The sequence below is a fragment of the Mustela erminea genome, chromosome X (genome assembly GCF_009829155.1).
Source record: "Mustela erminea isolate mMusErm1 chromosome X, mMusErm1.Pri, whole genome shotgun sequence".
Taxonomy (NCBI): Eukaryota; Metazoa; Chordata; class Mammalia; order Carnivora; family Mustelidae; genus Mustela; species Mustela erminea.
This window is the reverse complement of record NC_045635.1, coordinates 43,191,382-43,440,290: the sequence shown is the minus strand read 5'-3', so window position 1 is coordinate 43,440,290 and position 248,909 is coordinate 43,191,382. Positions and strand designations below refer to the sequence as shown.

The 248,909-nt window shown below is 41.7% G+C and overlaps 2 protein-coding genes and 1 long non-coding RNA gene across 8 annotated transcripts; 1 reads left to right on the top strand and 2 right to left on the bottom strand.

Moving 5' to 3' along the window:
- Positions 1-3,542: 3,542 nt before the first annotated feature.
- AKAP4 (A-kinase anchoring protein 4) lies at positions 3,543-14,412 on the top strand. 2 transcript variants are annotated; one of them, XM_032331805.1, is made up of 6 exons: positions 3,543-3,686; positions 6,101-6,196; positions 7,256-7,306; positions 8,108-8,209; positions 10,905-13,043; positions 14,051-14,412. In XM_032331805.1, exons 2-6 carry the CDS (start codon positions 6,101-6,103, stop codon positions 14,204-14,206), a joined length of 2,544 nt encoding a protein of 847 aa, XP_032187696.1. In that variant the 5' UTR covers positions 3,543-3,686; the 3' UTR covers positions 14,207-14,412. The 2 variants fall into 2 exon arrangements, with proteins under 2 accessions (XP_032187696.1, XP_032187695.1); XM_032331804.1 differs by lacking the exon at positions 3,543-3,686 and adding an exon at positions 4,255-4,398.
- Positions 14,413-72,376: 57,964 nt separating this feature from the next.
- LOC116582127 lies at positions 72,377-81,939 on the bottom strand. Its single transcript, XR_004282390.1, has 3 exons — positions 81,930-81,939; positions 75,179-75,185; positions 72,377-72,459 (listed from the first exon to the last, which is right to left on the bottom strand). It is a non-coding gene; the product is annotated as an uncharacterized LOC116582127 (long non-coding RNA).
- A 7,872-nt stretch (positions 81,940-89,811) lies between these two features.
- Positions 89,812-247,009, bottom strand: CLCN5 (chloride voltage-gated channel 5). 5 transcript variants are annotated; one of them, XM_032329511.1, is made up of 15 exons: positions 246,918-247,009; positions 246,180-246,296; positions 244,456-244,612; positions 134,246-134,392; positions 116,962-117,113; positions 114,279-114,378; positions 110,674-110,861; positions 107,299-107,421; positions 106,224-106,430; positions 103,286-103,366; positions 102,302-102,844; positions 100,272-100,458; positions 98,471-98,869; positions 98,094-98,310; positions 89,812-96,822 (listed from the first exon to the last, which is right to left on the bottom strand). In XM_032329511.1, the coding sequence occupies exons 3-15, from the start codon at positions 244,469-244,471 to the stop codon at positions 96,732-96,734; spliced, it is 2,451 nt and encodes an 816-aa protein (XP_032185402.1). In that variant the 5' UTR covers positions 244,472-244,612; positions 246,180-246,296; positions 246,918-247,009; the 3' UTR covers positions 89,812-96,731. The 5 variants fall into 5 exon arrangements, with proteins under 5 accessions (XP_032185402.1, XP_032185406.1, XP_032185403.1 ...); XM_032329515.1 differs by lacking the exons at positions 106,224-106,430; positions 107,299-107,421; XM_032329512.1 differs by lacking the exons at positions 134,246-134,392; positions 244,456-244,612; positions 246,180-246,296; positions 246,918-247,009 and adding exons at positions 118,602-118,716; positions 119,266-119,545.
- Between the last annotated feature and the right edge of the window lie 1,900 nt (positions 247,010-248,909).

Sequence of the window (248,909 nt, the reverse complement as noted above, 5' to 3'; positions counted from 1 at the left end):
CCCCATTGATGAAATCCGGATTAAAATAGCACCCATTTCTGAAGGCCTAATAAGAATTAAATGAGAACACAGCAACGGGCAAATTTTCAGGTGCCACTCCAGACCCACAGAATAAAAAACTCCGGGATGGAGCCCAGCTGTTTTCACAAGTTCTCCAGGTGGTTCTGAGGCACACTCAAGTGTGGGAAGTGTTGCTTTCAGGTGTAGACTTCCCACTGAAATATTAGATTCCAGGACTCCATGGCTTCTGAACTGTTTGCTGCCTGAAATTCCCAAAACTGTTATTTATTTGTTCCTTGAGCCCATTTGTTTGCCGAATATTGTGGCAGATACAATGACAGAGAAACTGCCCACCAGTCTTTCCACGCAGGTGATCCAGGAATAGGAAAAGTTAATTAACTCTACCAGGCCAGATCTACTAAACGTCAGATGAATTATACAGACAAGAAGCAAATGTTCTAGGAAATCAGAGGAGGGAAATTTCCCAATTATAAGAGGGAGGAGCCTGACTAGAAATGGCCACTGCCAAGCCAAGCCCACCATTCACAAATAGCTATTAAGTCATTTTCTGCAACAAGGCAATAGAACAGACCTTAGCTGCCCAATTAAGTCTCTGCCTAAACGGAAACCCCAACATTATCTAAGAGTCCTCTTTTCTTTAACAGCTTCCCTCTTGAATTAAAAAAAAAAGAGAGAATATTTATAGCATTTTCAAGTCCTTTATTTTCTCCCTCCACTGCTTCAATCACTCATAGAAAAGGCCAGACAGATACGCACAATACAGACATAATATAAATACTTGACCGAAGTAATTATGCAGCACCACTGCCGGGATGTCCTGAATAGCTATCTAATTTTTCTCTTTAGCATGGTTGCATGAAGCTGCTCTAAATGACATTGTGTATTTTCATACTGGAAAATAATTCAGGAAAAAAAAAAAGAATTGGAGCTCCCATTTGTATTGGTCCACAATAGATAATGTCTGTTAATCACTGGTTATCACCGTGCCTCTTCCAAATGGTCATGGTGTCATCCCATAAACTAAATTATGCAGTCTAATCTGGGCCCGGAAGATATTTAGTGAGACTAACAGGCAGGCAGTGATTTCATGTAGGCTGATAGTTCAGCACATTTAAATTTCATTTTGCCATTATTTATAACAATTACATTACAAAAACAGGTCCCATTTTTATTATCTTAATAGCTCTTTCAAACCAAATGTAAACTAAAAGCATATTTAAAGTATTGATTTGTACAATTATCCACAAGTTTGTATGGAAGAGATGTTCGGGTAGAATAAACAAAGTTAGAAAATGGATGATAATGGTTCAAAAAAAAACTATGTTTAACATGTTTATGTTTGCCTCTTAAAGGCTAATCTAAGTGCATAGTACTTCACACATATTCACACACTAACATGGCATATTCCTTTTGATTCTCTGAACATCCTTCTTCCCACCCATCTGTTCCCACCTCTTGTCAGTATAGGCTGGTCTGAGAATCTCAGCAGTTTACGAGAAAGAAGAGGCAGAGGATATACTGTACCCTATGACTGAGCCTCCTCACGTTTTTGTTATTGGTTTCCCATCCAAATGCTGCTCTTGTTTGCTCCTGGTTAGCCTCCAGGATGACAGGATTGGGGCGCCATGGGACAGGGCTCTAATCATCCATAATAGTTCTCTTTTTGTCATTCAGGGGATTTGGTAAAACGTTTTCCAGGCCCAGAGCATAGTCATAGTTGTTCCCTTCTGGGCTGGGAGACATAGAGGCTTTTTGTTTTTTAATCTTAGGGATATAAATTCTTGTGCTTGGAGAATAAATGCATGTTTTCTTTCTTTGCTTCTTATTCTACAGACATGAGCCAGGTTTTTCTTTAATTGTCAAAAGTTCTTGACAAAAAGGTAATATAGGAAAAACAAGTCTTGTGTAATATATTTTAGCTCATTGCCACCAACAAAGACCCCCTTCTTGACCTAAAGTTATTTTTTAATAAAAATTGTATATATATAAGGTATACAACGTGACAATTTGATATAGTCAGGCTCCTCTGAGACTTCTCAACTAGGCCGCAACCTTGGCATACAGAACTGCAACTTTGGGCACAAACAATATCATCCTTTTCCTACATTAAGAGACTTGAACAAACACTAACACTAGTTTCTATCAGCTCAAGGCCATGTCCCTAAAATGATGACCCCTGCCTCCTTAAAAGGTCTGCCTAAGAAAGTTCAACATTACCAGAAGAATTTACTGCTTGTTTCAGCCAAAACCTGATTATAGGCTCCTGACCTCCCTTTTCTTAGAACATTTACTTTAGAAAACCTATCATTGTAAATCCTTTCTCCGTTCCTTGAGATGTATCTTATACAACCCAGAAATGTTTTTCTCAAGGACCTGGGAGCCATCCCTTTGAAATATAATTATCAAGAAAGAAGGACCCCAGTCTCTTAATCTCCATGAAAGGGTAGGAGCCTAACTTTGATCAGTTTGCACACACAGTTGCCCTAAACACACTGATCACCCCTACCCAAACACACACACATACATACACACATTTAAAACCTCAGCAGTTTTTCCTTTAGCACATCCCAGCATTTAAAAAGCCTTCTGCTTCTTCTTTCAGTGGAGTTGAGCTCTGTTCATTGGAAGACTCTCTTCCTGGGCACCTGGGTGGCTCAGTCAGTTAAGCATCTGCCTTTTTCTCATGTCATGATCCCAGGGTCCTGGGATTGAGCCCACATCAGGGGTCCCTGCTCTGCAGGTAGTCTGCTTCTACCTCTGCCCCTCTCCCTGCTCGTACTCTCAATCTCTCTCTCTCTCACACGCTCTCTCTCTCTTACTCACTCTCTCAAATAAATAAAATAAAATCCTTTGTTAAAAAAGGAAGACTCTCCTCCTTACTGCAATTGAATAAAATCTGTCTTGCCACTTCTAAAAAATGTCTAGCTCTGTTTCTCTTTGATGCCATGAGCTAACAAGATCAAAATTGTACAGCACGGTTAAGACATGCAATCTCAGGGGTAACACGGGAAAGAAGAAATTGAAGTAGACCAAGAATACGAAACTATTATTTAGGGGATCATCCCAACTTGTTTTTAATTCAGATGCTTTTATTGTCATGCATGAGGTTAAAGTGGAAATACGTAGAGAAAGGAGAAGCAGAAGACAAGTGTTAGGCACAGTGTGAGCTATTTTGTGATGGGCTAATGTTTCCAAACTGGGGCAAAATTAAAGGCATCTCAAAGTCTAATGGATAATCCTCTAAAGAATACAGTAGCCAGCAATCCAGCACTGGCCATATAATGATAAAGTATAAGTGGGGCTTAGGTCCTTTCATAGCTTAAAAAAGTCTGTGCAAGGCTAGCCTTGTCCCAAGTAGATTGGCCTTTTTTTCTGGGATAATTATGTCTCATGATGAAGACTATAGCTTGCTGGACCACTTAGACATCCAGAATCCTAAGAATGGAGCCCCCAACTTTGTGTTGTCACTGTTCTCTATAGAAACAGTGATGTCATGAAGTAGAAATTCTAGTACCAGCTGGCAGTGAAGGCTTTAGCAGGGTATGGAGGGTTGAGCAAAGAAGCAACATCTTGGGTCAGACTGGAAGGGTCATCACAGCATCCCAATTAACAAGAAGAAAATCATTCCAAGGTCCTACAAAATATCTTACTCTGATACTAAAAAGGTAGGGGCATCTTCTGACTTCTTTTTGACTAGCTAAGGGGATATCTTGATAGTGAGGTGAAACTTGGTATTTTTGCTTTTATTCAGGATAACCAGATAGGTCTTTACCATTTTTTCTGTCTTTACTTAAATCCAAAGATCTCTTGCTGCATAACTCTGACTCTAGTGGGAAACCCAAAGAGAAATAAGCTAAGATGGGAAAATTAGTACTGTCTTATTCATAAAGGCTTGTGGTAATTCTGTATGTGAAAAATACAGACCCCCACCAAACCAGTAACTAACAATGATTAGATTGTTTGAAAACAAGAAGATGATAGAGAAAGGAAGTCTCAAGGGACTTCCCTCTCCACAAAATGGAGAAAATGTGAAATAAATATGTGTACCCTCCCAGAGAGAACATAAAAGTGTTGTTGTACAGCAGACAGACGGATGTGCTTTTGACGTGAAGGGCTACTGAGTTTGCCAGAAGGCCACGCCTTTGCTGAGGTTGCTAGTTTCAGGCATTGTGACCCAACAAACTCCCTTGTCATATGCCAGGGTCAGAGACAGCAGGGAAAAGCCTGGCCCATCAGTCTCGTCCAACAGCTGACGGGGGTGGCAGCCAGCTGCAGGTGCCCAAGAACTTGGCACTGCCCAGTTCCATCTAAAGGGGCACATCTCCCTTCTTGGTGGCACAGTTTCAAACAAAAGTCTAAAATAACTTCATTATTAAGGTAATGAGTTCGCAAACTTTTTTTTTTTAATTCTTTAGGATTTGGACTGAGGTTGTATCCAAATCATATGAGGGACCTCTATGACTCCTCTTCTTTTTTTCTAGGCTAGTTATCTCTAGCATTAAAAAAAAGAAAAGAAAAGAAAAGAAAAACTCTTTCTTCTAAATGGGTATGAGAAGTCCTTTCCTAAAATTTTTTCAGGAAAATGTAGACATTATTGAAGGAAGAACCCAAGAAGATCTGTGGGAGAGGGGGAATGGCAAAGAGTAGAAATGTAGTACTATGTGAAAAGATGACCATCAGAGGATAGATGTTATCAAAATGTTGAGAGGGAGAGGGAGAGGGAGGGAAGGAAGGAGGGGAGGAGGAGGGAATCGGAGAGGGAGGGAGTGAGGAGAGAGGGGAAAAGAGAGAGAAGGAGGGGGATCGAGAGGAGGGAAGGAGGGGGAATGGAAGGAGAGAGAGAGGGAAAAGGAGGGAAGAAGGGAGGAAGAAAGGAGAGAGGGAGGGAGGGGGAATGAAAGAAGGGAAAGAGGTGGAAAGGAGGGAAGGGGGGATGGTGGGGGGAGGAGAGGGAGGGGGGAATGGAAGAAGTGAGAGGGGAAAATGGAGGGAAGGAGGGGGAGAGAGAAGGGAGGAAGAGGAAAAGAGAGAAGGGAGGGAGGGAATGCAAGAAAGGAAAGAGGGAAAGAGGGGGAAAGGAGGGAAGGAAGGGGAGAGAGGGAGGAGGAGGAAAGGAGAGAAGGGAGGGAGGAGGAACGGAAGGAAGGGAGAGAGGGAGAGAGGGAACTAGAGGTTAAAAGGAGTGTCAATTTTGAAGGAAGTTGGGGGGAAGGAATCCAACAGCCCTCTAATAATTTAGCAACAAAGGTTTCTCTTGTTAAATTTTAAAATGAAATCAAATTGAAGCCCCAGAAACTGAAACAATTCTCCCGAGTTCTTAACTGTATCTTCCTGAACATAGATCTGAGGTCTTACATTGCAAAACCTTTGTCTATGGCATCAGGGTTTGGCCTTCCCTCAGACATTTGTCTCTTGGTTATATTTATAGCTATTAGATTTTCCCAACATTCAGAAACTTGTTCTATATGTTGGAATCTTATATGTTGTTTTGATAAGAAGGGCTATTTATTCACTGTACTAGTATTGACCCTAGTCTCTTCCAATGGCCTTATGTAATAAGTATTAGAGCAATTTGCCCAATTTCACTTTCTTTAATGTAATAAGATTGATTCTGGTTGAACTGGAGTTAACGAAGATTCAGTTAAAAAGGATGAGGTAAGCTTTATTCTTTGTGGTACCTGACTGAGTAAACAAAAGTGGAGACAGATGAGATTTAGTGAGTATGGGTAGAAGTAAGTCATTAAATTTAATTCCCACCGTCTCTAGACCTTTTGGTTTGCTTCCCAACCTGCCATTTTTCCTGACTGGCTTTCTCACAAGTGATACTCCCATGATTCCAAATACTTGGTGTGAGGAGTTTAAACTAACAGAGACTATGGATTGTGCTAAAAGATAATCAAGTTCAAACATTTCATAGTGTCCTTCCCCTTTTGCTCACCCCCACCAATCCCTAGCTGAAACTGAAACACAGAGATGGGTTTCAGGAAGCCCTTTGGAGATTCTTATCCAAACTCAGCCAGTCTCTAAAAATCATACATAACCATATATATATTCAGATCTCTTTCCTTTCTCTTTACAGATGTCTGATGATATTGACTGGTTACACAGCCGCAGGGGCGTGTGCAAGGTAGATCTCTACAGCCCAACAGGACAGCAAGATCAGGACCGGAAAGTGGTAAGATACAAAATTACCCCTACCGAGGAGTGGAAAGGATCCTCATGTGAGTATAGATATCCTGGAGCTCAGGATAGATTAATGGAGAGCAATACTGTGATGTCTCCAAGCAACCAAGCTCAAGGAGGTCTGTGGGAGGATCAGTGTGCTTTATACATCACACAAGGATGAATTAAGGGAGAGGCAGGACCGGATGTGATGTAGAGGACCTGGGGAGGGAGAGCTAGAGGGGAGCTTGGGGGGGAGGGGAGGGAGGAGTGGTGGTTACCTAGTTACCAGCCCTTATTACCTAACTAACCCTTCTGAAGTCACAATGTCACCTAGCTACCAGTAAGTTACACTAAAGTGGGACTCCCTCAGGAGGACAAAATACTTCATGCTCTGTTTCCAAAATTTTGAGTGATTTACATAGTACCTCACAGTTTTTATCATGTTCAAGTGCCACTCATACTATGATTTACTTAATATGTATTTTTGCAATGTTTTTAAAATAAATTTAAAATTCAAATACATTTAAAAATTACCATCACCCTAAGTAGTATCGTCTGCAATACCACAGGTCTGACGTTTTAGGACATATTTTTCAAATAAACAACAACAAATGCACCTATTAAATACATCTATTTATTTACCACTGGAAATATTCTCTATCATCCGTAGTAAAAATACCACACTTTGGGAACACTATAGCAGAAAGGTCTCTAAACTGGGAGGCAGGGGAATCAACTTCTAATGAAAGTTCTACCTCTGAGTTTGTGTCAATTGGGCAAGCCACCTCTCTTCTTAGGTTTCTCAATATATATGGGTATTATATTTTGGGCCTCTCTCTGACAGGTAGGTATTCTCATTAAGGAGATAAAGTAGTGCTAAGATTCTGTCTGCCTTATAATAATCATATTAACATTTATTGAGTTCTTACTATGCACAGGCTCTCTGCTAAAAGCTTTACATTCAGTATCTCAATCAGTCCTCACAACCCTTTAAGGTAGGTACTGCCATCTCCCAGAAAGAAATTACAGTCTTTAGAGTTTCTCTAAATTCACTCCTAATTTGATGCAGATATGCTTTGTTGACGTGTCCACCCTGAATGTGGAAGATAAAGATTGCAAGGTGGGTATTCTCTGCTCCCCTCACTTGGAATGGATGGGAAACCACTGAGAAGGGTCATTAGAGACAGCATGAGGAGAGGGAAAGGTTGTGGCAGAGAACAGAAAGGTGGAGGAGCCTCAAGTGGAAAGCCACTGTTCTTGGAAGCCCAGGGTCTCTGGTTCAGAATTTATTGTCACTCTTGGTACCAAGTCTCATTTTAGAAGCCACTTAATTTGTTGGTAGGGCTAAAAGAAAGCATGGAAAATTGCATATCAGAGAAGTGAAATTAAAAAAAAAAAACAACAACCCTGTCCAAAAGTTTGATGATTAATGAGATACGGTTCCTGAGACTGACAGTTTTACAGTTTTGTCAATACCTTCAGTGGGGCTGGGGCAAGGGGAATAGTAATTTGTGGTGGGAACTCTATCATTCTTCAAAGACTAGCTAGGGGCGCCTGGGTGGCTCAGTGAGTTAAGCCTCTGCCTTCAGCTTGGGTCATGATCTCGGGATCCTGGGATCAAGCCCCACGTTGGGCTCTCTGCTCAGCAGGGAGCCTGCTTCCTCCTCTCTCTCTCTCTCTCTCTCTCTCTCTCTCTGCCTGCCTCTCTGCGTACTTGTAATTGCTACCTGTCAAATATATAAATAAAATCTTAAAAAAAAAAAAAAAGACTAGCCAGCATCACAGTCCTACCTCTCCTTCAGAAAGAAGAGGGATAATAGGGGACATAATACTCATACTTTGAAGTGGTAGCCTAGGAGGGTGGCCTAGAGAAATCTCAAAAACCAACTGTTCATAAAAATCTTACCCCTTAATTCCATAGGATGCTGCTGGTTCCAGTTCGGAAGGTGACTTGAACTTGGGAAACCTGGAAGAAAAAGAGATTATTGTGATCAAGGATACCGAGAAGCAAGACCAGTCTAAGGTATACTTAGCCTCTGACCTCACCCTTTCTAATTCTCAGAGCCCAGTGCTGAGTCTGAGGAGTCTGGTTCAGAGATGGTAAGATAACTAAGATAACAGGCCCATAGATTTGAACACTATGACATTCTAGAGAACACAGTCTGAAGCTGAGAGTCATGGTAAGTTCAATACCTGGGTATCTAACAATGACACTAATCACAGAGGCTCAGAATGCCCATTCCTGATTTCAGGGCCCTACTCCAAATATAATATAGCTATTCTTATCCTAATAAAGATACAGGCTTATAAGCAGGATCTTTTGCAATGTTCTTTGCTGGCTTGTAATAGACTTGTATGCCCTGTGTTGCCTGGAGACCAAGAAGGAAGAATGACAATATGGAGCAGAGAGAATCCACAATGATGAAGGACTATAGTTGCCTTGTTCCTACCCTGTTGTCTAAGAGATTACCTAGGTTGTTGGGTATCATAAAATTAGAACCAATTACACTTGCATGCCACTGTCACATACAGAATCCTTTTGTTTTTGTGTAAGTATTCTTAATTATATCTGTTAGGCTCCTGGTTTGGGGTAGGTATTAAAGCACATGAGAAGTCACCCCACAGTCCTACAAGCCTGGAGTGGCTGGTATTGGAACAGGATCTTTTGCTTTAGTGAAAAAGAGTCAAGCATTTCTTGTTCTGTCTTCCTGGGCTCATAATGAGAAACAACATCTCTGGCCCCAGACACATTTGGAATAATGAGAGTGGGCTCTAAGGAAGGAAAAGCCAGTTACCAAATACTCTCTAGTTTTGGGTTCAGTTGGGGGTGGCCAACTCCATTTTGGAGACTCAAGAAAGGGATAAATTATACCTGGTGTTTATTTTTAAAAGAGCAGTCCATGTTTCCTGCACACAAGGCAGATCTCCTTGATTGTATCAAGCCCATTCACAAAAATTTGACCTTCTCATGACCTCATGTTTCCAGGAATTCTATGAAAAGACAGGAGATGAAGCACTGGAAGGGTCAAAGAGGCCAATGACACTTAGTGCTGAGTAGAAGTTGTGTACAATACATCTACACATCTCCAGACAGGGGCACACACAGTCACAAACATACAAATCTATACAAAGTGACATGCACATCGATACATACATTTACATACATTAACAAAAAATAATTTATACAAGCAAAGACACATGCATGTTTCACTACACCGCGACATTGACAAACACACAAGTACTAATATAATAAACTTAGATACATTGAGTTATTGATAAACAATGACTGACGTACATACACAGAGATACTCAGGTATACAGCCAGATACCTTGACATGCCCACATACGACACATGTAAACATCCATATATATACCCATGCACACCATGCACAAACATATACTCACACACCCATAGCCTTTGATCAAAACACACTAATCGTACAGACTCAGGTATAGGCATACACACTTACAAATATACTTCATGTTGATACACACACACAGAAACTTAAACAAAATGATAGAAAATCACTAACTCTTGTTTGTATGCACTGATACATACACCGACAAAATGCAGTAACATCCCCACTCACATACTCACACACAAACTCAAATGCAGGGGTGGGGGAAATGCTGACACACATTCTCAAGCACGGACACAGCATATAAATATAACATAAGGGGTGCCTGGGTGGCTCAGTGGGTTATAGCCTCTGCCTTTGACTCAGGTCATGATCCCAGGATCCTGGGATCAAGCCCCGCATCAGGCTCTCTGCTCAGCAGGGAGCCTGCTTCCCCCTCTCTCTCTGCCTGCCTCTCTACTTGTGATCTCTGTCAAATAAATAAATAAAATCTTAAAAAATAATAATAAAAATTTAAAAATAAATATAACATAAATGACACCCAATTTATTGATAGATTACACAGTCATTATACAATCACCTATTTACACATGCAATTCATATTTTAACATACACATGTATTAATATATTATACATTAATGTTTATTAATGAATCTGTATGTTAATATGTGAATGCATGCTCTAATATATACAAATGCATTTATAGCTGCATGATACATGCTCCTGAATTTCTATCATAAATATATGCACATCATTTCCAATCAACCCTTGTTTATTTGTATATTCTCAGACACACTGACATACACCCTCTCATGGTTACAACCCCACACACGTATGAAATGTATGCGCCAACATGTACATGTTGGCTTGTACAGTAGGCAATGAGTATTGATGTCAGCATATTATTACATATGCTTACACACACTCACACATGGACACTGACATACACATGTACACAGACACACACATTTTCACATTTCACAAGACAGACTGACACATTGACTTCTGTTGAGATATTCACACTTACAGATTGCTGTATTGATATGCACATGCACACAGTGGATACAAGGATACATTTTTGACACATTAAGATAAGAACACATATGCAGATGAAATTGACAAATATATTGATAACTCTTAAATATAGTTAAGTGCACAAATGCATATACTCTGAGATTTTGCTGCTGCCACTTGTGTTTGAATGTGTATTAATGGTTATAATTGTATGTTATGTTCCTGTGCAAATTCTAAAGACCAAATCCCTAATCTGGGCAGTTTCGAAGATGTATCTTCTAAATAAAATAAGGGAAAGAAGTACCCTACCCAAACTCTTATGGATAGGTGTTCTTCTTTTTTTAGACGGAGGGATCTGTATGCCTTTTCAAACAAGCTCCCTCTGATCCCATAAGCGTCCTCAATTGGCTTCTCAATGACCTCCAGAAGTATGCTTTGGGTTTTCAACATGCACTGAGCCCCTCAGCCTCTAGCTGTAAACATAAAGTAGGAGACACAGAAGGCGAATATCACAAATTACCCTCTGGGAACTGCTACAGTGTCTATGCCGATCAACTGAACATGAATTATATGACCAATGGACCTCAATGCCTACATCTAGAAATGGCAGCTGCCAAAAACACCAACAATAACCAGAGCCCTTCCACTCCTCCAGCCAAATCTCCCAGCACTCAGAGGGCAGTGATTTCCCCTGATGGTGAATGTTCTATGGATGACCTTTCCTTCTATGTCAACCGATTATCTTCTCTGGTAATCCAGATGGCCCGTAAGGAGATCAAGGAGAAGTTGGAAGGTGGAAGCAAATGCCTCCACCATTCTCTCTACCCATCCCCTGGGGACAAAGGGAAAAACAGCCCCCGCAGTGCTGTGAGCAAGATTGCTTCTGAAATGGCCCATGATGCTGTAGAATTGACCTCGGCAGAAATGCGGGGCACTGGGGAGGAGGGCAGGGAAGGTGGCCGGAAAACCTTTCTGTATGGTGAATTATCCAACAAGAACAAGGTTGGGGACAAACAGATGTGCCAAAGAGATAGTAAAGAATTTGCAGATTCTATCAGCAAAGGGCTCATGGTTTATGCCAATCAGGTGGCATCTGACATGATGGTCTCTGTTATGAAGACCTTGAAAGTACATAGTTCTGGGAAGCCAATTCCAGCCTGTGTGGTCTTGAAGAGGGTGCTGTTAAAACACACCAAAGAAATTGTGTCTGATTTGATTGACTCCTGCATGAAGAACCTGCATAACATCACAGGGGTCCTGATGACCGACTCGGACTTTGTCTCCGCTGTCAAGAGGAATCTGTTCAACCATGGAAAACAAAATGCTGCAGATATCATGGAGGCTATGCTGAAGCGTCTGGTCAGTGCTCTTCTTGGCGAGAAGAAGGAGACTAAAACTCAGAGTCTGTCATACGCATCCTTGAAAGCTGGGTCCCAAGATCCCAAATGCAAGAACCAAAGTCTTGAATTCTCAGCCATGAAAGCCGAGATGAAGGGAAAGGACAAAGGCAAAATGAAACCAGAGCAGTGCAAGTCGTTGACCAGCGCCGAGAAAGTCAGTGAACACATCCTCAAGGAGAGCCTGACCATGTGGAACCAAAAGCAAGGAAACCAAGGCAAGATGCCTAGCAAAGTATGCACCAATAAAGAGGAAAAAAGAGAGAAGATCAGTCCTTCCACGGATTCACTGGCAAAAGACTTGATTGTGTCTGCCCTTATGTTGATCCAATACCATCTGACCCAGCAGGCCAAAGGCAAAGACACATTTGAAGAAGAGTGTCCTGGTTCTGCCACGGGCTATATGACTCAGAGTGCCCAATACGAAAAGTCTGGAAGTGGCCAAAGTGCAAAGGCACTTTCAATGAAACATCTAGAATCTCGTGGAACTCCAGGACCATCTACCTCCCTGAAGGAAAATCAACAGCTGGACTCTCAGAAGCTGGATATGTCAAACATCGTTTTAATGCTGATTCAGAAGCTGCTTAATGAGAGCCCCTTCAACTGTGATGATCTATGTGAAGGTGAGAACAAGCGTTCTGAGCCCAGGACAAACAAAGCAGCTTCCGTGACCAAGAGGCCTGACAGAGGGGAAGAACAATGCCAGGAAAATCAAGAACTTGACTTTATCAGTGGGATGAAGCAAGTGAACCGCCAGTTTATAGATCAACTGGTAGAATCCGTGATGAAGTTGTGCCTTATCATGGCTAAGTATAGTAATAATGGGGCAGCCCTTGCTGAGCTGGAAGAACAAGCAGCCTTGGCAAACAACTCCAATTACCAGCCTGGTGGCTCCAGATGTAGTCATGATGCTGCGATGTCACAGAACCATCAAGACTCTCCTGGGCCTGAAGTTATAGTTAATAATCAGTGCTCAACAAGCAGCTTGCAGAAGCAGCTCCAGGCTGTCCTGCAGTGGATTGCAGCCTCCCAGTTTAACGTGCCCATGCTCTACTTCATGGGAGATGATGATGGACAACTGGAGAAGGTAAGCAACGCAACAGGTGCAAGAAGAAAAGAGGGTTGGGATGGGCAGGGAGAGTGAGACAGCATTGTACTTAAAGCCCGAGAGTAGTCTGATTTTTTCCCAAGCCGCCTCTTTACTGTGCACTTCACAAACTGCTTGCACTTCATAAAAAGACAAAGTGGTGAACCATTAACTGAGTGGGGCTCTGGATACCTCAAGGTCTGTGCATTTCCAAGAGGAGGAGTGAGGTTAGCTCACTGAATCGGTGATCCTTTCAACAAACTATTCGGTAACACATCAGGGAGCAGTGTTTAAGTTTTACGTTTTGAGTTTGAAGGCCCTCAGGATTGGAGAGAGGGGAAAAAAAAGAAAAAAAGGGAGCTCCTCTCCAAAGACATGCGTCCTACAAGTGCCCCAAGAGTACCTTGCCTCCTTAAACTTTTTGTCCTAGGCACCTCACTAGCTTTGCCCTAGTCCTGGCCTTGCCTTCCAGTTTCACAAAGGTCAGCATTCATGCACATACAAGTTCTCTCTTCTCGCCTCCCTCTTTCTCTCTCTCTCTCACACACACACATGCCACAACCGTGTTCTCTATATCAGATAGAGTTAAGAGAAATAAAATACTGAACCAGATTATTTTTAGTTCAGGACCAGGAGATTGTCCTTACTTCCCACCTCATACTTTTTTAGGGAAGCTGGGGAATGGCAACCCCTAACCTTGAGCTAGCAATTATCACAGACTAACTGAACAATCTAACACGTCTGAGAAGTGTTTGGTGAACACATTTGATTCCAGAGTTTTTCTAAAGCTCAAAAAGTCCAGTGGCATTTGGAACTGTGTCCTTAGAGAAGGGACAAGGGGAAAGAAAAGCCAGGTCAGGAGCGTGAAGTCCTGGATCTGTGTCGGGCTTTACTCTAATCCTAGAAGCCTGGGTAGGAAGATGACAGGGGAGGGCCCACTTGATCCAACTGGGTCCCTTCTCCAAAAGCATCACGTGACTCAAACCTACCCCTGGCTCTCTCCACAGCTTCCTGAAGTTTCAGCTAAGGCAGCAGAGAAGGGGTACAGTGTAGGGGATCTTCTTCAAGAGGTCATGAAGTTCGCCAAGGAGCGACAACTGGACGAAGCCGTGGGAAACATGGCTAGGAAACAACTGCTAGACTGGCTGCTCACTAACCTGTGAGCTAACAACTCCTTTGACTCCCCTCCATTTACTCCCCCTAGCAGCATTCCATCCCAGCCTGAATGCCCCCACCCATCAGGCCAGTGAACTGCATACCACACGACTGTATTTCCTAATACATCTGAGCAGTTGGACTGTGCAAATACAGGGGGTCCAAAAGCTGGGCAAGAACACGAATTAAAAAAATTTAAAAAAGAGTTGTTTTCTTGATCAGATGGATTGGCAGCAAGGGAGGAGAATGGGTTGAATTCCAAGGACTGTGTCCTTGGACTTGTGTCCAGATCTCACCCTGGGTTCTTTTCTGAGCACCCAACACACAGGCATATAATATATGTCCCATGTCCCTAAGTAATCTGGTTTGTACAGATGATCTCAGCTTACAAACTCTTTAGAGTTTTGCCACCTGTGGCCTCCCTGTTTCTCTCAGAATTGCCTGCCTAACTTGATACTTCCCCTTCTAATCCCAAGGATGTAGCCTTCTTGGTTTTTATTAAGAGCCTGAAGGTAGGCCATCTTACACAAAATCTAGCTGAAGTAAGTAAGTAAGTATATTACCCATTACCCAGGCAAGGGCGGGGGACATTGCTCCAGCTTGCCTCACACACACCCTCACTGTTCACTGCACATGGATAAATACTACCCAGAACCACAATTGGATCTGAACCTCTTATGTGTGAATAAAGCTTTCTGAGAAGTCATTTACTTCAACTGATGAGATTTCCTTGTCTTCCCTCAGTCTGAGAGAAAATTCTGAGAAGAAAGCTAGAGGATGGTAAATTTCACAGTCACCCTATGTGAATCCCAGTGTGTCTCTCTCTTTTTTTTTAAAGATTTTATTTATTTATTTGACAGAAATCACAAGTAGGCAGAGAGGCAGGCAGAGAGAGAGAGAGGAGGAAGCAGGCTCTCCGCTGAGCAAAGAGCCCGATGCGGGGCTCGATCCCAGGACCCTGGGATCATGACCTGAGCCGAAGGCAAAGGCTTTAATCCACTGAGCCACCCAGGCAACCCCCCAATGTGTCTTTTTAAAAAAAAGACTTTATTTACTTATTTGACAGACAGAGGTCACAAATAGGCAGAGAGGCAGGCAGAGAGGAGGAAGCAGGCCCCCAGCTGAGCAGAGAGCCCAATGCAGGGCTCAATCCCAGGACCCCAGGAACACAACCCAAAGGCAGGGGCCTTAAACCACTGAACCACCCAGGCGCCTCCCAATGTCTCTTTTGAGACCAGCACTAAATCCTTAGATTTGTGCATGCCCCTCAGAAGTCAATCATAGTGCTAGAATTTATTGCAAACAAGGTCAAAACAATGGTTTCAGGGATACCTGGATGGCTCAGGTTAAGCTGCCTTCGGCTCAGGTCATGATCCCAGGATCTGAGATGGAGTCTCTCATAGGGCTCCTTGCTCAGCGGGGAGCCTGCTTCTCTCTCCACCTCTGCCTTCCACTCTGCCGGCTTGTGCACGCGCTCAGTCTCTCTCTCCCTCTCTCTCTCTCTCTCTCTCTCTCTCTTTCTGACAAAATCTTCATTAAAATTTTTTAAAAAACGGTTTCAGAGATGTGGTCCTCTGTCAGCTAGTTTGCTGCGGCATACACTGGTGCCTTTGAGGTGTCATGGCTTCATAGGACCAAACAGAGCATGTGAGATCCTTCTGGATTCAAAAGTCAAAGCTTTTGCCTCTTACTAGTCACATGGCTTTACAAGAGTCACTGAGACCCAGCCTGTTTCCTTACTATGGAAGGGAGGATGCTTTATACAGGGTATCTTGTTATAAATGTAGCTACCTGAAGGAAGCTGTACCCTGCAAAGCCCATCCTGACATAGTTTAAAGTATTCTTGATATGCTTCCAAACTGAAAGCAGGATTGTCTGAGTATGGGACCGAGAGAAGTACTTTTTGTGGGGGGAGGTAAGCGGCACAGAGGCAAACCTTACCCACTTCTCCACAATGCCTGGACCGGCCAGAAGTAAAGGCAGGCCTCTTCAGAGCGGGACTTTCAGAACTCCCCAACCTGGATAAAAGCTAATCAAACCTTTTCCAGTCACAGCCACACCATGAAAATCTTTGGAGTTGAGCTACCACAGATCCTTTCCTTACTCCTTGAAGAAAATCCTTAATAAACAAATCCTGGGACCAGGGCTGGATTTCTGATGACTCAATCCTCCCTGAGCACAGCTGGGTCCCATAGTAGTTTACTTCCTTGATTAACTTGGCTCTTGACTTCCTCCTGATTTTTATTATGAGACGGCCTTGGGGATTTCTTGGAACGTGGAAATAGAGGCAAAGGAAGTTATATGTTCTGCTAAATGAGGGGAGTTGGGGCAAAACTATCTCTAAGGGCCCCTCCAGTTCTGACATTTGAGGATTCTAAGAAAGTGTTTCTCTTGCATAATTTCTCAAGGAAACTTGTGTGGATGAGGTAAGATTAGGGTGAGGAAACTTGATTTTTGCCAGAGCTGACAGACTCCAGCAGAGAAAGGAATGCTTTGGACCACAAAGGGCTCTGACAAGGGTCTGGAGGAGCTCAACAGTCCTTGGGGTTTATTCCTGGAGGGCAAGGCCCTGGCCTTTCACCTCTCTAAATGAAGTGACCCCAGGCACCCTATTGGCAATGTGGCCATGCTCAATGGCAGCAGTTGAAGATAGACAAGGACTTTGCCTGAGCGGAGAACCCCACGTGTAGTAGAAAAGGGATGATAGGAGCAGAGAGGGAGGGAATACATGAGTGTCTCCTGGCGGGTGACGAATTGGCTTGAAATATCTGACAGTTGTGGTGTCTCTGAACACCAGGCCTCCATTTCAAAAGGAAGTTGTGAGCAAAACTCATCTGAGAGGTTACCGCAGGGCCAAGACTAGGCTGAGGTGAGGTGAGATGGACACTCGCCTCAGGAACAAAATTTAAGGGGGAACCAAAAACTCAGTAATCAAAATAAGTGTTTTAATGCACTATCTTAAAAAAACCCTGAAATTAATGCCCCCCAAATCCATGCTGAACAAAATATCAAAAATTGCAATATTTTGTTACACCTGGGTGGCTCAGTCCAGTGTCTGCCTTTGGCTCAGGTCATGAGTGCAGGGTCCTGGGATCGAGCCCCACATCGGGCTCTTTCCTCAGTGGAGAGCCTGCTTCTCCCTCTGCCCTCTGCTCCTCCCCCTGCCACCATTCTGTCTCTCTCCCTCTCTCTCTCCCTCTCTCTTTCTCTAAAACTTTCAAACAAAATCTTTTAAAAAATAAATAAAATAATACAGAAAATCAGTAACAACTGCTGTGCCAAACCATAATGGAGCATGAGATAAAAGGAAAAATTGGCAAGACTTATTTTATGGGAGTAACATTTTCTGGGAGATTTCCAAGGCAATAGAGAATATGTTGCCCCCAAAACCTGTATCAGTACCAAAAAAAAAAAAAGCAGCAGTGAATTAAGTGCCTGCCTAAAAAACCTAGGAAGAGAACAAATAAGTCCAACATGTTTGGGAAAGAGGAAATAAAATTTGTATCAAGGGGAACAAAGCAAACTTTCACTTAAACTTTAAAAAATTCACTTTTTTTAAATTGGAGAGGCAGACAAACTCTAAGAGACTCTCAACTTGGGGAAACACACGGAAGGTTGCTAGAGGGGAGGTGGGTGGGGGATGGGAGTAGTGCATGATGGACTTACGGAGGGCCCTTGATGTAATGAACACTGGGTGTTATATGCAACTGATGAATCCCTAAACTCTGCCTCTGAAAGTAATAATATGCTATACATTAATTGAATTTAAATAAAAAATTTTAAAAATATTTAAAAATTCAGGGATGAGGAGAGGGGAGTTGCAGGGTTTTCTCTCTTGCTTAACCTAAGAGTACATTGTTGTCAACCAAAGCTCATATGAGATTAATCTGGTTAAAAACAGGAACCACATAAGATTTTCCCTATTAAAATTCCACTTTAAAACAGTTCTATAATGAAAGAAGAAAAATAAGTACAAAGTAGGAATATAGGAGAGGCAGAAATAAAAATGCCACTTTTGCACAAGATATATTTATTCATCCACGAAAAGCAAATCCTGAAACACCAGAGGTACTGAAGGAGTTTTGCAAAGGTATAGAAGATACTTGCAAGCTGTGGGAATTTGCCATCAACTAAAACAATTCCAGCTGCTTTCTCCCCAGTGACTCTGAGATATGTAAAAAAAATCCAGCAGTTCCCCTGCTCTCAAGTCTCTGTGGTATCAGACCATGAAAAAAGTGTAAAAGAACCTATCAAATTTCTATATCCCAGAGCCACCCAGCCAAAAAGAGAAGAGTCTAATTACCATAGTGACAATACTATTAAACCTTTGGGTATTAAGGAAGGCAAAAAACGGCATTTACAGAGCACTTACATTACTACTGCTTTACTAGACATTACTAGTGCTTTAATTCTTTCAAAAACCTCAGTGAGACGGTTTGTTATTAGATGTTTTTACAGATAAGAAATTAGGGGCTCAGGCTTCAAGGCCTCTTTCTAGGCCCTAAGTGGGAGAGTTGGGATTCAAATCCAGGTTTGCCTCAGGTCAAACACTATGTTCTTTCCATTCTATCACACTGCCATCCTAGTAATTCAGAGTCCATGTTTACTAAAAAACAAACTATAAAACATGAATGAGAGGGACGTCTGGGTGGCTCAGACAGTTAAGCATTTACCTTTGGCTCAGGTCATGATACCAGGGTCTTGGGTCCAAGCCCTCCATCTGGCTTCCTCCTCAGAGAGCCTGCTTCTCCCTCTGCCTGCTGCTCCCCCTGCTTGTTTCTCTTTCTCTCTCTCTCTCTCTCTCTCTCTCTCTAACAAATGAATAAATCTTAAGAAAACACATGGATGAGAAAAACTAAAGGAGAACAGATAAATAGGAAATAGACCATGCTCCTGGCTGGTAAAACTAAATAAAACATCACTTTTTTTTTTAAGTGTGTATTTTTTTAATAGGCAAAACACTTCTATTGGGTCAACATTTAAAATATACAAAAGCATATTAATTTTAATTAACATATACTGTATTATTTGCTTCCGGGGTGCAGGTCTGTGAATCATCAGGCTTACACATTTCACAGCACTCACCATAGCATATACCCTCCCCAGTGTCCATCACCCAGCCACCCTATGCCTCCCACCAACCCCCAGCAACCCTCAATTTGTTTCCTGAGATTGAGTGTCTTACGGTTTGTCTCCCTCTCCGGTCCCAACCTGTTCTATTTTTCCCTCCCTTTCCCCCATGACCTCCTGCCCTGCCTCTCAAATTCCTCATATCAGAGAGATCATAAGATAATTGTCTTTCTCTGATTGACTTATTTTGCTCAGTGTAATACCCTCTAGTTCTATCCACATCTTTGCAAATGGCAAGATTTCAGGGGGTTTTGATGGCTGCATAATATTCCATTGTATATATATATAACACAGCTTCTTTATCCAGGCATCTGTTGATGGATGTCTAGGTTCTTTCCATAGTTTGGCTATTGTGGACATTGCTGCTATAAACATTTGGATGCACATGCCCCTTCAGATCACTACGTTTCTATCTTTAGGGTAAATGTCCGATAGTGGGATTGCTGGGTTGTAGGGTAGCTCTGTTTTCAACTTTTTGAGGAACCTCCGTACTAAAACATCACTCTTTAATTCAACATGTAGGTCTCCTATAATGCCACTTTAAATCTTTATGAGATACCCTGAAAGTATCTCTCCCCCAAGAAATTTATTCATTGAAAAGGGAAAAATCATAATTTTATTAACAGATGACTCCAGCAGTCACACCTTAATTAGGTGATCAAGGTTAACATCATCAGTAAAGATACATCGATACCATGAACCTCCTGAGGAGATGTCATGAGAAGAACACATCGCCTCTGAGGCATTCTTGTCAAAAACCCATGACCCCATTCTAATCAAGAGAAACCGTCAGATTAAACCCAAACTGAGGGACATTTGCAAAATACCTGACCAGAATTGACTGCAAAGGGTCACAAGGAAACATTTTAGAGTTATGGAAATGTTAACTATATACCTTGAGAGGAAAGGTGTTTAACAAAGGCATATGTATACATTTCTCAAGACTCATCACTTAAAACTGGTGAATATTATTCTATCTAAATTATATTTCTTTTTTTAAAAAGATGTTATTTATTTATTTGACAGAGAACGAGTGAGAGAGACACAGGAGTAGGGGGAGGGGCAGAGGGAGAAGCAGGCTTCTCGCCGAGCAGGGAGCCCAACGTGGGAATCGATCCCAGGACCCTGGGATCATGACCTGAGCTGAAGGCAGACACTTAACAGACTGAGCCACCCAGGATCCCCTATCTAAATTATATTTCAACAAAGTTGGTTTCTAAATATATTTAAACCTAGTACCTGTAGGAAAACAATCCCCTTCCACCATTAACAAGTTTACTGTTCTTCCACCTCTTTCCAGAAAGTCTCGCATTTAGCAAGTCTTCGTGACTTTGGTCTCTGAGCCACCCTTAACTTGCAGCCCTCCCTCCTGCCCCCTCCACTTGGCTGTGGTGGCCTGAAGCAGGCCTTGGAAACCCCGTCTTTGGGAGAATTTCCCTCCCAGACCCCAGCTATGTATCCAAGGTGAGAAGCTTTCCAGCTCAACTTCTTCTTGTTATGAAAGTCTCCTCCTCAGAAAAGCCTTCCTTTACTATAGTATCTCCCAAAGCTACTCTCTACTACATCACACCCAGCTTATTTCCATCACCCAAACTGATCTATCCTTTGTGATATTATTTACTTGCTTATTGACTGTCTTTTCCCACTAGAATGGCAACTCCAGGAGCACAAGGACCTGTCTGTCTGTGTCTGTCCTCTGTACCCAGCACGGTGCCTGATGCCTAGTAGCCATTCAATACATGTTTATTGAATAAATAGTGATTCATCTACGTTGGTGTTCCCTGGTGGGGAAAAATAACATTAAATGGGGACTCAGAAAATTCATCATTAACCACAGCAATTTAATGCTGCTTAATCATCTTAATATAGCCAAGTGTCCATTTCCTCACCTTAAAAGTCAGGGTGCTAACCAATACCTTTCATATATACTTCTCTGGAGGTGTTGTGCAGATCAAAGAGACAAGCAAGGTGAAAATGTTTGAAAATACGCCTAAATGTGCCCAGTAAATATTTAATGCAAAATAATAATTAAACTAAGAATAAGAATAACTTTTCTAAAATTTACTGTGTGTCAGGCATTCTTTTAAGTGCTTTCCACCTTAATCCTCCCACCAACCCCCTGAGGTAAGTACTCTTATTAGCCTATTTTGCAGATGAGGCAACTGAGGCCCAGAGAGCTGGAATAACTTGCTCAAGTTCACAGTTAGAGGAAGGAGTAGAGTTGGGATTCAAACACAGATAGTCCTGCCTCTGAAGCTCCCATTTTATACTGCCTCATAGAATACCCAGACCTTGTCCGTCACATCATATAAAGGATAAGTCCCAGCAGAGTGCAGGTAATCCTCAGAGAATGGAGTAGGTCTTTCTCAGAGGCAACAAAAACCTCTGGAGTGGTGTGAATGGTTGCCTGGAAGGAGTCCAGGCTGGCGGCTAGGCACAGGTTTCCAAAGGGTATTGTAAGCATAGGCCTGGGCCCAGAAAGGGGCTAAAAACTACCCCAAGGCAGCAGGCAGCTGGGCCAGCTCCTGGGACTCATGGAGCAGGCAATATTCCCAAGTGCAAAGCAGAGGTGGTGCTTAAAACGCAGCCTCGTGGAACAAAATGATACTCCACATTTGCTCCCAGTGCCCAGGGCCTCTACCACTGGTGGGAGGGGGCCGGGCAACCAGAGCAGAAGAACAATGCCAAACAAACTAGCGTGTGCGCCCTGGCGGGGAACAAAGGCAGTCCCTGATGGTGTCCAATCAGTGTTCCCAAGAGCCAGACTACAAAGGCACAGCGGGAAGGAGAGGTTCAGGACACCCGGGTGTTCAGGGTATTTGCCAATCAGTATCAAAAGTATTTTGAAAATTTTAACAGCCAGTAGGGCTGTACCAGCGCCTAAAGTCTGAATACCAGACCTAGGTTGGAAATTCTCTACTTCCTCCCATCTTCCTCAAGCCTTGGAGCCTGGCTAAAAATCAAATTTGAGGTAACATCTGAGGTGAATCCAGCTGAGGAAAAGTGTGGAAGGGAGGGAACCCCCAAGTTGCTCTTCTGGCTCAGAGAGCTCTATCCATACTTTAAACCCTCAGCATGACAATGCCCTATTTTTGGATCGGCCGTTCTTCTAGACTGTAGGTAGCATGCAACAGATGGATCTAAAGAGTCTCCCACTTACCGGGCAGCCAGCTAGTCAATATTTGTTGAGTACTAGCTAACATGTACTGTGTGCTGACTATGGGCCAGGCCTCTCACCTGATCTTTGCTGCACCCCTATTGGTAACCCCATTTTGCAACTGAAACAAATGAAGGCAGAGAAGATCAGAAACTTGCCCATACCTGAGATTCAGCACTGGCAGGCAGATTCTGGAGCCTGTAGTCTGAAATACTGTGCTTGATTTAAGTGGCTGGTGGGTGGCCATACATGTGCAAAAGTTAAGAGATGAATGAAGTGTGCTCGTTTAGGAACTTGACAGACATTTGGTAGCTGGAGTGTAGGCTGTGCAAAAGGAAGTTCATGGGTGACAAAGCTGGAAATGTCAGCTGGCATCAGACTGTGAAGGGCTTTATGTATCATGGTGAAAATTTTGGACTCACTCCTAAGGTCAATGAGCCTGGCAGTTTCTGGTGAGATGTATGTTCTAGAATGTTCTCTCAGTCTGTTGTGGGAAGGATGGATTGGGAGAAGCATTGTGCAACTTGGCTGTTATTTATTTCCTTCATTTATTTCTTTCATTCCCCACTTCATCTTCCATGTTTTAAATGCCATCTTCACTGGGCTTTACTGGAGGTGGAAAAGATTTATCCACAACTGGGCCAACATATCTCGGGAGGTCAGGAGAGGGGAGGTAATGGGCACCCTTTCTGGCTGGCTAGAAAACTCCAGCTGCAGTGGAGCCAATTGGTGAAGGGGAGAATGGCAGATTGCCACCTCCTTTCCCTAAGGCTGCACTTTGTCCAACAGCCTGTTACTGACATTCTCACTCGCATCAGATGCTAGTAGGGGTAGACCCCACACTCCACGCTCCCTCTACCCCCAAATGACAAATGGGTGTATTTTCTCTGACCCTGAACAACACCTCCCAGAAACTATAAATCCTGTCCCAGAACTCACCAAGAGAGAGAAGGAAAGACAAACACCCTAACCTGCTGACCTTCCTCTCAGGGGTTTGATAACATCTGTCTCCCAGAGACCCTACTTTTGGAAAAGAAATTTCTCCAGTCAGAGATTTCAGGTGCTTTTGTCGGCCAGCTCCATGGCACAGGCTGTCTGCTGGAAGGAAGGGGCAGTTGGCCAGGAAAATCTCCTCTAGCACCGAATGGTCCCCTTCTGAACTGATACAGCAACTCAAGCCTCCTCATCCTGATGCAATCTCAAAACCAGGCATACCTCGTATCACTTGTCTTGGCCTATGTCTCTATTTCCTTTCAAGTATATTCCTGGGGTCTCCATACTCCTCCCCTAACCCTCCCTTCTTTTTCTCTGTCCTTCTGATACATGTTGGAGGACCCCAGGATCTATCTTCAGCTCACTGTCTTTTACCACCAGGACCCCCTAGCTGTACCTGCTTTGCAAAGGGTTGGCAGATGGCCCAGCTGCAGCCAGAAAGAACTGGGGCCAGGGTTTGGTTCCTAAAGAAACCAAGAACCAAAGGAAGCAGAGGGTGGGTCTGAGAAGTTCTCACAGTGATGTTTCTTTGTTGGGAACTGGGTTGGAGGTGGGGAGAGCCTAGGACTTTAAAATGCAGATTTCCACGCCCTGTCCAAGAAAAGTCTTGATTCCTTAGTTTGGGGCTGCAACACAGGCATGCATATTTGGAAAAATCTTCTCTAAGTGACGGTCTATTATTAACCCTTCATGTTTTGAAAAAATTAGGACCTATGGAGACTTGCAAGATTAGTACAGTGAGTACCTATAAACCCTTCATCCAGTTTCATTTGTCCAACATTTGTTGGACAAATGTTTTGCCACCTTGCTTGATCTATCTGCCTAAGCACACAGCTGAAGAAAATCATGTATATATAATTATTATGTTAAATAAGAACTATTATTTTGCTGAACCATTTGAAATTTAGCTGCAGATCTCTTGATATTCAACACTAAATACTTCATTGTTTATCTCCTAGGAACAAGAGAGTCTTCCACATACAGTTCATATTCAGTTTTCTTTAAATATCCCAATAATGGCCTATATAGACATTCCCTTCAGTCCCACCCACAATACATATAACGCATTTAGTTATCCTCTAGTCTCCTGTAAGCTAGAACAGTTCGGCAGCCATTTTGCTGGTCTTTCATGACATGGACTTTTTTTTTTTTTTTTTTCAGTGCAGGCTAGTAGTTTTGCAGAATGTCTGAGAGATTTTGACCTACAGCCAGGTTTCAGGACAGCTTTCAGAGTCCTTTAATTTGGAGATGTCACAACCAGGCAATGAACTGAAGGGCAGGCCTAAAGTCAAAATGGCAGGTTAGGAACCAGACAAAAACTGGAAGATCAGGAGTGAAGGGAGGAAGGGTGTTGGCTGGGCAAGTTGGATGGCTCAAAAATACGAGGTCACAGCAGCTATTCTTCCTATGGTTACAAACATTGAAATCCCTGCAGCAGTGATTGACATGGTGATTCACATAGTGAATCCCTCTGTCTTCTCATCTTGTCTCCCATGCCCCAGACCCCCATACGTAGCCATCTTCTGGACGTAGACATTTATTGAGCATGGGCTACGTGCCAGGCACTGTTCTAAGCATATGGCATCCTTAAACCATGGCGACAAACTCTCTCCAGTGGTCTCTATTTAATGGGCTAAGAAACCGAAGCACAGAGGGGTGGTAACCTGTTCAGGGTCTCACACAGCTAGTAAGCCGGGGGGGGCGGGGGGGAGACCAGAGTTTGAACCCAGGCAGTTCTGGCTCCAAAACCCTCACCTTTTAAAATGATTTTATTTTTTAAATTATTATTCAATCAAATTGACTTTTCTTCATTTTGTTTACAGCTCGATGAATTTTGGCCCATGCATAGATTTGTGTAACCACCACCACAATCAAGATATATACAAATCAGGTCTGTCACCCCAAAAGTCTCCCTCTTGTGATCCCTTTATAGCCACACCCACCCCCCCTCCCCAACCTATGGAGAATGCTACTTCTGTTTTGTTCCTTTTGCAGGCTGTGTTTCCAATGCCAGGTAAGATTTTTTTTTTAAGATTTTATATACTTACCTGACAGAGAGAGAGAGATCACAAGTAGGCAGAGAGACAGACAGAGAGAGATGAGGAGAAAGGCTCCCCGCTGAGCAGAGAGCCTGATGCAGGACTTGATCCCAGGGCCCTGGGACCATGACCTGAGCCGAGGGCAGAGGCACAACCCACCGAGCCACCCAGGTGCCCGCCAGGTAAGATTTTCAACATTTTGTACCATTAAGCGGGTCTTTCCTAGTGTTTGCCAACCGGTGGTCAGACAGTTGGGTCCTGGGGGAGGGAGGACCACTTCACTCAGTTCTGTCTTCGTTATGCTAATTAGAATCAGTTCAAGGCACGTAGAGGTCAAGACTAAATTAACCCTAGAGTCCATAAACAGCTTTACCAAGCAGCTTTCCTGTGCTTCTCACTCTCTCTTATTTTTCCAGTTCTCTGGGCTCTGACTTTTGGTTCTCTGGGCTAGTAATAACCCATGTCCAGGACTGCCGTGAGGCTGGGGCTGAGTAGCAGGGGACAAAGAGAGGAGGAGACAGAGACAAAAAGAAAGGAATGGGTTTGGGCCCTCGATGTTAGAACTGCAGGTCCCTTGGACAGAGAGGAAGGTAATGTTCACATTTGGGCTCCTGCCATTTTCCATTCCCTGTTGCTCTTTGCCGCCCGCACTGTGGGCCTCCCTGATGACGGGGGTACAAGGGAACTGAAAAAAAGAGGAGAGAAGAAGCAGCAACAACATCATCGAGCCGCAGAGGGAGGAGGAAACCGTTCGCCGGTAAAGAAAAAAACACCTCGAATGAAAAAGGTGAAAAGGATTTTCCCAGATTGAAAAGAGATTCCCGTAATACAAGAGGAGAAGAGAAGGAGTGTCAGAGCCTGGCTTGGCTTCGGGGCGGTGTACAGGGAGGGCCCCAAAGAGAAGTAGTGAAGTGGGGAATCTAGGAAGTTGAAACCCTAAGCAAAATTTCCTCACAAAAGCAAGAGACCACTGCCAGACCTGAAGCACCCTGCATAGGGGTCAACAGATATCTCAGCATTAACCACAGTGAGCCAGACTTGATGACCTCCAGTCCATACCCCAGACCCTGGTACATACAAAATATAGGAAGTCGGGCACCTGGGTGGCTCAGTCGATTAAGCGTCTGCCTTCCGCTCAGATCATGATCCCAGGGTCCTGGGATGGAGCCCTGGCTCCCTGCTTAGCAGGGAGTCTGCTTCTCCCTCTCCTTAGGCTGCTCGCTCGCTCTCTCTCTATCAGTCAAATAAATAAATAAAATCTTTAAAAATAAAATAAAATACCATAAGTCGTGCACAATTCTGAATGAGGGGCCCCCAAATAATTAACGTTGAGTTTCTCTCCAGCCTTATGGGGATTGGGAACTCAAGATGGAATTAACTCAGGTTTATAAAGAAATGTGATATTTCTTATCCATCTGAGTTGCGGACTGAGGCGCATACCTCCTACATTAGTCTGGCATTCTCCAGGGCTCCTGCTGCACATACAGAATCTTTGTGAAGATTAGAAAAACAGGCACTGCCTCTGGGCTGACCAGTTAAGGAAAGGCTCACTTTCGTCTGAGCTGGCAGTGTTGGGCCAGAACATTTGGCTTGGTAAGTGGAATGTGGGCTAGATTTCAGCTCCCATTCATGCTCCCTGTACCATATTCAACCTGCACTGCTATGCTTGTCAATCCTAAGTGGCCCCTGTCCCAACCCACCTTTCCCATAACCACCAGAGGTCTTGGTCTAAAACACACACCAGACCCTGGCACTGCTCTGCTTAGAGCCCTTCAACGGTTCCCTATTGCCTAGATTGGCTCTGACAAATACAGTAGCCACCAGTCCCCTGTGGCTCTTGAGCGTCTCAGATGTGACTAGTTCGGATTGAGGTGTGCTGTACGTGTAAAATACATGCCATATTTCAATGACTTTGTATTCAAAAAAGAATGCAAAATATGCAATTAATAATTGTTCATACTGATAACCTGTTGAAATGGTGATATTTTTGATATGTTGGGTTAAATAAAATATTAGAGTTTATTTTACCTGTTTCTTCTTTTCTTTTTAATGTGGCTAATAGAGCATTTAAAATTGATTATGTGGCTGACATTATATATATTTGTTGAAGATTTTATTTATTTATTTATTTCAGAGAGAGAGAATGAAAGCAGGAGAGCACAAGCAGGGAGAGCAGCAGGCAGAAGGAGAAGCAGGCTCCCTGCTGAGCTGGGAGCCCAATGCAGGACTCAAACCCAGGACCCTCGGGATCATGACCTGAGCCAAAGGCAGATGCTTAACTGACTGAGCCACCCAGGCACCTGAGCGTGTTCTAGTGTTGGTTCTGCTTCTTCTGTAGTCTTATCTACCCTCCACTCTTCCTCCTTTCTCCCTGCGACCTCCAACACATTCATAAACACATTCATTCACCCGGACTTGCAGCCATTCAAAACCCCTTCACATTCTCTTTTTACCTTTTGCAGGTGCACAACCTTTTTCCTGTCTCCTGTTGTCAAATGTACTTGCGTCCCTTGAGTCTTGGGTTCCTCGAGTGTAAAATGAAGAAAGAGCTGTAGGTAATCTAACATTCCTTCCAGGCCAGTGGTTCTATAATTTGACTTTAAGAAGCACACCGCAGCATGGATAATCCAACAGTCCTTTAGATTTGCATTCAATGTGAGAAAATAAAATATACCACGCACTGGTGGCCTTCCTGCCTGCCGGGCTCTGTTCCAATTACTTTCGGTGCCACTTAATCTCCTCAGCCATCCCATGAGATGAGTACTATACTATTGTTATCCCTCTTGTATAGATGGGAAAACCTAGATTCAGAGAGGTTAAGTGATTTGCCAAGGTTACCAGAGACTTCAGTGCTCAGGCTCTGAACATCTATACTGTGTTCGAGAAACTGGAAATTGATAGCACTTGCAACTGAAGGAATCCACACAGTGAAATAATGACTCGGGGGGAAAGATGGCAAGCTGCCCAGACCTCTTATCCTGTTCTCGCTCTTTTGAAATTCGACTGCCGTGTCTCTCCTGACACGGGCAGACAGCAGTCTCCCTCTGTCACTGTCTGACCTTCCTTCCAGGTTTATATTCCCATAAAAGCTCAATTATGAAGCATCAGCCTACAACGCATGACCTCTGCCTGTGGACACCATTGAATGCTTCCCCTTCACTCTTGCTCAGCTCTCCCAAGAATCCAAAGGTTCCGACCAGCAGGGGATCCTCAGTATTCCTCAGGCTCCTCTCTTCAGGTTTAGGGATTTCCTGCTTCTGGAATTAGGTTGCCTTCCCAACAAGAAATACATTGGTCTAATAATCCCACCAGGTCATAGGTAAACATGGAGGAAATATGCAAATAAGAGGACAAAAGCGTATCCTTATTAATTTGGTCTCTCCTCAACACACATTCACACTCTTCTCTCTCTCACACACACTCATACTTTTTTTTTTTTTTTAGTTATTCTCAGGGCGTCTGGCTGGCTCAGGTGGTTAAGTGTCTGCCTTTGGCTCAGATCATGATCCCAGGGTCCTGGGATCAAACCCCAAAGCCAGCATCAGGATCCCTGCTCAGTGGGGAGACTGTTTCTCCCTCTCCCTCTGCCCCTACCCCCTGCTAATGCTTTCTCTCTCTTCGAATAAATAAATATTTTAAAATATTTTAAAAATATAAAAATATTATTCTCAAAGCAACATAACAGCAACGTTAAAGAGGAGGTGTGGGAAAAATCATCTTAGGCGAGTTACTAAGAAATGCTGTGAGATCTGTCAGAACTGGGTTCCACTCAACTTTGCTATGTGACCTTGAGCAAGATAGCCTCTCTGAGCCTTCTGATAAACTGCCAAGCCCCCTCCATCCCTTTAATTCCCCCTACCATGTCTCTAGCCATTTAGCCACCCTGCTTTGAATTCTTCCACAACCCCGGGCATTCAGCTTGCTTTTCTCTCGTTCAGGAATTGTCAACTTTCACTGTCTGCCTTGGGGTTCAGCTTCCCCAAGATTGACTGAGGTGTGGGATCCAGGTCTGCAGATTCCCCTTCTTTGCTGGCCTCCAAAGACAGGGGGCCATGACCCGGCACCTGGAAATTTTTCTTCATCTGGTACTTTTCATGATTTTCAGTCAAAGGTTTTGATGTCCACCCCTTCGGGGAAACAGAGAGGGATTAACAAAAGTCGCTGACACTAAATTATTGGCAAAATTTCCAGAATCTTGGCAAGTTCTCTGAGTCCCTGTCCTTGTTGTTTTGCTCCTTGCAGGATGCTCCTCTGAAGCCCCAGGAGCCTTCTGTTCCATTTTATCTCTCAGGATGGGGTTCATTATTTTTCTCATTTGTATAATCCTGAGCTTGTCATTTACCTTGAGTCTCAGTGGACATAATATCTCCTGCTACTTATTTCTCCCTCATGCTTTCTTCTTCTTCTTTCTAATCTTCTGCTTTTTCGTTGCCCCCCCCCCCCTCAGCTGGAGCACTCTCCCCAGCTCCCAGCCCTCTTTGTACTGCTGGCAACTTAGTCTTTAGGTCTCAGCTTAACTATCCCCTCCTCAGAGAGGCCTTCTCTGTGTATCAGGTCTAAAGTAAATCATCTACCCTCTTACTTTCTCTTGGAATTTCTTCTTCCTAGCAGTTATCACAGTTTGCAATTATGTATTTACTTGTTGGCTTATGTGTTATCTGTGTCAGGCCTAGACTGGGGCCTACAGAGAGATGGAGGTCGTTGACACAGAGCCGCTGTGGCTGAGCCCCAGTCGGTGGGGGCACATTTATTTGGTATTACATGTTCTCTCTGTGGTTCCCACACACAATCCGATTACACCAAAGATTTTATTCTTAAAAAATTAGAGGCTGGGAGTAGAATCTATCGAAGAAGTGGAAAGACTGGGGGAAGGGACACCCTTTCCTGTCGCTCCCTTACTGCTTCTCTCCCACACGCTGGCCTGCGTTCTCCCCACACTCCAAATTCCTCTTTCTCTACTACCAAAAATATCCCTCCCCTCACTTTTGCCACAATTTTTTAGCCCTCAGGAGCCTTTTTTCCCCTTTCTCTCCAGATAATTATGTATTAAAGAACATTGCTGAGCAAGTCAAACAAGGCCTCCTTTGTTGTCTCCCCTGTCCCATTTTCCCTACCCCCACCAGAAGCAAACGATATTGTGAATCTGGTGTGTGAAGTTTTAATCCAAGATTGGCTTCCTGAGGACAATGACTCCACTCTTGCATCCTCCAGATCTTCTGCCCCAAGCCCAGGGCTTCATAAGTCAGCCTGTGATGAATGCAGGGAGGAGTGGACTTTCTATTTTGTCTTAAATACTAATTACTGCTTTCCTTCCCCAGGGGATGCTGTCCTGTGAGGGGTACAGGGGCAGTGCCTGCCCTGGAGGTATTTCTGCTATGAGAGAGGAGAGAAAGAAATACATAATACGGTGTGTTCTCTCCGCCATGTGAAGGCACCAGCCGGCACTGTCTGAGTTCAGAGGAAGGACTGCAGCAAGCCCATGAGGCCTCATAGCTGAGGTAGGACTTAACTTGGGTGTTAAAGAAATAAGAGTCTTACTTAATCAGAGATTGACTGGGGAGAGCACTGGAAGAAGAAAGCAACCCAAGTGAATATGAGGAGGAAGGAATACAAAGGCTGCCTAGGGCACACCAGTGTCTAGTACGGTGCTTCCTGACATACCATCATCTGTAACTAGCTGCCAAGCTCCACCCCAGGTCCCTAAGGCAGGCCGGGATACTAAAGTCGCTTCTCTGGTCACCTTCCTGGGGATCGTGAAGGCTACCTCACAGGTTGATAGTTTCAGAAATAGCCCTAAACTGTATTCTGGATAAATTACATGAACCAGATGCAAGTGCATGGAGGTATATGATGGGTAGGTAGGGCCCATAGGTAGGGCCTATCTAGAAGTTTCTGTGGTGGTATTACTTTATATTTTATTTAACAAACACTTAAATAACATTTACTAGTGCCGGGCGTTCTAAGGACTTTGAAATATTAACCCATTAACAAATATCAACCTCACTAACAAGTGACCTATGCGGTAAGTTCTATTATCCTCATTTTAGAGCTGAGTAAACTGAGGCATGGAGGCAGTTAAGTCATTCGCTCAGGGTCACCTGGCTAATAAGCGGCAGAACTGGGACTCGGTTAACTTACAGCCATTATGCATTAGTGCCTCTCCCTACAGAAGTCTTGGAGAGATGGTTGAACTAAGATCCTTTAGATCCTGTTAAAGGAATCTTGAGACTATTCCTCTTCTTTTTTAAGTTTTATTTATTTAAGTAATCTCTACATCCCACATGGGGCTCGAACTCCTGGCCCTGAGATAAAGATTTGCATACTCCTCTGACTGAGCCAGCCAGGCACCCCTCCTCTTTTTATTTTTAATAAACTCTTTATTTTGGAATAATTTTAGATTTACATAGAAGTTGCAAAGGCAGTACCAACAACTCATGTATACTCTTCACCTAGTTTCCCCTTATTTTTTAAAATCAAATTTATTGTTTAAATAAATTTGTTTTGAAATCAAAAACAAAAACAGTTCATTCATTTCTCTCATTCCCCAACCCCCGCCTCTGGAAACCATCAATCTGTTCTCTATGAGCTTGGTTTTATGTATGTATGTATGCACTTCTTTATTTTATATATTCCACATGTAAAAGTGATCCTATGGTATTTGTCTTTCTCTGTCTGATTTATTTCACTTGGCATAATGCCCCTTCAGGTCCATCCGTGTTGTTGCAAATGGCAAGATTTCACTCTTTTATATAGCTGAGTAATATTCTATTGCATATATATACCACTATGGAAAACAGCATGAAGGTTCCCACCAAAATGAAAATTCAGCCATAAAAAAGAATAAAACCTTGCCATTTGCAATTACATGGATAGATCTAGAGAGTATAATCCTAAATGAAATATATCACTCAGGGAAATACCATATGATTTCACTCATATATGGAATCTGAGAAACAAAACAAATGAGCAAAGAAAAAAGAGAGAGAAGCCAAAAAACAGACTCTTTTTTTTCCCCTAAGATTCTACTTATTTATTTGACATACAGAGATCATAAGTAGGGGGAGAGGCAGGCAAAAAGAGAGGAGGAAGCAGGGTCCCTGTGGAGCAGAGAGCCCTATGTGGGGCTTGATCCCAAGACCCTGGGATCATGACTGGAGCCAAAGGCAGAGGCTTTAACCCACTGAGCCACTCAGACGCCCCAAGAAACAGACTCTTAATTAAAGAGAACAAACTGATGGTTTACCAGAGTGGAGGTGGGTTGGAAGATCAGTGAAACAGGTGATGGGGATTAAGGAGACCACTTACATGATGAGCACCGGGTGATGTGTGGAAGTGTTGAATCACTATATTGTACACCTGAAACTAATAGAGCACTGCATGTAAACTATATGAGAATCAATTCTTTTGAAGTTTTTAAAAAACTAAAATTAGAACTACCAGGTGATCCCTCAATTCGACTTCTGGGTATTTATCCAAAGAAAATAAAAACACTAAGATATATGCACCTTCTTGTTCAATGCAGCATTATTTATAATAGCTAAGATACGGAAGCAACCTAAGTGTCCATCAATGGCTGAATGGATAAAGAAAAAATTGTGGTAACCATCACAATCAATTTGGGAACATTTTCATCACTCAAGGAGAAACCATTTAACTATCATCCCCATATTCCCTCATCCCCTTATCCAGGCCTAAGCAGACAGTAACCTACTTTCTGTCCCTATGGATTTCCATATTCTGAACTTTCATATGAATGAATTATATAGCATGTGGTCTTCTGTGACTGGCTACCTTCACTTAGCATAATGTTTTCAAGGATCATCCATGTTGTAGTATATATATCAGTACTTTGTTTTTTTTTTTAACAGCTGAATAATATTCCATTGTATGACTATACACCCCCCCTTGTTTATCCATTTGTCTGTTGATGGATGTTTGGGTTGTTTCCATGTTATGCTATTGTGAATAATGTTGTGATAAATATTTCTGTACACATTTCTGTATGGACACATGCTTTCATTTCTTTTGGGTATATACCTAGGAGTGGAATTGCCAGATCTCAGAATAATTCTATGTCTAACCATCTGAGGAAACATCAGACTATTTTGCAAAGTGCCTGAACCATTTTATGTTCCCACCAACAGTGTATGAGGGTTCCTGTTTCTCCACATCTTCTATGTCAACACTTGTTATCTGATTTTTTGGTTTTCGCCATCCTAGTAGATGTTAAGTAGTATCTCATTGTGAGTTTAATTGGTAGCATTTCCTTGATAACTAACAATGTTTGAGTATCTTTTCATTTGCTTTTTGGCCATTTGTACATCTCATTTAGAGAATTATATATTCAACTTCTTTGCCCATGTATTGATTGGATTATTAATTTTTTTTATTATTGAGCTGTAAAAGTTATTTATATATTCTAGACACAAGTTTCTTATTCTTATTCTTTTCATCCCTTGACTGAGATCCATATCTGGTAGGAAAGTGCACAAGGTGAATGTTGCAGTCAAGACGATGGTATAATAAGGCCAGCAAGAGCTTTAGACAGAAAAAGCTGGACATGTGTAGAAAAGACCCAGCCTGGCTTCTGGATTTTCAAGAAGCCTGGAAGCCCACAGAAAGGCTCCAAGGAGAGCCAGCTATATGTAGCTAGCTGGCTAGCAAAGCTTCTCCTGGTAGTTGTTAAAAATAATTTTACCATATACAAACTTTAATTAAATGGTGCTCTTTGTAAGGAAAGTTTCACTGGGCACCTGGTAATTTCAGTTCCTCGTCTTAGAACAATCATGCCACTGTTGAAGAAAAAATTATCATGACAATTATTAAAGACAGTAAGGCAGACTTTATGCAGGGGGATGACTACAGTGGGGTTTTACAGGAGAGGAGACAGACTGAGCTCAACTTAGAATACAACAAGGAAAAGTGGGAATTTGTAGCCCAGAGGCAGTGTTGGTAGGGTGGTGGTAGTGATGGAAACATCAGGGATAAAGAAGGGATTCTAGCTAAACTGACCTAACAGGATTCTTTTTAAAAACACTTAACTGGGGGTCCCTGGGTGGCTCAGTGGGTTAAAGCCTCTGCCTTTGGCTCAGGTCATGATCCCAGGGTCCTGGGATCGAGCACCACATTGGGCTCTCTGCTTGGCAGGGAACCTGCTTCCTCCTCTCTCTCTGCCTACTTGTGATGTCTGTCTGTCAAATAAATAAATAAAGTCTTAAAAAAAAACATTTAACTGAAGTACAGTTGACATGCGATATTATGTTAGTTTCAGGTGTATAACGTAGTGCTTTGACGATTCTATATATTACAAAATGCTTGTCATCATACAAAATTTTCTGTTATTGACTATTTGTCCTATTCTGTACTTCTCATCCCCGTGACTTATTTTATAACTAGAAGCAGAGTTCTTGCTGAAGTCAGGCCAGAGTGATCAGATATCACCTGAGGATGAGGAACCCAATCAGATATCAAGGGTAATCAGATAACAAGAAGGGGGGACTCTTCAGGTTGCTTGGGTGGCTCAGTCAGATAAGCATCTGCCTTTGGCTCAGGTCATGATCTCAGGGCCCTGGGATCAAGTCCCGCATTGGGCTCCTTGCTCAGTGGGGAGCCTGCTTCTCCCTCTGTCTGCTGCTCTACCTGCTTGTGCTCTCTCTTTCTCTCTCTCTCTCTGACAAATAAATAAATAAAATCTTTTAAAAAAAAGAATGGGGGATTCTGGCTAAATGGACTTAGCAAAGTTTTGCTAAAATTGGACAATGCAGAGACAAACACAGAAGCTCAAAAGCCAGAGCCTAGTTGAGAAGGTAGTTGAGAGGAGCCTGACTAAAGTTTGGTCAAGAAGAGACCCTGTCACCAGTCCCCCTCCCCCTCTTCCTACATTTTCCCTTTCTGTCTTTGTATGGGGAGTAGACCAAAAGAAGGGACAAATACTCCTTGGGGCCACTGTGCTGTAGGAGGGTTGCTAGGCAACACATCCCTCCTGGCCAGGGTGCTTCTGCTTCCCCCTACAGTGGCTGGCTGTCAAAAGTATTATGGGGGAGGAGCACCTGGGTGGCTCAGTCAGTTCAGAGTCCAACTCTTGATTTCGGCTCAGGTCATGATCTCATGGTCTTGGGACTGAGCCCCACTCGGGCTACGTGCTGGGCATGGAACCTACTTAAGGATTCTCTCTCTCTCCCTTCCTCCTTCTCTCTCTCTCTCTCTCTCAAAGAAAAAGGTTTTTTGAGTCCCACATCTGCCTGCAGGCTGGACAATGCCAAGGGGCAGGAGGAGGCAGCTTTGAGGCTTGGTGGAGGAGGGAAGGCAGAGTTGTGCCATTCCATGGGGGTCACCACAGTGACCAAAGTCATTTGGGTGCTGCAGGTTGCCTTTGCTACCTGCTTGTCTATTTTGCAATGTCCATTTTCTCGGTGAAGGGAGCTGGGAGCCCTAGAGTGTGGACGGCTTGTGCCCCTGGGGACGGTCTAGCACAGGTAGAGGTCAATTATTGCCTTCTTGGGGCTCATTTGTCCCACCTCACTCCCTCTGTGCATTCCTCCCAAAGAACCTGGATTTCAGAGGTTCCCTCCCTATGACCTTAATGTGAACTTGGGCTGGGGCAGGACCCAGAACTTGGTTTAGCTGTGGCCTAGTGAGTGGGCAGCAGTAGGAATGAGGCTAAGCTTGTTTGTCTTGCCCAGAAAGGACCAGTGGGCAAAGTAGGGCCCCTGGGCAGCCTGCAGGCTCCTACTCCCGAGGTGGGAACATTATGTGCTACCACATCCTGGGGGTGAACTCTGCAGACACGGGTGAAAGCAGAAGGTACATTCAGCCCAGGATCCCCCCAGAGAACAGACAGTGCAGCCACAGCCAAACTGCCTGTGTTCAAACAGTGACTCCGTGACTTACTGGTTGTGTGACTCTAGGAAAATTAGTTTAACTCTCTGCCTCAAGTTCCATGTCACAGGTTCCTTGTAAATGGGAGATAATAGTTCCTAATTAAGGTTGTTGTAAGGGTTAAAACGTGTTGCTATAAATAAAGTGATGTTTACTATTGTTTTCATTGTGAATGAAAATAAGGGAAAACATCCTAGTTTTCTAGAACCTGGCCCTGGCTACTGTTGATCCCCATAGAGCCAACAGACATTGAGCGTCTGGTGTGCAGGGGGCTTCACTCATGCCTGCGGTCAATCTTCTGGACAACCCAGGAAAGTGTGTATTATCAGCCCCATTTGCAGCTATATCTCTTAGCAAAGCAGGGGAAAGGGATGGGGTTAGGTGGGGAGGGAGGGGGGAAGAAGGGAGGGAAGGAGGGAGTGAAAAGCTCAGTCTCCTGATTTCCCAGCCAGTGCCCCTCTCCACCTCATAGTCTGCAACACAGTGAGGAAAGAACAACTCCTGAGCAGCAAAATATCAAAAGTGTTCTATCTGCCCCTTGCTGCGGAGTCAAAGTACAACAGCTTGGAGCAGAGAACCGCAGACAAGGAAGGGCTTTCTACTCAGGCCCAGAGCTATGTTTTGACTCTTGGTTCCAAGGAGTTGTGGCTTTCCTCTGAAGTTGGAATTTATTTCCCTCCTGTAGAAAAAAACCCAAAAAACGAACCTACTCTCCTATTAGCTAACCTGGGTACCCTCCGAAGAAAACCAAGTCCTCATTAATCACCAACTCCAACCACCTCATTCTTCCCAGTCCTCACAGGCAAACGCACACAAACACCCGCCCCCTTCCCCAATGAGAACTTTGATTTCTAAGGAGTAAAAAAGAAATCTCTCACCCCACTTCAGACTTGTTGAATAAATGTCTAGTGATTCTCAAAACAGGAAAAACATTACTCCAGGAGGAAGAGGCCAAGAGCAAGGGAGAGTAGTGACTTTGTTACTCCCTCCCTATGTGTTTCTACATTTCTGAGCCCCCGTTGCTACTCTCAGAGGAAGTATGGATCTGCCTTTGACTAATATGTAAGAATGGAATCCACAGAAGTTCAGAGGTTAGCTCAGACGAAGAGCAGCAGAACCCAAGGCTATGAGGATTGATTCCCAGCTCCTGGTTTTCCCCCTTATAACTAGGACTCTTCCTAGAGAGGGGTATAAAATTGCCTCCTGAGATTACCAGCCAGACAAATTTCAACACACACTTCACCTTCCACTTGTCACACACTAGGTCAAAACCAAATTAAGACTTCTAAAGGGGTGTCTGGGTGGCTTGGTCCTTAAGCATCTGCCTTGGTCTCAGGTCATGATCCCACGCTCACATGATCGAGTCCCATGTGGGACTCCCTGCTAAGCAGGGAGCCTGTTTCTCAGTCTCCCTTTACCTGCTGCTCCCCCTACCTGTATTCTCCCTCCCTCTCTCTCTCTCTGTCAAATAAATGAACAAAATCTAAAAATAAATAAATAAATAAATAACGTCTGAGGGGCGCCTGGATGGCTCAGTCAGTTAAGTGTTAGCCTTTGGCTCAGGTCATGATCTCAGGGTCCTGGGGAACAAGCCCCATGTTTTGTCAGGCTTCTTGTCCAGCGAGGACTCCTCTTCTCTCCGTCCCTCTGGCCCCCACCCCACAACTCACGTGCACGTGCTCTCTCTCTCTCAAATAAATACATAAACTCTTAAAAAAATACAAAGACTTAGAGACTGTAAGGACTGAAAAATTTGTTTTGGTAAACCAGCTACTTGTCAACCTGGTCTTTGCCATCTTTAAATTCATATGTAAGCTCTCCACATTTTAACATGCCAATCATTTTTAAATACTCTGAAGCAAAGTAGATGTCATAAGCTAAACCTCTCTTTCTTGGGAAAAATAGTTCTAAAACTCAAGATAATATTAACTTGTGAAATTGAATTTGGACTTCAAATAAGTTACAGTTTTATTTAAAAAATAGAGAAGGTCGGGTGCCTGGATGGCTCAGTGGGTTAAGCCTCTGCCTTCGGCACAGCTCATGGTCTCAGGGTCCTGGGATCGAGTTCCGCATTGGGCTCTCTGCTCAGTGGAGAGCCAGCTTCCCCCTCTCTCTCTGCCGGCCTCTCTGCCTATGCATGCTCTCTCCCTGTCAAATAAATAAATAAAATCTTAAAAAAAAAAAAGAAATAGAGAAGGTGAAGGGGATTAAGAGGTACAAACTTCCAGTTATAAAATAAATAAGCCATGGAGATGAAAAGTACAGCATAGGGAATATAGCTAATAACATCATAATAATGTTGTACGATGACAGATGGTGACTACACTTATCTTAGTGAGCACTGAATAATGTATAGAATTGTCAAATCACTATATTGGACACCTGAAACTAATATAACATTCTATGTTAATTACACTTCAATTTAAAAAAAGAAATTGAGAAAGTCCTGTTTAATGTGGCCATGGTTTCCTGGGAACATGTTTTTTTAAGTTCTGAAGTAGTCTTCTTTCAAAAACTGAGGCATTTTTTGCCATATGAATTTTTGTTGCAATGTATACATAACATCCAACAGCCCAGGTACAGTTAGTTCATTTTTTTCTAGGCTTCACGTGACCTCTTCAAAGATCTTCAAATAGTTTCAGAGAAACAGCAGATAAATTTCTGTTTCCCTGTACTTGTTTTCTCCATTCATATTCTCAATGTATTTCCAAGTTACGAAAAGATATTCTTCTTGTCCTGCATTTTGAAATTATGATTTTATAACAGGGTGACCTTTCAACATGTTTTCCACAGCCAGCAACAATGATAGGCATCATGTAAGCACATATCTAAGGAGGTGATCTACCTCCATTTCTATAAAGTAAAAATCTCCTTACGTACTACTACAAGCTTTGAAGAAATTGAAAATGACCCAAAACGTTCATTATGAAAGCTTTAATTTTACAGACAAGCAAAAAACACTGCTCTTTTTTTTTTATTTTCAGCATAACAGTATTCATTATTTTTGCACCACACCCAGTGCTCCATGCAATCCGTGCCCTCTATAATACCCATCACCTGGTACCCCAACCTCCCACCCCCCGCCACTTCAAACCCCTCAGATTATTTTTCAGAGTCCATAGTCTCTCATGATTCACCTCCCCTTCCAATTTCCCCCAACTCCCTTCTCCTCTCTAACTCCCCATGTCCTCCATGCTATTTGTTATGCTCCACAAATAAGTGAAACCATATGATAATTAACTCTCTCTGCTTGACGTATTTCACTCAGCATAATCTCTTCCAGTCCCGTCTATGTTGCTACAAAAGTTGGATATTCTTCCTTTCTGATGGAGGCACAATACTCCATAGTGTATATGGACCACATCTTCCTTATCCATTCGTCCGTTGAAGGGCATCTTGGTTCTTTCTACAGTTTGGCGACCATGGCCATAGCTGCTATAAACATTGGGGTACAGATGGCCCTTCTTTTCACGACATCTGTATCTTTGGGGTAAATACCCAGGAGTGCAATTGCAGGGTCATAGGGAAGTTCTATTTTTAATTTCTTGAGGAATCTCCACACTGTTCTCCAAAGAGGCTGCACCAACTTGCATTCCCTTCCAACACATGTTGTTTCCTGTCTTGCTAATTTTGGCCATTCTAACTGGTGTAAGGTGATATCTCAATGTGGTTTTAATTTGAATCTCCCTGAGGGCTAGTGATGATGAACATTTTTTCATGTGTCTGATAGCTATTTGTATGTCTTCATTGGATAAGTGTCTATTCGTATCTTCTGCCCATTTTTTGATATGATTGTCTGTTTTGTGTGTGTTGAGTTTGAGGAGTTCATTATAGATCCTGGATATCAACCTTTTGTCTATACTGTCATTTGCAAATATCTTCTCCCATTCCGTGGGTTGCCTCTTTGTTTTGTTGACTGTTTCCTTGGCTGTGCAGAAGCTTTTGATTTTGATGAAGTCCCAAAAGTTTATTTTCGCTTTTGTTTCCTTTGCCTTTGGAGACATATCTTGAAAGAAGTTGCTGTGGCTGATATCGAAGAGATTATTGCCTATGTTCTCCTCTAGGATTCTGATGGATTCCTGTCTCACGTTGAGGTCTTTTATCCATTTTGAGTTTATCTTTGTGTACAGTGTAAGAGAATAGTCAAGTTTCTTTCTTCTACATATAGCTGTCCAGTTTTCCCAGCACCATTTATTGAAGAGACTGTCTTTTTTCCACTGTATATTTTTTCCTGTTTTGTCAAAGATTAATTGACCATAGAGTTGAGGGTCCATATCTGGGCTCTCTACTCTGTTCCACTGGTCTATGTGTTTGTTTTGATGCCAGTACCATGCTGTCTTGGTGATAACAGCTTTGTAATAAAGCTTGAAATCCGGTAACGTGATGCCCCCAGTTTTATTTTTGTTTTTCAACATTTCCTTAGCGATTCAGGGTCTCTTCTGATTCCATACAAATTTTTGGATTATTTGCTCCAGCTCTTTGAAGAATACCAGTGGAACTTTGATCGGAATGGCATTAAAGGTATAGATTGCTCTAGGCAGTATAGACATTTTAACAATGTTTATTCTTCTGATCCAAGAGCATGGAATGGTCTTCCATCTTTTTGTGTCTTCTTCAATTTCTTTCATGAGTGTTCTGTAGTTCCTCAAGTACAGATCCTTTACCTCTTTGGTTAGGTTTATTCCCAGGTATCTTATGGTTCTTGGTGCTATAGTAAATGGAATTGATTCTCTAATTTCTCTTTCTGTATTTTCATTGTTAGTGTATAAGAAAGCCACTGATTTCTGCACATTGACTTTGTATCCTGCCACGTTGCTGCATTGCTGTATGAGTTCTAGTAGTTTGGGGGTGGAGTCTTTTGGGTTTTCCATATAAAGAATCATGTCATCTGCGAAGAGAAAGAGTTTGACTTCTTCATTGCCAATTTGGATACCTTTTATTTCTCTTTGTTGTTTGATTTCTGTTGCTAGGACTCCTAATACTATGTTGAACAAGAGTGGTGAAAGTGGGCATCCTTGTCTTGTTCCTGATCTCAAAGGGAAGGTTGCGAGCTTTTTCCCATTGAGGATGATATTTTCTGTGGGTCTTTCATACATAGATTTTATGAAGTTCAGGAATGTTCCCTCTATCTCTATACTTTGAAGCGTTTTAATCAGGAACGGATGCTGGGTTTTGTCAAATGCATTCTCTGCATCAATTGAGAGGACCATGTGGTTCTTCTCTCTTCTCTTATTAATTTGTTCTATCACATTGATTGATTTGCAAATGTTGAACCATCCTTGTAGCCCAGGGATGAATCCCACCTGGTCATGGTGGATAATCTTTTTAATGTGCTGTTGGATCCTGTTTGCTAGGATCTTGTTGAGAATCTTAGCATCCATATTCATCAGTGATCTTGGTCTGAAATTCTCCTTTTTGGTAGGGTCTTTGCCTGGTTTGGGGATCAGGATAATGCTGGCTTCATAGAAAGAGTCTGGAAGTTTTCCTTCTGCTTCAATTTTTTGAAACAGCTTCAGGAGAATAGGTGTTATTTTTTCTTTGAAAGTTTGGTAGAATTCCCCAGGGAATCCGTCAGGTCCTGGGCTCTTGTTTTTTGGGAGGTTTTTGATCACTGCTTCAATCTCGTTACTAGATATCGGTCTATTCGGGTTGCCGATTTCTTCCTGGTTCAATTTTGGGAGTTTATAGTTTTCCAGGAATGCATCGATTTCATCTAGGTTGCTTAGCTTATTGGCATATAACTGTTGATAATAACTTCTGATGATTGTTTCTGCTTCCTTGGAAAACACACTGCTCTTAATCAGTGTTGTGTATAAGGTGTGTGGGACGTTTAACAGGTAAGAGCTTTCCACTTTCTTTAGTACGAAGTTTAGAGACTGAATGGAATTTCAAAATTCACATTTGTACTGTTTGCTAAATACGCATGTAGATGACCAATGTCTGGGTTGCATTTTTTCATGTTTTCTGTAATTTCATTAACATCTTCATAGAAATCAAGAAGACAGTATGAGACTCCACTTTGTAAAAATCAAAGTACCTAATGGGTGGGGGGAACGATTTTTTTCTTGCTGCAATCAGACACGTTCAGAAACGTTAGCATGATCATTGCTAACATCCAACAGAATCAACTCTCTGCTGTAAGGACCAGCATCTGTTATCAAAATTCCCACCTTTCATTCATCTACAGGACATTGTTTTTAAAGATTTTATTTATTTATTTGACAAAGAGAGATCACAAGTAGGCAGGGAAGCAGGCAGAGAGAGAGGAAGGGAAGCAGGCTTCCTGCTGAGCAGAGAGCCCAACAGGGGACTCGATCCCAGGACCCTGAGATCATGACCCAAGCCGAAGGCAGCGGCTTAACCCACTGAGCCACCCAGGCGCCCCAAATTGCAACCACTGAATCAGGAAATGTAACTTTTGTCAGTTTCATGAAGCAAGCAAGGGAATAACACAATAATGCATGTTCACTTGGGTCGTATGCCCAAGCTAATTCAGCAACCACTGTTGACAACTGAGCATCAACACCATTGTGGGAAGACTTTTATTGATTTAGAAGTACTTGCCAGTCTCATCCTGGGCTTATGATATTCGGTCTCCATATGTGCCTTCACATATCCTTTTCTACCATGCCTGATCACAAATTATTTTCTCTATGTTGTTCAGGAGGTTCCGTTTGGGTTATTTACCTCCCTAGTCTAGTAGTATGAGGTCTTCACCTGTCATTAAAATAATCCAGTAGTTTAACCTTCTTCTTCAATGACTCTGGCATTGTATTGTAATGGTTCTCATTTTCCTTATCTGCATTCTTACAAAATATGGTGTTATGGGCTGAGTTGTGTCCCTCCAAAGCTCATTTGTTGAAGCCTTCATCCCCAGGATCTCAGAATGTGGCTATATTTGGAGGTAGGGCCTTTAAAGAGGTGATTAAGTTAAAATGAGGCTGTTAGGATGGGTTCTAATCTGATATAACTGTGTCCTTATAACAAGAGGAAATTTGGACACACAGAGAGGTACCATGAGTGTGTGCACACAAAGAAAAGGCCATGTGAGGACACAGCAAGAAGGCTTCCATTTACAAGCCAAGGAGAAAGGCCTCAGAAGAAAACAAACCTGTTTATAGCTTCTAGTCTCCAGGAATGTGAGAAAACAAATTTCTGTTGTTTAAGACATTCAGTCTGTATGTACCATTTTTGTCACAGGATCCCAAGCAGATTGAGACGTATCATGACAATATTCATGACATTAAAGGTAAAACCAACACCATTTTGATACAAATCACAACAGGAGATACACAGGGAAAGTCAAAGACTGTTAGCGTTCACAATTACAACACACTGAAGTTACATACTGAAGTGGCATCATTCAGAGTGATACAGCAATGAATGACCCATTACTGTGAACCAAAAATCACATTTGTCCATATTAGCAGTCAGGGGAAAAAACTAGCCACAAAAACTACAGAAGAAGACAGATAATCTGTACCATATCATTTGACACTAAAAACTGTGTTGTTTTCATCTCCTGTTTTGGGGGTCACCATATGGGGCTTATATTCTCCCTCTCCAATCTTCTGTACCATTCACTAAAAACTGAGACTTTTCCCACCCAAAGGAGGGATTTCCTGGGATTCAGGACTTTCAGTGCTAAAACTGGAACAGTCCAAGGTAAACCAAGCAGTTGGCCATCCTAAGTGGTGTTCCAGGAACGCTGCTGGCAATGTTCTATTCCCTGCCTGAGTGGTGAACCCATGATGTTTACTTTATAATAATTTTTACTTGTACACGTGTGTTTTATACATTTTTTATTTATCTATTAATTTTTACAAGACATATAGTTTAGGAAAAATGTCCCTCACTTCCCACCCTATATACAATTCAAAGTAAAATGTTACTAAGCCATTAAGAAAATGGAATAAAATATAACCAATTTCTGATTTTTCTACATTTTATATATAATGTAAAATTGATTTCAGTTTTTGTGATGCCTCTGCTTTGCTGATGCCCTAGGCACCTGTTTATGCAGATAGCCCATTATTGCCCTAGGTGAATGACATCATATCACTGGATACAATACTGACAGGCCTTCTGGCTCAGACTCCTGTCTTTTGACTTTCAGTCCTCTTTCAGGTAGAGTTAATGGTTCCTTTCCCTGCGCTCTGCAAATCTCAGTGCTGATCACAATCAATTGGAATTAGGTGTTTTTTGTGTGTCTCCCAATATTGGACTGAACTCCTTGTGAGAAGAATGGTGTGTTTTTCACTTCAGCATCATCAATATTTTGTGGTTGACATTTGGTAAATGTTTGTTGAATGAATGATGGGCTTTTATTGGGGCTATCAAAGTCATCCTTCCCTCATGGCCTTGTTCTTACAACTGCCTTCTGAGACTAGCTCTATTGGCTAAACCCAGAGTTTGGCTCTGTCCCAGCCCCATCAGCCTAGAACTTTTAGCTGGTATAAAATTCAGTTATCTAAGATAACATGCATTTACTTCTCACTGTGCATCCTACCCTGGAGTACAAAGAAGCAAAATCTAAATTGAAAGCATAATCCAATGCTGAGTTTCTGGCAGGGAAGATTCATCTGTGTGAGTCATTTACTAAACCTTCTACATTCATGTTCCTGTAAATAACTGCTTAGCATCATCTTTTCTAGCCAAGCAGAGATGACATTTCTTGGGTCTCATCAATGCTTGAGAACATTCAGATTCCACAGACATCCTCCTGGGTCCCCCATCCTCTATAATTCTTTTCGCTGGTAACTGTGATAGATGCTTCTCAACCAAGGAGTCCGTTATACCATTGAGGGTGGAGGTTGAAAGGAAAGTACAAGCAAAGGGAAGGGATATTGGAACTATACAGAAGTTATTCCTAAAATACCAGACTGGTTAGGACTTCCCCATACAGGATATAAAAAATCTTAGTTTCAGGTTGTGCGGGTAGAGACAACTGCAAATGTCTAGAAACCAGCACAATTTTTTTTAAAGATTTTTGCTTTATTTCTGCTACACAGTCTGGTTCTCACAATCCTGGGTCCTATATGATTAGAGTTTCTTTTCAAATATCAGAATCTTCTCCAGCTAATTTCAGCAGAAAGAGATTTATTTATAAGTGATGGCTTATAGAATCATCGGTGGTATGAAGAAAAAAGATCTAGGTGGAGCTTTCAGGAATGTTCCAAAATTCACACCACAGCACTGGGCCATCTATGTGGCTGCTACTCCCACTCTAATCAAGAAGCTGCCTGTCAAACTGGGGAGCTACTACCATAGCAAACTGGTTCCCAGACTGCACCATGTTTGCTATGATCTGCACCAGTAAATGTTTGATTCTGAGTCTTGCCTCTCTCCCCACTAAGCGCATATCCAAATTCAAGTCTTGAGCTAGTTCTGATTAGCAGATTTTATATCATATCAAGAACCCAACTGCCAGTAAGTGTGGGAAATAAAGGTTTGCACTTTCAAACCTCCAAAATATGGGAAAGGACACAATGAGGGGCTTGGAATGGATGCTGAGTGAGTCAATCAACAAGATTTGTCACAGACCCTAATAACTGAAATTTGTCAAGGATTACTGTATCAGTCAAGATCCCTCCAATTGCAAGTAACAGAAAAACTGAAACTGGTTTAAACAAAATAGGAAAATGTATGGCTCATAGGAACAGAGGTAGAGCTGGCTTAAGATAAGTCTAAGTAAGTCAATGCTTCCTAACATTGACTCCATTTCTGGAAGGTTGTTCCCTAACAGTCCTAAGAAAGTTACTAGCAGCTCCCAAAGCTATGTTTCCTTCTTCATGGCTAGAAGAAAGAGTTAATGTCCCACCCGCATCCCCAGCAGAAGTTCAGTTTTGGACTAGTTTATGTCCTAACCCCAATCACTATGGCCAAGTGACTGTTAGGTGTTAATTGTCTTAGGCCAGGGCTAAGATCATATTTGTGAACCTACCACTGTGGCCAAAAAGAATGTTTGAAGAAACAGAGAAGAATCAGCTCTTTATTTTAAGTTTTTTTCCACAAGTAATGCATAAATACATTCTCATAAAATTTAGTAGTTTCTGCCAAGTTGCACTTCAGGATGGCTCCAATTTACATACCCAGCAGCGATATGATATCCACTTCTCTTTACCACCAGTACTTGATATAAGCAATCTTTTGAAAACCTAATGGAGAATCTCATTATTTATATTTTGACTTTCATTAATCACTATTAAAATTAAACATGTTTTCATATTCCTTTGGTCATTTTTATCTCCTACTTGGTGAGTTTCTAATTCATATTCTTTGTTCACTTTTTCATTAGGATATTGGTATTCTTGTATTGATTTGTAGAAGTAATTTTAGCAAAATAAAACATTAAATATAAATGGTAAAACATTTTCAAACTTTTATAAATCCTAAAACTCAAAACAGTTTCTTAAAACCAACTACATATATGGAATTCCATTCTAAGCTAGTATGGATATGTGTATACACATACAAATATTTCATATCACTCACATGTTTTTTTCCCAAAAGACTTGCTTACAACTAGGTCCAAAGATCATGTGTTAAACTTCATGTAGGTCATTTGCATTAACTTTTAATAGAAATCTAAACAAAGCAAAAATAAAATCATGAGTTACCACAATTGGTATGACGTATGCCATCATCCAAAATGTGCTTTAGACTTTGTGTTAATTTACAACATTCTCAAAAACTTAAACATTCATTCCCTGTACATTACTATCTCAATGGAGCCTGACTTTCTATCTGCTGGCCCTCAAGCTTTTTGTCCCCCTACAGCCCACAGTAGAAAAGAAAAAACAAAACAAAACATACTGCTGGTTTTACCTTATATTCCAAAAGAATGTATTTTTTAAAATTTTATTTATTTGTTCATGAGACACAGAAAGAGAGGCAGGGGCAGAGGGAGAAGCAGGCTCCCTGCTGAGCAGGGATCTTGATGCGGAACTCGATTTCAGGACCCTAGGATCATGACTTGAGCCAAAGGCAGACACTTAACCATCTGAACCATGCAGGTGCCCAAGAATTTATTTTATTTTTTTAATTGAAATCTTACACTCAGAAGTTTGACGAAAAGATGAGCTTCCCCATCTCTACTAAATTTTAATCCATAAAAAATGCATAATTCTGATCCGGGCATTCATTCCTAAAGGATTCATAAACTGAACTCTTGTAGCACTGTTTGAGATATAGATCTAATGGAAAAAGTGACTGCACTGGAAGAAAAACTGAGGTGATCAGTTATTAGCTTTGAAGTTGTATATTGGGGCTTCCACACTCAAATACCTAACTGGGGCCTCACACTCTACCTAACCTAAGTGAATGATGCCAATTAGGTAGAGCTAGCTTGCGCTGAACTACACAGCTCAGACCCTGTCTAAACAAGGCAAGAACTCTTCATCTCCAAGGTAGTTCTTGCTAGGTGGCAATATGAGCCCAATGATGTCATGTCTTTCAACTTTTCAAGAGAAGGAAGAAATGTGACTTATATGTGTAATCTTCTGATTTTTTAACATCAGCAGCTAATTTTAGAAAACGTTTTAAAATACTTTCTGAGCCAAACAAGAAAAAAGTCTATAGGCCTTTGTAGCACATGAACAGCCAGGTTCTGAACTTTGCTGTATAGTGCAATGGTCAAGTGTGTGGACTAAGTATAAGAAAGACCTAAGTTCAAGGCTGTATTTTCTATTCCTTTATAACAAATTACCAAAAATGTAGCAGATCAAGACAACACCTATATATTGTCTCATTATTTCTGAGGGTAAAGACTCTGGGTATGGGTTAACAAGGTCTCTCTGTTCAGGATCTCACCAGGCTATAATCAATGCATTGGTTGGCACTACAATCTCATCTAAGGCTCAAAGTCTTCTTTCAAGCACACTGGCAGAATGTATTTCTTTGCCATTGTAGAGCTAATATTCCTGTTTTCTTCCTAGTTGTCTGCCAGGGACATTCTCAGTTCTTAGGAGCCATCTTTAATAGGCCCTCTTGCCATGTGGCCCCCTCCACAGGCCCTCTCTCAAGATAGCAGCTTACTTCCTCAACAATAACATTGGATTATCTCTTTTAAGGGCTCATCTAATAAGACAAGGCCAAGCCAGGACAATCTCCATTTTTATTAAACCAAAATCAACTGTATAGGGACCTTAATTACAGTGGCAAAATTCCTTAATCTTTGCCATATAGACTAACCTAATTACAGGAGTGATATCCCATCATGTTTACATGTTCTGCTTGTACTAGAGGAAAGAGAACTATATAAGGGGTGTACATGAGAAGGAATATTGGGGGCTATCTTCTTTGTTTTTCAGATTACATAATCTCTATCAGTCTATCTTCAAATTCACTGATTCTTTATTCTGCCAACTCACATCTACACTTTAGGCCCTCTTATGAACTTTCCATTTCAAATATTGTAGTTTTCAACTCCAGAATTTCCACTGGTTCATACATACGGATGGATATATAATTTCTACCTTTTCATTGATATTCTCTATTTGATGAGACATTGTCATCATACTTTCTTTAATTCTTTAAATATGGTTTCTATTGGTTCCTTGAACATATTTAAAATAACTGCTTTGAAGAACAAACAAAATCCAAAATAAGCAGAAGAAAGGAAATAATAAAGATTGGAGCAGAAATAAATGATATAGAACCTATAAAAATAATAGAACAAAGCAATGAAAACAGAAGCTGGTTCTTTGAAAAGATCAACAAAATTGATAATTCTCTAGCCAGACTCATTAAGAAAGAGAGCAGATTCAAATAAACAAAATCAGAAATGAAAGAGGAGAAATAATGACCAATAACACAGAACTACAAACACTTGTAAGAGAATATTATCAAAAATTATATGCCGACAAATTGACCAAACTAGAAGAAATGGATAAATTCCTAAAAACATGCAACTTAACAAAACTGAAGCAGGAAGAAATAAAGAATTTGAGTAGACAGATTAACAGCAATGAAATTGAATCAGTAATCAAAAAACTCCCAAGCAGCAACAGTCCATGACTAGAAGGCTTCACAACTGAACTCTACCAAACATTAAAAGAAGATGCAATACCTATTCTTCTTAAACTTTCCCAAAAAATGGAAGAGTCAGGAAAACTTCCTAACTCATTCTATGAAGCCAGCATTATCCTAATACTAAAACCAGATAAAGACACCACAAAAAAAGAGAACTAAAAGCAAATATCTCTGATGAACAAAGATGCAAAGATCCTCAACAAAACATCAGTAAACAGAATCTGACAATATCTTTTAAAAAATTATTCACAGCAGCTCTTTCTGCCCATGGATTTTTGTTTGTTTGTTTGTTTGTTTTTTAAATATTTTATTTATTTATTTGACAGAAAGAGATCACAAGTAGGCAGAGAGGCAGGCGGGGGGGGGGGGAGCAGGACCCTGCTGAGCAGAGAGCCCGATGCGGGGCTCAATCCCAGGACCCTGAGATCATGACCTGAGCTGAAGGCAGAGGCTTAACCACTGAGCCACCCAGGTGCCTCTGGTCCCCATGTTTTAATAAAACTACCTTTTTGACACTGAAAATATATAAAAATTTTAAAAATTTAAAAATAATTCACCACAATAAAGTGGGATTTATTCCTGGGGTACAAGGGTAGTTCAATATTTTCAAATCAATCAAAGTGAAACATCACATCTATAAGAGAAAGGATAAACACCACATGATCATTTCAATATGTAGAAAAAGCACTTGTCGAAGTACAGCATCATTCATGATAAAAACACTCAACAAGGAAGTTTTACAGGGAACATACCTCAACATAATAAAGATCTTATATGAAAAACCCACAGCTAACAACATACTCAATGGGGAAATACTGAAATCCTTTCCCTTAAAGTCAGGAACAAGATAAAGATGTCCACTCTCACCACTGTCATTCAACCTAATACTGGAAGTACTAGCCACAGCAATCAGACAAGAAAAAGAAATAAAAGGCATCCAAATTAGTAAGGAAGAAAGAAAACTGTCACTGTTTGCAGATGACATGATACTATATAGAGAAAACCCTAAAGCTGCCAGAAAAAACTACTAGAACTGATAAATGAATTCAGTAAGTTTGCGTGATACAAATCAATATATAGAAATCTATTGCATTCCTTTAGACTAATAATAAAGCAGTCAAAAGTAAAATTAAGAAAGCAATGCTATTTATAAAGCCATCAAAAAATACTAAAATACCTAGAAACAAACCTAACCATGGAGGTGAAAGACCTGTATTCTGAAAACTATAAAACACTGATGAAAGAAATTAAAGATGACACATGAAATGGATCAGAAGAGCAAATGTTTAAATGTTAATACTACCCAAAGCAATCTACAGATTTAGTGCAATCCCTATCAAAATACCACCAGCATTTTTCACAGAGCTAGAACAAACAATCCTAAAATATGTATGGAACCACAAAAGACCCTAAACAGTCCAAACAACCTTAAAAAAAGAGAAGCAAAGCTTCAGGCACCACAATTCTAGACTTCAAGTTATATTGTGAACTGTAGTGATCAAAACAGTGTGGTACTGGGACAAAAATAGACCTAAATCAACAGAACAGAATGGAAAACTCAAAAATGAACCCACAACTATATGGTCAATGAATCTTTGACAAAATGGGAAAGAATATTCCATGGGAAAAAGACAGTCTTTTCAACAAATGGTGTTGAGAAAACTGGAAAGAAACATGCAAAAGGATGAAACTGGACCACTCTCTTAGACTATACACAAAAATAAATTCAAAATGAATTAAGGACCCAAATGTGAAATAAGAAATCATAAAAATCCTAGAAAAGAACACAAACAGTAATCTTTTTGACATAGGCCTTACTTCTTACTAGATATGTCTCTTGAGGCAAGGGAAACAAAAGCAAAAATAAACTACTGAGACTATGTTAAAAAGTTTCAACACAGCAGAGAGAAAACAACCAACAAAACTTATAGACAATCTGCTGAATGAGAGAAGATATTTCCAAATGATATATCTGATAAAGGATTAGTATCCAAAATGCATAAAGAACTGACCCAAGTCAACCACACACACACACACACACACACACACACACACACACACTCCAATTTAAAAATGGGCAGAGGACATGAACAGACTTCTCAGAAGAGACATCCAGATGGCTGGCAGACACATGAAAAGATGCTCAACATCACTCATTGTCAGGAAAGTGCAAATCAAAACTACAATGTGATATCACCTCACACTTGTCAGAATGGCTAAATCAAAAACTCAAGAAAGAACAAATGTTAGTAAGGATGTGGGGAAAAAGGAATCCTCGTGCACTATTGGTGGGAACAGAAGCTGGTGCAGCTAGTGTGGAAAACAGTATGGAGGTTCCTCAGAATATTAAAAATGGAACTACCCTACCATTCAGCAATCATGCCACTAAGCATTTACCCAAAGAATACAAAAACACTAATTCAAAGGGATATATGCACCCCTATGTTTATAGCAGCATTATTTACAATAGCCAAATTATGGAAGCAGACTAAGTGTCCATTGATAGATGAATGGATAAAGGAGATGTGGTATATACATACAATGGAATATTATTCAGCCATTAAAAAAGAAGGAAATCTTGCCACTTGCAACAATGTGGATGGAGCTGGAGAGTGTAATGCTAAGCAAAATAAACCAGCCACAGAAAGTCAAATACCATAGGATTTCATTCATACGGGGAATTTAAGAAATAAAATAAATGAACAAAGGGGAAAAAAATCAGATAAACCAAAAAAACCAGATTCTTAACCATAGATAACAAAGAGATGGCTACTGGAGAAGAGGTAGGTGGGGGTAATAGGTGAAATAAATGAAGGGGATTAAGAGTCCACTTATCTTGATGAGCACTGACTAATGGATGGAATTGCTGAATCACTGTATTATATACAGTGTATATATACACTGCATACAGTATATATACACTATATATACACTGTATACACTATATACAGTGTATATACAGTGTATATATAATACACCACTCTATGTTAACTACACTGGAATTAAAATAAAATATAAATAAATAGGTGATAGGTAGATTGATAGGGAAAACTGAATATTTATTTGCTAAAAACTATATATTTTAGGTAATACGTTGCATCAAATCTGAATTCTGATTCCTACCCCCAGCAGCCATTTTCATTGCTGTTTGCCCATTTATTTAGTGATTCGTTTGGATGCATTTTGTGGAGTCTGTCTTTCCTGCAGTGTGTAGCTGCTGATATCTGCTGAGTTGTTTTTTTTTTAACTTTTGTTTTTTTTTTTAAGCCTCGTTTCATAGAGGCTACTACTGAGTAAGCATAGCTTAATGGCCAGCCTGTAATTGATCAGAAGTTGTGCTTAAACATTTTTAGCTATTAAGACTTCCACCCTTTGCAAATCAATCTGGTGGGGTTTGAGGAACACATTTGACATTCAGGCAGTTTACAAGTTTGCCCAAGCTTTTATTTCCTTTGTGTGCAGGACCTCATACTCATCCTGGGATAAATGGGGCCCTGTCTGGTGTCTTCAGAGCATGTGTGCAGGTCTGTGCAAGTACACAGTCTTACAGACTTCAGGAATCTGTAAAAGCCCACTCTGCCTGTCTTGTTCTTCAGATCCCTCTGTTATATTTCTGGCTGGTTTGCCAGTCTGTTGCTTTCTCCAGCCTATACAGAGATTCAGATTACATGTGATATTTGCCAAATTCCCTTTGTTCTAACCAAGGTTCCACATTTTTCTTAAATTAATGCTTCTCAATTTGTTGTTTGCCTTTGGTCACCTTTGAGTCCCTAAGGAGTTGTCTTTGAGAAGCAAAGCATTGTTTTTTGTAGGGAGAGTTATCCAAGCTCCCCATTCAACCATTCTGAAAGTCTCTACAATTGTTTATTCATTATTGTACAAGATTCTTTATCCATAAAAATAGTGCAATTTTCAAATAGCTCTGAAATAAAGAGGAATTTATGTCTTAAAATATAAGGCAAAGATTGTTTCTTCATTGCCGCAAAGCACAAAACAAAACAAAATCGGTCAAAATCATTTTTAATATTCAACTCATAAAATAACAAATATTGGGTGATCTGAAGTCCTTGGCCACTATGAGGCACTTTTGTTTTCATATTTTTGTCTTAAAGTTGTCTTATGTTTTTGACGCAGTCAAATTTATTTACCTATCCCTGTCTTATGCCTATCCTACCTTAAGGCTTAAAATACTCTCCTATGTATCCTTTTATAAGTTTATATTTTATGTTCAGGCCATCAATCTATTTATAAAATTACATTTATAAAAGTTGTGAGGTGAAGTTCTAATTTTTTTTCTTAAATGGAAAACCAGTTTTCTTAATACCATTCATGGAGTACTTTATCCTTTCTGCCCTGTCAAAATCTAGATTCCCATATATACTTGTAATTTTTTTGGACTCTTTATTCTGATCTATTGATCTGCTTGTCAATTTTTGCTTCACTATCACATCTTTTTAAAGATTTTATTTATTTATTTGACACACAGAGAGAGAAATCACAAGTAGGCAGAGAGGCAGGCAGAGAGAGAGGGAGAAGCAGGCTCTTCACTGAGCAGAGAGCCCAATGTGGGACTCGATCCCAGGACCCTGGGATCATGACCTGAGCTGAAGGCAGAGGCTTAACCCACTGAGCCACCCAGGCGCCCCCACATCTTTTTTTTTTCTTTTTTTTTTTTGATAATTTTTTTATTTTTTATAGACATATATTTTTATCCCCAGGGGTACAGGTCTGTGAATCGCCAGGTTTACACCCCCCACATCTTTTTAATTACTACACCTCTATGGTATATTTTGATTATCTGGTAGGGCAAGTCTCCTGCCATTGTTATTTTGCAAAATTGTCTTAGGTATTCTTGTACATTTTTCCCTTCCAAGGGATTTTTAATTATTTTTTCTAAATTAATATTCATCCCAAGAGATTTTTAGAATCAATGTGTTGAACTCTGTTAAAAATATCATTAGGATTTTGACTGGGATTAAATTTATAAACTTTTGAAGGTAGTTGGCATCTTTATAATATTGATTATACCATACTGAAATACATTATTTTTATCACTTCGTACAGATATTCTTTTACGTCCATCAGTAAAGTTTTATATTTTTCTTCATCTAGACTTTATACATTTATTGCTAGTTTTCTCCCTTTAGGCAATTGATAGTTCTAAGAGTTACTGTGACTGGCATCTTTTCTTCATTATATTTTCTAGCAGATTATTGCTGGCATATGAAAACACTATTGCTTTTTTGTATGTTGCTCTTGAATTTTGCCACTTTGCTTAATTATTTTTGATTGGTTCTAATGGTTTCTCAGTTGATTATCTTGGATTTTTTAATGTAAACAATCATATTGTTTACAAATAACTATAGTTTTGTATTTCCCTAGTATTGTCATTTTACCACTTCAAGTGAAATAGAGGTCCATTTTGGTCCAATTACGCTCTCATTTTATAATTAAGTTATCCTAAATATTTCCTTTACATACACTGTGAACCATATCAGACAATAAAATTTTGTTTTCAATAATATATCAATTTCTTAAAACTTAAAAGTATTTCTAAACATAATTTTTAAGACTCAGAAGAAGATGTATAGTCTATTATACTTACCTGTTCTGTTGGTATTTCTTTTTCTTGATGTTCCAAGTTTTCTTTCATTGTCACTTCCTTTCTATATGAAGAACTTCTTTTGGTCATTTTTTAATGCATGATGCCATTGACCTCCTTTTTTATAACAACTCAAATCCAAACATTCTGTTTCAGCCATTCTTGAACCCATAAACATGGACCAGAAATGTTATTTTTTCCACAGTTTGGCGACCGTGGCCATTGCTGCTATAAACATTGGGGTACAGATGGCCCTTCTTTTCACGACATCTGTATCTTTGGGGTAAATACCCAGGAGTGCAATTGCAGGGTCATAGGGAAGCTCTATTTTTAATTTCTTGAGGAATCTCCACACTGTTCTCCAAAGAGGCTGCACCAACTTGCATTCCCACCAACAGTGTAAGAGGGTTCCCCTTTCTCCACATCCCCTCCAACACATGTTGTTTCCTGTCTTGCTAATTTTGGCCATTTTAACTGGTGTTAAGGTGATATCTCAATGTGGTTTTAATTTGAATCTCCCTGAGGGCTAGTGATGATGAACATTTTTTCATGTGTCTGATAGCCATTTGTATGTCTTCATTGGAGAAGTGTCTGTTCGTATCTTCTGCCCATTTTTTGATATGATTGTTTGCTTTGTGTGTGTTGAGTTTGAGGGGTTCTTTATAGATCCTGGATATCAACCTTTTGTCTGTACTATCATTTGCAAATATCTTCTCCCATTCTGTGGGTTGCCTCTTTGTTTTCTTGACTGTTTCCTTTGCTGTGCAGAAGCTTTTGATTTTGATGAAGTCCCAAAAGTTTATTTTTGCTTTCGTTGAACCAAGATGCCCTTCAACAGACGAATGGATAAGGAAGATGTGGTCCATATACACTATGGAGTATTATACCTCCATCAGAAAGGATGAATACCCAACTTTTGTAGCAACATGGACGGGACTGGAAGAGATTATACTGAGTGAAATAAGTCAAGCAGAGAGAGTCAATTATCATATGATTTCACTTATTTGTGGAGCATAACAAATAGCATGGAGGACATGGGGAGTTAGAGAGGAGAAGGGAGTTGGGGGAAATTGGAAGGGGAGGTGAACCATGAGAGACTATGGGCTCTGAGAAACAATCTGAGGGTTTTGAAGTGGCGGGGGGTGGGAGGTTGAGGTACCAGGTGGTGGGTATTATAGAGGGCACAGATTGCATGGAGCACTGGGTGTGGTGCAAAAATAATGAATACTGTTATGCTGAAAATAAATAAAAAATAAATTCAAAAAATTAAATAAATAAATAAATAAGAAATGTTATTTTTTCACCAGATAGTGGCAACTGACTGAGATAGACAAGGCAATGAGCACTAATCTGGCATACGGGTTAAGAAAGACAGTTCCCCTAGTGACAAATTTTGCTAACTTTCCTTATCTGAAAATGTCTTTATTTTACCTTCATTCTTAAAGAATACTTTTTCAAGCTTTTATTTAAATTCCAGTTAGTTGACATGCAATGTAATATTAGTTTCAGATATAGAAGTCAGTGATTTATCACTTACTTATAACACCCAGTGCTCATCACTGTAAGTGCCCTCCTGAAGGATACTTTTGGTAGATAATTCTGTGTTGATCATCTTTTTTTATTCAGCACTTAAAAGGCCTCCATGGTTTCTGATGAGAACTCTACTATCATTTGAATCTATGATCTTATATAGATTTTAAGATTTTTTTGTCTTTAGTTTTCTAAAGTTGTTGTTTTTTTTTTTTAAAAGATTTTATTTATTTATTTTACAGAGAGAAATCACAAGTAGATGGAGAGGCAGGCAGAGAGAGAGAGGGAAGCAGACTCCCTGCCGAGCAGAGAGCCCGATGCGGGGCTCGATCCCAGGACCCTGAGATCATGACCCGAGCCGAAGGCAGCGGCTTAACCCACTGAGCCACCCAGGCGCCCCTCTAAAGTTGTTTTTAAGACTTTATTTATTTATTTATGGGGGTGGGGAGAGAGCACAAGTGAGGTGAAGAGCAGAAGGAGAAGGAGAATCAGGTTCCCTGCTGAGCAGGGAGTCCAATGTGGGGCTTGATCCCAAGACCCCGATATCATGAACTGAGCTGAAGGCAGACACTTAACCAACTGAGCCACCCAGGTGCCCCATAGTTTTCACAAGTTTTATTATGAAGTGTCTGGGCATGAGTTTCTTTGCGTTTATCCTGTTTTGTTCTCTCTCAGCTTCTTGAATCTGTATGCTATATCTTTTGGCAAAATTGGGGAGGGGGCAGAAATTCAGCCATTATTTCTTCTAATATTTTCAGCTTCACTGTTAGCTTTTCCTTCTGGGACTCTGATGATATGAATGTTGTAACTTTTATCATTGTTCCACATGTCTGTCGAACATGTCCACATGCCTGTCCGTTTAAAAAAATCTGTCTTGCTTCTGTTGGTTTTACTGGATGATTTCTATTGATCTAGATCAATGATTCTTCTCTTTATTGTCCCCATTCTGTCATTATAGTGAGATTTAAAAAAATTTGTTATTATATTTTTCAGTTCTAAAATTTCCATTTGACTTTTCTTTATATTTTGATTTCTTTGCTTGGGACTTTCTATTTTTCATTTCTTTTAAGACTATTTGATGTTTACAAGAAACTCATTTCAAATATAATGATAGAAGTAGATTAAAAATAGGGGAGGAGCTTGGAAAGGTGGCAGAGTAGGAGGACCTTAAGCTTACTCTTTCCCATATTTACAACTAGATATCACTCACATCTGTGTAAATATACCAGAGACTAAGCTGAAGACTGGCAGAACAAACTCCACAACTAAATGAAGAGAAGAAGCCCCATATTAGAGGTTAGAAAGGGCAGACACATGGTCAGAAGCAGCCGTCAGGAGGGAGGGAGCTGCAGGTGCAGAGAGGGGAGAGAAACAGGGCCTCCCACCAGGGATCCCACAGGGGTTGACAAATCCCCATAAAGTCATGTTTTAAAAACCAGAATCTGAATTCTGTGACTTTGTATAACCAGTGGAACTTGGAGCATGGAACTTTAAAAGTCAGCTGACTCAGCACTGCCCAAGTCTAGAGGGCAAGTGATAGTGGGGTCCCTGCCCTTAAAGAGACACCAGGTGCCTGCACAGTTTGCACAACACAGGGGGCAAACAGTAGAAGATACGTTTATAATGATTTTAGAGCATGTTTGGGAACTTCTCCAGGAACACAGGAACTTGCAGCTGCCATTTTTCTCCTCTGCCTACCTGCATGAAAACAGAGCCACCCCAAGCACACATTCTCCTAAGAACTTGCCATAATCCAAGCCTGGTAACCTTGGCCCTGGGACCAGTCCAAATTTTGGTAACACTGTGCACATGCCCTGCACAGCCACCTTGCACATACACACATCGCCTCTGGCCACCACATTTCAGGGAATCTGGCCTATTTCGCTAATACTGCTGCCTTGTCCCTGAGCCCTCCTGTGGTGACGCTCCCTTCAAACCAGATGGCCTCGGTCTCCCTAACACCATGGAGAGCAAGATTGCCCACAACAGGCAGAGGGTCAGTTCTGATGGCTGGACTGAAAGAAAAAGCAGCTCAGATACAACATCAGGATGAAAGCAACACATATAAGAGATAGATTTGAAGCGCCAGATCCTGGGGAATGGGGGGCCCTGCACTGCACAGAACTAGAACAAACAATCCTAAAATTGGTATGGAACCACAGAAGACCTTAAAGAGCCAAACAATCTCGAAAAAGAAAAAGCTGGAGGTATCATAATTCCAGAATTCAAGTTATATTTAAAAACTGTAGTAATCAAAACAGTATGGTACTGGGACAAAAATAGACACATAGATGAACAGAAGAGTAAAAAGTCCAGAAATAAGCCCATATATACATGGAATTTTTGACAAAAGAGGAAAGAATGTGCAATGGGAAAAAGAGAGTCTCTCCAACAAATTGTGTTAGGTGAACTGGGCAGCAAATGCAAAAGAATGAAACTGGATCACTGGCTTACGCCATACACAAAAATTAATTCAAAATGGATCAAGGACCTTGGGGCACCTGGGTGGCTCAGTTGGATAAGCATCCAACTCTTGATTTCAGTTCAGTTCATGATCTTGGGGTTGTGGGATGGAGCCCCACATTGGGCTCCATGCTGGGCACGGGACCTGCTTGGGACTCTCTCTCCCTCTCCTTCTGCCCCTCTCCCCCAAAATAAATAAATAAAAATCTTCAATAATAATTTTTTTTTAAAAAATAGATCCAGGATCTAAATGTGAGACCTGAAAATATAAAAATCCTAAAAGAGAGCATAGGCAGTAGTTTCTCTGACATTGGCAGTAGTAGTAGCTTCTTTATTTTTTAATGATGTATTTATTTATTTTAGAGGAGGCAGGGGCAAAGTGAGACCTGCAGCCCTCAGCATGGAGCTTGATGCAGGGCTTGATCTCATGACCCTGAGATCACAACCTGAACTGAAACCAAGAGTTGGATGCTTAACTGATGGCTCCACCCAGGCACCCCTGGCAACTTCTTTCTAGGTTAGTCTCTTGAGGCAAGGGAAAGAAAAGCAAAAACAAGTGATTGAGACTACATCAAAATAAAAAGCAACTATTTAATAAAGGAAACAATCAACCAAACTAAAAGCAATCTATGGAATGGGAGAAAATATTTGCAAAAGGCATATCTGATAAAGGGTTAGTATCCAAAATATACAAAGAACTTATATAACTCAACACCCAGAAAATAAATAATCCAGTTAAAAAATGTGCAGAACACATGAACAAACATTTCTCCATGAAGACATCCAAATGTCCAGTGGACACATGAAAAGATGCTCACCATCAGTCATCATCAGAAAAATGCAAATCAAAACTACAATGACATACCACCTCACACCTGTCAGAATAGATAAAATCAACAACACAAAAAATAACAGGTGTTGATGAGAATGTGGAAAAAAAGAAACCCTTGTGCACTGTGGGTGGGAAATCAAACTGGTGCAGCCATTGTGGAAAACAGTATCGACTTTCCTCAAAGAGTTAAAAATAAAACTACCCTATGATCCAGTAATCGCACTACTTGATATTTATCCAAAAACTACAAAAACACTAATTCAGGGACACCTGGGTGACTCAGTCAGTTAAGCGTCTGCTTTCAGCTCAGGTCGTGATCTCAGGGTTCTGGGATCGAGACCTGAGTCACAGTCTCTGCTCAGCAGGAAGTCTGCTTCTCCCTCTCCTTCTATGCTCTCTCTCCCTCGCAAATAAATAAATAAAACCTATTAAAATTGTTTTAAAAACATTAATTCAAAAAATACATGCACCCTGATGTTTATAGCAGCATTATTCACAATGTCCAAGGTAAGGAAGCAGCCCAAGTGTCCATCAACTGATGAATGGATAAAGAAGAAGTGGTATGGAGCGCCTGGGTGGCTCAGTGGGTTAAGCAGCTGTCTTTGGCTCAGGTCATGATCTCAGGGTCCTGGGATCGAGCCCCACATCGGGCTCTCTGCTCAGTGGGGAGCCTGCTTCCCCCTCTCTCTCTGCCTGACTCTCTGCCTACTTGTGATCTCTCTCTCTGTCAAATAAATTTTTAAAAATCTTTAAGAAGAAGTGGTATATATACATATATATACACAATGTAGTATTACTCAGCAATAAAAAGAATGAAATCTTGCCACTTGCAACAATATAGATGGAGCTAGAGAGTATGATGTTAAGCAAAATAAGTCAGTCAGAAAGAAAAATACCATATGATCTCACTCATATCTGAAATTTAAGAAACAAAACAAATGACCAAAGGGGGGGATAGAGAAAGAGTGGCAAACCAAGAAACAGGTGTGTTGGGGGGAGGGGGAATGGGTGAAATAGGGGATGGGAATTAAGGGGCACATTTGTTATAATGACCACTGGGTGTCATATGGAAGTGTTGAATTACTATATTGTACACCAAAACTTATATTACACCATATGTTAATTAATTGGGATTTAAATTAAAACTAAAATAAAGAACAGTAAGAAGTTATTTAAAAATAAGAGGTAGAGCTGCAGTGTAGATATGATATGATCTCACTGATGGATATTTAACCATAAAAAGCAAGAGACTATGACTATAGTATGCTACCATTTGTGAGGTTTTTTTCTCCCTGGACAATATACAAAGACTGCCAAAAGTAAAATTACATTTGATGGGTGCCTGGGTGGCTCAGTAGGCTCAGCATTTACTCTTGGTATCAGCTTAGGTCAAGATCTCAGGGTCATGTGATCGAGCCTCTCGCTTTCCCCCATTCACACTCTAAATAAATTAATTTAAAAAATATTTTTTTAAAGTAAAATTATATTAGGATAGAAAGACTAGAGTTCTAGGAGTAGGAGATTTTCATTTTAAATTCTATTTATCAGAACTTCACGTGGGATGCCTGGGAGGCTCAGTCAGTTAAGTGACTGCCTTCTGGAATCAAGCCCCATGTTGGGCTACTTGCTCAGTGGAGAATCTGCTTCCTCCTCTCCCTCTGCCTGCCAGTCTGCCTACTTGTTCTCTCTCTCTCTCTCTCTCTCTCTCCCTGTCAAATAATTAAATAAAATCTTAAAAAAAGGAACTTCACAAATATTTTATCATGTGTGCTTATAGCTTCTAAGTAAAACCCCAAAACACCATTCTAAAATATCAAAGAAGTCATCTCCAGACTTGAAAAGTCTGGTCCGTGAACCAGGTTAAAAACATTTTATTTAGGGGCGCCTGGGTGATTCAGTGGGTTAAACCCTCTGCCTTTGGCTCAGGTCATGATCCCAGGGTCCTGGGATCAAGCCCTGCATCAGGCTCCCCTGCTCTCTCTCTCTGCCTGCTCTCTGCCTACTTGTGATCTCTGTCTGTCAAATAAATAAATAAAATCCTTAAAAAAAAACCCTTTATTTTAGGTGAAAGAATTTTCCAAAGTATTCAATGTTGCATTTCTTCAGTCTGGTAGTTCTTCAAAATCAAGAGCTCTATGGAGACATTTGCAGCAAGGTTTACACCCTGGAAAGTCACCATTGGGCAAATAATCTTTAGCAAACAAAGGCCATATGAGTGCTAGAACATTAGGGGATAGCTTTAAGTAGGAAACTCTAGGTTTTTTCCTTTTTTTAACTTCTTATTTCTTAATTATTACGGGCTCACAAGAAGTTGCAAAATTAGCACAGAGAGATCCTGCATCCCTTTTCCCAGTTTCCCCTAATCGTGCCATCTTATATAAGTAAAGTGCATATCAAAACCAGGAAATTAATTGGCTCAATACAATTATCTAGACTACAGCTCTTACTCAGATTTCACCAGTTTTTGCACATACTCATTTTTTGGTGTATCTTTGTGTCTAATCTATTACATTTTATCACATATGCAGATGGATATAATCGTCACCACAATCAAGTGACAGACGTGTTCTGTCACAATAAAGGAACTCCTTATGCTGCCACTTCATAATTACACACTCCCTCTCCTCCCCTATCTGTTCTTAGCTGTTCTCCATCTCTATAATTTTGTCATTTTGAGAATGTTGTATGAATGGAATCACAGAGTATGTAATCTTTTGGGGTTACCTTTCTTTTACTCAGCATGAGTCCCTAGAGATCCATCCCTGTTTTTGCCTGCATCAGTAGTTATTTCTTTTTATTGCTAAATAGTAATTCATTGTATGGATGTATAATAATTCATTTAATCATTCACCCATTGAAGGAAGCTTGTTTGCAGTTTGGGGCTATTATTACACATAAAGCTGCCATCAGTAGGGACAACTGGGTGGCTCAGTCGGTTAAGTGTCCGCTTTCAGCTCAGGTCATGTTCCTGGGGTCCTGGAATGGAGCCCTACATCAGGCTTCCTGCTCAGCGGGGAGTCTGCTTCTCCCTCTGCCACTCTCCCTGCTTGTGCGCGCTCTCTCTCTCTCTCTCTAGCTCTCTTAAATAAATAAATAAATAAATAAATAAATAAATAAATAAAATATATATTTTTTAAATGCCAAATTGTTTTCCAGAGTAGTTCTAACATTTTCCATTCCCACCAGGAATGCATAAAAATTTCAACAGCTCCTTTTCCTGGTCAGCACTTGATACTGTCAGTGTTTTTCATGTTAGTCATTATAATAGGTGTGTAGTGATATTTCATTATGATTTTAATTTGCATTTCACTAATAACTAGTGATGTTAAAAATCTCCTCATGAGTTTTTAGATCCATATCATCTCCTTTGGTAAAATGTCTGCTCAAGTCTTTTGCTAATTTTTGAATCAGAGAGATTGCCTTCTGGTGAATTTAGGGAATTATTTGTATATTGTGTACACAAGTCCTTTGTTGAATTTGGGATTTGCAAATATTTTTTTTCCAGTTTACAGCTTGTCTTGTTATCATCCTAACATGGTTTATTCACTGAGAAGAAGTTTTTAATCTTAAAAAAGGTCAATTTATTTTTAAATGTATTGTGTTTTTGATGTCACATTTAAGAACTATTCCTCTTATGCAAGTCACAAAGATTTTCTCCTGTGGTCTCTTTAAAAAATTTTACACTTTTACATTTTACAATTAAATCTATGATTCATTTGAGTTCATATTTGTTTAAGATAAGATAGTCAGATAGAGGCTCATATTTGGGGGGATTTTGATGTCTAATTATTATAGCACCATTTGTTAAAAAGACTATCCTTCCTTCATTGGATTGTTTTTGCCTCTTTGTCAAAAATTAGTTGAGTGTATTGGTGTGTGTCTATTTCTGGGTTCTGTATTTTGTTCCATAGTTCTGTGGGTCTGTGCTTCATCCAATACCACAGAGTCTTGTTGATGGTAGCTGTACAATAAGTCTTAAAACCTGACAGCGAGATTCCTTCAACTTTATTTATCCATTTCAATACTGTCTTAACTATTTTAGCATCTTTGCCATTCCAGATAGGTTTTCAGATAAACTTGTCTTTATCCACAAAAAAATCCAATGAATCTACAAATCAGTTTGGGGAGATTTAATATCTTTACAATGTAGAGCCTTCCAATCTATACATGGCACATCTCCATTTATTTAAATCTTCTTTGATTTCTTTCATCAAGGTTTCATAGCTTTCAATATACAGATTCTGCTGTTTTCTTAGATTTATATTTAAGTATGTTTGAGGTTCTTTTTTCTTTTATTTTTGGCAAAATGTTTGCAAGTGCATTGTGTTTTTAATTTTGGTTGCCAGTAGTTCATTGATGGTATAAAGAAATAGATTGACTTTTTGTTTGTTGACCTTGTTTCTTGTGATGGTGTTAAATTTCATTAGTTCTTGGAGTTCTTGTAGACTACTTGGGTTTGTTCACATAGTAAATCATGTCATCTACAAAAAGGGGCAATTTTATTTCATCTTTTCTTATACATATGCCTTATATTTCCTTTTCATGCCTGTATCACTGACTTTTAGTAGTATGATAAGATAGAGTGATGAAAATTTACTTCTTTGACTTGTTCCTGATCTTAGGTGAAAAGCATTCAGTATTTCACTATTAAGTATGACATTAGCTATAGTTTCTATATAGATGCTCTTTATCAAGTTGAGGAAGTTCTCTTTTATTCTGAGTTTTCTGAGAGTTTTTATCAGGAATGAATGTTAAATTTTGTCAAATGCATTCTCTGCATCAATTAATATAATTATATGATTTTTTTTCTTTAGCCTGTAAATAGGGTGGATTACATTAATTGATTCTCAAGTATTGAATGAGCCTTGCATTTCTTGTATAAACTACACTTGATCATGGTGTATAATTATTTGCATGTATTTCTGAATTCTGTTTGCTGGTATTTTGTTATGAAGCCTTGTGTCTATGTTCTGAGGGATGTTGATCTATGGTTTCTTCCTTTTTAATAAAAAGTATCATCTTAGGTTTTGACATCAGAGTGATGTTAGCCCCATAAAATTAATTGGGAAGCACTTCTCCCTCTTCTATTTTCTGGAAAAGGTTTTCTAAAACTGATGCTAATTCTTCCATAAGTGTTTGGATTCATACTCTAGAAAAGCCATCTGGGCTTGAAGCTATCTCTTTCCAAAGCTTTAAAGATTATGGTAAGTCTTTTAGTTAGGGTGCCTTGGCTGCTCAGTTAAGCAGTTGCCTTCAGCTCAGGTCATGATCCTGGGGTCCAAAAATCGAGCCACGCCTCGGGCTCTCTGCTCAGTGGGATGCATGCTTCTCCCTCTGCCTCTGCCCCCTGCTCAGCTCTCTCTTGCCCACTCTTTCTATCAAATACATTAATAAAATCTAAAAACAAAAAAGTTTTCTAATCACTGTAGGACTATTAAGATTATCTATTTCACCTTGTATGAGTTTTGACAGTGCATGTTTTTCCAGAAGCTGGCCCAGTCCACATTATCTGATATTAGTATAACCATGATCAGTGTATCTTTTTTTGATCAGTGTATTTTTTTTTGATCAGTGTGTCTTTTTCTATACATTATTTTTTAAGATTTTGTTTATTTGAGAGAGAGAGAAAAAGCTAGCACATGAGTGGGGGATGCAGAGGGAGAGTGAGAAGCAGACTCCCCACTCAGCAGGAAGCCCGATCCGGGGCTCAATCCCAGGACCCTGAGATCATGACCTGAGCTGAAGACAAACATTTAACTGACTGAGCCACCCAGACACCCCTCTTATACATTATTTTTAACCTACTTCTTTTCAATAATGTTTTTTTAATTCCAGTATAGCTAACATACTATAAGTGTTATATTAGTGTTATATAACAAGTGTTAAATATTTTATTATTATATAATAAGTGTTATGTAATAATATAGCTAACATAGAGTAAGTGTTATATTAGTTTCAGGTACATAAAATAATGACTTATCAGTTCCATATATCACCTGGTACTCATCACAACAAGTGCACTCCTGAATCCCCATCACCTATTTAACCCATCCCCCTACTCATCTCCTCTGGTAACATCAGGTTGTTCTCTATAATTAAGAGTCTTGGGACGCCTGGGTGGCTCAGTTGGTTGGACGACTGCCTTCGGCTCAGGTCATGATCCCGGAGTCCCGGGATCGAGTCCCGCATCAGGCTCCCAGCTCCATGGGGAGTCTGCTTTGCTCTCTGACCTTCTCCTTGCTCATGCTCTCTCTCACTGTCTCTCTCTCAAATAAATAAATAAAATCTTTAAAAAAAAAAGAGTCTGTTTCCTGGTTTCTCTTTCTCTCTTTTTCCCCCTCTTTATTCATTTGTTTCTTAAGTCCCACATATTGAGCGAGATCATATGGTATTTGTCTTTCTCTGACTGACTTCTTTCACCTAGCATCATACTCTCTAGTTCCATCCATGTCATTGCAAATGGGAAGATTTCATTCTTTTTATGGCTGGGTAATATTCCACTGTATATACTTACATATATATGTATGTATATATGTGAGATATATATATATATATCTCACACCTTCTTTATGCATTCATCAATCAATGGACACTTGGGTTTTTTCCACAATTTGGTCATTGTAGATAATGCTGCTGTGAATATCAGGGTGCATGTATCCCTTTGAATTAGTGTTTTTGTATTATTTGGGTAAATACCTAGTAATGCCATTGATAGATCTTAGAGAACTTCTATTTTTTTAATTTTTGAGGAACCTCCATACTGTTTTCCAGAGTGGCTGCACCAGTTTGCATTCTCACCAACAGTACAAGAGGGTTCCCCTTTTCTCCACAACCTTGCCAACACCTGTTGTTTCTTGTGTTGTCAGTTTTAGCCATTCTGATAGGTGTGAGATGAAACCTCACTGCAGTTTTTATTTGTATTTCCCCAATGATAAGTGATGATGAGCATGTTTTCTTATGTTTGTTGGCCATCTATATGTCTCCTTTGGAAAAATGTCTGTTCATGTACTCTGTCCATTTTTAAATTGGATTATTTAGTTTTTGGGCATTGAGTTTTATAAGTTCTTCATATATTTTGGATACTAACCCTTTATCAGATATGTCATTTAGAAATGTCTTCTCCCATTCCATATGTTTGCCTTTTACTTTTGTTGACTATTTCTTTCATTGTGTAGAAGCTATTCGGTTTGATATAGTCCCAATGGCTTACTTTTGCTTGTGTCTCCCTTGCCTCAAGAGACATATCTAGAAAAATGTTGCTATGGCCACTGTCAAAGAGGTTACTACATTCCCCTCTAGTATTTTTATGATTTCCAATATCATATTTAAGCCTTTGACCCATTTTGAATTTATTTTTGTGTATAGTCTAAAAAGTGGTCCATTTTCATTCTTTTGCATGTTGCTCTCCAATTTTCCCAACACCATTTGTTGAAGAGACTTTTTCCCATGGAGTATTCTTTCCTGCTTTGTCAAAGATTCACTGACCACATAGTTGTGGGTTCATTTCTGAGTTTTCTATTATGTTCTATTGATCTAGGTGTCTATTTTTGTCCCAGTACCATACTATTTTGATCACTACACATACGCAATATAACGTGAAGTCCAGAATTGTGATGCCTGCAGCTTTGTTTTTCTTTTTTAAGGTTGCTTTGGTTATTCAGGGTCTTTTGTGGTTCCATAAAAATTTTAGGATTGTTCATTCTAGCTCTTTGAAAAATGCTGTTGACATTTTGATAAGGATTGCATTAAATGTGTAGATTGCTTTGGGTAGCATAGCATTTTAACATTTGTTCTTCCAATCCATGAGCATGGAATGTCTTTCTCTTTCTTTGTGTCATCTTCAATTTCTTTCATCAGGGTTTTTTTGTTTTTTTGTTTTTTTGAAGATTTTATTTATTTATTTGACAGACAGAGATCACAAGTAGGCAGAGAGGCAGGCAGAGAGAGAGAGAGGGAAGCAGTCTCCCTGTTGAGCAGAGAGCCCGATGCGGGACTCGATCCCAGGACCCTGAGATCCTGACCTGAGCCAAAGGCTTAACCCACTGAGCCACCCAGGTGCCCCTCTTTCATCAGGGTTTTATATAGTTTTTAGAGTACAAGTCCTTCACCTCTTTGGTTAGGTTTATTCCTAGGATCTTACTGGTTTTGGTGCAATTGTAAATGGGATAGATTCCTTAATTTTCCTTTCTGCTGCTTCATTATTGGTGTATAAAATGCAATAGATGTCTGTACATTGATCTTATATCCTGGGACTTGACTGAATCCATCAATTATACCAGTTTTATGGTGGAGTCTTTTGGGTTTTCTATACAGAGTATGGTGTCTTCTGCAAATAGTGAGTTTGACTTCTTCCTTGCCAATTTGGATATATTTTATTTCTTTTTGTAGTCTGACTGCTGAAGCTAAGTACTATGTACTATGATTAATAACAGTGTTGAAGGAGGACATCCTGTCTTCTTCCTGACGACAGAGGGAAAGCTCTCAAATTTCCCCACTAAGAATGACATTAGCTGTGGGTTTTCATATATGTCTTTATTAAGTTGCAGTACATTCCCTCTAAATCTACTATGTTGAGGGTTTTTATCATGAATGTATGTTTTACTTTGTCAAGTACTTTTTCTGCATCCATTGAAATAATCATATGATTCTTAACTGTCTTTTATTAATGTGGTGCATCATATTGATTTGTGAATATTGAACCACTCTTGCAACCCAGAAATAAATCTCACTTGATCATGGTGAATTAGTTTTGTTTTTTTTTTTAAAGATTTATTTATTTATTTGTCAGAGAGAAAGAGAGATCACAAGTAGGCAGAGAGGCAGGCAGAGGCAGAGAGAGAGAGAAGCAGGCTCCCCACTGAGAAAGGAGCCCGAGGTGGGACTCGATCCAGGACCCCGGGATCATGACCTGAGCCGAAGGCAGCTGCTTAACTGACTGAGCCACCCAGGCGTCCCAGTGAATTACTTTTTAATGTATTGTTGGATTCAGTTTGCTAGTATTTTATTGAGAATTTTTGCATCCATGTTCATTAGGAATATTGGCTTTTAGTTCTCTTTTAGTGGAGTCTTCCTTTGGTTTTGGTATCAGGTTAATGTTGGCCTTATAGAATGAATTTGGAAAATTTCTTTCCTTTTCTATTTTTTGGAGTAGTTTGAGAAAAATAGATATTAACTCTTCCTTAAATGTTTGGTAGAATCCGCCTGTGAAGCCATCTAGTCCTGGACTTTTGTTTGTTAGGAGTTTTTTGATTACTGCTTCAATTTCATTGCTGATCAATGGTCTTCTCAAGTTTTCTATTTCTTCCTTTTTAGTATTGGCAGGTTATATGTTTTCAGGACCTTATTCTTTTCTTCCAAGTTGTCCAGTTTGTTGGCATATAGTTTTTCATAATATTCTCTTATAACCAGGGGTGCCTGGGTGGCTCTGTCAGTTAACTGTCTGCCTTCAGCTTGGGTTATGGTCCTAAGGTCCTGGGATTGAGCCCTGTGTTGGGTTCCCTGCCTAGCAGGGTGTCTGCTTTTCCTTCTCCCTCTGCTCATGCTCTATCAAATAAATAAATAAAAATCTTTTAAAAGTTCTCTTATAATTGTGTATCTGGTGTTGGTTGTTATTTCTCCTCTCTGATTTGTGATTTTATTTATTGGGGTCCTTTCTCTTTTCTTTTTGATAAGTCTGGCTAGAGGTTTATCAACTTTATTAACATTTTCAAGGAACCAGCTCTTGGTTTCATTGATCTGTTCTATTGTGGTTTTCTTAGTTTCAATATCATTTATTTCTTCTCTGATCTTTATTGTTTCCTTCCTTCTGCTGGCTTTAGGCTTCATTTGTTGTTCATTTTCTTCTAGCTCCTTTAGGTGTAAGGTTAGGATGTTTATTTCAGATTTTTCTTGCTTCTTGAGTAGACCTGTATTGCTCTATACTTCCTTTTTAGAACCACTTTTGCTGCATCCCAAAGGTTTTAGATCATTATGTTTTCATTCTCTTTTGTTTCTATATTTTTAAAAATTTCTTCTTTGATTCCCAGTTGACCTATTTATTGTTTAGTAGCATGTTGTTTAACCTCCATGTGTTAGTGGTCTTTCCAAACTTTTTCTTGTGCTTGACTTCTCGTTTCATAGATTGTGGTCAGAAAAGGTGCATGGTATGACTTCTATTTTTTTGGTTTTGTTGAGGCCTGATTTGTGGCTGAATATGTAATCTATTCTGGAGGATGTACCATGTGCACCTGAAAAGAATGTGTATTCTGCTGTTTCATGATGGAATGTTCTGAATGTATATGTTAAGTCCATCTGTTCCAATGTATTATTGAAAGCTATTGTTTCTTTGTTTATTTTCTGTTTAGATGATCTGTCCATTGATGTACGTTGGGTGTTAAAGTCCCCTAGTTTTCTTGTGTTGTTATCAATTAGTTCCTTTGATTAGGTCCCTAGCCTTCGGTACTGCCTCTTGTTCTTTTTTTTTTGTGGTGAAATTTTCCGCCTTGTCATTTTGTCCAGATAAGAGTATATGAAGGAGCAAGTAAAATACTAAAAGGGTGGCAAAGACCCCAGGAAAATATGCTTTAACCAAATCAGAAGAGATCCCAAATCGTGGGGGGGGAGAAAGGGAATAAAAAGAGGTTCAGAAAAAAAAGAGAAACAATTTAAAAAAAGAAAATGAATAAAGAAAAAATATAAAAAAGAAAAAAATATATATATTAGATAAACTAGTTAAAAAAAGTTAAAAAAGAAAAGGGTAAAAGTTAAAAAAATTAGCAGAAGAAGAAAAAAAATTGGAAAAGAAAAAAAAATAAATTAACTACAAGACTAAAGAATCATGGGGAGAAAGCCATGAGTTCCGTGCTTTGCTTTCTCCTCCTCTGGAATTCCTTGATACTGAACCTGCACTCCTTGGTAGGTGAACTTGGTCCTGGCTGGATTTCTTGTTGATCTTCTGGGGGAGGGGCCTGTTGTAGTGATTCTCAAGTGTCTTTGCCCCAGGCGGAATTGCACCGCCCTTACCAGGGGCTGGGCTGAGTAATCCCCTCGGGTTTGCTTTCAGGAGCTTTTGTTCCCTGAGCGCTTTCCGTAGAGTTCCGGAAGACGGGAATGAAAATGGCAGCCTCCCGGTCTCCAGCCCGGAGGAGCCGAGAGCTCAGGACTCCACTCCTCAGTGTGCCCTCAGAGAATAGCGCCCAATTACTCCCATCTCCCTGGCCTCCGGCCACGCTCCAAGCTCACTGAGCCTGCGACCGGTTCAAGGTAACCCCGAGCTGGGAGCTCACTCCTCGGCTCTGTCTCTGTAGCCGGCTTCCCTGTTCTAATACCTGCAAGCTCTGCAACACTCAGACACCCCCGATCCTTCTGTGACCCTGCGGGACCTGAGGCCAAGCTGACCCTGTGTGGGCGCCACCCTGGTTTAGCCTCTGCAGCGATGTCCGTCAGCGGAACAGACTTTAAAAAGTCCCGATTTTGTGCTCCGTTGCTCCGCCGCTTGCCGGGAGCCCCCCGCCCCCACCCGCGGTCTATCTTCCCGTCACTTTGGATTCACTTCTCCACCAGTCCTACCTTTCAGAAAGTGGTTGATTCTCTGTTTCTAGAATTGCTGTTCTTCTACTCTTCGATCTCCCATTGGATTTGTAGGTGTTTGCAATCTTTAGATAAGCTATCTAGCTAATCTCCTGCTACCTGAAGTAGTCTCAGCCTGCTACTTCTCTGCCATCTTGACTCCTCCCCCCAATTAGTTCCTTTATGTTTGTTATTAACTGTTTTATATATTTGGGTGCTCCCATGTCAGGTACATAAATATTTACAGTTGTTACATCTTCTTGTTGGATTGTTCCCTTTATGATTATATAGTGCCTGTCTTTGTCTCTTGTTACAGTCTTTGTTTTAAGGTCTAGTTTGTCTAAGTACTGCTATTACAGCTTTATTTTGACAGACATTTGCATGATAAATGTTCCTCCATCTCCAATCTGCAGGTATCTTTATGTCTAAAATGAGTCTCTTATAGGCTGCATATAGATGGGTCTTATTTTTTATCCATTCTGATATCTTATGTCTTTTGATTGGTGGGTTTAGTCCATTTACATTCAAAGTAATTATTGATAGATATGTATTTATTGTCATTTTAGTCCTTGTTTTTCATTGTTTCTGGAGAGTCTCTCAGATCTTTTCTTGGTTTTGTCACTTTTGGTCTCTCCTTTGCGTTCAAAGAGTTCCCTTAATATTTCTTGTAGGCCGGTTTAGTGGTCATGAACTCCTTTAGTTTTTGTTTTTTTGGGAAACTCTTTATCTGTCCTTCTATTCTGAATGATAGCCTTGCTGTATAGAGTATTCTTGGCTACAGATTTTTTCATTCAGCACTTTGAATATATCATGTCACTCTCTTCTGGCACGCCAAGTTTCTGTTGAGAAATGTCCAGCTGACCTTCTAGGTCTTCCCTTGTAAGTTAAGGACTTCTTTCATCTTGCTGCCTTTAAGTATTTTTCTTTATCATTATATTTTGCAAATTTAATTACAATAGGTACTGATGTTGGCCTGTTTTTGTTGATTTTGATGGGAGTTCTCTGTGCCTCCCGGATCTGGATGCCTGTTTTTGTCCCAAGATTAGGGATGTTTTCAGCTATTATTTATCCAAATATATTTTCTGTCCCCTTTTCTCTCTCTTCTCCTCCTGGGACTCCTATAATACAAATGTTATTATGTCTGATAGAGTCCCTTAGTTCCCTAAGTCTATTCTCGTGTTGCATAATTATGTCTCTCTTTTGTTCAACTTCATTTTTTTCCCATTAATTTGTCCCCAAGGTCTCTAATTCACTCCTCCCTTCTTACAGCCTGCTATTCATCATATCATGCCCATTTCCAGGCTTGTTTATTGTATCCTTCATCCTTCTCTGGTTCTTTTTTAACTCTTTTATCTTAGTGGTAAGGGTCTCACTGACATTTTCTATTCTTTTCTTAAGCCTAGTGAGTATCTTGATGATTGTTGGTTTTAATTTTCCATCAGGCATGTTACTTATATCTGTTTTGCTTAGATCTCTGGCCATGGCTTTATCTTGTTCTTTCTTTGGGGATTAATACCTCTGTCTTTGTATTTGGTCTAAGTCCCTGCCTCCTCCTATGTGTTATAAAAGCCAGTTATGTCTCCTACTCCTGAAAGTAATGACCTGAAGAATAAGAGCCCATGGGGCTCTGGGGTCTGGCATCTGGCACTTCAGGGAATGTCTCTGGTGTGTGCTGCATGAGCTCTGCTGTTGTTTTCTGGCTTCTCTGTCCTTCAGACTAGTCATCTTCAGAGACTCTCCTTTCCTGTTTTGGGCAGTGTTTGGTCCCTGGCCTGAATGTGGTTTGTTTTAACTAGGTGTGCTCTGGTCTGCTTGCAAAATGAGACTGACACCACTTCCACCAAAACTGAGGCCCCGCAGACCACTGCAGAACCACTCTCTGGTCCAGAGATGGAGACATGGTGTGAAAAAGGATTTCTGCTGGTTTCCTGGAGGAGGGGCCCACTATACTGGTTTGAGACAAGCTTGACTGAAAAGGGTGATCCCCACCAGTACAGGGGGGTGGGGCTTGGTGTAAGTAAGTTAGGTAGCCAGTATTATTGCTGTGCTATTTCCTGCAAGTAGCTCTGTATTTATGCTGAGGTGTGGGGGAGGAAAATGGGATCAGCCAGCTTCTTTGTTCCCAGAGGTTTCTCTGTTAACACTGCCTCTCAGAGACTGCACTCTGACAAGAGCAAATAATCTCCCCCACTGTGTGCCTCACTTGTTCCTCAGATCACTGTTTCCAAGCTGTCTGCTCCCAGGATGTTCACCTGCCTTCTCTCCAGGAGCAGTGCAGTGACCTTGGGGCTCTATCCCAGCCAAGCCCTCTGACTTTTAAAACTCCAGACCTTAAGCCCCACTGGTAGCAAGCTCTCAAAATTCAGTCCCTCTTGTTTTCCAAGCCAGTGGCTTTAGAGAAATGTTTTCTGTGCTTTCTTTGTGCTTTCTTCTATGTGCTCCTCTGTTGCCCTTCTCTGTGACCATATCCCCCTCCCCTGCAGCACCCACAATCCACTTCTCCCTTTAACCATGTCTCCACATGTCTTACCTTCTTTGGTGTGGCCTCTTTTCTCCCTTTAGTTGTAGAATTTGTCCTGTCATTCTTCAAGTTGATTTCTGGGGTATTGATGATGATCTAGTTGTGTTTGTGGGACGAGATGCGCCTAGGGTCCTCGTACTCCATCATCATCTTCCTCTTTCTCTTTCTCTGATTACTGTTCTTTATATTAATAGATGAACCACAGTCTATATAACCAATCGTTAATGATGTACATTTAGTTTTTACCATTATGAACAAACTCTGAAGTAAACATCCTTGAATACTTACATCATGACATGCTTTTGAGTATATGTGCATATGGTAAATTCCTAGCAGTAGTATTGTTGGGTCAAAGATTCATGTATGTAAATGCTGATGCACACTGCAAAATTTCTTCCAAAGACCCTGTGCAGTTTCCCACATCAGAGGACATCAGGCACTCATTCTCCCACCAACAGTAGAGTATAGCATCTATTTCTCTTTATGCTTGCTATCCATGAGCATTATCAAACTTTAAATTGTTTTTGCCATTCTGATAGGTAACAAATCACATCACCTGATTATTGCCAGAGATAACTAGCTTTGGATCATTATGATTCTTCTGAAGTCTCTCTCTAAACTTACTCCTTGTCTATTATCATTCATTTTTTAAAGATTTTATTTATTTATTTGACAGACAGAGATCACACGTAGGCAGAGAGGCAGGCAGAGAGGGAGAGGGAAGCAGGACCCTGCTGAGCAGAGAGCCCGACGTGGGGCTTGATCCCAGGACCCTGAGACCATGACCTGAGCCAAAGGCAGAGGCTTGACCCACTGAGCCTCCAGGAGCCCCTATTGTCATGTATTTTTAAAAGCATTCATTGTAAAAAGAAGAACCAAACAATATAGAAATATAGAGAGTAAAAAAGGAAACCCAATCAGTCCCAGTTGGTCATTCCCCAACCTCAATCCCATTAGTCCCACATTCTTCCCCAGAGCTGCAGAGACACTGCTGTGTGCCCAAGAGTTTCACTCTGCTAATTGCAAAGACATCAGGCCCTCATTCTGATGTCTCTTCTTTGGGATTGAAATATTTGTCATAGGGGCATAGCTGAGGTTCAGTTTTACCATATCCAGAAAGAAGCTCCTCAATAGTAAAAAAGACTGAGCACCGCAACAATAATAAAGACAGCAGAGAAAATGTCCAAACAATCTATGAACAAAATGGCTTAAAAGTCTTTCAAAAGCTTTAAAGACATCATTTCCCTACAACAAACATGCAAGCTATAAATAATGAGTTTATTAAATTAAAATGCAGTAAGATTCTAACTAAATAATATAGTTATTATATTTTATATATTTATATATTTACATTTTATATTATTAAATATATATTTTATATATACATTTATACATTTTTTAAAGATTTTATTTATTTATTTGACAGAGATCACAAGTAAGCAGAGAGGCAGGCAGAGAGAGAAGAAGGGAAGCAGGCTCCCTGCTGAGCAGAGAGCCTGATATGGGACTCAATCCCAGAACCCTGGGATCATGACCTGAGCTGAAGGCAGAGGCTTTAACTCAGTGGGCCACCCAGGCACCCTGGGCAGAGAGCCCGACATGGGGCTTGATCCCAGGACCCTGAGACCATGTATGTAAATGCACATTATTCTTAACTAAATAAATAGTTAATTTACTTCCTATATCTTTGAAAGTAGTGGGATGGTATTTAAATAGAAATGGCAGGGGGAGTCCATAAGAAAAGACAGAGGTAGAGTCTACATGTCTAGAAACAGACACACTGGGATAAATTAGTTTCCTCACATCAAATAGGAATAATTGTAAAATATGTAGCTTATAGAGATACCGTAATGAATAATAATCTACATAAACTGCTTAGCACAGATTTGGGCATCAAGTAAGTCGTCAATAAATGGTAGTTATTCTTAGCTATTCCTGAAATCTTTCCTGGAAGAGGGAGGGTACTGTGAGTGGGAAGTACAGAATGAATCAAAGCTTGGGTTCTGGAATGGGGATGATGTGTCCAGAAGCACAATGATGAGCGCTGAGTAAAAGTGGATGATCTGTGCAGTAGATGGGGAAGGAATGACTGAGGAAATATATTGCAATGGTGAGTAAAATGGAAATATTTTAGGCAAAAATCATGTAAAGAGTGAGTAGAACAGTTTGGGATGGGGAAACCAGGGAGTTGGTGGGAGCAGTAGGAAGCCGTGGCAGCCCAGGAGAGAGGTAATGGATATACTAACACTGGAGAAACCACATGGCAGAAATGTTGTGAATTGATATGGATGGACAAAGAAAATGCAGTATATGCATACAATAGAATACTATTCAGTCTTAAAAAGAGAAGAAAACTCTAAAATATGCAACTACGTGGATGAACCTTGAGGACATTATGCTAAGAAACCGGTCACAGAAAGGCAAATACATCATTCAACTTAAAGAAGGTATTTAAATTGTCAAATTCATAGAATCAAAGAGGTAAATGGTGGTTTGCAGGGGCTGGGGGATGGAGGAAGTGAAGAGTTACTAATCAATGGGCATAGATCTTCAGTTAAGTAAGATGAATAAGCTCTAGAGATCTGCTACACAACATTTTACTTACAGTCAACAACGCTTAAAAATTTCTTAAGAGGGTAGGTACATTAAGTGATCTTAATAAATTAAAAGAACTAAAAAAAAATTTAAGACTATCCAGGTCATGATGCCTGACTATTTAAGGTATGGGAAAAGGGAGAAGGGAAAACTACTTTGTTAAATCGATAGTGTTAGTTGGAGGGGCTGGTTTTACTCTAGGTGGAGACCTGAGACTGAGAGCATACTGCGTATGTGTGAGGTGACTGCTGAAGACTCCAGTTAGTAAGCTTTCACTGGAGGGAAAACCAACAAGGCCAAGGTTTTGGGGTCTCTCCTCCAGAATTTCTGACATCAAAATAGTTTGGATTCAGAATGGCCAGCGCAACAATTACATGTTACCAAAGATGCTAATTTAGGAACACTCACTATTCTCCTCAGATTTTATTTTTCACCTACAGATTTCAGGACTGTTCCAAAACCTCAGTCCCATGCCTGTGGGACCAGAAGTTTGCTACTTCAAGAAGGCTGCTTCGTACGTCTGATTCCAATATGGCTCCCATTCCAACCTGCAGCATCTCTGGGCTCTGATGGGTTATAATTCGAGATGTAGACCCTTGCTATTTAGAGTGTGGTCTAAGGACCAGCAGCACTGGCATTACCTAGAGCCCATTAGAACTGCAGAATCTCAGGCTCTACCCCACACCAGCTGAGGCAGAATCTGCATTTTAACAAGGTCCCTATATTAAAGTCTGAGAAGCACTGAACTACAGCATCGTTTGGGGAGTCAGATACTCTTTGAAATATTCCCAAGAGGGGAGAAAAATGAACTTAAGTGTAAATCTAAAATAATGATATGATGAGTCTCAATTTCAGAAATTTGAAAGAATAACAAATAATTCGAATTGAGGAAACATGGTAGTTATATATTCAGTAAATACATCTATTACTTTTGTAATCCAAGTAGATGGTGATGACAATAGTTAACATAAACTTTCATGGAGCACTTACTTTGTTTCAGGACTGAAGCAAAGTGCTTTCCAGATAGGATCTCATTAAACCTTCAAAATAATGTATAGTCTTGCAACAAACCTATGAGACAGGTACTGTCATCATCCCATTTAACAGATAAGGAAGCTGAGCCACAGAATGTTTAACTGACTTGCCCAGGTACACATAGTAAGTATTGGAGTGACTTTTTTTAACCCAGTGTCTGACTCCAGAAACCACAGGCTTAAATTCCATATGTCAGTTGACAAATTTCCCCCATCCCACAGCTGGGAAGTTCAATGTTCTCTCCGAGGTGTCCATATTCTCAATGTCACTTGCTCACTTTTGCTTGAAGAATCTGCTATTGCTGAGTTATTCTGTATCCCTCTTATATTTTACCTCTTTTGGCTGAACTTTTCTACTTTCTCTGAAGGAACCACTATGTGGGATCAGTCTCTTAATTTCCACCAAAACTATTCACAAAAGACATTTGTGTGTGTAGCAGACTTTACTGAAAAGCTTGAAGCAATGGACAGAATTGATACTACAGCAATACAAAAACAAAAACAAAACTTGACTGAATATCTGATGCCCTTGTCCTTAAAATCCTTTGTCCATCTTCCTAGTAGAAAATTTCCACTGTCTTCTTATGATCTTGCCCAATGCCCCAGGATCTCAATTTCCACATTGCAGGAGGCTTACCAAGTTATTTTCCTTAAAAATTGCATTCTTTCCCCTCCCTAAGAGAATTCTAGTGCCAGCTATTAAAATACCAGATACTCACATCACTATATACGAATCTAGGTTTTTGTTTGTTGGTTTTGTTTTCCATGAAGTGGGATTATATTGTACTTAATCTTCTGCAACTTGCTTTTTTTGTTTAGTTACATGCAACAACTATTCTTCCATACCAGCCCATACCAATCTACCTTGTTCTTTTCAGTATATGGCTGTACCATAATTCATTAATCATTTCTATATTGGTAGATAGTTAGACTCTATTTCTCCATGATAGAGACAATGCTGAGATAAATACACCTTTACATAAAGTTTTGCACAATTGTATTTCTGTAGCAGTGTTTCCCAGAAGAGGAATACGAAGGACAATGGGTAAATGCACTTCCCACTTGGCAAGATTGTGCCCAGTGGGCCTCTATAAATGTTGCATCAACCTAGAGTGTCTGGGGGTGTCCCTTTCCTTGTACTCTTTCCAACCTAAAACCTCAATCTTTGATATAAATCTTAATTTACATTTCTTTCACTGTGAGCAAGATCGAGTGGCTTTTTCCAGTATTTATTGGCCATTTGTGCTGTTTCTATGACTTGCTAATTTCTACTTTTTGCCCATGCATCACTCCCCTACCAGTCATGTTTTGAACTACTCCCATTCTCAATTCCTTCCAGGGTATCTCAGGCTCAAAAAGCAGGCTCAAAATGTATCTCCACCAGTTGAGGCTTTAATCTCATCATTTGCTTTAAATGTCCTATTTTGTAATCATACTTGCTATCATTCTTAATATGAAAAGCAAGCTATATTTAAAAGCAGTTCCTTTTCAAAAGTCATTCTTTCAAAGAATGAATGAAACAGAAAACACAATGGAATGCTAACGAAACCAGCTTCAAGGTGGAGAACTACAGTCCCACCTTTGTGTAACTCATGCATGTTTGGCCAAAGTTGTAATCACAGCTGGGGTATAATTTGGTGCCTCACTTTTGGCATTTATCACTGGATCATTATTAACCTTGGATTGTTCTCTGTCAACCCAGTGCCCATTTGCATTCCCTTACTCCTTTGGCCATAATCTTAGCCTGTTGCTTTGGCTCTAATTGCTGTGCTTTAGTAAAGCAAGCCTGGAATATGTGACTTAAGGGAGTCCCAGATTCTGGTTTGCTCCTTTTACCTGTTCCCCAGAGCCGCCATTTCCTGTCATCTTTCCCCAGCTAGGTTGCAGGTGAAAACAGAGTTACTGAGCAGTCACATGGCCCGAGGCAAGTCCACAGGGGCAAAGCTCCTTTAGGCTTGGAGCCAGGGCCTGAAACAGGCCAAATCTGGGTTGGAATAGACTGGAGAACAGGAAGTCAAAAGCCCAGGAGAGAAATCATTCTGGAGGAAAAGACATCTGTGGAAAGCCATCTGCTCCAATAAATATTAAACGGGAGGGGGGGGAAAGAAGAATATAAGGCACTATGGATTAGCATCACTCTAATTCTATGCATATGTGTGTGTGTATGTACAAACTGTCATATATAGAAAAATAACAAAAATATGTTCACCAAAACCTGAACAGTGGTATCTGTGAGTGAAGGAATTGTAGAGAGTTTTACTTTCTCCACTGTGATTTTCTGCATTTTCTTATTTTTTTAGAGTGATCCTATATTTTATAATCAGAAAAAATAAAACAATAGAATTTAAAAAGCAGATTGTTGCTTTTCACATGTCCCAATGTCATCCTTTGAATAGTTAGGGAACTGAGGGAAGTGCATTCTGATCTCTGAATTCTAATGGCTTCACCCAAGGAAGGGGTATCAGTCGGCTTGGTCCACCATACTAAAATACCACAGAGGGGTGGCTTAAATGCCAGAAATTCATTTTCTCACAGTTCTGGAAGCTGTAAATATGGGATCAGGGTGCCAATGTGCTCAAATTTTTATGAGAGCTCCCTTCCTGGCTTGTAGACTGTTGCCTTCTCATTATGTCCTCACATGGATAGCCTTTCCTCAGTGAATGCACACAATAAAGAAGAGAGAGTGAGCTCTCTGGTGTCTCTTCTTCCTCTTCTTCTCTCCCTCCTCCCCTTCCTCCTCCTCCTGCTCTTCTTTCCTCTTCTTCTTAGCTTAAAACAACAGAAATTTATTTTTTTCACAATTCTGGAGGCTAGAAGTCCACCAAGAAAGCTCCCTCCACAACCTCTAGAGGATAATCTTTTCTTGCCTCTTTTAGCTTCTGGGGGCCTCAGCATTCCTTGGCTTGTGACAGTATGACTCCCTTACCTGCTTCTGTCTTCCCATGGCAATCTTCTTTCTGCCTTTTTTTTTTAGGATTTTATTTATTTATTTGTCAGAGAGAGAGAGAGAGCGAGCACACAAGCAGAGGGAGCAGCAGGCAGAGGGAGAAGCAGGTTCCCTGCTGGGTGAGGAGGAGCCTGATGTGGGACTCCATCCCAGGACCCTGGGATCCTGACCGAAGCTGAAGGCAGGTACTTCATCAACTGAGCCACCCAGGCATCCCAACCAGCATCTTTTTAAAGGGACACTATTGGTTCAGAACCCCACCTTTACAACATTATTGAACCTTAGTTACCTCCTTACTCCAATTACAGCTGCACTAAAGGTTAAAGCTTCAACATATGAATTTTAGGAGGACACAAATGTTTATTCTATAACAGAAGTAAAGGGAAGGGATCTACGCACCTACTCTATGCCAAACAGTTTCACACATACTCTCATGAAATCTCAGAACAACTTTGGAAGTTAGGTGTTATTTTTCCTCGCGTGTAAGTAGTAATAGCAATAGTCAAATTTATCAAGCACTTACTATGCGGCAGGCACGGGGCTGTGGGGGAATCTCTTTAAAGTAGCAGAAAACAAGGAAAAGAATAAATGAAACAAGATGGGATTGGAAGGGAGACAAACCATAAGAGACTCTTAATCTCACAAAACAAACTGAGGGTTGGGAGGGGTGGGGGGTAGGTAGGGAGAGGGGGGTGGGGTTATGGACATTGGGGAGGGTGTGTGCTATGGTGAGTGCTGTGAAGTGTGTAAACCTGGCGATTCACAGACCTGTACCCCTGGGGCTAATAATATATTATGTTTATAAAAAATAAAATTATTTTAAAAATAAATAAATAAAGTAGCAGAAAACAAATGTATTGAAATTGTTGCCTGAAGTCATGTGGAAAATAGAACACATAGGTGATGAACTTGCTTATTTACTCAACAAGACTTCTAAGCAAAATGGTGCGGGCATGGCCTGGTTTCTTTTTGTTCTTTAGAATAGAATGTGAAAGGAGGAAGATAAATTGAGGGAAGAACTGTCAAATCAAAAAGGACCCGTGGCTTGATGACTCTCAGCCTCTCCAGATGGTGGAAGATGCTAAAATAAAGAAATGGTTTCCAAACACTGTTAGGAAAGGATGACATGGAAAAAAGCTGAGGGAGTGACTATACAACCTTTTGTTACATCCTCAGAAAGATCGAAGCATCAGAGTGTATTTGGTCACACAAAAGGCCCTTTTAAGAGATTTAAGGGTGTGCCTCATGGAACCTCTCAAACAACAGGGCCTTTACAAGCTTAAGGCTGTGTATCTAACCAGTCAGAGATAGAGAAGGGCTTATCTCCAACAGATCTGTGGGTGTGTCTTTTTTCTGCTGGGCTGAGTCCCAGTCAAATCCACTGAAGATTCATCTAATCAGTTGAAGGCCTGACTAAAACCAAAGACTGACTTCCTCCAAGCAAGAGGGAATTCTGCCCACAGACAGCCGTCAGACTCAAACTACAACATTGGCTCTTCCTTGGGTCTGCAGGCAGTCCACCATGCAAATTTTGGACCTGTCACCTCCATAAGTTCATGAGCCTATTCCTTAAAACATCTCACTCCTACCACCCATGCACATGCGCATGTGTGTACACGTGCATACACACACACACACACACACTCTATTGCTTCTGTTTCTCTGGAGAACCCTAACACAGCAAGGAAACAAGAGGGCCTTCTTGTTGTCAGCAAGCTAGGAACCAAGGGCTTCGGTCTGGCAGTGCACAAGGAATTGAATGCTACCAACAACCATGTGAGCTTGATCCTTCCCAGTTGAGTCTCAGATGAGATCCAAGCCTGATCCACATCTTGACGGCAGGCTTTACAGAGAACCCAGATGAATTGTGTCAAGACCCCTGAGCCACAGAAACTGTGATATAATAAGTATGTGTTTGTCTTAAGCTGCTAAGTTTGTGGTAATGGTGTTATGCAGGAATAGATAACAAATAGAAGAAGATATGGAAACTTGGGGACTTTTGTCTATGGAGTTGACTCTTACTATTTCTTTCAAGGGATCTCCTAGCTTCCAGAAGTCAGCCTTATGCAGTGTTTTCTTAGCCAAAATATCCTTTGGAAAAATTGAAGGATTGTGGTATCGTAGAAAGAGGCTCAGAAGTCATAATAGACCTGGACTTGGATGCCACCTCTACCACTTCCCCTCCATGTAACCTATGGCAAGTCACTTCCCCTTCTCAGCAGCATGAGCTTCCCTTTCCTCATCTGACATAAAAGATTTTAGGGGCACCTGGGGGGCTCAGTCCATTAAGCATTTGCCTTTGGTTCAGGTCTTGATGGTGGGGTGGTCCCTGCTCAGCAGAAAGTCTGCTTCTCCTTCTCCCACTGCCCCTCCCTGCCCAGCTCATGCACACTCTCTCTCTGTCAAATAAATAAAATCTTTAAAACAGATGTTAATAACAGTGTTTCTCACGGTTGTCATGGGGATTAAATGAAATAATAGATGGGACACAAGGAGTCTAGTGCATGAAACAGAGCGAGCACTCTCAATATGTGGAGCTTTATCTAAAGATAATTTTCAGAGGGTTTCCAAGGACAAGAACCATTGCCTGCCCCTGCCCCAGATCCATTACCACTCATTCATCTGGGGGAACAGCTGGTAGTGGTCCAGCAAATAGTGACCATGGCCACCATTCCCCGCTAGATAGAGAAAAACTGCCAGGCCCCATAAATATTTGATGAAAGAGTACCTAGAAAACAAAACAGAAACACCTCTACCAGACTCTAAGCCCTGTAAAGACAAAAACCATATCTATGTTGTTTGTACTCTATCTATAGCACCCAGCACAGTGCCTGAAACAGAATCGATGTTCAATAAGTAGTTGCTAAATAAATGAATGAATGAACAAATGAATGAATGAATGACCTCACCTCACGTATGAGACACAAAGAGAAATAGTTGGGTGTTTACTTCCAATGTGTGGTTCCTCCACCTGAATGTCTCCTCAGAGATCCCTGAGAGAAGCACTGAGGCTGCCCAGGGGCTCCCTTTATGCTGGAGTATTTCTACTACTGTCCTGGGGAACTGCTAATTTCCCCAAGAGGGAGGGAAATAGCTGGAAGCGGGCCAACCTCGGTTTTCTAATTAGAGGTAGAATGCCATCTTTAAAGTAGCTACTGAGCATCAGACCTTGCTTAGCTTTTTACACACATTATTTATCTCATTTAATTCATTACCACAACTTTCTGGGTCAGGTATTCATATTATCTGCATTTGGCTGGAGAGATTACTGAGGTACAGAGATCTGTACCAGGATCTTGATCAGGATCACACAGCTGGTAAGCGACAGAGCAAGGACATGAACTTAGACTTGTCAGACTCCAAATGCACAGACTTTCAGAAAGTCTAAGAGCAGGGACCGTATCTTACTTGACTTTGTGCCTTGAGTTCTATCACAGTGGCTGCCGAGTAGCAGAGCTTCAACAGATGTTTAATGAATGAATCTATCAGTAAAGAACTCTTCCCACTCGTTCATTCTTTCATTCATTGAACAAATACTTGAGTGCCTATGTGTGCCAGGTATGTCTAGGTAGAAGCCAGGGATACAATGGTGAACAAACTCCCTATGGCACTTACATTCTAATTGGGGGAATATACTACAAACAAAGAAACAAGAAAACATCATATTATGATGAGTCCAGAGGAGAAAAAAGAACACGAAGCAACTGAGAATGACTGGGAAGTCAGGGAAGGCCTCTGTAACAGAGGATATTTAAACTGAATAATGAGGAGCTAGTTATATGAAAGTCTGAGGGACATACATTTGAGAGAAATTAAACAGCCCATGCAAAGATCCTGAGGCAGGAATAAACTGGGTGTGTAACAAGTTGGAAAAAGAAAAAAAGTAGAAGAAGACAGTGTGCTAGGAGCAAGTGAGAATAGGGGATACATGCTAAGAGATGGGGTGGATTAATTTGCTAGGACTGCCATAATGAAGTAGTACCACAAACCAGGGGGCATAGCAGAAATGCACTGTCTCAGTTCTGCAGGCCAGAAGTCTGAGGTCAAGGTGTTGGCAGGAGAGGCTCCTTCCGAGGCTGTGAGAAAGAATCTGTTCATTCCTCTCTCCTAGCTTCTGGTGATCTTCTGGAGATCTTTGAGGTGCCTTCTAGAAGTATCACCCTGATCTCTGCCTTCATCTTCCCATGGTACTCTCCCCATATGTGTGCTTGTCTCTAAAGTTTTCCTTCTTTCCTTCTTTCCTTCTGGGCATGTGTCATATGGGATGAGACCCCACCCTACTCCAGTTACCCCCTCATACTAATTCAGCTAATTACATCTGCAACAACCCCATTTCCAAATAAGGCCACATTCTGAGGTTCTGGGGTTTAGGACTTTAACATATCAATTTTAGGTACAAACAACTCAACGAATAACATGAGGTTAGCAAGCTAGGCAAGGTGAAGGGTATGGAAGGCCTCAGAGGCCAGGGTAAGGGGCTTGGATTTGCTCTGGTTGTAATGGGAAGTCACCGAAGGGTTTCATTTATATCAGGCAAGCAGCATGATCTGATTTATGGTTTAAAAGGCTCATTCTGGCTGCTATGTTAGACTATAAGAGAAAATAGCCTCCTGTGCCTGCATGAGTCATATGGCCCCCCTGCTAGGAATGGGAATTCTCATAACAACCACTTACTGGACCCGAGTCTTTAGTTTTCATTATCTACCATTTGTTCACAGGAAAAACAAATTTAGCTTCCAGTTGATGAGATAACACATCCTTATAACTACATATACAAATACTGTTTTCTTTCCTGGATGTTTACATTTTAAAAAAATCATAGAAGTGATACAAGATCTTGGTAAAAGTTTTAAATAGTACTGACAGAGGAAAATTAGTAAACACACGATCCCACTGTTCCCCCCACCCCTATCCATCCCCACCTCTCACTCTTTACACATCCACATTTTTAAAGAAACTTTGGAGATTCCCTTCCTAGAATTGTTTCTGATAATCTCTACACATCTCTATACAGATTCTTACCCATGGTAAATTTTTAACACTAGGCCAACTGCCCAACCAGACAGGCTCCTGTTGTTACCTCCTTCCCATAAGCTGGCCTGGAAATGGTCAAGGGTGAACAGCACTTAGCCACAAGATTAGTAGTAGAAATGTCATTGGACTTGAGCTCCAGTTTCTGTTCCAACCCTTCCTGCCTCTGAGATAGTAAACAAATCCCAACAGAGTCTTCATCTTTGTTTCCTCATATTTTGCCTGTGTCGGGGGGGGGGGGTTGTTGTGTAGTTCAAGGGTATTTGTGTAATAAAGCAGCTCCAGTATATTGTTGCTAGTGTAGACAATCCTCCACTTTCCACATACACACAGCCATATCTGTTGGTATTCATCCATATACAATGGAGTTTTTGTTTCATAATTGGAACTATAAAGAGGAGGACAGGCAAGGAGGAAAGAGGTACAGTTGGCTTTATCAGGCTGAGTGGTATCTGGGAGGAGGAACAGTTCTCCCAGGTGGCTTTGCCAGCTTCAGATGTGGCTAAGTGGTAGTTGGAGCCAGAAGGAATGAAGTGGGTGTATCCTCCTTGAGAACCAGAGCTGACAGATTGGTTTGAGTGTACCTGGGATATCCTGATTTAATGTGATATTCCAGAGTTTCAGAAGCAAAACTAATCAAGAAATATTTTGGTGGGCAAGGAGGTGCCAAGATTCTGCTAATATGCTGACAATCCCATAGATAACAGGGCTTGGAAAAAAGTATTTCATCACTGAATAGCCTTCTGGTTTATGGCATTCTAAATGGACTGTGATTTGGATTGCCATCTAGGGAATGGGCCTGTCTTTTCTTTCATTGAATCCTTAGTGCCTAGTGGTGCCCAATAAACACTGACCGTTCTCATGTGTTTTTTAGCCGTCATGACAATTGAACAACAAACAGTGTTTGTATAGCCAACTTGTAAAGCCCAGTTTTTATACCCAGTTTCAATTCATCTCAACTATCCAACGAGGCAGTTTTGCTCATCATTCCTACTTTACAGATGAGGTTCCTGAGGTTAAGAGAAGTTATATCATGAGCCAAATGAGTAGCAGAGCCTGAAATAAACGTGCCCTCCATCACTTCCCAAGGGTTGTATGAGTTGGTGATTATTAGGTCGTGATTTATAAACTCAGCTAGAAGAATTGCTTGTGGGTGGGTAAGTGCTGTGTCCCTGGAATGTGGTGTACGTCTGGAGAAGAGACATGTCTTCAGGCAGGAAACAGGAGCTAAAAAAGGCAAGCTTTACACAAACAGCTGTCCCACCAGTACTGTATTGTCAGAGGGCCCACACTGTGCCGGGCCCTATACCTGCTACTTGGGACACAGGAGGGAAGGACCAGGACAGTGAGTTCTCCCAGGTGGTGCTAAGTCGGGGCTGACCATGTAGGAGGTCGATAAGGCTTCAGGGTGTGGGGACAGGGGGTGAGTGAACCCTGTAACACTCCTGTATGGTTTTCCAAATACCGGTCCAAAATTTAGCACCAAACCTCCAGGAATCTGTATTTTAAGACCTCTTTCAGATGATTCTGTTGCATGCCACATGGGCTCCCTTTTATTTTCCCCAGGATTTTAGATGAAAAATTCTACCTCCCTCTCAGCTGTGCTATAGAGGCACACTCCAGGCCGGAGTCTTTAGAGAGTAGTGGTCTCCCAAGCTCCCCCTGCCACCCCCAGGCCAGTGAGATGACTGGAAAAATGGGCTCAATGATAAGGAGAATCCTGTGGAACTCGAAACCATGCTGTGAGATCCAGAAGCCCATTCTCAAGAGGAGACCCTTCCTTCAGGGCCCATTGTGGAGATCCCAAGTTTTGTTTGAATGAGAAACACAGCAATTCCCCCTGCAAAAAGCCTTGAGTCTAGGTCCTCTGGCTCCAAACCCTATGCTTCTTCCCTTCTGTCTTCTCACCTATCTGCAGCCTCCTGACTCAAGATCCTAAAATGTCTACTGAGAGACACCAGCAGTGGGTAAAGCATAGAGAGTGAACTCTTCAACTCCACAGTTTAAGGAGGCCTAAGGGGAGTCAGAGGCCAAAAATGTCTTTTTTCTCCCCTGAATGTTGCTCTCTGCCCAGAGTCCTACTATTATTTTTGAGAGCAAGACTTTTCTTTACCTGTGGTTGTTCAAATACCTCTCTTACCTCACTTCCCATAGCAATTAAGATGAGATTGCTTATCACGAAGGAGGGAAGAGAGGCCCGGAGAGGGGCCTTGGAAGTTCAAGGGAAAGGCAGAGTCTGAGCTCCTAGGGAAGGAGCCTTGGAGACCTGGAGCTAGATGGAGTCCAAAGGCCAAGAGCTGGAGATCCCTGAGGAAGAGAGAAACTACACTTCTTGCTTTGCCTGGTGTTGGGAACAGAATGTTTGCATGCCTCCCCAAAACATCTGTTGAAATCCTAATTCCCACTGTGATGGTCTTTGAGGTTGGGGTCTTTAGGAGGTGATGAGGTCAGAAGAATGAGGCCCTCATGGCCAGGATGAGTGCCCTTATGAAAGGGACCTCAGAGAACTCTCTAGCTCTCTTTCCACCATGGGAGGATACAGTGAGAAGTGGCTAGCCTGTGACCTGGGGCAGGGCTCTCAGCAGGACCAACCATGCCAGCTTGGACTTCCAGCCTCCAGAACTGTGGGAAATAACTTTCTGTTGTTTCTAAGCACCTGGTCTAGGATAATTTGTTATAGTGCAGCCCAACTAGGACACATGCAGTAATTCCAGTCTACACCTGTTGTCTCTGGGTAATTATGAACACCACCACCCCATCATCAGATGTGTCCTAATCATCCAGTATCAGGTCATCCTAGTGAGGGAGGAACTGGGGTCCTTCTTCCCTCCCTTTCACCCAGGACACTGCTTTGAAAAAGCAGCTACAACTTTGCAGTGAAAGGACAAGGAACTCCTTAAAGGTAAAGGCTGCCACGTGATCAATTGGATAATAACAAAAGCATAAAGTTTCTTAGACACATTAAAAAGAGAACGTCTGCTAGACACCTTGTTACTGAATTTTGTACTCCCACCATCTAGCTGTGTATGATGACGTCACCCTTCTTGCCTCACCTGCCCTCTGACACGAGGTTCTCTTTTGACCAAAGTGTAGTTACGTCAATATTTTAATGATTGCACTGACATCTGGTGGTCATTTCCAGGTGTTTCTCTGGGCCTCTTTGGCACTAGGTGATGGATTCATCTGTATGTCATACTCCATCAAAGCCACTTTTATCTGAGCCCCACAGCAATCAGACATGACACTCTAATTCCCAGTAAGTTGTTGATTGGCAGGAACGCCTAGATGTATTGCTTTTTTTCTCAAGAGGTATTTAGATTAGAGGCAGGGATGGTAATAGTGTGGAAGGGATCCTGTAAAATGAGAAATAACATCAGAAACTCAAATTTCTTTGTGGAATTTCAGGCTTATGAGGGAGTTATCTTTATATAGAGGTGTCCTTCCTAAGATGATACCAAGTAGGCCAACGGCCTTCAAGTTCTTGGTAGCAGCAAGGCAATGCCATTGTAAATGCGAAAGGATACCCACTGGAGAAACTCTGCAACAAAAAGTTGGAAACACGGTAAACTGCCTTCTTCGGAGTCTGGCTAACAGAAAGGGGAGGGACGAGTCACATGCAGGAAAAGGTATTACTGAATTCGAAGTCTGGCTTTCCTTTGTTTACCATGTTCCATGGAAGTGTGAAAAGGAAATGTCTGCATATTCGACCACCTCCCCAAAGAGTCCCCCTCCTTGGTCACTTCAGAGGGTTTTTCACAGGAGATATTTTAATCTCAAGACACCATGAAGAGGGTGCTTGCTACTAACCTTCCTTTCCAACAGAGGCCCATTTCAATCACCCACCCCGCTCCTAGTAAGGAGTGACTGTAGGCAAGAGGCCCGTCAAAGCCCATCATCTGACACCATCAAGAGCTCAAAAAGAGAGAGAAAAATAAAATCCAGCTCCCAGTTAATCGTCATGTCATCAAGAAAGTATCACCAACCTGAGATGGGAATGTTTAAGGAGGCAGAAGGAACGAGGTATCTGGAGTCTTGGAAGAGCAAGCTGCCCCTCGTTTGTCTCCTTATGATAAAAAGGTATTACTTAACCCATACTTGTAAAAATAATTAAGCACCTAATAAATCATTTTTAAGAAGCGAGCCTCCCAGTAGGTGTTGGCAGGTCCCTTTTATACCATCCTCCCTCAATCCTCCCCTCCCCCCGACCCTGCCGCCTCCCTGCTATGCTCAGGGATCAGTAGTTAGAAACCTTGGGGGTTTCAAGCACACACCAGACACCAGGTAGGATAAGGCTGTGCTTTATTACATGCATAATTACAAATCTGTGCTAGGTGAAAATGTATAAAGCAATGGCGACCCGGGTTTATGCCACACAGAGAAAGGGCTGGATGAGCCCCTTAACCCTTCTGCCAGTGTCCATTCCATTGCCTTTAACGTGATTGTTTCCATCTCTTACAGTTTGCATAGCACTTACTTGTCAAAGTACTTTCCATTCATTGTCTCGGTTTATCCTCACAACAACCCTGTGAGGTAGGTAGGGCAATTAACGCTATCCCCATTTTGCCGATGGGAACACTGAGGCACAGAGCGGTTAAGATCTCAAGGCTAGTTAGTAGAAGCATAGGGAATAGAAACCAGGTCTCCTAACTCCCCAGCCCATGTCTTCCTTTTTAGACTATGTTGCTATGCATGACCAGGAAGCGAAATGAAGCAAGCAGTAAGCCACAGCTTTGGTACAGGCTGTGCCTATGAACGGGGACCAACCCCTCTACAAGCTAGAACAAAGCTAAGAAAGCGTGACGTAAGGCTTGGCAGTACTCGAATAAATAATCGCTCAGAACAGCTCGGCACCAAGCTCCCTATGCAACTCGGGCTGTATGAGCTTTGGCTGATGCTAGCTTCTGTACATGCCTGGCTGCTGTTGCTGTCTGTGCGTTAGCTTCAGAGGGACCTTTACCAACGCTGAGGACCTAAAATGTCGAGTCAGACGGGTTTTCTTTGGCTACTGTGGTAGGGAGCCGGCCTTACAAATGAGCGTATTATGGAGAATTCAGAGAGGGGCCCGTGGGCTGGAAACCGGCTTTTCTGATCCTCCTGGCCTCACCGGCTCACCCAGTGGGTAGCAATTCTCCCGGAGCCAGGGGTGAATTAGAGAGGTAAGAGCGGGAGGCTGGCCTTGGTCAAACAGAGAAGAGTCACCGTAGCAACATCAATGTCATCCTCAGGTGACATGACCAGGGTGCTATCTGGCAGGCCCAACTCCTTTCTGGCCTGTACCGGGTTAGCAGCATAGCTCCAAAAGACAGTTTAAGAGAACAAAATACTAAACACGTCGGATTTTTAAATCTAGAATGAAATCACTTCTTAACCATTACATAGTCCCAAAGGACCAAGTATATAATAAAAATGTACATATTTATTTAAAAGCTGAGTACTGAAAAGGCAGGGCAAAGGGCGAGAAGGGAGGGAGGAAGGGGCCACAGTAAAACAGAGAAGGGAAAATGAGCACTCTTGAAGGACCGTGTGTTCTGAGGTCATACCCAATGTGACCAGACTGATCATTCCCACCCTGATGAAACCATCTCAGGCCACCCCTTTGTCCCCATGTTGCCAGATGGCATTTCACTCACCAAATCCTAGGCCGTCTCTGACTTTCAACAGATTTGGACTAGTAGAAAATCAGGTTTAGCAATGAATTCTTCATATGTCCGCCTTGAGACGCTAAAACCCTTAATGCTCTCAAGGAACAGCCCTGGCTTTGGCCCCGACAGTAGAGCAGAACCCCATGTGGTCCAGCAGCTTAGAAGTGTCCTCCATTCTCTGTCCTTAGAATGACGCCGTCCCTTCCCCAAGGTCCACATTCAAAACAACATGCTTGTTAACAACTGAGAAAAAAATGAATCGGGGATAGGGAGAGGGGTAACGGGAAAAAAAGAGGGGGGAGGAAGAGGAAAGAGAAAGAGAGGCAGAGATCGCTTTTTCTAAACCCTCCTATTTTTACACCATCATATGCCGTTTCTGCTTTTAAAGAGGCCAAACTTTAAGCAAGGCATTCATTTAGTGAGTGCACACAGAGGCTGAAGACCCTTTGGCAGGAACTGAGAGGTAGGAATTTATGACTGTGGGACTGGGCAGGGGGACCTGCGGGGTCCCATCCAAGAAACACAAACTCTGCACATCACAGACTTTCTTTCTTGGGTGAGTTGGCAAAATCGGACTACACAGTGGAAAAATCAATTCTGTTCCCTACATCGCTTCAAAACTTTGCCCGGATCCAGATGTTCAGAAGTGAGACCGTAGCCAGCAAACATTTGTGGAGTAACGTGAAGTTGCTAAGACCTACTATTCCAAGAACTTCTCTCCTCGGAGTGAACGACCAAAACTGAGGCAGAGCAAAGGGTCGCCTGGGGACCACTACATTAATTTCCCTGCAAGTTTACACGGCTCCCTGAGCTCTGATCCGAGAAGCCCTCTCTGTTTTTCTTTTTAATACACAAGAAATACATTCTCGGGAGGCTACAATATAGATTTTTTTTTAAATGTCTTGCTATCAAAATTCAAGACGGTCTACCTAAAGCTTCTCATTTAGACAATGGCATGTTGTCACCAGCCCCCTTCCTGAGCAGATGTCTGGTCTCAGGTTAGCCCTCCCCATCCAAGCAGACTGCCTCCAGCAAAACATGGCTCAGAGCCTCTCCTCTACTTGCAAAACCTGGTCTCTGAAAGACTACTTGACTTGTTCTCTACCCAGGCACATGAACAAACAGTTTATAAAGGCCCGATTGTATGGCTTGGGGTGTAGGACGGCCTTCCTACCACCATCTTGCAAGAACTCATATACTTTCTTACTAGGGGTTTTCCACTGCCGCATCTTCCAATTCTCTCTCCAGAGGGAGTCCAGGCAAACCCAGAGGCGGTTTAAAAAAAAAAAAAAAAATCAAGGTTTTAGGACACTTAAGTTCAGGCCACATATTTAGACTTTTTTTTTTTTTTTAAAGAACTGAATATCCTACTTCCCATTTCCTTTCTAAAGCTCTAGTTTTTCTCAGGGTTTTCAAGAGCTCAATACTCTGTGTACTACCCTGAAAAAATGTCCTCCTGCCTTCCCTGAATTTATTGGTGGCGATGTGGACGGACAGTCCTCAGCAAGCACTTTGGCAATATAAAACACACTGGTTATTTCAGATTCTCAATACTGTCTTCACTATCATCATTAAAAACTCAAACTTCAAAAATTGCACTCCTCATAATTAAAATAAAAAGATACTGCGGGATAAACAAGTTCACCATCCTCCTCATCACCTCACAAAACCAACCAAGATAGAGACCGACCCGGGACAGGCAATGCAAATACTTAAAACGTATAACATGCTCGATTACTCTGCATGATGGGACTCTGCTGCATGACAAGTTTTTATATTTGTTCCCCCCACACCTGAACGAGCTCCTAACATCATGGTTAAGGGGCACCTGGGTGGCTCAGTCGGTTAAGCTCTGACTCTTGATTTCAGCTAACGATCTCGGGGTTGTAAGGGGTTTTGAGATTGAGCCCTGCGTTGGGCTCAAGGCTAGGCATGGGGCCTGCTTAAGATTCTCTCTTTCTCTCTCCCCTCTCCACCTTTAAAAAAAAAAAGATCATGGGTAAGAATTACTTCACAGTCTTAAACCACACTAAATCCCCATTACTTTATCTTTCTCACATTCCAATGGAAATGGAGACTTGCTACAGAAATTTCTGTTGTGCTCTGCTCTTCCGGTAAGGGCTTCAGATTCAGCCTCTGATGCCAAAACAACTAAGCTGCTTTGCTGTTCAATCAGCAAATTAATCGTCTGCTCTGCCAGCTGGCAAATCCAAAGTGTCATCAATGTCAGATTATCCACCAGAGGATATCAATTCTGTGGATTATACCACCTCTATTCCACAGCTGGCCCAAGCCAGAAGGAAGCTGGGGCCAGAAAAGAGGAGAGTGTCTGAACAAACATCCGAATAGAAATGACCTTGAAAGTGGCCATTAGTTTGCATTTTCGGTCCCTTGCTTCCCCCTTCCAGTGGTCTAACCATGCATTAACGGTTTTGGCCTCTGTAATTCCTTACACTGAATACCTGACTCTACAAAGTATAGCAGCTAGACTTCTACAAACCTACCAACCCCCATTCTTTTCATGACTGGATGTCTCCCAGATCTTTCTCCTCGGAAAATCCTCTCTCCTGAAGCACTTACTAGCATTCCTTTGTAGAGCCTTCCCTTGTGTTGGGCAATTTTCTCTTCTTTACGCCCAAACACACTCGTCTCAATTCAAATTAATTTTTAAATCACAGATCATCTAGTCTTTTGCCATTGAGGTATGTGGCCACTTGAGGCTACAGAGAGGCCTCCCTGTATCAGCTTTGTTTGTTGGTTAAGTCGGTCCAACTGCTGACTTTGCAATGGCAGAAAGCATTTTCCTTTGCCTGAAGACAAGAAACCCTTGAGTGTCAGGTGCAGAGCTAACAGTCTAGCAGAGAGCTCTAGCCACAATTAGCCAACCTTTGAGCCAAACCATAGGACTGGACATATAATGAATACCGTACACTATAGCTACTTCTAGCCTATGTGTTACAAGGATTCCTGAGAAGCTGAGGTTAATGAATGAGATTTATCAGGAGTGAGGTATCAAAAGGATATTATTCTCTGGAGGGCCAATCGGTGCTTAGCATCTAGAAAGTATACCTATACCTTGGCACAGTGTTATCTGATTTCTCGAATTAATTCTCTGAAGTAGCACCTTAACACTGGCTCATCTGTCTGAAATCAAAAACAGACCCTAGAAGAAACACAAAGGCAAACTCAGACGCCCTCCATAGCACTGCTGCACTATGAAATGCGACCAAACCTTTGTCTCATCAAATACCAGAAATACTAATGCTTCCTGTTTTGCAAACTTCAGCTGGACAGCTAATAAGAAAAGATAGGTAGTGAACCAGAAATACAGATAAGAATGACTTCTGCACAATACACAGGGGCGGTTTAGCCCACGGCCTCATCTCAGATGAGGAAATCAGTGGCATGAAAGGGACAGAAGACATAAAGGGACTAAGTCATGACTATAACTGAAGATAACCTAAAGAGTTTTTTTCTCTTTCTCTAAAATGTTAGCATGATATACTTTAAAGAAAAGAAGAAACGAAGCAAAACTCTGGTGAGTGCCTTGACAGCTGAAAGATAAAAATCAATACAAGCCTTAGCTACCCAGGTCTGGGCAATAAAAGAATTTCAGATTTTGGAAAGAACTAGGGGTAAAAAAAAAAAATCCTAGATTCAGGGTTCAGCAACTTTTAAAATGAGGAACCCTGAGGTGTTGGGGGAGGGGAGGTGGAGGGAAGGGGAGGCTGTGCTGAGTGACTGCTGGTTCTAGGCTGGAAGGATGGTGCACAGTGCAGGGACGGACCTGCAGAACAGGAAAGGCTGAATTCACAGCCCTGGCAGTTGAGTCCCGCTACTGCGGGCCCTGGGCATCGGCACAGAGAGGGAAGGAGGCATGGTGACAGCAAATGCGCTAGAGAGCAAAGCAGGCGGCTGTGCGTTACCTCGGGTCCCCATGCCAGAAGGTTGCTGAGCCCCAGTTTACAATTTAACTATCCCTGGGAGTTCTTCCTTGAGAGAGGAATGATTAACCAGGCATGGCGCCCAATCCCAAAGAGAGGACTGGGGACTGAGGAGTGGAAGGAGAAAAGAATGGAGGGAAACACAGGGTTGGTAGCAGGGGCAGCTGCACATGGGGAAAACAACAGAAAATGAAACAGGGCGTCGGTCGGAATGATGGCGATGATGGTGGCTCTGTGATTCCACCAGGTGTCCCTACAGTGTGATGTTTTCTACTGCAATAAAGGTGGTAGAAAATTGAGACAGGCACCTTTGCAATTGGATAAACAAGCACCTTTGGTGTCACCAGGCCTTGTCCACACCCCTGGGTCTTAGGATAGCTCTGCGTTTTACTTAGAATTCTAAGGAGCCTCAAGGGAGTCGCAGCTGCCTATCCTAATTCCAATGCCTCAAATAGATTTGAATGTACCCCAAGCCTAAATTCATGTTCACAGGGACAACACTGGCCTGTGTTATGCACTTAACACTGGGAGGAGGCATGAGCCCCCAGCTATTTTAGTACTGGTGGTCTTCACAAAGGAATGCATGAGTATGCAGATTCAGCTCGGGATCTTCCCTGGTTTATCAGCACGCAGTCTCGAAGTGATTCCCTTTACTACTCTTACATATTCCAGAAGCCTAAAGCACCATCACTCATGGAGGCGGCATCTGGCTAAGAGAATGAGTCAGGACCTCACAAGAAAATGTGAAATTCCTAGTCATTGATTTTGCTTAGAACTTTACTAATCATTCATTCCAAGGAAGCCGAAGAAATCATTCCTTGCTACTAACAAATTCATGACGAAGTCCTTGTCTACTGGCTAACAGATACCATCTGGAAAATTACCCTTTTTGCAGACAAGGAGAAAGTTCCATGACTTATCTTTGTGCACTTCAAAAGAGTACCAGGAACAAGCAAGCTATAAAAGTCAACCTCTCTAAATTCGTTTAGAGAAGGTTAACCAAAGCAGCATTGTCTTATAATCAGATATTAAAATTAACATACACATACACACACACAAACTAATAATGCTAAGTATTGTAACAGGAACAAGATAACATTTGAACTGAATTTTCACAGTCTGGAGAACACCATTACTATTTTCCTTCTGGCTTTCCTTTCTGTGGTTGGAAAAGCAAAGCCCCTTAGCTTACACTTCATCTTCCACCAACGACAGAGTCCAAAAAAAGTGACTTTTTCATGAGTTTCCTGCAGGCTATAGGTCAGGACGGTTGGAATTTTTCTTGCATAGTTTTCAGTGATTGCATATTGGCTAACAATTATGTTTTAAATTTTAAAAAAATTAAAAAGAATGAAACCAGAGCAATCTCGTTGACTCTTTCATAAAATCTTCCTAATGCAATATCACAGATGCCTAACTGTATTTTCTCCTAAAGAGAAGATTAAATTCCAGAGATTATGTAGTGCAACTGGCTAACTTAGAGGAAAGGGACAACACACTAATAATATAACTTCACCCTCCAAATACAGGAAATGTGTTTTGGGTACCCAGTTAACAAAATACATCCATGGTCTGCAATGTCCTTCCTGTTTTATATCCAGCACAACCCTGTGATTCTAGTTGAAGAGAATGGAGTCAGGATCTTGGTTCGCCATCTGTGCTATATGCTTTAACACATCCTTTTTGGTAATGATTCCAAGCAACCGCCTGCAAGACAAAACGAGACAACAAAACAAAAATAAATCAGGGGTTAACATTCTCTGAGGTGACACCCTTCCACCCCAGTCCTTTGCAACTCTGTCTTCAACACTGTCCGGGCTTACAGCATGAGGCACTCACAGGACTAGGTTACATGCACCTGGCCAATGGGACTGCACTTGGGTCCCCAGACAGGCTGCCAGCATTTCTACTTCCGGTCTCACATCCTGCTATCTCTTGTGGCTTAAATATTCCCTACATATCTGAATCTTCTCATTTGCCACCCGGTTCACATGCTCCTCTTCCAGAATGCCTCCCTGATCTGCAGGATGGCAATGCCTGTGTCCTCCTGGCAGCAACAGCCTGACCTACACTCTTGTCCCATCTGCTGTCGTGTGATGCGGGTTCACGTGTTCTCAGATTCCCTAGGACATCGCACACTCCTTGAGCGGGGAGAAGGGCCTTTTTTTGTGCCTCCTCGGCATCTAGCGGAATACCTTCTTGCATGAAATAGGGGATTCAGTAAGTGTTGAATGAATCAGTTAGGGAAAATCCCCTTGCTGATTCAAATCCTGCAAGACATCTGTTACAACATTTAGAAATCATACAGAGTGAAATTCTTATATAATTGCTGGATTAACATAGCATGCTTAGAAAAATCAATCCACCCTCCTCCTCCACCTCCCTTGTTTTCCAATAAAAATAGCAGAGCTTCCTTTACTGCATGACAAATGTCCCGGGGGGCGGGGGACTGAAAAAAAAGTTTTTTTTATTAACCAAAAATAAGGAAATGTCCCAGAAAGACTGAGCCTTGGTCTTGAGAGTCAGAAGACTTGTGTTTAAAGCCTACCTCTCTACTGTATATTAACAGGGGGCCCTTGTGCAGATCTTCAAACTTCACAGAAACTTGCTTCTCTCATCTTCAAATAAGAAAAATAAAGGTACTCAAAGGACCAATACTATATATACATATACTACCTAATACCATCATAACTTCAGTGCTGTCTGTTCAAAAGGACATAGCTGTTTCCTTTGTGGGGGAGGGACTACATTATTTATAATGTGCAGCCAGTAGTTCCCATCTCTCAAAAACACTTTTTCCCCCAAACCCCTTTTCCATTCATGACGACGATAAAAGAAACACATCCATCTTCATCGCGGAGCTTCAGGAGGGCCTGTAAGTGCTACTGAGGGTCAAATGAATTGGGTTCTTCTCTCTTTCTCTCTCTACAGTCCCCTTCCTCCCACAATCCAATGTGCCTCCCCCAGGGAGCTCTCACCCGTTGTGCGTAACCAGGCACTGCCGCAGTCCCAGCTTGCGGAAGATGTCCACGACAATCTCCATGGGGGTGAGGTCGGTCACAGTGAAGGGGCTGAGATCCAGGATGTTCCGGAGTTTCAGGGTGGGCGGGGTATAGGGCGGCATGGGAGGAGAATGCTCGGTGAAATAAATGATGGACGTGCTCACAACACCATCCTGTTTCTTCCGTGCATTTTCTATTTGAGAAGTAGGGGGGACAAAAGTTGAAAATGGAGGTGCTCCTTCTATCTTGATGGCCCCTAATTCATCCCATCCTCCCTCTGTCTCCCCACCCTTTGTGCATGTATTTATTTATTTCCACTATGGATCTCATGATCCTCTTTCTGAAATCCTTACCAATTGAAATAATGAGATCCCTTCGGAGAACAAAACCCACAAGTCTTTGGGACTCCCGGGACACCACCACTGGGAAGCCACTGTAAGTGGTTTCACTGATGATAGTCTCTACATCTTCCACAGTCATACTGTCCTGAGTAAGGACAGTCAATAAAGGATCATTTCTCCGGGGTTTCATCACATCCATTGCCAGGGTCTTATGGGCAAATTCTTCTTTGGCTTCAAGAAAGGGGTAACCGTTGAGACGAATGTGGGCATCATAGATGCCTTCCCGCCCAAGAGCGTCTGCCACCCACTTGCTTGTCATGGCTGCAGCCATCAGAGGCACAATGTACTCCAAGCCCCCAGTTAGTTCAAACATTATGACAACGAGAGAAACGGTCATCCGCGTCACCCCACCTGCAAAGAAACAGACATGGGCCACTGAAAACAGGAACAGTTCATTCATGCCAGGTAAGGGCCTGTGACAGACCCCCATCCAGGGACAGCTTACTTGCCAGAAACACTGCTAAAAAGAGGTCTCCCCTGTTAAATGCAACTGCATTAAAGCAAGTTTATAATGGACACGAGTTACATTTCTCAAAATAATATCTAAGAACATGCTAGAAGCCTTCTACATTTTTCTCCTTTTGTTTCTTATTCGTGCACTGCTTTCTCCCCCCTAATTATAAAGGTCACTGCAAAAGATATCCACAATTTGTGTAACCGTACTGAGAGGAGAGGTTCTCTGGAACATACAGGCTCTTGTGGAAAAGTCAGAAAACACTTTTTAAAAGTCAATAGAAGATGGGGCACCTGGGTGGCTCAGTCGGTTAAGCATCTGCCTTTGATTCAGGTCATGATCCCAGGGTCCTGGAATCGAGCCCTCAGTTGGACTCCCTGATCAGCAGGGAGCCTGCTTCTCCCTCTGCCTTTCCCCCCACCCGGCTTGTGCTCTCCCTCTCACTGTCTCAAAATAAATACGTAAAATCTTTAAAAAAAAAAAAGTAAGTCTATAAAAGTCATTATCCATAAGCTCACTCCCTAAAATAAGCAGAGTAAAAATTCTGAATGACTTCTGTAAGTTTTTCATGATGTAAAAATACACGTTTTTATGTAAGTGAGCTCATATTACACATTTAACTTCCCACCATGCCACCCCCCACTTTATGTCAGGAACATCTTGTGTATGAACACAAATTTATTTAATATTAAAAGTATTAAATATTAGGATCACATTTAATAGCTACATAGTAAAGATTTTATTTATTTATTTATTTGACGGAGAGAGAAATCATAAGTAGGCAGAGAGGTAGGCAGACAGATGGGGAAGCAGGCTCCCCACTGAGCAGAGAGCCCGACGTGGGGCTCGATCCCAGGACCCTGAGATCATGACCTGAGCTGAAGGCAGAAGCTTAACCCACTGAGCCACCCAGGCGCCCCTAACAGATACACAGTATAATATTACCCAGTTATATAGACCATAATCCACTTAACCAGTCCCTTTCTGTGCATATTTAAGTTGATTCCAACTTCTTGCTATCATAGACAATCCTGCAATGAACATTCTTGGGCAGAATATCCTTCTCCAAATTTCTGATCATTTCCTTAGTATGATGAAATTTGAGAGTAAAATTGCTCCTCAAAGGGAGGAAAATAAGCTATATGATAAAGAATACTTCCTTAAAGCACTTGAAAAAATGGCAAACCCAACAGGAAATGGTCATTAAAAAAATCTGCAGTGAACCGTGTTTCAGATCATGCTTCTTTATTACATCATCTGGGTGTCAACTTCTTCAAGGTCAATGCAGACACTACTCACCTAAGCAGGCTGCAGCCCCAACCATCGCATAAAGGCCAGGGGTGATACAATCTGCTCCCTGACTACACCAGCTATTGAAGATGGCCCAGTCGTGGTGGTAATAAGCCAGCTGCTCCATTCCCACTCCCAAAAGTCGACCTGCTATAGCACCAACAGCCATGCTGGGGATAAACAGGCCAGAAGGGATCTGCAAAGAGAAAGCAACAGGCTTAGGGAGGAATGATGCACTCACCCCAGGCATGCGTTAAGGGCTAGAGGACTGACCCTCTGCGAAGCGAACAGGCCAATGACAATTTAACTATGCACTATGCTAGCAAGTGGCCATAAAGACATGTGTAACGCTACAGGGGCTAGAGGTTCTCTGGGACGTGCAGGCAAGTATGACTGCAAAGAAGCTTACCCTGATTTGGGGGTCCATCTGGCAAGAGCCTGAACTCTCCAGACCAACATAGAACTGGAGGGCAGAAATTAAGCCTTTCCCAAAGAAAAAGGAAAATAGATGGAATTTCTCACATATGCAGACATTTTCCCCATTCTGAATTCTCAGCAACAAAAATTCCCCTCTACTGACCATCTACCACGTTCTATGCTGGATACTCAACTGACAGGATTCCCCCAGTTCTGGACAACCACCCCTGGGAGACAGGCATCATGATTACCCAATCACAAAGAACTCAAGGTTCAGGGAGGTGAAGCAACTCACCCAAGGTCAAGTTACAGTAAATACCAGTGCCAGGGATGAAACACAATCGGTGTTCCTAACCACTCCCATGTACTGAATCTTAACCCACTAGTCACATTAAAAGGATTGTACACGAGGTCACATTTTATTTTGTAATAGTATAAAGAAAGATGATTACATTTTTTAATGCAGCAGTAACTGTGGTTGTGTGAGTATCCAAACAAAACAAAACCACCCCACCGCCACTACCACCAAAAGACCCTCTCAGCTGTCTCCCCGTCTATTTCCCTGACTCTTAGGATATCTACAGTGAATTCTCAATGTTCTGTGTGAAGGGAGAGAAATGATGACAAGGACAAAATGAAACAGCAGATTATTTTTAAATAGCCTGTGTTCAATTGTGAAATACATTTGAATCTGGGTGGGTTGGATGGTCTGAACATTATCACTTTAAATCAAAGAATAAAGCCATGACAGGGAAAAATAAATCACTCAAGCAGCACTGTAAAACTTTCTGGAGTGTAGAGGAGGACACAAATCAATTCAGAGACTATAATGCTGCCTAAACTGAGCTGCGACATCTTCTTTCCCAGTTTGAACTTCCGTTTCCCTAGAGAAGAGAGAGAACTGACTTGGTAGTTGGGTGCCAGAGGCAAGACAAACAAATAACCTAGGGAGGAGAAAGAAAATACCTTAACAAATGTTCCTTTCTGATTTCTTCTGAAACATGGCAATGATAACAGATACTGGAAATAAAAGATGCTGGCCTGATGTCTGCTTTTGACAGTTGCAATATTAACTTGGGATCACGTGTGAAGTTCCTGATCCTTGGGCATTGATAACAACGGTAAAGAAAACATTGAGCGCCACTGGGCCGAACCATGGGACGCTGCCATTTTAGTGGTCAAAACGGTTGAATAACGGCTACCTCGTTTGATTCAATTTGATGTTTTGCTCTGTTGGCAAACTCTAAAGCCCCCCTATAAGGACCACAGATGTGGTGGTCAGATATTGCTTTAATACAATAGGCATGTGAACAAATACCTCACCATTCCTTTTCTAGGGGCAAAATCTGTTTTCCACCAGAAAGGAAAAAAAAACCTTTCTTCTTAAATCTCATCACTGAGGTCTGCATGAGGCCTAAAAGTCAGCTTGGATGATGTTAGGTAGAGGTGCTACTGTCTAGGAAGCTGAGGACATGTTGGCGGGAGCCTTCTGAGGTGGGGGGATAATGCTGCATGAAGCCGGAAGTGCCACATGAGCTTTGAAGATTGTATGATGTCTTGGCTTTGCCCCCCAAACCCATAGCCACACATCTACCCACTGAGTAGCGAAAAAATCTCCTCACCTTCATGCCAAAGGTGAATATAGTGATGACAATTTTCAGTATGAGTGTCAAGGCCAGCTGCCACATGGCACTGTAGACTCCCACACCAGCCGGTCTGTCGGGCAGCTCACCCCCCTTGCTTGTGTTGAAATGGTTCTCATAATCACAGAGCTTGGAGGAGTCCAGAAGTCCACAGTCATTGAATAGCTCAGAAATGAGCTCACTTGTGCTCATGCGGGTGTATTCATTGGGGAAAGCCAGGATGGCAGTGATGGCTGTCACAACGAGTACCTCTACAACAGGGTACCTCCCCAGCTGAGTGGTCTTACGCTTCCGACACCAGGCAATGTTGGTGCGGATAAACAAAGCTCCCCACAGACCACCAAATATGCCCAGCAGAATGAAGGGCACAAGCTCAAAGAGATGCCAGGGGGTGTGAAACTCCACATAAAATAGAACAAGGCGGCTGTTGCCAAAGGGATTGATGGAACGTAGGGTAAATGCTGCCACCAAGGCAGCAAAGAACGAGCGCCACAGCGTTTTGAGGGGGAAATAGTAGCTGACCTAGAAGAAAAAGGGTGAGAAAGCAAACGTAAACCAGGACGCAGAAACAGTTTCAGGTATGGGGTGTCTGGGTGGCTCAGTTAGTTGGTCATCTGCCTTCAGTTCAGGTCCCTGGATCAAGTCCCGTATCAGGCTCCCTGCTCAGTGGGGAGTCTGCTTCTCCCTCTGACCCTCCCCACTGTCATGTTCTCTCTCTGTCTCTCTGTCTCAAATAAATAATAAGATCTTTAAAAAAAAAAAAAAGAACAGTTTCAGGTGAAGTTAGTGCTGTAGGAAGGAGAGCTGAGGACAAGAGAACTACCCAGAGAGTTCTGGTTACACAATAAATGGTAACACGTGAGCTGGGCGGAGCACCTCCAGTCTAAATGTCCCACAGACACCGGCCAGAATTCCTGACATGAAAGCAACACACACATTCTACAGACAGATAAAAGTAGTTACCTCTTCTAGGCTGAATAACACTCCACCGATAGGCGCCCCAAAGGCTACAGATACGCCTGCTGCTGCTGCCGCCGACAAGACCTACAATCCAAAACTCAGAATTAGTCTTGGAATAATGACACCTTTCTACTGACAATCACATTTTTAAAAGGGAACGTTAGTGTTTAGAAAACATTTTTAAAAACCAACTATACATGCTCCATATCCAATGGACCAAAAATGAAGTTCAATTCATATTTACTTATTCAGAGAGCAAACGCTGCGGGCTACATTTCAAATACATGGGTCTAATGCTTGAACAGGTAGAGGGTCTTTCCTCTATAATGAATCCAGGCATGGACTTTATTCCGAATCATTCCCCTCACGCCCGGTACTCTTGATTCATTAACTGATTTTGAGTCTGTAGGCTTATTAACCACCTAAATGAAGTATTTTCAGTGACATATTTACATAGTGCTTTCTTTATTAAGGAATGCTTTTCTAAGTAAGATTTTAGAGACGGCTGTAATGATATAAAACCGAAGTAACAACTGGCTCACAGCCATTCGGGAGCTGCAAATCTTCATACAATGGGCAGTTGGGATTTCCTACTCAGTGCCCTACTCCAACCCCAGTGACCAGTGGAAACAGAAATAGGGAGCAAACTAGAAGCAACAAGAAGCAAGGGGATAGATTTTGAAAAGAAGACCTAAGTGTATTTCACTGAGGCCAGGAAAAGGGCTAGGTGGGAGAGGAAGAGGAAGGGGAAGAAGCTGTCAGAGGGAAATAAAAAAGGACAAGGAAGGAGAGAAAGAGAGCAAGTGATACTTAGCTCTACCTCAGTACACAGACACACTCATGCGCATGGAAAATGTGTAACCAACACACCAGAATTAATGGAAGGATAAAGTCCTTTCACTGGATTCTGGTTGCCATAGAGTGATAAGTGATTTGTGTTAGTATGGAAACTTTTAGAAAAAAGTGTAATAAAAATTAAGAGTTTCTGCAGACTAAAATGGTTCTTGGCAAAATAAACGGGCAGCTTTCCCTGGGAATGCAGGAAGGCGCAGGAAAATGAAGGGGAAGGAAGGAGTGAGGTCTTTGGGGCTAGCCTGGTAGGACTTCAAAATTCGTGCCTATATACTGTCTTTCATCTGAAAAGGATGAGGACAGTCAAACAGGATGATTTCAATGACTTTTCAGGATGAATTATGAGGAAAAAAAAAAAAAGAAACATGATGGCTAGTTTGCTACAAGTTTTTGCTGACAGAGTGGAGTCTGTCCATGCCCTTCCTTCTCAAATCTGTAATCTCCACCATCTGCCCACTTTGACAAGGCCCTGGGACACAAAAGGGTTGCTGCCGATGGTGAGAAGGACAGGAAAAAATAACTAGAAAGTCTAAATAAACAATAGGAAGTGAACTCAAGATGCAAATATTCATGAGTCTAGTTAGAGAAATACATGCCATCTATACAGAGAAACAGCCCAGAACTCCCCTCTCATTTTACAAGGAACTGTGAGCAAAAATGCCAATTTTATGGCATGAAAGTAACCGGCCATCTATAGTTTCAAAGTCACCCCGACCCATGCAAAATCAGCAAGAATCAATGCTCTCCTCCTGCCAGCTCAAATGGATTTCACCTCTTCGGCTTCTGTTGTCCATTACTCCCATCTAACAACCTTACCGGTTTCACACTGCCGTTATGCCCCGCTACCATCTGACGGTAGCTAAACAATCGACATAGATTTCCCTCTCCCTTTCCTGCTAGCCTTCCTCTCCTGCCAGGAACTTCCCCCCTTGAACTATCTAAATGTATTCCATATTTGAAATTTCAGCATCTCTGAGTTTCCTTCTGGGCCTTATGGTTTATTTTGCTTCGTTTTGTTTTCCGAATAAATCACTAGGTTGCAATTTTGTGAAAAATCCATTCTAATAAAATGACGTTGGCCTTGACCCATTTCATATGTGATTTCTGTGTAATTCAAAGAAAACAGAGCAAGAACCTTTATTTCCTTAAATCCTTAATTATAGCAGGATAAAAGTAACCAATGATGTGGAACATTTCTAAAATCTGTTCTTCCTCCGCAAAACGATATACATTAAGAACTGCATGAACATGAGAACAGCTATGGAGACGCTGTGGCAGGACTAATTTAGCCAGATGGAGGCAGAAGGCAGAGAGAGAGATCCTATACACGGAGAAACTCATTTAGCATGGCATTAGGTAGAAATAAAAGATGGAAAAGCTGGTATCTGAAAATATGCAGGGCTTATATTCTTTCACAGGAAAAAAAAATGACTTCTTTTAAAAAAATCTCTTATTTTTGTAACTTATTCTGTAATAAAACAGCACAACTTGTGTAGAGTTGTATGTATTAGAAGTTCTTAAAGTCCTTACTTCTCCTTCACTACCACCTCACTTTCCCGCTCACCACCGTGAGCGGGGAAATGTCACCACCAGTGGACGTTTTCAACAGTTTGGAGTAAAACTACTTTCCAGACGTTTTCCTTCTAGGTGCACATATACATACTTTAAAAAAAAAAACAGTACTTGAATTATTTTATACATGTGTTATTCCACAACTGGCTTCTGAAATTTAATGATCTTCTGTAGCCATCAATCCACATCAACATACATAAGGCTATCTTTTTTAACGACTGCCTAGTATTCTACAGTATGGCCAGAATATCGTTTATTTGATCGGTCCCGTTGATGGACATTGTTGACTATTTGGTTTTACCATGATATCCACAAATGCTGCACCGACTAGCCCCACACACATACCTTGGTTCCCACACACGCTTGGGGTGTCTGTAGGATAAATTCCTAGAAGTGGAACAACTGGGTCACAGGGTATTTGTACTGATATTGGTAGAGTCCCTAAATCCTCATCCCTAAGATCAGACCACTTATGCTCACCAAAAAAAAGACAATTCAGGCCATCTGTTATTATTACCTCTCTGCGCTTGGCTTCATTCTTCCTATATTTGTTGAAACAATGGCACAGGATGTTCCCACAGCAGCAAGCCACGTGCACTAGGGGGCCCTCTTTGCCCAGGCTCAAGCCAGACGACACGGCCAGCACCAATGTGATGGTTTTGATAATCAGGGTCCACTTACCCAAATAGCCCCTAATAATAAAACCGCTCAAGATAGTTTTTATCTGCAGGTCAAACACAGAGAGATTAAATATAGACTAGGCAAGTAAACAAGGCTGGGAAGCAATAATCTGGACCTCATTATGGAAACTGCACCTTTCAAATGAGTGACATATAAATGTTTGACCTACATGACCCCAATTTGGGAGGGAGCCTGGGAGTCCAAGAAAGCAAGAACTGTTCTTTAAGCTTTCAAGTTCCTTTCCCCCGCCCCCCAGCCATGTGCTAGCTGGGCAAGAGAGTACTGCAAGCATGAGAGTGTGTGTATTTGGAGAAGGCGAGGCAGAGTGGGAGGGTGTTTTCCTTACTTACATCCTTACAGGCCAGTAGAGCCTTGATTCTCTGCCAAAGAAATTTGTAACTATGACTTGGTCAGGAAACAGAGAGGGGGCAAGGTCATCTGGGTAACCTCAAATCTCAGTGGTTTTGGTCACTGTCAAGCAATCTAAGCCAAAAGTAGTCAGGAACAGGACTTCAGCCACCCCTGCCCCCCACCTTCCAGCCCTAGTCATACTATAGGAAATGTAGCAAAATCGTTTTATTTCTCCTGCTCAAACAAAGTTGAAAATGCCAGTACTTTTTCAGGCCAGAAACGTGGGGTCCACCCTTGATCTCCTTGGGTAGGAAGCAGGAGTGGCTTTCAAGAGGCCTGATTCCCCAGGAACCCCCAAGGAGGCTAGAAACCCACCCCCTTTCGTGTCCAGGTGGCCCAGGCTGGGAGACTTGAGGGAAGACCTAGAGAGACTCCAGATTTCCTCAGGGTCTGATCCCGTTTCAGATTCAAATTGCAGGATATGCTGGAATACCTATTAAAGGCTCTTAACCAGGAAGGATTCACTACTGTTAACCGTTTATAAACCGTTTGAGACTCACCTCAGGAATTCCGGAGCCACACGCATAAGGTGCAAACACTTTGACGAGAGACACGGCGAGGAAGGCAAATAGGAGAGCCCAGAGGACATACATGAAATAATTGACTATGTAGGCAAAGGCTCCCTAGAACAGGGGAAAAAAGGGAAGCAGCTTGTTTTAGCCCAGGCTGCCTCAGTGAGGCACGGAACACTGCTGACGAAAAGGGTTTCGGGAGAGGGGCTCGGGAGGAAAAAGACCAGTATCACATCGCTCAAAACGCTCCTTCCAAGATGGGCAGCAAAGCAACCCCTGAAACACTGTCAGCCCACTTGGAACCGAAAATGCGAGGCTTTGCTCCCTCCCAAGGAAACTGACACCGGCTGCTGAGGATCGACAAGGAGGAGGAACAGACAGAACCCTAAGCAAACTCCGGTTCAACAGGAGACCTCTGGCAGGTTTGGGGGTCAAGTAGGTCTCATTTTATGCCAATTTTATTAAGAATCTTGACAGCTCTGTTATTGGCTACACATTTGAAGTGAAGATCAGCTCTATCTACCTTGGTGTCAGATTCTCACGGGAGGTTATACTGTTGAAAATTCCTGAGTGGTTTCTTTAAAATACAGTTAATTAAGTTCTGCAGAGAACCACCACATCTTTGAGAGAATTCTGCTATCACAGACTCAGCAACAAGTAGATGTGAGCAAAAAGTTTCAGGCTCTGACCATAAAACAAAACCACCGAGATGCCAGCTCTCCCGAAAAATAAAACAGCAACCCCTCTTTTTAAAATGGAGTGAATATACTTTCGAGACTGTCCGCCTATGCTAATGAAGTCTGCCAGAAAATAAATCTAATTTTGACCAGTAATAAGGAGTCACCAACATAAAGGGCTGGCAAACAGTTACATCTTCCCCACCCCCCAACCCACCAGCCAAAAAAAGCTATTTTGAACATCAGGAGATCATGCTTACTGATAAAAACTGTAGAAGTTGAAACTCACTCAAATTACATGAAACACAAAACTCACTGTACTTCTGACTTCTTAAAACATAAAACATTATTAAAATAATTCACTGACCTAGACAAGGAGAGCCAAACTGCTCAGTGTTGTTGTTTTTTTTTTTCCTCCTCCTAAGTTATAGCTTTGACACAAGTTTTCCATTATTTTAGTCCCTCAGAGGAATAGATAATTGCTCTCTCGGCCTTTCAAATGTAGCTAGGGAGGAAGAACACTTTCCAAAGGGGGGAAACAAAGAGGGAGGGGGAGTGAAAAGGCAAGTAGCTAGAAGTGGCTAGGGGCACAAACCTGGAGGCTTAGTTCTTGGCCGGAGAACTCTTAGAATCTAGAAGACTCTCTCCAGGCAAGGATTTCATTCATTAAAAAAAGGATGACCTGGGATGCCTGGGTGGCTCAGTTGGTTAAGCAGCTGCCTTCGGCTCAGGTCATGATCCCAGCGTCCTCGGATCGAGTCCCACATCGGGCTCCTTGCTCAGCAGGGAGCCTGCTTCTCCCTCTGCCTCTGCCTGCCATTCCGTCTGCCTGTGCTCGCTCTCTCCCCCCCTCTCTCTCTGATAAATAAATTTAAAAAAAAAATCTTTAAAAAAAAAAGTAAAGGATGACCAGAGAAATACATCACTTGAGCAAATCTCAAGCTCCCGCTTGAGAGCTACAGTTGGACTACTTAAACACACACACACACACGGGGTAGCACAGTGGAGCCTTGCAGGAATGAACAACAGTTCTAGACCTTGGCTGTAGTGGTGATAACACAAATCTACACTTGCAGTGAAATTGCAGAGAACTACATACACATATACAAAGGTATACATACACACACATCTATGCACGTAAAATTGGTGAAATAAAATCTGTGGATCATATCCTTGTCTTGCTACTTATTCTCTAGTGAGAGAAGATGTCACCACTGGGGGACACCTGGGTGAAGGGTATGGGAGACCTCCCTTGTTTTGCAACTTTTTGTGAATCTATAATTACTTCAAAAATAAAAGAATAAAAAAGGCAAGGGAATCTCCCTCCCTCTGTCTCTCTCTCTCTCTCTCTCTCTCACACACACACACACACACACACACACACACATGTTCACCCTGAACTCCAGTGCTTCTCAAAGTTTTCTACCCAAGTACTCCTAATCTAGGAGAGAGGGTAGGGGGTAGGTTACGCAGGAGCAGAGCTGAAACAGAGATTATGTTATCTTAATAAACATGGGAATTGTGCATCCCTTTGTAATTCAGTGTAATTTTAGAAAAAAATATTCAAAATAACCCCTGATTTTCTGAGATGGCACACAGCATTTATCCTGCGGTTTCAGCCACCCACTGGCATCCAACCTTAGCCCAGTTTGAGAAGAAGAATAGATCTAAACCCTCTCACACATATGGTATGTATCCAACCCTTTTACTGACCTCTTCCCCCGAGCCAATGCATACAGTCATTTATGTACATAAAGACTCTTACTTCTGACTTTATTATTTTCCCATCCTTCTTTTCCCTTGACCGTGTGTGTGTATGTGTGGGTGCATGTGCACCTGCACACCCACATGCCCCATTTCAAATAATCTGTGGACCAAAGTAGGAATAAAAATGCATTTTAAATGTATAAATATATATCCTAGCCTAGTCTCAGTCACTTCACCAACAAGGTAAATGAGGAGTGAGCTGAGATGGCACCTGTTTCGGGTGGTAGAAGCCAGAAAGGAATTGGGAATTGAGAGCGGTTATATTCTGTCTTGTGTGTTTTTGTTTTTAGTAGGAGAGACCTAACAAATAGCCCAAGTGGTAATAGAAAGGGAAGGAACTGAAAAACAATGTTAATTTTACAGTGAAAAATATCTGCTGGGAGACAAGAACAAATGAAAATATTGATTTAATCTCCAAAGAAGACTACAGGCAATTCTACTCCTGCGTTTCTGTTTTTTTCCTATGGAATGTATTCTAATTTTTTTTTTGTAATGTTCTAACGCAATGCTCAGGGGAAAATTACTTTTGGAGTGTATATAACAGACACATTTTTAACCCACTCTGTTTTTGTTAGAAATTATAGCATCCCTGTTGGCTGGCTCTGACATCTTTACCAAAATTATTAGAGAAGGGCAGATTCAATCACACTGCATACTAACAGCTAAGGAGAAACACCAGGACTGTTTAGGAGAAGCAAAAACATTAAGTTACTATGTAAAGCATCAAAGAATTCCACGTGGCAGAAGTGAGGGAAATAGGGCCGCACTTACTCCACAGAGAAAGGAAGCTGGAGCGGGTTCCCCTTTCCATGAAGAGGAAAATAGGGGTGCATTCCACAAGTGCCATGAGTACAGTATAAGAAATTCAGTCAGTGTAAGAATAACGGTCAGCGGTTCGGGAATCTTCACAACACTGTACCTCATCCGTGCTGATGATAAGCTGGGACCAGCTGTTCCACTCCGGGCATTTGTCTCTGTCTTCGAAGGTGACATGGTCGGAGTTCCAGCAACAGTGCTCATGGTTAAACCAGAATCCTTCTGTGCATATGCCTTCTTTCAAGTCTGTCATCCAATGAGCAGAAATGTCTATCAAGCCAGCTAAGGAACCTGATTTGAGGTGAGGGAAGGGGAGGTCAAAGTTATTAAGAGAAAATGAGGGAAAAGGTGACAAAATAATGAACAATCCATAAACCTTCTGGCTCCCCCTGCAACCTCTTTCTGATGTTCTGTCGGCTTGATTCCCACCTATCACCTCCAAGAGATTTTGCCTGTCATTAAACACCTATTCAAGAGGGGGTAAAAAAGGGAAAAAATACCACAAAGCACTGTCTGCACTGAATACTGTGTCTGTAGAATTTCTACATAGGGAGAGCTTGGGGGAGGGGAGGGCAAAGTGGTTGGGAGAGAGCAAGGGCTGAGTGGATTTGCCTTTTAGCTGATTTACATGGCCAAGACTCTGCTTTGCCTCACAACTGATGGATCCTGAAACCTGAAGACAGTCAAGCTTATTAAAGATCATTTTATTCTCACTATTTATGTAAGACTGAGAAAATGTGAACTGCCTTCCTTGAAGACTCTTACGTCATCTTTGTTTGAGGCTAGCGTAAGGGAGCTGACGAAGACCATGGAGAGGAGAGCTCAACCTTGTTAGTAATCCTGCTCCGTGGACAAGGGAACCCGAGCCAGGGCAGGAAGGCATTCGAGGCTGAGAGAAGCAAATTTGAAAGAGCACAGACCGTGACGCACGTGGCAAGTGACATGAAGCTATAGACATGTCGAAGCCTCCCGAGCCTTGGACGTGACCATCCAGAAGTTTTCTTAGTGAAACAGGAGCAAACTATATTATGTGCAGAACAGCCACCAAAGGCAATTCTGAGAAAATGAATAGTGAATGGGGAATTATTTGCTCTGAGAGTTAATAGACTGGTAGGGTTAAGATCATTACAGTACTTTTGATTCTGGCCTTCTCATCATTTCTGTCATCCAGATGAAGAAACTCTGGCATAAAGAAGTTAAATGGTCTAGAATCATGCTTTAGGGAAATAGCAAAGACATCATAAAATTCACAGCCCCTGAATTCCCAGACTGTTCCTACATTCAGACACACTGCTTCTTGTTGCTCTGCGATGCCTCAAAACAAAATGCCCTGTGTGTACGAGGGAAAAGAAAAACATTCACTGGCCACCTAGTGACAAGAAATACATTAAAAAGTTGAGGATATTACGCCTACATTCCAACAGGCTGGAGGCCATGCCCTGTGTGTGTGTGTGTGTGTGTGTGTTTGGGTAGGTGCTAAAAGTGTTAACAGAGGTTATTTACATACTTGAATAACCTACTCAAATCTAACACCTTGTTTGGCGCCTCTGGGCCACGCCCACCTTCTCCGCCTTCTCTTAACTGCACAGATTGCCCAGACTCAGAAAATTCACATGCGTTACAGAGTTTGGCTTGTTCTCTGGCTGTTTCACATGAGCCTGTCCTTATTCTATCTAACACCAGTACCCTCAATCCTATCCTCCCTCTTCCTGCTATTTCTCCTTTCCTAGTGAGCCCCTTCTGCGGTTACAAATTTTATCAGGTTTCCCTTCCTACAGAACAAAATGCTTTCCCCTGTCCTCATTACCATCCTAGATTCTGGCCCTTCTTGCCTTCCAATGGGCATCGAATAGCTCCGAAATCTCTACAATGGTTGCTTCGCCTTGAAATCTGACCCCTAGTATTTATGAGATAGTTTTCTAAGGTCACTGCTATCCTACTAACTGCTCAGCTATATAACCTTTTCTCAGCCCTCTTCCTTCCCTTCAGCCTCTTTGCAATACCTAAGTATTGCATTACAGAACACTCAGTCCATCATCAGTCAACTCTAAACAGACCAGAAGGGGGTAGCATTAACACCCCAGACCACGGTTGGCAAACTATGGCCCAGGGGTCAAATGCGCCTTCATGCTTGTAAACGAAGTTTTGCTTGGTCTCAGCCACACTCATTTCTTTACCTATTGTCTACGGCTACTTTCCTACTACAGGGACCATCCGGTCCTTTACCAAAAAACACTGCTGACGCCTTCCCTAGGTAATCTTTGAAAACCCAGTTATGGCTGAGCCTTTCTTCATGTGTAGCAATTGTCTTGTGCTCTGTGGCTCGTAATCTTCACTAGGGAACAGCAGCAACAGCAGCAACAGCGCCCTTAACAACTGTGGGCCCCGTGCTGAGCACTACGCATGCTACATCTCATCTACCTACTACTCTGTGCTCACAGCAAATGCGGACTACAGGTACTCTTGCTAGCCCCGTTTTACAGATCAGTAAACCAGAGCTGCCAACGGTTAAGAAACTTGCCAAAAGTCACAAAACTAGTAAGCGGCGGAGCTGGGATTCAAGTCCTGCGAAGTAGAGCCCGTGCTAGTAAGTCTTTTTATCCCATCTACCTCCAGGTTCCCCACCTAACTTCTCTTTCAGCTCAGTATTCCAGGTCTTCCAGCTTTTAATACCATAAGGATACAATCCTTAGCATCTCTCCCAGGTATTCTTGCCTTTCTGCTTCCTCCGTGGGAGGGGAAGCCTGCGTGGGAGCTTGCTTTAAAGCTGTGTGGGCTTATTAGCAAGTGCACTATTCCTAGTTAGACTGTGCATTATTTGGCGTGGCTTGGGAGGTTGACGGAGAAGACAGGAAAAGGAAGGGTCATCAGGGTCATCCCACTTGTTGACCAGCATGAAAGAATGACATTATAAGTTTCTTAAGGGTATGGGCCCTATCTTCTTTGATGTTCTTTACCACCAAATGAGAGAGCAGATGTTTAAGAAATAGCTACAAAAAGCTTCCAGGAAGTTCTCTATCTCCTCCTAGGAACGCCATATAGTAGCACTGGGTATGATACATAAACAATGAATCTTGGAACACTGAAAAAACAAAATAAAAAATAAATAAATGTTAAGGAAAAGAAACCATATGTAGTACGTGTTTTTAAAAAAAAAAAAAAAGAAAAAGAAAAACGGATTGTCTCAAGACACCTGGGAGCCTCAGTCGGTTAAGCATCTACTTTAGCTTGGGTCATGATCCCTGGGTCCTGGGATCGAGCCCCATCGTGGGGCTCCATACTCAGTGGGGAGTCTGCCTCTCCCTCTGCCCTTCCCCTGTTCATGCTCTCTCTCTCCGTCTCAAAGAAATAAAATCTTCAACAACAACAACAACAAAAAACCTTGATTGTCTCTATTAGAAGAACTCTTCCTCAAGACAATCACTGAAAGGCAGTGCTAATAGCGCCTTAAAATGGATATAATACTTTATAGCATATAAATGCATTTAGATACATTTCCTTGTTTAACTGCATTTCTTTAAGGAAAAGGAAGCAACTATTAGTATCCCTTTACAGATGGAAACACTGAGCTTCCTCGAGGTCCACCAGCAATTTAGTTCATGTGGGAAAACAGTAAAAAACAGCACACAACTGAGTTCATGATTTGGGGAAGGGCACACCACAAAATTTTGGGAGATTTTTTAAGAAAATAAACATAGTTTACCATACCTGATAAGAGCCCAATAAGTAGCATCAACAACCAGCCAGAAAAAGCATCACTCACACTGTGAATTAAGGCCCATGTCGACTCTTTGCTTTTATTGGTAATCTAGGGAGAAATGAGGGAAAAAAATTGGCACACTCTACACACATACTTGCTTTCTCACCTTTAAATGTACAGTAAAGAAACACAAAGACAAATCTGTTCGTTAGGCATAGAGACCAATGGTGGAGCTACTTCTCAGATAATTCTGGGCTGAACTGACCTCTTCAGGAACTTGGGAGTTTTACTGAGCCTGTCTTACTGAACCCTACCTTTCTCTGCAGTATGGCAATGGCTCCAAGTACCTTAGTCAGGGATTCCCCATTCAGCTGCTAATTCTCTATCACCTCAATTTGTTTTGCTTTTTGCAGTGGTCTCTGTCTGCCCTAGACATCCGATATTCTAAGGATGGTCTCTTGACTCACGGCCAAAAGGTTGATTGTTTTTCCAAAAATCCACAAACATGGGCTCATTCCACAAACATGGGCTTATTTGAGTGGTGAAAGTACAGTGTGAGATTTCCTATTGGTGGGCTACTTCAGGTCAGGCAAGTTCCAAGACTTGCTCCCCACACTGATCACAGATACTAAATGATATCACAGATGCATTTCTTTATTTTCAAAAACCTGCTGGGAATGGCAGAAGGGTACCTGGGTGGCTTAGTTGGTTAGGCGTCTGCCTTGGGCTCAGGTCACAATCCCAGGGCTTGGGGACAGAGCCCCACAATGCAGGGAGCTTGCTTCTCCCTCTCCTTCTGCCTCTCCTCCCTGCGCATGCTCTCTCAAATAAATAAATAAAAATAAAATCTTTTTTTAAAAATAAACAAATAAATAAAATCTTTAAAAAAAAACTTGCTGGGAATACTGAGGCTAATCGAGAAGGGTGCAGAAAAGTCTACATTTCAGGTGCTAGCCCTCTCAATTTAACCCTTCAGTGCCCACACTTCAAAATCAAGCATTCAGACAGCTTTGTCACTGTCCCCTTCTCTGCACCTCTATTTCTTATCTTTGAAACTGTGACTTCGTTATCCCATCTTCATCTATAGCACTATCGCAAATAATGATAAATTACTAAAAGTTTTTAACAACTCATTTCGACCTATGACTTTGAAGTTTCCAGTTTTAGTGCCTAAAGTAGATAAGGCGGTATTTTTCTCTGCAACAGTGTTTCCAGTCTAATGATGACAGTTCATGCCAAAAAAAGTCCCTTTTGAAGACTTGATAAACACATTCTAACTGGTTTTGAATTATTAGTAATTGGCATAATGTGTCTCAGATGCAACCATTTTCAGATAGTGGGAAATATGCCCTTGTCATATCCCAGATGACTTTCACAATGGAAGTAACATGCTGAATGACAAACTGAACTCTGAATTATGGATGGCAGAAATTCTAAAGCCTGCCTGATGAACTGGTATGACAGAACATGTGCGTGTGTGCCCAAGTAGCAGCAACCTTATGAAAAACAGCAAGTGTTTTTGTAGAGATCCCCTTTTTTCAGTTAGAACAGAAAACTCAGTGAGATGATCAGAAATCCAAGGAATACACAGGCATTTCTCAAAACCTCTACCAGGGACAACCTGACTGCTAGGCTCCGGTGATTATGAGAAAACCAGTCAGGAGATGGGAAGGGCTTAAGTATAAAAAGCGATTTGCCTCTCACTGCTCAGGAGACTTGCCTGGCTCTGAGCAAAGGAAATCATGAACTCGGGAGAGAGTGGGACTGACTTCAAAATCACGTTTTAAATTTGGACTCAAAACAGAAACAATAAGAAAGAAACAACCACACCTAAGGCTGGCTGAAGAAATGTCTCACCAGAGGATCACCCGCTGCATTTGGATCACTGGGGCTCAGGGGCCCTCCCTTTTGAGTAAGCTCTCCACGTGGCCCTGAGAGGAGCTAGAAATTGTGACTCCCTGATTTAAATGATGCACGGCAACAAGTTAAGGGCAAAAGACCTTGGCAGACTGCTCTAAGAGGTTTTTATGGGACTCTGGAAAGGGAAAAGTGGGCCAATTCTCTCACCAAATTCAAAGGAATCTGTGCCATAGCTGGGAGCGCCATCTTATTACCTGTCACATTAAGTTAACATCCTTAATTTGAATTTGATTGGTCTTGTGGGTTTGAGTCGAATGCGTACTTTTCTTTTATGGTTGTACAAGAGCCATTATCACAAGGACTTTATCCTGTAGGCTTCAGTAAACACCAGGGCACTGAGATTTTTTTTTCTTTTTATTCCTTTGAAAGAAGCCCCCTTTCTTTTCTCAGTTCTAAAAATCCTGTTTCAGGGAAAACCATAAAAGGAAAATGAGATCGAGGAAGAAGACCTCTGAAACGTACTTCGGTCCCCTCCACCAAGTTTGTTTTTACGTCTTTACATAGGCACTTATACCCACATCAGGGCTGTGAGGATCCTTTCCAACTACTTTACTATAGGAAAATAAATCACCATTAAATAGAAATTTTTAAAATCAGACACAAAATGCCCTAAAAATAAAGTTAAAAAAAAACAAACCCTACATTGCCAGTAGACACCAGATTCAGCCACGTCCAAGGCCAAAAGAAAACAGACATATAAAGAATACGTATCTTCAAGCTCTTTCCCTGATGTTTCATGACACTTAACTTGTGTACCATCTTTGTTCTTACCTCTCGATGCCTATCCCGGTCTCGAGACTTCTCCCTCACCCAGTCAATTGTGTTGAAATCATCATAGGTCCCCACACCAGGGATCGGCTCCTCCAAGAAGTCCATCATTCTATTTGAAGAACCTATTCCTCCACCATTGTATGACTTGTCCTCTGTATTGAACAGGAAACAGACATTAGCACCTCAGACACTCTAAACACATTAACACCTCCCTGCTGAGCACCAAAAGGTGAGTCCTTAAACCATTGGATGATTACAGTTAGGGTGTGCTAATAAAGCAACATAATCATTGGTGGGAACATCCATCATATTTAGCGGTTTCTGTGGTCTAGGCACAAAACGATGAGTGCCTTAAGGCAGTCTAAATGGAAAGGGACAGATGAGCAGGACAGTACAAAGGCGAGAACTGGCAGGAATTGAAGTGTAGTGGGAAAAGGATTTCTGAAACAAAATACTGGAGCACACTGAAGCAGCTTAGGTATTTCAGTCTCTTTTATGGAAGGGAGACAAAAGGACCAAAGGTCTTTGCAGACAGAGCACACCAGAAACTATTTTGCATGTGTAAGGCAGTAATTCAATTCTGGGAGGTGGCTTTTGCCTGAGTGGGAACTCCAAAGAAAGCATGTCGGGCTCTTCAAGAGTTAAGCCGGCTGGAATGTACATACTAGCCTTCAATAGGTTGAAGACTTTGATCCTTGATGTAATGGGCTCCTAGGAACTTCGACTATGGCAGAACAGTCTAAGACTTACAAGTAGAGCTTCAAAGACCAGTGCCTGGCTCGAGCAATGGAATGTCCTCCTTGATCCTTCCATGGAAGCCACATACCCACTTGCCCAACCAGTCCTTTCTCTGCTTTGCTTTCAGCACTTATATTATAATCACTTAACACAAATATTTTTGTCTTCCTTTCTAGACCCGAAGCTCTTTGAGGGCAGCTCTCTGAGTCGCTATTGCATTCTCGCATTTAACACATATCCAAGATTCAAGAAATAACAGTGGAATCAAAGTTTATTTGCAGAACCGTGGGGATGAGAATGAAGTATTCAAACTCTGGAGCAGTATACAAACTAGGTTACTTAATACTGCTTGACAAACTTGTTCCACACAGTCCTCTGGGGAAACAGTACTTCTCTATTAAACACAAAATGCAAAACAGTATTCAGGAATTTATGCAAATGTTCACTGAGGAAAAATGCAGAGTAATGCTATCATTGAACTCAACCAGCCAAAACTCATATTTGCAGTGTCAACCTTGGCAGGGACAAAGCTTCATCCAGACTGTTTGGTGAGGAATCCCTCTGCAGAGAAGGCCAAAGTGGGCCCTGAGCTGACATCCAGCTCCCCCGCCCCCAACTGCGTCCCCATCTTCACTCCAAACTCCCACAGACAACTTCAGCACTCTCCTAGGGTAAGTGGGAATTAACCCCCAAGCTGTACCTGATTTACAAACTGTCCTTCTTCCAAATTCCTCCCTGGGATGGGGGATGGCGTACCTTTCACCGGCAACACACACATTTAAAAAGAAAACCTCTGCAGAATCCAGATCCTATTGAGGGTGGGGGTGGGGCTGGAGTGGAGGTGGGGAACCAGTTAATCTTAAAACTCCTAACCAAAGTCCTTTCCATATCTTCAAGCCTACCTGGCTGTGACATGGTTGGTTGCTGAATCACCAGCCCAGCATTTCCTATCCTGTCAGTGGCATACTGATAAAGATTAATGCTGGTGTGTCTGAGAGCTTGGAGGGAAACAGCCTGCTAGGAAAGGAGGGCAGAAAGAAAAGGAAGTATGGTGAGAGGGGGAAAAAAAAAAAGAAAGAAAGAAAAGGAAAAAAAAAACCAAGCTGTTTCAATTCTCAAAGACAAATGCTGACATGAACACACAGGACACCCAACAACCAGAATTTTACTTTTGAAAGCAGGTTAATGCTCCAAATGAAGCGCTCTGCTCTCAGGAGAAATTTAGAGAGGATTTTGTGCAACTGATTTTTAAAAGCACCCGAGAGCTATCTAAGGTTACACTGTATGTCACAGGAGGCCCCCAGCTCTACCGACATTAAGACAAACATGAAGCCCTGCAACAGCTTCCCAACAGGAAAGAAAGACTCCTATTACATCACTAGGTAACATGAGCACTGCATCATTCTGCCTCGCAGACAGTCTCCCGTTAGCAACGCAAATTGTCAGGCGGCTCCGAAAAGAACAGGCAGTGATTAGAAGCCCACAAACAGACTGCTTGTGATTCTCCAGATCCCCCTTCTCCCTGGGGTCACACTTCGGTGCTGGGCTGGGCTCAAGTCTGCTTACCTGCGATCACAGCTTTCTTTTTTTCTGCCTCAAGGAAGAAATAACCTTGACAGCCAGCATTTGGCCATTTACAGAAGGAGCCCTGGGGTGCACTGCTTTAGAAGGGCACTTGCTGCGTTCTCTGCCTTTCGCAGGAATAAATGCCACCTAAAGCACCACCAGTGTTCCCTGGCGGTCAGAATGTGATGTCACTGGGGGAGTCACGTGACCAGACCCTTGGACCAGCCGTGGAGAAAGGAAGGTTTTTAACGGAGCACAGATGCCTTAAAGATGTAGTCTCATCTAAACGAAGGCCGTCAAACGGGGGCAGCCGGGTCAGTTCACAAAACTGGGGTCCAGGCGAGTTTCAATTACTAGACCTTATTTAGCAGAAAATCCAGGGAGGCAAAGGAGGACTATCTGAGAGCGTTTAGAGAATTACATGAATCCTAAGTAAAAAAGGGAGTGGGGCAAATACAGAAAAGTCTTTTTTAAAAGAACACACTGGCGAGCAAAAATGAGGAGAAAATCTCAGACATGTAATGCTGAGTGAAAGATGCCAGACACAGGGGCCCATAACACAACTCTATTCGTGTTAAGTTTGAAGCTAGGCAAACCTAAATCATGCCGTTTTAGGGTGCAAATATAAGTTGCCACATTAGAAAAAGAAGCAAGGAAATGACAAAAGTAAAGATGGTAGCCACCCAGAGGAGAGAGGGGGGTCGCCTTCTGAATGGAGCACACTGGGAATGTGGGGCTTCTGGAATGCTGGTAATTTTTCTCCATCTGAGCCCTACTTACCTGAGTGTCCACATGATAATCAGTCCTTAAACTGTATGCATATGTTCTGTCTTTCTGTGTATATATCATAACTAGAGAAAATTATGAAAATGGAACTGCACGTGAACTTAACTCTACAAGCTCAGATCTTTAACAGCGCCTAGTAACTTAAAAGTTCAGCTTACAGTCAAGAAAATTAGTCGTTTCTTAGTATTAGTTCTCTACCGAGAAAGTAACATCAAATCTGATCCCACTAATCCGAACTGGGTAAAACTAGTTACTTGGGCTTTGAAAATAAATGCACTATAACATCTGCATTATTTAAAAGGATCTCCCTTCCCAGGCCCTATTCCTAAGGCTATTCTTCAGCGGGTCTTAATTAACTGTGCAAAAAGGCCAGTCGAGTAAAGGGGAATGAAATAGCCATCTCTCAACTCCCTCAGTGAATCGGCAGGACAGCTGCTGTTAAACATTAATCCAGTCAGTGTGCTCCAATAATCAGACCTAAACGTAGGGCTCTGAAAGGCTGTGATCACTTTCATCACTTCTTAGGGCCCGCTGCAGCCTGAAATGTTAGTACAACAAAACCTTATGAAGTCTGTGAGGGACATGGTGAACCCTGTGTGCTTTGGGCCCCGTCAGTCATTAATCGTAACACCTCAGTCTCTTGATGAACTCGACTAGCATTAATGAGAAGAATGAAAATGAAGGGGGCAACTGATAGTATTGCAGCAATAAACTGCAAAGCTTGAAAATCAAAAGCGATTTGTGGCCCAAGTGTGACTGTGTTACACAACTGTACTTTTAGAAAAGTGTGTCTATTTTACTCAAAGAGGATAACGTGCCCAAACTTGTAAGTCTCCTTCAAAGTCATTCTTTATTAAATAGGATGCTACCTGCAGTTCCTGAAGGTAACTGCGAAATTCACTTAACATCACCCACTAAGATTTACGTTATCTCATTAGATGATTTTACGCTTCAAGATACTATATGTTTTGGTATTTAGAAAATGCATAGTTCTTCAACATACAGTGACTAAATTGTAGTACTGGCACCATGTTATAATAATTTTTGATGTAAGTTCATGTGTTTTTCAAATGTTATACCTAGGGGAGGGACTTTATTATTCCATGTAAATTTACTTCCTTTGAAAACTAGGTCTTGGTAGCTATGATCCAGTCCTTGTACTAAAATGAGATTTAATTTACAATTCCCTTTTCTGCCAAATTTGTAATCTCTAACATATGTTCGTGATACAGACTGCCAGGCGCAGGTCAATTGATATTGTTGTGAAAATAAGACAAAGAAATGCTTACCAATTTGTAATGCAGCCTGTGATAAAAACCCAATAATACAGTTAACATATGAGAACAAGCAGAGTTGTGTTTCTGGAACACAGATGTGATCAGATCACCTTCTGATTTCTAAAATGTCAGTGGCTCCTATAACATGCTGTTTTTTAATTCCAGTGCAATATTCATTTTTAAAACTTTCAGCATAGGAAGGCCACTTAATGGGCATTTGGCACAAGTGTAGACCTGGAATTTTTAAATACCCATCATAATTTTTAGAACAGGACAAATAAAATACTTAAAAGTGTATAATAATAATGATGATAACGATATTACAACTATTTTGTTTCATCAATGAGAGGGATTAAGTTGTTTCCACTCTTTCACGACCTACCTGTATGTCCTGACTGGATGACAAACGTCTTAAACTGTGGGTCATATGCCACATCCAACTGGTTTCTTTTCTTAGCATTTTCTTAACTTAATAGAAAGAAATGGTAACTTTATAAAACTTAATTCTCAAGAAAGACAGCAGAGATTATCCCATTCGTGACCAACTCCTGAGGTACAAAGAAAGTCACAAAATGCAAAGGGGCTTTTCAAAAAAACAGTGTATTAAGAGTTACACTTCTGGTGTGTAAATTTTCTGCCTCAGAAGGAAGAGTAAAATTAAACAAGGACCCTACATGTCATATTGAGGTACTTGAGTAAGTCTGTATTTATTTGCCTCCATAAGGAAAAAAGGTAAAACTTAACCCAAGTAGGTTTTGAAGGCACGGTGTGCTCTAAGTTACACATAAAACAATTTTAATACTCTAACAGGAAAATGATTCAAGTTAAAGTACAATTAGATCTCAATTTGAATAATTTTTTAAAAGTCCCTAAAGGGTAATTTGCACTGCTTGAGTCTGGGAAAAAATGTCCAGAAAACCAGTCAGAAAAAAGTCAACATTTAAACAGCTTTCCCAGTAAAGGTTACACTTAGGTCTAAAAACTTAACAATGGGTCTTTAGAAACACTGCTTGAATGAGGAGGCATATAAATGAATGCATTTAGCTTGTTTCCCTTTATGGAAACTACTTTCTAAATTTTTTTCCTACAAATCACATGATGCTTCAAACTAGACAACCTTGTAAAATACAAGAAAAGAAATTCCAATTTGAGAGTCATGTTTATTTCAATCCCTAACCAATATGCCACTAGAAATTTACCTGGGGGGCTGAATAGTAACTGATTAAATGAACTTGTTAAACACTAACCAAAACACAAGGGGAAAGGGGAAAGAAAGAAATCTCGGGCACAGACCCTGAACACTGCTTTGGTGATACTGCAGCTGCAGGAGGGCTCACTCACTGGCAGCAGCCGTAAGGAAGAAAGAAACACTCAAGAGAAATGGGGCAGGGCTCTTGGTATGTATCACAGGACCCCAAAAGAGCCCCATTTTAAAAAATGTATTTCCGGGGCACCTGGGTGGCTCAGTGGGTTAAGGCCTCTGCCTTCCACTCAGGTCATGATCTCAGGGTCCTGGGATCCAGCCCCACATCGGGCTCTCTGCTCTGCAGGGAGCCTGCTTCCTCCTCTCTCTCTCTCTCTCTCTCTCTGCCTACTTGTGATCTCTGTCAAGTAAATAAATAAAATCTTTTTTTTAAAAATGTATTTCCGTTTTTACAGGGATATATGGTATGTTTGCAAGGCTGAAATGACACCTACAAAAAATCCAACACTCTACCTAGCGTATGGCAGCAGATATTCATCCTGTGGTTATTTAAATGTTACCTTCACTCAACGGTATATAGTAAGAGCTGACTGTATGCCATTTCTCACTTCCACACCTGCAGTCTCTTCCCTTCTTTTATTGGCCCGTCCATTCGAGATCTCCCAGAAAGTTATGAACCCTTCCACATTTCATTCATCCCCAGATTTGAGACTGCATTAAAGTTGAAGCCCCAATAATGATTCAATACTTTTAAGGCTGATCAATGTGTGCCTCCATTTCACTTCCAATTTGCTTTCCCACTCACCTAGACCCAGGGGCTAAAAAGCAACTGCTGGTGGTGCAGCTCTCCCATCCAAGCCCTGGAGGGTATCACAGGGCCATGTCACATTTAATATACTATCTTAGTTTGGCCCCCGGGACATGTATTCAAGGAGACTTTCCATTGATACCCATCTATAGAGCCATGCTGATTGTTAATACTGAAATACCTCCAGCCCTGTAGGCAAATGACTACTTTTTCCCAAGGATGCTTCTCCCCACCAACCATCCCCTAGAAAGCTCCTGAATGTTCCCATGATTCAGCAGCTGGAACGTGAGGAGGCCCCAGGACACTGCCTAGTGCTACGTCTGGCATCCGGTCTGACTGGTCAGTGCCTGTTGGTTTGCATACATTTCATTTCAGGACTGACTGCTTTGGTTTCCATTCACAACAGGTTAAAACTTGAAGTTGCCTAAGAAGTAGGAAGGACAACCAAGAGGAAGCTCAACTCTGCTGAAAACTGGACCAAATAAGGGGTGGTAAGGGGCGCCTGGGTGGCTCTGTCAGTTAAGTGTCTGCCTTTGGCTCAAGTCATGAGCCCCAGGTCCTGGGATCGAGTCCCACACTGAGCTCCTTGCTCAGCGGGGAGCCTGCTTCTCCCCCTGCTTGTGCACACATTCTCTCTGACAAATAAATAAATAAAATCTTTTAAAAAATGTGTATTTGAAAATAAGGTGGTGAGAGATGTGGGTAATGGGACAGCAAAAACAGCAACAAATCTACTAAGTGAAGTTTGAGGATTCTGAGAAGTACACAGGAAGATGAGGCAAGGCAGAAAGACAGGGAAAAGACTGAAGACAAAGAGGAATCCAGATCCTAAGACCACTTTTGCACTCCCTGTTTCCCAATGGGTAGAGCTCTGGCCCCACTGGGTTGTAGACATTTGCGTGGGGGTGTGACTTCTATCCCCAGCATCTGCTCTGATCTGGAAGTTCCCAACCCAACCCACTTTCATTACCACTGGACCCAGAGTGTGAACTACCAGAGCCACCAAAGCTGGCAGAAACGGCATATGGATTTATGGCTTGGTGTCCGCTGGCTCCCACTGGACTAGAATGCCACAAAAATCAACAGAGAACTGGAAGTAGAGGGGCTAGATTTGACAAAGTTGCTGAGGGTGTTGTCCACATAAAGAAAACATCTCTCAGCTCCGTTACTTGCTCTTCATTCCTTCCTTCTCAAACTTACACATTTATGGGATTGACAAAAGGACTGGGAAATGTCATGGGTAGGGAGACGCTGCCCTAAAACACGAATAACATACCCCAGGGTTGGGAAACCTCCTGGCTAAATCTTGCGTAATAACTTGTAATTATTGTTTCCAAAGCAGCGGTTCTCCGCTTCTTCTGTCCTAAGTCTGCGTTGGGTTCTGTCTATTAATCTCCAGAAAGAAGCTGGGGACAAGAGATTACCAATTATTCTCTGGCAGGGGCAAAAACTTGAAGAGGAAATACCAATTAGGAGATTCTTCTTGGACTCATGGAAACAGTGTGATGTCACAGAAAAAAATGAGTTATAGATATAAAATCTAAGGATTGCTCTTAAAGAAATACATGTATCTGGCCACACCAATGTGTGTACATTATTCACTGCAGCACTGTAGTGGCAGCAAAAACCTGGAAACAATGAAAGTCCAGTAATAGGGGAACAGCACAAGGAAGAAGGAGACTGACATGAACTAAAATAGAAAAATGTCTCAAACACATTGTGTGAATAAAGCAAGTCACAAAATAATAAGAATGTTTTAAACAGAGTGTGTGCCTATGTGTTGACTAGAGAGAAAAAGAACTGAAAGAGTCACACGGAATTATTTTTATGGGTTATCTTTGTACAGGGCACCTTTCACATTTTATATACATGTGCACTGTTTGAATCTTTAATAGTGAGTGAGGTGTATCTATGTGTTATGTGGTGATTCCAAAAAGAAAAATAATGGCCCAAAAAATGATAGCACAGCTAGAAGAGCAGAGACAGGACATTTCACAGGGCAGGCTTGCATTATAAGAGGCAGACCACTGGGGTGTTTAGAAACAAAGCAGGTGACAGTGTTTGGAGAACACCAGGAAGAAAGCACTGACAGGAAGGTGGCTGAAGAAGCTTTTAAATGAAAGGCAAGGGAAAGAAAGGCTTTGCTGTCGGCCCTCTTGTCCAGCAGTGAGAAGGTACAGATTCTAACCCTCGCTTCACAAATCACTAGTTTTATCACCTTGGGCAATTGCCTTAATCTCTGTGGTTTTCAGGTTCTCTGTCTATAAAAGGAGGAAGGATTCGCAGGCATGATTTTTAAGGTCCCTTCCAACTCTGATATTCTATCATTTTAGCAATGATTTTTCTTTTTGATCACTCATACATTGTGCTGCATGACTTGAGAAGACCTTAAGCTTTGAAGAATTCCAAATGGTATCTTGGTTGCATAGTTACCTGAGAACACTCTTCTGGTAGGATCATGAAATGGCACTACTGATCCTTAGCAAAGAGAAGTAAGACAGCTCATGAGTGAAGTATACGACAACCTGGGACCCAAGGCTTCTGGCATATGGCTAACTAGAGCTCTACCAATATGGCTACAGGATCTGTGCAGCTAGTAGCTGCTTGCCACAGACCCCAGAAACATCGAGCATATGCTCCTAAAATGTTACAGCAGCCTTTCCCCCATGCTGTAAACTGGAACAAGGTAAGGTTAAAAAGAACCCACTCTGGATTTATAGTACTGCCAAAGGGCCTCTACAGATATTTTCTTTTCCTTCAAGAGAGGACCGAAGTGGTTCCACTGACTGCAAAACACACAGGGAGCTTCCAGATTCAGCTCTGGCCAAGTGAAGAGCTTAGGAGTTGTTACTCCCATCCCCACAACAAGAAAAAGCTGGACAAACTGAAAAATCTGGAACTTTTCACAGACCTGCCTGAGAAGGAAGGTTGATACTACAATGCCCAAATCTGCAGAGCCGGGTTTATCCAAAAAGAGATGAAGAGATCTACTCACCTGAAGTAGAGACCAACGGACCCAGAAACTGCTGCGGGGACAAGAAGGGCGCTGCTGCCCAGCTGCCGAAGGCTGAGAGCAGACCTGCGCGATGGTGAGAAACTTCTGAGGCTTGCACGCCTGTGGGATCTACCACCAGTAACCCTACCAAGTTCTCACAGGGAAGATAAGGAAAGATCCCCTCCTGGCTCTGATGCGGGGAGGGGAAGAGTAATCATTGTGAAATTCCCCAGAGCTTTCTCTATACCAAAGGCCCTATGCTCCAGGGGGAAATACTTTGCCTTAGCCCTCTCCCAGCTGGGGGAAGGACATTCCTCTCACTTCAGCAGACAGACAGACAGACAGACACACACACACACACACTCCCGCCAGCCTTCTCGTCAAGGGGGGCCCAGGCTTTTAGGAAATGGATTGGGAATGCTGTGATCAGAAGTATGGGGCAGGGAGAACAAAAACTGTACCACTGGATGAAACTGTGTGGAGGTCACAGCCAGAAGACACAGGCCCAACAGACACTGAGATTTAAGAGAAAATTATAAAATGGCCTGCTCCCACATATCTTACCACAATGCCAATAGGGCTCCAGTGTAATGACAATGGATTAAAGCTGAAAGAACAGAGCCACAGAATCTTTCTCAACAAGCTGCTCTTAAAGGAAACTCAAAATCAAGAGGTGACACAAAAACAAGGACACTACAGGGGCGCCTGGGTGGCTCAGTCAGTTAAGCGTCTGCCTTTGGCGCAGGTCATCATACCAGGGTCCTGGGATTGAGCCCTGTATCGGGCTCCTTGCTCAGCGGGGAGCCTGCTTCTCCCTCTCCCGCTGCTGTTCCCCCAGCTTCTGTGCTTTCCCTCTCTCACTGTGTCCTCTTTCTCTCAAATAAATAAAAATATCTTTTAAGAGAAAGATTTTTTTTTAAAGCACCATACACGGACACTAGAATAGAACAGTTAAATCATGGATGGTGGATGGTGGGAGCCAAATTTCTCACTACCTGGAATGGGAGGTTGCAAACATGCCAGGGGAGGAGGCGGGAATGATCCATGTGTTGATGGAGCAGAATTAGAGACTCATGATCTCATGTTTAGCTTAACGTAGACACGGATGGTCACATGTAGATAATATATCTACTTATAGATGTATACATAGACATGGGTCAGTACACACACACACACACACACACACACACACATTTTTTACTGGGTGGCTGACAGCACCTAAAGCAATAATGCCCAGTACACAAATGAGCACACCTACTACCCGTATCTTCGTTTCTCTTATCATTCTCTACTAACAGGAACCAGGGCTCCTTGGAAAAATGGCATATTACAGTGCCAAAAAGTAAGTAAGTGCTCAAGAAAACCCCACAGTGACAGGGCTGCATCAAAGGGAAACAGAAAACTGAAAGAGCTCTAAATGGCCAAAGCTGGAAAACTCTGAACAAAAGAAAGTACAAATGGATTATAACCCCAAGTTTAAACAAATGAGTCCCTACTGACATAAATGAGTAGCTGAATAAACAAATGGGAGAGAAGAGACAAATGTTCCATACAGAACAATTCCAATTAATTTCTGGACATACTTGACCCTCAAGGAGGTGGAGCATAACTCCCTAGTTCTTAAGTGTGGGTGGTGCACTGAATTCCTTCCATTGAGTACATCAGGGAAAGGATGAAAAGCCAATAACTTTACAGTAGGGAAAGATGACACACACTACCTCAGCCAGAAGACCAAGGTTAAAATCAGCAGCCAAGTTGTGTGGACAATATATAGCCTTGATACAATGTCAATGTCATAAGAAAGGCATTTTACTTCTACTCTTCCTCCCTAAAATCCATAACCCCAGTCTAATCATAAGATAAACATCAGACAAATCCCAACTGAGGGACATTCTACAAAACACCCGACCAGCCATCCTCAAATCTGTAAACTGGTACAGCCACTGTGAAAAACAATATGGCAGCTCATCAAAAAATTACAAACAGTACTACCCTACTATCTAGTAATTCCACTTCTGGGAATATAATAAAAGGAAATGAAAACACTAACTCCCATGCTCACCAGAGCATTATTTATAATAGCGAAGACATGGTAACAGCCTAAGTGTCCATCAATGATGAATGAATAAAGAAACTGTGGCATATATATATATATATATACAATGGAATATCATTCAGCTACCTTTAAAAAATGAGGAAATCCTACCATTTGTGACAGCATGGATAGACACAGGGGGTATTATCCTAAGTGAAATAAGTCAGACAGAGACAAATACTGTGTGATTGTACCTACATGTGGAGTAAAAAAAAAAAAAAAAGGAACTCATAGAAAAAGAAATCAGATTTATGGTTGCCAGAGGCAAGGGGTGGGAGGGTGGAGAATTGGTGGTCAAAAAGGTACAACTTTCAGCTACAATATAAATAAGTGCTAGGGATGGAATGTACAACGTGAAGGACTACAGCTGACAGTTAACACAGCTGTAAGATATATAGGACCGTTGTTAAGAGAATAAATCCCAAGGGTTCTCATCACAAGCAGAAAGGTTTTTTCCCTTTTGGTTCTATCTATAGGCGATGATGGATGTTAACTAAACCTACTGTAGGAATCACTTCATAGTATACGTAAATCAAACCATCCTGCTGTGAGCCTTAAACTTCTACAGCGAAGTGCATCAATTATTTCTCAATATAACTGGGGGGTGGAGAATACAGGTATGTAATAAAGTTTAAAAACTACAGGAAAAAAAAAACACCTGTCAAGGTCATCAAAAACAAAGAACCTCTAAGACACCATGGCAGCCAAAAGGAGCCCCAGCTGACATGAAGACTAAATGTCACATGGTATCCTGGATGGGACATCAGGTAAAAACTAAACTATGTTAGTTTATAAACTACATATGAATAATGCATGTTTTTGAAACAAAACAAAAATGTAAATAAGTAAGTGGGAAGAAATAAGAAGGCACGAATTCTAATATCTGACCAGGTATTCTCCTATCAATGAACCTGAAGGAAGCCCTTAGAGCCTGTGGCCATCATTAATAAGCCTCATTTTGAGGGTTCAGCATAGAGAACTGCTATGGTTTATGGCCCCAACAAGCCATTATTTTTTCCAAGCTCAAAAAACAGCAGTAATAATCGCCATCCTCCCAGGCTAAGTATTTAGGGGAAGTTTGAGTATGATGAGGGTGATGGATTCTGAATTCCCTTTATATGTCATAATAAGGACAAAAAAAAAAGTTTGTGCCATCTACACAATCGCTTGAGTCAACTGGAGGGCTGACAGGAGCCCATGAGCTGGGGCCCAAGATGTTTTCCCTTTCTCTCTCTGGAGGAATACTATAATCCTTCCTTGCAGCACAGCAGAACAAACACAACTGTCTCGCAGCTTCCTTGGTGGATCTCACAGACCGTCATGTGTTTCATTTTCAAAGATATTTTTCCCTCCCTGGGACACTGGGAGGTCATGTTGAGGCCTGCTGCAGTGGTCTGGGCACATTTTCCCACATGTGGGGGACTCGGCCAGCTCTCACTCTCTGCCTGGGCTTTGAAGTTATCTGTGGCTCTTCCAGTGTATTCCCCATATCAAATGAGTCCTATCAATCCCCCTTTTGAAATTTCTCCAGAAGTTACTGTTCCTTCCTCTCCGTTTCTGTTGACTTAATTCAGGCCGTTTGATCTTTTACCTAGATTTTTTTTTTTTTAAGTAACAGTTTAACTGGTCTTCCAGTCTTCAACCCACTCTTCCATTCTCCACGCTGCCAGAAATTCCCGAAAACACCCATCTGATCATATCATTCTTCTGCTTTTAAATCATTTGATGACTTCTTGATTACAGGATAAGGTCCAGAAACCCAGACTGCCTAGACCTCATCCAGATTTCTAACTAGATCTCCCGCCCTATCCCCTGCTATCTTCCCTCCTGCTCCAAATGTCACCATCTCTGCCCCCAGGAGCCTCGGACCCCAGATGCGCAGGCTCCATGTTGCCTGAAGAGAACAGGCTCTCTCGTGCTGCTGTGCCCATACCCGTGTGCCTCTCTCTTGCCAGGAAGGTCTCCTCACGCAACAATCTGAGGGCAGTAGGAAGGCAAGCGAGGTGGAAAGACAAGGAGGTGAGGTTAACAAGGGAACAGATAAGCATTACTAAAAGCAGCACAGTATTCACAGGGTTCCTGAGGGGGTGGGGGTGCTCCAGATATACTGAAAAACTGAATGGGTGAATAAATGAATTGCCAACCATGAGGTCCAGGCTGCAGAGGCAGGCAAGTGAGAACGATGGACCAGGAGCACAGCCCTGAAGTTCTGCCTACGACTCCCACCCCTTTTTTCTACGTCCTTCCCCCTCCCCTTCTGTGAGACCTCCATGTTTATGTTTCTTCTCATTTACAGACTACTAGAACACTACCACAGATGCATTTAATCATGCCACGCAGAATTTATTTATTCATTCCTCATAAATCAATCCCTCCAGCCATCTGGAAAACAAGAACCACTTCTACTGCCTTTCAAGCTCCTTTTAACTAATCTTTTTAGTACGTGCTATCGTGCCTGGTACAAAATGTAGTATTTTATGCATAGCCGCACCAGAGACATCAAGGACTTTATGACCTTTTTTTTCTGTTGGTGTTCTTTTTGTGTACATTAGGAAATCCCAGGTGAAAACACTAAATAAAGTAAGAGCAATTAAAAAGCAAAGCAAGAAAATCATATCACTATAGAGTATGGTAAATGGAACAATTTCTGCGTGTGGCTCACAGCAAAAAGCTTCACCGTTTTACGGTCAGATCTTGTAAACCACAAGCAGGAACTCTCCTATAAAGGCAAGTGAAGAGTGGCAAAGGACTACTCATGTAAAAACACATTCTACAATCACAAGCAATGCCAATCTCGTCTGCCTCAGCTTTCGGGTCTATTAAATGGGAATAACAGAGGGAGAGTCGCTTGCCTCCATCACCTACTGACAGCAGTGTGAACAGAACAAGTACTGGTGATATGGATGCTATATGCTAGCATCTTCGATTAGAAGCAATGATGAGAACTAAGCTAAACCACTCTGAATTAGCCAGAAGGCTTCCTGGAGGTGTCCAGGTTAAGCTCAGGGGAAACCCTAACTGACTGCTTCACTAGAGCCTGGGACTGCTGTAACTATGTGCGAGAGTTATAACCACACATAAGTGGACCAGATACACAAACACATGTGCCTTTCACAGAAGGTGGCCAATAGGAAAAACCATTAAATACCAAACCATGAGTGCCTTTCTGTGAGGAACTTTAAATTCAGGGTCTCTTTTCTACTGTTCCTGTCTTGAGACACCTTTACTAGACAATTTCTTCTTATCCTTCTGAACCTGTGGTTTCCATACTAGTATGTTCTTCCCAAGTTGGTCACCTCCTCAGAGAGGCCTTCCCTGACCTTTCGAACTCTCTAATCTTTCTAGAGAATTATTCCTCAGTTATCCTCTACTGTCATTCATTTTATTTCCATCTTGGTACTTACTGTAATGGGTAAATAACTAAGTAGTTTTACTCATTTACGCAACTAGATCTAAATTTCAGATCAACCTGGATCTTACCTATGTTAATCCCACCACTGTATCTACACTGCCTAGGACAGTGCCTACCTGGCACTGCCTACCTAGCAGACATTCAAAAAGTATTTGTCAAATGAATGGGTGAAGGAGTTTGTCCTCACAGTGACAATAAAGTTGACTCAAACTTCTTAGCATGACATTCAAGGCCCCAATATATTTATCTGGGCTTATAGCCTACCTTTTCATACCTCTGTATATTATGCCTGTTGATATCTCTATCGAAGCTTGCTTTCTGCCTGGAAAGCCCTTCTTGCTACCAAATAACTTATCTTTCAAGGCCCTTTCCAAACACACCTTTGCTGTGAAATCTTCTCCAATCCTAGACACACACATTCCTCTGCTGAGTCCTTACAAGAGTTACAACACTTACAATATACGGTTATAACAGAAATAAATAAGAATAATGAGAGCTAACATTTTATTGAGCATTAGCTCGAGGCTGGGTACAATTATAACCACTTTATGTTATTATTTCATTTAATTCTGAAAACAACTATAAGAGTTAGGTGTTCTCATAAGTACTTAATGTTTGTTTAGCCAGCTAGAATCAACTTCATGAAGGCAGGGTGGGTGCCTTAAAGACTTGCTAATTCCCAGAACCTAGCAAAGTTTCTGCAGCGTCATATGCCTCCACTACAAATTTGCTAAATAATAAATTCTGACACAGTTTCTTGTCCTCTGACTTTATGTTGAAAATGGCAATCCTGATCAGTTAAAGAACCAGACAATAGTATTAAGTAACTGGACAAATTTAATATTAAAGTCCCTTCTAACTACAAGAAACTCAGAAGTCAGAAAAGAAAAGGGTAATGAATCTGGCAATGTAAAAGTGTTTAATATTTGTAGATTTTTCTAAAAGGAGACAAAAACAAAACAGAAATGGAAAAAAATATATTCCACCTGCATTAGACAAAACATTAAGAATATATGAAAGTCTCCCAGAAAAGATGTGCCCATCAGTAAAACAGGCACACCGTATAAATAGGAAACTTCCAGAAAAAGAAATTTAAATGGTTAGTTAACATATGAAAATGTACTTAACCTCATTAATCTAAAAAAAGTGAAAATTAAAATAATAATAAAAATTTGATTCATTTATTTTGCCTATCATAGCGTAAAGATGAAAAAATTCTAGTATTCAGCACCAGCAAAGCTGTGGGGGAAATAAGCACTCATATAGTCATGCTACGGAAATGTTCTAATATACTTAAAAGATACACACACTCACACACACGCAAGGTTATTCACTGCAGCACTGTTTGTAAAAGCAAGACTGGAAACTGAAATGCACATCAATAGAAACTTGGTTAAATAAACTACAGTACAGCTACACCATGAACTTACATGCAGTTATTGAAAAGAATGATGTTACTGGATAACCAAATAATAGATGGAGAGAATTCTCCTTCTATAAATGTATTCCAGGGGCGCCTGGTGGCTCAGTCAGTTAAGTGTCTGCCTTCAGCTCAGGCCCAGGATCTGGCCCTGCATCAGGCTCCCTGCTCAGCAGGGAGTCTGCTTCTCCCTCTCCCCCCATGCTCTCTTGTGCATGCTCTATCTCTCTCAAAAAAAAAAAAGACCTTCTAAAAAATAAATTTATTCCAGATAATAAAAATCCAAATATAAAAAAGGGAGAGGATTTGAACAGACACTTCATCCAAGAGGATAAGGTTGCCAAAAAGCACATGAAATGATGTTCAATATCATAAGGCATTAGGGAAATTAAATTAAAACCATAATGAGATAACACTACACACCTATTAGAATGGCTAAAATAAAAATTACAAAAAATACCCAGAGCTGTTGCAGATGGGGAACAAGAAGAACTCTCATTCATAGCTAGTTCAGACATAAAACGGTACAGCCACTCCGGAAAACAGTCTGGCAGTTTCTTAGGAAGTTCAACATACATTTCCCACATGACCCCGTGATCCCACATCAGGCTATACTAAGCAAGAAAAAAAAGAGGATGAACGATCTGAATCAATCTCCAAGGCAATGGGCTGAGTCAGTCTCAAAGGTGACATACTATGTGACTCCATGCATCTGACATTCCAGCAAAGAAAAAAATACAGGGACAGAGAATAGATCAGTGGCTACCAGGGGTTGGGGGTGAAGGAGGTCTGGCTGCAAAGGGACAGCAAGAGGGAGCTCTCTGGGGTGTGGATGGAACTGTTCAGTAACCTGTCAATGGTGGAGGTTACAAAAGTCTCTGCAGGTGTTAAAACTGTGATTGCATCAGAAAAAAATGAATTTTACTGTGTATACATTAAAAATAAGTTTTAAAAAGATAAATTGTCATCAACAGTAATAATACCTTCTATTTCTCCATCTAAGGGAGGAACATCATCTCTCATGGAAAAATCCATAGCTGTCCCTGGAATGTCCATCAAGTCTTCATCACTGGAGCTGCTCCGGAAGCTATTGAAACTCCCCTGCTGAAAGCCTCTGTTATCCATGGCTCCTGCACAGAAAGAAAAACAGGAGGCTTATTACAATGACCTTCAAGCCCCTTACCACTTACCCTTCTTTTTTTAAGTGTGGTAAATACACATAAAATTTACCATTTCAGCCATTCTAAACTAGACAATTCAGTAGCATTAAGCTCCTTTACAATGTTTTGCAATTATCATTGCTCTCCATTTCCAGAAAATTTTCATCATCCCAAACAGAAACTCTGTACCCAGTAAACATAAATCCCTCGCACCCCCACCCCCTTATAACTGCTATTCTCCACCTCCATGATTTGCCAATTCCGGATATTTCATATAAATCTCATCATACAATCTGTGACCTTTTGTGTCTGGCTTCTTTCACTTTTCATAACGTTCTCAAGGCTCATCCATGTTCTGGCACGTACCAGTACTTCATTCCATTTTCAGACTGAATAGTACCCATTGTACGGCTAGACCACATTTTGTTTATCCGTTCATCAGCTGAGGGACATTTGGGTAGTTTTCCCCCTTTGGGTTACTACCAACTCTATTTTTTATCATTGAAGTATAGTTGACATACGTTATACTAGTTTCAGGTGTGCAACACAACGATTCAACAGTTCTATACATTACTCAGTGTTCACCGTAGTAAGTGTAGTCGCCATCTGTCACCATATAATGTTATTACAATATTACTGACTATATTACCTATGCTGTACTTTCTATCTCTGTGACTTATTTATTTTATAAATGAAAGCTGGTACCTCTTAATCCCCTTTACCAATTTTGCCCATCCCCCACCCACTTCCCCTCTGGCAACCACCTGTTCTCTGGATTTGAGTCTGTTTCTTTGTTCATTTTTGGTTTTTAGATTCCACATAAAAGACAAATAATATGGTATTTGTCTTTTTCTGTCAGACTTATTTCACTTGGCAGAATACCCTCTAGGTCTGAGTAACGCTCCATTGTGTATCTATACCACATCTTCTTTATCCATTCATCTATTGATAGACACACTTGGGTTGCTTCCACATCGTAGCTACTGTAAATAATACTGCAGTAAACACAGAGGTACACATATCTTTCTCAAATTGGTGCTTTTAAACTTTCTTTAAGTAAATACCCAGTAGTGGAATTACTGGATCATATGTTATTCCTGTGTTTAATTAAGGAACCCCTATACTGTTTCCCACAGTGGTTGCACCGATTTACATTCCCAACAGTGAGCAAGGGTGCTCTTCTCTCTACATCCTCATCCACACTTGTTATTTCTCGTCTTTTTGATACTAGCCATCATGACTGCGGTGAGGCGAGATCTCACTGTGGTTCTGCTCTGCATTTCCCTGATGATGAATGATGTTGAGCATCTTCATGTGTCTGTTGGCCACCTGTACATCATCTTTGGGAAAATGTCTATTCAGGGTTACCACTTATTCTTAGGTCATCTTTCATGCTCTTTACTTGGACAATATAGACATGCAAACTACTTAGTATATTCAGTTACCGTTCAGATGTAGTGTGCCTCTACCCTTACCATGTATTTGATGGCCATTTTTTGAGAACCATGCAAATGGGCAAACTAAATGAGGACATGTGTACAAAACTCCTGGAAGTTCATAAGTAATCAACTGAAATAAAACCTACACATCGGTACTAAGAGATGTGTGGGCCATATAGGAGTAGAGAAATATTATCTCATGGCTCTGACTCTCCCAGAGCTCATAACACAATGCAGATGCTCAGAAATACTGGGGGAAAGAGGCATGCTATGCTGTTAAATGTTTTTCTGTGTTCAAGAATTTAATATTAAAGATGAAACGTTTCCTATATCCCAAGTGTGAATCTTTCAATTATAAATATTACTCAAAAAATCTTAGTATAGTGGGGGGCCTGGGTGACTCAGTCATTAAGCATCTGCCTTCGGCTCAGGTCATGATCCCAGGGTCCTGAGATCAAGACCCACATTGGGCTTCCTGCTCAGTGGGAAGCCTGCTTCTCCCTCTCCCACCCCCGCTGCTTATGTTACTTTTCTCGCTGTCAAATAAATAAAATCTTTTTTAAAAAATCTTAATATATTGATTTTTTAAAACAGCATTATAATCAACTTTATTTCACCTAATCCTGCCCCCCCTTTTTAATGAAATATTGATCCAAAATCATAGTCAGCAGAATTCTTTTGGGTTTGGCAAATAATATTCCTTTTGAAGTATTCCAATTCTTTTAAGAAACTTCTTACTTTTTTTTAGGTTATCAGAATTATATATGATGAATGTAGAAAAATTAGATGGCATAAATTAAGCAAAAGGGCTGGAAAATTGGAATAATAGATAAATATTTTAAACACTGAACATGAAGGATAAATAACCAATATTTACCAGGTACTTATCAATTTTTAGGCACTGGGCTATACGCTTAAACTGAATTCTTTGACTTAACTTTTCCAGTGTTTCCATGCTGTAGCATTATCACTCCTAGTGCAGATGAGGAAACTCATGGAGTGCAGAGAGGCTAAGTATTTGCCCAGTTAATATTTCATAAAAAGTCAAGCTCTAGGGGCGCCTGGGAGGCTCAGTGGGTTAAAGCCTCTGCCTTCGGCTCAGGTCATGATCCCACGGTCCAAGGATCAAGTCCCACATCAGGCTCCTTGCTCGACAGGGAGCCTGCTTCTCCCTCTGCCTGCTGCTCCCCTAGCTTGGGTTCTCTGTCTTTCTCGATCTCTGACAAATAAATAAATAAAATCTTGAAAAAAAAGAAAAGAAAAAGAAAGGGCCCCTTTACTTTGTTCTGGATCTAACTGAGATCACAAATCCTTCTCCACCTTAATCTGATTTATTTCAGTGGATCCTCTAAAGAAATCTGCTATCCCTAGCTCTCATCTCCACCTCGAGCTCTAGTCCTGAATTCCCAAGAACTCTGCCTGACACTTACTGCTACCTCAAACTCAACAGGATGAAAATGAAAAATACACCAGAAATAACATCACCTGAAACACAACCCATAAAATCCAAACAAAGACATGTTCCCTGCCCTCACCCTTCACATCATCTTTCCTTTTTAAATGCAGCTGGCATCAGAGTCAGTATTTGCAGTTAATATTTGTCTAACTCTGGATTTACCACCTTCAACAAACCTACAAAAAGCACTTTATCTCAAGAGTAGGTATTCTGGGTTTCTAGAAATCTTTGCTAAAAATAAACATCATTTTAGCTGATGAGAGGAACTCAGGTTAAAAGGGTAGCGCAACTCGAGAGGTTTTCTTTCCGTTTATATTTACTAAATGCCCATGAATCCCATAAAGTGACTAGCACTGAATAAGAAAAAAAGCAAGAAAATTTGCAAAATAATGCAGAATCCTTTTCCTTTCTCTCCACTGGTAGCATGTTTCATTCAGGAAATGAGGTAAAATACACAGTGCCAGCAACTTTACGTTAGCCACACAAATCATGGGAAGAAAAAGTATGGAGAGTCCAAAAATAATTTATGTCTGGCTTTGGAATATGTCTTGTGGTCATATTTTCAGATGGGTGTACCTATTGTTCTGGGAATTCATTAAAACAAAATAATGACACTACAGGATGAGGGCTCACAAAGGAGAAGCTGGAAAACTTTTCAGTTTCCCCATGGGGACCTTACGAACTCTTTCCTGTAACCCACTGACACAGACACAGAACAATCCAGCTAAATTGAGCTGCCTCATTCTAAACATTTCCTGGAGCAGCTATCTGGTTCACTGTTTAGGTTATAAAGTGCTTCCTTAATAAATATACAGAAATAAGGGGTCAACAAAAGAAAATTAGAAGTAGCAAGTAAAGAGAGCAAAACAGATGCAATAAACAAGAGTCCGACAAAGGAAATAAACACAATTGGTAAAACGCAAGACTGACATTTGCCTATGGATAATCCATTCCAGTACAACCATTGGTTTAACTCTGCAGATATTAAAAAGTTCAAGAGAAAAAGTTAAAGCAGCAGAATAATGAGGAAATGAAGTTCCTCACACTTGAGGTTTCAACCCATACGCAGTTAAAACTCCAAGCCCAGGGCTCTTTCCATGACAGTGTGCAGCTTCACTATGACATGTCAGTCCAGAGAATAGCACATCTAGAATAAATCAAACTTCTACATGGCCACAAACCTGAAATCAGCCAGAATTTAGGGTAGGAGAGGAACAAAGTATGGGGATTTGATAAGTTATCCCAACTAGCAGTTTATATACATATAGGGCTTGTCACATAACGGAGAGCCAAGGAAGAGGGCAATCCAGAAAATGTTTGGTTGCTATCTGTGTTACACAGCTGACTTTCTCAGCTTAAAGGCATCAGTGCCTTCTGTCTTTCTTGCTTAAATCATAAGCTGGCTCCCCAGTGCCTATATGGTCAAGTTTACATTTCTTTGCTTGGGTTCAGGGCCCTAATCTAGATCCCATCTACTTCGCTAGACTTATTCTAGGCCACAAATTTATTCTACTCCTTATAAGCCACCTACTTTTACACCTCCGTGCCTTTGCTCAGACCCTATCTACAATTCCATCCAGGTCCCCATCCTCTTTTCAGCCTGATGAAATCCCATTCAGTCCACTTAGAGCAAGCTCAAACAAGCTTTTCCCTCAACACCTCCTTTGTTCAGACATCTGTTGATTGCATAATCTCTTCCACTTAAGTCTTGTGACTACCACATGTCCTTTTCATTTCCGTTGTCCCAGCAACTCTAGTGTTATTCCAGGGTAGGTGTTCAATAAATGCTTACTGAGGAGGATTCCAGTTGGGGAAGAAGAGTTAATAGCCAATCAACATATTTATATGGTTGACACTCAATAAATCTATTCCTTGCACACAATGGTAGGGAACTGAGAATACAAAAAAATATTTGTTACCTTGTCACTACTCTCAAGGAATTTATGATCTAGTTGGGGAGAGAACTTTCATATAATGTGATTACACAACACCTAAGTGCTAAACCATTAGAATAAAAGTGCAACTGGCATTCAGAAAACAGAGAGGAGACTGTAAGCCAGAGAAGGCTTCCTGGAGGACAGAAGGTATTCCAGACCTGGGGCGGGTGTTTGGGGGAATGGCCAAAAGCTTGAGGAGGCTGGCATTTGTGCTTGACTACAGGGTGTTTGTAAGCAAAAGGATGGAGCTAGATCATGAAGGACCTGAAAGCCAAATGGAGTCACTGTGGTTTCTTCGGAAGAACATGAATTAAAAAACAACAACAACAACATGATTCTTTTTTTTTTTTTTTTTTAACATGATTCTTAAGAGGTAAGTGCAGCAGCAGTGGGCTGGAAGAGAGAGGAGTAAAGGGCTATAGGAAGGCAGTTTGCTACCTCCTGTTTAAATGTGGGTGATTTAGGGGCCACCTGGGTGGCTCAGTGGGTTAAGCCTCTGCCTTTGGCTGGGGTCATGGTCCCAGGGTCCTGGGATCGAGCCCCTCGTTGGGCTCTCTGCTCGGCTGGGAGTCTGATTCCCCCTCTCTCTCTGCCTGCCTCTCTGCTTACTTGTGATCACTCTGTCAAATAAATAAATAAATAAATAAATAAATAAATAAATCTTTCAAAAAATAAATAAATGTGGGTGATTTGAGAAGGCAGCAGGGGGTGCATTTTCCCGAAGGCTGTACTGAAAGAGCCAGGTATGCATGGCAGAGGAGGGTACTAGTGTATGGTATACCTTCCTAACATCTTGTTTTACTCATTGTTTTTAAGATTTTATTTATTCATTTGAGAGAGAAACAGAGAAAGAGAGAGCACAAGCAGGGGGAGAGGCAGAGGGAGAGAGAGAAGCAGACTTCCCGTTGAGCTGGGAGTCAGATGCGGGACTCGACTACAGGACCTGGAAATCATGACCCAAGCCCAAGTCAGACACTTAACCATCAGAGCCACCCAAGCGCCCCTGACAACTTTTTACTAGTGACACTGACATCTGTTGGTTCAAATAAATTAACAATTCGATCTCAACTAGCCCACTTGGTAAAAACAAATGTATAAACCAATGGGTGGGCTGATATACAGGCCCTTCAGTGAAAATATAAAAATGTACCACACATTCCCATGCTAAGAAGCCCAAAGAAGTCAATAAACTTTTCTATTTCTTATTTTTGCTCCACAAAAATATCTGTCAACCTGCACATGGCATTCTGTGTAAGTAATATAGGCCAGATGCTGCAAAAGCAGGAAAGAGAGAACGCAAGAGGAAGAAAAGCTTGAGAGGGTCATTACAGAATGTACCAAGATATGAACACTATCATATCATTTAAAAAAATTAAGACAATCCTAATTATAACACTAAGTGATACGAACTGACATGCACATGAGAAAATCAATTTTTGTCTACCCTCTGTACTTTGAGTTACCTGAGGACGGGGTAACTTAAATCTTTGTTCCCAAGTGCCAGACACAGAGAGAGAGAGCTCAATAAACCATCTAGTTCTCAATACAATTCCACTTTTAGTTACTTTATTTTGAGAAGCAGGAATGAAACGCAAACTTTGCAGTGTAGTCTCTAAGATGCCATAGGAGGTACTGATTTCAGAGGTTTGGGCCAATCCTTAACCCAAGGCACCTTCTCTGTCAAAATTGCAGGTAAAAAACCCCAGGAGGAAATAATAGTGCTGCTCCTCACAACGTAGTCTTCACCTGGGAGTCATCCTCACAAATAACTATGGGTTATGAACAAAGACCGGACTCAAAGCAGGCAGTACCAGAACTGCCCCTCTCAAAGATTTTGGTCTCAGGATCCCTTTAGTCTTCCAAAAAAAATTTTAAGATTTTATTTTATTTATTTGACATAGAGAGCGAGAGAGCACAAGTAGGGGAACAGCAGGGACAGGGAGAAGCAGGCTCCCTGCTGAGCAGAGAGCCCGATGCAGGATTCGATCCCAGGACCCCAAGATCATGACCTGAGCCTAAGGCAGAGGCTTAACCGGCTGAGCCACCCGGGTGCCCCTAGTCTTCAAGATTACTGAGAAGCTTAAAGAGCTTTTATGTATACAGGTTCTAGCTATAGCTATTTACTTTATGAGAAAGTAAAACCCAGGAATGTTAAAAATAAATATTTATTAATATATTTAAATATAATAATACTCCAATCACTATCCATTAACATTTGGGGAGGGGGGGGCCTGTATTTTCCAAAACAAAATTAGTGAGAGGCATTTTGAAAATGATTTTAATGTCTGCTTTCCTAGAGGACAGCTGGATCCTGCTTCACATATTCCATTAACCATCACAGCAAATCACATCATCACATGTCACTCAGCCTCTAAAACACTCCACTGTATATTCACGATAAAATGAAAGTGAAAGGGGCGCCTGAGTGGCTCAGTTGGTTAGGCATCTGCCTTTGGCTCAGGTCATGATCCCAGGGTGCTGGTTGGGATCAAATCCCGCAGCGGGTTCCCTACTCAAGTCAGTGGGGAGTCTGCTTCTCCCTCTGCCTTCCCCCCGCTCATGTGCTCGTTCACTCTCTCTTCCCCTCCCTCTCTCAAATAAATAAAATCCTTAAAAAATGAAAGTGAAAAAGGCAAATAATATCTTAATATGAAAATAGTATTTGAACTTGCAGACCCCTCAAAAGGGTCTCAGGAAGTGCCAGGCCACTCTTTTAAGAATTGCTGAATGGGAGACAGAACACTGAACAGTGAAACTGTATCTGGGCCACACCCATGCCCTGTGGGACAGAGGAAGAGAAAAAGCCAGTCAGAAGAGACCACCACTCTGACGGCTGTGAAAATGAAACAAGTGAAAAATTTTCCATAATTTTTTTTCCAAAGGAGTAATAGCCATGATATATAGATATTTTGAACCATTAAAATTGGATCCAACCAGATAAACAGCAAAAATAGATTAGTAGATAATTTATTAAAGAAAAGGAAAATGGGGGCTTTAAAAATTCAGAGAAACTAAAATTAAAACAATCATGGTTTGGGGGGCACCTGGGTGGCTCAGTGGGTTAAGCCTCTGCTTTCAGCTTGGGTCATGATCTCAGGGTCATGAGATCCAGTCCCGCATCTGGCTCTCTGCTCAGCAGGCAGCCTGCTCCCCCCTCCCACCCTCTGCCTGCCTCTCTGCCTACTTGTGATCTCTCAGAGACTCTTCACGTGTGAGAACACCCTGTTATAAAAGCTTTCAAGAGAGAAATGAACAAGATGCCTAGAGAAGCACCACGTGGTTCAAGGACAAGGGTCTATCATGCCTGACAAAGACAACGCTCAAAATTTATAGATCACTTTCACTTTGGAATATACGAGTAAAACTCCTAAATAAACTTTAACAAATTGAATACAGCATCACATTTGCGAGAGCTGCATGCTATAAATGAGAGTTTATTCCAAGACCATAAGACTGGTATCACAAGGGAAACTATCAATATGCTTTATATATACTATCAATATACTTTATAAAAGCCAAAAGTAAATATACTTTATAAAAGCCATAATTATTTTAACAGATGTCAAGAATGGATTTTTTTTTAATTTACATCTATTCCGGATTAAAATTTTTAAAATATTCCTAGTGGAGGATTTCTTTACTGACATGATATAGAATATTTAAATCAAAACCAAGCTGCAAAATAGCGTTGTCTTTTTTTTAACATTTTTTTTAAAGATTTTATTTATTCATTTGACAGAGAGAGAGATCACAAGCAGGCAGAGAGAGAAAGGAGGAAGCAGGCCCCCTGCTGAGCAGAGAGCCCCATGCGGGGCTCAATCCCAGGACCCTGAGATCATGACCTGAGCCGAAGGCAGGGGCTTAACCCACTGAGCCACCTAGGTGCCCCAAAATAGCGTTGTCTTTAATATGGGGAGGCAATGATGTCTCCCTCTTGTTGCCAATTATATTTAATAAGGTACAGGAAAAACTTTAAAATGAAAAAAGGGAAGAATAAATATATGATACCCTGATATTTAGATTACATGACAAATATCTATTACTCTAAGAATATTAAGTAAAATAACTAAAGATAATACATGAATTCAGAAATTGTAAGGTAAATAGCAAGAAATAACTGCATTCCTATGTACTACCGTAGAACTAGAAAATACTACTATCTGTGATAGAGACATAGACTCAAAATACAATATTACTTTACAATTTATAAAAGTCAAATAGGGGGGAAAAAAGGAAGACATAAGCCAAAAGATCTATCGTGCTCTCGGTCAGATGTAAAGACTGAATACAGCAAGAATGAACCAATGCTAATATGAATTGTACTACATCTATATGTTAATCTAAAGTCCCCATGGCATCTTTTATACAACTCGAAAGACTGATAGTGAAATTCATCTAGAAGAGTAAGTAGGCAAAGATATTAGTATATGTATTATCTTTTTAAAAATTCAATTTATTGGGCGCCTGGGTGGCTCAGTGGGTTAAACCTCTGCCTTCGGCTCAGGTCATGATCTCGGGGTCCTGGGATCGAGTCCCGCATCGGGCTCCCTGCTCAGCGGAGAGCCTGCTTCCCTCTCTCTCTCTCTGCCTGCCTCTCTGCCTACTTGTGATCTCTCTCTGTCAAATAAATAAATAAAATCTTTAAAAAAAAAAAATTCAATTTATTGGGCGCCTGGGTGGCTCAGTGGGTTAAACCTCTGCCTTCGGCTCAGGTCATGATCTCAGGGTCCTGGGACTGAGTCCCACATCAGGCTCTCTGCTCAGCAGGGAGCCTGCTTCCTCCTCCTCTCTCTCTCTGCCTGCCTCTCTGCCTACTTGTGATCTCTGTCAAATGAATAAATAAATTATTTTTAAAAATTCAGTTTATTTAAAATAAAAACAAAAATACATTTCACCCATGCCTACCACCCCCCACCCCCATTTCTGGAAGCTACCAATCTATTGTCTGTATCTATACATTTAGTTTCTTCTTTTTAGATTGCACATATAAGAGAGATCACATGGCATTTGTCTTTCTCTGACTTATCTTACTAAGCATAATGTCCTCAAGATCCATCCACGTCACTGGAAATAGCAAGATCTCTTTCTTTTTTATGGCTATGTAACAATCCATCACATGTATGAGCATGAGTGTGTTTCATTCTTTATCTATTCGTCCACTGGTGAGCACTTGGGTTGTTTTCATAATTTGGCTATTGCAAATAATGTTGCAATAAACATGGGGGGTGCACATATATTTTGAAATTAAGGTGTTTTTGAGGAGCCTCCATACTGTTTTCCATACTGGCTGCAACAATTTACATCCCCACCAACAAACGTGCACGGATTCCCTTTTCTCCACATCCTGGCCAACACTTCTTATTTTCAATCTTTTTAATAATAGTTATTCTAAAAGGTGCAAAGTGACTGCGCTTCCCTGAAGATTAGTGATGTTAAGCATCTTCTCATGCACTGCTGACTATCTGTGTGTCTTTAAAAAAATGTCTATTCAGAACTTCTGCATATTTTTAGTTGGATTTTTTATTATTGAGTTGTATAAGTTCTATTGGATGGATATTAGCCCCTTAGTGGATATGATTTGCAAATATTTTCTCCCACTCAGTGAACTGTCTTTCATTTTGTTGATGGTTTCCTTTGCTGTGCAGAAGCTTTTTAGTTTGATGTAGTCCCACTTGTTTATTTCTGCTTATGTTGTTTTTGCTTTTGGTATCAGTTTAAACAAACATCACCAATACCTACGGGAAGGAACTTACTGCCTATGTTTTCCTCTAAGACTTCATGGTTTCAGATCTTATATTCAAATCTTTAACCATTTTGAGTTAATTTCTGTGTCTGGTGTAAGGCAGTGGTTCAGTTTCATTCTTTTGCATGTAGCGATCCAATTTTCCCAATACCATTTATTAAAGAGTCTCTCCTTTCCCCACTGTATATTCTTGCCTCCTTTGTCATAAATTAATTGACCATATGTTTAGGTTTAATTCTGGGTTTTCTATTTCATTCCATTGATCTATACAGCTGTTTTTATGCCAATATCATATTATTTTAGTTATTATATCTTTGTTAATATAGTTTTAAATCAGGGAGCAAGATAACCTCCAGTTTTGTTCTTTTTTTCTCAAGATTGTTTTGGCTATTGGGGGTCTTTTATGGTTCCATACAAATTTTACGATTGTTTGTTCTATTTCTGTGAAAATGCCATTGGAATTTTGATAGGGATTGCATTGAATCTGTATACTGCTTTGTGTAATATGGGCATGTTAACAATATTAATTCTTCTAATCCATTAGCATGGAATATCTTTCCGTTTATTTGGTTCTTCTTCAAGCTCTTTCATTAATGTCCTGTTGGTTTTAATATACGGGTCTTTCACCTACTTGGTTAAATTTATTCCTAGGTATTTTATTCTTTTTGATGCAATTGTAAATGGGACTGTTTTCTTAACTTCTCTTTCTGATGCTTTATTATTAGTTTATAAAATGCAACAAATTTTTGTATCATGATTTTGTATTCTGCAACTTTAAGGAATTCATTTATTAGTTCTAACAGTCTGGTGGAGCCTTTAATGATATATATCTCGACAGTTGGGTTTTTTTTTTAAGATTTTATTTATTTGTCAGAGAGGGAGAGAGACAGAGAGAGCACAAGCATGGGGGAGCAGCAGGCAGGGGGAGAGGGAGAGGCAGGCCCCCACCACGCAGGGAGCCCAATGCAGGACTCCATCCCAGGACCCCAAGATCATGACCTGAATCAAAAGGAGATGCTTAAGTGTGGAGATTCCTCAAGAAATTAAAAATAGAACTTCCCTATGACCCTGCAATTGCACTCCTGGGTATTTACCCCAAAGATACAGATGTCGTGAAAAGAAGGGCCATCTGTACCCCAATGTTTATAGCAGCAATGGCCACGGTCGCCAAATTATGGAAAGAACCAAGATGCCCTTCAACGGACGAATGGATAAGGAAGATGTGGTCCATATACACTATGGAGTATTATGCCTCCATCAGAAAGGATGAATACCCAACTTTTGTAGCAACATGGACGGGACTGGAAGAGATTATGCTGAGTGAAATAAGTCAAGCAGAGAGAGTCAATTATCATATGGTTTCACTTATTTGTGGAGCATAACAAATAGCATGGAGGACAAGAGGTGTTAGGAGAAGGGAGTTGGGGTAAATTGGAAGGGGAGGTGAATCACGAGAGACTATGGACTCTGAAAAACAATCTGAGGGGTTTGAAGTGGAGGGGGTGTGGGAGGTTGGGGTACCAGGTGGTGGGTATTATAGAGGGCACGGATTGCATGGAGCACTGGGTGTGGTGAAAAAATAATGAATACTGTTTTACTGAAAATAAATAAATTGAAAAAATTTAAAAAAAAAAAAAAGGAGATGCTTAAGCAACTGAGCCATGCAGGCACCCCTCTCATCAGTTTTTATATAAAGATAAAATACTGAGCATTTAGACCTTTCCTTTTCACTTTAGATACCCTTTATTTCTTTTCTTGCCTAACTAGTCTGACTCGGACTTCCAAACTATGTTGAATAAAGGTGGTGAGAGAGAGCATCTTTATCTTGCACCTGATACTAGATGAAAAGCTTCCAGGTTTTCAACATTGAGTATGACATTAGGTGTAGGCTTCTCATATATGGTCTTTATTATGTTTAGGTATGTTCTCTCTATATATATACTCACTTTGTTGAGAGTATTAGTAAAAAAAAAAAATGAATGCTGAATTTTGTTAAATGCTTTTTTCTGCATCCACTGAAATGATATGATTTTTATCCTTCATTTTGTTAATGAGGTATATCACACTGACTGACTTGCAAATGTTGAACCATCCTTGCGTCCCTGGAATAAGTCCCACATGATCATGGTGTATGAACCCTTTAATGTATTGCTGAATTTGGTTTATTAATATTTTGTCAAGGATTTTAACATCTATGTTCATCAGAGATACGGGCCTATAATAATCTTTTCTTGTATGGTTTTGGGATCAGGGTAAGACTGGCTTCATAAAATAAATTTGGAAGAGTTCCCTCCTCTTCTAGTTTTTTGCGAAGAGTTTCAGAAGGATTACTATTTCTTCTTTGAATGTTTGCTAGAATTCACCAGTGGAGCCACCTGATCCAAGACCCTTGTTTGATGGGAGGTTTTTGATTACTGATTCAATCCCCTTACTAGTAACTGGTCTGTTCAGATTTTCTATTTCATCTTGATTCAGTCTTGGTATGTTTTATGTTTATAGGAATTTATACATTTCTTCTAGGTTGTCCAGTTGTTAATGTATATTAGTTCATAGTAGTCTCTTATGATCCTTTGTCTTTCTGTGCTATCGGTTTTGTAACAACTCCCCTTTCATTTCTGATTTTATTTTAGTTCTTTCTTTCTTTCTTTCTCTTTTTTGGTGAGGCAAGCTAAATGTCTGTCAATTTTGTTAATCCTTTCAAGGAATCAAATTCTAGTTTCATCGATCTTTTCTACTATATTTTTGTCTCTATTTCTTTTATTCCTGTTCTGATCTCGTGTCATTTTCCTCCTCCAACTAACTTTCAGCTTGCTTTCTTCTTCAGGTGCAAAGTTCAGTTGTTTACTTGAGACTTTTCTTGTTTCTTTAGATGAACTTCCCTATTAGAAATGCCTTTACTGCATCCCATAAATTATGGTGTGTTACACTTTTATTTTCATTTGTTTCAAGGTAGTTTTTAAATTCTTTCAATTTCTTCATTGACCCACTGATTGGTCAGTAGCATGTTATTTAAACTGTACAAAATTATGAATTTTCCATTTTCTTAAATATAAATGCAAACATCCTGTCAGATTTTAACTTCTACAAAGAAACAATCATTAAAATTTTGTGGCACTGGAATAACAACAGAGATTCTAATGATGGATACAAATTACTATAATAATTTAAGTGTTAATAAATCAGAATAAACACAAATATAAGAACTGCTTTTTGGTAAACAGTTGAGAGATCGCCAGATATCAAAATGGAAAACAATATAAAATTACAGTATATACAATACTGCAATAATTCCAGGTAAGACTTTGAAGTTGATTTTTACTTTTTTTGTTTTTATTTTAATTCCAGTTAACACACAGTGTTAGATTAGATTAGGGCCTACGATTCAGTGATTCAACAATTCCATATGTCACCTGATGCTCATCACAAGTACACTCCTTAATCCCCATCACCTATTTAACCCATCCCCCCATTACCCTCCCCTCTTGTAACCATCCGTTTAGTCTCTATAGTTAAGTCTGTTTCTTGGTTTACCCCTCTCTCTCTCTTTCACTTTGCTCACTTGTTTTTTTAAATTCCACATATGAGTGAAATCATATGGTATTTGTCTTTCTCTGACTTATTTCACTTGGTATTATACTCTCTAACTCCATCCACGTCACTGCAAATGGCAAGATTTCATTCCTTTTATGGATAATATTCCATTGTGTGTATGTACCACTTCTTCATATATTCATCAGTTGATGGACACTTGGGCTGCTTCCATATCTTGGCTATTGTGAATAATGCTGCTGTAAGCATCAGAGTGCATGTATCCCTTCGATTTAGTGTCTTTGTAGTTTGGGGGTAAATACCAAGGAGTATAATTACTGGATAGTAGGGTAGTTCTATTTTTAAATTTCAAGGAACCTCTGTACTATTTCCCACAGTAGCTGCACCAGATTCCATTCCTACCAACGGTGTACAAGGGTTCCTTTTTCTCCAAATCCTCCAACACCTGTTTTTTCCCGTGTTGTTAACTTTAGCCATTCTGACAGGTGTGAGGTGATATCTCATTGTAGTTGTGATTTGCATTTCCCTGCTGGTAAGTGATGTTGAGGATCTTTTATGTGTCTGTTGGCCATCTGGATGTCCTCTCTGGACGACTGTCTGCCCATTTTTTTTTTTTTTTAGGATTCTATTTATTTGAGAGAGGAGACAGAGAGTGCATGGAATGGGGGAAGGGGCAGAGGGAGAGAGACAAGCAGACTTCCCACTGAGCAGGGAGACCAAAGCAGGGTTCAATTCCAGGACTCCAAGATCATGACCTGAGCCAAAGTCAGATGCTTAACCGACTGAGCCATCCAGGCACCCTGTCTTCTGCCCATTTTTTCAGTTGGGTTATTTGTTTCTTGGGCATTATGTCAATTCTTTATACTTTTTTGAATGGGAATGCTTTATCAGACATGTCATTTGCAAATGTCTTCTCCCATTCTGTAGGCTGTCTTTCCATCTCTTTGTGTTATCTTTAATTTCGTTCATCAGTGTTTTATAGTTTTCAGAGTACAGGTCTTTCACTTCTTTGGTTAGGTTTATTCCTAGGTATCTAATTATTTGGGGTGCAACTATAAATGGGATTCTTTTCTCAACTTCTCTTTCTGTTGCTTCATTATTGGTGTATAAAAATGCCACAGTTTTCTGTACACTGAGTTTGGGTCCTGTGATTTTTCTTAATTCAATTATCAGTTGTAGCAGTTTTTGGTGGAGTCTTTCAAGTTTTCTATATAGAGTATTATGTCATCTGCAAAAAGTGAATATTTTACTTCTTTTTTGCTGATTTGTATTTGATTTCTGTTGTCTGATTGCTGTGGCTAGGACTTCCAGTATTATGATTAATAAAAGTGGCTAGAGTAGACATCCCTGTCTTGTTCCTGACCATAGAGGAAAAGCTCTCAGCTTTTCCCCATTAAGGATGATGTTACCTGTAGGGCTTTTTTTTTTTTTTAATATATGGCCTTTATTGTGTTGAGGTATGCTCCCTCTAAACCTACTTTGTTGAGGGCTTTTTACCATGAATGGATTCTGTACTTTGCCAAATCCTTTTCTGCACCTACTGAAATGATCATATGATTCCTATCCTTTCTCTTACTGATGTGTTGTATCATGTTGATTGATTTGCAAATATTGAACCACCCTTGCAACCCAGGAATAAATCTCACTTGATCATGGTGCACAATTTTTTTAATGTATTGTTACATTCAGTTTGCTAGTATTTTGTTGAGGATTTTTGCGTATGTACTCATCAGGGAAATTGGCCTATATTTCTCTTTTCCAGTGGACTCTCTATCTGGCTTTGGTATCAGAGTAATGTTGGCCTCATAGAATGAATTTGCAAGTTTTCCTTCCTTATTTTTTTGAATAGTTTGAGAAGAATAGGTATTAAGTCTTCTTTAAATATTTAGTAGAATTTGCCATTTGGTCCTGGCCTTTTCTTTCTTGGGAGTTTTTGGATTACTGATTCAATTTCTTTGCTGGTTATGGAACTGTTCAAATTTTCTATTTTCTCCTGTTCCAGTTTTGGTTGATTATATGTTTCTAGGAATTTATCTATTTTTTCTAGGTTGTCCAATTTGTTGGCATATAGTTTTTCATAATATTCTCCTATGATTATTTGCATTTTTGTGATGTTGGTTGTTATGCCTTTTCTCTCATTTGTGATTTTGCTTGAGTCATTTCTCATTTTTTTCTTGGTAAGTCTAGCTAGAGGTTTATCAATTTTATTTATTTTTTTCAAAGAACCAGCTCCTGTTTTCATTGATTTGTTCTATTGTTTGTTTTAGTTTCTACATTATTTATTTCTGCTCTACTCTTTCGCATTTCCTTCCTTCTGCTGGTTTCAGGTTTTGTTTGTTGTTCTTTTTCTAGGTTCTTTAGGTGTCAAGTTAGTTGTTTGAGATTTTTCTTCCTTCTTGAGGTAGGCCTGAATTACTATAAACTTTCCTCGTAGAACCACTTTTGCTTTATCTCAAAGATTTTTTTTATCACTGTATTTCATTTTCGTTTGTTTCCATGTACTTTTTTATTTCTTCTTTTACTTCCCGGTTGACCCATTCATTGTTTAGCAGCGTGTTATTTAACCTCTATATATTTGTGGTCTTACCAGATTTTCTCTTGTGGTTGATTTATAGTTTCATAGCATTGTGGTCCAAAAAGGTCCATGGTAAGACTTCGATTTTCTTGAATTTGTTGAAGCTGGTTTTGTGGCCTAATGTGTGATCTATTCTGGAGAATGTTCCATGTTCACTTGAAAGGAATGTGTATTCTGCTGTTTTAAGATGGAATGTTCTGAACATACTTGTTAAATCCATCTGGTGCAATGTGTCATTCAAAGCCATAGTTTCTTCATTTTTCTGTTTAGCTGATCTGTCCATTGATATAAGTGGAATGGTTAAAGTCCCTTACTATTATTATATTACTAGTGATTAGTTCTTTTATGTCTCTTATTAACTGTTTTATGTATTTGGGTGCTCCCATATTGGGTGCATAAATATTTATAATTGTTATATCTTCTTGTTGGATTGTCCCCTTTATTATTATATAGTGTCCTTCTTTGCCTCTTGTAACAGACTTTGTTTTAAAGTCTATTTTGTCTGATAAGAGTTTTGCTACTCCAGTTTTCTTTTAACATCTATTTGCATGATAGATATTTCTCATCACTTTCAATCTGAAGGTGTCTTGAGGTGTAAAATGAGTCTCTCGTAGGCAGCATATAGGTGGGTCTTGTTTTTTTTAATCAATTCTCTCACCCTGTCTTTTGATTGGAGTGTTTGGTCCATTTACATTCAAAGTAAATATATATGTGTGTGTGTGTGTGTGTCTGTGTGTGTGTGTGTGTATATATATATATATATGAATAAAATGACTATGCATGCATAGTCAATTTATTCTTTTTTTAAAGATTTTATTTATTTATTTGACACAGAGAGAGATCACAAGTAGGCAGAAAGGCAGAGAGAGAGAAGGAAGCAGGCTCCCTGCTGAGCAGAGAGCCGGAAACAAGGCTTGATCCCAGGACCCTGAGATCATGACCCAAGCCAAAGGCAGAGGCCTTAACCTACTGAGCCACCCAGGCGCCCCTAGTTATTTTATTCTTGTTTTGTGGTTGCTTCTAAGGATTTTCTCTGATCCTTTCTTACCTTTCATGGTTTGATGATTTTCTTTAGTGATATATTTGGATTTCTTTCTCTTTATTCTTGCATATTTATTGGTAGTTTTTGATATATGAATATCATTAGGCTTGTATATAACCTCTTCTGCATATAGCAGTCTGTATTATGTTGATAGTTGTTTAGGCTTAAACCCATTCTTTTCTCCTCTCCTCCCCACATTTCAGGTACATGTTTTTATAATTTATATCCTTCTATTTTTTTTAGTTCCTTTTAGTTCTATCCCTTCTGATTTTTTACAGAAATATTCATTTTTAGTGTTTTTTGTGTTTCTTACCTTTATACTGTCACTTTTGGTTTTTCCTTTACACTCAAAGAGCCTCTTGAATATATCTTGCAGGGCTGGTTTGGTGGTCACAAAATCCTTTAGTTGTTCTTTGGGAAACTCTCCTTCTATTATGAATGACAACTTTGGCTGAATAGAGTATTCCTGGATGCATATTTTTTCTATACATTACTTTGACTATGTCATGCCATTCGCTCCTGTCTTGCAAAGTTTCTGTTAAAAATTCTCCTCCTGGGGTGCCTGGGTGGCTCAGTGGGTTAAAGCCTCTGCCTTTGGCTCAGGTCATGGTCTCAGGGTCCTAGGATCGAGCCCCACATCAGATTCTCTGCTCAGCAGAGAACCTGCTTCCCCCTTTCTCTCTGCCTGCCTCTCTGCCCACTTGTGATCTCTGTCAAATAAATAAATAAAATCTTTTAAAAAAAATCTCCTGTTAGCCTTATGGGTTTTCCTTTGTAAGTTACTGTCTTCTTTCTGTCTTGCTGCTTTTATTTTTCTTTATCACTATATTTTGCCAATTTCACTACAATATATCTTGGTGTGCAACTGCTTTTACTTATTTTGATGGGAGTTCTCTGTGCCTCCTGAAACTGGATACCTGTTTCCTTCCCCAAATTAGGGAAGTCTTCAGCCATTATTTCTTCAAATAAATTTTCTGCCTCCCCCTTCTCTCTTTTCTTCTTCTATAATACTGATGTTATTATGCTTGACAGAGTTACTGAGTTCCCTGAGTCTATTCTTGTTTTGCATAATTCTTTTTTCTCTCTTTTGTTCAGCTTGATTACATTCATTATTCTGTCTTCCAGGCCACTAATTCATTCCTCTGCTTCTTCCATCCAGCTCTTCATTCCATTAACTGTATTTCTCATTTCATTTATTGAGCCCTTTATGGGCTATGTTATTCCTTATGTTATATGTTATATGTTATTCCTTATGTTATATGTTATATGCCCTTTATGGGCTATGTTATTCCTGCTATGTTATTCCTTATCTCTGTATTAAGGGTCTTACTCACGCCTTCCACTCTCTTCTCAATTCCAGTGAGTAACCCTATGATCACTGTGGTTCAAACTCTCTATCAGGCATGTTACTTATGTCTGTTTTGCTTAGATATCTGGCTGTGGCCTTGTCCGTTCTTTCATTTGACATAAATGTCTTTGCCTCCTTTTGTCTGCCTATATCTGTTTATGTGTGTTAAGAAAGTCAGCTGTCCTCTGCTCTTCAAAGTAGTGACTTCATGAAAAAGAGGTCCTGGAGTGCCTTGCAGTGGAGTGTCCCTTGACCATCAGAAGCCGGCACTTTAGGAGAGTATCCTATGTGTGTTGTTTATGCCCTATTTTTTCTGAGACACTTCTCCTTTTAGTGCAGTTGTCTGTCTGCTTCTCTGCCTGTTGTGGGCTAGGCTTGCTCTCTGTGGTGTTGGTGGAAGCCAGGCAGGCCAGCTCTGATGGGGCATGCCTGCTGGGGAACTTCAGAGTGGGGTGGCTGTATTAGGAAAATTTGTACTGGGCCACTAGTCCTAATCTGGATCCCCCAAAGCACTTGGCAGCTGGGGACTGTGCCATCAGGGCGGTCATGGGCACAAGGCTGGACATAGTGCACATCAATGGTTGGGCATGGCCGGGAACTGAACAAAAAGGTGGTTGGGGGCAGCACAGTGGCTGGACACGGTGCAGGGGCAGTAGCTAAGCATGCTGCAGCTGGACAGGGCACACTCATGGCTTTAACAAAATTTGCCCTTAGCCCGGGCTGAGATGAGCAGGCTTGAAGTAGGTGAGCCCCCAGCAGAACTGATGGGCATGGCATACTGCTAGCAGGTTATGTATCAAGTGTCTGTGCAGCCCCACCTCCCACTAATAGCCCTGTATTTATGCTGGTGGGTGGGCTTTAAGTTGATTTTTTTTAAAACACACAACAGTGTATTTATTCCAGATGTAGACAATACACAAAATTATTTCTGACTATGGAAAGATATAAAATGGATTAATTCATAGGTACTAAAATAAGCAACTTTTTGTATCAGGAAATGCAAGCAATAAAATGAAGTTAAAGGAACAGAACTTGGAATATATCCATGTCATCCCTAATAAAGGTAATAGAAAAGGCAGATACATTACCCAAGTAAAAAAAATAAGAGAACAACTTTGGTTTCTGGTCAGCCATGTAAAGAGCTTGAAGTCATCACTCTCATTCTCAAAATGATCTGAAAACAAAAACTGAAGAAACTGAAAACCAACAATTCTTAGATCCGTCAGAGAACTGAGGTCACAGGGCAAACTGCTGCTCCTTAAACTGGGGAGACAGATATGTGGATATAAAAAATCACAGCTTACACAGCAAAAACCTCCATGAGAACCAGCATTGGAATAGAACTTGAGATATAACTAAAGAATTGCTAGAGGCTCAGTGTGTACAAGTTTGAGAGTTAAGAACTTGAGGGTGCCCAGTCCTAGAGAAACCCAAAACTTTCATAAATTTTACTCCCAGGTGCCCTATTAGTTCTCAGTGAAGACCAGAGAATAATCCCCTGTGCTTCTCAATGAGGGCACAGAAATGAACCAGAGCATTCTGTGTTTCTTATCAAGGCTGGCCCTCAAAAGGGACTATTACCAGAGCTTAATCAACTTAGGGAAAAGAAAAACTCAATTCTAGCTCTCTCTAGCCTTCTTGTCTGACTTAAGTATGGAAAGGCACAAAACAAAACAAAACTGAGAAGTGCTTACGAAATCCTCAACTACAGGGTACAGGCTCACTAAAAGACTGAATCCTAATCATAAGACCTTGAAATACTATTCCTCCCAACTTACCACCACAACTGTAAAAGTGCCTGTTTTAAATCTTATTTAAGAAGTCATCTGTAGAGAAACCCAAGTACACTAGAGAGACCAAAACAGACACTAGAGAACATTTTAGCCTCTGATGCACAGCTACAGCAAACAGTAAACACATAACAGCCCCCATCCAGATAAACATTAAAGGCTTATATACCTAATCAGTTACTTTTATCCAATATGTAATGTCCAGCTATCAAAAAAATTATAAGGCATACTAAAAGATTAAAAAAAAAACACAAAAGCATGAAGAGACAGGGCAAGCATCAGAACCATAGTATAATACAGAAGGAATGCTAGAAATTTCACACCAGCATTTTAAAATGACTACAATTAGTAAGAGTCCCAATGGAAAAGACAGACAACATGCAAGAACAGATAATCAAAAGGAAATGGAAAAGATCTCAAAAAGAAATGGAGAATGACTTTGATGGCTCATCAACAGACTGGAAAAAGCAGAGGAAAATAATCAGCAAGCTTGAAGACATGTCATTGGAAACTTCCAAAACAGAAATGCAAAGAGAAAAAAGGAATTTTAAAAAATGAACAGGGTGGGGGGCGCCTGGGTGGCTCAGTGGTTTGGGCTGCTGCCTTTGGCTCGGGTCATGATCTCAGGGTCCTGGGATCGAGCCCCGCATCGGGCTCTCTGCTCCGCGGGAAGCCTGCTTCCCTCTCTCTCTCTCTCTCTCTCTCTGCCTGCATCTCTGCCTACTTGTGATCTCTGTCTGTGAAATAAATAAATAAAATCTTTAAAAAAAAAAATGAACAGGGGGCACCTGGGTGGCTCCGTGGGTTAAGCCTCTGCCTTCGGCTCAGGTCATGATCTAAGGGTCCTGGGCTCGAGCCTCACATGGAGCTCTCTGCTCAGCAGGGAGCCTGATTCCCCCTCCCTCTCTGCCTGCTTCCCTGCCTACTTGTGATCGATATCTCTCTCTCTCTCTCTGTCAAATAAATAAATAAATAAATAAATAAATAAATCTTTAAAATGAATAAATAAATAAATAAATGAACGGAATATCAAGAACTGCAGAATAATTACCAGAAGTGTAACATATGCATAATGAGAATACCAGGAGAAGAAAGGAATAAAAGAAATATTTGAAGCAATAATGAAAGGGAATGTCCTAAAATTAAAGATACCAAGTCACAGGTCCAGAAAGCTCAGAGAACACTAAGGAGGATTAAAAAAAAAAAGATCTATAACCATGCTTATCATATCCAAACTGAAAAATCAAAGACAAAGAAAAATTCTGGAAAATAGCCAAGAAAATGCCTTACCTATAGAGGAGTAAGGATAAGAATGCAATCAAAATTCTTTTCAAAATCCATAGTCAAAGGAGAAGAGAGAAATACATAAAATGTTAAAAAGAACCATGAATTAAGAATTCTTAATCAAGAGAGATTATCCTTCAATACTGAATGAGAAATAAAGGTTTTTCTCATGGAAACAAAAATTGAGGGAATCTGTTGACAGTAGACCTGCCTTACAAGAAATGTTAAAATAAATTCTTCAGAAAGAAGGAAAATGATAGAGGTCAGAAACTCAGATCTACATAAATACCAAGTGCTAGAGAAGGATAAATGAAAGTAAAATGAAGTATTTTCTCATCCTTTTTTTTCCTACCTGCCTTTTTCTCTTTGCGGTATAACTGACATATCACTTTCAGGTTTACAATGTAATGGTTTGATATTTGCATGTATTGCAAAATGATCACAATAGGTCTAGTTAACACCTCGTTATATTTTTATTCTAATTGATCTAACAGGTAACAATTTGTTCAAAATAATAATGGCAACAATTCATTCAGTGATGATAGCTTATGGATAAGTGCAATGAAAGGCAACAATGTTATAAGGACAGAAGGCAGGAAGTGAGAATACTCTGTTATATGGTACTTGCATTACCCATGTAGTAGTAGTATGTTATTTGAAAGAAGACTTGAATTAGTTGTAAATGGACATTGTGAACACAAGGGTAACCACTACAGAAAGTTTTTTTATTTTTTTTATTAATTAATTTATTTTCAGAAAAACAGTATTCATTATTTTTTCACCACACCCAGTGCTCCATGCAATCCGTGCCCTCTATAATACCCACCACCTGGTACCCCAACCTCCCACCCCCCCCGCCACTTCAAACCCCTCAGATTGTTTTTCAGAGTCCATAGTCTCTCATGATTCACCTCCCCTTCCAATTTACCCCAACTCCCTTCTCCTCTCTAACACCCCTTGTCCTCCATGATATTTGTTATGCTCCACAAATAAGAAAGTTTCTTTAAAGTATAAATAAGGGATGCCCGGGTGGCTCAGGTGGTTAAGCCTCTGCCTTCGGCTCAGGTCATGATCCCCGAGTCTTGGGATCAAGTCCCACATTAGGCTCCTTACTCAGCAGGAAGCCTGCTGATCCCTCTGCCTGCCACTCCCCCTGCTTGTGCTCATGAACACACACTCTCTCTCTCCAACAAATTAATTAACTAAATCTTTGGAAAAGTAAAGTATAAATAATATGCTAGAGAGAGGGGAAATTTTAATCACACCAAATGCTCAATTAAAACCAGAGAAGGCAAAAGAGTGGAAGATAAAATGAGAAAACAAGGACAACAAATAGAAAAAAGCAACTAATATGGTAGATAATATGGAGAAACAAACATATCAGTAATCACTTTAAATGTCAGTAGTCTAAATATTTGAATTAAATGACAGAGACCATCAGAGTAGATAAAATACAATAGGCGTGCCTGGGGGAGCTCCGTTAGTTAAGCTCTGACTCTTGATCTGGCTCAGGTCATGATCTCAGGGGCATGAGATGGAACGGATTCTCTCTCTCTCCCTCTGCCCCCCTCTCTAAAATAAATAAATCTTTTTAAAAAACACAATACCCAGCTATGCTTTCTGCAAGAAACTTAGTTTAAATATAAAGACACAAATAGATTAAAAGAAAGGATATGGAGAAAGTTAGAACATGCTAACACTAATCAAAAGGAAATGAGAGTACCTATATTAATTTTAGACAAAGCAGACTTTAGGAAGAAAAATTATCAGGAATAAAAAAGGGGCACTACATAATGATAAAGGGTCAATTCTCTAAAAAATTATAATCCTTAACATAGACATGCCTAATAACAGAACATAAAAAAAACACATGAGGCAGGGGCACCTAGGTGACTCACTCAGTTGAGCATCCAACTCTCAATTTCATCTCAGGTCATGATCTCAGGGTCTTGGGATCAAGCCTCATGTCAGACTCTGTGCTCAGTGGGGAGTCTGCTTAAAGATTCTCTCCCTCTGCCTCTCCCCCCTCTCTCTAATAAATAAATTTTTTAAAAATACATGAGGCAAAAACTGATAGAATGGCAAGGAGAAATAGATGAACCCACTGTTAATATGCAGTCTTCAACATACCACTCTACTGGAAATGGATAGATCCAGCAGCAGAAAATCAGTAAAGACACGGCTGAATGAAAGAGCATAGCATAATCAATCAACTAGACCAAGTGACATCAGTAGAATACTTCATCTAACAACAGCAACAGAATATACATTCTTTTCAAGCTCACATGGAATATTCACTGAGATAGATGACACTCTGAGCCAGGGAATATATCTTAACAAGTTAAAAAAAAAACCCAGAATCATACAAAGTCTTCTCCCAGATCACAATGGGACTAGAAGTCTGCAACAGAAAGATAGCTGGAAAAAGCCAAAATAGCTAAAGATGAAACAACACTCTTCAAAATAACACGTGTCAAAGAAGAAGTTACAAGATAAATTTTAAAAACATTTTGAACTACACGAAAATGAAGAAATAACTTGTCAAAATTTGTGGGATGCAGCAAAACCAGTGCTCAGAAGAAATTGAGAGCATTAAATGAATATATTAGAAAAGAAAAGATCTAAAATCATTCACCTATGCTTCCACCTTAGGAAACTAGAAAAAGGAGAGGAAACTAAACTGAAACTAAGCAGGAGAAAACAAATATTAAAAATTATAGCAGAAATCAATAAAATTGAATAGGAAAGCAATAAAGAAAAATCAACAAAACCTCCAACCAAGTTAACTAAGAAAAAAAAAAACAGGGAAGATATTCATAACTAATATCAAAACTGAAACAGGGACCATCACTTCTCATCACATGCATATTACAAATATAATAAATATTACTAACAATTCTATGCCTACAAATCTGATAACCTAGATGAAATGGACCAACTCCTTGAAAGACACAATCTATCAAAAATCAGAGAGAAATACATTAGTGAATATGCCTATATCTATTATAGAAATTGAATCACTAGTTAGCAACCTTCCAAACAGAAAGCACAGTCTCTACAATCCCTTTCAAAAAAGAGACACAGAGTACTTATGTATTCATTGTACAAGGCTAGAAATATCTTACTACCAAAAAAAGACAAAGACATTTTAAGAAAGGAAAACTACAGACCAGTAAGTCTTATGAACGTAGTTGCAAAAATCATCAAAATATTAGCAGAATGAATTCAACAATGTATAAAAATAATTATATACCATGACCAGGTTGATTTATTTAAGGCATGCAAGGCATGTCCGGCAATAAAAAACCAATCAATGTATCACATCAACAGGCTAAAGAGAAAAAACTTAGGAGAATATCGATTGATGCCCAAAAAACCATTTGACAAAACCCAGCACCCATTCATGATGAAAATCTCTGAGCAAGCTAGGAATGAAGGGAACTTCTTCAACTGGATAAAGAACATCTACAAAAAAAACCTGGAGCTAATATCATACTTTCTTTTTTAACAAAGAGTGTTATGTTAATTTCAGATATGCAATATAATGATTCAACAATTCTATACATTATTGAGTGCTCATCAAGATAAGTGTACACTTGATCCCCTTTATCAATTTCACTCCTCCTTCACCAACCTCTCTTCTGTCAACCACCATACTTAATGGTGAGAAACTAGATGCTTTGTGCTAAGATCAGGAACAAGGCAAGGATGTCTTTACTCACCACTCCCATTCAGTATATTATTCTAAGTCCCAACTAATGCAAAAGACAGTAAAAAGAAAAAAATATACAGACTGGAAAGAAAAAAATAAAACTGTCTTTGTTTACAGATGATATAACTGTCTACATAGACAATTCCAAAGGATCAACAACAACAACAAAACTCCTGGAAGAAAAAAGCAACTATAACAAGGTTGCAGGATACAAGGTTAATATACAAAAGTCAACTGCCTTCTTATCAATCAATAATGGAAAACTGGAATTTGAAATTAAAAATACAATGCCATTTACATCAGCAACAAAATGAAATAATTAGGTACAAATCTAACAAAATATGTACAAGAGCTATTTGAGGACTACTACAAAACTCTGATGAAAGAAATCAAAGACCTAAATAAATGGAGACATAATATATGCACCTGGATAGGAAGACTCAATCTTGTCAAGATGTCAGTTTTTCCCAGCTTTATCTACAGATTCAGTACAATCCCAGTCAAAATACTTCCAAGTATTCTGTGGTTATCAACAAACTGATTCCAAAATTTATATTGATAGGTGAAAGACCTGTAATAGCCAGCACAATACTAAAGAACAAAGTCAGAGCACTGATACTAAATGACTTCAAGACTTACTATAAAGCTATAATAGTTATGATAGTTCAGCATTGGTGAAAAAAATAGACAAATTGATCACTGAAACAGAACAAAGAGACCAGGAACTGACCCATACAAAAACAGATCTTTGACAAAGGAGCAAAGGCAATTCAATGAAAACAGGATGGTCTCTTCAACCAATGGTTTTTTGAACAACTGGACATCTAGATGCAAAAAAAAAAAACCAGAACCTAGACATAGTTCTTCAAATTTCACAAAAATTATGTCAAATGGATCACAAACCTCAATATAAAATGCAAAACTATAAAACCCTTAGACGATAATATAGGTGACCTTGGGTTTTACAATGACTTTTTAGATATAACACCTACAGTATGAACTATGATTTAAAAAAAGGATTGATAAATTAGACTTCAATAAAACTAAAACTTCTGCTCTGTAAAAGCCAGTGCTCACACAAGGAACGTAACGGCAGAAAATATTTGCAAAAGACATACCTGATATGGGACTAGTATCCAAAATACACAAAGAATTCTTAAAATTCAACAAGGAACAACCCAATTAAAAAATGGGCAAAAGATCTGAACCTAACCAAGATACAAAGATTGCAAATAAGCCTAACAAGAAATGTTCAACATCATATTTGCTCAGATAATTATAAGTTAAAACAATAATGAGATACCACTACCTACCTGTTAGAAGTGTAGAAAATCCAAAACACTAACACCAGAGGTTACAAACCAAAAGGAACCAAAAGGAACTTATAAGGTTACAAACCAAAAGGAACTCTCATTCATTGCTGGTGGAAATGGAAAATGGTAGAGCCACTTTGGAAGATAGTTTGGCAGCTTCCTACAAAACTAAACATACTATATGATGTAGCAACTGTGCTACATTGGTATTTACCCAAATGACTTAAAAATTTATATCCACAAAAAATCCTGCACACAGATGCTTATAGCAGCTTTACTCATAACTGCCAAAACTGAAAAGAAACCCAGATGCCCTTCAGTAGGTAAATGGACAAACTGCAGTACATCCAGATAATGGAATGTTATTCCATGAGAAAAATAAATGAGCTATCAAACCATGAAAAGATAAGGAGGAGTCTTAATTGAAATAAAAGGAGTCATTCTAAATAAGGCTACATACTGTAGGATTCCAATTATATGACATACGGAGACTAAAAGTTCAGTGATTACCAGGGGTTTGGGAAGGAAGGGCTGAGTGGGCAGAGCACAGAGGATTTTAGGACAGTGAACTACTCTGTATGACATAAAATATAATAATAATAGATAAATATTTTTATTAAAGTAAGAAAAAACGAAATAAATAAGTGTTACCTATTTAAAAAAAATCAAAGGAGACTAAAAGAGAAGTTTACACATAAGGAAATTTTCACTCTAAAAACCATCCTGTGTAAAGCAGAAACTGCTATGAAAGTTATTTAAACCAGTGGTTCTCAAAGTTCAACATGCATCAGAACCCCTGGACCAGCGCCTGTTAAAACCCAGACTTTTGGGGTGTCTGTCTTTGGCTCCAGTCATGATCTCAGGGTCCTGGGATCAAGCCCTGAGTCGGGCCCCCTTGCTTCTCTCTCTCTCTCCAACAAAAAATGAACAGAATCTTAAAAAACCCAGACCTCTGCCTACCCCACAACGTTCTAATTCCCTAGGTCTGGGGTGGAGCCTGCAGTTTGTATTTCCAGCAAGGTGCTGGGGAACACTGATTCTGCCGGCCGGCCCTGCACATCAAGAGAGATAAAAGTGTATAGAATTGTTGAATCATTACATTGTGTACCTGAAGCTAATATAACACTGTATGCTAATTATACTTGAATTTTAAAAAAAAAAAACTTAAAGAGAGATAATAAAGTCTGATAAAAATAAGAGCAAAACTGAGCAATCCCCTCAAAAGGGATTTTAGGGTAGACAGAAGTGAAGGGGCACATACTAAATAACCTGAGTCTTTTCTGTAGAATATACTAGGAAGGGGCACCTGGGTGGCTCAGTGGGTTAAGCCTCTGTCTTGGGCTCAGGTTATGATCTCAGGGTCCTGGGATCGAGTACTGCATTGGGCTCTCTGCTCAGCAGGGAGCCTGCTTCCCCCCCAACCCACAAACTCTGCCTGCCTCTCTGCCTACTTGGATCTCTCTCTGTCAAATAAATAAATAAAATCTTTTAAAAAATAGAATATAATGGGAAAAGCTGAAACAGAAGGACCAAGAGTCAGAATTTTTAAGTCCCCCATGTTTAAGAATTCAAAAAGAAGACTGAAAAGTAATGCCGTCTCTCTTTCTCACCATTTGTAATCCTCTATTGCTCTGCTGACCTGAAAATCATAAATCTGTAACGGGCAATGAGCAAAGACACTGAGAAAAGTCGGAATAAACAAATCAGTCAAGCTGAAGGGAAGAGGCAGTGCTGGAGAACAGTGCTAAAGCCACAGTGGGGAAAGGCTGAAAATCCTATGCTAAATCCAAATTCCCCAACCGCTCCCCATCCTTTTCTCTTAAAGATTTATCCTAGACCGCTTAACTCACTGGATTGTCCCCCCATTTCCAGGAGACCAAACGTGCTGCTGACATGCAACTTCAAACTCCGGGACAATACTCTTCTGCCTCTTTCTACCTCCCTTTACACACAAACATGAAGTTAAAAAGTGAACAGAGAACATAGTAGGAGATTCTGAGAAGCTCCTGTATGTGCCCAAAAGGCCAAACACCCAGTGTCCTCTACTGTGTTCACTGCAGTATTTCTAGCAAGGAGCACAGTGGCTAGCATGTGGGAAATGCTCCTTAAATAAATGCTCAGAGAAGGACCAAATCCAAGGGAAGTGACATAAAGGTGAAGTCCTCCTGCATGACCACAATGCACGCTTCTCTTAGACACAGGAATATAGATGATGGATTTAGAAAGCAGGGCACCTCTGTGCAAGGACTATGACAGCGAGAGAGCAATCAGAAGGCTCTGGTCCTGGGTGAATGCACGTGCATACATGTGCAGGTCCCTCCACCTGTCTACAAGGACAAGGCCCAACCTCACACACCCTAGATGTGAAATCTGCCCTTCTGTATGCTTCCCATAGTCTGCTACAAAGAAGATTCACCTTTCTGTGCCTGGGGAGGAAAAAACGGAAGACTCATCTCCTTGCACAGTGAGCATGCAGACATAATGATAATGATGTTTCTTCAGACAAACCATCTGGCCAGTAAGACCACTGGATCCCCAACACCCAGAGACCACCCAATAAATATTTATCAAAGAAATGAATGAATGAATGAATGAATGGGAGAGAAGGGTAATCTAAGGGCACTCTGGGCCTGTCCATGTCAGATGAGGCTCACCTTCTTAAAGTCCTTGTACCAGAGCACTGTACTGCAAGCACTGGGACCCAGGGACCAAGGATGGGAAAGACGGAGATGAATATGGAGCACCTACACTCCCCAGCTGAGCCAGACAGAGAAGGAGAGACGGAAATAGGGAGACAGGTAGTCTGGTAATATAAGGATACAGGCTGTGCTCCTTTCCATAACATGTGGTGTGCGAGATCAGCAATAAGAAAGGCCCCTGCTCTCCACTCCCTCTCCAATTCAAGAACAGTCTATGGTAGGCATCTTAAGGAAGCTCGCAGTCCCTCCTGCAGACCCTGGGAGATAAGGGACAGCTTATGAGCCCAAAGTCCTACACACCCTGTTGGTGCGATGGTTCTCCAGCAATGGGCACATCACCCGGTCCTCAGAGGGTATGGCATGAGGGTGACGTCAGTGGCTGGGGAGGATGGCAAGACTTACTCTTTACCGCCTCCAACATCTGTGCCCATCTGCATTGTGGATCTGGACAAAGTTCAATCTCCTCAAGGTGACACCAGAGGGCACAGCCAGTGATTCTGCCTGTCTTGTTCATTACGGCGTGCTTGACACTCAACACAGAGACTGACATGCTCCAGAAACTCCGCACATACCCGTAACGATTCTGTTTTTCAGTGCTTCCCCATCCCCCACCAGTTTCTGAAAAACTTTTACTAGAGAAAGGAGGGGAGAGGGAAGGAGGGAGGGAAGAGGACAGAAAAAGAAACACAGGGAAGAAAGGAAGGGAAGGAGGGAGAGAGGGAGGGAAGCAGGTGTCTAGTCTCTGTCCTTCTTGGTGCAGTCGAGCCCACCCTCTCTGAATCCTTGCCCAGGTGCATTGCATTGAGACAGCACTAGCACCCAGACAGCAAGGATTAGAGATGGGGAGCAGGGCAGAAGGCTGCTCGAGGTGGAACAACTTTTCTGTTACACAGGTCCACGTGGGAGCAGGAAGGAGAAGGCTCGAGATGTGTGGGCATTGGGAAGGGGTACTAATAAGAGGTTCCGTTCTGTGGCCCATCTAAACTCAGCACATGCAGGGATATTCAGGGAAATGGAAGTCCACTCTCCCACACATATGCTTGGAGATGAGGGCCAAGCCCATCCTGTGTACCATCACTGCCCAGCACAGGGTCAGCACATTTGCTCAACGAATAGTTGTGGAAGGGAGGGGGAGGGGCAAGTCATGGGGTCCTTTGTCCTTCTACATGTAGAAAAGGGCTCCTCCTAGAGTCCTGAGGTGTATCTAGAGAGTACTCACCTCTAGGTCGAGAGGATACGAGAGGCAGAGCAGAGCTGAAGGCTTGGGGATGCGCGTACCACATGCACATCTAGGGTGAGGGACCTAAGGAGAAGCCCAATTCCTGCACCCTGAGTCCAAGTACCCATAGGCATTGCCGGGAGGAAGCTGACATTCCAGGAACCTGCTAGACGTTAGGCCGGTGTACCTGAGCAGTTCCGTTTACATGACACCCTCACACAGCAGGATCTCAGTACCCGTGTGAAATGATAGACCGAGACCTGCACAAACAAAGAACCGAACGAACAAGTGAAGCCCCCGTGAAGCTCTGTTCAACACACAGACCAGGCTCACGATCTCGTATCCTTGCAATGTGCCCACCGCACTGATCAGCCAGCGCTCAAGCCTCGGTTGCAAGGATGGGGAAGGGACGGACAAAAATCACGGTGCAGACACCTGTCCAACAACCGTGCATTTGAGTGCATGTGCACTGAGGGAGTTCACACTTCTTCAGACAGAGATGAGGGATAACAAAGTCTATCTCCTGCCTCTCAGTCTGGGCCATAAATGTGTGTACACGTGCGTGCACGTGTGCCCATGAACACGAAGAACATGGGTATGTACAGGGAGAATGGAAAGGCTCAATTCCTGGCACGGCCTGCTTGCCTGTGTCCTAGGCCTGGGGAAGTGCATTCACTATGCCCCTCCACTGGACAGGAAGTCCTGTAAAGAAAGAAGTCTCTTGCTCAGCAACAAACTCAGCATAGTGCATGGTCCCTAAAATGTGATCTGGGAACATATGCTGGCTGACTCGCTTGGGAGGAGGCTCATGACGACAAGGCTCACCCTCCTGTAATCCATGCACACAGGAGGTGCTGCGAGAATTCACAACTCCGATATGCAATGGGTATAGGAGAAGGAGCGGTTCGCTCTGCTGCAAAGCCCAAGCATGCACATGTGTCTGTGTATGCCTAGTGTTGAGTTCGTGCCTGAGAAGGAACAATAAGGCTCTTTCCCGATACAGTCTTGGCTGTAAGCTCACTTAACTTCCTAGGCTGGCCAAGTGTGCGGTTCTGGAGGAGGCGGATGTACTCCTTGCCACTGTGTACGGGGACACGGCACTAAGAATGTCATGAGCAAGGGAGAAGCCCATTCTCTGCCACCTGCACCAGGCTGAGCCCCCATCTGACTTGCTTCTCACCTCATCCACGAGCATTCCCACTAACTCAGGGATTCTCAAACTTGAGCAGACATCAGAATTGGCGGCATAGAAAACAGACTTCTGTTGTTCATCATTTACTCAGTCAGGAGTGGGGTCCACAAATTTGCATTTCTAACAGGTTCCAAGGTGACACTGATGCCGCTGGGCCAGTGAGCACCCTTGGAGAACCACCATTCTAAACAGACATTTAAGAAATTAAAGAATGAGAGGGATGTTGCAAAACTCTCTGCCTTTAAATATGGGTGAGATTCCCTCTGAATTTTTGCACAAGGGCAATGGTCTGGGACCACACTGGGACCTGAGCAGAAGTCTCAGGCCTCTTCAGACTGTGCATATGTGTACAAAAACCATCACTCTTGTGCTCACAGGTGACTGCCAACGATTGTACAAAGGGAAGTGATTTTCCTGCACACGCACCTGTGAGATAAGCCTTCAGGGCTACTTTAATTCGAGCTCTGGCTGTGGAAGGAGCAGGCAGAAAGTTCACTGCCCCGCCCATGAGACAGGGAGAGGCTGTTGTGGCTCAGTGCCCCACATACACTGTGGATGCGGTTCTGTGAGCAGAGGACACACCTTCTGTGTTTCTACACCTGAGTGCTATGTGCTATGTGTGTATGTGGGAGGGATGTGTTTACAGAGAAGGCTCCCCTTTCTGCATATAATGGGTTCACATGGGACAGTACCACAAGGTAAAGGAAAAGATCTCTGCATGCAGCAGCAGAAGAAAGAGAGCAGTGAGGCCTCCCTCACGGAGTCCCTATGGGTGCTATGGGTAGGAGGGCAGCGAAAGCACGCTGGTCTGCATGCTGCTGGGGTCGGGGTTGGGGGGGGGCAGCAGAGCAGGCTCCCTCCCCTGCCCTCTCTGTAAGTTTGAGCCTGCAGGCAGGTCCATGTCACTGGCTGTGTCCCGGAAGCCGGGTGGCAAGAAATCTCACTCTTAGCATCATCTGTGCATGTCCGTGTTTGCACAGTGGCCAGCAAGCAACATGGAGACCTACTTTGTCCTCTGAACAGTGGCCTAGTAGTCCACAGCATCTGTGAGCCACAGTGGGCTTAACGGTCCCCTACCAGAAATGTCAGGACAGCAATCTTGTCCATTCTGATCCGTTTCATCCTCTGTGACTGACCTATGTGCCTGGCATCTAGCAGACATTCGGCTATCTGTGGAAGGAACAGAAAGGAGAAGAGAAAGTTGCTGCACAAGAGCTCTGCCCTTCTAAATGCAGACAAGGCTCATTCCCCTGGAGTCCTCAAACAAGGACAGCAACCTAAGACAGCACTGGCAGCTAGGCTGAAAGAAAGAGAGCGAGGCGCCCGATCAGGGGGCCAACTCAGGGGGTACACGTCTGTGTCTGTGTGTGTATACACAGTCGGACCCTTCCCCTGCACACAGTGTACTTATGTGGGATTGTACTGAGGTACAGAAGGTTCTCCTACACATATCTGTGAGACCAGAACCCAGGGCAGGATGTTTCAAGTCCCACCCTGTAACCCACCCGCCCCAGGACATGCAGGCGTAACAATGAGAGGGAATCCATTCTCCAGCTTGCAAGGAGGGACCAGATGTAGCTCATTCTCTTGTGGGCCAATTGCCCAGCACAGCACCTGAAACAGACTAGGTCCTCGGTAGGCAGTTGTAGAAAGGAGGGAAGGGAGGATGTGGAGGTGCTCTGTCCCACGCGAAGATGGCGCTCTCCCTCTCGGAATCCTTGCCCAGGTGCATTGCATTCAGAAAGCACTCTCACCCAGGTAGCAAGGATTAGAGAGGGGGAGCCAGACCAGAAGATTCCAGCACCTGTATGCCAAGTGTGTGTGTGTTTAACAAGAAGGCTTACTGCTCTCGCCCAGTGCACTTATGTAGGATTGAACTGAAGAAAAGGTTCTCCTCCACGTATCAGCCACATGTGCTTGTAAGTTGGAGGGGTGGTAGATAAGAAGTTCCCTATGTGACACTCTCACTCTCAGCACATGCAGGGGTGGTGGGTGATTACAAAGTCCATTCTCCCCGCTGGACTATAATATCCAGGAGGGCAGGAGCCAAGTCTGTCCTGTCCGCTCTCCCATGACCAATGCCCAGCATGACGCCTAATAAATACTATTTGTGGAAGGCAAGATGGCAGGCTGGCATGCAGCAAGCAGCTGAGAGGTGGTGCACAGATCTTCTGTCCTTCTCCATGCAGAGGATGCTTGCCCTCCAAACCCCTCACCCCGGTGCACTGCGATTAGAAAGCACCCTCCCCCAGGGACAGAGGATGAGGAAGAGGGAACAGAGCAAAGAGCCTGGACACCTGCACTGTGTGTGTGCACATGCATACGTAACTCTCACGGTTGCACTCCCGCAAAGCACCACCTTGGGCATTTAGTAAGACTGATGCAGCTCCCCCGGGGTGTGCACATGTATCTGTCCGTGTGCACAAAGTCACACAGCCATTCTCTCTCAGGCAGTCTCTCTGAACATGTGCTGGGAATGGTACCTTTTTCAGATCAAGCCGGAGCATCTGCACGGGGGGTTAACAAGGCTGGGACCATCTGTGTTCATGGGCACTCCTATGCATATACGTGCTGGAGAATGGTATGGTAAAAGGGACAGTTTTCCCTTCCACTCCTCTGCTGAACTGTGAGCTCACTGAGGGCAACCACTGGCTGTGTGAGTCTTATCAGGTACGTCTCAGCATTACAGTGTCTGCCATACAGGAAGCCAAAAGAAAAGGAAAGCTCATGCCCTGACACAGGGGTGAGTCTGTCTACAGGGAATATGTCTATTCTCCCACAGGCATCCCCGAGAGAGCCCAGGCATAAGGACCCCAGGCCAGGGACTTTATCCATCTTATTGACCCTTGCAGCTCTAACACCCCGGGCGGGCGCTGGCACCTCCAAGCAAACTCAAATATTTGCAAGAAAGTGGATGAGGTGGTACACAGGTACTCAGTCCTTCTACATGCAGACAAGGCTCAGCCTCTTTGAATCCTTGAATAGGTGTGTTGCACTGAAATGGCACTCACACCTAGGTTCCAAGGATTCGAGAGGGGGAGCAGCGAAGAAGGCTCAGGCACCTGCCATTCATGTGTGTATATGTGTGAATGTGTATGTGGGGCTATGATAGTCTTGTACTCACATACAGAGACTATTCTCTCCTGCACCGTTCTGTGTCAGATCAGAAAAGACGCCATGCTTCTGTGTGCTTGTAGGTGACGATGGCAATGAGAAGTCCACTCTGTGGCCCACCCACCCTCAGGCCAAGTAGGAGCAGTGACTGATGAGGAATTCTGCTCTTCTCCCTTGACTGTAAGCAACACAAGGACAGGGACCAGGTGTGCCTGCATGCTCGCCACCCAACTTAATACTACAGATAGAAGGGGTGATCATAATTACACATGGAATGGAAGGAGGATGGAAAAATGCTCCGTTCTTAAATGAAGATGGTGCTCTCACTCTCAGAATCCTTGCCCAGGTGCATTGCATTCAGAAAGCACTCTCACCCAGGTAGCAAGGATTAGAGAGGGGGAGCAGAGCAGAAGGCCCCGGAGGGGTTTAACAAGACAGAGCTCATTCACAAGAGTGAGTTCACTCTTCTCCCCAGAGAGGTGCTTACTTGGGATGACACAGAAGTAGAGACAGGGTTCCTGAACTTCACGCACAGCCATTGCAATAAGAAGATGGACCTTCCTGCAAAAGCACCATCTGGGAATGGCATCTGGGGGCTCACTGTTCACCAGGCAGGAGTTTAACTGCAAGAGCAACCTCAAGTTCAACTTCCAGTTCAACTACAACAACACTTGAGTCAGAGGGCCTGGGCCTTCATACACATAGCATTCGTACACATAGTTCTGTGTGGGTCGGGAGTGAGCACGTGCTGCCCATACAAGACCTCGAGGTAAGCTGGGACTTGCCCTCCTGCAAACCCTGCACGATGGAGGGAGTTGTAGGGATCCCATCCTCCCCCTAGGGAAGGCATGTGTGAGGGAACCAGTGGGATGGCTCACTCTCCTCAATGTTTCACAGGCACGCATGCATTAGAGTTCCCAGAGAGACAGTGAGTCAGAGAGTGAATTCTTCGAGTGAGTGAGTGAGTGTATGAGAGAGAAATAGAGGAAAAAATAGAAATGAGTGAGTGAAAATGAGGGCATCTGCCCCTGCGGGCATGAAACCGAAAAACTGTGGCGCCTCCTGTCTCGGAACACTCATCTGCCTCGGAACACTCATCTGCCTGTATGTGCTGTGCATGTAGTTACATGTGGGCCTCTCATGCAGGCCTATCCTCCTGTTTAACTGGCTAGCATGTATATGTGTGTCCGGGTATCTGTGTTATCTGTGAACGCAGGAGAAAGCACTCACAAGCCAGTGCACCTTCATTCAACAACTTCTCAGGAGAAGAACACCGAGACAGCTCAAGGGTGAGGAATCAGGGTAGAAAGGCTCTATCCCTGCTCACCTCTGGGAATCCACGCACACAGGTCCACACCCTGAGATACACCTACCTGCCCTGGAGATGCGACAGGGTGCCCAGCAAGTGGGGACTAAAGTGTAAACTCAGTCACCAGCAGCCTCAGCAGGTGGGCACACCAGCACAGTGGGTACAAATGAGCTTCATCTTCCCATATGTGCCCACTAGCCCGTGCACTCAGAGGACTATGACTGTCCTGTTCATTGCTGGCTCCCTCCGGCCAGCACACTGTCTGGCACAAAGTAATAAGTAAATAAATGACGACAGGCAGGGAAGAGAAGGAGGTGATAGATAGGTACTCTGTTCTTCCATCTGCAGCTAACACTCAGCCTGCTCTGAAATCTTGCCCAGAGGTACTGCATGTAGAAAGCACCAGCAATTAGGTATCAAGGATTAGAGAGAAGGAGCAATGAGAGGGCTCCCAGGGGTGGTGTGGGAGTAACCACAGAAAAACCTCACTTCTCAGCTCCTTGAACACATGAAGGCAGGCTTAATGGTAGTGAGGGGTTTGATTCTCTGACGCGAGCTCTTGAGACAGTAAGCCTAGGGCCCCTAATGTTTGCTCACTACTGGATGCCCAAATCCAAGAGACGTTCAAGAAGATCTGGGAAAAATCTGAGGAGAGGTATTAAGGCACTCCCTATTTCTCATTTCCTGGGAATCCTTGCCCAAGTGTACTGCATTGGGACAGCACCTGCATCTGGGTATAAGATTAGAAAGAGGGAATAGAGTAGAAGGCTCAGGCACCCACACACCCAGTGTTTGCACAAGCGCCCTACTCATACATAAAAGAGAGGAAAGAAAAGGTTCAATCTTTGACTCTTCTTTCCCTCATACCTCATATCCAATACATCAGTAAATTTAATTGGCTTTAACTGTAAAATATATCCCTATCTAACCAGTTTTAGCCACCTTCACAGTTCCACACTACTACCATGTCTCCATCAATTTCTCACCTGAATTATTTCAGGTGAAATAATTCTGGTCTCTCTGTTTCTGCACTAGACCTCCCTTATAGTCTACTTGCCACGCAACAGTTACAATGATACTTCTGAAACAGAAACAAATAGAACCCCTGTAATCCTCATTTGTAATTGGAAGTGTAAGAATGAACTCATATATTTTATCTCAAAACAAGACAAAGACAATAACAACAAAACATTTTTTTATGATATGGTCATGGAAGAAGGCTGAAATCAATCACCACTCTGGAGGCAATGAGCACCCCCAGTGCTGAGAATGTGGTCTCTAAATACCACATCCAATAAAGGGAACCAAGGCTTACTGAAACACGGCAAATTCCAAGTCTGGGGAAAGAGAGGTCTGAGATGACCTGGAACATTTTTTTTCCAATCCAGAAGGCAGAGAAGCTACTTGGGAGTCAATCAGAAGAAGCTCTCCCTGGCTAAAGATGGAAATTTGAGCTTCACTGAGGATAAGAACTACAACAGATTGAAAAATCAAATATATTTAAATCCATGAGTTTATCATAATAATTGTGTTAAATCCTCTTTGGCTAAGCTAGTGAACCAACTCATTATTTTGAGTACTGACAGAAAGAATGAAGCATTTATCCTGCCTTTCCTAAAACAACTGTAGCACTGCATAATCAAACAGATGAGGGGAAATTTTTCTTTATAGAAGTATCCCAGCTAATAAGTGAAGACAGAATAATGGAATTAGAATATCATCATTTGACAAACCTAATAAAATAATGGCCCTAGGAATTGAGCATCAGTGGCTACTAACATCACAGAAAGAGAGACGACGAGTCATTATGTGCCTCTTGATGGAAGTACTTCTGACCCTCATCCCCAAAATTAAGCCTAAATCCAATCAGGCTTCTAGAAACAAGTATGAGTTTACAGGAAATACAAACAAGGAAAAGGAACATGTAAACTACACCATGGGGATGCAATCAAAAAAATCCAGCCTGTGGGAAACTGCAAAATAAATGGCCTACTTTCTTCCAACAAATAAACTACAAGCAGAGAAAAAAAAATACAGATAAAGAGGGAAGTTATAATTCAAAAACTTCAAACACATATTAAGCAAACACAACATAAGGACTTTATTTTGATCCTAATTTATGATACTTTGAGAGAACGAGAAATTTAAACAATGGATATTTGATTGTGTTAATTATTACTAATTATTAAGCATGAGAGTGGTATTATGGTTATGATTTTATTTTTTTAAAGACTTTTTATTTATTTGAGAGAAAGAGCATGAGAGAGAGAGAAAGTACGCATAAGCAGGGGGGACCAGCAGAGAGAGAGGGAAAAGCAGTCTCCCCACCAAGCAGGGAGTCCAATGTGGGGCTCGATACCAGTACCCTGGGATTGTAACTTGAGCTGAAGGGAGATGATTAACCGACTGAGCCACCCAGGCGCCCCAGTTATGAGCTTTTTAAATGGAGAGTTCTCAACTTTTGGGGATACTTACATCAACTTTCCATTTCACCCATCATATCTTACTACTTCCCACCTCTCTGCTCCTACCACAATGGCCTCTTTATTGTTCCTAGAATACAGGAGGCCTTTCCTGGTTGCTCTGTTTGATCCTGAAACTTCTTCACCATCATCTCCACTGCCACAGCCCCAGCCATCCATTCCTTAACCCCTTTTCTGCTTTATGGTTCTTCAGAGTAGTGACTGCCAATGGACACACTATGCATTTCATTTACTCACTTTGTTCACTGCCTGTCTCCCCCAACTAGAGCAGGGATTCTTGTTTTTTGATCACTGTTGTGTCCCTGGTGCATAGGGCAGCACCCAACACAGAGGATGCTCATTGATCTCCTGCAAATCTACCCATGATGGAGATGGGAGAAAGAACACAGTGCACAGGGCTGCTTTCCATCCCACCACCTGTGCATGTCTATCTTTTTGTGAAGGTGTGTGTATCTGTATGCGCACATGCACAAGAGAGCAAGGAAAGCTGAGGCTCACCATCCTGCAAACCCTGCATGTGGGAGGGGTTTCAGAAAGCTCACCCTCCACCATGCAAGGGATGTGAGAGAGGGAGCAGGGAAAGGCTCACTCTCTTGGCACATCGCATGGGTGTGCTCTAGAAAGCAAGGTGCATCAGCCTAGAGGGCACCCACAGGCAGTAAGGAAGCCAAAGGAGAGCACTGGTGGGTAAGCCAGGAGGGGCACGCATGGAGTGGGACAGGCATCCAGGGGGGGATTTGGTAGTAGTGGTCTGTGTTCCACACGCAGGGTTTATAAGGGAGAGGCTCCATCAAGACCTCAATTGCCGTGTGTGTGTGTGTGTGTGTGTGTGTGTGTGTGTGTGTGCGCGCGCGCGCACTTATGCCTGTGCATGGGAGAGGAAGAAGACGGCTTGCCCTCCTGCAAGCCTTGGGTGTGGGAGGGTAATTAAGACACCAACGGTCCTACACTCAAGGCATGTAAGAGAGGAAGCAAGTCAGGAGTTTCCCTCTCCTGTACCCTGTGTGTACATGAGTGTGTGTGTCCCAATTGGACAGGTATGTACATGATCATGCCCCAGACATGCTAGAATGAGAAGTTATGTCTGTACATACATTCCCATATGAACCTTCAGAAATGTTCACTATCTACTACCTACTTTTTCCCCCATTTTCCTGCTTTCTTTTTCCTTTATTTTTATTCCAAATGCCATTATGGTGTTTGTTCTTTACAGGGCACTGTTCTGAGTGCTCTTCATATGTTAACACAATTAATGCTTATAAAATATCTACAAGGAAATCATCACTATGCCTATTTGACAGATGACACAACGCTGGACGATGCAGAGAGGACACATGGTAAGAAAGCTCAGAATCTTATGTGATTGTGTTCACAGAAAGAAGACCCAATGAAGAAGACTCACCCTCCTGACCACCACATGCACAGGAGCTAGAGAGAGCATGTGTGCATGCGCACTTGCTCAAGCATGAGCACGCGAGCGTCTGCCATGCAGCATGTGAGAAGGGCTCATCCATCCTCATGCTGCATGGAGAGAAGGAAGTGCAGGTGTGGCAGTGAGGTGGAGGGGATCTGGGTTGCATGTGTGTGCTAGATGTAGCAGGGAGGCTCATTCTCCTGTGTGCCTGCTTGTGTCAGAAGTTAAACAAAGTCCACAGCCCCACATACAAGGCATGAAAAATGACAGGGTCCCCATGTGCAAAGACAGAGTGCAAGAGTGTTGGGGAGAAACCAGATGATCCACTCGCTAAGGAGTTTCGCTTTCATGCCAAATCATAAGGAGATTCAAGAAGTACAGCTTTCTGCAATCAAAGGATGTGAAAAAGAGAACAGAAGAAAAGAAGACTTCTTTGCCTGCATGTGTGAGAAAGGGCATGAGAGCCAGGTAAGCAGAGGCTCCCCTTCCTGCATAATGGCAGTGGTTTCAGAAAGCACACCCTCCACCTGGAAAAAGATGTGAGCACAGGAGCCGGTGAGATGGCTCGCACTTGGGTATGCACATGTGTGTGTCCCAAGCGAGATACAGGAAGAATGCAGAGTAAGCCGCAGGCAGGCAGGTGGACAAGGCCTGGGGCAAAACAGTCGCTCACTGTCCAGATCACATGTGTGCCTACACTATGTGTGCACAACAGTGGCTGGGAGGCAGGGGAGACTGTAAGAAGCCTCCCTTTTGCTCAAGCTACAGGTAGGGGAGGGACTGGAGGAATGCAGAGTGTGGAAAAAGGGGACGGCAGGAGGAAAGAGAGCCAGTCAGAGAGGGAAAGAAGTGGGGGTGGAGGACTCACTCTCCCGTCAGCACAAAGAAGACTTGGATTAGGGTGCAAGTAATGGACGAGGTGGCAAGGGGCTGGATACAAAATAGATTAGGCATATATGTTGAAAGGAGAGCCCAAAAGATTTGATAATGAGTTGGATTTGGAATGTAGAGGAAAAAAAAAAAAAAGAGGTGTCAAGAATGAATCCAAAGACTTCAACGTATTAAAATCCTATGCATCGTTGGCATGAGCAATTTTTCGGTGGGGTCAGGTCGTGGTGCCATTGACTGAGAGAACACTAACAGAGGAGTAAGAACTTTTGAGGGAGGGGAGAGGAAAATCAGGACTTTGGTCTTCTTTGTGTTAAAGTTTGAGGTGCTTACTAGACACCCAAGGGCAGATGCTAAGAACTCACCTGGATACGTGGATCTGGAACTCAGGAGAGAAGTCCAGTCTGAAAATAGAATTAGGAAAGTCATCCACACAGGATGGTATTTACAGCCACAAGACCAAATGAGGACAGCTATAGAGTAGAAAGAAGTCATCGTTGTCCACAAACTAAGCCCTAAATCCCTCTGTATAGAATTCAGGAAGAGGAGAAACCATCAAAAGAGGCTGAGAAAGAAACGCTGGTGAGCTAAGAGGACAACTGAGCGTGTGGAGTCCTGGAAACCAGGGAGAGTCTCAAGACACAGGGAATGAGCAACCGTGCATGACTCTGTCAAGTCAGATGGTGAAAGTGCCCCATGAACTGGGTCACGTGAAGGGCATCGGAGGTCCTGACAAGGGCTGTTTTAGTGGTGTGGTAAAGAGTAAAGCCTTAATCGAAGGGTGTTCCAAAGAGATTGAAAGAAGCATGAAGACTGAAGTGTGACAGAGAAATGGGTAGGAACTGGTAGGAACTCTCTGGGCCAAAGGAGGCAGTAGTGCCCTTTGATTGTTCTGTTAGTTTAATTTTCGAACTATATACATTGTGAAAACTGAGACACAAAGAGGAAAAGTCGCTGGTCAGGGATCACAGAGCTGGCAAGGGATCACAGCAGGCTTCCACCACAGGTAATCTGACCGCTGAGACAGCAAGCCCAACCACCAAGCCCCGAGCACCCATGCGTGTATGGGAACCAAAGGGGTAAGGAGTCATTCTCTGGCACATCCTGGGGATGTGCATGGGAGAGGGAGGGGGAAGATGAGAGAGAGAAAGATTACAAATGTGTAATAAGAAGGCTCAAGCTGCTGTCATGACTGTGGATGCAGCTGCACACAAAGAAAGGAGTAATGAGGAGCTAAAACTGAGCACCGCCAGTGTGTGCTTTGGGAGGTCATAATAACAAGGTTAACTTGACTTTGAGCCACACGTTGGGTGGGAGGCGGGCAGCACCAGAAGGTTCACGGTCCTGCAATGCAGGATGCAATAGGAGAACTCAGGCATCTCTCTGACACACACACCACATGTGTGTGCATGTGAAAGAGGTGTGCAAGAGGAAAGAGACAAGCGGGAGGGGAGCATGGGAAAACACACACTCCAACAGATAGGGCACAGAAGAGAGAGACCACATCAGCAGCCTCACTCTCCTTCAGTGAGTGTGTGTGTTTGGGAAAACATGACAAAAGAAAACAACCTCCGGGCACTTGGGTGGCTCAGTCAGTTGTGTCGACTCTTGATTTCAGCTCACATCATGATCTCAGGGTCGTGGGATCAAGCCCCACGCTGGGCTCCAACGCTCAGCATGGAGTCTGTTTGTCCCTCTCCCTCTGCTCTTCTCCCTGTCACACTCTCCTCTCTCTCAGAAAAATAAACACATAAAATCTTTCTAAAAAGAAAAAAAACCAAGCTCATAATCCTGCATGCTCAAGGTGGAAAAGACAGGACAGCTCAAGAGGCTCACACCCTTGCTTAGACAGTGGGGGAACTGGTTGAGGGTGGGGGAAAGCAGGGAGCAGATGCAGAAATGGAGCAGGTCTAGGAATACTTACTGATGAAGTCTATAAAAATGTTCAAATGTCATAAATATCCACACTATCATCATTTGAACAATGTTCCAAAACCTTTGAAACAACTAAAAGACAAAGGCCTTTTAATGTACAGACCAAGCAAGCAAGCTTATTAACTATAGGATAATTCTCATTCTTTTCCTTGCATGTCCGTTGGCTTGACAACACTAATTACAGCATAAAGAGCCAAATGGGTATTCATGTCAACACCTTCTCGTTAGGCTTCAATCTTGTTGGCCAACAAATTATACCTTCGAAGTTGTCCACCATCCTTGAAGGATAAACTCCTCCAGTTTCTGATGTTATTTTTTTTTTTGCCCTAAGAGGGGCAGATATTTTTTTAATTCCTTCAAACACCCTATCATACAAGGCAAACACTAACAATCAGAAGGATTCTTCTCCCTCACTGTGTGTGCACGTGTCTTACACATACATCCAAATAAATACGTACCTATGGGTCTGAACCAACTTTTTTAAAGCCCGCTATCCCACAAAGCATGCTGTAGGAAGGGAACTGGGAAGGCCTGCAGGGTAGGCCTGCAGGGTTCAAGGGATGAGGCACAGCTCAGAAAGATTTTACACATCAGGAAAGCTTGTGTGTGGGAGGGGACCTGAGCTCACACCCTGGCATGTGAGCCTGATGAGACCAAACAGGTCAGGAGTCTTCCTGCTCCTCAAGGACAGGGAACGTGCACAGACACAGGTACGGGAAGGCCAAGGGTAATAAGGAGGCGCCTCTTCTTACACACCTGCATGCTTCATCTACGTGTGTTTTGGGGCAGGGAGGGTGTCACTGTGGTAATGCCCACTCTTGTTCACCACGCCCATAAGAAAGGCATTAAGAAACCTCCATCCTGCATGCCGGGGGCAGGCTCGCTCTCCCGTAAACTCTACAAGTGGGAGGAGGATTTGGAACTCACCTCCAGTCAAAGCCTATGAAAGGGTGATGGGGTGAGAAGGTTCTCTCTGGCACTCTGTGCATGAGAGAGAGAGAGAGAGAGAGAGAAGTCACAGAAAGGTTCATCTACCTGCAAACCTTCAGTGTGGGAGAGGGACTCAGGAATTCACATTCTGACACATACAAGGTCTGTGAGGAAGCAAGCAGGTCAGAACGTGGGTGTGCTTGTAGGTGTAAGGAGAGAAGTCTTGTTGATCTGCACCTTTTTCATGCGGCTGCTCATGAAGGTTCACTTGGCAGCCTGCTCTGTGGAGGTTTACGCGGGTGCCCAGGCACTGACAGGAGCAGCGGTGCGGTGGGAGAGTAAGAAGGGTGACCCCAACTGTTCATTTTCTCCATCAAGGGCCAGGAAGGAACTGCTAAAGGATGCTTAGTCCCAGACTTTCCTCTGTGTTCAGCAACTGGGAAGTAAGGGTGGAGGAGAGTGAATAAGAACTAAGGAGACAGGGGCGCCTGGGTGGCTCAGTGGGTTAAGCCGCTGCCTTCAGCTCAGGTCATGATCCCAGGGTACTGGGATCGAGCCCCACATCGGGCTCTCTGCTCAGCAGGGAGCCTGCTTCCTCCTCTCTCTGTGCTTGCCTCTCTGCCTGCTTGTCATCTCTCTCTGTCAAATAAATAAATAAAATCTTTAAAAAAAAAGAACTAAGGAGACAACACAGAGGTGGAATCTGCCATAAAAACATTCATTATGGGGCCCCTGGGTAGCTCAGATGATTGAGTGTCTGCCTTCAGCTCAGGTCATGATCCCGGGGTCCTGAAAAAGAGCCCCGCATTGGGCTCCTTGCTCAGTGGGGAGCCTGCTTCTCCCTCTGCCTCTCTCTCTGTTGACCATGACTAAAATATTTTTTAAAATGTTCTTTATTACAATTCTGAAGTAAATGAGAAAGTGTCAAAATGGACTGAAGACCAAGACATCTGTGTGTACATGTTAGGAGGTGAGTGAGGAGGTACTGAGGTAAGGTGTGAAGATACAGATTGTACAACAGGGACGTGACATGTGGGAGGTGAGACAATGAATTCGTGGCTTTGATTCCTCTAGTGGAAACACGGGTGATCAGCAGGATAAGATAGATAATGAGCTCCTATAAAGAAAAAAAAAAAAAGCACAAGGTAATGGTACACTTAGTAGCATCCAGAGTGAAGAAACTCTAAAAAGGAGACACACATTTGGGGCTTCATATTTATAACATGACAGCTGTCCTCAGGGAGCCCGAACCGTCTGCACCAAGGAAGAGTCCTGCGAAACGTTCTCTCAGCTCCATCTCACTCTGAGACTTAGGTGATGCCATGAAGACAGATTTAAGCCAGATAAAATAAAAGCTGGATCGGTGACACAAGGCCATAGACGCAAAGTGCAAGAATTGAAAGAGGGTAGACACTGCGGCAGACGAGATGGGTTACAGAGGAGAACGAACAAAGAGGACCGGAAAGTCCTCTTGGCCAATGGACCAAGAAAAAAGGCAGTGGAGGAGGGAGTATTCCAGAAAATAGAGAGGAGAATCCGTAAGGGCGCTACCTAAGAGGCCACAGATAAACCAGTTGGGCTGGAGTGGAGAGTTCTGCTGGGAAGATGAGGGGGAATAAGGTCAGTGCCACCCTGTGGTCCTAAAATGGCACAAGCATAAAAATGAGTTGGACTTTCGGTGTGGTGAACAAACCACTTCAGGGAGGGAATTTTAAGTGGCTCACTGAGCTTCTCGTAATATGTCCACTTGGGCGTGAGGAGGACTGAACTAAATCTCACCCCAACTCACATCTGTGTGGAGTGTATTGCTTAAGATGAGACCCGACTAGAAATTAAGCTTTTAAAATTAGCTGATCCGAAATAAGATAGTAAGTCCAGACGGACATGAGGACCGTTGAGGACAAGTGACTGGCAAGGCCAGGAACATGGCAACAGGCAACGAACAGGCAGTTACCAAAGTTGGAGAGGCTGGAGAACAAAAAAAACGCTTCTTCAGGAAGTTTAGTCCAGCAGCAAGTGTAAATCTGGATTGGCACTAGAGACACCCATCTAAAGTGGGGCAATATATACACAATGGAATACTATGCAGCCATCAAAAGAAATGAAATCTTGCCATTTGCGACAACATGGATGGAACTAGAGCATATCATGCTTAGCGAAATAAGTAAAGTGGGGCCCTTGCAAGTGACACAGGAGAGAAGTCAGGAGGGCTGGAGCGAGGCTGAGTGGATGGAAGAACAGAGAGGGGAGGATGGGGTGGTGAGGAGGGATTCAGCAAATTTCAAGAGCTGGATTTGGCAACTCATCATAGGAGGACTTTTCTGAAGGTGAATCTTGTGACAGTGTTCGGAACAAGCTTGAATGAGGGTACCAGCTGAACCAACAAAAATGAGAGGAGCATGAGGGACACTTTAAATAATCTACAGAACCTGGAAAATTAAGCAGGGGCATGATTTCATCAGAAAATGCCAAAGATGAAGAAAATGCCAAATAATGGCTTGGGGCTAAGAATTAGGTATTGCGGTCTTAGCACCCTTCCTGAAAGGGTCACATCCTTCATGGAAATGGAAACAGAATGCTACCCAGACATTTAAGATACTTTTGCTACTCTTAATTCTGAACAAGCTACCTACCCTGTGCTGGCGTTCCCAAGATGAAGCACACATCTTTCCCTTCATTTCTCCACCCCTGGAGCTCTAAAGTCAAGATATAACACATGATAAAACTGGCAGTTGAATGGATTTTATTTTATTGCTCCAGGGAAATTTAAACAAAAAATGACAACTTGGAAGGACTTTACTCATGAACTCAAGTCCCCTCTAAAAATAGACACAGTTACACCATTCATTTGGTACATAAACTTATTACGTCTTACAATCTGGAGAACGAGCAGAATGAATAGATTCATTATCTCTATATTTATGCTTTTCTTAAGAGCTGTCAAGCCTTTGCACTCTACATTTCCTCCAAGAACCCCCTCTAAGAATATCTCTCTGAGCAGCTCACACAGCACTTACACAAATCCCACCCCGCATTCAGTGATTTGCGTTGTGCCTTATCTCTTCCAAAGGAAAGAGACTAACTTTGACATCATTGGGAGGCCTCAGACCTAGGGTAGAAGCTCTGTGAAATAAATCTATTTGCTTTTAGGCTAAGTACAGCCACTCCCAGTTTGTTTGAAGTTCTGCCATTTCAAGGGCCCAAAATTGTCTTATCAGCATACTCAGATTACTTCCCATCCACCATGATTGTGCAAGAAGATATGGATAAAACGATTTACTAATTCCGGAAGATTTCTGGGTGTGTCAGGTTTTAGGGCACACACTCCATCCTTCAGTCAGTGTTCTGCCCCCCCCACCCACCTAAGGCGTGGTGACTACTACCAAGACAAATACCACCTACACACCTCACTCTAAGCTGTAAGCTTATGAATAAGCTTCATCTGAATTTAGGTCCCAGAGACAAGATATACTGAGCTGAAGGCACACCTTCATTCTCTCAATGGGCTTCTTAGAGAAGAAAAAAACAAACTGAACAATCTGGTGAGTTGGATCCAGTTCCAACCCTGTCACTGAGCTGACTGGAGTCCTCGAGAAAGCAGCTGGCACCACAGCATCTTAGCTGCTTCATATCCTCGGTGATAGGAACAAACCTTTGTTTGGGGGAGAAAAAAAGGCTGCTAGAACTTTGTGGAAGAATTCACCCAATCATGTTTAACTTTTGTGACCTACTGTATATATTTGAAGAGACTATGCATAAGCCTCTATCTTACACTGTCCGTAGGGTTTATGCAACAGACTAGAGTCATGGTTAAGATTCTTCTAGAAACAGCTACCTTCTTGGAAGGGAACACAGGATTGACTAGGGGTATGCATCAAATCCTGTACTATCACAGTTGCCATACAGTGACCTTCTAACTCCACACAGTGAAGAGGGTGTAATATACACAAGATCTAACATGGCAGAAGGGATTTTAACTTCCTACCCTCCTCAATTTCTTCTTTTAGCATCGGACATATGCTGACACCCCTAATTCCTGAAATGCCTTTGTCTTGATTTATATTATACTATACAGTAGTCTCACTCTCCTGCTACCTCTTTGATCTTTCCTTCTTTCCAATCTTTGCAGCCACCTCTTCCATGTTCAAAGTTCCTGTGTGTCTCCCACTTCCCCAGCAACCCCCCCCCAGCAAGAATACATCTTCAGCTTACTAATCATTGCTCTCTGAATTCTACACATCTTTACACATCTTTATTTGCTAAGTATCCATTCCTGCTCTCCCATCCAAGCCACAGGATACTGCAAACCATTTGTCATAACATAAAAAGGTTGATACCTAAAAAAAATACCTAAAGCTAAATTCATTACCTCTTTGCAAAGCTAATTCCCAACTCCCCAGACTGCTTGCAAACGCTATTGCTATTTTTGAGTTTACCAACTTAGAACATTACCTTTTTTCCCTCCTACTGAAATTTGTGACCGAGTGCAAACTCTCTGGTTTGCAATAGACCGTATCTGTTCCCTTACTGTCTATACCCAGCTTTCCCTTTGGAGTCTGGCCCTGACTGTTTTATACCTTTCATTATCTGTTATTCCTCCCCAAGACTGGTTCCCGCACTGTTGGCCACACACAATCTGCTTCCCAGACTCTCCACTGTCCTCTTGCCCAGTCAAGCCAATTTCCTCCTGGTCAGCCCTCCACTCCCCCCAACCAGACTGGTGTTATTAGGCCAGACTGGACTGTCACCCTCCCTTTCTACATAGCCAAATGTTGACTGACTTTTTTTTTTAAGATTTTATTTATTTTACAGAGAGCACAAACAGGGGGAGCAGCAGAGGGAGAGGGAGAAGCAGGCTCAGCACTGAGCAGGGAGCCCAGCCCAGTGCAGGGCTCCGGATGCGGGGCTGGATCCCAGGTCTGAAGGATCATGACCTGAGCTGAAGGCAGACACTTAACTGAGCCACTCAGGCGCGCCATGCTGACCATTTGTAAAGGCCCTGGGATACCTGGATGGTGCACTCGGTTAAGCATCTAACTCTTGGTTTCAGCTCAGGTTATGATCTCAGGGTCGTGGGATCAAGCCCCGCATCTGGCTTCCTCATTGTTTCTTAAACAATAAGCATGAAAGAAGCTGTGTTTGGGACATTTTTCCCTGAGATCCTCATCTGTGGTGCCAGATGCATAATGGATGTTCAAGTAATGCTTTCTGATTTTACAATGATTAAGGTTCAAACTATATTTTTCATTTGAAAACTTCTGCTTTTATTCCTCTTCTCAGTGATCGCATATTGAATTCAGAAGAACCCATGAAGAGTCGTGACACTCTGGTTCCCATCCCTACTCTTCTCTCTACCCTTTTAAAATTCAACACATGAAAAACACACAACGTATGTGATACTTAAAGTTCTGTAATTTGAGAACTTTAGTAACAAAGGACCACAAAATCCAGCAAGATACTTCCCTTAAATGTGAAAAACTGTTTTTCCCCACAGCATTCAGGTTAAAGAAAGCCCTTAAATTAAAGGCAAGGATAACCGGAAACCCTTCCTCTTCAGGTCCCTGGGGAAATGCTGCTCTGAGACTGAACTTGGTGGTGGAGAAGGTGGGTGTGGGGAGGAAAAACCTTAAATGCCTAGAATCTAGAGCTCAAGCCAAGGGAGGACAAGACCCAAAGCTATGGAGGCCTAGCACATCTTTCTCTGACACCAGAGTTGAAGCAGGGGGAATCTCACTTCTTAACTTGTCTTGCTCTATTCTTAAACCTGTTTAAGCTATTGTTCTGCTTACCCTACTGCCCACCAGCCACCAAGTAACAAGGCCTTCCTAATTGGTTCAAGGAAACAACAGCACACCAAGTCACATACCCTATTGTGCTCTGCCCAAGAGTAACTGCAACACTTAGGTTTTTGTGGGCTGGCAGAACTTAATTAACTACATTATAAACCAAGGAAAAATTATAGCTCCACATATATGCAAAGCTTTATAATTTCAATACATCCCTGAATTAATCATAAGGGCAAGGAAATTACTTGCATTAAAAATCATCTAAAAAAGTTGCTGGCTTGCCACAAGGTTAATATATCATTGAGTTAAGAAATTATTGCTAGGGGGGAAAAAAAGAAAGAAAACAACATATGGAATACTCAGCATACAGTCCTAGCAAAGTCCTAGTTCTTTTGCAAAAGACTTTCTGTGTGGCCATTTTTCTCCATACTTCATACTTCTCTTTGTTTTTTTTTTTTTTTTTTATTCCTAAACCGAGGTCTTGGAGATTCTGCCACTGAGCTAGCTGGACAGTCACTGGGTATTTAGTCTGGGTACTGATTAAAATGCCCACCCTGCAAGCCACACAGGACCCTGAAGAAGAAAACAGTCAGGGCCTTCGAGCTTAAGTGCTTAAGGAGGGCTGTGTCTAATCCTACAGTAAGACGCATAAAATAGCATGTCAGAACTCTGAGACGCTGAAAGCCCAAAGAAAGTGGTAATAATGGAAAAATGGGGATATGGAAACCTTTTTGTAATTTTTCCAAGCTGAAACTCAGAAGGCAAAAAAAAAAGGGGGAGGTGGGAGAGAACAACCCCAAGACCCTTTTGCAGATTCTATGGCACAAGTCAAGAAGATGTAGCCAGCCAGCTCATAAATTTGCCACTAACCACAACTAAATATAATTCAAAACACCTGGAAAGCTTTTTGAATAAAATGAACTGAAAGACCCTATAGAGTCAGGCAGTTGTCAGAATCTGTGTGCTGCCAGACAGATGGCGTCAATGCTCTCAGGACAATGAGACAAGTCAAAGACTTAATTCATTCAGCTGAGCAGCGCCTCTGCACACGGATTACAGTTTACACTTCATAACGTACACTTCTGCTAACGCCATATGTTTAAGAACTGGCACTGGGGTTGTGAAAGAAAGGAAAGACAGTTCCCAGTCAAACTCTCACCGCCCTTGGTCATGCGGCTGTGTTCACTCGGTGAGAAATCACTGAGCTGTAACTTTGGATTTGCACACTATTTTGTACTTGTATTATATCTTAATAGAAAAGTTTAAAAACTTCTCGGCACCCTTCAACTAAACTAGTGGCACCATTAAACACTGCAGCAGAAATACTTCAACCAACAGTAGAGCATTCCAGTCAGTCATTTGGAATAAACTGACTAGTTGAGATGGAAACGTTAAGTGCTTGCGGACTACCGGCTCATGGGCACTGAGAACCAACATCGCATCTAAATGTCTAAGGGAGAAATTATTCGTCAATTTAGGGGTGTTCAGACTGGACCACTTAACCTGAAACAGGCTGATTCCGCAATTTCCAAATGTGGGACGACTGTAATACTCTCTCTGTTTAAAGTTTATGCTGTTAAAGGGGAAACATACCGCATGGTGTGTGCATGTGTAACAGAAATTAATAGAAATTGGGTCAATAGGAATCCACTTTTGAAGTTTCAAAACACTCTTAACACGCGACACAGCATAATCATAAAATCAGAGCCGAGAATAACTGAACTGAATCAGCAGAAAATGCCTCTGAGAAGCAGGACACCCAACCCAAACCTGTTGCCATGGTTACAACCCCCTACAGCAGCTAAAAGATAGTGTAACAGGGCAGAAGTGGAAAGTGAGCACTGTGTGTGTCCCCAGACTAGACTCAATTTAACAGACTTTTTTAAATACATGTTTTAACAAGTGCCTCCTCTGTATTACAGAAGATTCATTCTAAGAGTAGAAAAATGTTATTTTTATTTGGCTAGAAGAAGATTCACTTATTCCTTTAACAAATATGTATTGAAGGACTTACGTGGCTATGTGCCAGGACACAATATTTTTCTTGGAAGACACACTGTGCTCTTTAGGACCTCAGGCTACTTGGGAAGGCAGAGGGGTGAGCCGTACTAACAGAGATACAACAATGACCGAAAAGTAAAATGTGATGTCTATCAGTTGCTAAGCAGTGCAGTTATTAACTGCAGCAATTGAAAGAAGGGGTATATTCGGCACAGATCAGCATAGCTGCAGGGGGAGGGGTAGGAGGGGGCACAGTCTGGGCCTTCTAGCACGGGCAGGTAAGACCACTGAAAGAGACAGGGCATTCCAAGCTAGGGCAGGTACAGTCTAGGCAAAGGGCAAAGTGATGTGAATCGCAGGAGGCAGACCAGCGCCACTCAAAGTGTGATTCAAGGCCCAGCGCCAGCCCCCAGTTTTTTATGACCAGTGTTCACGAAGGCAGGTCCAGAAATTAAGAGGCATCTAGAAACTTTTATTGTAATGTGACAGAGTAATTTTATGTTTTGTGAACCTAATTAGTAAGTATGAAGCTGACATTTTATACATCTTTATCATTTCATTCTCCTAATGGTTTTTACTGTATTATACAAAAGTATCAGTCCACGATGGGTTAGAAGTTTAAAAAAAAAAATACAAATCCAAGCCGCGGGTCTCCCAGCACGACTTTCAGAAGCACTGGTAGGGAAGCATGAATGATAGATCTGACTCAAACAGCTGGGGTGTGGAGGAGAAGTGGGGGAGGCGAGATAACAGAGGCCTTGAAACCCAAGCAGCTGGAGGAATTTATACTGGAGACAAGAAGCACTGGAAAGTCGTCCCAGGTTCACAAATACGGAAGTGGTGTGAAGAAAGAAGTTATTTTGTGAGGCAGAGTCTGGCAGCAGTTGATTGGGTTTGACTGCTAGGGAGATCCAATCTCTCCAGGGAAAATACAGGAATTAAGAGTTAATTCAGAAATCTGGCAAAGAGGCTGAATTTGAATCCCCTCAGCCCAGAGAGATAGATGATAGTGCTGTAGAACAAGGGGCAAAATTTAGAGACACTGGCTATCTGGGGGTAAAAAATGAGAAACAAGGGCTCCAAGGTTTCTTGCTGGAAGCTGAACACAGAGACCTCACTTCTCTAAAAAGGAAAAGCTAAGCCTTAACCAAGGATGACAAGTAAAGACAGGCTAGTAAGGAATGCAGGGGACCCAAAAACACTGAATTACTTGAGGATGGAGAGAGGTTTTTCTTGGGGGGGGGGCAAAAGTATAATCATGGAAAACAAGAACGGTCTAGAAAAGTCACACTTTAAACACTGAGACTACCTCTCAGTACCTCATCAAATCTGTATAATCCATAAACTAACCTACACACATGGTTTCTACCCTGAGATTCCTCTGCACTGAATTACTGTATGTTAAAATGGCCATCTGCAGAGGATACTGTAGGGAAGGAGCCTTTCTGTAAAGGATTAAATAGCAAGAGCTTCCCTGAGCTCCTTCTCACAGGCACAGGCAACGGAATGTGACCTAAGATTTAACAGAATCTAACTAAGATGACCTCAGCTTGGGACTTCCACCAAGAATGTTTTATTGTGCCTTGAAAATACCCTCATATAAAGTTTACAACGATGACACCAGTGATCTGTTAACGTTCAGTTTGCCGTACCTAAGTACTCCCAAGGGTATCTTCTATGAAGGGCAGTGATTCCTGCACACCACCCCCCCATTGTCATACTTGGACCTGTTAGGAGTTGATTTTTATGAATGTAATAAGAAGTATTTAATAAGATTGTTTTTATATATGTATATTACTGTTAGTAAGTTTCCAAAAGGATATACAAATTGCTCTGAGACTGTGGTTGGGGAAAAAAGGCTTCACCAGATAAGATACTATCTATCTTGGGTAAGAAATGCATTGTTTACCCTAACCCCCACCCCAAGGCTATGGAAGATAAGAGGACTAACCACAACCTTGGACAGGTTTAGAAGCTAAGGAAGGACGATTGGAGTTAGTCTCCTGAGAGGTCAAACTTCAAGAAACTTCAATAAACAGAGACATAGAGTAGGGTCGGGGTCCCTATGAGGATGAGACTCTGTCATTAGAAAAAAAAATTTGTTGCCAATATAAGCTGGTTCTCTTTCTTGTCAGCACTGAAATTTCCGGCCTATACTATGCCTGCATTAACCTCCTGAATGTGCCTTGCATTTTTCCTTAATACATAATCTTTCATTTCTGAAGATTATCATACCCAGCCAGCAGCCTCTTCTGAATGAATGCAAGTATATATTCCCTAGACTGGCATTTTCTAAGCTGCGAATTACGGACCACTTGGTTCTATGGAATGTTGGTGTATTTCCTCACAAAAAGAAGTATGATTGTCCTATGATCAAAAAAAAAAAAAGTTTGGGAAACCTACAAACATATTAAAAACTTCAAGAAGTCCTGCAGTGAAGAAATTCGTTAAACTTTTTACTTACCTTATAATTTTGGAAATGACCAGAAAAGCTTTTTTCCCCTTCTCAGAATGTTTATGATCTTCACAGCAAACACTGTGCTTTATGCAGAACTACTGCCTTGCCCAGGCAGAGTTAAAAATCAGTATTTAAAATAAAAACTAAATGAAGTAGGTCATGAGAAGGAAAAAAAAAAAAGATCCATGTGAATTTTCTGGAGAAAATATATAATATTACTATCACTGTATCTTTGTTAACTTTCTATTACACCAACCAAAATTTAAATGCTTCAGATGCATTTGAATGAGGTGGAAAAGGTACCAAAGATAATTTTGTTTTAAAAGAGCAGATATTTATAAAGTCATTTATCTTAAGCATTAGAGTTAATTTCATATTTTCAAAGTATATTTACTTTCCCAGCTGCACTTTTCATACTTTCTGTTTTTATTCCTGATGGTGGGGGACAGCATTTTTCAAAACATCAGATAGGTGGCAGAAGACAGGCAAGTGGGATGGGATAGAAACTTAGCCACAAACTGCCCATTCATACATGGACTTGACTGAGGATACATTTTTAAGGCTTATAAATATATATATAAATATAATTCTATATAGTTTCATTTTTAAATGTTAGGTTACAGAGAAAGCAAGCTGGAAGACAATACGGTCACTTTGCTTTGAGAAAAAAAAACTGCTGTCTTTTGCTAACCATTTAGATAATTTATTATATCTCCTACTGGAGAAAGAAAAGATTTCTAAATACTCTGTTTCCTTCAGTAGCTGACTGCTTTTCTCCAAATTAAAAATGAGAAAGGATGGAAAATTAAACCATAAATGCAGAGGGAAACTTAAACATCCTTAAAGTTTTACCATGTATGAATGAGCTAAATATCACATCTGTGAACCAAAAGATTAAAACACCTAATGGATTTTTTTAAACAAATAAATCCTTATATATATTTGACTACAGGAAAAGCAATTTATTTTCATATCCTAGAAAAGAAATTCCATATAGGTGTTTTAAAAACATAATGTTAATTGTTAATAATAGAAAAAAAGGATTGAGAAAAGCTGGCCACACATCTGGCCACACAACAGCTCCTTTGAAATTAAACATATCAACTTTTTTTTAGTCTCAAAGAATAACAAGTATTAGTAAAAAAAAAATAATAAAGATAGGACTCAATTATTATGATTTTTTAAAAAAACAAACCACGTCCAATTAAAAAGTTTAGCAATACAAAAAGCAAAATAAGCAAAGGTACAATGATAAGGCAAAAAACCACAGCAATTAAGATATCATAAGAAAAACAAGTTGAGAAGCGCCTGGGTGGCTCGGTCGTTTAGCCTCAGCCTTGGGCTTGGGTCCCTGGATCCCAGAATTCTGGAATCCTGGGATCCTAGATCAAGCCCCACATCGGGCTCTCTGCAGGGTGGGAAGCCTGCTTCTCCCCTCCCCCACTTCCCCCCCTGCAATGGTCCCTCTCTCTTTCAGTGTCTCTCTCTGTCAAATAAATAAAATCTTAAAAAAAAAAAGACAAGTAGAATAGGATGATGGTCTAACAAGTACATAAGAAAGACTACAGTTCTATGGCAAATAACCACTAGATTATTAGAAATAAAAGAATCGCTGGACACAGAAATAAGAAAATAGAGCAATATTATAATTAAAGGAATTAAAGCCATCCTTTCACATCATTTTGAATCATCCCTCAAAACTACTAGAGTATGAATTTTAAAAGGAAAAAACAGTCCACTGCTAAGAGAAATAAGGTAATTATAATGCTAAATACCATGCAGTGAGTATAATACAAATAATTAAAGGCTGGATTAAACAAAATCTGACCCTAACTGTTTATAAAAATACATGTTAAAAATGACTACTCCTTTTAGATTCGCTAATGCAACGTAAAAGGCCAGACATTAGTCACAGAATCTGGGGGTGGGGGGAAGCAAATTTTAAACCAAAAAAAAGACATAAAATGATAAAGCACGAGACAATGATTTTTTTTAAATATCCAGTAAATTAAAGAAAACCTAATGATTTTTTACAAAATACTGATAAATTTAACATGACAAACACAATCCTACCTGAAATACTACTCTACCATTTGAATATGAGGAATCAAATTAGCAACACAAACAACAATGAAAGAATTCAGTATATCTAGACAAAACAACCAATACTATAAAATAATCATAAAGTTAATCATAGTATTCAAGTGCAGAATTTTGGGGAAAACATTTCTTCACAATATTTTATCATATACTCAGATACAGACATTCTCAGTAAGTGTAATACTACAGGATTTTTACACAGCACAAGCAGTAAGATAAATGGAATATAAACATAATCAAGACACATGGAAATTGTAAAAATACATCTTTCTTAAATGACAACTGAATCAAAACAGGAAGGGACTATTTAAAATATAGCGAATTTAAATATATTCATAGCTCTACATGTCTCTCTTAAGAGCAACTTGAAAAAACTGTAAAACTGATAAACTGCTAACACAATTAAACAAAACAGAAAAGCATACAAGTTACTGACTTCAAAGATATATAGTTATTGTTAGGGAGTTCCATATGTAAGAATGCTTTTTCAAAAAAGGAAAGTAATAAATTTCTCAAAAAGAAAAGGAAAAAAAAACAGTCTAAAATGAAATAAAGACTCTAAAGAGACCAAAGAAATACGCAATATTATCAACAAACTTCAAAAGAAACAAAAATCTCACTTAAATGTTTAAATATTAAATGAATGCTCATCCTCTTACAGAAGTGGTTCCTGAAAGTACTCTATCAAATTCATCTTCACGAGGTGAATGTCAGCCTGATTATTAAACCAGACTTGGGGCTAAAATCTCAAAAGGAAAGTTACAGATTGGTTTTATTTGCAAACTTAGATGCAAAATTTGAAATGAAATGTTAACAAACCACTTGAAAAGAATTGCTCTTCATGTTCTGTCAGGTTTTAGCCTGAGCCTGCAAGGCTGATTTTAAATAAGACCAATGATTCACAAAAGAAATAACAAAAATAAAGTGATATGGTAAAAAAAAAATCTGAAAATCCAAAACTCATCTGTCTTTAAAGTAGATGGATTTTTAAAAATATTATATGATGTGTCCAAAAGTCAACACCATATGTAAAAGAGACAATTAGAGGTATTCATCTAAAAAAAAAAAAGAAGAAGAAAAACCATAGAAAGATATCTAGTAACCATTCCTAATTAACCATGTTAAAAAATTTGACCTTTGTGATCAAGTATGAAAAATGAGTGAGTTATATAAGGAAATAAAATTAAAACAGCACTATTTGCACACTATGCAATTATATAACCTGAAAGACCAAGATACTGAAGAAACCATACTAAAAATAATGAGTTGAACAAAAAGGTAAACTATAAATCACAAAAATTGACTGCACTCCTACTCCAATAATAAACAGCTACCAAACACAACTGGGACAGAAATCCATTTTACCACAGTAACAACCACCAAAACAAAACAAAATAAACATTAACCTGAAAATCACCCTAATTGGACATACACTGTGGGGATTAAGTATGGCAAAAATGACAACAGTTTAATAAAATGCAGAAGCATTTAGGCCTTCATTTCTACCTACACAGGTTCCAACTCCTGTCAATTTTAGCTCTGTAATGTAACGATATGATGTACAAAAAGCTTGTCCTCTAACTATAAACTTAATGCCCAAGTTCCTCAGAACATGAGGTTAGAGACAGATGGTTTCTATCAAAGGAATGAATGAAACAAACCACAAGTAAATGATTATTTAGTACATTTATGGTAGTAAAAGAAAAAAAAAATAAGGATAAAGCCAAAGAACTATAGAGCTACTGGGATAATGAAGACACTCGAGACTCTGTGGACCATACTACCACACAGACCAATGGTCTGAGCCAGGACCCAGTTCAGGAAAAGGTACCCCTCGAATCAGACCTCTCCTCTCCCCTCCCACGCAAAAGGAGTGTTTTCTCTTAAACAAAGATGTTTGTCGCAGGTGTATTCATAATATATTTTTTTGAAATCTCGGAGATGTGAGTAAATCAACTCTGAGCACTTACTCCCCTCACTCCCTGAGTGTTCATGTCAAGGGATATGCACATGAACAAAGCATGCGGTCTCTGATCTTGAGGAACTTCCGTAGTATCATTTAACACAGCCATTAAAATAAGAACTTGTAAAAAAAAATAGTAATAATAATAATAAGTGTTTTTATCATGCTACCTGATACATGAAAACGAATGTACAGAAAAAGTCAGCTGATAATTTCTCTCAACAACAAAAACAAAAAACTGTATAGCCAATGATGACAGCAGTGTGAAAGGACTCTCTAAAATGCAAACATAAACAGAGACAAGAATCTGTAACAACAACAACAAAAAGACAATGTAAGTAGTTGGTGTTTTAAATCTGTGCAATAGTTTTCTACACAAAACTTACACTGCAACTTTCATAAAATTTTCAATAGCAAAGTCTGGCATTATCTAGTTGCTTCTATTCCTGTATTTTTTAGAGGTGAACAGCCTTTATATATAGGTAACTCAGTATACCCCTTTTCCCCTCTCCTGTTTCTCTTGACTGCCAGTAACATAAAACACAAGTATGTCTTATAAATTACTCACTGCTCTTACTGAATAGGGGAATTTATGTTCCTTTTCCTCATTTTAAAACAAGATGAATGGAACATGTTATATTTCTTTACTTTCCAAAAGTCGTTTTTAAAACTTGTGAGCCTTAAATGAATTCTTTCAATGGGTCATTGGCCCTGACAGAAAAAAAGTTCCCCCATCCTATTTAATATGACGCTATTTGTTAATATAAAAAGAAAACCTGACAGCAGATGTTACAAGTTTTCCAGCGCGGGGCAGGGGACACCTCTACATTTAGGCCCTTAAAGGCATTTAAAGGGATTTTACGTTTATTCTTTAAACTTCCAACTTATGTTGTTCCTAAATGTCACCTGCATTAAAAACAATGTTTTGTCTCTGTTGCCACTCTGAAAAACAGCTCAAAATTAGGAGACCCAAAACAGAGACAGAAATGAGCTCGCATAATGGCAGTCGAAGGAACTGCCAGAACTGCTTCACATTTAGCTTGAACACAATTAACTGTAATCCAAATTCAGTCTTGTCTGTGTGCTCTTGCTAGTCTCTCAAAAGTTCAACAGCTGCTTCTCTCTGGCTACTAGTAATAGAAAGGAGGGGTGCCTGGGTGGCTCAGTGGGTTAAAGCCTCTGCCTTCAGCTCGGTGGTGATACCAGGGTCCTGGGATCGAGCCCCGCATCCAGCCCTGCATCCAGCCCCGCATCCGGCTCTCTACTCAGCGGGGAGCCTGCTTCCTCCTCTCTCTCTGACTGCCTCTCTGCCTACTTGTGATCTCTGTCTGTCAAATAAATAAATAAAATCTTTAAAAAAAAAAAAAGAAAGGAATGGATTCCATACTATTTAGACCTAAACCCTGAACCTTGAAAGACTTGACTTTGGCACTTGAAAATTTCATTTAAAAAACAAGTAAATAGGGCGCCTGGGTGGCTCAGTGGGTTAAGCCGCTGCCTTCGGCTCAGGTCATGATCTCAGGGTCCTGGGATTGAGTCCCGCGTCGGGCTCTCTGCTCAGCAGGGAGCCTGCTTCCTCCTCTCTCTCTGCCTGCCTCTCTGCCTACTTGTGTTCTCTGTCAAATAAATAAATAAAATCTTTAAAAAAAAAAAAGTAAATAAATAAAAGGAAAACCGGCCAAGACGAGACTCTAAGGCTGAGGCATGGAAAAATGAAATTGAATATCCATGGTGGCTTTCAATCCAACTTCAAGATGCAGTTTTTGGTTTATCATTCTTTTTCCATTAGGGTGCAGTATAAGGGTTGAGTCTCTAGATTAAAAAGTAGAGAAAGACGTGGATAAGGCTCAGAGACAGAGGAATGAGTTAACCGTGAAATCAGAAATTAGAATAGGATTCAAGCAACTTCAACCACGTGAGCCAATGGAGAGCAGAAAGAGAATTCACACAATGTCTTTGGATTATAGTGTGAGAAAAGATGGCTCACTGGGGAGAGGAACTTTTAATAAATGCTTTTGTGGAAACGATTACAATTCGTTCCAGATGAGTCAAGGATTCAAACTTTTTTAAAAATTATTTTTAAAAAGTGTAAGAAAATGGTATGGTGCATTTATACTCAATGTGTGAGAGAATTTTATTACTACCAAAGAAAGAAAGAAAGAAAGAGAGGAAGGAGGGAGGGAGGAAGGGGAAAGGAAAGGAAAGGGAGATGAGGAGGAAGGAAGGAAGAAATTATCACCCATGGGGGATAAATACGACTAAATAAAAATATAGCTTTTGTACATTAAAAAAAGAAAAACACTATTGCAGCCACAATTCTGATGTTAAAAGAACTTAATATAGAAAATAATAAAAAATCTGATACAACCCGATAGTTAATACTACTATAAAATATTATGCCACCAAAAAAGGAACACTGAAAAATGTTCAGCTTCCTCAGCAATTAAAACACTGTATCCCTATTAACTTTATAACAAAACTCAATGCTCCATGCACAGTTTATTCACTTGGCTAACGATACCAGTTTTTAACAATACAATACTCTGTTGACTCCAGGTGTATTAGTTAAAGCAACAAATAAGAGAAAAACCCGTATTTTCAGTCACTGACATTTTATGTACTGGCCATTTCTGTATACCACTAGGAGAGTTCTGTGACTTTTAGTATATGTCCTGAACATTTCAGTTTCTTTCATAGTTTTTTTTAAATTTCAGGTTTATTTTTAGCCACATATGCTTAAATGTATTTGCTTGGCAGTCTTTCCTAAATAGTTCTCCATTACGTCTCTGCCATTAAGTGAAAATGCTTTTAGAAATTTGGACATAAATATTTCCAATCACAAGCTTATTTATGATAAATAATTTTGTACACTCTCTGGTGATTTTACACCATTTAAAACAGACTTTTTAAAAAAGCATTATGGACTATTTTAATTATTTCCTTTCATAAAATCCCTAAAAATCCCATTAAAATCCCATAAAATCTTTCATAAAATCATAGAAAAACAAAACTTTTTTTTTAAGATTTTATTTACTTATTTGACAGAGAGAGACAGCAATAGAGGGAACACAAGCAGGGGGAATGGGAGAGGGAGAAGCAGGCTTCCCGCTGAGCAAGAAGGCCAAAATGCAGAGATATGAGGCCCAATCCCAGGACCCTGGGATCATAACCTCAGCCTAAGGCAGACGCTTAATGACTGAGCCACTCAGGCGCCCCGAAAAACAAAATTTTTAGTAGGGTTTAAGGACTAGCTACATTTATTGTTGGGTATTCCTAAAAGTGGCATTAGATTTTAAATATTCTTTTATGATAGAGGCATTGGCTAACACTAAAATGGTAATCAACTGCAATATATAAATGTATTAAATCAACATGTTATACACCATAAGCTCACACTGTTATATGTCAATTATAGCAATAAATATGTTATTTTAATTCTGTAATATAAAACCAAGAGAGACATATATAAGCATATCATTCAGTATCTCATAGTGATAACAAGAATATTTGTATCTTTAATCCTACATACATTAGACAGTACTAAACCTTTAATGGGACCAATTAGTGTTTATAAAAGCAATGCTGCTTCAATATAAAAAAATTCTAGAACAAAAAAGGTGGAGAGGGTACCTGGGTGGCTCAGTGGGTTAAAGCCTCTGCCTTTAGCTCAGGTCATGATCCCAAGGTCCTGAGATGGAGCCCTGAATTGGGCTCTCTGCTCAGCGGGGAGCCTGCTTCCCTCTCTCTGCCTGCCTCTCTGCCTACTTGTGATCTCCCTCTCGGTGTCAAATAAGTAAATAAAATCTTAAAAGAAAAAAAAAAAAGGTGGAGAAAGCACAGCTAAAGAGGTAAAGCAAGCAGAGAGGTTAACAATTTTAAAATCACCGGGAAGTTTACCTAATAAGGGAGAAAACTGTTTTAAGTTTAGAAATATATTGCCAAACAAGTAGAGTAGATAAGCTGAAACTGAATTACATTTTGTTAAGTCTGAAGAATGGACAGAAGTAATTCACGGCAGGTAAATATCTTCAGAACTACCCTGTGGTACACAGAAATAAGCAATATGTAAAAACTGTTGTTTAAGTTCATTCTCTCAAATAAACCAACCAGTTCCTAAATGTTTTAAAAACCAGTCAGTGGGGCGCCTGGGTGGCTCAGTGGGTTAAGCCGCTGCCTTCGGCTCAGGTCATGATCTCAGGGTCCTGGGATCGAGTCCCGCATCGGGCTCTCTGCTCAGCAGGGAGCCTGCTTCCCTTCCTCTCTCTCTGCCTGCCTCTCCATCTACTTGTGATTTCTCTCTGTCAAATAAATAAATAAAATCTTAAAAAAAAAAAAAACCAGTCAGTGGCTAAATAAACTCTAATGTGTTAGTGAAGGACTAAAATCTAGCCATCAAAAATGATAAACATGGGTGCCTGGGTGGCTCAGTGGGTTAAGCCGCTGCCTTCGGCTCAGGCTGTGATCTCAGGGTCCTGGGATCGAGTCCCGCATGGGGCTCTCTGCTCAGCAGGGAGCCTGCTTCCCTCTCTCTCTCTCTGCCTGCCTCTCCATCTACTTGTGATTTCTCTCTGTCAAATAAATAAATAAAATCTTTAAAAAAAATGATAAACATGTGGCCAAAGTGGGGAGGGGGGTGTTAGGAGAGATGGGCAGTAGGCAAGACCTTAATAAAATATAGAACACAAATGTGTTTTTGGCAAAAATGACAAGGACACAAAGAGATTACAGAGTTGTATAAATAGCTGGTACTTTGTGGGGAAGACACTGCCCCCTTTTCTCTTAAGGTATTGCAGTATATGATAAAGAAAAAAAAATCATAGTATCTTCATCCGATTTTTGCTCATTTCAAGATGAAGTCCCCCCATCCGCTCCAAAGTTGGCCCTCTAACTTGTGTTTCCACAATCCTCTTCCTAGCCTTTGTGGGACCCCTGTATGTACAGTGAAGCATGTGGTCTACCTCTCCCATTTAAAACAGAACCACAAACACTCCTTTAATCTTGCTGTACCTCTAGGACCACCCCCCACCCCCAGGGTTCCACAGACACCTTGCTCCTGCCTTTATCTCACACATTGGTTGACAAAATGTCTACCCTCTTGGAAGAGTCTACAGGTCAAATCTCCCCACTTAACATATCACATTCTCTAAATAAAGGGCACATTATTAAAATTTTTTCAGCCTCACTGAGGTATAACTGACAAATTACGTTGTAAGATCTCTAAAGTGTTTGTCGTGGTGATTTAAGTATACACTGTGAAAGGATTCTGCCCATCTAGTTCATTAATATACCCATCACCTCACGTATTTATCTTTTTTTAAGTGAGAATATTTAAGTTCTACTCTCTCAGCAAATTTCAAGTATGTAATACACTTATCAACTATAGTCACCATGTTATACATTAGATCCTCAGACCTTACTCATCTTATAGCTGATAAGGCAGATTTAAAATAGATTGAAGAGGGGTTAAAATCATTCTGTAAGCATTTTCAAAGGAGAGTTCAAGACTGGCAGGTAGGGGCTACAAGCAGAGAAGATGAATGTGAACCTGTTTGTTTTTAGAGATTTTATTTATCTGAGAGAGAGAGAGAGAGAAGGGGGGCAAGGGACAGAGGGAGAGGGAGAGAGAATCTTAAGCAGACTCTGGGCTGAGTGAGGAGCCCCAAGGAGGGGCTCGATCTCACCAACCTGATCTCAAAACCAAGAGTCAGATGCTTAATCAAATACACCACCCAGCTGCCCCTGTGTTTGTTTTTAAGTCCAGAACATAAAGAAAGGAAATGAATTCTTTTTTTTTTTTTGAAATTTCCAGATTTTTTTTAATTTTTTATTTTTTATAAACATATATTTTTATCCCCAGGGGTACAGGTCTGTGAATCACCAGGTTTACACACTTCACAGCACTCACCAAAGCACATACCCTCCCCAATGTCCATAATCCCACCCCCTTCTCCCAACCCCCCTCCCCCCAGCAACCCTCAGTTTGTTTTGTGAGATTAAGAGTCACTTATGGTTTGTCTCCCTCCCAATCCCATCTTGAGGAAACGAATTCTTAATTTCAATAGCAGCCACTATGTTTTTCGAAGTGCTTTCCTTTGGGTTAGGGAATGTTACTAGTATACTGTATATTGTAGAGGAAATCTCTGACATGCTCTAATCTAGCACTTTTGCTTTACAAATGAAGAAACCGGGGCCTAGTGCCTTGTTAAGGATGGCAAACATCAACTGCCCCATACTCTGCACCTACACCTAAATGCTACACACATGTCTTCTGTACCAACTCCAGTACAAGCCCCATTTAACAGTAGGGGAAACAAACTCGGGACAGTTAAGTCATTTCCCAAAGGTGACACAGGCAAGCTGAGTAATTTGCAAGATGCAAATACAGGGTCCCTGATTCAAAACTGAAGAATTTCTAGTTCCCAACAGTAGACAGTTAAACCAAGTACAAGGCCCTTGCCTTGTAGGCTCTGGGGGCATTGCACAGGTCAAAAATACCCAGAGTCGAGCCTGGGCGCCCCATCAGTGCAAGCAGCGGAGCTCACACTCAAACCCACTTCCTCCAATCTCAAAATCCCTAGACTGAGCTACTACTTTCTTCTGTCTCCTGGGGAATTGAACGGATCGGCTTACCCAACGTCTCACCACTGGTTGGCAACAGAGATAAAATACGAAGCCCAGAAGCTTGACGCCAGCTGCCCATGGCCACAAAAGCCCCCTCTGTGCCCTGTCCCTCTTCCAGGTGATTGAGATCAGCTAGTTGCAGGCTCCTGGAGCGGAGCAGCTGTCACCATCACAGCTGAACCCGCTTGCTGCTGGCTGGCCCAGCCCTGCCCACCACCTGCTCCACACTCTAAAATCAGCCTCTGCACACCCTGGCTTCTGGGAAAGATGAGGCGCTGGGAGGAAATGGGGGGAGGTGGTTCTTCTCCTGTGTGTCTGTGTGTCTGTGTGTTTAAGTCTCCCTCCATAGATCCTCTCCTGGGCCAGTCTCGACATGTATTTTGAAAAAGGTCCCCCCCTCTTGGTCCTCATAATCTCACCTTGGGCACCGATTTTAGTCTAATAAGGGCAGTTATGAAGATAACTCAGGTGCCTCTAGGAAACACCACTAGGGCAGCTATTCCTGTGGAAACGGCAATACACTTGGAAAAACACATACCAGGGTTTCGAGTTCAAACTCTTGATACTTACTTGCTGTCTGACTCTGGCCACAGCATTTCACTTCTTTGAGCCTCAGTCTCCTCATCTATAAACTGAGGGTGCCACCTTAAATTTCTCAGGCTTGTAAAATGTGCTTAAAGATGCATTGGCCTGTGCCTGACACACATATAATCATGAAGCTTTCTTTAAAAAGAGGGAAAGGGGGGCGCCTGGGTGGCTCAGTGGGTTAAAGCCTCTGCCTTCGGCTCAGGTCATGATCCCAGGGTCCTGGGATCGAGCCCCGAGTCGGGCTCTCTGCTGCGGCAGGGAACCTGCTTCCACCTCTCTCTGTGCCTGCTTCTCTGCCTACTTGTGATCTCTGTCAAATAAATAAATAAAATCTTTTTAAAAAAATAAATAAATAAATAAATAAAATAAAAAAAAATAAAAAGAGGGAAAGGGCGCCTGGGTGGCTCAGTGGGTTAAGCCTCTGCCTTCAGCTCAGGTCATGGTCTCAGGGTCTTGGGATCGAGCCCCGCATCGGGCTCTTTGCTCAGCGGGGAGCCTGCTTCCTCCTCTCTCTCTGCCTGACTCTCTGCCTACCTGTGATTTCTCTCTGTCAAATAAATAAATAAATCTTAAAAAAATAAAAAGAGGGGAAAACTCCATTATGCAAACTGCTGTTTTAAATTTATTTAAATTTAACTTGATTAACATATAATGTATTATTCGTTTCAGAGGTAGAATTTAAAGATTCATCTGTTGCCTATGACACCCAGTGCTCATCCATCCCATCACCCAGTTGCCCATCCCCCCACCCGCTCTCCTCCAGGCAACCCCTCAGCCTGCTTTCTAGAGTTAAGAGTTTCTTATGGTTTGTCTCCCTCTCTGACTTCGTCTTATTTTAGTTTTCCTTCCCTTCTCCTGTGTCCATCTGGGCAAAGTAACCGCTTTCTAAAGAAGCAAAAATTATATTCAACATTAGGGAGCATTTCCCTAAGACACTCAACTTGGGGAAGCAAATCTCTGACCCCAGCACCTGTTCTAAGTCTTCCTCCCGCAAAACAGACAAGGATGTAAAATCCTTTTCTCCTCCTCCCCCACTCAGTAAAAATCCTCTTTAAAAAAAAAAAACTATTCAATCCAAATATCAACCCAAATAAAATAAAGGAAATCCACAGCATGGCTCTGAGATAGCACCCTGAGCCTCTACTGTTTATCATGGGAGCTGGACGCCTAAAGGAGACCTTTCTCCCAGCTGTCAGCTCTATATTCTCAGCTTCCTTAACAAGGCTCAAAAAAAACTTCTGGTCTGAAGCTGGGTTTTTCTGCTGTTTACTTCCCACGTCACCAAAATTTCAGCCTAAGTACACCTGGATGGTTTCTTCGAGGACTTCAAATTCCACCAAACCGCCCTGCCCCCAAGCAGAACAAACTGACAATGAGATCAGGTTTAACTTCACTGCCATAGCAAAACACTACCTACTGCTCTGGCATAACCTTTGAAAACGCCTTTTTATTTATTGTGACAGCAGAATGCTCCCCTGTAAAAACAGTTCTGTACATGGGCAAAGCCTGCAAGAAAACACACAAAGAACAAGAGCCACTGTGCTACAGGCATGAGAGTACAGGCAAGTTATTCCCACAAGCCTAACCTGAAAGATAAATTTTTAAAAAGCTGTTATGCTGCAAAGATGACTGCAAACTAAAAGTTTTCGGGTCCCGCTCCCCACACCCCTCCCACTCCAGCGTGCCACTTAATGACATTATCCTCGCCTCCCTCCACTTCAGAAGACTTAGCTGTTAGCAGCAGCCTCACCTCCCCTTGCCTGTTCGCCTATTTAGCCACCCTTCAGGAATAGCTGCTACCAGTGACCACACTTCGGGCTGGAAATCCGTACTTCCTGTGGACTGTTCTACCATTATTCCTCAGCCACTCCCACTCTGACTTCTCTTGGGGTTCTAGTGCTGGCTCTGTTGCCAACAAGCTTTTGGAATTTAGGGGTGCTTCTCCCATTTCAGGCGGCATCAGAATCCCCTGGAGGGTTTGTCCAAATTGAACTGAGTTCCAACCTGCGTTTCTCCTTCAGTGGCTTTGGGATGGGACCCTAGAATTTGCCTTTCTAAGAGTTCCCAGGTGATGCTGCTACCGCCAGGGTGACATATTCAAAGGCATGGGGGTAACAAGGCATAAGGGTCAGAAAACTACCAGCTCTACCACGGGGCTGCAGGCCATCATCTGTTGCCCCTGGTAGGAAGAGGGAAAGTAGAGGGGAACAATATTATCCACTCTCAACTTTCTTGTGAAGGACTACTACATCTTATTATCTCCTGCCCGTCTCTGGTAATTCTATGTCCTTACCCCGATTTATATCTTAGGCGATAGCCATTTTGAAATTCTGCTCACCTCAGAGCCTAACAGAATTACTTTCTGCAGATGCCTGAATTAAATTCTTCTCCTCTCTTCTAGTGTGACACCCAGTACACCCGATTAGAACTGTTTTTGTCCATCTGCCCTACTAAGCCCACAAGCGCCATTAAGGCAGGAACCATGGCCATCCTCTTCAGTGTATCTCCAGTGTCCTGCGCTGCGCCTGGCACAGACAAGCCACTCAAATTAATGAACGATCCCCTCTTCTCTATGACCCAAACTGAGCACTCACCAGCATCTTCCTTCCCCAAACCAGCTTCTTCTTTTGGATCCGCCCACCATCCCCTCCACCTCCCACATACCCCATTCATGTAGTCTCATCGAAATCTGGGCATTATCTTCACTTCTTTTTTCTCACTCCATACATCCACCTTGGTGTTTCCAGTGACAAGCAAGGTGTGGCCTCTGAACCTCAATAAGTACATCATCTGGGAGACAGTAGATGGAAAAAGCACAGGTTCTGGAATCAAGTAGAGGTGAGCTCATCTCACTTCTGCCTCTCAATCACTAGGTGATTTTGAACACATTACAACCGGGCCTCCGAGGCTTAATTTCCTCATTTATAAATGGGTTCCACAGCACCAACCTTATAAAAGGTTGTTATGAAGTTCAATGTGAAGGACTTAGTATGCAGATGTTACTACAAAAATGTTTCCCTGCACTTCACAGCATTCCTGGCAGGGGTAAAAAGCAGGCAGGAAGATAGGGAAAAAGCTAGCTAAATAGGAAGGGCAATAGAATGGGGCTGAGTGAGACGGAAAGCCAAGAAAAGCCAAAAAGCCATGGAAAGCCAAAAAAGAAAAATTTTATGCCCCACAAGAGCCACATTCTCTTTCCTCTTTTCTTTTTCCTCTCAGAGTTGAAAACATAACACTTATGCTAATCAAGGAACACAGTAATATCCAAGAGAAATGAAAACATATGTCTACCAAAACACTTGTGCACACATGTTCACAGCAGCATTATTCATAAGAGCAAAACAGTGGAACAGCCCTAATGTCCATCAACTAGTGAATGGGTAAACAAAATGTGGTCTAGCCACACAATAGAATATTATTAGGCAACAAAAATGAAGGAGGTTCTGTTACATACCATGACATGGATGAACCCTGAAAACATTACGCCAAGTGAAAGAAACCAGATACACAAGATCGCATATTGTGTGATTCCATTTATACGAGATGTCGAGAACTGGCAAATTCTATTGAGACAGAAAGCAGATTAGCAGTTGCCTGTGGCTGGGGGCTGAGGAGAATGAACAGTGACTGCTAATGGGCACAGGGTTTTTTTGGTAAGGACACAAATGTTCTTAAGTGAGTGTAGACTTAAAACCATCAAATCATACACTTTAAATGGGTGAGCTGACAGAATGTGAATTATATTTTAATAAAGCTGTTAAACAAGAAGATACGGAGAATGAAAGAACAGCTAGAGAAATGGCCCCCAAAATGTATTATTTCCTTCATACATCCTAGTAGATTATCTTCTATATCCCACTCCAAAGACTGCCACCTTCAACTAAAGAGAAACTGATTATAGAGAAAGTCTCTCTGGCTGTGGCTGTGACAAGAATTTGTGGGCATGGCCAGAAAATCTGGTGAGGGGACAATGAGCACCAGGTCTGAGTATAGGCCAAGGGTCAGTGCCCCAAAGAGCTGCTCAAATGAAGGTACACACACACCACCCTGGGGTCCCGCTTTCATAGGCTACTGTGGCTCTAAAATGAAAGAATGTATTCAAATGCTTTGGGATCAGTAAAGAGCCATATAAATGTTGTTATGCAATCAAGCCAAACATCTCTGAGGCTATTTTGAGAGGAGGAAGGTATATGGCAGTAAGATTTCCTTTTCCCTACTTTGTTTAGGGCAGTGGCAGAGGGGCAGTGTGGGTAGGAAAAGACAACCACTTGACCTCATTGAGCCACAGTGTCTTTAAATCTATTTGCTGGAAGCACCTGGCACAGGTTTGAGAGTCATATGACCTTAAATTGCTTTAGAATTCTCAAGTAGGAAAGTCACATGGAGACAGCTGTGAGCTTACCCACAAGGTCATTTGGTGTAGAAAGAATATGGGCTCTGGGGTCAGAATCTTGACTTTGAGGCCCAGGTCTAACACTTGCAAAGCCTTATATCTTTAGTGAATTCCTCAGTGTTTCTTCATATTTGGTAAAGGTGGGGAAATATATCTTGTCACAGTGGTGGTAGGATCAGCTGAGCCAGTATGATGAAAGCACATTGTCAAACTGGATTGGTTGCTTCACAAATCTTTTTATGGTACAGGTCTATCAGGAGAAAGCATTCAAGCATGGACTCCCATGTACATACTGCTGTATTAATATTATATACAATACAAAACACATACAAAAACAGAAGGAGAAAGCATTAGATAAAAACAGAAGATTAGAATTCCCATGGTAGGTTAAAGAATCAATGTTAAGTTTACTGAAATTGGTAATTACGCTGTGATTATGCAAGAGAATATCTCTACTCCTAAGAAATATACACTTAGTTACTTAGGGTAAGGGGCCATGATGTATGTACTTTACCCTCAAGGGGCTCAGAAAATATGTGTACGTAGGCATATACACACCAGGGCATGTAAATGGAGTTAAAAATGTTAACAACAGGTGATTCTGGGTAAAGGGTACAAGGGTGTTCTTTGTACTATTACTTTTTTTGCAAATTTTCCGTAAGTTTGAAATTATTTCCAGATAATTTTTTTAATTGGAAGGTCTAATCATTGGACCTACAGAATGGCAGAGTAAAGAGCTTGGCTCATTCTCTCCCCAGCAAAGCAACAATTTAACTGGTAAAAATTATTTTTAAAAGCAATCATTTAAAGTCTCTGGAAATGGTCCTAAGGGCAATCAGCAAATAGAGACACATACATTGAGGAAAATCTATTAAATCTCAGCTCTGTGTTACAGAGGCTCTACCCTGGGTAGCCAAGAAGATGGGGGCTTCTTCCCCTCTCCACTCCCAGTCTGGGGCTACAGTTTCACCCCAAGAGGGGCAGGTTACTGGTGTTTCTCATCACCCCCGCCCCTTGGTGATGCAGAAGTTGTATCGCCATCAGGCACAGCCAAAAAGACCAAATCTCCCCTCCCTTACCCAGTTCCCACTTGTTGGGCAGGAACTCTGCTCCAGGTGCAGCAGGCCAAGAACGCTGGGCCCTAATCACCCTCACCCCAGCTCACTCCTAGGGCAGAGGCTGCCACAACCTTTTTCTAAAGTTTTTATTGTAATTGCAGTTAGTTAAGATACAGTGTAATATTAGTTTCAGGTGTGTAATATAGTGATTCAACACTACATACAACACCCTGTACTAATCATGAGTACACGCCTTAATGCCCATCCCCTATTTCACACATCCTCCCACCCACCTCCCCCCTGGAAACCATCGGTCTGTTCTCGATAGTTATGAATCTGCTTCTTGGTCTGCCATTCTCTGTTTTTCACTTTGCTCATCTGTTTTATTTCTTAAATTCCACATATGAGTGAAATCATATGGTATTTGACTCTCTCTGACTTATTCCACTTAGCATAATACTCTCTAGCCCCATCCTTATTGTTGCAAATGACAATATTTCATTCCTTTTTATGGCTGAGTAAGATTCTATGTGAGATAGATAGATAGACAGATCTCACATTTTCTCTATCCATTAATCTACCAATGGACAACTGGGCTGCTTACACATCTTGGCAATTGTAAATACTGCTGCTATAAACATAGGGGTGCACATATCTTTTTAAATTAGTATTTTCATTTTCTTTGGGTAAACACCCAGTAATGGAATTGCTGGACCATATGCTATTTCTGTTTTTAACTTCTGAGGAACCTCCATAGTGTTTGCCACAGGTGGCTGCAACAGTTTCCATTCCCATTGCCCTTTCTCCACATCCTCACCAATATATGTTGTTTCTTGTGTTGATTTTAGGCATTCTGACAGGTGTGAGGCGATACTGCACTGTAGTTTTGATCTGTATTTCCCTGATGATAAGCGATGTGTCTGTTGGCCATCTGGAAGTCTTCTTTAGAGAAATGTCTGTTCATGTCTTCTGCCCATTTTTAATTATTCAGTTTTGGGGTGTTGAGTTTTACAAGTTCTTTATGTATTTTGGATACTAACCCATTATCAGATATTTTCATTTGCAAATATCTTTTCCCATTCTGTAGGCTGCCTTTTAGTTTCACTGTTTCCTTTGCTGTGCAGAAGCTTTTTATTTTCGTATAGTCCCAAGAGTTTATTTTTGCTTTTGTTTCCCTTGCCTTAAGAGACATATCTAGAAAGAAGTTGCTATAGCTAATGTCAAAGAGGTTACTGCCTATATTCTCTTCCAGGATTTTTAAGGTTTCCTGTCTCACATTTAAGTCTTTAATCTACTTTTAATTTATTTTGTGTGTGTGGTGTAAGTAGTCCACTTTCTTATTTTGCATATAGCTGTCCACTTTTCCCAACACCGTTTGTTGAGAAGACTGACTTTTTTCCATTGGATATTCTTTCCTGCTTTGTCAAAGATTAGTTGACCCTATAGTCATAAGTACATTTCTGGGTTTTCAATTCTATTGCATTGACCAATGTGTCTGTTTTTGTGCCAGCACCATACTATCTTAGTGACTACAGCTTTGTAATATAGCTTGAAATCTGGAATTGTGATGCCTCCAGCTTTGCTTTTCTTTTTCAAGATTGCTTTGGCTATTTGGAGTCTTTTCTGATAAAACCATCAATAAACTAGGACTCAAAGAGAGCTTCAACATGATTAAAGATCAACTACAAAAAAAAAAAAAACCCGGAGCTAACATCATAATTAATGGTGAAAGACCAAATGCTTTCTCCCTAAAATCAGGAAAAAGACAAGATGTACGCTCTTACCCCTTCTATTCAGTACTCTACTAGAAGTTCTAGCAAGGGAAATTAGGCAAGAAAAATAAATAAAAGGCACCCAGACTGGAAAGTAAGAAATAAAACTTGATCATGATCAAGTATGTAGAAATGACATGATCATGTATGTAGAAAAATCCTAGGGAATTCACCAGAACGTTATTAGAACTAATAAATGAGTTCAGCGAGGCTGCAGAACACAAGGTCAACATACAAAAAATCAACAGCATTTTCACACACTAGCAATGAACAAGCTGAAATGAAATTAAGAAAAAAATTACACTTATAATACCATCCAAAACAATAAAATACTTGGGAATAACTTTATCAAAAGAAGTATAAAATCTGTACTCCGGAAACTCCAAAACATTTTTAGAAGGAGTTAAACAAGACCTAAATAAATGGAAAGGACATCCCATGACAGACAATAACAAGTGCTGGCAAGGATGTGTTAAAATTGGAACCCTCGTACATTGCTGCTGGAAATGGAAAACGATGCAGCTGCTCTAGGAAAAACACACACACATACATTTTGGCAGTTTCACAAAGGAGTAAACAGAATTACAATACGACCCAGCAATTCCATTCCTCAGTATACAGCCAAGAGAACTGAAAGCATATAGCCACCCAAAAACTTACATGTGAATGTGCATAGCGGCATTATTCATAATAGCCAAAAAGCAGAAACAACACCAAAGTCCACCGACTGATTGTCAAAATGTGGCATATCTACACAATGGAATAATTTTCAGCCAAAAAATGAGTGATGGACTGACGCATACTACAACATGGATGAACCTTGAAAAGATTATGCTAAGTCAAAGAAGCCAGTCACAAAAGACCACGCACTGTGGGAATCCATTTAAAAGAAATTTCCAGAATAGGCAAATACATGGGGACAAGAAGTAGATTAGGGCTGGCTTAGGGCTGGTGTGGGAGAAAGGAGAGTGAGACTGACTGCTAATGGATACAGGGTTTCTTTCAGGGTGATGAAAATGTTCGAAAATAAGATTGTGGTGATGGCCGCACGGCTCCGAACACACTAAAAAACCATTATTAGATCGTATACTTCAAACAGGTGAGTTGTATGAAGAGTTATATTTAAAATAAAAATAGTCTAAAAATAAAAATAAAATGTAAATAGTCTAAACAAACCAAAGAAAGGCAGATATATACAGACTGACTTTTAAAAAACAAGAATTTATGCATTATACGCTATGTATTTAAAAAAAAAAAACACTTAAACTATGACACAAGGGGGCGCTTGGGTGGTCTGTGGGTTAAGCCTCTGCCTTCAGCTCAGGTCATAGTCTCAGGGTCTTGGGATCCAGCCCCACATCGGGCTCTCTGCTCAGCCGGGAGCCTGCTTCCTCCACTCTCTCTGCCTGCCTCTCTGCCTACTTGTGACCACTCTCTGTCTGTTAAATAAATAAATAAAATCTTTAAAAAATATGACACAAGTTAAAAGTAAGAGACAAACTAAAGCTATAGTGAGATACAAGTACACACCTACTTGAATGACTAAAATTAAATACACTGGCCATATCAAGTACTGGTATTGATAAGGAGCAACTGAAAGTCTTTGACTCTACCATTTTTCCCATCAACAACCACTTTGGATAATGGGGTGGCAGTTCCTTAATAAAGTTAAACATACGCTTACTGTATGATGTAGTCATTCTGATCTTAGCTATTTACCCAAGAGAAATACAAGTATATGTCCATAAAAAGATCTGCTCACAAATGTTCACAGTAGCATTATCCATAGCAGCTAAAAAACCAAAAACAACTCCAACTCCAGTGTCTATCAACGGGGGAATAGGGAAACAAATTGTGGTATGTCCACACTACAGAACAATAAAAACCAACGCACTGATACCTACAACATTGATGAATCTCAAAATAAATATGCTGGACAAAAGGAGCCAAACAACACAGACTACATACTATATGATTCCATTTACATAAAACTCTAAGAAATGCAAATTAACATTTCTATTGCATAGTGATAGAAAGTAGATTGGCTGGTGGCTGGCTGAGAAGGGTGAAAGGGAGGAATTAAGAAAAGACCGGGAAGGGGCACCTGGGTGGCTCAGTCAGTTAAGCAGCTGCCTTCAGCTCAGGTCGTGATCTCAGGGTCCTGGGATTGAGTCCCGCAATGGGCCCCACTCTCCCTTGCCCACTGCCTGCCACTCCCCCTGATTGTGTTCTCTGTCTCTCAAATAAATAAATAAAATCTTAAGAAAAAAGACACAAGACTGAAAAGAAACTTGGAAGTAAAGGACAGTTTATCTTAATTATGGTGATGGTTTCACAGGTCTATATATATTTCAAAAGCTATCACATTGTAGATTATAAATATGTGCAATTTACTGTATGTCACCACGTTTCAATAAAGCTGACAAAAAAATAGATAAAAATCACATATTCTCGAGGCCAAACAGAATCCCACAAATCATCAGATCAAGCCCAAGCAGATTCTTTAGCCTCTTTGCTACTTTGATGCTCCTGGTTTTAAGCTGAGGAGGAAGAGGATTTCATGTGTTCACCTTCCAAGTGGAAGGAGCAACACTTGACCATGACTGATTTATTTCAATCCCACTGCAGGAGGCCCGGACAACACATATATTTTGTTGTACATGACACAATTTTTAGTCCTTGTGTCTTTAGACACAAGGATTAAAACATTCAGGTTTTTCCCTGAACTTTGGAGACTGGGTCACCAATACACTGACTCAAGAGAGTCATTCCACGTGAGAGCCGTAGGAATCTACTGTTGAGGGAACAATGGAAGGGAGGGCTTGAGGAACTGAACAGTGTGATGGCTGAAAGAACGAGACCTGGAGACAAGTGTCTGGCACAGAATGAGTACTCAAAAACATAGCAAAAAATAACAAAATTGAAAAATGAATACCATTAACTCAGACTTCGTTATAATCTGGATTAGAGTTGGGTAGAAAAATCTTTACACAGGGATAAAGGAGTTTGATAAATACATCAATTGCATAAGCAGGACTTCAGGGGGCATGACAAATCCACTGGAACAAATTACCCTTATGAGTCCCTCAAGAAAGAACCTATTTGCAGCTCAGCACAGGTAGAAACGGACTGTCCCATTCAAATCCCAACATCACGACCTAACAGCCCTGTTAACTTTGGGCAAGCTACTAAACCTCTGTGTGACTTGGTTTCTTCATCTTTTATATGGGACTGAAAATAGTATCCACCTCAAAGGGCTGTTATGAGGATTAATGAGTTAATATTTGTAAGATGCTTAGAATAGAGCCTGGCACTAAATTGCTACTTGTTCACTAAAACTATAACTGGAAAGTCTATTTCAAGTCGCACCTTTTGCTAAAATACACTGATTTTACTTCACATTTAGATGGGATTCATGAAGTTTCTTTTCACGGCATCCTCTCTCAACTACTTCTCCTTTGACAGCTCTTTCTAAAGAACTTAACTTGTAAATAGTTTGTCACTCTGACTTGAGCAAAAGCAGCTCAATTATTTAAAACATCATTTGACATTTTCTGGCACATGGCTGGTGCTCAATAAATGGTTATGGAACAAATATTCTTCTAGGGCTCCTAGGTGGCTCAGTGGGTTAAAGTCTCTGCCTTCGGCTCAGGTCATGATCCCAGGGTCCTGGGATAGAGTCCCGCATCGGGCTCTCTGCTCAGCGGGGAGCCTGCTTCCGTCTCTCTCTGCCTGCCTCTCTGCCTACTTGTGATCTCTCTGTCAAATAAGTAAATAAAATCTTTAAATATATATATATATATGTATATATATATATATGTATATGTATATATATATATATTCTTCTATATATATATTCTTCTATATATTCCCCATTTGGATGTGATGCATGTTGCATGTATGTATGTATGTGTGTGTGTGTGTGTGTGTGTATATATATATTTTTTTTTCTTCTAGACCATGGCAAATTTACCATACTTAATACTATCATTTTTAAAGTCAGACTTAAAAATGCAACATGCATCAAATCCAAATAGGGAATAAAAAACTTAAAAGAAGTACAGCCTAACCACCTAACTTCACTGAAGTTGCCCAAGGTAAGAAAGGTGCTAGTTTACCACTTTGCCTTCAGCCAAAATGAAGATGCCATGCAGACATTCCTTAGCACTTTCTGGTGATAATTAGTTAAAAAACATGACTTGGGGCACCTGGCTGGCTGAGTCGGTGGAACATGCAACTCTTGATCTTGGGGTGTGAGTTTGAGCCCGACACTGGGTGCAGAGATTACTTAGAAAAAAAAATTTTATTTAGAAAAAAGGCAAGACTGAATGGTCCACAAACAGGAAGAATGTGGGCCCTCTCCTAAATGGCCTCACTGGGAAACCACAGAGGTCTTCAGGGTAACTTTGACAGAAGTCACCTGTCATCTCTCTTTCAAGGACAATACTGACCTGGTCTGTAATAATTGTCCTGAGATCCCTTCTAAGGAGGTAAACTGCAGTCCCTTTTTCTTAATGTAAGACCAGAGTCAAGCAGAAAGTAGTACCTGCTTGCTCTGAGTGGGCCAGGTGAGAAGATGAACGCATCTTCCCCACAGGCAACAAATAAAGCCGCCACCAAGTGGTTACCACTCTGCCCTGGGTACTGCTAGACACTTCTGTTCCTCCTCCCTTCTAGCCTAGGTTTATGTTACTCTGATGGCCATTGGTTGCAATTAGCCTCTCCCCAGCCCTCCAACCATACACTTCACTGAGAAGAAAGGTCACCAAATGCAAGCTCTCTCGTTCCTTGTTTCTCCAATCTCAAAAGAGAAGGGCTATTGTTCCTACATGACTCTTCACTCATTCTGCCTTCCCTCCTTCTACACAAGACATTCTGCTCTACCCAGAAGTACTTGCTCTTGTCCCGCTAACCCACCCCAACTCAAACACTTCCTTAAAAATAACTTTCAAGCCAACAAATGTCCCTCATTTCTTTAACTGCTCACCTCCTTCTGGAGTCACTGTCTGGCTGCTCATTAAGTCTGTCTCCCTTTCACCACCATGGATCATACTGAACTGGGTATCTCAAGCCCCTAATATTGTTCTAATACTGGGGTTTTAGCTCATGCTATTGCCGATAAGCTAAGATGGCACTATATTAGTCTGTTACCAGCACCTTTCCTGGGCTGAGCCAGGGAGGGGGGTGGGGCCTTCATCCTCAAGGCCCATCCTCAAGGCAGAAAATATGGAAGTGGGCTAGGCTTGAACTTAATCAAATAGGCTAAATTTTCATTTTTTTGGGATGTTCTCTCAAGGTGAGAGTAACATTTAAAGCTTAATCGGCCAGAGACCACCATGGACGAGCCTAACAAAGTAGTAGTCTAACAAAGTCACATTTATTTACTCATCATAAGGGAAGGGAGTCCAGAGGAACCATGAAAGGAAGGAACCAATTGGGAGGAAGGAAGTATCTTTGGGGTTCCTGCTGAGTAATTCTGAGGAAGATACAAGGAAAGCAGAGATCAGTTCTGGATTGGTTATTATCTCTGAGGCAAGATTCGAAGCTGGGATGAACTAGAGACTGACTGGCTACTGTTCTGAGGCAAGGCAAGCTCAGAAATTGGGAGTCTCCAGTAATAGAGGGACATATAGCTCAAGAGGGGCATCATCAACAAGAAAGCAGTAGTCACTGAAAGACTACATAAAGTAGTCACTTTATGGCTTTTTACAGCTCCTGCATGACTTTGGAAGAAACAGTGTTTCCTGTTAAGTCTGCAGTTGTCTTTATCTGTGTCTGTCCTCCTAAGTGACATCACGGCTGCCTTTTTTTTTTTTTCTTTTCAGTCCCAGCTGATTCTCCCATCCTGGACATTTTTGACTCTTTCACTGAGAGGGACATGCATGCTACCCACCTTCCAGTTTATTTTTAGTCCTGCAAATTTTTAGCTCTGGGAACAAACATACAACCAAGAAGAACCTGGACTGTATCTACAGACTCTGAAAGCCTGGGTAGAAAACTGAACACTTCATGGGCACTGTGGAAGCTTTTCACCCCTTCCTCCTGTTGAAGGTCATAACTTTTGACTAGAAGGGAAGATACGGGCAAAGAATATCTTGCTACTTAGATGATGTGGTTTTCTGGACAATTACTTAAGATCTCAGAATGATGGACTTCCAGCAGCAAGGGATAGAGAAAATTTCATACAGACCAGAAAAAAAATGATTTTTCTACAGACTCATTACATTATGAGTAGGGACTCAAAGAAAAAGGTTAATGGAAGGGCAAAAATACCACCAATAAAAATGTGACACAGAGAGGTGCCTGGGTGACTCTTTTAAGCATCTGACTTTGGCTCAGGTCATGATCCCAGGGTCCTGGGATGGAGCCCCACTTCAGGCTTCCTGCTCAGTGGGGAGTCTGCTTCTCCCTCTCCCCCCACTTCTTCCCTAGCTTCTGTTCTCCCTCTCTCTCGCTCACTCTCTCTCTCTCTCTCAAACAAAATCTTTTTTAAAAAATGTGACACAGAAAGAAAAACCAGAGTGGAAGAGATACCTACTATTCTTCAGGAGAAAACTGGACAAAAGAACTCAAAGTCATTCCTAGGACTGAAGAAGTCCACAGACCGATTTAACAGAGGAGCAGTAACAAAGTCACAGGGTACCTGCAACACAGGAAAGCAAATATGATCTCACAGTTACCATCACCAAGAGCTAGAGAGATGGCACCTGGTACTAGATCACAGAAGGCAGGAGAGTAGAGTAAAAAGAGAAATTTGAAGCCTGGCAGACCAGGGCTCAACTCCCTGTGCTGCCTCTCACTGGGCATGTGATCCTGGCTAAAACACTTACCCTTTCTGAACTTTCATTGGCCCATCCATAAAATGGGTATCAGAATACTTATTCCACTAAGCTTTTACGAAGATGAAAGGTTATAATGCATTTAAGTATCTATCACAGGGTGCGATACACAGTGGGCACCCAAAAGGTAGACAATATCATCATCATCATCGTCACCACTTATAGTAAAATGGTGGTACTTTCTTATGGACTTCAACAAACCAGATGGTGAAAACATGGTGAGTAACAGTTGATTGAGAATTTCAAAAGCAAAGAGAAAGAAGTGATGCTATTAGATCATGCTATGAACTTCCATGGAACAGAAGAAAGGTACAGTGTTGAATTCTATCCCTCTCCCTCATACTTCTTTTCCTCTATTAAACAGGCATGGGCAACTCTGTGTATGTGTATGTATGTACATACACCCATACATTCACACACACACACACACACACACACACACAGACACACACCCATTCCGTCCTCTGTTTTCTGTATCGCAGGGCATCCAATCCACCCAATCAGAATTTTGAAGTCCCTGTTGACCTATGAAAGGTCAGTCTTTAATAGAGAGAAGGGTGTACAAGGCAAATTCTATAAGTTGACAACAGAAAGATGAAGTATAAAAATATGCCATTAGTCTATGACGATGGTAGGATTAAAAGATGCTTGGGAAGTAGGTAGAAGAGGATTTCTTAGGTATGTCTATAGACAGAAGAAAAGGAGCTCTTTGAGGAGAAAGTACTAAAGATACGAGAGAGAAAGGAGAGATTAACAGAACAGAGTATCTGTAAGGAGGCATCCAGGGATATGCAAAAAGATGGGTTAGCCTTGGAGAAGACAATACAAAAAGAATGAAGATAAAGTAGCCATGGAAATAAGCATTTCTGAGGGAAAGAGAAGACTCTGTAACCAATGGGCTCTATCTTTTCAGGGAAGTATGTAACTACATTATCTGCTGAGGGGAGCTGGGGATAGAGAGGGCTAAATTGGGGCACCAAAGGGGTATAGCAAGAAAATGCAGCAGATGCTGTGGGAAACTGGAAAAGGAACCAACTAGGAATGTGTAAAAAAGGATTAGTGAGCAGCCGTTGAGGATCCAGCTGTGGTCAGAAATCACAATTTGGTCATGGATATAATCAGCATGGTGAGACGATTTTCCCTGAGTACCACTCAGCAGCCTGGGAACGGGACAGCAGAAAACAGATGCTAAAGTCCATCTAGGTCTGGGGATTGGCAGGGCAGGTGCAGGGAAACAAGAGGGGCATAAGGGAACTGAAGATACTGGTGGGGATTAATATCAAATGGCCGGCCGAGTTGAATGTGGGTGGGAAATGGCGACTGAGTGGGGGAGACGGTCGAGGTAGGAGAGGACTGAGAGTCAAGGAAGAAAAGAAAAGGGACTGGGAAGTGTCAATGAGGTAAGAGCAAGAGAACAGGCAATGTGGAGGGCTAGGGAGACATTGTTGAAAGCTGCATTTCAGAGTTTGAAATATCAGAAGTAGAACAGGTCCAGTTCCAGTTCCAGGAAGTGCTATGTGGGAGCATCTGGTGATGTACCCGTGTGGCTGCTGACATGGTCTAGGACGATGCCAGGAGTCAGGACAGCACAGAATACTAACCTAGGTGCCAGAGGCCTCAAAGAACATGAGCAAGTAACCCAAAGGTTGGTCTACACCAGTGAAGAGAGTCAGTATAATACTTGATGGCACGTACATTAAAGAATAAGGAGAAAGGAAAGTTGATGAACAATGTCCCGGCACTCAAAGCTAGCTTTCAGGCTGAGAAATTAAAACAATGAGCAGCTTCTGTGAAAAAAATAGCATCATCGAGACAAAGAGATCCCAAAAAAGGGTTGAGGATATATGGACATCTCTTGATTGACCGAAGAATGACCAAGCACAGGACAGATTAGAATGGAGTGTCAGCCACGAGATGATATGCCTATGAAATGGAAAGGGCTGTGCTGAACTTACAAAGGGGCTTTTCATCCTTTAGGATGCCAAGGAAGTAGCAAGGGGAACTACAACATAGAGTTTCATCAAGAAAGAAGAACTGACTGGTAAAAGTAGAAGTGAAAGAAAATTTAGGAAATAGGGCCATGTCTTCTCAATTACTATTCAGCAATGCCCAAGGACAAAAAAAGTGATAGGTACCAAGATATTCCCCAGATACTGGGAGTGAAAGTTTCTACAAGAGACCACAGTGGCTCTTCAGTAGACTACTGTTTAAGAATAAAACATCTGTGAAGGGGGAGGGGAGTTTTCATAAGATCATCAATTCTCCATGATCTTGGAGGGGGAAAAAAATGGAGAAACAGCTAACGAACACAATGGAGCAACACAGGAAACAGGCTGGCAGGCTACAGGAACTAATGAAGCTACAGCAACCCTGGATTTTTCAAGGTAAGATCACTGACCCTAAATAGAAGATATATGTGAACAGGTGACAGAGAGCACAAGCAAGCAAGCAACACCACCAGTGAGATGACTGGGTTCCTATTTCTACTCCACTTAAATCACAAGGATAATTTTCAAATTGGAAACGGTAGCATAAACATGAAAAATAGTTCCTCGGGGCCCAACAGATGTTGAGATATTGAGAACAGCAAGCAGCTGAAGATGAATGTGGGCCTATGGGCCCCCATCAAGGATACCCCGTGTTACCGAGATAACAACATTCCTGATCGAGAAGCCACTGCTGGTAATCTCTGAAAAGTCCTGGCCAACTACCAAACTGAAGGAAGACTGTAGTTTGAGAACAGCCCAACTTTCAAAACCCAGACATTTCTAAGACAGCTCAGAAATCAAAGCCTGCTGATCTTGATGAAAAAAAAAAAAAAAAAAAAAAGACAACAACAACCCGTCTTTGGTGGATTGCTCAGCTGGTGGTTATGAGCCGTGATCAGGTAGCAAGACGCGTCGATTGAGAGAATGCTGTCAACTAAGTGTTTCTGAGCTTCAGTAAGTCACTGAAGACATTTCTCCCCATAAAACACATGCATCTAAAGCAGTGAGACGTGCCCTGCACTGTTACACAGGCAGGCTGACTCATAACTGACAAAATAACCTTAACTCAAAAAGAATGCTAAGAGAGGGCTACCCAGCAATAAGAAGGTACATACTACTGATAAATACAACTTGGATGAACCTGAGGAAATTGTGCTCAGTGAGAAAAATCAATCTCAAAAGGACGTGTATCGCATGATTCCATTTATGTGACATTTGTGAAATGACATAATTTTAGAGACGGCCAACAGCTGTCAGGGAGTAGGCGTGAGGAGGGGGAAGGGAGGTGGCTACAAAGGGGTGGAACACAGGAGTCTCATAGTGATGGTAAAATTGAGTATCCTGATGGTGTGGTTACACAAACTCACACATGTGCTAAAACTCCATACAGCTATACACACACACGCACCTACACACAATCTGAACTAAGCTCCATGGATTATACCAATGGCAATTTGGTACAACTGAGATTCAGTTGCTCATCTCAGGGCTCTGTACTTGGCACTACTGCTTTGCCATTTTTAACCCAACAAGCTAAAGAATACAGAGAGCACATGTTCACCAAGTTCATGAATGATATACAATACAGACCCAGTGAATCTGTTTTCAAATAGAACTAGAATCCAAAAATACCAACAGGCTAGTCGGGGACTAAATGTAACAGAGACAAAGGTAGAACCCACCGTTGTATTCCCCAGCACCCAGCACAGTGCCTGGCACAAAGAAGTGGGTCCAAAAAACTATCTGGTGAAAAAAATATGTGAATGCTGTTTTTAAAATATTCAACAGGTTTAATGGGACTTCATCTGAAAAGGGCCTTTAGCCAAAAGAATGGTAATATTCCCTTCACTGACACAATACTCCAGTTCATTAACAAAGTATAGGTTTTTAAGGGAGGGGAGGGAGGAGGTAAATATTACATTATCACTATGCTCTGCATGATTCTCACTGCATATACAGGCCCAAGTCAAGTCCGAGGGGCCATGTTTTAAAGGAAACATGAAGAAAGGAGACTCTATCCCAAGTAAGGCAACTAAGATGGTTATCTGGAAATCCTGCCATGCGAAAAACACTAGAAGGAACCCAACATATTTAGCCTGGAAAAGATGAGATGTAGCAGGTGGAAGGGACAGGTTAGATAATAACTGCAATCTAGACCATGATAGACTAATACTAAATACTCCATTGTAGATAGCATGACGCTTCACAATTTGGTTTGCTTTCACACTTGTCTCCTTCCCTGTCCAAATACCTGAAAGCTAGCCAGTCAGGGAGGGGGTAGATTTTTTTCTGGGCAGCACAACGGTTAGCAATTACAAGGAGACTGCAGCTCAGAATAAGGAAGGATTTTTGAACATTTCAATCTTCATGCCAATGGAACATCCGTAACGGTAACAGCAACAAGGCTATGCTAGTAAACATAATAAGGATTCATTATCTGACTTAATCTTCACAAGAGTCCTGTAAGGTGGGTACCATTATCCCCATTTTGCAGACGAGAGAACTAATGCACAGAGGGGTTAAATAACCTGCCCAAGGCTATAACCACAGCTAGTCAAGGGTCAGAGCCAGAAACCAAATTCAGGCAGCCCCACTCGAGAACCACGACTTGTGGGGTAACAGAAACGATGACCCAGTAAGGCCACCGCAGGCTGAGCAGACCACTAGCCTGAGTCAGCGGGTGCACTAGATCAAACCTAAGATAACAGGATTCTAGGAATCTTGGAGGATGGGCTGGTTTGGACTGGAAACACAAACTGATGCCCTCCTAGAAGTGGTATGGTTCTGGTCCAAAAACAAAAAGAAGAAGAACTATTTCTTAATTAACATATACTACTGGATTATTTGCTTCAGGGGTACAAGTCTGTGAATCATTAGGCTTACACATTTCACAGCACTCACCATAGCACATACCCTCCCCAATCTCCATCACCCAGCCACCTTATGCCTCCCCACCACTCCGCAGCAACCCTCAGTTTGTTCTCTGAGATTAGGGATCTTTTATGGTTTGTCTCTCTCCCCAGTCCCATCTTGTTTCATTTTTCCTTCCCTACCCCCACCCCCTCGACTGACGCCCCCCCACACCACCCTGCCCCTCAAATTCCTCACATCAGAGAGATCATATGGTAATTGTTTTTCTCTGACTGACTTATTTTGCTTAGCATTATACCCTCTAGTTCCCTCCACGTCATTGAAGAAGAACCATTTTTAAAAATTTATAGTTTACTAAGAAGGTAAGGGACATTGCTGTCCAAAATCTTTATTCCACATCTATATTTAGTCTTGTAATGGCTGTTTATGTGATTCCCTAAACTTCTGCTCTCCTTTGCTTTTTCCTGCAGAGTATTTTTCACCATACTTCCACAGTGTTGGTTTTATCCTAGATTTAAGAGGCCGGGGTGGGTGGGGAGCAAAATACAACATGTGTAGTTACAAAATGAGCTACATTATTGCCTATTCAGTCTACAAAGGCCATACGCTGAAAACAACTAAGACAAAGAAAAACGAACAGAAAATATTAACTATAAGGCCCTAAAATAGGCTGTTTGAGAGTGAAAGCAACAGCATTAATAGAGCTAAGACAGACTTTGGAGATAGCAGCTCAATTCTAGACACATCTGGGTCAGTTTTGGCTTCCAAAATCTGCAGTTTGAAAATCCACCAGAAGATTAGTGTCATCATAACCAAATCACAAAAGTGTTCTGAACTATTTCCTATCCCAACCCCTGCCCCATCAACTGATGCAACATACACTGACATCTCAAAGCTCACTAAGCTTTGACAGTTTTAATTAACAGGTTTTCTCTGCTTGAACCACATAAATTGAGATGTCTACCTCTGGGGAAATAGAGTAGGATTTTCCTTCATTAAAGATTAAAAAAAGAATGAAACCTGCCAGGTTGAAAGTCAGTTTAATAGTTGCTAACTTGAACTATCTTTGGAATATGCAGTACGTGGTTAAAAGAAGAGACAGATGATAAAACACTGAGTCAAATCTAGATAAATGTCTGAGAAATAAATTAGAGGAAAATAAACCAAGGTCATGAAAATAAGCAAACTGTTTTCAGAAGCAGCCAAGTTATTTCAGAGTTTTACCAATGGCCACGTTTATGGCATCTCAAGGGAGCTGGGAGCGGGTCAGAAGCCTTCTGAGCTTGTCAGAAGCCTTCAAACAAACATGCCAATCCTGTAAAATAAAAGTGCTTTGAAGAGAAGGCTCCACAGCTCAGGGGTTAGAGTACTCATCTTGGGAAGGGCTTTGTTGGGTTTCTACAGACATTTGCATTCCCATCTCCTGGGTTCTGGCTGGAGTTTAAGAAGCAGAGCTTTGTGGGGCACTAGGGAGGCTCAGTCTGCTAAGCGTCCGACTCTTGATTTTGGCTGAGATCACAGCTCATGGGTCCCTAAGATTGAGCCAGGTGGCAGGCTGTGCACTCAGGGGGAGTCTGCTTAAAATTCTCACTCTCCCTCTTTCCCTCCCTCTCCCTCTGCCCATCCCCCCTCTAATAAATAAATAAGCCTTTTTTAAAAAAGCAGAATTTGATACAAAAGGCAGTAAAGTTTTGACTGCTTTATAAACATGGGCAACAGCCAGCCTGCAGCACAAGGATGAGGTCTGATCTGACCACAAGGGACAGAACCTAGAAAATGCAGCCCCCTGGGTGAAACAGTGGGTGGTGTGCAGGGGCGGATGGGTGGGCAGGATTCTCCTGTCTAATTAGCAGAGACTGGTTTTATATACCCAGTGAAAGGTCAGTTAGTACCAGACCCCAAAGTCAAGCCCAAATCTATGTGTCTCAAAAGAATGAGCACTAGTCTGTCAGTCATAAGAAAGAGCTCTACCACTGGTCAGCCCAGTGACTCTGGATAAATTACAACTTAAGGCTCACTTTCCCCATTTATAAAACAAGAGGGGTGACATTTGGGGGTGGAATTAGTTTTTGGATTTGGGGTTTTTTTTTAAGTTTTTATTTATTTATTTGTCAGAGAGAGAGAGACAGTGCGCACACACAAGCAGGGGGGCAGCAGGTAGAGGGAGAAGCAGGCTCCCCGCTCAGCAGGGAGCCTGACAGGGGTCTCAATCCCAGGACCCCAGGATCATGACCTGAGCTGAAGACAGATGCTGAAGGCAGATGCTTAACTGACTGAGCCACCCAGGCACCCCTATTTTAGCTCATCCCAAAAGAAATACCAGATGGAGGCAAGATTTAAATATCATTAAAATCATAAATATTACTGTGAGAAACAGGTCCGTTCCTGATATCTGTGAAGCTAGAGACCAGAAATAATTGTAGGCTCACAATCCCCCCTCCCCCAACCCCACTTCTTCCTGGTTATGGTAAGAACATACTACATTTTTTTAAGAGGACAGATGGATTATCATTTCTAGGGACTTCATAACCTTCTATGAGAGAATCCCTTTGTAGCTTTAACACTTCAGGGTTCTAGGAAAAGAAAAGCCAATGAACTGTATGATATTCTCCTGAAAGCAGGACTCACTGAAGCATTTTCTACATTAATGGGACAAAACTCTATTAGCATAAAACAAACAAAATCCACCTAGAAGACAAAGGCATTGCAAGTACAGAGTCCGCAGTCCCCATACTTAAGGCTCTAGAGTTCTTTCCTTTCTGGATTTTATCTTAAAAGTAATATCCCAAAGTCTTTTCATGCCAAATGACTTCCACACAAACCTAAACCAATCAATTCGATGAATGAACTGGCAGGTAGAAGGAAAGGTCAGAATTCAATACAGTAGTATTGGTGGGGAGTGAGGAGAGTATTTTTTCCACTTCCTCCATTTCAAGGTGGAGAATCTTCTGTTAGAACAACATTTCTGGACTCTTTCTGCCCCTGTACTTCCTCCTCCCATGCTATAATTATTTGCTTGAGATATCAGACCACAACTTAGAAGAATAAATTCATGTTAAAGCTAATTTCAAGGCTGGCCCATTGTAACCATAGTTCACAATTTATCTGCCTGCTGATACATACCTAAAAGCAACAGGCATAGGAACAAGCTCTGTGCTTAAGCAACACTTGCTGCCTGGCTGATCCAGGAGATCAGAAATCAGAAAGACTTAGGAAAGTAGTCTGTTTCATGACTGGAAATTTGTATGTATATGCAAGAAGGGGTCTGCTGTGCAAGGCTAACAACATAAATGGGTCCTTAAAAATCTCCATTTCAATGTATCAGGCCTCTCTCCCTCTTGTACGATGCAGAGCTTTCCTCTGGCAAGCAGAAAACCATGCCAGCTCAATGACCTGTCCCCTATTTCTGCAAGTCCCTTTGAATACAGAGGGGACCTCTATTAAAATCCTATCCATCTTTCTCCAACCAGCTCAAATGTCACCTCCTTCCCATACCTTCCCTCCTCCTCACCATAGTGGCAAATGGCCTCTTGTTCACTTAGGATTCCAAGTGCTTTGTTTCTACCACTCATTACATATGATTTAATGTAGAATTGAGTATGTACATGTTCTCTTTCTAGATTATAAGCTCCTTGATGGTGAAGTCCAAGTCACTGATTTTTATCTGAGCCACATTATCAAGTGTCTTACACAGTTATTCAACAGATGTGTACACGATTAAAATTTTAGAATTTATATATGTTTTAAAGCATCCTCCCTCCCCACCTCTTAATAAAGCAAGCATTAGAGAATCGGCCTGATGTCTGCCTTAGACACTTACTGACCACAGAGGCAAACTTTAGCCTAAAGATTTAAGTTTTAAACCTCCCTCAACTTTTAGTCTCAACTACACAATAGGGCAAGAGATCACCCACCTCCAGGAGCTTGATAAAACAAGGGCCATTTCTGGACGCCTGGGTGGCTCAGTTGGTTAAGCAGCTGCCTTCGGCTCAGGTCATGATCCTAGCGTCCTGGGATCGAGTCCCACATCGGGCTCCTTGCTCCGCAGGGAGCCTGCTTCTCCCTCTGACTCTGCCTGCCTCTCTGTCTGCCTGTGCTCGCTCTCGCTCGCTGTCTCTCTGACAAATAAATAAATAAAATCTTTTAAAAAAAAAAAAAAGGGCCATTTCTAAAAGAAATACAAAAGTGCCAGCCATGTGTGTAATTTTAAATTTCCAAGAAGCCACATTAAGATAAGGGAAAAGAGGGGTGTCTGGGTGGCTCAGTCAGTTAAGCATCTGCCTTCAGCTCAAGTCACAATCCCAGGGTCCTGGGATCAAGTCCTGCATCTGGCTTCCTGCTCAACAGGGAGCCTGCTTCTCCTGCTCCCTCTGCTGCTCTTCCTGCTTGTACTCTCTTGCTCTAATAAATAAATAAAATCTTTTTTAAAAAGTGAAAAGAAATAGGGTAATATTAATTTTAAAAATAAATTTCATTTAACCCAATATACCCAAAACATTATCATTTCAACATGTAATCAATACTTTAAAAATTACTGAAATGCTATATATTCTTTTTGTCATATTAATTCTTTGAAATCTAGTGTGTATTTTCCATGAACGGCATACCTCGATTCATAGCAGACTCTGTCTATTAGCTATAAAAGCTAGTACCATAACCTCTCTGCCTCAGCGTCCTCAATTTAAAAATGGGAAAAATGGCATCTACCTTATAAAGCTGTACTGAATTTTAATAATATGCATAAAAGGGCTTAAGAATAGTACCTGGAAAATTATAAGTCCTCCATAAACATCAACTACCTTCATCATCATCATCCTCCATTTACTAGCTGAAGAAACTGAGCACATGAAGACACAAAGCGTATTTCCCAAGCTCATGAAGTAAATCAATGCTGCTTCTATTCTCTTTCAAACAGTTGTCTATTAAACCATGCAGGGCAGCTGGGAGCAATGGAAAATCTTTTTTTTTTCCCACTGAAGATTCCAAAGTGCAAGCCAAATGGAGTTTGGGAGTTGACCCAAAAGGCAACATTCTTCAAAATGGCAGCTAAGAGAAATGCCATCCAGCTGTGTTATGCTAACACCCTTTTACCCCTACCACTTCCTTGAGGCTCTGTCCCCTATTTGCTGTCATACTGCATCCATGCTAATCGGTGAAAAAGGTAGGACTCCTGAAGTTTCACTTTGCCTTATTTTGGGTTATTTTTGCTGTTGCTGCTGTTGTTGTTCTAGATGACCAGTAAGATTAAATATTCTTGTATACATCTGCAAAATGCCCAGCACCTGAGACCACCCAATCTTTGACATACTTGACCCGGCTCTTCAGGAGACTCAAAGGAGAGAAGCAGCAATATAGAAACAACGGCAGAATTGAAGGAACAATGGCCTAGAAATCAAGAAATCTGATTTCTAGACCAGGTTCTACGATCCAATCAATATATGACCTCAGACAACCCATTTAAACTCCAGAGCTATAATTTCAGTTTAAGATAAGGTCACCTGTAATATTCAGGACTAAGAATCAAAATGGAGTACGCCAGAGCAATAACTCAAGATGAAATTGCATCAGGTGTTAGCATTCTTGTTTTCCTCTCTTTAAGTGTTCTGGCAATAAGTTCCTCTTTAAAAAAAAAAAATGAGGGGGCGCCTGGGTGGCTCAGCGGGTTAAAGCCTCTGCCTTCGGCCGGGGTCATGGTCCTGGGGTCCTGGGATCGAGCCCCGCATCGGGCTCTCTGCTCGGTGCAGAGCCTGCTTCTCTCTCTCTCTCTTTCTGCCTGCCTCTCTGCCTGCTTGTGTTCTCTGTCAAATAAATAAATAAAATCTTAAAAAAAAATGAGGACAAAGTTTGGAGATAATTTCCATTAATAACCAAGTAATTAAAATACCTAGAAAAGTAACGTTCACCTACGTGATATTTATGATTGCTGTCACAATCATCATATCCTCTGAGGTTAACAACTACAGGATATCAACATAAACACAAAGGGGCATTAGTGACCACCTCCATGGATCTCCCCCCAATCCCAAATGCCCTGGAGCAGGGTTTCTCAACTTCAGCAGCACTGACATCTTGGGTCAGGTAACTTTGTCCAGGGGGGAGGGGCATTGGCCTGGGCATTTTAAGATATTTAGCAGCTTCCCCAACTTCTACCCACTAGAAGCCAGTAACATCCCCCACAGTTGTGACAACCAATAATGCCTCCACACATTGTGGAGGGGCACAACTGCTCCCAGGTGAGAACCGCTACTATGGATCCCCCACCATGGATACCCTAAACACCTTTGTAATTAAGAGTATATGGAGACTGGGGTACCTGGGTGGCTCAGTGGGTTAAAGCCTCTGCCTTCAGCTCAGGTCATGATCTCAGGGTCCTGGGATCGAGCCCCGCATCGGGCTCTCTGTTCTTCACGGAGCCTGCTTCCTCCTCTCTCTCTGCCTGCCTTTCTGCCTACTTGTGATCTCTGTCAAATGAATAAATAAAATCTTTAAAAAAAAAAGATTATACAGAGACTGGGGCACCTGGGTAGCTCAGTAGGTTAAAGCCTCTGCCTTCTGCTCAAGTCCCGGCTCAGATCCCAGGGTCCTGGGATCGAGCCCTGCATCGGGCTCTCTGCTCAGCAGGGAGCCTGCTTTCCCCCGCCTCTCTCTCTGACTGCCTCTCTGCGTACTTGCGATCTCTGTCTGTCAAATAAATAAATAAAATATTTTTTTAAAAAAAGATTATATGGAGACCAAAAAAAAAAAAAAAAAAAAAAAAGAGATTATACAGAGACCTGCAATTTTTGGTGCATCCTTACTGGTCACTCAGCCTCGTTAATGGAGTGATCAACTTCCATTAGCAATCTGGACCATCAAAAGGCATAACCTTTCCAGTTAATTTGCTTTTAGTACACATATAGTGGCCAGTAATTTTGTAAAATGACCCATTATAGTGCAGAGATTATTCATACATCTTTTACAGAGTCAAAATGTTTCCACACAAACAGTGGTGCTGGCAGCTAATATTTTAGATTAAGATATTTAAGTTTTAAAACCCATGATTTAGTCCTTTAATGGTAGCACCCTGGCTTTAATGTACTGATCAAAGTTTGCTTCCCAATGACTGGGCCCTATGCCTATTCAACCACCTCTTCATCTCAAGTTTTGACAGTGTTATTCTGTTTTCTTGGGTCTGTGCATACAAGCCAATTGAGAACTTATCAGTAGGATTAGTAGAACTTATCAATAGGATCACCCAAACATATAGGGAAGATCTACTCTTTAATACAGAACACTTTAACACAGAAAGAAATACATATTAGACACAAAAGAACCACAGAATAGAAATAACCACAGAAAGAATCACATCAACTGCATGCCCAAAGTCATTCAGCTAACTAAATCTGTCATGCTGAGAGCGAAGCATAACGGTATCTTGATTGCAGCCACAGATGAAAAAACTACAGGTTAGGGCTCAATATATGGGTCTGGGACTCAACCCCTAGAAGAAAGTACACCAGCATGATCAATGGTGGTTACCTGTGAGGAGGAGGTTGAAGGGACACTTTCACTTTTTGCTCAAGATGCTTCTATATCATCTTTTCAAGATAAACATGTAATTGTGTATTACTTCTATAATTAAAAACCAAAAAAGCTAAAGCCAGGAGAGAAGGTGAAATCTCAGAGGCAGAGAGTATAAAGAGAGAAAAGGCAAAGAAGTTGACACTCCCAAATATGGGCAGAATTAGCGGGCAGAAGAAAGCAAAAGCAAAGAAGCAGCAGGAAAGCCAGGCAGAAAGAGAACTAGGAGAGTACAATAACTCTGTGGCCAAGGGAGGGAAGTTTCAAAAAGGAACTGAACTATCAACAGAACCAAAAAGGGAAAGGGGGAGAACAGTAACATGGCAAGACAATTCAGATCTGAAAGAGGCTACTCAAAAATCATAACCTTCTCCCTACGTCATGTCCCTCAATCTTAGAAAATTGAGGCCCAGAAAGGTTAAGTGGCTAGCTAGACAGGTATTGGTAGCTAGGGGGCACCGCAAAGGGAGATCACATGTTCATGGACAGGCTAGCAAATGGGTCCAGTGGAAAGGAAGATACCAGGAGAAAATGGGGCTAATGGGATAAGTAGTACCTGGAATAGACAGAAGAGAGGAAAAAGGAAGACAGAAGCAAACAAAAATAAGCCAACTTCTCCTCTGAAACTAGATGATTTGCTTCCTTTTTTAGGCGGTTGTTGAAGGTCAGGGGAATCACTCGGAGTACCTGGATTTCCCCAGAATTCCACTTTTCCTCTCTCACACTCTACATAGACCCTAGGCTCCATTAACCATCTATACACAAAAGAGTCCCAAATCTCTATTTAAGCCCAAATCCTCTCCTAAGCCCCAGACCCAGAGAAGATGAATCTATACTTGGATATTTATAGGCATCCAAACTGAAATTCCCCTCTCCACAATTCTACTCCTGCTCCAGTGCTCTCTATCTCAAAGGTCCCACATCATGACTTTAGGCAGATTATTGAACATCATCTCTCATTACATCTTTGTAAGCAAGATAAAAAAAAATTGCTGGATGACAGTAAAGTCACAGTCACAGCTGCTAGAGACAGCCTTACCCAGTGAGTGTCCATTAATGGATTAATAGTAAGCTGCTAAGTCTTCAGTTAGCCTCTTTCAGCTCTATGCCAACTGTATCAGACACTAATAGTGACCCCTAATAATGCCCACCTCCTTGTGTTCATGCCCATGTATAATCCCCTTGCCTTGAGTGTGGAGGGACCTTGTAACTAGCTTCTAGCCAACAGAATACAGCAATGGCAATGCGAGATTATCCCCATGATTAGGCGTGTGTGTGTGTTCACAGTAGTCCCCCTCTCATCTATGGGGGATATGTTCCAAACCCCCAATGGATGCCTGAAATTATGGATAGTACCAAACCCTATATATACTATATTCTTTCTTATACATACATGATACCTGTGATAAAGTTTAATGTATCAATAGAGGTTAACAGTCAATAATAAGGTTAATAAGAGGTTAATAATTAACTGTAAGAGGTTAATAATAACAAAAGAACAATTATAACAATATACAACGATAAAAGTTTTGTGAATGTGCTCTTTCTCAAAATATCTAACTGTACTACACTTACCCCTTTTATCCTGTGATGTCATGAGATGACAACATGCCTACAGGATAAGATGAAAGGTGAACTGACTTTCTGGCTACATGTCAGAAAGAAGATCATCTGCTTCCAAACTGAGCTGATCCCAGAAAACTGGAACCACGGAAGGCATAACCACAGGTAAGGCAAGACCACTGCGCATGGGATTCCTTCTTGCCGGTGTGACAGACTCCATCCCTTGCTGCTGTTCTGGAAGTGTCAACGGAAAGGGCCATGTGGCAGGGAACGACAGGTGGCCTCCAGGAGCCATCCTCCAACCGCAAAGAACAAAATTCTGCCAACAGCTACGTAAACTTGGAAAAGGACGGCCAAGCCTCAGATGAGACTGTGATCTCAGCCAACACCTTGAATGTAGCCTGAGAAACTGAGCAAGGACCCAGCTAAGCCATGACAGACTCATGACCCATGGAAACTGAGATAAGCGGGTACTGTTTTGAGCCACTAAATCTGTGGTCAGTTATTATGCCACAACAGAACACTAATACACCAAGCAATATTTTTTAATTAAAGATATTTATGAAATATGTATGATAATGCTAAACCTAACAAGAGGAACAAGAAATAACAATTTTACTACATTAATGCTTAAAAAGAGTAAAAGCCAAGACAGAAAGGGTTTTTTTGTTTTTTCTTTTTTAAGAAGAAGAAAAAGAGAGAGACAGACATATACTTGGAGAACAAAGTAGGCCTTGGGCTCATTATGAGCTCAGAGTAAGATGTAGCTACCAAAAACCCAATGCTATTTGAGACCATATTAACAAAATATAATGTATAAAACAAAAGTAGAAGCAGTCTTATTGTGCCATATGAACTGGTCAGATCAAATTAATAAATATTTCCTGTGTGTCTTCAAGGCATTAGGAAGAATAGAGGGACATACACGTTCCCGTCCCTTGAGTTTTTTTACAGTATCTGTGGAGCTAAGATAAACATATTAAAAAGCCAAATCATAATATTTTAAAAAGCAGTTTAAAACAACTATAGAAAAAATGTTATAAAGCAGGCATTAGAATTCATCTGTCAATTAGTTAAAGGTGTTCACAGAAGCAGGAGACAACACATCATTACCGATTTGATCATTATTGCTTTGCCAATAGAATATAAAAGTGACTGTACTCAACGCTGGGATTCAATTTCACATTACTGAGCACAAGCACTTGAAATTTTGAAAATAAAGGTTAAAGAGGTTAAAAAAAACATTCAGACAATCTCTGCTATTTTGGAGAGTTTTTAGTGACAACATTACATTTTACAGATAAGTAAATATGGGCAAAGGAGGATCAAATAATTTGTTTATGATTATAAGTCAGTAAGTCAATTGTACTGAGAAACAGATTTTCCCTTAAGTCTAGAATGCTAATGAAAACTCACATAAACTTTCCAGGTTACGACGGCTACTTTTGGCTAATGTGATGTTTTCACTAGAAGAATTCTGAGATCCTGAGTCGTCATTTACTCTTCTCCCTCCAAAGCTGACCAGTAGTCAAGGTTTGTCACTTCTTCCTTTGTGATGTGTCTCCCATTTATCCCCTCCTTTAAATCCCCGAAGTCAACAGCTTACAACCAGACCCTTGTAATGTCCTGTCTGAATCTCTCTGGGCAATCTCCTAACTAATCACCCCACTTGTGGTATCTGCCTCCCACCTGTCTTGCATAGTAATAACCGTGGCATTCTCTGCTCCAAGCCCAACTGCCCCCATTGCTTACAGAATAAAGTACGGATCTCTTAGTTTGGGGGCTGCGGTTGGTTTCTAATTCTGGCTCTATCACTTCCTAGCTGTGTGACTTAGAACCTCCTTTCTCTCATTTGTTAACTAAGGGTAGTATCAACTGCCTCATCTATCCTGGTTTTTCTGAGTCTGTCCCTGTCTATATGCCTACACCATATGAATAGCAAACCACTCTTCTCACTCTCAGAAGTGTCTGAGTTTTGACAATAAATCGTGTGGCCAGTAAAGGGTTGTTAGAAGGATGTAATGAGGCAATGCACATAAATATAACAGGCCTGGCATGATACTTTTTTTCCCATTCCCTCAAATGTACCTTGTGCTTTCCTGCCTGAAATTGTATCTCTAACATCAGCAACTATAGAAGAACTTTCCCCCTACTACATGGTCTGCCTCAGATGCTTCCCCCTCCCCTTTGTCTAAGTCCTACGGCATCCTAAACTTCTCTTCTAATGTGTATCCAACACTAGTTTGGGTCATGGCAATTTATGCACACGTTTTAACTGCCTCAGAGACTAGCTGTGGGGAAGACAGTGTCTGCTTCTGTTTCCTCTCAGTCGCACACATGACACCTAGTAGAGTCTTCCCCACAGAAGATACTCACTAAATGACATAATCCAATTCAGAAATAACCCAGAATTTTGGCCACAGACTTGCATTTCATTCCTCCATCCACACTTTATTTAAGTGTCTGCTATCTCATTCTCCTGAGATCGTTGTGCTTGCTCATTAGCACCATCATTAGAGTACCAAGGGGACTCTAATAGAAAGCTTTCCTCTTTCATACCTGGCCGCCACCCTGACTGTCTTGGGGGTGATGGCAGAGCAGGAATTCTTGGAGCAATGGACTTAGGAATACAGAATAGCCGAGAGCACAGCTTCTTCAGGCAGACAGCCTTGGTTGGACCCAGGCTCTATCAGTTATAAGCTCAGAATCCACATAAAGGAAAAGTACATGTAAAGGAAAGTACATGGTAAACATCGGTAAATGATAGCTATTATTTTTCTCTTCCCTTCCTTGACCTCAGTCAAATGAGAATACTTTACTATGAAGTGAGGCCTGTCAGCAACATTCTCTACATGAGGTAGCCAAGTACAGGTTCAGCACATACCAAGTCCAGCCCATTCATGGTTCAGGGTCTTCTCTTTCTAGGATGTCTGCTTTCTTCTCTCAGTTCCTCCCTCATTTATGCCAAGTCTAAGCTGGGGCCGTTTCTAACAGCTTCTCTGATCACCAGCAAGGACAAGAACCTTCCTGTCTGGTTCTCTAGGCATAACATCCAGGTCCAGGTTCAGGTTCAACCTCAAACCACACTCCGGGCAGCTCCTCATGCTCTACATTTCCACGTGCAGAAAATCTCTCAAAAACATCCCTTATGGGTCCCCTCTTTCTATACCAATCAATAGCCTGAAATTACTTATCCTCTTTTCTCACAATTGTTCCCATCACTCCAGTCTCTGCCACCAGCCCAATTATAGCTTATAGGTACAATTATACATCCAAGAATAAAACCTGTCTTGCTTCTTAATCCACTGGCTAAAATTCCAAATATTAGCAAACCAAAGTCATTTAAAACAACCTAGGGACTCTGGTCTCTAAACATATAGCTGAGTAAAGGAATTATTCATTATAGCAAATCAAGAGGACATTCATTTGAACATTCCTCTTCTCATACCTCAGGGAAAAGTGGTCTTTTTGTTGGGGGTAAGCTAAAATGAGCTTAAAACATTTGAGGATTTAATAGAAACTTTATTATACAAATAGATAGCAACTTATATCTTCTTCATTTCAAACTAAGACTATACCTGCATTCCTCATCAGGACCTTGGGCAAAAAGCTCAAGAAATTGTAGCCTAGCATTCACTTAACAATATTTAAACAAGTCAAACAAGAACAACAGCTATTTATCTAGACACGAAGACACTTAATTGTTTAATTGTGGCCTAGAATACAATTACTGTGCAACTTAGGTATTAAAATACCCACATATCAAAACTAATGACATAATTAAAACTGCTTCATCAAAAAAAAAGGAAAACCTAATAAAATCATGATTTTTTACCTAATTTTCTCTCACTTATTTTCTTAAAATGAAGCTTTAACAAAACCACAGCTCCCTTAAGCCCCCTGGCCATGATGATTCCCTGACAGTTTACAGAGGCCCTTGATTTGCCCAGACTCTGCCTCAACCATTATCATAACTTTTTATTCCTTAGTATAATAGTTTAAGAAAAGAACCAAGTGAGGTATAGGTTTTATTTCAATTTTATTATTTAAAGGCATTTTGGCTTGCTGTAAACAAGGCATGCAATATAGAAAGATATCAAGTGAAAATGAAAACCCCCTTGCCCTTCCAACCTCTAATTTCCAAGGTAATAACTGATAACTGTTTCTCATGTATCCTTCCAGAAAATGTCTATGCATATGTAAATATACATATATACAAACTCCTATCTGTCTATCCTTTCAGCCCCCCTTTCCATTGCACAGATGGGATCATACAGTATCATTCTGCACCCATTTCTCCACTTCAAATATATCTTGGACACCATTCCCTTTCATGATATATACATCTACCTCATTCTTCTTAACACAATGCTCGGCATCCCACTGAGTGTGTATGTATGCCATGATTAACACAACCAGTCTCTTGTGATGGGCACCAAGACTGTCAAGAGTGAAAGAGTTTCAGCAATGGAACCCCTAACATCCTCATGAACAGTGACTTTTGTGCCGTTCCTTTTTAGAACAGATTCACTGCAACAAAAGACATACATATCTTATATTTTGGTAAGAACTTTCAAACTGCCCTCCAAATGGGCCCTAACAATGTATTCTCCCACTGACTGCACAGACAGGGGCTTTGAAAGCAGTCACCTGGTCTAATGATGCTGTACTGTAAATAGAGAACTAGATGTTTAATGCAAAAATAGCAAAGCACTGGCGCACCTGGGTAGCTCAGTGGGTTAAGCCTCTGCCTTTGGCTCAGGTCATGATCTCAGGGTCCTGGGATCGAGCCCCGCATTGGGCTCTCTGCTCAGCAGAAAGCCTGCTTCCCCCTCTCTCTCTGCCTGCTATTCTGTCTACTTGTGATCTCTCTGTCAAATAAATAAATAAAATCTTTCCAAAAAATAGCGAAGCGCTGATGATTTTGTTACATCTTTTATTTTAACACACCCTAGAAAACAACACCACAGTAGGTAGCGGCCACACCTCACCTCACCATGATGAACTCTGCCCTCATCCAAATGCCAAGTTCAAAGGGTGCTATTCCTCAGCATTAATCCAGGTCCTAAATAATGAATTCCTTAGGTCTGGAGACTTACTGAGTGAATTCAGTGTAGAAGAGAAACCCACACTGCTCCTGGCAATATCACCCACAATGATCACTAACATCAGAAGTGCGACATAATAGGATATAAGGTGGTTTCCACTCCTGCGTAATTAAAGTCACTGGCCATGAAGGCACACTTTGAATACGTAAGACTCAGTACACCAGCATATTGTGGTATGGGATAATCTGACTGAGAGATTGCTAGTTTAACAGAGAATCGGGGTTCATCCCCTAAGAGTGAACATTGATAAGCATCACCACACAGCATCCAGTGTCTCACGTCTAGAATGACACTTATTTAACATTTTCTATTTTGCAAAACACCTTAGCATATCTTACCTCATTTAACCTTCATGGCCATCCTGGCAGGAAGGCAAAGTAATTATTACTCATTATTACTCACAAAGATTCCATGAACACATAGTATGTGCTGGGTACTCTCTGCTAGGTAGTCAGTATATGAAGATGAATGAGACCCTCCCCTCATTCACTGTTGCCCTGCCCCATCCGACCTTTCCCCAAAGCCCTCCCATTGCACTGAGAATACTTAGTAACGTGGCCTACAAACCCTGTGTGCCCAGAGCCTTCCCCATCCTTCCAGTTTCATCCCATGTCCCTGGATTTCTCATTCACCATCATCCAGCCACAGTGGACCGCACTGGGGAAAAAGCCAGGTTCTTGCACCTCAGGGACTTCCCCTTCATTTCCTCTGCCTGGGACGCCCACACACACCCCCAACTCTTTGCCTAGACGGCTACTGCTCATCTTTTGATCTCAGCTGAACCTGTCACTTTGTCCCAGACTCCTCCTCCCAATAAGTTATGTTTCCTTTATTATTCTTTTTATAGGATTTTACTTCCTAGTGCTCATAATAGCTCACAGTGAAATATTTGTGTATTTGTTTGCAATGCAACTCCACCACACGGCTGCAAGGCTTACGGAAGGCAAGAAAAGGGACTTTTGTGTTCACCGCTATAAACCCCAGTACCTGCCCAATGCTGTGCCTGGCACACAGCAGACCCAAAAAAAAAAGTACCGAACGAATACAGCCAATGCCCTCAAGGGGTATACAGCGGAGAAAGACACAAGGAAGGGAAAGAAGGCTCATTTTACCAGAGGACGGGAAAGACTACAGAGAAGAGATGACCCTGAGCTGATGGCTGAAAAGTAGACACTTGTCCGGAATGCAAACCTACTGAAATGATGTAGGCCATCAGGAGGCAACTGCAGGCAGAGAGGAGCAAAAGGCTGTGCCGTGCCTCTCGGACTTCCGGCTCTGATAGCCAGGTGGATGGTGGCACAATCATTCAGTGGAGAGAATGAGGCTCTATTATTATTATTACTTACCGCCAGGGTACAGGACCTGAGGTCTTGGCAGAGCTGGAAATCTGGATAGTGGCGATCTCTGTGCCCACCTGCCCCTCGCCACTCTCAAGCTAAACAGGAAAACTACGATTTTGACCTGGGAATACTCAGTGCTGAGCCATATGTAGCCACAGGCCAGGGCAAAGGAGGCTGGTGGAAGGACCAGAAGGCTCAGCAGAGACAGGGCCAGGAGGGTTCTCTATATCTGAATACTCTTTGGGGCCAGAAGATGTCAATAATGTATCAAATCACTATACTGTACACCTAAAATAACTAATACGATACTATATAATTAACTAGGATTAAAATAAAAAACTTAAAATAATAACAATAATAATAATGTAATTTAGTGTGCTTCTCTTTTTGTGTGCAAGCCAGAAGAAGGGAAGAAACAGAAAAAAAAACTCAGTGTCCTGAGTATCTCGCAGGCTTCGTAACAGCTATTTCATTTCCACTGGAGAGTCCCTTTCCTGGATTTATTTCTAATGGCTCTGTGTTGTAATTTCTGGGTTGCTCTTCATGGAAGTAGTCAGGGCAGAAGTCCTAAATAAGTATAATAAAATGCCTGAACGGTATTGGGTTGAAAAGCATCAAAATATGTCATTACTAAGGGGGTTACCTCATCTTATTAACTCCTCAACAGCTTCTCTGGTCTGGCCATGGGTAGATAAATACAGAAGGCAGAAAGAAGAAGGAGAATCTGGCATTTGCTGCCACCCTGAGTGAAACTTTCTAGTCCCCTCTCCCCCCATCCTGCCACACACAGAATAGCATTACATGAAACAGGAAGCTTTGAATCCTAATTCTCATTAAAATGTAACCTATAGTTTATTTCAAAAATGTCAAGAGGGTGACTAGAAGAAAAAGAAAAAAGAACATACTCTGGAAGCCTCAGTGAAAAAAAAAAATTCTTTGGGGGAGGGGCGAATCACCCTAATCTTTTCAAAGTCACAATAATGTGCAGGAGGGGAAGGCTAACACTTAGCAGAAAATTATAAAATAGCCAGGCCTAAGGGAGACAGTGTAACTGTAGGAGGGCTAAACAGGGAGACAGACTGACAGAGCAAGCGTGCTAGGGAGAGCGGATTATCGGGAGCTGGGGCCGTGTCCTGGCTCGAAGCACCATGCGACAGCTCTGTGACCCAAAATCGGTTTCCCTAGGCCTCAGTTTCCTCCCATGAAAGATGAGATGTTTGAACCAGATCACCTTGAAAGATCCTTTCCAGTTTAAAAACATCCCTTGAGGGGCGCCTGGGTGGCTCAGTGGGTTAAGCCTCTGCCTTCGGCTCAGGTCATGGTCCCGGGATCCTGGGATCGAATCCCATGTCGGGCCTCCCTTCCTCTCTCTCTGCCTGCCTCTCTACCTACTTGTGATCTCTGTCAAGTGGATAAATGAAAGTCTTTATTAAAAAAAAAAAAACAACCCTTGGGCTGCCTGGGTGGCTCAGTGGGCTAAGCCTCTGCCTTCAGCTCAGGTCATGATCTCGGGGTCTCTGCTGGGCAGGGAGCCTGCTTCCTCCTCTCTCTCTCTCTCTCTCAAACACTCTACTTGCCTCTCTGCCTACTTGTGATCTCTCTCTGTCCAATAAATAAAATCTTTAAAAAAAAATCCCTTGAAGACTAAGTTGATGTTTTTTTCTGCTACAATTATAATACAATCAGAACAGCTACAACAGGTGAGTGTTTAATGATTCTCACTCTTGTACATGACCACGAAAAGCAAATATTGTCATATCCTTTTTGCACGTTTTAATAGTAAAGGTGAGTGCTTAACAAGTGGCCAGCAGTGTGCCAAGGTTCTAGATGTATTACCTCATCTCACCCTCCCAATCCTCTTATGAGTAGGTATGATTATTCTAAACCCATTTTACAGATGAGGAAGGTGAAACACGAAGAGATAAAATAACTTGCCCACAGCTAGCAGTGACAGCCAATATACAAACCCAGGGAGTCTGTCTCCTGAGGCTACCCTTGACCCGCTGATGAGACAAGCGAAGCTTTCAGAGTTTGGTAACTTCGGCCACCACCTGGCAGCACTGGGTTCAGATTCGGATGTATCAGATTCCAGGGCCCATGCTCCTTCCACAGCCGTCTGCTTGAGAAGGAATGGCTGGCTCTTAGAGAAATATTTTCTGGGAGATTATTTTTGCTTACCCCCCATCTAACCCCCCCCCCTTTTCTGCCCCGCTAAGGACCTGTAGGAGGTGAGAGTGAAGAGAGACTGAAGAACCCTTCTCTTGGACCTGCCACAGGTGAAACACTCTGCCAGATAAAGAGAAAAAGGGGCAGTTTGCTCTGTGTCCTTACTCCTGCCCTAACAACGCGACTTTTGTTTGAGAGTTGTGTAGATACTTATGTTTTGGTCAACAGGCAGGAACAGATGGCTTCTCGCAGATGATGGTGGTCCAACTCTCAAGCCACACAGCGATCCTGATTTCACACTGAAGCTCTGTCATCAATCCACTAACTGCTTTGTGATGCTCCCCCAGCCTCCATGTGTTAGCTAAATCACCAGAGTGTTTACAAATATACACTGTGATGTGCTAAGAAAAAAAAAATCTGTGAGGTCAAAACATACTTCCTTTAGATCGGGAGTTTCTCATTGCTACTATCTGTTTTACTACAGTTTTCCTCTGCCTTATGTTCATGCTTACCCTGACATATTTTGCTACCTCATCTTATTATGTAATCCCACGTCAGATGAACGGTAATTTCCCAATTTTTGCACAATCTCCCTGCCTGTCCCCACTCTCACTCCCAAAAGAGTTTCTGGAATCAATAGGAGAGACGGCTAAAAATCACAAGAGTACTTGAGGAAGTACTAGTAGCAAAAAAACTGCTCTGACCAAAGGCTTGGGGGTCTTGGGTTCTTTTTTTTTTTTAATGTTGGGGGAGGGCATAGAGTGCCTGAAGAAATTGTCCAGAAGCCCACACAATTCACTCCTCATTCGTGACGCTATTGCTGTATATTGCATTTTCAAATAAGTTATTTTTTTAATTTTATTTATTTATTTGACAGAGATCACAGGTAGACAGAGAGGCAGGTAGAGAGAGAAGAAGGGAAGCAGGCTCCCTGCTGAGCAGAGAGCCCGATGCGGGACTCAATCCCAGGACCCTGGGATCATGACCAGAGCCAAAGGGAAAGGCTTTAACCCACTGAGCCAGCCAGGTGCCCACTTATTTTTTTATTATAAAAGTAATACATACTCATTGTATAAAATCTGGAAAATAAAAGACCGAACAAGAGGGGAAAAAAGTGCATCCTACTACCTGGAGATAGCCACTTTAACAACTTTGGTTCCTTCCATTCCATATTTATCATTACATTCACAGGTGTGTATGTAACATGTGAACACACAGAAATACATATAATCTCACACTTAAATTAAAAAGACAGAAATGGAATAGTACCATATTTTTTCACTGTATCATGAAGATTTTTCTCAGCATAAGTCTTGATATTTAATGGCCAGATGTTTTACTATGTGTACCTGCCATAATTTACTCACATTCCCCTACTATGGAAACTATGTCTTCAGTTTTTCACTATTATAAATATGACAGTATGTAAAGTTGTGCAAATTTATCAGAGATTTCCTTCAGAAGTTACACTTTTTTAAAAAAATTATCAAGGAATCCATATTATTTACAGAAAAATTGGAAGATACAAATAAGCAAAAACAACTGTCAAATAAGCAAAAAAAAAGTCAACTGTAATTTCTTTTTTAATACTTTTGTGTACATCCCCTCAGATTTTTCTTTATATCATACGCACATAGACACAAACACATATATTAAAATGGGGTCATACTGGGCGCCTGGGTGGCTCAGTGGGTTAAGCCTCTGCCTTCAGCTCAGGACATGACCTCAGGATCCTGGAATCGAGCCCCACATTGGGCTCTCCGCTCAGCGGGGAGCCTGCTTCCCCCTCTGTCTCTCTGCCTGCCTCTCTGCCTATGATCTCTCTCTCTAATAAATAAATACAATCTTATAAAAATGGGGTCATATTATTAAGAAATAATAGTTACTAATAATAGTTACCATGTATTGACCACTACCACATGCCAGCCACTGTGATTTCCTCATATTCCCACCACCCACCCTCTCTGTGTTAGCTCCACCATTCCCAAACTTGTCTACACACTGAAGTCCCGAAGGCTGCATCCAGTCCCCAAAGATTATGGCTTTTAATCAGCTGGGTGAGACCTGCACCTGGGAGGGTTTAAGAGCTCCCCAGGTGATCATAGTGGGTGTACGAGTTGGGAACTATTGGGTTCACTACAATTTTTTCCCTTTCTTACTAACAACATCACCCAGCTGATAAAGCTGGGATTTCAACCCATCTCTAAGCCCAGAGCCCAGACTTTTTTTTTAAGATCTATTTATTTATTTGTCAGAGAGAGAGAGAAAGAGAGAGAGCAAGCATTAGGGGGAGCAGCAGGCAGAGGGAGAAGCAAGCTCCCCAATGAGCAAGGAGCCTGATATGGGACTCAATCCCAGGACCCCAGGATCATGACCTGAGCAGAAGGCAAACGCCCAGCCAACTGAGCCACCCAGGCGTCTCAACATTTTTTTCTTTTCTTCTTTCTTTTTTTTTTTTTTTTTGAGTATGGTTGACGCACATGTTAGATTAGTTTCAGGTGTACAATACAGTGAGCCCACAAGTCTATCCCTTATGCTGTGCTTCACCTCAAGTATAGCTCTCATCTGTCACCACGCAACTGTCACCACACAATGGTCACCACACAACTGTCACCATGCAATGGTCTGTTACTATACCACTGACTATATTCCCTATGCTGTGCCTTTCATCCCCGGAGCCAAGACTTTTAACTATGGATAATCTGGGATCTGCTTCCCCCACCACCACTCACATAACATCACACTATGGACCTATGTTCTATGTTAATAAGGAGAACTCAACATTATCCTTTTTGGTAACTATAGTATTCCACTGCATCGCTCTCTCAGAATGCAAACATTACCAATTTTTCCCCACTTCAAAAATGGCGCAATGAATATCCTTATTGACATACCTTTGTGCACATCCTTAATTACTTCCTTGGGATAAATTCCCCCCCCCCAAAAAAACAATGCTGGGTCAAAAGGTAAATATGGTTTTTAAAGCTTCTGATAAACACTGCCAAACTCATGTTCCCACTAGAAGTGTATCAGAATGCCTGCTTCCTCATGTCCTTGCCAGCACTGAGTTGTGTCATTCCTTTTTAATTTTTGCAAATTATATTGGAGAAAGTGGTATGCCATCCTAAATCTCCTTTGACTACCAATGAGAACATTTTTCACATTAATGGGCCATTTAGATTTCTTCTTTTATGTATTTTCCTATTCCCATCCTTTGCTAGTCGAACACTTATGTTTTTCTTATTGCTCTGTAAGTCTTTATGTATTAAGAATAATGAGTCTTGCTGCAATTGCTTCCAGTTTTTTCATTAACTGTATGGTTTTTGGAGGAACTTTTAAATTTTCATATAGTTGATTATATTGTTTTATTCATTATTTTACCTTTAATATTATGCATACAAATATCTTCCCTACCCCACAATTATATGTTCTCCTATATTTCTGAGTTCCATTACCATCTCTTTTTTTTAAAAAGTTTTAATTCTTTAATGTAGCCGTTCCCAAACAGAATTACTGAGGAGAATTGCTTACAGAGGTTTGTTGTTTGTTTGTTTTTTTAAATGCTCAGGTCCCAAGACTGAACCACAATTTAGGGGCCTAAGACCTGAGCAGGCACCTTTCTAAAAGCACTATGGACAATTCTGAGGCACTCCCTCCTAAAAAGAAACACTATTTTCATCTTCTAAATTTATATTGGTGTCATTTTTTCCAAATTACTTTGGGACATTTGTTCAATAAATCATTTCGTGAATTTGAAATGTTCCCTTTATCCTAGTTGGCAAGCTCCATGAAAGCAGAGACCGTACCCGTTTTACTAACCACAGCACCTCCAGGGCTCAGCACAGTGCCTGGTGCAAGCTGGTGCCTAATGACAACCAAATAAATAATACCCGACCACACATCTTCAACCTCATGCCACCCCAAACTGGCTAGTCCTGTTGTCAATAATTCTTGACCATTAGACCAAGAAAACTGATGGTATTGATGATGACCCTGAGTTACCAAAAATATTAAATTTGGCCCTGTAGACTCTGTTTAAAGGAGCCAGGAAATGTGTTAGTGGGCTTCATCGAATGAAGTCAATAATGCCGGCCATGTTTAAGAGGTATGGGAATTCTGATAAAATTCTCCAAGGAAGGGTGCCCCTGGGTGTCTCAGTGAGTTAAAGCCTCTGCCATCGGCTCAGGTCATGATCCCAGGGTCCTGGGATCAAGCCCCGCAACCAAGCCCTCTGCTCAGAAGGGAGCCTGCTTCCCCTCGCCCTCTCTGCCTGCCTCTCTACCTACTTGTGATCTCTGTCAAATAAATAAATAAAAATCTTTTAAAAAAGAAAAAATTTTCTCCAAGGAGGAGCTAGACAACATTGACCCCAGAGGCTGAGACCTGGCTTCCTCTGGCTCTTAGAGTTCCTCAACTAGCTCTAGAAACTGACTCAGAGCTTCCTTGAGCTGAGAACAGACCGACACATTCCCTCTTCTGTGAGCCCATGGAAAGAAAATTGGAATAGGGAACCAGAACACCTGGGTTTTAGTCCTGTCACCACTATCAACCTGTCTGAGTATGGGCATATCACTTAACCTCTGGAGTTGGGCTAGATGTTTTCTAAGGATGCTTTAGAGGTTTTCTAAGAATTGAAACCTCTACTTAAAGACCCAAACAGATGACCACAGGGCAGGGCTTCCAAGGACAACCTGAAACTCCCTCCACAGAACAGGGCCTCGGGCCCACCTCAGGCTAGAGCAAAATAATAGTGACAACAATAGCAGTAGTCATATAAGTAGTAGCCATAGTAAAATGGTTGTAACAACAGCAGCTACTGCTAAATTTTAATGACCACTTACTATATGCTGGGCAATATTGTGTCTTACTACTAAGAATAAAGGCATACACTTAACACGGCACTTACGAAGTCCTAAGTGCTTTACGTAGATTAATCTTCAAAATGACCCTATAAGATGAGTTCTATTATTATTCTCATTTTACAAAGGCGGAAACTGAGGAAATCTGAGAAACAGAGAGGTTAAGGGACTTGCCCAAGGTCTCACAGCTATCATGTGATAGAACCAGCAGAAGCGAACCTAAAACCGTATTTTTAACCACACAGCCAGCCACACTATCATTATACTACACTTGTCAGTTCAGAGGTTGCACAACAACAAAGAATAAGTCACAATTATAGGGAATACTCCCCTCTTCACTAATGGTAGAAAAATTTGGTTTTACTCCAATGTCATTTTAAGCAGATCCAGTTTCAGGGCTGAGAGAGCAAAATACATTATTTATTAAGAAAATGGGCCATTTTATTAAGAACTGGCACCCATTAAAATGTTTTTATTAGAAAATAAATAAATCATTAACTACTAACGACGTTTCCCATTAAACAGAGAAAAAAACACAAACTCTTTCTGCGTCATTCTGAACAAAACTTTAGATCCCCACCTGCACCAACTTCAGTTCTCTACTGAATCATGGACCTGACAGCCCACAGGTGTCCCAAGCAAAAGAGGCCACACCAAAGTCAGTACTCTAACTTCCCATCATCCCCATGCCCTTGTGACCTCCTCCCATGGTCAGCTCTGTGGCTGGCATCACCAGTCCCAAACACCCTAACTGGGTGTCAGCCTGGGCTGTCCCCCAGCCACATCCAGTCACAGGACAGTTCTAGAATTCATCCCGTGGCTCTCTGTCCCTGCTGCCCCTGCTTCTGCTCAGACCACCACCTCCTTCCCTCAACTACTCTACCAGAAACCTTCCAACCGGTTCTTGGCTTGCTTTCTCTCTAGCTCCAACTTCACCTTAACACTGCTGCCAAAGTAATCTTTCTAAAACAAAATCTGATTATGTTACTTCCCTGTTTAGAATCTTTGTCTCCTGGATAAAGTGTAAAATCCTTCCTAGAACATACAAGGTTCTTTATTATCTGGCCTCCGACTACCTTCCCAGCTTCATCCGAGGTCGTGGCCCACACATCTCACACAAGGCAAATGGAGTAACTTGGAAGTTCCCAAACAGTGCTTCTCTGTCCTGCCCAGAATGCAATTCTCTCATTTGCCCATCTGTCAAACTCCCACTCATTTTTTTCAGATCAGCTCAAAATTCAAAATTCGGCATGCTTTTCTCTAGGCTTCCGTCACATTTTGCACCTCTCCCTATTCCGACACGTAATTCAACCTAACCCAATTATTTGTTTAGATGTCACTCTTTCCCATAAGACAAGGAGCCCTCTAGGTCTCTGTTCTACGCATCTCTGTACCATGCTTGTTGAATAAAAGAACGTATCGGGATTTGAACAGGAATTTCCAAACTGCTCCTGATCAGCATCCACTGTGTTCGTCAAAGCAAAGCAATACAGGCCAAATCCCATTTCTTTTTTCTTTTTTTTAAGATTTTATTTATTTGTCCGAGAGAAAGTATGAGGAAACAAGCAGGGAGAAGGGCAGGCAGATGGAGAAGCAGACTCCCTGCTGAGCAAGGAACCTGATGTGGGGCTCAATCCCACATGACCTGAGCTAAAGGCAGATGCTTAACCAACTGAGCCTCCCAGGCATCCCCAAATCCCATTTCAATAAACATTTTCAAACCGACAATCCTTGTACATCAAAACTATGTTACATTTGTGTGCCTTCACACCTGAAGGCATAACCAGCAGGAGACAGTTTTAACAGATACTTCAGAGAACCAACAAACCTACCTGTTGAAAATTTATAGCTATTCAAGTTCTTGCATATTCTGCTCCAACTAAGTGGTCCTTAACCTTTTATGGGTCATAGACCAGTTTGGGCAGCATTTGTCTATCATTTCTTAAACCCACATGCCCTTTGGAGAAACATAAAAACCCCACATACCCCCAGAAATGCTGATATAGTCTCCCAAATGAACAGTCCTCATCCCCACCAAAAATAAAAAATAACTTCGTATGTGGTAGGAATTCTCAGGTTCACAAGAGATGTAAACCCATCAGGCAAGATATCCCTGAGTTTTGCTCTTGGGTAGTTCACATTGTTAAAATAGGAATTTTCCTTGTATCACCAAATATAAACATTATAACAGTAAATATGCTTTAAAGTCTTTATGGGGAAGAGGAAGCCAGAGAGGTGCTGACATCTGTCTCCCCCACTATCGGAACCTTATGATAGGAATTTGCCGGAAACAAATGAAAAACACAAATATGAAAAAAAAATCCTCTGTTTCCTCACATATAACACCCCACAAGCACATGTTCAAACGAAGGGAGTTCTTTGAAATGCTTCTGGCATTACATTTTCCAGCTTACTTCCCTCTCCCTACCCCTCCACCCCTACCTTAAAATTCATTAAACTTCTAGCTAGCAGCAACTTCTTTTAAATTAATATCCTTTGTCCTTGTGGAGACAAAGGGTTAAATTAAAGAAACAGCTGGCTGCCTGCCACTGGCTTGGGGGGTTGGGTTGGGATGGAGGACAGAGGAGGAAGAAAAACCAGTCAGAGAAATAAGTGCTGATCTCTTACCCTGCCACATGGCCATCTTGATCCTGTCCTCTCCCACGTTGGGGGTCACACACTCAGTTTCCCAAATTCCTCCAGTTTTATAAGGAGGCTTGAATGGGATGTAGATGGAACAGCAGCTGCGTGGCCTTGTTTCCTGCAAGCAGCTCACGCCCTGAACCTGAAAATGTGAACAGAAAAATGAATACCTAAATGGAAAAAAAAAAACATTTCAAATCCTTAAAAGTTACCTCCTGTCCCTCTTTGAACCTCTCTTTCGAGGATATGCACACAGGAGCAATGTCAAGTTTCTCCCAGCAAGGTATCGCCTTAAAAAGACAGATTGGGGGGGGGGGGGAGTGGCACCTGGGTGGCTCAGTGGGTTAAAGCCTCTGCCTTCAGCTCAGGTCATGATCCCAGGGTCCTGGGACCAAGCCGAGCCCTGCAATGGGCTCTCTGCTCAGGGGGGAACCTGCTTCCCCCTCTCTCTCCGCCTACTTGTGATCTCTGTCAAATAAATAAATAAAATCTTTAAAACAAAAAAAGAACAGGAAGATCTAGAGTCAGTTACTATGGACACTGAGTGCTGTCCAAGTCTGCACGAAACACTGGATCTTCAGTAAATGGGTTTCAGAATCTCAAAGGATGGGTGGTTGAGTGAGATAACCACTAAATGTTCTTTCCTACTCTGAAGTTCCACAGTGTAGGGAATGAAGAACCAATGCCCTCACCTACCCACCCCCCAACACCAACTTTACATTAAAAAATTAGTAGAAAGGAAAACAAATTTTGTAATACTTCAAGTTTTAGAACAGTCCCTGTATCAGGATGGAAAAGAAAGGAAGCATAATAAAGAAAAGAGCAATGCCCTTTGGGTCATGGTTCTTCCTCTGTGCTTCGTTATACTTTCCCACACTTTGCCAATGTCCTATAGGAAGCATATACTTCTTTCATATTCAGGGGAAAGAAGAACCAAAGACAAAAAAAAGTAAAAACAGAATGCTAATTTAAGTACAACCAAATTAATTCAGCTAATTCCTGAATTTACAGCGTCCAAGTCAGTCTTAGGGACAACACAATTTTCAAGGATAGGAAAGGAGCTAGGAATGAGAAGGAGGCGAAGAAGTATCTACTTCATTTAATTCAGAGGCTTAATATATTAAACAAAGTGCTGGCCACTTAAGTTCCTAATTAATAAACTGGTCTTCCTTATTTAGCATACAAGCCATCTGCTTTGTCTAAGAAAAAGTCCTCACCTTTTTGGAGTTGGTCAACATGAAATTACATTTTGCGATTTCCATCGCTTAGACCAGCAACACCTCCACCCTCGAAGTGAAAATGGTAACACACATACACTAAAGACTAATATGAACTTGAGAATCATCATTTTGGTCTTTCTTAATGACTTTTTTTTTTTTTAAGGACAAGAGTGTCAATGTGTACACAGTCCCAAAAGCACCCATAGAGAAAAAACAATGCTTTAGATAAGGAAAGGTTCGCAAAGTCCAAGAAAACTTAGGAACTCAGAAGTCCAATGATGAATTCACCAGGAAAAAAGCGCTCTGATGACTTATCTGGAACCTGGGACAGTTTGTTTTGGTTTGTCTTCCCACCCCACCCCCCTTATTTCGTGTACAGTTAAGTAGTGGTCCGCGCCTCGTGGGACCAGGCGAAATTTAACATCTCTGAAGTTAAACCCGGGTAGTTGCTAATAAATGTATGAAGATGACTGTAAAGCAGATTCTTACTGGATTTTTACGCTCCACGGTTGTCGATTTCCCTCACTTATTCAGGGTAGCTTACACTGACGTTATCTCACGGGCACACGGACAACTTCGCTTGGCACTCCAGGAAACTGATTTGCTCTGAAATATTAAGAAAGGTAAACGTGCATCAGCGTGAAGGTAAAGCTTTCCCCTTCGCAGTGAAGGCGCTCCAGCGCAAGCCTAGAAAGCCTGGAGAGAACAAGCTACCCGCGTGAATGGGGGGGGGGGGAGGAAAACTCGCAGCACCGACTTTTCTGAGAGCCCAGAGTCCACTTCGCAAAGACCCACACAAACCTGCGAGTCCAGAGCAGGAGGAAGAAGAACGGGGCCTCGACAGAGCTTCACCAACCAAAACCACTCTGCCCCAGTCCTGGAAAGGGGACGCCTTGCAGCCAGCCTCCCCCCCATTCAAAAGCGGGACGGGCTTGGCGCCGCTCCGCGAGAAAACTTCACTGGGACAGCGCAGGGACCCTGGCTCGCAGAATAGGGCAGGGCTCGCGGGAAGATGCCGCCCTGCACTGGCTAGAACTAGCCGGTCTGACTCCTCCGAGTGCCAGGCGGCGGCGGCCGGGCAAGGGGAACCCCCATCTCCGGGGGGCCGAGCCAGCGGAGGAACGCTTCCCCCGTGTCGCTGCTCTCTGGAGGTGCTCCGCGAGCCGGCCGGGGGGCCAGCGGCCCACGAAGGACCTGTTGGGAAAGCGACAGCCTATCTGTCTTTACCTGTCGCCGAGGTCGGGGGCGGCGGAGCCCGTGTCGACCGCCGGCCGGCCGAGCGCTCAGACGGCTCTGGCGTCCAGGACACCAAGCTGAGCTAGCGCCCCACGTAGCCGGCAGAGCTTCATTCACAGCCCAGCCGGGAGGAGGGGGAGCGGAGCGGGCGCGCAGCTCATGTGACAGGCGCCTCGCAAGTGTCGGCCAAGCAGAGCCAAGGTCTGCGCGTGCGCGCCCCGGCCGGCCTTCTCCCGGCACCTCGGCCCAGCCCGGGCTGGGGGTGAGGCGAGCAGGGGAGGCGGCCGGGCGGAGAAGGCGGCGAAGGAGGAGTTTCCGCATGCGCAGCCGCGGTAGGTCGGCCCCGCTTGCTGCCATATTTAATGAGGACTGGGCGGGTCCTTAACTCAGTGCAGGGCGTGCCAATTGCGCTTGAAGAAGAAACGCTCCTTTATGTTTCACCGTTTCCAGCCTGGGCTACGGTTCTTTGGGGTTTTGTCCTTAGAATGGAACTGTTTATCCTGAACTTCTGGTCCACGGAACAGCTAGTAGTAATCTAATACTAATTACATTAGCTCACATATTTGGAGCCTCTAATTATGTGCCAGGCACTGCTCTAAGCCCTTAACTCATTTTCATCTCATTTAATGCCCGCAATAACCGCACTGGGGTACGTACTATTATTCTCCACTTTTATTCATGAGAAAACGGAGGCACAAAAAGATTAAGTAACTTGCCTGAGCTCACATAAGAGGAGTAAGAATAATGATGGACTATAGTGATGCTCTTAACAATCAACTGGATCTTCATTGCAACATTGGATAATCTACACAGCGGTTTTCAAGGAGGCTCAGAAAAAGCAAAAATCAGGACGCCAGGGTGGCTCAGTCGGTTGCGCCGCTGCCTTCAGCTGGGGTCATGATCCCAGAGTCCTGGAATCGAGTCCCACATCAGGCTCCTTGCTTGGCGGAGAGCCTGCTTCTCTCTCCGCCTTTGCCTGCCTGTGCGCGCTGTCTCTCTCTGACAAATAAATAAAATCTTAAAAAAAACAGAAAAGAAAAAGCAAAAATCACAGGCCTCACTTAAGTGGCAGAACTGAGCATCCAAGCCAGGTCTACCTAGGATTGTAAGAAACAGCCCCTCATTGTACAGAAAAGAAAATAGGCCAGAGGAGTGCATTGGCTTTTTAAGGTGATCCTGCTAGTTAGTTATCAGCAGAACTGAGATCGGAATCCATATAATCAATCCAGGTAATCTAAAAGTCAGGCTTTTTGACCACTGCATTGAAGAAGACCACCCACAAGAGAAACCATGGGGGCACTTCAGCAAACAAAGAAAAGCAGTCACTACAGAATTTGAGGGAATGGTGGAGTTTAGATAGATTTTAAATGAAGGATTGTTTTGGGGAAGTGGGAAGCAGGACTGTGTGAAGGGGTCAACATCAGGTCTGGACTGTGAAACGAACCCAGAGGACTGTTTCCTTGGAAACCACCAAGTAAAAATAGATGTGGAATGTTGTGTCCAGATACCCCTTATCCAGAGCTCTACACCTGGATAGGAAATCAAGGCTGCCTCTTCGGGTCTAAGAACCTTATGTCCTCCAGACAAATGTGGGATGTTTTATTCTCGTTGGTATGATTTCAAACAACAAAGTCTCTGATAGTCTGTGATTGTAGAGAACAAATTTTCTTGCTGAATAAAGAAAAGGCGGTGGTCACTCAAAGGGGGTTGTTATCAGTTTACAGCTGCACGTGTCTTTGGGAGAAATATTGTTCCCTATAAAATCTGCAGCTGGCTTTATCTGTGTCTGTTACTCCAGCCTGATGAATAGCCAGATTTTAGTTTTCTTGGTCCAAGCTAATTTTGTAGCATTTAGTCCCTGCCTTCAGGCACCCACAGTCTAACAGGTGGGTGGGTGGGTGCGTGGGAGATACCCATAAGTAACTAGAAAGAATCCAGGGAAAGTTATGCTGAGTCCTCTGATAAAGGTAAATCCAAGTGGAG

Excerpts from the sequence above, each read along its gene's own strand:
- AKAP4 (XM_032331805.1), top strand. The coding sequence starts at position 6,101 with ATGTCTGATGATATTGACTGGTTACACAGCCGCAGGGGCGTGTGCAAG. Across the intron at positions 7,307-8,107 it reads TGGAAGATAAAGATTGCAAG|GATGCTGCTGGTTCCAGTTC; the intron begins GTGGGTATTCTC and ends TTAATTCCATAG. Across the intron at positions 13,044-14,050 it reads ATGATGGACAACTGGAGAAG|CTTCCTGAAGTTTCAGCTAA; the intron begins GTAAGCAACGCA and ends CTCTCTCCACAG.
- CLCN5 (XM_032329511.1), bottom strand. Across the intron at positions 106,431-107,298 it reads GTGGCTCCGGAATTCCTGAG|ATAAAAACTATCTTGAGCGG; the intron begins GTGAGTCTCAAA and ends TTTGACCTGCAG. Across the intron at positions 98,870-100,271 it reads TGGGGCTGCAGCCTGCTTAG|GTGGGGTGACGCGGATGACC; the intron begins GTGAGTAGTGTC and ends GTTTCTTTGCAG.